Source organism: Coregonus clupeaformis, chromosome 9 (genome assembly GCF_020615455.1).
Source record: "Coregonus clupeaformis isolate EN_2021a chromosome 9, ASM2061545v1, whole genome shotgun sequence".
Taxonomy (NCBI): domain Eukaryota; kingdom Metazoa; phylum Chordata; class Actinopteri; order Salmoniformes; family Salmonidae; genus Coregonus; species Coregonus clupeaformis.
This window is the reverse complement of record NC_059200.1, coordinates 54,117,337-54,405,694: the sequence shown is the minus strand read 5'-3', so window position 1 is coordinate 54,405,694 and position 288,358 is coordinate 54,117,337. Positions and strand designations below refer to the sequence as shown.

General features: G+C 43.3%; 2 protein-coding genes and 1 pseudogene across 4 annotated transcripts; all 3 read right to left on the bottom strand.

Annotated features, from left to right (window-relative positions):
• Nucleotides 1–81,706: 81,706 nt before the first annotated feature.
• On the bottom strand, nucleotides 81,707–97,888 carry LOC121574099 (carbonic anhydrase 4). 3 transcript variants are annotated; one of them, XM_041886697.1, is made up of 8 exons: nucleotides 97,678–97,888; nucleotides 89,381–89,425; nucleotides 88,911–89,075; nucleotides 88,141–88,286; nucleotides 86,091–86,183; nucleotides 84,535–84,601; nucleotides 83,794–83,957; nucleotides 81,707–82,973 (listed from the first exon to the last, which is right to left on the bottom strand). In XM_041886697.1, the coding sequence occupies exons 1-8, from the start codon at nucleotides 97,871–97,873 to the stop codon at nucleotides 82,794–82,796; spliced, it is 1,056 nt and encodes a 351-aa protein (XP_041742631.1). In that variant the 5' UTR covers nucleotides 97,874–97,888; the 3' UTR covers nucleotides 81,707–82,793. The 3 variants fall into 3 exon arrangements, with proteins under 3 accessions (XP_041742631.1, XP_041742633.1, XP_041742632.1); XM_041886699.1 differs by adding an exon at nucleotides 93,188–93,242 and having other exon boundaries at nucleotides 88,911–89,425; nucleotides 97,678–97,764; XM_041886698.2 differs by lacking the exon at nucleotides 86,091–86,183 and having other exon boundaries at nucleotides 97,678–97,820.
• A 5,969-nt stretch (nucleotides 97,889–103,857) lies between these two features.
• Nucleotides 103,858–193,056, bottom strand: LOC121574254 (myotubularin-related protein 4). The gene is made up of 19 exons (XM_041886879.1): nucleotides 192,920–193,056; nucleotides 160,517–160,606; nucleotides 128,349–128,465; nucleotides 122,164–122,246; nucleotides 120,885–121,051; nucleotides 120,604–120,700; nucleotides 119,076–119,189; nucleotides 116,932–117,134; nucleotides 115,115–115,243; nucleotides 111,913–112,024; nucleotides 110,986–111,181; nucleotides 110,485–110,670; nucleotides 109,912–110,082; nucleotides 109,403–109,557; nucleotides 108,690–109,077; nucleotides 107,445–108,647; nucleotides 107,058–107,168; nucleotides 105,704–105,792; nucleotides 103,858–105,368 (listed from the first exon to the last, which is right to left on the bottom strand). Exons 1-19 carry the CDS (start codon nucleotides 192,962–192,964, stop codon nucleotides 105,191–105,193), a joined length of 3,834 nt encoding a protein of 1,277 aa, XP_041742813.1. The 5' UTR covers nucleotides 192,965–193,056; the 3' UTR covers nucleotides 103,858–105,190.
• LOC121574488 lies at nucleotides 169,957–179,527 on the bottom strand (annotated as a pseudogene).
• Nucleotides 193,057–288,358: the final 95,302 nt, after the last annotated feature.

Below are 288,358 nucleotides of genomic sequence, written 5' to 3'. Positions count from 1 at the left end.
GACTGCAAGGGCATGGACTGGGATAGGGAGTTGTAATGGGACTAGAGGAATGTGTAATGATAAGGCCACTGACCGGTCTAGGAAATTGCTTGCAGCACCTGAGTCCACTAGGGCAGGACTCAGCGGGGGACCAGGATAGTCAGGGAAGGTGACAGGGAGGAGGACGGGCTGGGTGGACAGAGAGGAGCAAGGCACGTCCACGCCTACCTGGGAAGGTGCAGGAGCGCTCCTCGGCCTGTCGCTTCCTTGCCTGGTTCTCCTTCTGGGACAGGTGTTCCAAGGGTGGTCTGACTCCCCGCAGTAGGAGCAGAGACCCTGTTGACAGTGGCGTTGAGTCTCCACAGGGGGAAGGTGCGTCGTGCCCACCTCCATGGGCTCAGTCTCGCTGGAGGTTCCTGGGAGAGATCCGAACCCCCGGGATGGGCGACGACAGGCATGCAGGAGATTATCCAGGCGGATGGCCATGGCGATGAGCTGGTCCAGCGTGAGGTCCTCATCACAACAGACCAGCTCGGTCTGGACGTCTGCCTGTAGCCCGCTGTGGAAAACCGTCAACAGGGCCTGGTCGTTCCAGCCAGTGGATGCAGCCACCGTCTGGAAATCCAGAGCGTATTCAGACGCTGTCCTGGACCCCTGGCGTAGACGGAGGAAACACTCACCTCCCTCTCGGCCCTCTATGGTCGAAGACGACACTAAAGAGTTGGGTGAAGCTCTCATAGGACTACACTTCTGGACCGTCCCTCTCCGAGACGGCGTGCGCCCACTCCAGAGCCCGGCCTGGAGTGTCGAGGCAGTCCCGAGGCGCTCCAGGCACGAGTCGTGGTGGTGGAGCTTCGTTCCTACAGCGGAGAGGTCGGAATGTCCTGCTGCTTCCTGTTTTCTTGGGTCGGTCGTTCTGTCACAGGTGTAGAGAGGAGTAGGTAGGAGGCAGTCGCAGGTTTAGAACTACTGAATTGATTTAAGCACCATAGATCAAAGCGGGACGAAACCCAAACGCTGTTGTGCTCAAAATATATCTTCAGAAACAAAAATGCACAGGGCGAACCAAAAGTGCAAAATATAAAGTACTCAGGAAATAGTAGGAGAGATTCCTCCCAGGAAAACAAGTAACATATACAATGACCGACAAAGACAAATGGCAGAGGGAGTATATATACAGTGATAGAGTGGGGATTGGAACCAGGTGTGTGTAATAATGACGAGACAAGCCCGGAGTTGATGAGTGAAGGGCGTTTGCCAAAAGTAGGTTCGGCAGCAGCTAGAAGGCCGGCGACGCTGAACGCATGAGCTGGACAGGAGGGGGAGCCAAAGCGAAGGCTGGTGTGACATTTAGAAGTTGTCCCTTTTCAGGGACATGAAAATGTATTGGGGTAGACATCCATACAAGCGTTATACTCCGGTTTTTACATCAACATAGTGTGAAATACACATAAACAACAGCTTAAATGTAGGCTAATTTTGCTGGGGGGGCAATTGGAGTTTTGGGATGGAGATGCAGGTGGGAAAACGGTGTAGACTTTTTACTTCATGCCATCTTGGCTGAGCTCCTATGTCAACCACCGGGAAGCAGACTCCAATATCTCAGAAGAGGTAAGGTCTTGTCTTTTCGTTTAGCCAGTTGCTTGTAATTAGCTGGATGGCTATAGCGATTAGCCCTGAATCACTAGTGGTGCGGTGCAGACAAATTTATTGGATGTGTATGACAGCTCCCCGAAGCCAAGAAGTATGACTGCTCTGACTTCTGTGGAGGCTGCATCACAGTTAGTTGCTGTGCGTGGGTAAAATCACTGGGGAAGCTGTGTTGGAAATGTTTAATGTTTGGGCTTTCTAATAACAAGTGCCTTGTTTTTACCCTATGATTTTTATCACACACACGCCAGCACCCACACACAACCCACCTGTTATTGAATATTTTTTAGTGTTTAATACTCTGTTTGTGGGGTATTTTTCATTTTTTAGTTTTAGTGGGTTTTTCACGGGTTAGAAAGGATGCTGTACAAAAATGCAATTTTTTGAAGTTTCTATTGTCCGAGTTTTGGTTGCCCACATGTAAATTCTCTTGACAAGAAATGTACTGAAAACCCCAATGTAAACCTGACTGACCTCTGACCTCTGTTCTGACTTCCTGGTGAGGCCTGATCACCCTCACTAGAAAGTGTGGAGACATTGGGTGAGATTTAAATGGGCTATGCAAACACTAATAATTAGAAGAAGTTTATAATTTATCAATAGTCCTATGTGTGATTCGGACCACGAGGAGGACCAAGAGAGAGCGCTCCCCCTGAATGAGGGACACCTGTCTCTAGTCTATTTGACCATTACCTTATGGGATACAATTATTTCCTTATGGAGTTATCAAGAGTTGTAATTCTAAATTGATTTGTTATCATAATTTGTTTATTTTTGATTTAACAGGCAGTGTTGTTGTTGTTTATTGGACATTACCGGTCCCCTGGGCCGGCCGGTCCCCTACCGGTCCCCTGGGCCTTTGGTAAATATACAAATAGATTTTCTTCATATGCCATATTGGTAGTAGTAAGAATTAGTCATACAGTAAATAATTTGTCTGGATTTTCTGAATCAGAAATGCCCTAAACTAAACTGTTGTTCTGGTCTGTCCTCTCTCAAGGTTGTGGCAAAGGTGACCACAGATGGTATCTAGAAGCGTGGAAGATAATTAGGCTGAGAACAGTGTGAACCTGCTGGTATACTGGAAGGAAAATGGAGAAAGACATAATGGACTGTTAAGGACAGTGGCTGCTCAGGTGAGAGACATTATCAAGGGCCATCCACTTTGAACATGTGCCATTGGGAGGACAAATTGAAACACTATCTGAAGAAGAACATGAAGAAACGCCAGAAGGATGAGTGCCGGGAGGGAGGGGGGTGGTCAACTGTGCCCGTAATTGATTTAGGCTTATCCAAAATTGTTTATTTCGGGTATCAGGTTGATTGTGGAGGTCTGCACACTGCAATATTTATAGTCATTTAGATTAAGAATGCATTGAGATACCAATCTGTCATTACCACAAGTGATGAGAAAAATGAATGCTGGAAATATAAGATTAATATACTGTATGTCAATGTAAATGTACATTCTGCCAGTATCAGTGTGTGTTAAGTTGAGGGTCTTAAATTAAAGTGATAGAACCAACATGAAGCACTAAGGACTCTCATTCTAAATTTGGATTGGATAATTTATCAATAGTTGTAATTATGATTTGGAAAGGCGAGGCTTCTAGAGATAGAACTATGCCACTAAATTGTGAGGAGAGCCACTAGATTGTAGCTTGGGCTAACCTTGCCCCAATCTCATTCTTATCAAGGTTGGTGTGAAACTGTTATAATGTGTGTTCTCTCTCTTCCCTGTGAAAGTCAATATGCATGTGGGAGATCTCTAGAGACATAGAGAAAATTGGCAATGCTAAAAGAATTGCGTAAATTGGCTCTGCAAAACAGAGAGGCTCTTGACTCTCTTTTGGCAGGTCAAGGGGGCACTTGTGCAATCATTGGCGATGAACGTTGTACTTTTGTCCTAGATCACTCTTCTAATATGATTGATCTCGCCGAATACATTGCCACTGTTGATGATAACCCAGAATGAAGGGCTTGAAATGATGAAGTGTCTGGTTTTATGTGTTGATTTCACTCCCGTTAATAGAAGTATAACCTTCATTATGATTTATTATAATGATGTATTTTGATATAGAAGCTAAAAAATCTAAATGCTTATATTAAAAAGTATTGACGATTATCACAGATTAAGTGATAAGAGGAGGGAATGTGCTGTTTTTTTATGTTTGTGCTTTTCTAATCACTAATTTCTGTGTTCTATTCATGTGCTTTTCTAATAACGGTTTTCTGTGTTCATGCAAGTGACTGACTGAACGAATCCTCACTATCATTAGCTGCAATTCGGCAGTATGCCCAGACCTTTGTTTTGAGAACGAAAGATATATCAGTTTCAAGGTCTCAGTTTAGAGAGAAGAAGCCCCGTGAGGTATTGGTCTGTCACATGTTATGAATTAGCTGGATGGCTATAGCGATTAGCCCTGAATCACTAGTGGTGCGGTGCAGACCAATTTATTGGATGTGTATGACAGCTCCCCAAAGTGCAAGAAGTATGACTGCTGTGACTTCTGCTGAGGCTGCATCACAGTTAGTAGCGGTGCGTGGGTAAAATCACTGGGGAAGCCAAGTCAGGAAAAAATTGCCATATTACAACCTATGTGTTGTGATAATTGTGTTGTTTGCTCTATAACCTGTTAGTTCATATGCGTTGCCACCGTGATGCAATAACAAGACAGTGGCAGAATAAATTCAAACACACCTTTGTTTCATCACAAAACTGGAGAGAAACATATGTCTGGTGAAGTCCACAAAGCATTTTGCATGTAACGAACAGCTACATGACCTACAGCATGGTCAAGAAAGTGAATGTTTCCAACATTTTCGGACTACTAAACAACCATTGATTTAGAACCACAGAGAGTTACCGCAAATCGAAAAGAAAACAGGAACTGCCTCCACTATTCCAGTACCATTTAAACTTCAACATTTCAACATTAAGTCACCTATGCTTAGTTTAATATAATGACAACTAAAAGACAGCAAAGACAATTTAGTCCACTCAACGTAAGCTAAATATAATGTGGTTGTCCATGGCGTGTGTGCGTGCAAGTAGAAAAAACATGTTGAATCACCCTACTTTTAGAGAAACGCCAATGCCATCCTCCTCTCTTTTATGTTGCCTAAACGGTCTATGACTCTGTCATACAGTACGTGCTTTTAGTTTTTGTTGTCCTAGGCTACCTGGCTAAAATAATTGCTCGCTAGCCTAACTTCCTCTCATGGGCAACGATACGCCAGACCAGCTAGTTAACATTAGCCTACTACATCTAGCTACATATTGTACTTCCATCCTCTCAGGCCAGGGGCACAATGTAGGAATTTATGGTTGGATCAGAATCACCGTTATAATCATTGGCCAGTACGGAGAGTTAAGTAAAACCACAAGTCCAAATCCCTATCTCCATCCATGGCTAATTTAGGAAAGGGACGACTTTAGCTAGCTAGCTAGCCACCGGAGGATAACGACACAACAAGATAACGAGATGCAACAATTCAATTTTTTTCTGTAATTGACGTTCTGCCTTGATGTGATGTGATTGGTGTGAAGCCAAATCATTCTTTGGTGCGCCAGGACCATTCACAGTTGAGCTCACTGAGTTTAGCTCAATGCTGATTGGCTATTATTTTATTTAAAAAAATTATCAAGGGAGGCCAAATGCTCGCTGGCTTCCCTTGCATTCAATACTACGGGTGGCAACAATGTCATACTCTTTTTGACCAGACAGCATCAGATAGATGGGCTACACATACAGAGACAGAGGGGCGCTGTTTCGCTCGCTCGGATACTTTCTCCGGTGAGATACATTCAGTTTCTTGCGAATTGAAGGAAAATTATGAAACAGAGAGACAAAAGATACATTATTATATATGTTTTCTTTTTTTGGGGGGGGTTGGGGGGGATGCTTCCCTTTGCATCCATAAGTACACGCCACTGATTGCAGTAAATGCTGTACGGCCACTGCAGATGTCGGATTGACCATGCAGAGCCTTTAAGTGAATTATCTGGACCTCGAAAGTACGTATTTTCCAGGCCTCCAAAATACTTATTGTATATTGTCCTGAATGCAAAGCATTATGTTTGTGGCAAATCCAACACAATAATTGTATGTTAAGCACAGGCAAACCTGGCTCGGCACAATTTGGTGAAAGCCCAAAGGCTTCAGAAAGCCTAGATTTCTCATCACTAGATTACAGAGTATTTTGTGTAGATCAAAAAAAAAAAAAGACATCAATTTTAACCCAACAAGAAAATGTGGGAAAAGTCAAGGGGATTACTCTCTGAGTGACAATGCTGCATGAGAGAAAACAAAATTGAGAGAGCGAGAGAAAGAGAGAGAAAGAGAGAGAGAGAAAGAGAGAGAGAGAGAGAGAGAGAGAGAGAGAGAGAGAGAGAGAGAGAGAGAGAGAGAGAGAGAGAGAGAGAGAGAGAGAGTGAGAGAAAGAGAGAGAGAGAGAGAGAGAGAGAGAGAGAGGGGGGGGGGAGAGAAGGTAACTACAATCAGATAATATGAGTGAGAACAAAACAACACCTATTTGGGTGTGCTGTGCAATGGATTTTACTGATGCTCCCTCCGGCTTCTGTTCTTCTGTCTTTGAGAGTTTTTATTCCTCTAAACCCAGCTGGGTTACATAAACCCCTGTGTGTGTAAATGGGGTGCAAAGCCAGTATCCATGTTTGAGGCAGGCATCCTTCAATGGTGAATAATGCATTTGGCCAGCATGCCACAGTACAAAGATAGATGTGCCCACATGCTGGAGTTCCCTATGCAGGAAGGAGGGTTGGGGAGAGAAGGGGAGAACCAGTGGCAGTGCATCTGGGGTTTATTTTACAGTGTGTGTGTTGGTGTGTGTGTGTGTGTGTGTGTGTGTGTGTGTGTGTGTGTGTGTGTGTGCTCGTGTGTATGCTCCTGTGTGTGTGCACATGATGCGTGTGTGTCCTCGCTGTGTGTGATGATTGTTTTTGCATTTCATGAGTCATTTCCTTTAATGTTAAGAGGAGCTCCTCTGAGCCACCCCCACAACACCCACTATTACAAACAAAGCATCTAAATACAATGTGCGAATTATGTAGGGCCGGGGGGGGGGGTTGTGGGGGGGGGCTCAGCCCCCCTGAATGAGACATGAGCTCCCCTAAACGCATCAAAAGTCTAACTTTGGGTGGGGTCTCTAAATTAACCATTCTCCTATTTGTTTAAAATGCAAGTTTGTACTGCTACAGTGTTAAATATGAAAATAAAAGCTTATTTCAAATTAAACGAACACCCCCACCTCTCTGTCATAGTTTAAACCAGTGACAGTTGGTTCAGGTTCTTTCAATCGCATTTATCTCTCTACTCCACCTGTCTGCCTCTCTCTGCCTGTCTTGAGCTTTCGCTAGCAAACTTGCAACATTGTATCGACTGGGTCTAGCCTGCTAGCGAACTTGCAACATTGTTTCAACTGGGCCCTTACAGTTTCCCTTGCCAATGAGCTCTGGACAGACACAGCTGTATTCCAGCCCCTTTTCAGGTGTCCAACTTTTCTTTTTACAAAAAAGGCCCAGTCGTCTGCAAGATGCATCAATTAATTCAGGCTATAAGAGTGTAGGCCTAATGACAATCGTAGACGGCCATTACACTTTTTGGTGTTTTGTAACAGATGTCTCTTTCCATTCATCAAATGGCGGGTGCACAGTGCACTGTTTGGATGCTAGAATTATTTTGGAGTGGACACAGGTAGCCTACTTTTTGAAGTGATTTGTTTGACAATCAGATGATAGCATCATGAGTGGTTGTGTTCATGACACATTAAAAGCTAATGCAGGTCTACCGTTAAAATACACGTCTACCGTTAAAATACATGTCTTTACTGTTAGGCCCCCATGAAACCAATAGAGACCCCCCCAAATATCACAGTATAATTCACACTCTGTCCAAATATACACCTCACATGTGCGCTAAGACAGCATGCACCCCCAGGCAAGACAAAAGTGCTATACTTTAATGCTATACTTTAACTTATGAAAGCACAGTGGGAAGGATGTGTTGTGTTGTGGGGGATTCAATTCACTGTTAACTTTACATTTTCATTGAAGCTTCAAGCTTGAGTAAAGCACCATGGATCAGTACAACAGAAAAAGACGCAGGGGAAATCATGTTATGTAATGTTATGTATGTGTGTTTATGGTTACATTTCCATTACATGAACTTGAACATGTACAACACAGGTTTTGACACAGGGGATTGTATTATGTAAGCAAACTGGGCATCACCTTGAGTTACCTTGAGCAGCCTTACGTTTTGTAATGAGCAATATTTATATTTTCCACTTCTTTAAAAAATTTGTAGCCTAATGTCTGAGAGTTTACCTAAACATGGAACCCGCTGGTCCACCAGAGCAGGTGATAGATAAATGAAAACTTTAACAAATAAATCCCCAAAGCTCGTGCACACACGATTGCTCCACGACATACCTTTAATTGAGCAAAATCAGACCATGGGAGGCATCGCACGCAATAGCTGATTTGTTGGTATGGCATTTACACCATTGATCTTTTTCTACCTTGTTGATAAGAAAGGGACCCTCTCAACCCTCATTCTTAGTGCCAGGAGTTTTTCCTGAACACATGTCCTGACCAAGGAAAGTAAAATAGTCTTTCCTGACTAGGAAACTCTTTGGCCCTGAGTTATAGGCTCAACGTGGTCAGGAAATACTGGCCCAAATCATTCTCTATAGTGGCCAGTGGAGGCTTGTAGTCCTTGCTGGGGTACTGATGTTGTGTCCTCCAGAGTCTAAAGAAGACAATCGTTCCCAAAGGACAGCTGAGTAAATAAATGAAGTTTCCCTTCTCTCAGTTCCCTGTCTTCAATTATCACAGCTGGTCCGGTCCAAGTTAAGTACTGGATTCAATCCGTATAGCAGATGTATCGCGGATTATATCCAGCCCTTTCCTTCCAGCACTCTGCTTTTGCCTTGAGTGTTTTATCACGTTGCAACACTCTTGTGTTGAACTTCACTGTGAAAACTCCAATTATGTACAGTGTACTATGTCAAATAAGAGATGACAAGCAATTGCAAAAGTGGAATTGAACTTTAAATGGCCCAGAAACAATTGGACAATAAAATAAATCAAAACATTTTTTACCACATATTTGACAGAAAATAAAATACTTTTTTTCTAAAACAAGATGTGGACGGACACCAGGTAGGTGGAGTTTCCTTAGTTATTTGTATGCACAAACACCTCAAAGAGCCTTTAAATCGAGCACCTGTCTCGGGTCTAACCATTCTTCAGTCAGATACTTATCTTGTCATATAAACCCAGGCTCTGACAGCGTGTTGTCTGTGTTTCTCTCTTTGTTTTCAGTATAGCAGCAATCAGGGCACATACAGGTCACTATTTGGCTCATTGGCACAATAAAACTCTATACATCCCCTTCCTGCCTCTAAGTAGTTAGGAGAGAGAAGGGCCTCTGGTGCTAGAGAGCATCCACATAGTGGAGGGAGAGAGACAGCTAGACAGAGAGAGCGAGATGGAGTATACAAAACATTATAAACTGGGTGGTTTGAGCCCTGAATTCTGATTGGCTAAAAGCCATGGTATATCAGACCGTATATATCACGGGTATGACAAACATTTAGTTTTACTGCTCTGATTACATTGGTAACCAGTTTATAATAGCAATACGGTTCCTCTGGGGTTTGTGGTATGTTGGCCATATACCACAGCTCCTTGGGCATTATTGCTTAATTAAGCTCTTGACGTAGACTGACCAGGTGAATCCAGGTGAAAGCTATGATCCCTTATTGATGTCACTTGTTACATCCACTTCAATCAGTGTAGCTGAAGGGGAGGAGACATGTTAAAGAAGGTTTTTAAGCCTTGAGACAATTAAGACATGGATTGTGTATGTGTGCCAAAGGACATCCAGCCAACTTGACACAAATGTGGGAAGCATTGGAGTCAACATGGGCCAGCATCCCTGTGGAACGCTTTCGACACCTTGTAATGTCCATGCCCCGACGAATTGAGGCTGTTCTGAGGGCAACAGGTGGGAGATGCAACAATATTAGGTATGTGTTCCTAATGTTTGCTATGCTCAGTGTATACTGTAGAAGACAACCAAGGTGTCTGGTGGACCGTTTTCCCATTACAGTTTACCCCTCCCTCAGGCACCACACACACACACACACACACACACACACGCACACACACACAGTTTTGTATTGCTATCCTTGTGGGGACCAAAGAATTGATTCCCATCCAAAATCCTATTTTCCCTAACCCCTAACACTAAATCTAACCCTAACCCTAACCTTACCCTAAACCCTTAACCTAACCATAACCCTAAACCTAACCCCAAACCCCTAACCCTTACCTTAATTCTAAACCTAACCCTAAACCTAACCCCTAAGCCTAAAATAGTATTTTTCCTTGTGAGGACCAGCAAAATGTCCCCACCTCCGAATTTTCCTTGTTATAGTATCCTTGTGAGGACTTCTGGTACCCACAAGAATAGCTAAACAGAAACACACACACACACACTAAAGCACCACACATATTCTAACACAGAAGGAGAGAGACAGTCTGCCACTAAATTGCGCCCTCACTATATGGTGGGTTCACATGACAGCTTAGAGTGAGCCGAGTAGTGAGGGCAATGAGTGACGTCTCCAAATAGATAACGGGATACGTCTGTCAACACAAGAGCCCTCCTTTGTACCTGTGGAGTAAGATGCTATGGAATGTCCACTTGATGATCATGGAATGTTCATATTCATGCAAAGTTTGGAGGGGTTCTCTGTTGAAGTTGGGGCCCTTGGAGAGAGGGCTCATGAGGGTCTAACAACTAAAATGCCTTAACCTTCGAATCTCATTGATGCTGTGTCACAATAAAAATGTATCTGTAGCATTTTGAATATCCTAACTTTTTCACTCTTATCGAGAGCGACTTACAGTTAGTGAGTGCATACATTTTTCATACTGGCCCCCCGTGGGAAACAAACCCACAACCCTGGCGTTGCAAGCGCCATGCTCTACCAACTGAGCTACAGGGGACTATCCTGTGGCTAATAAAACAAGTAAAGCATATACAGATGAAGGATCTTAATTTGAGCCAGTTTGCTACAGCAGGAAAAACAATCCTGCAGCAACAGGAAATGTGAATTATTATGTGTATTATATAATGGACATTTTTGTAGGGGATGATACATTTTTCGTAAGGTAAAATCAAGTCTGAAATTTCAAAGTGGAAATTAAAACTTCAGAAGCCTTTTTAAACCTCAAATACACTACACGTTTTACATTTCCTGTATTGCAGGAAAGATCTCCTGCAACATCTGTAGGAGAGTATCTTTTTTGAAGTGCCATATGTACAAGTCTGTATAATTATGTATTCATGCATGTAGTCCCCTGTAGTTCAGTTGGTAGAGCATGGCGCTTGCAACACCAGGGTTGTGGGTTCGTTTCCCACGAGGGGCCAGTATGAAAAATGTATGCACTCACTAACTGTAAGTCGCTCTGGATAAGAGCGTCTGCTAAATGACTAAAATATCAACTGTAAATGTATGCATGCATGTCATCTGTGCAATTTCAAGCTATTCTCTCCTGCAACTTCATTGTTACAACCCACACACTTGTTGTTTCTGGCTCCAGCTCAGTGAACAGTTTGCTACCTTCTCTATCTACTTGTGTTCTTGGCTTATGTTTTTGACAACAGTCTTTATCAGATCATGGTGACATAAAATACAAATTCTTGGCATAAGTTCAGACTGGAATGGTCTTTGGACTCCCAGCAGCAAACAGGAGGCTGTAACCAACCAACACCCAACACCCAGATCCTCAGTGAGTTTCAGGGAGATATCAGCCACTTTACAGTGACACATCTCCTTCTCTGAGACTTTATCACACACTGCCATACGTACTAACTACCTGTCTGGCAGGGTCAGATCTATTCAATGACCAGCTGAACTTGGACCTGTGTCAGGAGCCTTTTTTAAATCTTCCCTGACGTATCCCATGACCTGGCGGTTTTGTATCTAGGCTACAATTGTTACACAGGGGAGACACTGGGAGGCTAATTCAATTGGTAGAGAACAGAAGTTTACAGGTTCAAATCTCACTGATGCTGTGTCACAATAAAAAATACATTTGTTTGTATGATTGTTGCCTAAGGAAATGAATTTCCATGTGTCCTATCTGTGCTTGGAGTTTAAAAAAAGTTAACTCCAAATAAGCTAGCCATGTTATTAAAAGTCTTATTGAAACATTCAGTGAAGGTTTTAAGGAAGTTATTCAAAAACCTCCAAATAACTTATAATTTCCGTTCTCAGAATGTTAATAAAACCTCCAAGAAACGTTCAAGGAACCATAGTAAAACGTTCTCAAAACCTCCCTGCAACCTAAAAATGTATGTTCCCAAAACAGGAAAAAGTTCCACTTCTGTTCTCAGAAAGTAAAAAAAGAAAGTTACGTTTTGCCAGTCAGGAAGCATATGGCTTCGTTCCCACAACCAATGGGAAACCAAAAACCTAAGTTCCCACCACTTAAAAGGAACCAAATGTGCTAGTTGTGCCTAACCTTAACCCTTACATTAACCGTTTTAAATTTCAACTTCAATGGGGTGATATCAGAGTTGGGACGTCTCAAGGAGCCCGTTTAGGCTTTTATCAGTGTCAACTTGAACTTGGACCTGTTTCAGGAGCCTTTCAAAAAAGGCTTTACCTTCTTAAGAATGGTTATGTGCCATGACGTGGCGGTTTCATATATAGGCTACTATTGTTACACATGGGGGACAAGGTGTATCGCTCTTTTCTCTCAGGGGGAGACTCTGGGCCTGTGGCAGACAGCAGACAGCCTCTGACAACATCATTTCCTGTTCTTTTTCAGGCATTCAGAGGGCAGCCTCATCATGACCAATGAATGCTGTTCCAAGCAATGCTGTTCCAAGCAATACTCTTCAAAGCAATACTCTTCAAAGCAATACTCTTCCAAGCAATACTCTCCTATTGTTGGGTTCTCAAAAGTCTTAAGAGATGTCATTACTGATAGCCTCAACCAACATGGTTGAGTATCATACTATACTATAGTAATATCACAATTTTAAATCTCACCAGATTTCTCAATAACTCGACACCCAACTTGGGAGGGGATATTAAACATGGAACTTAGTGACATTGCAGACGGTTAGAGGCAGCTGCAGATGTTTCGCCCTGTCTCCATGCGAGCCTGTTGTGGTTTGTTTATTGAGGGTGTCTGCTACACACAAGGCCGTGACTTTCTCATGACGCTGAAGCTCCACCGCTCGCTTGCCTCTCATGATTACCGTGCAGTCATCCAGTCATTCCACTTCCCACCATTGTGGCTGGATGTTCTATCATGACCTTCCCCAGACCCCCAATAGGCCCCAGACCCTACTCCCCGTGAAGGCACGGCTGCATGCCTATGGCGGGGTCCACATTCCAGTCCACCTCTCTATATCGTATAGATAGATCCTATAGACCGGGTGCCTCCACACATTCTTTCCATTCCACCATGAGGCTGTAGGCTCTTCCTGAACCAATGATCACGTTTTAGGGAAAAAACTGTAGCTCTGTAGCTCAATTGGTAGAGCATGGCGCTTGTAATGCCAGGGTAGTAGGTTCGATCCCCGGGACCACCCATACGTAAAAATGTATGCACACATGACTGTAAGTCGCTTTGGATAAAAGCGTCTGCGAAATGGCATATTATTATTATTAGGGAAGACCCAGATGCAGACAGTGTCGAAGTAACAAAAGTTTATTACTAGAACAGGGGGCAGGCAAAACGACAGGTCAAGGGCCGGCAGAGGTCAGTAATCCAGATCAGAGTCCAAAAGGTACAGAACGGCAAGCAGTCTCAGGGTCAGGGCAGGCAGAGGTCAATAATCCAGTGTGGTGGGACAAGGTACAGAACGGCAGGCAGGCTCAGGGGCAGGGCAGGCAGAATGGTCAAAACCGGGAAAACTAGAAAACAGGAACTTTAGAAAAGACAGGAGCAAGGGGAAAAACCACTGGTAGGCTTGACGAACAAAACGAACTGGCAACAGACAAACAGAGAAGACAGGTGAAACAGATCAGGGTGTGACACCAAAATAGGGTTTTCAGCATCCTCTGTCTAGGATGAGCGAAGGTTAAGATGGGGGAACAAGGGTAGAACATTTGCGAAAAATGTCAAGGATCTATTAGTCATCCCACAAAGCCCCCTTTGCCACCCTCCTCCCCCTTACACATACACAACACTCTCCGACTACACATAAGAGACCCATGATCTTTGTTACAAACATAATTTATACATACAGTTGAAGTCGGAAGTTTACATACACTTAGGTTGGAGTCATTAAAACTCGTTTTTCAACCACTCCACAAATTTCTTGTTAACAAACTATAATTTTGGCAAGTTGGTTAGGACATCTACTTTGTGCATGACACAAATAACTTTTCCAACAATTGTTTACAGACAGATTATTTCACTTATAATTCACTGTATCACAATTCCAGTGGGTCAGAAGTTTACATACACTAAGTTGACTGTGCCTTTAAACAGCTTGGATAGGCTAATTGACATCATTTCAGTCAATTGGAGGTGTGCCTGTGGATGTATTTCAAGGCCTACCTAAAACTCAGTGCCTCTTTGCTTGACATCATGGGAAAATCAAAAGAAATCAGACCTCAGAAAAAAATTGTAGACCTCTACAAGTCTGGTTCATCCTTGGGAGCAATTTCCAAACGCCTGAAGGTACCACGTTCATCTGTACAAACAATAGTACGCAAGCCGTCATACCGTCATACCGCCATACCGCTCAGGAAGGAGACGCGTTCTGTCTCCTAGAGATGAAAATACTTTGGTGCGAAAAGTGTAAATCAATCCCAGAACAACAGCAAAGGACCTTGTGAAGATGCTGGAAGAAACAGGTACAAAAGTATCTATATCCACAGCAAAACAAGTCTTATATCGACATAACCTGAATGGCCGCTCAGCAAGGAAGAAGCCACTGCTCCAAAACCGCAATTAAAAAAGCAAGACTATGGTTTGCAACTGCACATGAGGACAAAGTTTGTACTTTTTGGAGAAATGTCCTCTGGTCTGATGAATCAAAAATATAACTGTTTGGCCATAATGACCATCGTTATGTTTGGAGGAAAAAGAGGAAGGCTTGCAAGCCGAATAACACCATCCCAACCGTGAAGCACGGGGGTGGCAGCATCATGCTATGGGGGTGCTTTGCTGTAGGAGGGACTGTTGCACTTCACAAAATAGATGGCATCATGAGGAAGGAAAATTATGTGGATATATTGAAGCAACATCTCAAGACATCAGTCAGGAAGTTAAAGGTTGGGTGCAAATGGGTCTTCCAAATGGACAATGACCCCAAGCATACTTCCAAAGTTGTGGCAAAATGACTTAAAGACAACAAAAGTCAAGGTATTGGAGTGGCCATCACAAAGCCCTGACCTCAATCCTGTAGAAAATGTGTGGGCAGAACTGAAAAAGTGTGTGCGAGCAAGGAGGCCTACAAACCTGACTCAGTTACACCAGCTCTGTCAGGAGGAATGGGCCAAAATTCACCCAACCTATTGTGGGAAGCTTGTGGAAGGCTACCCAAAACGTTTGACCCAAGTTAAACAATTTAAAGGCAATGCTACCAAATACTAATTGAGTGTATGTAAACTTCTGACCCACTGGGAATGTGATGAAAGAAATAAAAGCTTAAATAAATCATTCTCTCTACTAATATTCTGACATTTCACATTCTTAAAATAAAGTGGTGATCCTAACTGACCTAAGACAGGGAATTTGTGTCAGGAATTGTGAAAAACTGAGTTTAAATGTATTTGGCTAAGGTGTATGTAAACTTCCGACTTCAACTGTATGTGACTTCCTTTCAGGTCTTCCTTTGTAGCGCCAGATTACAGGTCAGTAGAGTATTCATGCTGTAACATTAGATAACGTTAGATAATATAATCATTTGTTTCTATGTTCATCACACTGAGACTGAGATGGAGTGAAAGAGAGGTCAGTTATCCGTAAAAGTTTTGGGGAGTTGTACCAGCACGTACCACTGTGAAAGCATTAGTTCCCCTGCCTGTGTTGTGTTAAGAGGTTGCTGCTTGCATAAGGGGTTTAGCGTTTTGTACACATTCACAGTTCCCACAGATTTATTCCGCTGAGCAGACTAGACAACCTCCTTTAGGGCAACTTGTTTTGCTATGACATACTTTTGCTAAAAAAAAATAGCATTTTGTATGGAGCAGAGTTGTTGTAAAGCACTGAGTCGACAAGGACTCTACTCGTGGACTCCAGACACAGACGCCCCATGGATATCACCCTGTTACACATGTAGAGACAGTCACTAGTCTAGTCTAACCCAACAACTTAGATGATCTGCAGAGTTGACTTCTGCCTAACTAAATTTGACACCAGCAGCCTTGGCTTGCGTCAACGGTTAAGTGATGATATCTCCTTTTCTTCCCACTCCTCTCCCTCTGCCTTTCTGTCCCTGATAACCAGTGGCCATCACAGCTCTGCTGTCTGAGAGTAAGGCTGGGATTCATTCCAATCTGCACTAGATCCACGTTATAGCGCTCTTGACATTCAAAGGTCATTTCTAATTGAGCCGACATCTGCAGCGTTTACCTTGAATGCAATCTCCTCGCCTTTAGGTGCATAGCCAAAATGGGGCGATCGGATTGAATCCCAGCCCTAGTCTCAAGTTCTGTCTAAAATTGCTTTCTTTCCTTGTTTCCTTTCCTTTATTTGAACTGATATGAAAACCTTAGGTATTGACTTTTACCAGTCTAGCTCTTTCACATAAGTGCTGATAAAGATACAGAGGCACCACTTCCCATTTCTCTTTCCTTCACATTGCACTACTGGAGAAACTGGAAGTTTGAACCTTCAACCTGGTCTCAGAGCATTTCGTATTACTCTGTAGGTAAATCCGAGACACTCCATTCAGTATGTTACGTTTCATATGGTATGTATTCATTTGTGAATGTCCAGCACCCATTTCGGATGATATGTTACAAATTATAATTCGTATTATATGTTTTACGAATTTGCAAAATGTACAATATGTTACAAATTTGTAAAAAGTACAATATGTTCAGAATTATCTAAACTTATGATATGTTATGAATTCTAGCTAGGTGGCTGTTAGCTACCTCGCTAATGTTAGCTAGGCTTGGGGTTAGGGTTATGGTTAAGATTATGGTTAGGAGTTAGGTTAAAGGGTTAAGGTTAGGGTAGGGGAAGGGTTAGCTAACGTGCTAAGTAGTTGCAAAGTAGCTAAAAAGTAGTAAGTAGTTGAAAAGTTGCTAATTAGCTAAAATGCTAAAGTTGTCCATGATGCGATTCAAACTCGCAACCTTTGGGTTGCTAGATGTTCGCATTATACGCCCACCCACCCTACTTTCGTTTTTGCCTTAAGTAACCATCTGTCTTATGTAACCATACCAAATGTAACATATCATACTAAATGGAGTGTCACGGATTTACCTACAGAATAATACAAAATGCTCTGAGACCAGGTTGGAACCTTAGAACGACTGGCTAGCTTGCGCAATAGTTTGATGGAACTACATCCTACGAAATTACGTCTCCTCTCTCTGTCCAGTTTTACGCTACCCCATCCGTCCATTATTCCTCTCTAAAACAAACAACCAGGGCTCTTTGGGTGGTTCGTAGACGCTCACATCCCATCCTCCCTACTGGGTTTTTTGGCAGGAACTCTGTGATGTCACTGTCCCTCCGCCCTGGGTCCCTGCTGCGAGGCAACACCTCTTTCTGCCTGTTAGCTCACCTCCCGTCTCTCCCCTCCGCCCCCTCTCAGAGGCCCCAGCAGGGGCTCCACATGCTCCATTCCACAGCACGTCTTGTTCCTCCCTCACCTGTCAGCACTAAAACAAACTGAGTACACTGAGATAGACAGCACTGTTCTCAGGTTGAATTGGAACTGAAATGATGACTGAAACATCCATTCATCCCACTCTTATTTCCTGCAGTTCAAAGGACACATTTATGGAAATACATTCTGTCAAACCTCATCTATTCTCCCCTTTCTTAGTCCCTATATTACTCCCCGACCCGACTGATGGAACCAAAACAAACAGATAATATACTGGAACTGAACAACGACTGAAACCTCCCTTCACCACTCCCATGTGTGCCTGCCGGACACGGAAAATAAGGATCTGGCAAGGAGCTTGGATTAATATTATTAAAATGGTTTCCGGTCATTTGAATTTAAGACTACCAATTAAGTGATTTGACACAAACCGTCTTGTGTTTTATTCTAAACATGGATGAGCTGTCATGGCTGGGTGTCCATGACTAGTCCAGAATGTTCTCTATTGGGTCATTATACTGTACATACTGTCTCCCGAGTGGCGCAGTGGTCTAAGGCATTGCATCGCAGTGCTAGCTTCGTTCGTGCCGGGTGAGGATGATGACCTAAGCGGAGCCGCGGCAGGGGCCATGTAGCAGAGGTGAGAATCACACACCTTGACCCTTGACCTCAACCCTGCCTTGTCTCCCTGCCTTATCCAGCCCCCCATGACGCCTTCTTTCATAAACAAACAACATCAAATTTTCCTGAGTAGAAATAAGAATCAATGTTGTGTTGTGAGGCAGGAAGTTTAAATGATCAATATTAATAATCTTACGAGCAGTTGTTTGTGAGAGACTGGAGACGCACAGCAGAGGCCACACCTGCTGTTACCATATGCTTCTTGAGTGAGAACTATGAAATATGTAAAAACCTTAGAGAGTGATCCTGTTTAAAGGGCAATTGGCGTTAACATCAGATCGATTTCAAATGAAAAAATTGATATACGCGGCTGAGCCATAGAAGTGTCACTTCTTGACAGAATGATTTGGCCATTTATTTCCAATCTACTCATGATTATATTCATCAGTTCATTCTAAAACACGTTGCTCTCTCTGAAAAAGTAAAGGTTGTGTGTTATGTCCACTATGCCTGTATGCATACATAGACTCAGTGCCTGGGGTCCCTACCTCTCTCAGTTGAATGGTCACAGTTAGGTTACAGCACCCCTTTTAGAAGTTCCATAACCTGAATAAAACATGCATTGAAAAAAAATCTGCCTGTCTCTGCATTTCTCACAGGCATGGCAGGACGTCTACGTAGAACCTATTAGAATTACTTGAATATAGGTTAATATGAACCGTTTTTTAAGAAATATACAAATGAAAAGCATTGGAAAGTTTTACACAGGACTGCACAAGCTAATAGAAAGTGAAGAGTGGCAACGGTTTTGTTGGCCATATTTTTGGACAGCAGCGTAGACCATGTCTGATGTCTCTCATCTCATCATACATGCAGAAGATACATGTACATGCAGAAGATACAGTATTGGATAAAGTATGATTATTCAACTGAAACAAGTCATAACTTCCTATTTCTTCTTTCATACATATACTTAAACATTTTGTAATAATATTGTTGTCCTGTGTCACCCCGCTCCTCCGCACACTCCACTAGCTTCCAGTCTAAGCTCACATCCACTACAAGACCATGGTAATTGCCTACGGAGCAGCAAGAGGAACTGCCCCTCCCTACCTTCAGGCTATGCTCAAACCCTACACCCCAACCCGAGCACTCCGTTCTGCCACCTCTGGTCTCTTGGCCATGCCACCCCTATGGGAGGGCAGCTCCCTCTCAGCCCAGTCCAAGCTCTTCTCCGTCCTGGCACCCCAATGGTGGAACTAACTTACCCCTGAAGCTAGGACAGCAGAATCCCTGCCCATCTTCCGAAAGCACCTGAAACCTTACTTCTTCAAAGAGTATCATAAATAATCCCACTCCTCACCTAAACCTCTGACTTCGTTACTTTATTGAGGAAAAGTGTACTTACCATGCCTGTGATATGTGGTTGCCTTGAGAAAGGCCCAACCAATACCATGGCTGGTTTAATTGATATATCAAGAAATGTATATGAATAAATGAAGCTAAAGACACCTATTGTTGCCTGCTGGCTCCCCTTCCTCTGCGGAAGCATAGTTCCCGCTCAGCCCAGTCAAAACTGTTCGCTGCTCTGGCACCCCAATGGTGGAACAAGCTCCCTCACGACGCCAGGACAGCGGAGTCACTCACCACCTTCCGGAGACATTTGAAACCCCACCTCTTTAAGGATTACCTGGGATAGGATAAAGTAATCCTTCTACCCACCCCCAAAAAAAATTGTAAAGTGGTTTTCCCACTGGCTATAGGGTGAATGCACCAATTTGTGAGTCGTTCTGGATAAGAGCGTCTGCTAAATGACGTAAATGTGCCCTTGAGCAAGGCACTTAACCCTAATTGCTCCTGTAAGTCGCTCTGGATAAGAGCGTCTGCTAAATGACTAAAATGTAAATGTAAATGTAATACTCTATTCTCCTTTATTATATTGCATAATTGCACATCTTTCATGTATTTTGAGATGACTACCCGTCCCCTACTTCCATCTCTGTACACTTTTGCGAGTTAGAGGAAATCCTCCACCAGAAGTTAATTCCAGCAACTACTTCCAGTAACTATGTGACAATCTGATGTTGACAAAAGTTGTCATCTGCCCCAACTTATTTAGGACGCAGTGAGGACACCAACATCCCCGGCTTGCAGCTGAACACACAATAAAACAAATGGAAAAGAGGGATGGAAGAACAGGAGGAAAAAAAGCAGATGAAGGGAAATAGAGAGAGGCATTTCACCCTTTGTCCCTGTAGCCCCATGGCCTGCCAGCAGAACCCTTTGAAAAATCATTCCTCCCTCCCTATCCCTCCATCCCTATCAGCACCAAGTCAGCACAAGCTGGGGAAAGAAAAAACCCTTGTTCCAGGTTAGGCTTTTCAGACCGGGAAAAAAGGCTGAATGAACTCCCAGACAAACGAGAAGCCTGGGCCGACCCACGCTGCACAGCATGGACCCAAATACAGAGCTGCAGCTGTAAGGAGAGAGATACAGGGAGAGGGAGAGAAGGGGGGAGGAGAGAGAGAGAGAGAGAGAGAGAGAGAGAGAGAGAGAGAGAGAGAGAGAGAGAGAGAGAGAGAGAGAGAGAGAGAGAGAGAGAGAGAGAGAGAGAGAGAGAGAGAGAGAGAGAGAGAGAGAGAGAGAGAGAGAGAGAGAGAGAGAGAGAGAGAGAGAGAGAGAGAGAGAGAGAGAGAGAGAGAGAGAGAGAGAGAGAGAGAGAGAGAGAGAGAGAGAGAGAGAGAGAGAGAGAGAGAGAGAGAGAGAGAGAGAGAGAGAGAGAGAGAAAGTGGGTGGACTTGTGAATATTGATATGTGTGGTCGTAACATGATTTTGTGACATACCACAACAATATCATGTGACCGTATCAAGTGTCCACCACATAAATATATGGCGCATGCATCTGTTTATGTACTGTACTTGTGCACCTCACTCAGGTTTCAACTCAGGTTGCATGGCCTTAACTTATGTATGGAATACTATGTGATAAGTGTGTGTGTAACAGTATATAAAGTATGCTGATGTCCTGGTGTGAAGGCATTTGGGTACATTTCGGAGCATGTTTGTGTGTGTGCCTGCGTGCGTCTGTGTGTGTGTGAGAGAGAGAGACTGATTCAGCTACTAAAAGACTCTCAGTAATGCTACACTGTAAATCCTGCAGACGCGTTCCTTTTGAAACCGGAGTGGCTTGTCTAATTCAGCGCAGAATTGAGGAGCCAAACTTGATCCTCAACCTCTGGACCTTTCCGAGCGTTCTACTGTGGCCCGGCCAGCAGGGGCCGGTAGGTCAGAAGAATAACAACACCTTCCTACCCCCTCCACCACCCCCTGAACAGAAAGAGAGAGACACAGACGGACAGAGTTAGAGAGAGAGAGAGAGAGAGAGAGAGAGAGAGAGAGAGAGAGAGAGAGAGAGAGAGAGAGAGAGAGAGAGAGAGAGAGAGAGAGAGAGAGAGAGAGAGAGAGAGAGAGAGAGAGAGAGAGAGAGAGAGAGAGAGAGAGAGAGAGAGAGAGAGAGAGAGAGAGAGAGAGAGAGAGAGAGAGAGAGAGAGACGTAGAGGGGGACTCCTCTTTTGACATTTCCTCTTTCCTTCCTCTTTCTTTACCTCGTCTCTCTTCATAAAGCTTACTGGTACGTCTGAGGTGTGTGTTCTCTTGGCCCGGCGCAGCGTCTCACAGCGCGTGTCTCTGGCACCATCTGGTAGAGTGAGCAGGAATCCCTCCCCAGGGCCGCGTTGAGGAGTCAATGTAACAATATACTGAAGACTTATCACCATCTTTTAAAAGATCATATAGAAAAGAGGTGACGTAGCAACTGTCCTTCTTTCGACCATTGTCTTACTTGCCAATATGGAGGGATGTTCTGATTTGTTGAAGTCCAAATATCAGAAGTTAACAATGAGAAGAGGAGAAAGCCAACATTGACATTTGATGATTCCACCACAGGAATGACTACGGGTATAACCCTTCCCTTATGTTCGAATCGGCCTACATCGCTAATGTTCCGGTTCAATTCCGGTTCACAGGGAAAACATACTTATATCCTTGTGATCATCATGGATAGATATTTACTCCAGAGAAGACCATTTGTCACTAGCACAAAGGTAAAAGGTCAAGGTCAAATTGACTTACATTGACTTCAGATCAGTGCTGCTCAGCCTCAAGTTTGAGACCCATACTTAGAAAAAAGTAGATGAAGGGTCATTGTGGAAAATTCCTAAATAGTATTTTAGTGATTTCAAACTCTGTTCTCGGTCAAATTGACCCGGAACATAAGGGAAACTATAAGATATCCCGAGTGGGCATATAACAACACGTTTCATGTTATAGCTGGCTATGTTACTGCCAAGTACAGTAAATACGTTTTCCTTGAACAGCTGTCCTCTTTCTGTTGATGGCCTCATTTAATATGCAATACGTAGGACAGTTGCACAGTATATGAATGAAGGAGAGAAATGTTAAAAAAGAAAAAGAGGGGATAACAATGAGAAAGAGCGATATGAGACAGACAGACAGACAGACAGACAGACAGACAGACAGACAGACAGACAGACAGACAGACAGACAGACAGACAGACAGACAGACAGACAGACAGACAGACAGACAGACAGACAGCAATAGGGAGAAAGGGATCGAATCAAAGAGAGTGTGAGAAAGAGAGATGTGGCTACTGTGGCTGACGGTACAGGTACAGTAGGGATAGTGATGATGACACTGTGTTGGTGTTACATTTGTCATTTTAGCAGTAGAGCTTGTTCTCCTGAAGTAACTTCCAGTCAGACCTCATTATCAGACACAATGTCCTGAATCAGATTAATGTTGACTGAAAGAGAGCAGTCTTTGACCTGCTATACTGAAGTGAATACTGAGTGCTATCAGGGTAAGCACTTTTAGGTAACTGGTGTCTCTTTTGATGATAGCTAGGCTACTATATGGCTAGTAAACTGGGGCAACTATAAGGAAACTAATCATTAACAATTACAGTAACTGACTATAGTAAACTGGGGCAAAATATAAGAAGGAAAGCTAATTAAGAATTATCATGAGCAACTGAGAAAGTTCTAAATAAACAAGTGGGACGTTCAAGGGCTGGCACCAGAACGTATCAGTTGTTCGGGCATTTGATTTCCATAGGAGGGCAAGTTTTTTTCACGGAACTTCCTATGTGTGTGTACGAAATGTTTTAATGGCAAAATGGCTTAAGGACAACAAAGTCAAGGTATTGGAGTGGCCATCACAAAGCCCTGACCTCAATCCTATAGAACATTTGTGGGCAGAAATAAAAAAAGTGTGTGCGAGCAAGGAGGCCTACAAACCTGACTCAGTTACACCAGCTCTGTCAGGAGGAATGGGCCAAAATTCACCCAACTTATTGTGGGAAGCTTGTGGAAGGCTACCCGAAACGTTTGACCCAAGTTAAACAATTTAAAGGCAATGCTACCAAATACTAATTGAGTGTATGTAAACTTCTGACCCACTGGGAATGTGATGAAATAAATAATAATAATATGCTATTTAGCAGATGCTTTCATCCAAAGCGACTTACAGTCATGTGCGCATAATTTTTTCTTTACATATGGGAGGTCCCGGGGATCGAACCCACTACCCTGGCGTTACAAGCGCCGTGCTCTACCAATTGATCTACTATTATTCTGACATTTCACATTCTTAAAATAAAGTGGTGATCCTAACTGACCTAAAACAGGGATTTTTTACTAGGATTAAATGTCAGGAATTGTGAAATACTGCGTTTAAATGTATTTGGCTAAGGTGTATGTAAACATCCGACTTCAACTGTACATATCTTATAGGCTACCAACTCACACACAATTGGTGGGCCCAAAACTGCCCATACATTTGATTGGCCGACATGAGTTTCCTCGGTCATCACTACAACCGATAATTATAGAGCTGACTGGTGAAAACTACTTAGCCAAATATGGCATAAACATGACGTTTAACAGAGAGCTGACATGGTACTTAACAATATATGGTTCGATCTGGTCAACAACTCAGGTTTCAGAATATCTTGGTCAGCGACTTCACTGGTCCAGAACACATCTTTCGTACGCACTTCTCAGTATTTGGTATTCAGACTTACCTTAAGAAGTTGCATGACGCGCTCTGCAGGTGTGGCTACCTTGCGCTCTGAATACATTTCATTCAACCGCTGAAAACCCTCCGACTTGCTGGCCAATAGATTTTCTCGTGGAGTTTTTGTTCAATGGGGTTTTCAGTTCATTTTTCCTAAGCCATCCCTTACATGTTAAATGGTGTACCTTTAATTAGAATTTTGTCGACAGACTCAATAGAATACATCAAGACAATGGGGTCAGAATATAGGGATCAATGAAAGAAAGCCATCTATGCATAAACATCCCCATTCCAGCACCAACTAGTAGATTTAAAAATAATCTTGTAGATTATTTAGGCACGTTTTTGTGTTAGGAAAGCATGAATAAAATAGAAAATAACAGTTTGGAGAGCCTTTACGCACAAAATATATTGATGAATAAGAAATACAGTGGTTTGATTAATCCTGAAAGTTGTCATATTCAAGTTCAAATAATGGAAGGTGGAAAAAAGTGTACAATAGGGGTTGATCAATCTAGCCTAACAGCGGTCCAGTCGTCGAGAACCGTACACCAAGCTCCAGGTTTAACCTGCTACTTGTTGTCTGAGTTCCATAATGATTCCAATAGGCTACATGTCACAAATTATTGTACAACATTAGCCTAATATGATCTACTAATGCTAGTGGATCATATAAACAAAACTGAGAAAAGCCGGGGCATATAAACCTCAGGATCAACTTACAAGGATGTGACAGAGGAAACAAAGGTAAACGGAATGGAATGGAATGACGCAAAAATAAATGTAGGTGGGTATTACTGACGGTGGCTCCCGATAGTGCCTAATATTTAACATGATACAAATTGTAAAATAAAACTGAGAAAAGCCCAGGCATATAATCAAAACATTCTAAAGCACATACATCAACTTTGCAGAAGGCTATAGCTTGTGTCACTAAATTTCATCCACGCAAATTATGAGGGCACACAATTAAAATTCTGAAGAACTGCACAGCTATTTACATCCTATTTCACTGTGGAAAAGGGGCCGCAATATATGTCATGTTGATATGATTTTCAGTTGCTTCCATATGGCTGGTTTCACATTCGTCTCAAGGGATCATAAGGACAAATCATCTAAAACAATTGCTATGTGTATTTGGATCGTTCTATAAACTTGTGTACCAGTGAGCATTTCCTGTAGTGGACAGCTGTTTGGAGCTGTTACAAAGTCATTAATAATAATTTGCCTTTTTTTTCATGTGAATACATTAAGATATAAAGGGTGAACATAGATACACACACTGAGTACACAAAACATTAAGAACATCTGCTCTTTCCATGACATAGACTAACCAGGTGAATCCAGGTGAAAGTTATGATCCCTTATTGATGTCACTTGTTAAATCCACTTCAATCAGTGTAGATGAAGGGGAGGAGACAGGTTAAATAAGGATTTTTAAGCATTGAAACAATTGAGACATGGATTGTGTATGTGTGCCATTCAGAGGGTGAATGGGCAAGACAAAATATTTAAGTGCCTTTGTATGGGGTATGGTAGAAGGTGCCAGGCGCACCAGTTTGTGTCAAGAAATGCAACGCTGCTGGGTTTTTCATGCTCAACAGTTTCCCGTGTGTATCAAGAATGGTCCACCACCCAAAGGACATCCAGCCAGCTTGACACAACTGTGGAAGCATTGGAGTTAACATGGGGCAGCATCAATGTGTAATACACTCCAATGCGGTAAATACAGCGCACTGGAGAAAACAAGGCACACGGGTGAATATCCCGGCGATTCAAAATACAATCTAGCTCCACCGAGCTATAATACCTCCACAATAAACAATCACACACAAAGACAAGGGGGGCAGAGGGAACACTTATACAGGTACTGATGAGGGGATATGAACCAGGTGTGTGTAATAAACAAGACAAAACAAATGGAATGATGAGATGAGGAGCGGCAGTGGCTAGAAGTATGGGTCCGGGTGGAACGAGCGGGCCCTCATCGACCACTTCCGGTGCCATCTACGGGAGGACGTCCGAAGAGAGCTAGCCTGCCGGGACACCATGTTGTCCTTCACTCAACTGGTGGACATGGCCATCCGGTTGGACAGCCTGCTGGCGGCCAGAGGACGTCCTGGAGGGGGCCTGCCCGTTCCAGCCCCGCCCGACCCGGAGTGGCGATCCGGGAGAGCAGAGGACGACAGCACCAGTGTCACTCTGGTGGCACAATAGGACATTTCACTGCACGATGTCGTCAGCGTTCTTTTGGGTCTGGAGGCGGCAGGCAGGGCACTCTCGCGTCACCCCAGGTATCGAACACCCACACTTGTTCAGAGCCCTCTGCTGCGCACTGTACCCTACACATCCACTTTCCTGATTACATTGTAGTTCCCCAGTGTAAGGCGCTGGTCGATTCAGGCACAGCTGGGAACTTTATGGACAGGTCATTTTCACACAGTCTAGACATTACATTGGTTCCCCTATCCATTCCACTCCCCATCAGAGCACTTGACAGTCGACCAATAGGGTTCGGGTTCGTTAGGGAGGTTACAGCACCAGTCACTATGGTTACACACGAGACTCATCGTGAGCAAGTCACTTTTTTTTATTATTGAGTCTCCTGCTTTCCCTGTTGTGTTAGGTATTCCCTGGTTAGCACTCCACAACACCACCTTTTCATGGCCACAGAAGGTTCTCACAGGGTGGTCGCGAGAGTGTCAAGGTAGCTGTCTCAGTGTTTCCGTTGGTGCAACCACGATGGAAAGTCCAGACAGTACCTCCACCGTGCGCATTCCCCCCGAATACCTCGATTTGGCGCACACGTTTTCCAAAACGCAGGCGACCAAATTACCACCTCATCGGGCGGGGGATTGCGCGATAAACCTCCGGGTAGACGCTGTGCCTCCCAGGAGTCATTTGTATCCCTGTCACAGGCTGAAACGGAGGCTATGGAGACATACGTCTCCGAGTCCCTGCGGCAGGGGTTTAAACGTCTCTCCACTTCGCCCGCCTCCTCAAGTTTATTTTTTGTGAAGAAGAAAGACGGCGGTCTGCGCCCTTGCATTGATTACCGATCACTGAACAAGGGGACGATACGACATTGTTATCCTCTACCCCTCATTCCATCTGTGATCGAGTCAATGCATAGGGTGCGCTTCTTCACAAAATTAGATCTCCGGAGTGCGTACAACCTGGTGCGTGTCTGAGAGGGGGACGAGTGGAAGACAGCATTCAGCACAACCACGGGGCATTACGCCTTACGGTTTGATGAATGCTCCATCCGTTTTCCAGTCTTTTGTGAGTGAGGTGTTTCGGGACATGCTTGGTCGTGGTGTAGTGGTCTACATCAATGACATTCTGGTGTATTCCGTTACGCGCGCCGAGCATGTTTCCCTGGTTCACAAAGTGCTGGCCCGACTGTTGGAACATGACCTTTATGCCAAGGCAGAAACATTTCTGTTTTTCCAACAGTCCGTCTACTTCCTCGGATACCGCATTACCACCTCAGGTGTGGAGATGGAGGGAGATCGCATTTCAGCTGTGCGTAATTGGCCGACTACATCCACGGTAAAGGAGGTGCAGCGCTTTATTGGCTTTGCCAACTACTATCGGAGGTTTATCCGGGGCTTTGGCTAGGTCGTAGCTCCCATCACATCTCTGTTGAAGGGTGGGCCGTCCCGGCTCCGCTGGTCTGCTGAGGCTGACAGGGCCTTCAGTAACCTGAGGGGTCTGTTCACCTCAAAGCCATTACTGGCCCACCCCGATCCATCGCCACCGTTCGTAGTGGAGGTGGATGCGTCCGAGGTAGGGATAGGCATGGTCCCATCGCAAAGCTCGGGCATGCCACCCAAGCTCCGCCCCTGTGCCTTCTTCTCCAAGAAGCTCAGCCCGGCGGAGCAGAACTACGACGTTGGTGATTGGGAGCTGTTGGCTGTTGTCCGAGCCCTGACCGTGTGGAGGCACTGGCTCGAAGGGACGGACCACCGTAACCTGGAGTACATCCGGGCAGCGAGGAGGTTGAACCCTCACCAGGACAGGTGAGCCCTATTCTTCACCCGGTTTGATTTTACACTATCATACATCCCGGGTACGAAGAACGTGAAGGCAGACGCACTGTCACGGCTGTACGACACAGAAGAGAGGCCCAGAGACAACACCCCCATACTCCCGGCCTCCTGCATTGTGGCGCCGGGAGTATGGGCGATGGACGCGGATGTAGAGCAGGCGTTACGCACAGAGCCATCTCCACCTCAGTGTCCAGCTGGGCTGCAGTACGTGCCTGCTCTTGTCCGTGACTGTCTGATATACTGGGCACACGCGTACCCCTCATCTGGTCACCCAGGTATCGGTCGTACAGTGCGCTGCCTGACCGGAAAGTACTGGTGGCCTACCTTGGCTAAGGACGTGAGGGTGTATATCTCCTCCTGCTCAGTGTGCGCCTGGAGTAAGGCACCTAGGCACCTCCCAGCGGGTAAGTTACAGCCTTTACCAGTTCCACAACGGCCATGGTCTCACCTGAGTATTGATTTCCTTACTGATCTTCCCCTCTCTCAAGATAACACCACCATCCTGGTCGTTGTGGAACGCTTTTCCAAAGCCTGCCGCCTCCTTCCTCTGCCTGGTCTCCCCACGGCCCTGCAGACTGCGGAGGCCCTGTTTACACACGCCTTCCGGCACTACGGGGTACCAGAGGACATAGTGTCTGACCGGGGTCCCCAGTTCACATCCAAGGTCTGGAAGGCGTTCATGGAACGTCTGGGGGTCTCGTTCAGCCTGACCTCTGGTTTCCACCCCTAGTCTAATGGGCAGGTGGAACGGGTAAATCAAGATCTGGGTAGGTTCCTGCGGTCCTACTGCCAGGACCGGCCGGGGGAGTGGTTGGTGTTCTTGCCATGGGCCGAATATGCCCAGAACTCTCTTCGTCACTCCTCCACTAACCTAACGCCATTCCAATGTGATTTAGGTTATCAACCGGTTCTGGTACTGTGGCACCAGAGCCAGACCGAGGCTCCTGCGGTGGATGACTGGTTTCGGCGCGCGGAGGAAATGAGGAACGCTGCTCACGTCCACCTCCAATGCGCCCTGCGTCATCAGAAAGCCAACGCTGACTGCCACTGCAGTGAGGCCTCGGTCTTCATACCGGGTTATCAGGTCTGTCTCTCGACCCGGAATCTTCCCCTCCGCCTACCCTGCCAGAAGCTGAGCCTGCGGTTTGTGGGGCCATTCAAAATCCTGAGGACGATAAACGAGATTACCTATAGGTTATTACTCCCACCAGATTATCGTATTAACCCCTCGTTCCATGTGTCTCTCCTCAGGCCGGTGGTGGCTGGTCCGCTCCAGGAGTCTGAGGTGCGGGAGGTCCCTCTGCCTCCTCTGGACAACGAGGGGGCACCGGCGTACTCTGTCCATTCCATCCTGGATTCGAGGCGTACTGTCACGACTTCCTCCGAGGCTGCCTCCTCTCCTGGTTTGGGCAGGCTTCGCCGTTCGTTGTCACCGGCCTTCTAGCCACTGCCGGTCCTCATTTCATCATTCCATTTGTTTTGTCTTGTTTATTACACAAACACCTAGTTCATATCCCCTCATTAGTACTTGTATAAGTGTTCCCTCTGCCCTCTTGTTCTTGTGTGTGAAGAGAGTGTAGCTCGGTTGAGCTCCGTGTATTTTGTATTGCCAGGGTATTTTTCCCTGTGTGCCTGTATGGTTCCAGTGCGCCTGTTTTGCACACTGGACTGTTTGACGCATTTCTGCGTACAGTGAGGGAAAAAAGTATTTGATCCCCTGCTGATTTTGTACGTTTGCCCACTGACAAAAAAAATCCTGAAAAACGCATGTCAAAAATGTTATAAATTGATTTGCATTTTAATGAGGGAAATAAGTATTTGACCCCTCTGCAAAACATGACTTAGTACTTGGTGGCAAAACCCTTGTTGGCAATCACAGAGGTCAGATGTTTCTTGTAGTTGGCCACCAGGTTTGCACACATCTCAGGAGGGATTTGTCCCACTCCTCTTTGCAGATCTTCTCCAAGTCATTAAGGTTTCGAAGCTGACGTTTGGCAACTCGAACCTTCAGCTCCCTCCACATATTTTCTATGGGATTAATGTCTGGAGACTGGCTAGGCCACTCCAGGACCTTAATGTGTTTCTTCTTGAGCCACTCCTTTGTTGCCTTGGCCGTGTGTTTTGGGTCATTGTCATGCTGGAATACCCATCCACGACCCATTTTCAATGCCCTGGCTGATGGAAGGAGGTTCTCACCCAAGATTTGACGGTACATGGCCCCATCCATCGTCCCTTTGATGCGGTGAAGTTGTCCTGTCCCCATAGCAGAAAAACACCCCCAAAGCATAATGTTTCCACCTCCATGTTTGACGGTGGGGATGGTGTTCTTGGGGTCATAGGCAGCATTCCTCCTCCAAACACGGCAAATTGAGTCGATGCCAAAGAGCTCAATTTTGGTCTCATCTGACCACAACACTTTCACCCAGTTCTCCTCTGAATCATTCAGATGTTCATTGGCAAACTTCAGACGCGCCTGTATATGTGCTTTCTTCAGCAGGGGGACCTTGCGGGCGCTGCAGGATTTCAGTCCTTCACGGCGTAGTGTGTTACCAATTGTTTTCTTGGTGACTATGGTCCCAGCTGCCTTGAGATCATTGCCCAGCTGCCTTGAGATCATTGACAAGATCCTCCCATGTAGTTCTGGGCTGATTCCTCACCGTTCTCATGATCATTGCAACTCCACGAGGTGAGATCTTGCATGGAGCCCCAGGCCGAGGGAGATTGACAGTTATTTTGTGTTTCTTCCATTTGCGAATAATCGCACCAACTGTTGTCACCTTCTCACCAAGCTGCTTGGCGATGGTCTTGTAGCCCATTCCAGCCTTGTGTAGGTCTACAATCTTGTCCCTGACATCCTTGGAGAGCTCTTTGGTCTTGGCCATGGTGGAGAGTTTGGAATCTGATTGATTGATTGCTTCTGTGGACAGGTGTCTTTTACACAGGTAACAAACTGAGATTAGGAGCACTCCCTTTAAGAGTGTGCTCCTAATCTCAGCTCGTTACCTGTATAAAAGACACCTGGGAGCCAGAAATCTTTCTGATTGAGAGGGGGTCAAATACTTATTTCCCTCATTAAAATGCAAATCAATTTATGACAATTTTGACATGCGCTTTTCTGGATTTTTTTGTTGTTATTCTGTCTCTCAATGTTCAAATAAACCTACCATTAAAATTATAGACTGGTCATTTCTTTGTCAGTGGGCAAATGTACAAAATCAGCAGGGGATCAAATACTTTTTTCCCTCACTGTAACTCTGTATTCCGGAATAAATTATTTATTCTGTGATTTACCCTCCTGCGCCTGACTCCTTGAAATCACCCATCACACTTTCCCAAAAGTCTGTGGCAGTGGCCAAACTCTTTCATGGACTAAGTCCTGGGTTTGAGATCATCTGCCTTGCACTTTGACATGATAGTGACATTAAATCTATTTTTACAGCGAATTGTCAATAAATAATAGCTAACAATGAACAACTCCCAGAATTTGTACTCATCGCACCAAGCCATGGAAATGGTTACGGATAACGTTTATAATGGTACTCAGAGTCTGCAATACTCTACACCCAATGGCCACAACATCCGAATATGACTCTGCAACAAGGTATGTCCTATTTTTTTTTAAACAAAACAATTTAGCTAGCAAGTATAGCTATCTCTGTTAGTTAGCGCTGTAGCAGCTGTAACGTTAGCAGAGGTAGCTAGCTAGCTAGATAGCTAAGTTAAATTACTACAGCCAATATAGTATATAACTATCGTTACTACCTAGCTAGTTAACAAACGTTGTAGCTAACATGATCATGTTACATGGATTTTAGTTGTAGGAGTAAGAATTTGCACGTTGCTGTTTTGACTAAAACAAGCTAATGGTAGCTAGCCATCAAAGCATAGTTGGCTAACATTAGCTACCCAACATTGGTGGAAGAATGAATAGCTGGGTAGCTAACTAAGCCTATAAAAATACAGCGAAGGAGACAAGAGGCTATTGACTGTTTATTTTTATTTTTATTGATACAATTAGTTTGTGGGACCTGCGGACCCGCCAGGAGTCTCTTCGTGCGAGGGAATGATGCATCACCAATCGAGGGCATGGATTTCCAACAACTCATTGCCAAGCTGAATCAGATGCCGGACTACAATACGGTGGCAGATATGAACGAAAGGCTGACACAAGTAACTATTCCAACAACAGCAGCTGCTGCAGCAGAGCACTCCCCCAGCGACTGCAATGGAATGGACGTTCATCAAGCAAGATGGAATGAGGTATCCATAAGTTCAATGTTTACTTTTACAACTTGCACATTAGTGGTAGCTAACGTTGAATATTTGAATCCTGTTAATTTGATGATGGTCTTTTCTGTTTTAATAGCGGGCAGTAAGGGATCTACACTGTCGTTCTGACGAGGAGGACAAATATAAGCCGCAAGAAAAGTGAGGACATATTTGTTTATGATTTTGAATTTGACAGAATAATGTTTTTCTGGGAAAAGTCCAACCAAGCAATCAGGGTAGCTTGTTGTATGATGGTTATCTTAATATTCTCAAATATGTTACATGAAATAGTGGTGCGAACATCACGCTTAAACTTAACAGTCTGCACAACACCCGTGTACTGTCTTCTGGTTAGTCAGCTGAGATTAAGGTACACAGTGGAGCTTGAGAGTTTGAAGGTGAGTAGTCCCATAAAGACATGAACTGACTGTAACATAGTTCTACATCTTACAATTTTCTCTTGGATTTTGATGCATATAACCATTGCTAATACACCACACTGACTTCTCAGATGCAGCTGCAAATCAGTTTTGGACTGAAAGAGAGGCATACAGTGCATTCAGAAAGTATTCAGACCCATTGACTTATTCTAAAAGTGATTAAATTGTTTTATTCCCCTCATCAATCTACACACAATACCCCATAATGACAAATCAAAAACAGGTTTTTAGTTTGCAAACATATAAAATAAAATAAAATAATGAAATATCACATTTACATAATTATTCAGACCCTTTACTCAGTACTTTGTTGAAGCACCTTTGGCAGCGATTACAGCCTCGAGTCTGCTTGGGTATGACGCTACAAGCTTGGCACACCTGTATTTGGGGAGTTTCTCCCATTCTTCTCTGCAGATCCTCTCAAGCTCTGTCAGGTTGGATGGGGAGCGTCGCTGCACAGCTATTTTCAGGTCTTCCCAAAGATGTTAGATCGGGTTCAAGTCCGGGCTCTGGCTGGGCCACTCAAGGAAATTCATTGACTTGTCCCGAAGCCCCTCCTGCGTTGTCTTGTCTGTGTGCTTAGGGTCATTGTCCTGTTGGAAGGTGAACCTTTGCCCCAGTCTGAGGTCCTGAGCACTCTGGAGCAGGTTTTCATCAAGGATCTCTCTGTACTTTGCTCCGTTCATCTTTCCCTCGATCCTGACTATTCTCCCAGTCCCTGCCGCTAAAAACATTCCCACATCATGATGCTACCACCACCATGCTTCACAGTAAGGATGGTGCCAGGTTGCCTCCAGACGTGATGCCTGGCATTCAGGCCAAAGAGTTAAATCTTGGTGTCATCAGACCAGAGAATATTGTTTCTCATGGTCTGAGAATCATTTAGGTGCCTTTTGGCAAACTCTAAGCAGGCTGTCAAGTGCCTTTTACTAAGGAGTGGCTTCCGTCTGGCCACTCTACCATAAAGGCCTGATTGGTGGAGTGCTGCAGAGATGGTTGTCCTTCTGGATGGTTCTCCAATCTCCACAGAGGACCTCTTGAGCTCTGTCAGAGTGTCACGATCGTTACACACAGTGGACCAATGCGCAGCGTGATAAGTGAACATACTTATTTTATTCGAGTCACCACACGAACAAAACAACAAACGATACGAAACGTGAAGTCCTACGGTTACACAAACCAAACGGAACAAGATCCCACAACACACTGTGGAAAACAGGCTGCCTAAGTATGGTTCCCAATCAGAGACAACAAGCAACAGCTGATACACGTTGCCTCTGATTGAGAACCACACCGGCCAACATAGAAACAAATGAACTAGAAAATCACCCTAGCACACAAAACACATAGAAACAACACACCCTGGCTCAACATAACAGAGTCCCAGAGCCAGGGCGTGACACAGAGTGACCATCGGGTCCTTGGTCACCTCCCTGACCAAGGCCCTTCTCCACCGATTGTTCGGTTTGGCCGGGCGGCCAGCTCTAGGAAGAGTATTTTTAAAATAAAACATTTTTTGGGGGGTAGATCAGCTTTAATATTGCAGATAGATTGTAACTTCCATCAATGTAATTGTATGCATCACATCCAATCCCCCATATGTTATTTTTGTTCTCGCAAATATATATATATATATATATATATATATATATATATATATATATATATATATATATACATACATACATACATACATACATACATACATACATACATACATACATACATACATACATACATGCATACACATACATACATACATACATACACATACATATACATTTCCTTTTTAAAAATATATTTCCCTTTATTACTTTCCAACCCCACCACCCCTTCCCTAATTGGAGTAAACTAGTGAACAACAATGCTTAGGCCTCTACTTCCAGCTTATACATACTATATACATTTTATGGACACAGTTAATTTTACAATAATTCTATTTTGTTTGTTTTTACTCCTGAACTTCCTCTACCCTCAACCAGCTCTAGGAAGAGTCTTGGTGGTTCCAAACTTCTTCCATTGATGAATGATGGAGGCCACTGTGTTCTTGGGGACCTTCAATACTGCAGACATGTTTTGGTACCCTGTGCCTTGATACAATCCTGTCTCGGAGCTCTACGGACAATTCCTTCGACGTCATGGCTTGGTTTTTGCTCTGCCATGCACTGTCAACTGTGGGACCTTATATAGACAGGTGTGTGCCTTTCCAAATCATGTCCAATCAATTGAATTTAAGCACAGGTGGACTCCAATCAAGTTGTAGAAACATATCAAGGATGATCAATGGAAACAGGATGCACCTGAGCTCAATTTTGAGTCTCATAGCAAAGGGTCTGAATACTTATGTAAATAAGGTATTTCTGTTTTTATTTTTTATCCATTTGCAAAAAAATCTAAAAACCTGTTTTCACTTTGTCATTATGAGGTATTGTGTGTAGATTAATGAGGAAAAATGTTTATTTAATCCATTTTAGAATAAGGCTGTAACGTAACAAAATGTTACAAACCTTCCAATGACATTATCAATTACAATTAAGAACATAACCCTCTTCTATTTAACTTATTTCATTGCTTCTTTTTGGAAGGGGGTTTGGGAATATGACATGTCTTGGCTTCTCTTGTACACTTCTTTTATTTATTTTGTATTTCATTAGAGAGGTTGTATTTTATCATTTTACTTTTGAACACTTCTTCAAAAGTGGGGGTGGGGGGGGCTGTAACAATGGTGAGTGGTGAATGTCAGGATAGCTACATGGCATGTCTCAGGCTGGACACATTGGCAGTCAGGATCTCTGGTCTCCACCGAGTGTTGTTAACACCCAATGGTTCCCCTTATCCAACAGTCAGTGGAGAAACCAGCTTTCGAGTGTTCAAAGTTAAAACACCTACATTCTTCTGGCTGGCATGGAAGTAGCTAGAGTCTTCAGAGGTGTAAGGATAATTAGGAGTCTGAAACTAGGGTATTTGCTGCAGTGAGAGAGCTGACATGGTACTTCAAAATATATGGTTCGATCTGGTCAACAACTCAGGTTTCAGAATGTCTTGGTCAGCGACTTCACTGGTCCAGAATTAGGAGCTTGTCCTTGGCTGTTTTCAGTGTGGTTTCTGATTTCTGAACAGGAGTGAGGATTCCAACACTGTACATACAGTACCAGTCAAAAGTTTTAGAATACCTACTCATTCAAGGGTTTTTCTTTATTTTTTACTATTTTCTACATTGTAGAATAATAGTGAAGATATCAAAACTATCAAATAACACATATGGAATCATGTAGTAACCAAATAAGTGTTAAACAAATATATTTTATATTTGAGATTCTTCAAAGTAGCCACCATTTGCCTTGATGACAGGTTTACACACTGGTGTTTGCACATTGGTGTTGAATGTATTGTTGTAGTTGAAGGTACCTGAAGGCATCTTTGTTCTCTAGATAGTGTGTTTGTTGTAGTACAGGGAATTCTTCAGTTTTTCCTTATTCCAGAATTATACAGAAAGTGGTTATCCCTTTGTCTGGACATCTTTTAAAGCCAGGGTCTAGTTTGGCGGTACTGAAATTGTGTCTAATGCTGGCCATGGTAGAGTAGCTGTTTGTTCTAGGTTGTTCTGCTTTTTGATCTTGTTCCATATGTTGATGTTTTTGTTATCCAGGGGTTTCCTACTTATATGAGTAATTTGGTGTACTCTTTATGAGTTATTGCTGTTTGGATCGGAGTATTTAGAATTGTAGATTCAATTTCCGTCCAGTTTGAGTTGTGCTCCGGGTTACACAAACAGATCAGTGTATCAAGGTTTGCTGCGTAGTAGTAGTGTCTGACGTTGGGTAGTGACATGCCTCCGTCTTCTTTAGGTAATTTTAATGTTTTTAGTTTAATCCTTAGTTTCTTATTGTTTGAGATTAATTGTGTTATTAGTTTCTCACAGTTTTATAATTATTTATCAGGGATATCTATGAGGAGAGATTGGAATAGAATATGAGCCTTGGTAAGATATTCATTTTTATTGTGTTTATTCTGGATGTCACATTTCTACTAATGTGACTCGGTGCATCCAATGGCAATGTCCGCGATAGGTATAGCGGCGGGTGCAGCTTGTACATTTCACAGCTGGGGGGGGGTAAAGATAAAAAGACACCAGGCAGGGGCCACTTCAGACTGCGGCCCGCTAACCGCTGCCCCTACATGGGTTTTTGATTGGTGGCCAACCACAGTCTCAAAACAGGATATCTGAGCCACGGCCAAAGCAGCAACACTTAAGCTACTGGCAACTGCAAGATGCCCAGGTTTAGACAGGACAGAAGTGCGTCAGGCTGTGGTGCTTTCAGAGAATAGATGTATTAGATGTGTCAGAAATCACTCCCATAAATAAGACCTAGCTGATCATTTTAGAAGAGTCTGACTTCATTGTAGTCCTCAAGGAATAACTAAAAGTGTGTTTAGCTGACCCAAATTATGGAGATATTGCTGTGGAAGGCATGTTGGCAACAGCTCGGAAATATGAAAGAACAACAAATATGTTTTTGATTACCAGTAAGGGGTTTCACAGGAATGTCCAATAAACTGGTCATGTTAACATTGCAATCTGGGCCCCTTGAAGTTTACATTTGATAACCCATCTTTTCACGTTTCAAGAATTCATGACTCGGTCCATGAAACGATGATGTCAAAAAACAACATTGTCAAAAATAGAAAGAATCGTAACTCCTACTCTGTCCCGTCCCTTTCATGTTGGTACTCAATATACCTTTGTTCAACATTACATCAAAGGAAAACATTATCCAGTGACTCTTTTGCAAAAAGATAAGCTTCACAACATATGATGCTTATGTCAATACATTGCAGTCAATGGGAAAAGATGAGTGTCAACCTATTGACACTTACAGTACCTTCGGAAAGTATGCATACCCCTTGACATTTTCCACATTTTGTTGTGTTACAGCCTGAATTCGAAATGGATGAAATTGATGTTTTTTCTTACTCATCTACCCACAATACCCCATAATGACAAAGTGAAAACATGTTTTTATACATTTGTGCAAATTGATTGAAAATGAAATACAGAAATATCTAATTTACATAAGTATTCACACCGCTGAGTCAACAATACATGTTAGAATCACCTTTGGCAGCGATTACAGCTGTGAGTATTTCTGGATAAGTCTCTAAGAGCTTTGCACACCTGGATTGTACAATATTAGCACATTATTATTTTTTTAATTCTTCAATCTTCGTCAAGTTGGCTGTTGATCATCGCTAGACAGCAATTTTCAGCTCTTGCCATAGATTTACAAGGCGATTTTAGTCAGAACTGTAACTAGGCCACTCAGGAACATTCAATGTCGTCTTGGTAAGCAACTCCAGTGTATATTTGGCCTTGTGTTTTAGGTTATTATCCTGCTGAAAGGTGAATGTCTCCCAGTGTCTGTTGGAAAGCAGACTGAACCAAGTTTTCCTCTAGGATTTTGCCTGTGCTTAGCTCCATTCCGTTTATTTTTTCTCCCCCCCAAAAAACTCCCTAGTCCTTGCTGATGACAAGCATACCCATAACATGATGCAGCCACCACCATGCTTGAAAATATGAAGAGTGGTACTCAGTGATGTGTTGTGTTGGATTTGCCCTAAACAAAACACTTTGTATTCAGGACTTAAAGTTAATTTCTTTGCCACATTTTTTGCAGTTTTATTTTAGTGCCTTGTTGCAAACAGGATATTGCAAACACAATATTTTTATTCTGTACAGGCTTCCTTCTTTTCATTCTGTCATTTAGGTTAGTATTGTGGAGTAACTAGAAAACTCCTCAGTTTTCTCCTATCACAGCCATTTCATATTTCCGAGCTGTTGCAAACATGCCATCCACAGCAATATCTCCATCATACAGGAACTTGAGTCCTTCTGTTCACCCGACCTAAATATCTCACAATCAAATGCCGACAGGACGACTGGACCGCAGTGGAGAAGGTGGAAAGCTTCAAGTTCCTTGGCGTACACATCACGACAAACTGAAATGGTACACACACGCAGACAGTGTGGTGAAGAAGGCACAACAGAGCCTCTTCAACCTCAGGAGGCTGAAGAAATTCTGCTTAGCACCTAAAACCGTCACAAACTTTTACAGATGCACAATTGAGAGCATCCTGTTGGGCTGTATCACCGCCTGGTACGGCAGCTGCACCACCCACAACCGCAGGGCTCTCCAGAGGGTGGTGCGGTCTGCCGAACGCATTACCGGGGGCAAACTACCCGCCCTCCAAGACACATACAGCACCCGATGTCACAGGAAGGCCAAAAAGATCATCAAGGACATCAACCACCCGAGCCACTGCCTGTTCACCCCGCTATCATCCAGAAGGCGAGGTCAGTACAGGTGCATCAAAGCTGGGACAGAGAGACTGAAAATCAGCTTCTATCTCAAGGTCATCAGACTGTTAAATAGCCATCACTAGCACATTAGAGGCTGCTGCTGCCTATTGAAATCACTGGCCACCAGTCACTTTAATAATGTTTACATATCTTGCACTACTCATCTCATATGTATATACTGCATTCTATTCTATAATATTCTACTGTATCTTAGTCCATGCCGCTCTGTCATTGCTTGTCCATGTATATATTCTTAAATCCCATTCCTTACTAGTTTTGTGTGTATTGGGTATATGTTGTGAAATTGTTAGATATTACTTGTTAGATATTACTGCACTGTCGGAGCTAGAAGCACAAGCATTTCACTACACCCGCTATAACATCTGCTAAACACGTGTATGTGACAAATTAAATTTGATTTGATTTGATTTGAACTCTAACTGTTTTAAAGTCACCATTGGCTTCATGGTGAAATCCCTGAGCGGTTTCCTTCCTCTCCGGCAACTGAGTTAGGAAGAACGCCTGTATCTTTGTAGTGACTGAGTACATTGATACACCATCCAAACTGTAATGAATAACTTCACCATTCACCTTACAGATAATTGTATGTGTGGGGTACAGAGATGAGGTAGTCATTCAGAAATCATGTTAACCACTATTATTGCACACAGAGGGAAAGGGTATACCTAGTCAGCTGCACAACTGAATGCATTCAACTGAAATGTGTCTTCCGCATTTAACCCCTCTGAATCAGAGAGGTGCGGGGGGCTGCCTTAATCGACATCAAGGTCATCGACACCCGGGGAGCAGTTGTTGTTGGGGGTTAACTGCCTTGCTCAAGGGCAGAACAGAAGATTTTCCACTAGGCTAACTGCCGCCCAAGAGTGAGTCTGTGCAACTTATTATGTGACTTGTTAAGCAAATATTTACTCCTGAACTTATTTAGGCTTGCCAAAACAAAGGGGTTGAATACTTATTAACTCAAGAAATTTCAGCTTTTCATTTTTTAAAATTAATTTGTAAACATTTGTAAAAACATACTTCCACTTTGACATTATGGGGTGTAGGCCAGTGACACAAAATCTCAATTTATTCCATCTTAAATTCAGGCTGTAAGGGCCCGATTCCTACCCTAGTTAAGCATGCATAAATGGAATGTAATTCCCTTTTTATGCACTTTTCTCTCTATGTGTATTCTGACCTTGAATTTAAGCATGAGAATAGCATGCTATTCAGCTGCTATTCACTTTGTGTGGGGATTGAATAAATTAAGGTGTGGCGGAGGTGTGTCTACAGATAGATATTCTGACCTAATTCCCTAATAATTCCACCACCTTTACGCGCAAGGAAACCATGAATAAGGTCTAGCGAAACTACCTGTTCCATGTGGAAAAAGTACCTATTTTATTTTTTCCAATAGAGATAACACCATTGGGCCTCCCGAGTGGTGCAGCGGTATAAGGCACTGTATCGCCGTGCTTGAGGTGTCACTACAGACCTGGGTTCGATCCCAGGCTGTGTCATAGCTGGCCGTGACTGGGAGACCCATGATGCAGCGCACAATTGGCCCAGTGTCTTCTGGGTTAGGGGAGGTTTTGGCCAGCCGGGATTTCCATGACCCATTGCGCTCTAGTGACGCCTTGTGTCGGGCCGGGTGCCTGCAACCTGACTTCAGTCGCCAGCTGGACGGTGTTTCCTCCGACAAATTTTTGCGGCTGGCTTCCAGGTTAAGCGAGCAGTGCGGATTAGCATAGTCGCAGGAAGAAAGGGGTGCTGCAGCACCCCCTGAAAAATCTTAATTTAAAATATACTGTATATGAATAAAGAAATATATATATACAGTATTTGAAAAATATGTTTTTTCAAAAAAGTAGCGCACTGGACCTTTACTAATATTAGCGGACCGAAATAGATGTCTGTAGCGCGGGCAAAAAATGTTTTTCAGCATCTCTGCTTTGGCAAAAAATATCGTTGTATAATTAAGAACAGTATCTTGCAGGATTCAATAGTTGGAATTGTAAGAGTTGTTGCCCTGTCCCTTTCTCTGCGATTGTCATTCTAATGGAATCCAGAAAGAGCAAAACTCTGTGCTCAAACATTTACATCAAAAAGTGCAACGTTATAGGCAAAGACACAAAATATCCACATCAAATTAAATATTTTTCTTAATCAAATAACATGGAAAACAACCACTTTTTTATCCAGTATTAATTGACCATCCTTACAAACCACTTAATGTAAATGTACGTTACTGTATTGTACATAGGCTTTTCATCTATGTTTGGTACATGTAGACTTTCCATCACCATGAAGAAAAACAATGCACAATATAGTAATTCAGTACATTGAGACATCAAGTGATTTGTGATGAGGTGATGATGTGGCTCAGTTGGTAGAGCATGGCGCTTGCAACGCTCGGGTTGTGGGTTTGATTCCCACAGTGGACCAGTATGAAAATGTATACACTCACTACTGTAAGATGCTCTGGACAAGAGCATTTACTAAAATGTTCAAGGAATGAATGGACCATTTCAGTTTACACTACCGGTCAAAATCTTAGAACACCTACTCATTCAAGGGTTTTCTTTATTGTTACTATTTTCTACATTGTAGAATAATAGTGAAGACATCAAAACTATGAAATAACACATATGGAATCATGTAGTAACCAAAAAAGTGTTAAACAAATCAAAATAGATTCTTCAACTCTTGGCATTTTCTCAACCAGCTTCATAAGGTAGTCACCTGGAATGCATTTCAATTAACAGGTGTGCCTTCTTAAAACTTGATGAAGCTATCCCTATTTGGTAAATGACCAAGTCCATATTATGGCAAGAACAGCTCCAATAAGCAAAAATAAACTCTCATGAGGACCGCCACAGGAATGGAAGACCCAGAGTTACCTCTGCTGCAGAGGATAAGTTCATTAGAGTTACCAGCCTCAGAACTTGCTGCCAAAATAAATGCTTCACAGAGTTCAAGTAACATACACATCTCAACATTAACTGTTCAGGAGAGACTGTGTGAATCAGGCCTTCGTGGTCGAATTGCTACAAGGAAACCACTACTAAAGAACACCAATAAGAAGAAGAGACTTGATTGGGCCAGGAAAAATTAGCAATGGACATTAGACCGGTGGAAATTTGTCCTTTGGTCTGGAGTAGAATTTGGAGATTTTTGGTTCCAACCTCCATGTCTTTGTGAGACACGGTGTGGGTGAATGGATGATCTCCGCATGTGTATCTCCCACCGTAAAGCATGGAGGAGGAGGTGTTATGGTGTGGGGGTACTTTGCTAGTTACACTGTCTGTGATGTATTTAGAATTCAAGGCACACTTAACCAGCATGGCTACCACAGCATTCTGCAGCGATACACCATCCCATCTGGTTTGGGCTTAGTGGGACTATCATTTGTTTTTCAACAGGACAATGACCCAACACACCTCCAGGCTGTGTAAGGGCTATTTTACCAGGAAGGAGAGTGATGGAATGCTGCATCAGATTACCTGGCCTCCACAATCCCCTGACCTCAACCAAATTGAGATGGTTTGGAATGAGTCGGACCGCAGAGTGAAGGAAAAGCAGCCAACAAGTGCTCAGCATATGTGGGAACTCCTTCAAGACTCCTAAAAACCTGTTTTTGCTTTGTCATTATGGGGTATTGTCTGTAGATTGATGAGGTGAAAAAAACTATTTAATCCATTTTAGAATAAGGCTGTAACGTAACAAAATGTGGAAAAAGTCAAGGGGTCTGAATACTTTCCAAATGCACTGTATATCAAGCAAGTATTTTTATATTCCAAAAGTATTATCAGATTAACTGCTTAGTACAGATAATTATCAGACTCAAGTTACAAATGCTGGTAAACACTCAAACACAAATACATTCAGTTTTAATGTTTTCACAAATGTAGTGCCTTTACTAGTCCTGTATTAGCGGACCAATAAATACATCTTCCGATTTAGGAAGATATATCTTCCCCCATCGGCGAAAAAAAATCGCAGCACCCCCACCCCCAAACTACTTCCCGCAGCTATGGTTCCATAGTTAGTGTAGGAAATAGATGAGGGAGAGTATAGCCTACTATTATACACTATTCTCCCTATTATAATTCTACAGTGCCTTGCAAAATTATTCATCCCCCTTGGCGTTTTTCCTATTTTGTTGCATTACAACCTGTAATTTAAATTGATTTTTATTTGGATTTCATGTAATGGACATACACAAAATAGTCCAAATTGGTGAAGTGAAATGAAAATAAAATTCTAAAAAATAAATAACGGTAAAGTGGTGCGTGCATATGTTTTCACCCCCTTTGCTATGAAGCCCCTAAATAAGATCTGGTGCAACCAATTACCTTCAGAAGTCACATAATTAGTTAAATAAAGTCCACCTGTGTGCAATCTAAGTGTCACATGATCTCAGTATATATACACCTGTTCTGAAAGGCCCCAGAGTCTGCAACACCACTAAGCAAGGGGCACCACCAAGCAAGCGGCACCATGAAGACCAAGGAGCTCTCCAAACAGGTCAGGGCCATATTTGTGGAGTAGTACAGATCAGGGTTGGGTTATAAAACAATATCCGAAACTTTGAGCATCCCACGGAGCACCATTAAATCCGTTATTAAAAAATTGAAAGAATATGGCACCACAACAAACCTGCCAAGAGAGGGCCTTCCACCAAAACTCACAGACCAGGCAAGGAGGGCATTAATCAGAGAGGCAACAAAGAGACCAAAGATAACCCTGAAGGAGCTGCAAAGCTCCACAGCGGAGATTGACGTATCTGTCCATAGGACCACTTTAAGCCGTATACACCACAGAGCTGGGCTTTAAGGAAGAGTTAGGGTTGAGCCAGAATGTGGACAAGAAGCTAGTGTTAGGGTTATGGCTAGGGTTAGGGTTGAGCCGGGAGTGGATATGAAGCTAGGGTTACTGTTAGGGCCTCAACCCTAACCTTCATCAAATAACAATTAATTAATTCACCCCTCCCCCCACTACAGGCAGAAAGGTAGGTCTCATTTAATGTGCTGTTGAGTTACATCCGCAGAGCTGTTGAGGCTAGATAAAATTACCGACAGCCCTCACATAACCATGACGCCCCCAATGACTGCAATGAGCTAGCTAACTGTCCTTCCACACAACCCATTGTGACCTTATTCCTTAAGAGTCTATTGACGCACCCGTGCATCAATCTAAGTAACAGTAAAATCCCCATCAAAATCTGTCATTTTAGGCTAGAGATATCAGGTTATCTGCATGGGCTGCGTCTCAATCCACCACATCCGCCTATGTCGGCCTTCCACATCTGCGGTGGAAGGTGGCCGAGCTACAGCAGTGTTTGTCAGACCATGAGACATCTAGAAAATCGGTCTTCTCATGTCTGTAGCGTCCGAACGGTTTGGCCTAGAAAAACTATTATGACCACTCTATGGAAAGGGCAGACTCTCACGATGGTGTTCTCCATTTCTACGACCCCCACAAGTGTCACGGGACTTGTCCAGTGCTTAATTTGCACAGGATCCGGCACCTCTCTGTTTTGGACTGTTTTGTTCCGGAAACTATTTGTCCGGATCCGGTACCTCTTGTGGCATGAAAAATAATTGTCACTTTTTGCAATGTAAAAATTATAGTTAACAGAATCAAAGTTAATTAATTAATTATCCTGCCCCTCCCCCCCGTGACAGAACTATAATGAGATTCACTTTCTATGATCTCTCTCTCTACTCTCATGGGCATGAGCCTGCAACTCTCATCTCTCCAGCATTGTACTTCATAATTTATTTCCTTATAGAGCAGCGCAAAGGGTTCTGGAGGAGCTCCAGCACGCTTGTTAAATTGAAATAAATTTGCCAAAGTTATATAGTTACTGCTGTCTGTTCAGAAATAAATTAAATAATTCAGAATAGCCTACTACACCATGAGAAATCCTACACTTTAGCCACAGAGTATAAATAGCTTATTTTAAAAATAACCTAGCTGTGGAGTGTAGCCCAATAACAAGGCATGGCCTACAGTCGGGAACACACAGCAAATATGTCAGTGAACAAACAGCATGCAGACAAAACTGGCCTTTTGCAATATTTCAACAGTCTACAATCGCAGGAAAACACAAGTTGGAAAGCAAATGGCTCCTGCTGAAAAGAGAAGACTCTAATCTGTCAGCTGTAGGCTACCAGAATATTTGATGAAATTGTCTTCCAAATATTGTTTTACAAAGTAAAGCAAGAGAGAGAGAGAGAGAGAGAGAGTATTTTGGCACGAGCGCATATATCATCACCAGAGAGTGAGCTGCGCATTATTGGGTGAGTAAGTGAAACTGGAAATCATTTTCAGGACTATGTTGTAGCATACAATATGTCTCCACACACCTAAACCTAGGCCATTGATGGATTCAAGAAAAGGTTGTTTTCATTATCTCGGATTCTCAGTTTGTCAGTGTCAAAGTAGCCTGTCATTTCAATCAGTTGTGTGCAGTATTATGGTGCTTTCAAGACAACTGGGAACTCTGTAAAAAAACGAGGTTGAATCATGACATCAGTGATCTTCAGGTCAGAAAGTCGGAGTTCTAGAAAGAGGCCAGAGTTCCCCACTTGAAATTCCAAGTTGGATGACTGTTCAAAACAAATTTTCCCAGTCGGAGCTCGTTTTTTCCCGATTTCCCAGTTGTCATGAACGCACAGAAGTCGGAAGATGGAGATTTCCTAGATCTGAGTTCCCAGTTGTTTTGAACGCAGCATTAAAAAAGATAATGCCAAAGTCTCCAGTCATATAGAAGTGCATAAAATTAGTTTATAAAAGTCCAACAATTTCCCGGACCCTAGCCCACAAAGAATGTTTCCCAGATTTTTCACCTAGTCGGCTCGGGAATTAGAACCAGCGACCTTTCGGTTACTGGCACAACGCTCTTACCCACTAAGATACCTGCCGCTCTATCCTCCTGATTCCTGCTTATAAGCAAAAACTAAAGCAGGAAGCACCAGTGACTCGGTTAATAAAATAATGGTCAGATTACGCAGATGTTAAGCTACAGGACTGTTTTGCTAGCACAGACTGGAACATGTTCCGGGATTCTTCAGATAGCATTGAGGAGTACACCACATCAGTCACTGGCTTCATCAATAAGTGCATCGATGACGTCGTCCCCACAGTGACCATATGTACATACCCCAACCAGAAGCCACGGATTACAGGCAACATCCTGAAGGGCTGAAGGGTAGAGCTGCCGCTTTCAAGGAGCGGGACTCTAACCCGGATGCTTATAAGAAATCCCACTATGCCCTCCGACGAACCATCAAACAGGCAAACGTGACCAAGACAAAGGAGATGATTGTGGACTACAGGAAAAAAAAGAGGACTGAGCACGCCCCCATTCTCATCGACGGAGTTGTAGTGGAACAGGCTGAGAGCTTCAAGTTCCTTGGTGTCCACATCACCAACAAACTATCATGGTCCAAACACACCAAGACAGTCGTGAAGAGGGCACAACAAAGCCTATTCCCCCTCAGGAGACTGAAAAGATTTGGCATGGGTCCTCAGATCCTCAAAAAGTTCTACAGCTGCACCATCGACAGCATCCTGACTGGTTGCATCACCGCCTGGTATGGCAACTGCTCGGCCTCCGACCGCAAGGCACTACAGAAGGTAGTGCGTACGGCCCAGTACATCACTGGGGCCAAGCTTCCTGCCATCCAGGACCTCTATACCAGGTGGTGTCAGAGGAAGGCCCTCAAAATGTTCAAAGACCAGCCACCCTAGTCATAGACTGTTCTCTCTGCTACTGCACGGCAAGCGGTACCGGAGCGCCAAGTCTAGGTCCAAAAGGCTTCTCAACAGCTTCTACCCCCAAGCCATAAGACTCCTGAACAGCTAATCATGGCTACCCGGACTACTTGCACGGCCCCCCCACCCCCACCCCCACCCCATCTTTTTTACGCTGTTGCTACTCTGTTAATAATTTATGCATAGTCACTTTAACTCTACCCACATGTACATATTACCTCAACTACCTCAACTAGCCGGTGCCCCCGCACATTGACTCTGCACCGGTACCCCCCTTTATATAGCCTCCCTACTGTTATTTTATTTGACTTCTGCTCTTTTTTTCTCAACACTTTTTTGTTGTTGTTGTTTTATTGTACATTTTATAAAAACATAAATGCACTGTTGGTTAAGGGCTGTAAGTAAGCATTCCACGGTAATGTCTACACCTGTTGTATTCGGCGCATGTGGCAAATAACATTTTATTTGATTTGATTTATTCACATCCCATGACTTTTCCACATTTTGTTGTGATACAGCCTGAATTTAAAATTGATAAAATTGAGATTCTTTGTCACAATCCATTTTGGAAAATAATTTCTGTTCCATCCTGTTTGCAACAAGGCACTAAACTAATACTGCAATAAATGTAGCAAAGCAATAAACTTTTTGTCCTGAATACAAAGTGTTATGTTTGGGGCAAATCCAATACAACACATTACTGAGTATCACTTTCCATATTTTCAGGCATAGTGGTGGCTGTATCATGTTATGGGTATGCTTGTAATCGTTAAGGACTGAGGAGTTTTTCAGTATAAAAATAATCTAAATAGAGCTAAGCACAGGCAAAATCCTAGAGGAAAACCTTGTTCAGTCTGCTTTCCACCAGACACAGAGATTAATTCACCTTTCAGCAGGACAATAACCTAGAACACAAGGCCAAATCTACACTGGAGTTGCTTACCAAGAAGACAGTGAAAGTTCCTGAATAGCCGAGTTACAGTTTTGACTTAAATCTGCTTAAAAATATATGGCAAGACCTGAAAATGGTTGTCTAGCAATGATCAACAACTAATTTGACAGAGCTTGAAGAATTTTGAAAATAATAATGGCAAATATTGCACAATCCAGGTGTGGAAAGCTCTTAGACTTACCCAGAAAGACTCACAGCTGTAATTTTTGTCATTTAGCAGACACTCTTATCCAGTGTTTTTTTTATTTACAAATTGTATAATTTTCTTCAACTTTGACATTGCAGAGTATTTTGTGTAGATTGTTGACAAAAAATTACAATTAAATCCATTTTCATTCCACTTTGTAACACAACAAAATGTGGAAAAAGTTAAGGGGTGTGAATACTTTCTGAAGGAACTGTAAGTATCAATTGGTTGACACTAATCTTTTCCCATTGACTGCTTTGTATTGACATAAGCGTAAACCCTGTGACACTCATCTTTTCCCATTGACTGCAATGTATTGACATAAGCTTCATGTGCTGTGAAGATATTTTTGCAAAAACGTCACAAGATGTGTTTTTGAGGCTGATAATGGGCTGCTTTGTTTTTGATTAGAGAGGGTCATCTTTCACCCTTGCCTTGGCATAGCTTCCTGTTGATCTAGCTACCTTGTCTATCTCCTCCCTCAGTCTTTATTCAGGGTGCCATGACACCTCAGACCTTTTTATTGCCCAAGGCCAGTATGCTTGTTGTGTTCTGTCTCTGCCCAGTGTTAACTTTGTCCGTTTTTATTTTGTTTATTCAGTTATTTATTTACACTCTGCTCTGTGGATGACCTTCCGTCTATGCTGAAAATAAGCTTGGTTCATTTGAATGACGTCATAGTGGAGAATCTACAACTGACAAACGGACAATTATCCTGTGATGTTACAGATATAGAAGATATTGTAGGCCTACATCAAACAACACTTTTTTCTTTATTTTTTAAAGGAAAAATGGAGTTCCTATTTTATTGTTCATTGACGGGACCGATACATAGTAAGTAAAGTGTGAAAGGTCAATACAGAGAGGATTTAAGGGCACAGACAGTCAGCTGAGCTGGGGCTCAAACCCCCTGCCGCCAAAGGTGTATGTGAGGTCCGGAGTCAGGAGCTTAGACCACTACACCAGAATCCTGCACAACACACCACTTATTAATTTGATTTTCAGGTCTTGCTAAGCTGCCGAGACCCTGCCATGCCTCTCCACCCACCCTCCCCTCTGCCCCCTTCTCCGCCTACAGTAGCCTAACCTGAGACTAATCCAGATCACTTTCCCAAAACTGGTGCCCCTAAAAGGGATTAAGGAGATTAACCTATCGCTTTAGCTGAATTTCACTGACTCTTCTCCAAGCCTGGCGGCTCCCTGTCTGCTTTATTGAGTCTTCAAACATGATGGGTTCAACGGGAACAAGCAGCATGGGTTGAGCTGCCTCTGTAAATTGCTGGAATAAGACACTATCAAAGCAATTCAAAGACTGATCAATCTTGTGTTGTTAAAATGTCAGCATTTGACCAAAACACTACCCTGAAACACAGACATAGGATGTCCCAGGACAGGTTTGAAGGTGGCAATGACTACAGATACAGAGACAAAAGCTGAGAAGTTTTAACAGTTCATTGGACAGTTCATTGAACCCCTTTGACTGTGACACTCTGGCTCCATGGACTTTATTATTGAGCCAGGGTTGTTCATTTTCCTTGTTTGGGTGTATTTCTATGTTGGGTATTCTGGTTGTTTCATTTCTATGTGTGGTGATTGTTCGTGATTATTCAGGTGACTCCCAATCGGAGGTAACGAGTGACAGCTGTCGGCTCGTTATCTCTGATTGGGAGCCATATTTATACTGTGTGTTTTCTCGTGGGTATTGTGGGTTTTTGTTCCAGGTTCAGTCATAGTCACTGTAGGACTTCACTATCGTCATTTGTTTGTTGTTTTCGTGGTTGCTTTTATTTAAATAAAGTCATCATGTTCACTCCACGCGCTGCGTATTGGTCCGTTTCCTCAGACGATCGTGACAGAAAAACCCACCGTAAAAGGACCAAGCAGCGTGTCCAGGAGCAAGACAGCTGGACATGGGAGGAGGCGCCGGGTAAGGAGATCGAGAGGCTGGCGATGGCCCAGGTGGGCAAATCGTGGTCCTGGGAGGACATGCTCGGGGGCAAGGGACCTTGGGGGAGAATCAAGGCCCTGGCGAGAGAGGAGCAACGGCGTCAGCAGGGCCATCGTTGGAAGGACGAGAGGCAACCCCAAAAAAATTTTTTGGGGGGGCACATGGCTTGGGCGGCTGGGCAGCAGGAGGCTGCCACAGGGAGAAAAGGAGAGAAGGCTAACGGAGTACGGGAGCCATTGGCGAGTAGAGGGAGGGAAGTGTTTGTGGCACGGCGTGAAAGACTGATGTGTGTTGCCAGTCCGGTCCGGCCCGTTCCTGATCCTCGGTTGAGGCCAGTGGTGTGTGTTCCCGGTACGGACCGGCCTGTTCCTACTCACGCACCAGGGATAAGGTGCGCTTCGCCAGCCCGGCCCGGCCTGTTCCGGCCACTCGCACCAGGGATACGGTGCGCGTCACCAGCCCAGCCCGGCCTGTTCCTACTCCACGCACCAGGGATACGGTGCGCCGCCAGCCCGGCCCGGCCTGTTCCGGCCACTCGCACCAGGGATACGGTGCGCGTCGCCAGCCCAGCCCGGCCTGTTCCTGCTCCACGCACCAGGGATACGGTGCGCCGCCAGCCCGGCCCGGCCTGTTCCGGCCACCCGCACCAGGGAGACGGTGCGCGTCGCCAGCCCAGCCCGGCCTGTTCCTGCTCTCCGCACTAGGCCTTATGTGCGTCCCCCAGGGTCCAGCATGCCCTGTTGCTGCTCTCCGCACTAGGCCTTATGTGCGTCCCCAGGGCCAAGCATGCCCTGTTGCTGCTTCCCGCACTAGCCCTGAGATGCGTGTCCTCAGCCCGGTACCTCCAGTTCCGGCACCACGCATCAGGCCTACGGTGCGTCCCCAGGGCCAAGCATGCCCTGTTGCTTCTCCCCGCACTAGCCCTGAGATGCGTGTCCTCAGCCCGGTAACTCCAGTTCCGGCACCACGCACCAGGCCTACGGTGCGCCTCAGACGGCCAGAGTCTGCCGTCTGCCCAACGGGGCCTGAACTGTCCGTCTGCCCAACGCCGTCTGAACTGCCCGTCTGCCCAACGGCGCCTGAACTGCCCGTCTGCCCAACGGCGCCTGAACTGTCCGTCTGCCCAACGCCGTCTGAACTGCCCGTCTGCCCAACGCCGTCTGAACTGTCCGTCTGCCCAACGCCGTCTGAACTGCCCGTCTGTACTGAGCCTGCAAAGCCGCCCGTCTGCCATGAGCCTTCAGAGCCGTCCGCCAGACCGGAGCCGCTAGAGCTCTCCGCCAGACAGGATCAGCCAGAGCCTTCCGCCAGACAGGATCAGCCAGAGCCTTCCGCCAGACAGGATCAGCCAGAGCCTTCCGCCAGACAGGATCAGCCAGAGCCTTCCGCCAGACAGGATCAGCCAGAGCCTTCCGCCAGACAGGATCAGCCAGAGCCTTCCGCCAGACAGGATCAGCCAGAGCCTTCCGCCAGACAGGATCAGCCAGAGCCTTCCGCCAGACAGGATCAGCCAGAGCCTTCTGCCAGACAGGATCAGCCAGAGCCTTCTGCCAGACAGGATCAGCCAGAGCCTTCCGCCAGCCAGGATCCGCCAGAGCCGTCCAGCCAGGATCCGCCTGAGCCAGCCAGCCAGGATCCGCCAGCTAGTCAGGTACTGTCCCTTAGCCCGGTGCTGCCCCTTAGTCCGGTGCTGCCCCTTAGTCCGGTGCTGCCCCTTAGCCCGGTGCTGCCCCCTTAGCCCGGTGCTGCCCCTTAGTCCGGTGCTGCCCCTTAGTCCGGTGCTGCCTCTAAGTCCGGTGCTGCCCCTTAGTCCGGTGCCGCCCCTTAATCCAGGTGGGTTTAGTTGGGGGGTGGTCATGTGGAGGGGGCTACGGAAGCGGATAGTGACTAAGGTGGGGTGGGGACCACGACCTGGACCAGAACCGCCACCATGGACAGACGCCCACCCAGACCCTCCCCTAGACTGTATGCTGGTGCGCCCGGAGTGCGCACCTTTAGGGGGGGGTACTGTGACACTCTGGCTCCATGGACTTTATTATTGAGCCAGGGTTGTTCATTTTCCTTGTTTGGGTGTATTTCTATGTTGGGTATTCTGGTTGTTTCATTTCTATGTGTGGTGATTGTTCGTGATTATTCAGGTGACTCCCAATCGGAGGTAACGAGTGACAGCTGTCGGCTCGTTATCTCTGATTGGGAGCCATATTTATACTGTGTGTTTTCTCGTGGGTATTGTGGGTTTTTGTTCCAGGTTCAGTCATAGTCACTGTAGGACTTCACTATCGTCATTTGTTTGTTGTTTTCGTGGTTGCTTTTATTTAAATAAAGTCATCATGTTCACTCCACGCGCTGCGTATTGGTCCGTTTCCTCAGACGATCGTGACATTGACCTTTTGGTTTACCTTCGCTGAAAACAAAATGCAGCGTTGTTTGAAAAGAGAGGATCAAAATGTAAAAATAAGGCTATTTAGACCAAATGATTTATCCACGCCCCCCTGAGAGACCCTCTTAAGGTTGTGAGATCAAAAGGTTGTAAGCAGTTCACATTCTTAGGCTTATTCCCATCACCTGTCATTCCACTTCTCTGTACACCCCATGTGTTCACCATTGTCGGCCAGTGAATCTACTGTATGTATCAACCTAAAATGTAATGTCTCATCGGAGAGATTGGTCTGGATACTGTTTCGCAGTTTTTTCTCTGTCAAATCAAATCAATTTATACAGCCCTTTTTACATCAGCAGATGTCACAAAGTGCTTATACAGAACCCAGCCTAAAATTCCAAAGAGCAAGCAATACAGATGTAGAAGCACAGTGGCTAGGAAAAATTCCCTAGAAAGGCGGGAACCTAGGAAGAAACCTAGAGAGGAACCAGGTTCTGGGGAGAGGCCAGTCCTCTTCTGGCTGTGCCGGGGGGAGATTATAAGAGTACAGTCGTGGTCAAAAGTTTTGAGAATGACACAAATATTAATCTTCACAAAGTCTGCTGCCTCAGTTTTTATGATGGCAATTTGCATATACTCCAGAATGTCATGAAGAGTGATCAGATGAATTGCAATTAATTGCAAAGTCCCTCTTTGCCATGAAAATTAACTTAATCCCCAAAAAACATTTCCACTGCATTTCAGCCCTGCAACAAAAGGACCAGCTGACATCATGTCAGTGATTCTCTCGTTAACACAGGTGAGAGTGTTGACGAGGACAAGGCTGGAGATCACTCTGTCATGCTGATTGAGTTAGAATAACAAAGTTAAAGCTTTAAAAGGAGGGTGGTGCTTGAAATCATTGTTATTCCTCTGTTAACCATGGTTACCTGCAAGGAAACACATGCTGTCATCATTGCTTTGCACAAAAAGGGCTTCACAGGCAAGGATATTGCTGCTAGTAAGATTGCACCTAAATCAACCATTTATCGGATCATCAAGAACTTCAAGGAGAGAGGTTCAATTGTTGGGAAGAAGGCTTCAGGGCGCCCAAGAAAGTCCAGTAAGCACCAGGACCGTCTCCTAAAGTTGATTCAGCTGCGGGATCGGGGCACCACCAGTGCAGAGCTTGCACAGGAATGGCAGCAGGCAGGTGTGAGTGCATCTGCACGCACAGTGAGGCGAAGACTTTTGGAGGATGGCCTGGTGTCAAGAAGGGCAGCGAGGAAGCCAATTCTCTCCAGGAAAAACATCAGGGACATACTGATATTCTGCAAATGGTACAGGGATTGGACTGCTTAGGACTGGGGTGAAGTCATTTTCTCTGATGAATCCCCTTTCCGATTGTTTGGGGCATCCGGAAAAAAGCTTGTCCGGAGAAGACAAGGTGAGCGCTACCATCAGTCATGTGTCATGCCAACAGTAAAGCATCCTGAGACCATTCATGTGTGGGGTTGCTTCTCAGCCAAGGGAGTGGGCTCACAGACAATTTTGCCAAAGAATACAGCCATGAATAAAGAATGGTACCAACACATCCTCCTACAGCAACTTCTCCCAACCATCCAAGAGCAGTTTGGTGACGACCAATGCCTTTTCCAGCATGACGGAGCACCTTGCCATAAGGCAAAAGTGATAACTAAGTTGCTCGGGGAACAAAACATCGACATTTTGGGTCCATGGCCAGGAAACTCCCCAGACCTTAATCCCATTGAGAACTTGTGGTCAATCCTCAAGAGGCGGGTGGACAAACAAAAACCCACAAATTCTGACAAACTCCAAGCATTGATTATGCAAGAATGGGCTCCCATCAGTCAGGATGTGGCTCAGAAGTTAATTGACAGCATTCCAGGGCGGATTGCAGAGGTCTTGAAAAAGAAGGGTCAACACTGCAAATATTGACTCTTTGCATAAACTTTAATGTAATTGTCAATAAAAGCCTTTGACACTAATGGAATGCTTGTAATTATACTTCATTATACCATAGTAACATATGACAAAAATATCTAAAAGCACTGAAGCAGCAAACTTTGTGAAGACCAATACTTGTGTTTTTCTCAAAACTTTTGACCACGACTGTACATGGCCATTAAGGCCAGCAGTGTTAAACAATAATCGCAGTGGTTGTAGAGGGTGCAACAGGTCAGCACCTCGGGAGTAAATGTCAATTGGCTTTTCATAGCCGAGCATTCAGAGGTCGAGACAGCAGGTGCAGTTGAGAGAGAGGGAGAGAGAGAGGGTCGAAAACAGCAGGTCCAGGACAAGGTAGCATGTCCAGTGGACAGGTCAGGGTTCCATAGCCGCAGGCAAAACAGCAGAAACTGGATCAGCAGCACGACCAGGTGGAGTGGGGACAGCCAGGAGTCGTCAGGCCACGTAGTCCTGAGGAATGGTCCTTGGGCTCAGGTCCTCCGCAAGGGGGGGAGGGAGGGAGAGAGAGGTCATGAGCAGATGAGCTCCCGCATGTTTTTACAAAAATATAGATTTAGAGTTAGATAAACTTGGATTTTTCCACAAGGACATTTACAGGATACTACCCTCCACAACATAACCTTCACTCCAAATCAAAACTCCAAACCTACAATCTGATTTTGGACAGAATTACCTGGAAGGATTCCTACTACCAAAGATTATTATTCACAAGGACAATACTGAAAATGCTCTGGCAAACCAACGACCAGCAAAAGAAACCTGGAAACACCATCCAACCTGGAACTGAGTGAGTAATGTTTAGTCTGAAGCTACTTTTAAAGCCAAGAAGAAAAGTAAATTACAATGACACATTTTACTTTATAAGGACTGAATGCTAAGTTAATGCTGCCAAGTTTTCTAGGACAGAACAGATCCGACTGCAACTTCAATTAGCACTGAGGTATGAATTGAGAGGTGTCAAAGCCCTTGAGCCCAAAAATGGCAGGAGAGTTTCACAGCCTTCCCCACCCAAATGCAGAGGCCTTTGAAGACCTCTCCCTCTGTGGTCATTACAATACAGTACCCCCTGGATGTAAAAAATGAGAAGGCACGGAAAGAGTACAAAAAGAAGCTCCTTATGGAAAATCAAGAGACACTTTTTGCTGAAAGCTATAAAAATGGGAACGTAAGCAACTTATTCTACCACACAGACCATCCCCTGGCATGGCACCGTGCTATATTAACACACTACCCCTGTGTTAAGAGTGGGGGTGTTAGCAATGGGTGGAAATTCAGGATACTAGACAACAAGGACTCTGAGTAAGCCAATGTCAACCTGTACAAGTCTGGAACAGTATTGGTACAGGGCAACCCCAAACAGTTTCAGCTGGACTTTCACATAATCAAAGAGGGAGCGCAGCAGGAGAAGATACCCCCACCCCGAGCGTGTCAGACCAGACCTCTTAAACAACCCCACAGATGAGAAACCCCAAGCGGAAAGTCAACATCCCAGCACAGAGCACTATTCCCTCATTGAAATGAAGGATAAATTCACCCAGCTAGAGGTAAGGCAGGTGGAGCTGGAACAGCAGGTGAACACACTCCAGTCAGCCAGACCCGGAGAGCTGGAGGTGGAGAGAGACATGTCACATGTCTGCACTCTGGACTGTGGTGAGACAACATCAACAGGAGAGTGCTGCAGGAGAAGGTGAGAACGATGACGTGTGACAGAGAACAACCCATTAGCCATTAGAGAGCTGGCCACCCCCACAGAGAAGCCAGCAGAACAGCCCATCTCAGATCCTGACCAAAGTCTCGACACCACAGCAGAACACTCCACCCCAGACCCTGACCATAGCCTCGACATCACAGCAGGACAGACAAATGAAGAACCCCAAGCCCCAGTAAGAATTCCGGCTCTCACAGACCTGTTAGTTTTTCTTTAAGAAGCCCTCCCGTTCTCCACTCATTACCTGTATTAACTGCACCTGTTTGAACTCGTTACCTGTATAAAAGACACCTGTCCACACACTCAATCAAACAGACTCCAACCTCTCCACAATGGCCAAGACCAGAGAGCTGTGTAAGGACAAAGGACATCAGGGATGAAATTGTAGACCTGCAGAAGGCTGGGATGGACTACAGGACAATAGGCAAGCAGCTTGGTGAGAAGGCAACAACTGTTGGCGCAATTATTAGAAAATGGAAGAAGTTCAAGATGACGGTCAATCACCCTCGGTCTGGGTCTCCATGCAAGATCTCACCTCGTGGGGCATCAATGATCATGAGGAAGGTGAGGGATCAGCCCAGAACTACACGGCAGGACCTGGTCAATGACCTGAAGAGAGCTGGGATGACAGTCTCAAAGAAAACCTTTAGTAACACACTACGCCGTCATGGATTAAAATCCTGCAGCGCACGCAAGGTCCCCCTGCTCAAGCCAGCGCATGTCCAGGCCCGTCTGAAGTTTGCCAATGACCATCTGGATGATCCAGAGGAGGAATGGGAGAAGGTCATGTGGTCTGATGAGACAAAAATAGAGCTTTTTGGTCTAAACTCCACTCGCCGTGTTTGGAGGAAGAAGAAGGATGAGTACAACCCCAAGAACACCATCCCAACCATGAAGCATGGAGGTGGAAACATCATTCTTTGGGGATGCTTTTCTGCAAAGGGGACAGGACGACTGCACCGTATTGAGGGGAGGATGGATGAGGCCATGTATCGCGAGATCTTGGCCAACAACCTCCTTCCCTCAGTAAGAGGGAATAGTGCAACCGTGTAGAGTGAACTTCCAGTAAACAATAGATATTATATTATTTCTCTTTTAGCCTGGTAAAAATTGATCTTCTTTTTTTATGATCTGCTAAGCCATTACAATTGTAACTGGTTATACTTATTTCCCCACTTACCATAATGATACCCAAGTTTCAATTATACTTACCACAACCAATGTTTGTAAACTTACCATTAAAAAGCACCATGATGATTAAGTGTCCATATAGCTGTACCATAATATTTGCACTGTTAAGCATACTGTAGCTGCAACTTTGTAAACCTCCAATTGTCCTAATATTCCATCCACTAAAACTTCCCCCCATATCTAGGTCTATTGTCACTAAGACCATCAGACCATCTCCCTGACTCATGACGCACCTTTGCGTCCTAAGGCAAACCCTTGGCCGCCAATTGGCGTAGGCCGTCCCTGCTCCTCGCACCAAACCAGTGGTGCGTGTCGCCAGCCCGGTACGCCACGTACCTGCTCCACGCACCAGACCAGTGGTGCGCGTCCCCAGTCCGGCCCGGCCCATTCCTGCTCCTCGCACCAGACCGGTGGTGCGTGTCTCCAGTCCGGCCCGGCCCGTTCCGGCTCCGGTCAGCGGCTCCACTCCGGAGCCAGAGCAGTCCGCTCCACCGGTGCCCAATCCATCCCCGGTCAGCGGATCCATTCCGGAGCCAGAGCAATCCGCTCCACCGGGGTCCAGTCCAGCTCCGGTCAGCGGTTCCACTCCGGAGCCAGAGCAGTCCGCTCCACCGGGGTCCAGTCCGGCTCCGGTCAGCGGCTCCACTCCGGAGCCAGAGCAGTCTGCTCCACCAGTGCCCAATCCAGCCCCGGTCAGCGGTTCCACTCCGGAGCCAGAGCAGTCCGCTCCACCGGGGTCCAGTTCAGCTCCGGTCAGCGGCTCCAGTCCAGACCCAGACGTCAGCCCCTCTCCAGGTTCGGGGTCTCCCACACCAGGGTCCAGACAGGGCTTGGTGCAGACCAGACCAGGGGCGCAACGGGGAGGCTGAGAGGAAGAGGTCGTCACGCCCGGAGCCGGATCCGCCTCCGAGGCGGAATGCCCACCCGGACTCTACCCTGTTATGTCAGGTTTGTGCTGTCGGAGTCCGCACCTTTGGGGGGTACTGTCACGCCCTGACGTATAGAACTCTGGTTAGTTGAGTCAGGGTGTGGAAGTTCTATGTTATTATTTCTATGTTTACGATCTAGGATGTATATTTCTATGCTTGGCCAGGTATGGTTCGCAATCAGAGGCAGCTGTCGCTCGTTGTCTCTGATTGGGGATCATACTTAGGTAGCCCAGTTGGCTACTATGTTTGTGGGATCTTGTTCCTGTGTTAGGCTTGTATTGTGTATAGCCTTGGACTTCACGTTACGTTGTTTTGTTGTTTTGACGTGAGTTTATTTGAGCTAAATAAACATGTTCACATCGCACGCTGCACCTTGGTCTGACCCGTCTCTCAACGATCGTGACAAGTCCAAAGTTCCATATTGCCTAAATAAAAAAAGGATACGTTCATCATACCCATTTTTCATTACCATAAGTCCAACATTTCAAGTCCACATAGTCCACGGTTCCATACTGCATGAATAAAAAAGAAATACAAATAAGATACAATAAAGAAATAAATGATTAAAAAAGTTTACCAAAAAATATTTTTGTAAAAAACTAATGAATCCATAATTGTACTGTGTAATGCGGTGCAAATGTGTATCGGGGACTACTTCAGCAGGAGGTTGCTATCACTCACAGCCACGTTGTAATCTTTGAGTCCTTGAACATTTGGTTGTTTACATACAATTTATCGACCACTAGACGAACATTCTGCTTCTCCACTATTTCATTAGGAAATTGTTCATTAATAGAGAACTGGGTGTTCTTCAGTTCCCTACCCTGTTGGAACAAGGCCATTTTCATTTTGTAGTGAGTTAGCATAGCTAGGATCAGATGGGGCCTTCCCTCTCCTGCCACCGAAACGGTGAGCCCTTTGAAAATCAATTGTATCCATCTGTTCGTCCGTCATTTTGAGATGATGTTTCATGAACACCTTGACTTTTTACTCCGTTTTCATTTTCATCCTCCTTTATTCCCATTATAACAATATTATTCTTCATACTTCTGCACTTTAGATCAAGTAATTAGGCTTTCATTGTTTTATTATCATACCGTAGCCTCTCTGTAGTGTCTTTTAAGGAGTCAACGGATGTTTTCAACATCTTACTTTCTGCTTGTATTTCTTCCATCATTTTATTACTGTAATCCATTCCTATTTTTAAGGCCTCAACCTCCCCCAGTAGCCCAGGCAATAGATCCAGCTTTTTTAACTCATGATTGTAAGCAATGCTCTATCATAGTTATTAAATAGTATGAAAAAAATGTATGCCCTCACTAACTGTAAGTCGCTCTGGATAAGAGCGTCTGCTAAATGACTAAAATGGATAAGTAATAAAAACATCCCCCTCCAAAGTTAAATTGGGAATTTTAGATGGCGGCTTCCCTTCAGTTTCACTCGCAGCACTCAAGGAAAGGTCTTCTCTTGTTTGCTTTGATGCATCTGATTATTTTTTGAGCATATCAAAATGCGGATCAATAAATAGTTCAAGGTTCTCTATATTATCCAAAATGTTGTTTACGCAGTTATCAGTTAATCCTCCATTTTTATGATTAATTAATGGGACAAGCTGTGCCTACCACGCTGTCACCTGCCACATCATCAAACCTGTTAAGAGAGAATACTTAAGATCTTAAGATACTTAAGACCACACAGGACACCAGATAAGACAGACTGACCCTAGCCCCCCGGCACATATACTATTGCAGCATAGATACTGGAGACGGGGGGGGTCAGGAGACACTGTGGTCCGTCCGACGATACCCCCGGTATCTCCCCATAGCACGAGCCCGAGGGGGTGCAAAACCAGACAGGAAGAGCACATCAGTGACTCAACCCACTCAAGTCAAGTATAGTGAAAAAAGCCTGGCACGACGTGACACACCCCTCCTAGGGACGGCATGGGAGAACACTAATAAGCCAGTGACTCAGCCCTCTACCAGGGTCAGAGGTAGAAAATCCCAGTGGAGAGAAGGGAGCCAGCCAGGCAGCGGCAGCAAGGGTGGTTCGTCACTCCAGTGTCTTGCCGTTCACCTTCGCACCCCTGGGCCAGACTACACTCAATCATAGGACTTACTGAAGAGATGAGTCTTCAGTAAAGACTTAAAGGTTGAAGCCGAGTCTGCGTCTCTCACATAGATACAGTGAGGGAAAAAAGTATTTGATCCCCTGCTGATTTTGTACATTTGCCCACAAGACCAAAGAGCTCTCCAAGGATGTCAGGGACAAGATTGTAGACCTACACAAGGCTGGAATGGGCTTGAAGACCATCGCCAAGCAGCTTGGTGAGAAGGTGACAACAGTTGGTGCGATTATTCGCAAATGGAAGAAACACAAAAGAACTGTCAATCTCCCTCGGCCTGGGGCTCCATGCAAGATCTCACCACGTGGAGTTGCAAGGATCATGAGAACGGTGAGGAATCAGCCCAGAACTACACGGGAGGATCTTGTCAATGATCTCAAGGCAGCTGGGACCATAGTCACCAAGAAAACTATTGGTAACACACTACGCCGTGAAGGACTGAAATCCTGCAGCGCCCACAAGGTCCCCCTGCTCAAGAAAGCACATATACATGCCCTTCTGAAGTTTGCCAATGAACATCTGAATGATTCAGAGGAGAACTGGGTGAAAGTGTTGTGGTCATATGAGACCAAAATGGAGCTCATTGGCATCAACTCAACTCGCCGTGTTTGGAGGAGGAGGAATGCTGCCTATGACCCCAAGAACACCATCCCCACCGTCAAATATGGAGGTGAAAACATTATGCTTTGGGGGTGTTTTTCTGCTAAGGGGACAGGACAACTTCACCGCATCAAAGGGACGATGGACGGGGCCATGAACCATCAAATCTTGGGTGAGAACCTCCTTCCCTCAGCCAGGGCATTGAAAATGGGTCGTGTATGGGTATTCCAGCATGACAGTGACCCAAAACACACAGCCAAGGCAACAAAGGAGTGGCTCAAGAAGAAGCACATTAAGGTCCTGGAGTGGCCTAGCCAGTCTCCAGACCTTAATCCCATAGAAAATCTGTGGAGGGAGCTGAAGGTTCGAGTTGCCAAACGTCAGCTTCGAAACCTTAATGACTTGGTGAAGATCTGCAAAGAGGAGTGGGACAAAATCCCTCCTGAGATGTGTGCAAACCTGGTGGCCAACTACAAGAAACGTCTGACCTCTGTGATTGCCAACATGGGTTTTGCCACCAAGTACTAAGTAATGTTTTGCAGAGGGGTCAAATACTTATTTCCCTCATTAAAATGCAAATCAATTTATTACATTTTTGACATAAGTTTTTCTGGATTTGTTTGTTGTTATTCTGTCTCTCACTGTTCAAATAAACCTACCATTAAAATTATAGACTGATCATTTCTTTGTCAGTGGGCAAACGTAGAAAATCAGCAGGGGATCAAATACTTTTTTCCCTCACTGTAAGCAGATAATTCCATAAAAATGGAGCTCCATAGGAGAAAGCCCTGCATCCAGCTGTTTGCTTAGAAATTCTAGGAACAATAAGGAGGTCTGCATCTTGTGACCGTACCGTATGTGTAGGTATGTACGGCAAGACCAAATTGGAGAGATAGGTAGGAGCAAGTCCATGTAATGCTTTGTACGTTAGCAGTAAAATCTTGAAATCAGCCCTATCCTTAACAGGAAGCGTGGAGAGGCTAGCACTGGAGTAATATGATATTTTTTGGGGGTTCTGGTCAAGATTCCAGCAGCCGTATTTAGCACTAACTGAAATATATTTAGAGTAGCTAGAACTGGGTCCTTTGCTGACATATCTTCCAGCTTGTGGGGTGAATGCACATGGCACTGCGTGTTTGGCTATGTAATAGAGGTGGTCGTCCCTGTAGTGTAGAGATGCCGGAGGGTTCAGAGTCAACTGTGACAGTGAGTCGGCTGCATTCTGAGGCCCAGGCTTGTATACAACCTTGAATCTGTAAGGCTGCATTCTCAGTGCCCATCTCTCGACCATCGCTGGTGGTTTGGATTTTGGAGAATAAATTGTCTCAAGGCTTGTGGTTGGTTACCATTACAAAATATTTGCCATAGAGAAACACATGAAACTTCTTGCACACCCAGACTATGGCGAGTGCCTCTCTTTCAGTCTGAGAATAGCGTCGCTCTACATCTGTGAGAGCACGGCTAGCGTAGTACACTGGCCTGTGTGAACCATCTTTTTGCTTATGACTCAAGATAGCCCCTAGCCCCACTGGACTACAGTTGAAGTCGGAAGTTTACATACACTTAGGTTGGAGTCATTAAAACTTGTTTTTCAACCACTCCACAAATTTCTTGTTAACAAACTATAATTTTGGCAAGTCGGTTAGGACATCTACTTTGTGCATGACACAAGTAATTTTTCCAACAATTGTTTACAGACAGATTATTTCACTTATTATTCACTGTATCACAATTCCAGTGGGTCAGAAGTTTACATACACTAAGTTGACTGTGCCTTTAAACAGCTTGGAGAATTCCAGAAAATGATAGCTTCTGATAGGCTAATTTAAATGTTTTAGTAAATTGGAGGTGTACCTGTGGACGTATTTCAAGGTCTACCTTCAAACTCAGTGCCTCTTTGCTTGACATCATGGGAAAATCAAAAGAAATCAGCCAAGACCTCAGAAAAAAATGGTAGACCTCCACAAGTCTGGTTCATCCTTGGGAGCAATTTCCAAACGCCTGAAGGTACCACATTCATCTGCACAAACAATAGTACGCAAATATAAACACCATGGGACCACACAGCCATCATACCGCTCAGGAAGGACATGCGTTCTGTCTCCTAGAGATGAACGTACTTTGGTGCGAAAAGTGCAAATCAATCCCAGAACAACAGCAAAGGACCTTGTGAAGATGCTGGAGGAAACAGGTACAAAAGTATCTATATCCACAGTAAAACGAGTCCTATATCGACATAACCTGAAAGGCTGCTCAGCAAGGAAGAAGCTACTGCTCCAAAACCGCCATAAGAAAGCCAGATTACGGTTTGCAACTGCACATGGGGACAAAGATCATAGTTTTTGGAGAAATGTCCTCTGGTCTGATGAAACAAAAATAGAACTGTTTGGCCATAATGACCATCGTTATGTTTGGAGGAAAAATGGGGCGGCTTGCAAGCCGAAGAACACCATCCCAACCGTGAAGCACAGGGGTGGAAGCATCATGCTGTGGGGGTGCTTTGCTGCAGGAGGGACTGGTGCACTTCACAAAATAGATGGCATCATGAGGAAGGAAAATTATGTGGATATATTGAAGCAACATCTCAAGACATCAGTCAGGAAGTTAAAGGTTGGGTGCAAATGGGTCTTCCAAATGGACAATGACCCCAAGCATACTTCCAAAGTTGTGGCAAAATGGCTTAAGGACAACAAAGTCAAGGTATTGAAGTGGCCATCACAAAGCCCTGACCTCAATCCTATAGAAAATTTGTGGGCAGAACTGAAAAAGTGTGTGCGAGCAAGGAGGCCTACAAACCTGACTCAGTTACACCAGCTCTGTCAGGAGGAATGGGCCACAATTCACCCAACTTATTGTGGGAAGCTTGTGGAAGGCTACCCGAACCATTTGACCCAAGTTAAACAATGTAAAGGCAATGCTACCAAATACAGTGCCTTGCAAAAGTATTCATCCCCCTTGGCATTTTTCCTATTTTGTTGCATTACAATCTGTAATTTAAATAGATGTTTATTTGGATTTCATGTAATGGACATACACAAAATAGCCCAAATTGGTGAAGTGAAATGAAAATAATTACTTGTTTCAAAAAATTCTTAAAAATACATTATGGAAAAGTGGTGCATGCATACAGTGGGGAAAAAAAGTATTTAGTCAGCCACCAATTGTGCAAGTTTTCCCACTTAAAAAGATGAGAGAGGCCTGTAATTTTCATCATAGGTACACGTCAACTATGACAGACAAAATGAGAAAAAAAAATCCAGAAAATCACATTGTAGGATTTTTAATGAATTTATTGGCATATGATGGTGGAAAATAAGTATTTGGTCAATAACAAAAGTTTCTCAATACTTTGTTATATACCCTTTGTTGGCAATGACACAGGTCAAACGTTTTCTGTAAGTCTTCACAAGGTTTTCACACACTGTTGCTGGTATTTTGGCCCATTCCTCCATGCAGATCTCCTCTAGAGCAGTGATGTTTTGGGGCTGTCGCTGGGCAACACAGACTTTCAACTCCCTACAAAGATTTTCTATGGGGTTGAGATCTGGAGACTGGCTAGGCCACTCCAGGACCTTGAAATGCTTCTACGAAGCCACTCCTTCGTTGCCCGGGCGGTGTGTTTGGGATCATTGTCATGCTGAAAGACCCAGCCACGTTTCATCTTCAATGCCCTTGCTGATGGAAGGAGGGTTTCACTCAAAATCTCACGATACATGGCCCCATTCATTCTTTCCTTTACACGGATCAGTCGTCCTGGTCCCTTTGCAGAAAAACAGCCCCAAAGCATGATGTTTCCAACCCCATGCTTCACAGTAGGTATGGTGTTCTTTGGATGCAACTCAGCATTCTTTGTCCTCCAAACATGACGAGTTGAGTTTTTACCAAAAAGTTATATTTTGGTTTCATCTGACCATATGACATTCTCCCAATCCTCTTCTGGATCATCCAAATGCACTTCAGACGGGCCTGGACATGTACTGGCTTAAGCAGGGGGGACACGTCTCGCACTGCAGGATTTGAGTCCCTGGCGGCGTAGTGTGTTACTGATGGTTGGCTTTGTTACTTTGGTCCCAGCTCTCTGCAGGTCATTCACTAGGTCCCCCCGTGTGGTTCTGGGATTTTTGCTCACCGTTCTTGTGATCATTTTGACCCCACGGGGTGAGATCTTGCGTGGAGCCCCAGATCGAGGGAGATTATCAGTGGTCTTGTATGTCTTCCATTTCCTAATAATTGCTCCCACAGTTGATTTCTTCAAACCAAGCTGCTTACCTATTGCAGATTCAGTCTTCCCAGCCTGGTGCAGGTCTACAATTTTGTTTTTGGTGTCCTTTGACAGCTCTTTGGTCTTGGCCATTGTGAAGTTTGGAGTGTGACTGTTTGAGGTTGTGGACAGGTGTATTTTATACTGATAACAAGTTCAAACAGGTGCCATTAATACAGGTAACGAGTGGAGGACAGAGGAGTCTCTGAAAGAAGAAGTTACAGGTCTGTGAGAGCCAGAAATCTTGCTTGTTTGTAGGTGACCAAATACTTATTTTCCACCATAATTTGCAAATAAATTCATAAAAAATCCTACAATGGGATTTTCTGGATTTTTTTTCCTCAATTTGTCTGTCATAGTTGACGTGTACCTATGATGAAAATTACAGGCCTCTCTCATCTTTTTAAGTGGGAGAACTTGCACAATTGGTGGCTGACTAAATACTTTTTTTCCCCACTGTATGTATTCACCCCCTTTGCTATGAAGCCCCTAAAAAAGATCTGGTGCAACCTTCAGAAGTCACATAATTAGTTAAATAAAGTCCACCTGTGTGCAATCTAAGTGCCACATGATCTCAGTATATATACACCTGTTCTGAAAGGCCCCAGAGTCTGCAACACCACTAAGCAAGGAGCACCACCAAGCAAGCGGCACCATGAAGACCAAGGAGCTCTCCAAACAGGTCAGGGACAAAGTTGTGGAGAAATACAGATCAGGGTTGGGTTATAAAAAAATATCCGAAACTTTGAACATCCCACGGAGCACCAATAAATCCATTATTAAAAAATGTAAAGAATATGGCACCACAACAAACCTGCCAAGAGAGGGCCTTCCACCAAAACTCACAGACCAGGCAAGGAGGGCATTAATCAGAGAGGCAACAAAGAGACCAAAGATAACCCTGAAGGAGTTGCAAAGCTCCCAGCGGAGATTGACGTATCTGTCCATAGGACCACTTTAAGCCGTACACTCCACAGAGCTGGGCTTTGCGGAAGAGTGGCCAGAAGAAAGCCATTGCTTAAAGAAAAAAATAAGCAAACACGTTTGCTGTTCGCCAAAAGGCAAGTAGGAGACTCCCCAAACATATGGAAGAAGGTACTCTGGTCAGATGAGACTAAAATTGAGCTTTTTGGCCATAAAGGAAAACGCTATGTCTGGCGCAAACCCAACACCTCTCATCACCCCAAGAACACCATCCCCACAGTGAAGCATGGTGGTGGCAGCATCATGCTGTGAGGATGTTTTTCATCAGCAGGGACTGGGAAACTGGTCAGAATTGAAGGAATGATGGATGGCGCTAAATACAGGGAAATTCTTGAGGGAAACCTGTTTCAGTCTTCCAGAGATTTGAGACTGGGATGGAGGTTCACCTTCCAGCAGGACAATGACCCTAAGCATACTGCTAAAGTAACACTTGAGTGGTTTAAGGGGAAACATTTAAATGTCTTGGAATGGCCTAGTCAAAGCCCAGACCTCAATCAAATCGAGAATCTGTGGTATGACTTAAAGATTACTGTAGACCAGCAGAACCCATCCAACTTGAAGGAGCAGTTTTACCTTGAAGAATGGGCAAACATCCCAGTGGCTAGATGTGCCAAGCTTATAGAGACATACCCCAAGAGACTTGCAGCTGTAATTGCTGCAAAAGGTGGCTCTACAAAGTATTGACTTTGGGGGGGTGAATAGTTATGCACGCTCAAGTTTTCTATTATTTTTGTCTTATTTCTTGTTTGTTTCACAATAAAAAATATGTTGCATCTTCAAAGTGGTAGGCATGTTGTGTAAATCAAATGATACAAACCCCCCAAAAATCCATTTTAATTCCAGGTTGTAAGGCAACAAAATAGGAAAAATGCCAAGTGGGGTGAATATTTTCGCAAGCCACTGTACTAATTGAGTGCATGTTAACTGCTGACCCTCTGGGAATGTGATGAAATACATAAAAGCTGAAATAAATAATTCTCTCTACTATTATTCTGACATTTCACATTCTTAAAATAAAGTGGTGATCCTAACTGACCTAAGACAGGGAATCTTTACTAGGTTTAAATGTCAGAAATTGTGAAAAACTGAGTTTAAATGTATTTGGATAAGGTGTATGTAAACTTCCGACTTCAACTGTAGCATCCATATTCACGTGTGTCTCTGCATCTTGATTGAAGTTGGCCATGTTGTGTTAACTGGCCAGTGTGTTCTTCAGCGTGTTGAATGCTGATTCTTGTTCATCTCCCCATGTCCATTTGCATGATGCTTTTGTGAGTCTTCTCAGCGGTTCAGATGTGGTTGCCAGATTAGGGATGCATCTGCCATAGTAGTTCACTATTCCTAAGAAATTCCTTGCTTCAGCAGCATTTGTCGGTCTGCGTGAGTTCTGCACCGCTTCCACCTTTGACTGTGCTGCTCTGATGCCGTTCTTCGGACGTGGCCCATGAACTCCATCTCCGTCAGTCAGAATTCAAATTTGTCACTGTTGAGGGTGAGCCCCCTCTCCTGCAGTCGTCTCAGGACTTGGTGTAGTCGTTTGTTGTGTTCTTGTGTTTCTTCCCAAACACAATGATATAATCTGAGATGTTGTGGACCCCCTCGATGCCTTGTAGGACTTGGCGGATGATGTGCTGATATGTCTCTGGAGCAGAGGAGACACCGAACATTGGTCTCTTGTAGCGCCACAAACCTGTGTGAGTCACAAATGTGGTCAGGGAACGAGACTCAGGTTTCAGTTCGATCTGATGATATCCCCACTTTAGGCCCAGTTTTGAGAAGAACACAGCTCCTGACATGTCCTCCAGGATCTCGTCGATGGTGGGGATGGGGTGTTACTCCAGCACAACAGCTTATTTTGCTCTACGCATGTCAACACATACTCTGATGTCACCGGTTTTCTTGTGTACTACAACTAATGGGGGCACCCATGGTGTAGGTCCATTCACTTTCTCAATAACATCCATGTACTCTAGCTCGTTCGTCTTCTCCTCAACTAGCTTCCTGACACTGAATGGTATTCTGCATACTGGCTGTGCAACAGTTACTACATTAATTCCTAACTGGAAGCCTTTCAGTTTTCCCAGCCCTGTGACACAGTCTTTGTATTCCTCCTGAAGTGCAGCTTTGAATGTCTGTGTGTCATCATCTTGGACTGAGTTTGTGTGCCTTTGGCCCTATGTGCAAAATGCCAAGAGCAACTGCTGATTTATTTCCCAGTACATATGTCTGTGCATCTTTCACAACTAGAATGTCTGCAGTGACTGACTCAGAACTAACGACTGATGTAATGTTGGTAGTGAACAGGCCCTCAACTGCGAATGGTTGTGTTGAACCATATGGGTAAAGTCTCTTGGATGTTGGTTTCAATTGCACATTGCATTTGGTCTGCAAATGATTGAATGTTGCTGTGCCCACAATATTACAGCTAGCCCCAGAGTCAATTAACATGTTAACTGGCTGACCATTGACTAATAACTGTATTTCAGCATCATCAGTACTGCTGGTAAGTGTGAACACATGTTCATCATTGTCATTGTCTGTTTTATCATTTTGTATAGCAGGTGTGTTTGTGACTCGATTTAAATTCAGTTTTGTCTTTGTCCTGCACATTTTGGAGAAATGTCCATCTTTGCCACTGTCATGACTGTCCTGTAAGGATCCAATGGGTCAGATCAGCTTGGCAATGGATGACAATAACCAGACCCTCTCTCACCCACAGAGGGGAGGAGGGAGCTGCTGGGGGGTTGACAGCTCACACCCTGTTGTAAATTAAAGGAGAGAGTGAACATCCCCCTCCAAATTCACACAGGAATGTGCCTTTGCTCACAGACGTTTTGCCGCCGAAACTCTTAACACGTTCTAAAGTGAATACTGGAACAATATTTCTAACATAGAACGTGGGAATGGTCAGAGCCGATCTAAAGAATAATAATGTCTAATGGGTTGTTATTTTGTGATGTCACTAAAAACATTAATAAAGGAAATTCTGTAACTTGAAAAGTATACACACTATATATGAAGTTTTCATCCGATGCATTGTGAATGAAATATGAAAAATGATGAAAGTATTTTCATAACTTTGTACAAGTAAGTACAGAAGGACATTGTGACCTCTTGTGGACAATCAGAACCCTTTCCAAGAATGCTTGGTGCCGACAGAGATAAACGGCGAACGAAGGCATTCACATGTAAATACATTCATGATTTCTTACTCCAAATGGGCGGTGGTTCATGTGCAAAGTAAATGATTACTGTGAGAGTAGTTCCTAAATGTACCAAAGGGTTGTGCCTCTGTCTCTCTCTCTCTCCCTATCGCTCTCTACCCCTCCCTCTTTTGGTAAACAGGCAGTCCTGTTGTTGTTAGTCCGCTAGGGACTTAAAATCTTGTTTTCCTTTTCTCTATTTTGTTCCATTCCCGTCTGGGTTGTTTTTGTTCACTTTTCCCCAGTTGAATTGCATTGACATTCAGTCTTTCCATTCTGGCCACCTGCTGGTCAACAGACTCCATTGCTCTTGCTATATGCATTACAGCGGTGAGAGTGAGGTACTCATTTAGCTTTGTAAACGCGATCTCATAGTCCTTTGTCTTCCCCCGTGTCATCTAACGTGGTGAATATATCCTGCATATCCGAACCTCCCAAGTGCAATAAAAGAGCTCATTTTCATGCTGCATCTTTGACTCCTGAAGCAGTGATGAACAGTGTGAAACTATTAATCAATTTTGCCCATCGCAAACCAACACTGGCTGGGTCGGAATGCACATCAAACGGCGGGAGAGAAAGTAAGCTCAGTGCCATTATTCTTAGCTTATTTTGCTAGCTAGCGCACTTGTTTGCTGGTTAGCTGTGTTAACTGAACAGCTAGGCTAGGTTTTTGTGAAAAGTTCCTTTACAAATTCACTTTTCCTGCACTCACCCAGCTTCTTGAGTGGATAAGGTTTATTTTATTTCCATATCCTCGTCGCCACGTAATGTAGCGACTTGACTCAGACTCACGGGAATCATTGACTTGTGCTTTATTCCTGGTCCCCCAAGCATAGCCTCCCTCCGTTCCTCACATGACTTCTAGTGCCCAGCTGGTATTGCACCACTAGGTGTTGCTAATACACTACAACACCGACTGCCCTACTTGGCAGGTAGAGCCGAATTCAGACTTAGGAAATGTACGCCTTTCCTACGCATGCCTCTCCAATGCACTTCTCAGTAGTTGGTATTCAGACTGACCTTATGCATGTGCGTAATGGGCTTTACAGGCGTGGTTCCCTTGCGCATGCTGAATATATTTAATTCAAACCACAAAAAACCCTGCCACTTGCAGGCCAACATATTTTGTCATGGAGTTTTCATTAAATAATTTTCAGTACATTTATCTAAAGCAGGGTTTCCTAAAACTCCGTCCTCGGGACCCCAAGGGGTGATCGTTTTGGTTTTTGCCCTAGGTTTTTGGTTTTTGCCCTCAAATAATCAACTAATCATCAGGCTTTGATCATTAGATTCAGCTGTGTAGTGTTCGTGCAAAACCCCAAAATGTGCACCACTTGGGGTCCTGAGGACCGAGTTTGGGAAAAGCTGTTCTAAAGCCATCCCTTTAAATTTGGTGAACCTTTAATTTAGATTTTCTCGACAGACTCACAAGAATCTGATCTTGTATATTATTTAGGGTTAGGAAAGTATTTATGAATAATAAAAAAACAGGTTTAGAGAGCCTTTACCGACAATATCAATTGTTCAATCCATAAGAAATTGGAAGGTGAGAAAAGTGTACAGCAGTCCTATAAAACTACGCTAATAATCCTCACTAATCATGGAACTGTGATGACAACGGTCCAGTCATTTTGAACAGTGCGCCAGGCTCCAGGTTTAAACTACTACATAATGATTTAAAGAGGCCACATGTCCCAAATTATTGCACAACTTGTGATACGTTAGCCTAATATGATCCACTATCGCTAGCGATCTTTAGGAACAACCACACAAATGTGACAGAGGAAAGAAAGGTAAACTAACAATGTAATGGAATGATGCAAAAAGTAAGGATACTAACACTAAAGTGACAGTTATAAATGCATGTGGGTATAACTGAAGGTGGCTACCAATAGTGGCTAATAATTAACATGATACAAATTGTTTAAGAAAATGCAGTGAAAAGTCTGGGCATACAATCAAAAATCATCAAATCAACTCGGAGGTATCACAACTTCCTCCGAAGCTGCCTCCTCTCCTGGTTCGGGCAGGCTTTGGCGTTCGTCGTCACCGGCATTCTAGCCACTGCTGCTCCTCATCTCATCATAGACGCTGTGCCTCCCAGGAGTCATGTGTATCCCCTGTCACAGGCTGAAACTGAGGCTATGGAGACACTGAGTCACTGACTCCCTGCGCCAGGGGTTTATACGTCCCTCCACTTCGCCCGCCTCCTCGAGTTTATTTTTTGTGAAGAAAGAAAGACGGCGGTCTGCGCCCTTGCATTGACTACCGATCACTGAACAAGGGGACAATACGATTTAGTCATCCTCTCCCCCTCATTCCGTCTGATCGAGTCAATGCATGGGGTGCGTTTCTTCACAAAATTACATCTCCGGAGTGCGTACAACCTGGTGCATGTCCAGGAGGGGGAAGAGTGGAAGACAGCATTCAGCACAACCACGGGAAATTATGAATACCTGGTGATGCCTTACGGTTTGATGAATGCTCCATCCGTCTTCCAGTCCTTTGTGAACGAGGTGTTTCGGGACATGCTTGGTCGCGGTATAGTGGTCTACATCGATGACATTCTGGTGTATTCCGCTACGTGCGCCAAGCATGTGTCCCTGGTTCGCAAAGTGCTGGCCCGACTGTTGGAACATTACCTTTATGCCAAGGCAGAAAAGTGTCTGTTTTTCCAACAGTCCGGTCCGCATTACCACCTCAGGTGTGGAGATGGAGGGAGATCACATTTCAGCCATGCGTAATTGGCCGACTCCAACCACGGTAAAGGAGGTGCAGCGCTTTATTGGCTTTGCCAACTACTATCGGAGGTTTATCCAGGACTTTGGCAAGGTCGCAGCACCCATCACATCTCTGTTTAAGGGTGGGCCGTCCCGGCTCTGCTGGTCTGCTGAGGCTGACAGGGCCTTCAGTAACCTGAGGTGTCTGTTCACCTCAGCCCCGATACTGGCTCACCCCGATCCATCAATACCGCACATAGTGGAGGTGCATGCATCTGAGGTAGGGACAGGCGTGGTCCTATCTCAACGCTCGAGCACGCCACCCAAGCTCCGCCCCTGTGCCTTCTTCTCCAAGAAGCTCAGCCCGGTGGAGCAGAACTACGACGTTGGTGATTGGGAGCTGTTGGCTGTTGTCCAAGCCCTGACCGTGTGGAGGCACTGGCTCGAAGGGGCGAAACACCCTTTCCTCGTCTGGACGGACCACCCTAACCTGGAGTATATCCGGGCAGCGAGGAGGCTGAACCCTCGCCAGGCCAGGTGGGCCCTATTCTTCACCCGGTTTGATTTTACTCTATCATACATCCCGGGTACGAAGAACATGAAGGCAGACGCACTGTCACGGCTGTACGACACAGAGGAGAGGCCCATAGACAACACCCCCATACTCCCGGCCTCCTGCATTGTGGTGCCGGTAGTATGGGCGATGGACGCAGACATAGAGCAGGCGTTACACACAGAGCCATCTCCACCTCAGTGTCCAGCTGGACTGCAGTACGTGCCTGCTCTTGTCCAATACCGTCTGATCTACTGGGCACACACGTCCCCCTCCTCTGGTCACCCAGGTATCGGTCGTACAGTGCGCTGCCTGACTGGAAAGTACTGGTGGCCTACCTTGGCTAAGGACATGAGGGTGTATGTCTCCTCCTGCTCGGTGTGTGCCCAGAGTAAGGCACCTAGGCACCTCCCAGCGGGTAAGTTACAGCCCTTACCAGTTCCACAATGGCCATGGTCTCACCTGAGTATTGATTTCCTTACTGATCTTCCCCTCTCTCAAGGTAACACCACCATCCTGGTCGTTGTGGACCGCTTTTTCAAAGCCTGCCGCCTCCTTCCTCTGCCTGGTCTCCCCAAGGCCCTACAGACTGCAGAGGCCCTGTTTACATTTACATTTACATTTTACATATTTAGCAGACGCTCTTATCTAGAGCGACTTACAGTTAGTGAGTGCATACATTATTTTTATATACTGGCCCCCCGTGGGAATTGAACCCACAACCCTGCCGTTGCAAACCCCATGCTCTACCAACTGAGCTACACACGTCTTCCGGCACTACGGGGTACCAAAGGACATAGTGTCGGGGTCCCCGGGGTCCCCAGTTTACATCCAAGATCTGGAAGGCGTTCATGGACCGTCTGGGGGTCTCGGTCAGCCTGACCTCTGGTTTTCACCCCGAGTCTAATGGGCAGGTGGAACGGGTGAATCAGGATGTGGGTAGGTTCCTACGGTCCTACTGCCAGGACCGGCCGGGGGAGTGGTCGGTGTTGTTGCCATGGGCCGAATATGCCCAGAACTCTCTCTGTCACTCCTCCACTAACCTAACGCCATTCCAATGTGTTTTAGGTTACCAACCGGTTCTGGCACCGTGGCACCAGAGCCAGACCGAGGCTCCTGCAGTGGATGACTGGTTTCGGCGCACGGAGGAGACGTGGAATGCTGCTCACATCCACCTCCAACGGGCCGTGCGTCGTCAGAAGGCCAACGCTGACCGCCACCGCAGTGAGGCCCTGGTCTTCGTACCGGGTGATCGGGTCTGGCTCTCGACCCGGAATCTGCCCCTCGGCCTGCCCTGCTGGATACTGAGCCCACAGTTTGTGGGGCCGTTCAAAGTCCTGAGGAGGATAAACAAGGTTACCTATAGGTTATTACTCCCACATGATTATCGTATTAACCCCTCGTTCCATGTGTCTCTCCTCAGGCCGGTGGTGGCTGGTCCGCTCCAGGAGTCTGAGGTGCGGGAGGTCCCTCCGCCTCCTCTGGAGGGGGCCCCGGCATACTCCTTCCGTTCCATCCTGGATTCGAGGCGTCGGGTGGGGGGCCTTCAGTACCTCGTGGAGTGGGAGGGGTATGGTCCGGAGGAACGGTAAAGGGTCCCGGTGGGATTTCCACCGTCGCCATCCGGCTCGCCCTGCTCCGTGTTCTCCTGGCCGTCCCCGAGGCCGGTGTCGGAGTGCTGCTGGTGCTGCGCGTCTTGGGGGGGGGAGGGGGGTACTGTCACGACTTCCTCCGAAGGTGTGTCCTCTCCTGGTTCGGGCAGGCTTCGGCGTTCGTCGTCACTGGCCTTCTAGCCACTGCCGCTCCTCATCTCATCATTCCATTTGTTTTGTCTTGTCTATTACACACACCTGGTTCATATCCCCTCATTAGTACGTGTATAAGTGTTCCCTCTGCCCCCTTGTCCTTGTGGGTGATTGTTTAGTGTGAGGAGAGTGGAGCTCGGTTGAGCTCCGTGTATTTTGGATTGCCGGGGTATATTTTCCCCATGTGCCTGTTTGGTTCCAGTGCGCCTGTTTTGCGTACTGGACTGTTTGACGCATTTCTGCGTAACACTGTATTCCGGAATAAACTCTGTATTTTTGTGATTTACCCTCCTGCGCCTGACTCCTTCAAATCACCCATTACAGGTAGGTTTGGTGCTATACTGTAGTTTGCGCATGGCTACAGAAGTCTTTAGTTTGGGTCTCCAAATGTAATCCCTGCAAGTTATAAAGCCAGCATTTCATAAACTTCACTGTAGAAAAGGTGAAATGTTGATATGCTTCAGTTTGCTGCCATATGACTGGTTTCACATTTGTTTCTAGCGATCATAAGGTAAAACATTTATATCTCCCTAGCCAAACGGCTTACTCATTTTACCTAACTCTTATCTAAAGCTCATCAATTTGAAATTACAGTAAATGGAGAATGGTGTTATTTCTATCTGGAAAAATAAAGTAGATGTTGTTCCACTTGGATTCATCTTTCATCGCACGTAAAGGTGGTGGAACTATGAGGGAATTAAGTCAAGGTCAGAATACGGTGTACACTGTATCTGTAAACACACCACCATCACACCTTCATTTATTTGATCTCCACCACAAGGGAATAGCGGGTGAATAGCATGCTGTTCTCATGCCTAAATTCAAGGTCAAAATACGCATAGAGAGAAAAGTGCATAAAAAAGGAATTACATTCCATTTACGCGCACTTAACTCGGGTCGGAATTCCCCCCATAGAGAATAACAATCTCCAACACTATACACTATACTATACCACCTACATAAAGCATTGGCCAAAATTGCAAGATTACAAATTGCAGAACATATTGTATCAAGGAATTGCACATTTACAAATGTATTAAAATTACAGATACTACAATACAAATATACAATACAACTTAATGCAGTCTACTGTCGTGTTGATTAACTGACTAGACTTATTTTTGGTAGGCTACATAAAAAGACAGGATGCTCTCAGTGCCAGAGAATGACAGAGTACTAAGCCACAGTTATTCTAAGCTGGCTATCATGAAAGGACAATGGTGCAGGAACAAGGTCAACTATGTTGGACTTCTGGTGGGTGCTGAGGGCATCCTGCCACAATCTAGCAGAATCCAAGCAGTCCGCAACATCAAAATGCCTGCAAACCTTCATGAGGTACGTAGCTTCTTGGGAGTATGTAATTACGTCTTCTTCAGAAAGACACATCGTTCGTTTGGGATGCCACTCACAACGAAGCTGTGACTTCCTTGAAAGACCTGCTTTGTGCGGCACCCTACCTGGTCTACCCCAACAAAGACAAGACGTTCTTTTTGGAAGTACGTTTCTCAGAGCACTGCCTTAGTCCTGGGTTGTACCAAAAATACGACCAAGACAGACGTGTGGTTGCTTAGGCGAGCAAAACACTCAACCCTGCTGAACACAAGTACTCAGACTGCGAAAAAGCGCTGCTGTCGACAGTCTGGGTGGTCAAGCACTTCACCTCTTATGTCGGCGGACAAAAGGTGATCATAGAAATATGTCACCAGCCGGTGACTTTTCTGAAAAGCCAAAGAATCCGTGAGGGTGCTGTACACAACAGCAGGATAGCGGCTTGGCACATGACGCTGCAATGCCATGATGTGGTTGTCAACTACGCAAAAGTGAAAAACCTGCCTTTGGGTGGGGCTTTGGCGGTGTGTCAACGCTGCCGTGACGACGAAACCGACTTCGCACCAGCCCCATGTCACGTAGCTCCGCCGTTGCCATCGAACCATCACTATTTCGAAGACAACGTGTGTCTAGGCATGCCGATGGCATTTGTAGATGGCTGTTCTTATCGTCAGCTAGACCACTTGCAAGTTGGTGGGGGATTGGTATGGCACAACGACTTTCAGTGAAAACCGCTTCAATTTCAGCTAGGCAACAAGACAAGCCAGTTCACAGAAGTAGCTGGTGTACTTATCACACTGCAAACTGCGGTAAAACACGACTTGTCAAAACTGGCAATTTGCACCGACTCAAACTAGGCCAGATTCACCTTCTTATGCCACTTGCCATTTTGGAAACAAAATCACATGACTACTTAAGTGGCAAAGAAGTGAAAAACAAAGAGCTCATTCTAGCTTGCGATGACCTCATAACCAAACATGACATACAGGTGTATTGGAAAAAAGTCAAGGGACACTCCAAATCACCTAGTCGTGACAAACTTGGCAACGACCATGCTGACAGCATGGCGAAATCTGGTGCAATTCACGGCACTCCTTGGGTGTTCGATGCTCGAGATGCAATGATCACTGAGGCACCCATGGTGTCTGCAGTAACACGTAGCCATGTAGCACCGCGGGAATCATCTTCGCACAAACATAATGTGTTGCTAACTCATTAATTCTTGAACGGTGACCTGGTAGCAATGCAACACCAAGATGAGTCCCTCCCCACTTTCATGGCTTTCTTGTCTGATCCTATCAATCACCCAGTGTCCGAGCTGGCTTTGGCAGGCTCACACGACTTTCGTACGCTGTACGCAACTAAACAGCACCTCACACTTGTAGATGACCTACTGGTTTATGTTTCAGAAACTGACGCCACACAAAAGTGGGTGGTTCCTAAAACACAGAGGGGGATAATGATAGCTCATGCCCACGACGCGCCATGTGGGGGCCATAGGGGGGTCAAGGCTACATGTGAAACATTGCGACAGGTGGCACACTGGCCTTACATGGAACAAGACGTGGCACAATACGTGAGGGGGTGTCTAGTTTGCTGCCAGTTTCAAACCTCCAAGCCACTTCACAGAGCACCCTTGCAACGCAAGGGTGTGTCTTACCCTTGGAGCTCGATCCAGATCGACTGGGTCGGCCCATTTGCCAGGTCGGCAACATCTTTTATTTTCTTCCCAGCTACAAGACACACATTTCGTTGTCATTGTTGATATTGTCCTGCATTGTGCTGTTCAAAATAGGAAAATCAGCTACATTTGTTGTCAAAACGTTTTTCTTTAAAAAAAAAAAAAAAAAAAACCTTGCTAATCAAACAATATCTCAAATTATAGCGTTTTTGTAGGATGGAGTTCCTTTGGATGATCCTGACACTCTGCGCCCTGGTCAAAACCAATCCAGCAGATGTACTCACAAGTGGACCCCCTCCGGGAATCGTTCTCCGTGATGATCCAGGACTCCTTATAACCAACTGCAGAGTACACACGCAGAGGGTGTATGTCCGCCTAGATGCAGAGAACGTTTATCACCAACACATTTCCCCTGTGGAACATATGAGTTGGGACGGGGCTGACTGGACCACCCAGTCAGTTAAGCACGCTCAGCTAGACACTGCCCACATGTTGGCCCAAATCCAAAAGTTCACAGTCACCCGTCAGAACTAGCAGAGCCCAGGCGAGAAAAACAATTCCTCGGGGCGCTACTCTCAAAAGGTGCAGCCGTAGGGTCACTATTTGCTCTAGGTACCACTGCTGTCAACGCAGTCAGTCTAGCCACGGTCAAAATAAATGTTAGGGAGATTACTGAAGAGACGCCACTTATCCAGCAACAGATGCAATCACAGGCACTAAGGTTGCAGCATGTGGGAAGGTCTCTCCAGGACACTATTCTGGTGGTAAACACACATGCTACTCTCCTGAACAAAACCCTCCTGTCGGTAGGCAAGCTAGTAGAGGTCATGAACCATGACTATGCCTGTATCCAATTGGATCGGTTGTTGTTGGAGGATTTTCTCTGTGAAGCTAGCTCTTCTATGGACCACTTGGCCATTAATAGAATCCCCTCATATCTAGTGCCCCTCTCAATGGTGCACAACATATTGACCTCAGCTACCACAACCATGATAAAGCCATTATAGTCACACCTGGCCTATAGTCTGGGGTATGCAATTCCAATACACGTTGATGTTAATCAAAATTAAGTGGGATTTTTACTGCCGGTTGTTGAACTGGAGAAGATCCATAGGTTGAAAACAGTTCTAAACGTAGGGTTTTGGCGTGACAACACCCATGTGAACATCATCACACCTCCAGTCATAGCTTATCAGGAACACAATCCAGATTTCTATCTCACCCCTAACATGTTAATGTGTACTCCAACCAAAGATGTCCACTACTTGTGTCCTAGCAAACCCTTCGTCAGGGATAACACTGAGTGCCTTTGTGGCCTTAAGCCTATCACCAGCGAAGAACGTTGTAGAGCCAAACCAACAGCAAAAGGTGGAGTCACCACCACGCAAGTGAAGTGGTAGGGAATCAATGGCTGATTAACACCCCATTCACATCCGCCACTATGACTTATGAATGCCATGACTCAACCACCCAACTGAACCTCCCCAATCAGACAATTTTTGTTAAGGTACCAGAGGGGGCGATTATCCACAAAGACCACCTAGCCCTATACCAACTTCCTGACTGTTACCATGATCCTTGGTCTTATTGCCCTTGGTGTGTGCACCTACTATGTACACAGGCAGACTCGTGCAATGTAAGACCTAATGAGGTCTTATGCTAGGATCACCTGTGGGACGGACACAATCCCGATTTCCGGAAAACTGGCAATAGATTCCAAAACCACATCAGGTGACCCATCCACAGCATCCCCAGCTTCTTCCCCAGAGTTCGCTAGGTCAGCCCTGTAGTGCCACCAATGGAAGCTTTGTCATTCAGGGTGCCATTTTAGAGAGCGCCTTAACTACCCACCTTCAAGTAGGATCGCCCTAGATATGACATTAGACAAATGTCATGATAGAGTCATTTAGCCAAGACCATGGACGTACATAGAATGGAGTCCAAGTAGATGATTAAGGTGGGGGAACTATACTTTGTATATCTTTTGTTGTGTTTTTATTCTTTAATTTGTTTTATTTCCTTTGACACTAAGGAAGTGATATTGCCACAAACAAGTTCCCCATACAACCACCAGTTAGTGCCACAAAGCCGCCCATTTGGGGAAGAAATGTAATGATGTATTGCCAGTCTTGACACCTTAATAGTGCCATAAATTAGAGAGGAGGAGAATCTATCTCTGGCACTCTAGTATGGTGAAAGGAATGCCTTTGTTTCAGAGACTTTTTGCCGCCCAAAAACTTCAACATCCAACAATGAACATTGGGACAATATATTTCAACATCCAAAAGTTGCCTCCACTAACAATCAATGTTACGGCTGAGTATCTGTTCCAAGTACTGTATCTAAGAAGGTGAATTTAAGTGGGACTGTCCTGTTACTCTCTTCAAACCATTGTCTACTACACTGCTCTCATCACCCCACAGGGGATCATCTACATGGCTGATAAGCCGTCCTCAGAAGACCACTTCCAGAACGAGTGAAAGTAAACAGTCAACTAAGAAGAAGGACAAACAGCCTTACATTTAAAGGTCATCCGAAAGAGAAGGCCCAATCGACCCCTTCCCACGAAAGCCTGGGTCCAACAGAGATACATGACAAAGACCACCAACACGTAAATACATGCATTGCTTTTCTTCCCAAACGGGCGGCAGTTCGAAGCAAAGTATTAGGATTACTGTGAGCGTAGGTCCATGTGTACCGAAGTGTTTTCTCTCTATCTCTTTAACTCGCCATCTTTTGTAACAAGTGTCATATTGTGTTAGTCCGCTAGAGACATTGTATTAAGTTTCTAATCCCTACCTATACCGTGTACGTGTTTGTATCTTGTGTTATCATTTTGAATTAGTTAGTAAATAAGTCACACCAAGAGTTGTTGATCATGAAGCTTACCCACCCCTTTTTTGCCATACCCAGTCAGTCTTTGACGATGAATAGACATATCCATGGCAAGACTTGTAATAAGATGTGGAGGATAATGATATTATATTATATTACGCATGCATTATAGGACCCTGCAATAACCCTAATGGATATCTACTGTATTTGTCTTGTATGTGATTTAGAATATTATGTAGATATATGTATGTTTATATATTGAGATGTATGTAGATATATACAGTGCCTTCGGAATGTATTCAGACCTCTCCTCACACCAGGCTGGATAGCCGGGTTTAGCACTGATGGGGAAAGCCACGTTTCGGTAAAACATAGGACGTTACAATCCCTCATGTCTCGTTGGTAGGATATCCGCGCTCTGAGCTCATCCACCTTATTGTCCAGATACTGAACATTGACAAGTAAAATACTAGGAAGCGGGGGGGCTTTTTGCCTGTTTTCTCAGCCTCACTAGTACGCCAGCTCTCCTACCATGTTTACGGTGGCACCTCTTCCTGGGTAAGGTGCCAGCTATGAGTAGAACTGCTTCAGAGAATCCAAACAAAGGGTCCAGGTCTGGAAAGACACATTTTAGGTGAGTAATCAAAGATCTGATGTCCAAAAGTTATTGGCGGTCATAAGAATTAATACCAGACATGTTCTGAGCAAATTAAGTAAAAAAGAACACTAAAAACAACAGAAAACTGCAAAGTTGAGTAGGAGCTAGCAACAAGGCGACCGTCTCTGTCGGCGCCATCTTACCAGGAGTCTGTGTGTGGTATGTAGTGTGTGTGTGCGTGCGCGTGTGTGTGTGAGCCAAGGACAGCCCCCAAAGATCCAGAACAAGTCAATTAGAAAAGGATTAGAGGACGGAGATCAGACTCTCTGACGGACCGACTAGACAAGCAGAAACTGATAAGTCCGTCCGAACCATAGACTTTGAGCCCCCAGATAAAACGATTGAGAGCCAGAACACTTGATCTTAGATTAGCACCTTTCAGGGTACAGTAGGGATTAGCAGTAACTCAGAAGCTGAGGCAGGAACCTGTGTTAGTCATTCAATTCAAAGAGCAGATACACTTACACATGCACGTGCACACACACCTTTTTTTGCTCATGCCAATTGGACATACACGACATGACCAAAGGTATGTGGACACCTGCTTGTCGAACAATGAACAATTTGACAATGAACCAGACAGACCAAAGCATTAAAAAGGCATGTCAGTAGTTTATTGTTCAATCGGAACACATTCTCCATATCACTTATAACATTTTCAAGCATTACAACCAAACAAACAAAACTATTAAATACTTTTGAACATGAACATACATCATTCCAAGAGTAAATGTATTTTGAATTGGTCAGAAACCACTTGATAATGCAGTCAACGTAACTTTTTTGGGTTGGATAGATGTCGATACATAAACTTTAAATACCTAGCTATATATAAATAACATCAACAATGTGTCCTTTTTGTCAATATACACATACAGTACATAAATACATGTACAAATGTCACAGTATAGATATAATATAACATTGGTGATTTATGAAACAATGGAACATTTATAATATATTCCCAGTTCAATCTGCACATCAATGTTGTTTTATTCACAAGAGAATTTCACATATCTCTTGCTTGAATTAGCTAAATAGAAGCAAAATGAGAAGTCAAAATATTGGATGTAGTAATAATTCACAGTGGGTAACATTCAATGTATCCGGGACCCTGTAATACAAGCCATGAACACATGTTCTCAAAGATGAAAGGCAAGGCCATGGCATCGCTCTCCTCTCCTAGGTTTTAAACTGGAGAGTATTTATGAGTGCATATCTATTATTAGCAACGACCCACCATTCACACATTCCGTTCTAAGAACATGGTCACGTGCCAGTCTAGTACCGACCAGGTCATGGATTTATTGGCATCTATGTTTAGACTCTAGCGCAGCGACCCAACCACCTGAGCACTGAGCAGAGGCTCCTCACATTTTCTATTGTAACTTTAGGCTGAGGACTCTAAATTGATCTGACATTGGACAGGGAGGGAAGATGAACCTATGGATTTTAGAACTGGAACTACAGAACTCGATAACTCAAGAACTCTAGAACTCGTGAATCACTGATGTATCGTAAGGGCCTGGGGCATGTTGGTTTTCAGGCTGAATGTTTAGGGTATGGCCATTGGTTGGTGCTGTACTTTAGTTTGTCAGTTGGTTGGTTGGTTTTGGTTTTGAGAACTCATTGTGTTCATGCATGTCGTGGTGCGGCTCGCTCAGAATGCCTTCCTTCCTCTAGTTGGGCTGTGACAGTCCCATCGCCATGGTGACGGAGGCCATGAGGATTACGGTGCTGGCCAGTACCATGGCGTCTCCCGACCGGTACACCACGCGGCCATTCAGAGGCTGCACCGGCCGGAATGTACCCACCATAGGCTTGCCATCCTTAAACTGGAGGTCTGAGAACACCCGCAGCTGGAAGATGGAACGAACACACAGACACAAAGGTCACTGAGACGCAGTTGGTACTAAAAGTAACAATAAGTATCATATAAAATGAACACAGTGTATCTACTGGTGCGTTTTGTTCAACTACTCAAAGCCAGACTGACAGACTCTCTTCACAGAGGTATTAGTAGACAGACAGAATGCCTCGGCTCTCTACCACATAACCTCTCTGCTTCCGGAGTGTTTCAGAATGTACTAACACTGGTGGAAAAAGTATTCATTTGTCATACTTGAGTAAAAGTAAAGATACTTTAATAGAAAATGACTCAAGTAAAAGTGAAAGTCACCCAATAAAATATTACTTGAGTAAAAGTCTAAAAGTATCTGGTTTTAAATGTAGTTAAGTACAGTGGTGGAAAAAGTCAAATGCCTTATATTAATCAAACCAGACAGCACAATTGTCTTGTTTTTATTTATTTGCAGATAGCCAGGGGGCACACTCAAACATAAATTACAAACACAGTATTTGTGTTTAGTGAGTCCACCAGATCAGAGGCAGTAGGGATGACAATGTGTTATATTGATAAGTGCATGAACTGAACCCTATTGCTGTCCTGCCTGAGCATTCGAAATGGAACGAGTACTTTTGGGTGCCAGGGAAAATGTATGGGAGTAAAAAGTACACATTTTCTTTAGGAATGTAGTGGAGTAAAAGTTGTCAAAAATATAAACACTCAAGTAAAGTACAGATACCCCAAAAAACATATTAAGTAGTACTTCAAAGTATTTTTACTTAGTTACTTTACTCCACTGTCCAGCAAGATGTTGGGTTAACGGGCTGCTCTACCTGGTCTCTGCTGAGAGGGATGGGCTTCTCGAACACAGTCCAGATCACAGACTCAGTGCAGCCGGGGGTGGTGAGGGAGCCCTTGTAGCGGTAGTAGTTGGTCAGGTTCTGCTGGGGAGGAATCAGCTGTTCCAGAGAAACTGATGCCAGAGTTGTATTGGCACCTGAAACAACACAGCGCACAATGAGAAACATTGAGCATTGAAACAAATTGTATCTGCTACACAGAAGTTATATTAATCTTAGCAAAACATCGGCGCTGGTACCTGCAGACAAACCGAACATGGGAGAAACAGAGCATTGAAACAAATTGAGACAAATTGTTTCTGTAATACACATGTTACATACTGTACAAAGTTACATTCATCGTAGCATGTATTCATGAAAATGTTGGCATTTGGAGGCTGATAGGACGAGACACAGAGGAAAGCGTTGAAGAAATTAGGGAAGACATCAAATCACCTCAGCCTTTCTTGTTGATCGTTGCATATCAATAAAATAAAACGACTGTATGTAATGATGAACAGTATCTGCTACACAGGAACTAATATACACATAATTATTACATGTACAAAGATACATCAATCTTAGCAGATACTAATTTCAGTGTCTCAGCTGTGAGTGTAGCTTTGTATGCACTTTTGAAAATCAAATTTATGAGACATATCATATTGTTAGCAAGATGGATCTGAATAACACATACGGTTGCTAGAGGAAGCATTAGCTATGACATTTATTCACCAGTCGTCGTGATGCGCTGCAGGGCTCTTACAACAGGATCATATTTTCTGTTGGCACTGAGGGATTCCTGAAAACGTTACGAAATAAGAATCATGAAACGTACATACAGTGCCTTCGGAAAGTATTCAGACCCCTTTACTTTTCCACATTTTGTTACTTTACAGCTTTATTCCAAATTAGATTAAATTGTTGTTGTTTTTTTCATCAATCTACACACAATACCCGATAATGACAAAGCAAAAACAGTTTGTTCGATTTTTTTTCTAATTTATTAAAGTATTCAGACCCTTTACTCAGTACTTTGTTGAAGCACCTTAGGCAACGATTACAGCATCAAGTTTTCTTGGGTATGACGCTACAAGCTTGGCACACCTGTGTTTGGGGAGTTTCTCCCATTCTTCTATGCAGATCCTCTCAAGCTCTGTCAGGTTGGATGGAGAGCACTGATGCACAACTATTTTCAGGTTTCTCCAGAGATGTTCGATCGGGTTCAAGTCCGGGCTCTGGCTGGAACACTCAAGGACATTCAGAGTCTTGTCCCGAAGCCACTCCTGCGTTGTCTTGGCTGTGTGCTTAGGGTCGTTGTCCTGTTGGAAGGTGAACCTTCGCCCCAGTCTGAGGCCCTGAGCGCTCTGGAGCAGGTTTCCATCAAGGATCGCTCTGTACTTTGCTCCATTCATCTTTGGCTCAATCCTGACTAATCTCCCTGTCCCTGCCGCTGAAAAACATTCCCACAGCATGATGCTGCCACCAACATGCTACACCATAGGGGTGGTGCCAGGTTTCCTCCAGACGTGACGCTTGGCATTCAGGCCAAGGAGTTCAATCTTGGTTTCATCAGACCAGAGAATCTTGTTTCTCATGGTCTGAGAGTCTTTAGGTGCCTTTTGCCAAACTCCAAGCGGGCTGTCATGTGCCTTTTACTGAGGAGTGTCTTCCGTCTGGCCACTCTACAATAAAGGCCTGATTGGTGTAGTGCTGCAGAGATGGTTGTCCTTCTGGAAGGTTCTCCCATCTCAACAGAGGAACTCTGGAGCTCTGTCAGAGTGACCACTGGGTCCTTGGTCACCTCCCTGAACAAGGCCCTTCTACCCCAATTGTTCAGTTTGGCCAAAGAAATGTATGCACTCACTAACTGTAAGTCGCTCTGGATAAGAGCGTCTGCTAAATGACTAAAATGGAAAAATGCAAAAATGGAAAAAAGTGGAAAAATAATAATTTAATCGATTTTAGAATAAGGCTGTAATGTAACATAATGTGGAAAAAGTCAAGAGGTCTGAATACATTCCGAAGGCACTGTATATATCTACATACATCTCAATATATAAACATACATATATCTACATAATATTCTAAATCACATACAAGACAAATACAGTAGATATCCATTAGGGTTATTGCAGGGTCCTATAATGCATGCGTAATATAATATAATATCATTATCCTCCACATCTTATTACAAGTCTTGCCATGGATATGTCTATTCATCGTCAAAGACTGACTGGGTATGGCAAAGAGTTTAGCAAATATTATTAAAAACATATTGAAATGTTAACCTCATAGAAAAATCCAAGGACTGCAACTCCTATTGGGTCTTTCAGGGCATCTTCCAATTTGGAGTATTCCTGATTCATGTGAACAATATGCAGCTGTAGAACATAGTATCAATAGAAATGTGTTACAGATAATGTCATTAGTCATTCCCAATAGTAGAATTTAAACACTCAGGTTCTGGTTTTGGACTGGTTATCAATGACGGAAATGGCAGAAACATTTTCACTCTTTGATTGTGTCTAATTGACCTTGACAACATTTAAATCAAAACTTGTTTACAAAATTAAATGCCTGTAATGACCAGTGATTATGTTGTTCTGCTGTTATGACCAGTGTGTGTGTGTGTGTGTGTGTGTGTGTGTGTGTGTGTGTGTGTGTGTATGTGTGTGTGTGTGTGTGTGTGTGTGTGGGTGGGTGTGTGTGTGTGTATGCTTGCGTGCGTGTGGCCATCCTACGGTGCATTCGGAAAGTATTCAGACCCCTTGACTTTTTCCACATTTTGTTACATTACAGCCTTATTCTAAAATGGATAAAATACAAATAAATTCCTCATCACTCTACACACAATACTCCATAATGACAAATCAAAAAAAGATTTATACAATTTTTTGTAAATGTATTACAAATAAAAAACAGAAATACCTTATTTACATATGAGACTCGAAATTGAGCTCAGGTGCATCCTGTTTCCATTGATCATCCTTGAGTTGTTTCTACAACTTGATTGGAGTCCACCTGTGGTACATTCAATTGATTGGACATGATTTGGAAAGGCACACACCGGTCTATATAAGGTCCCACAGTTGACAGTGCATGTCAGAGCAAAAACCAAGCCATGAGGTCGAAGGAATTGTCCGTAGAGCTCAGAGACAGGATTGTGTCAAGGCACAGATCTGGGGAAGGGTACAAAAACATGTATGAAGTATTGAAGGTCCCCAAGAACACAGTGGCCTCCATCATTCTTAAATGGAAGAAGTTTGGAACCACCAAGACTCTTCCTAGAGCTGGCCGCCCAGCCAAACTGAACAATCGGGGGAGAAGGGCCTTGTTCAGGGAGGTGACCAAGGACCCGATGGTCACTCTGACAGAGCTCCAGAGTTCCTCAGTGGAGATGGGAGAACCTTCCAGAAGGACAACCATCTCTGCAGCACTCCACCAATCAGGCCTTTATGGTAGAGTGGCCAGACAGAAGCCACTCCTCAGTAAAAGGCACATGACAGCCCGCTTGGAGTTTGCCAAAAGGAACCTAAAGGACTCTCAGACCATGAGAAACAAGATTCTCTGGTCTGATGAAATCAAGATTGAATTATTTGGCCTGAATGCCAAGTGTCACGTCTGGAGGAAGCCTGGCACCATCCCTACGGTGAAAAATGGTGGTGGCAACATCATGCTGTGGGCATGTTTTTCAGCTGCAGGGACTGGGAGAATAGTCAGGATCGAGGGAAAGATTAATGGAGTCCTGGAGCAAAGTACAGAGAGATCCTTGATGAAAACCTGCTCCAGAGTGCTTAGGACCTCAGACTGGGGTGAAGGTTCCCCTTCCAACAGGACAAAGACCCTAAGCACACAGCCAAGACAACGCAGGAGTAGCTTCGAGACAAGTTTCTGAATGTCCTTGAGTGGCCCAGCCAGAGCCCGGACTTGAACCCGATCGAACATCTCTGGAGAGACCTGAAAATAGTTGTGCATCAGTGCTCTCCATCCAACCTGACAGAGCTTGAGAGGATCTGCATAGAAGAATGGGAGAAACTCCCCAAATACAGGTGTGCCAAGCTTGTAGCGTCATACCCAAGAAAACTCGATGCTGTAATCGTTGCCTAAGGTGCTTCAACAAAGTACTGAGTAAAGGGTCTGAATACTTATGTAAATTATATAAATGTTGTTTTAAATTTGAAAACCTGTTTTTGCTTCATCATTATGGGGTATTGTGTGTAGATTGATGATGAGGGGAAAAAAACGATTTAATCAATTTTAGAAAAGCTGTAACGTAACAAAATGTGAAAAAAGTCAAGGGGTCTGAATATTTTCTGAATGCACTGTACATGACATTACCTCCATTGGGTACTGCTCTCCGTCGATAGTGTGTTCCGACCCTGGTCCTCCGTTCTTGCCCCAGTGCAGGTGGAACTGCACTGCCTTATAGGGCAACTCCAGGTCTCCACCAATCACATAGGGTTGGTGAGGCACGTTCACCTGAACTTAAGGGGGAAATCAGACAACAAAGGACTAGAAGACTTTCTAGATATTGATTGAAAACTGCATGCTTTTGGAGGGAGGTTGGGGTCAATGACAGCATGTTTTGTCTTTGAAATAAAAATGTTCCAGTTAAAAAGCATATTTCTAAATGTTCACATTTTTGACACCATTTAAAGGGATAGTTCGAGATTTTGTCAATTAAGCACTTTTTTCTACTTATCCAGAGTCAGATGAACTCATGGATACCATTTGTATGTGCCTGTGTGCAGTTTGAAGGAAGTTGAAGGTAGTTTCTGGAGCCATTGCTAACTAGCGTTAGCACAATGACTGGAAGTTTACAGGAGCACCTAGCATGCTAGCAGAAACTACCTTCAACTCCCTTCAAACTGCACACAGAGACATAAAAAAAAAGCATTGTTGAGTCCAGGTACAATAGGCATGAGGAAAGACTTTCTCGTGGTACTGGCCTAAATTACGTTGTCAATAAAGCAGTGAATTGGGAGCTTTGACAGTGTGAAGGGCCTTCTTGTTCTTTACTAGTATTCTTTATTAACCCAGCACCTATGCTTTTAAGGATGTGCGTATGACCACAAACGTTTCTATAGACTGGCCTAAATTAAACATACCAGAGTGTCCATTGTTTTTGATCAGGCCACTGAAGGAATCCTGGTATTTTCTGAACTGGAAGGGCGTAAGGCGCTCATCTGGTAGGGTCTTCCTGTGGACGATGTTGATGGGGGATTGGGCTCTGCCTTCACAGTCTTTGTTGGCATGGTCCCACTTCTCTGGTCCTGTAGAACGGTGAGGAGAGAAAATACTGTACATCATCAAGCTATGACAGCAAGCCACAGACTAGGAATGTTCAAGTTGATGTTTGTCTGAGTAAAACTGTTTTGAGTGGGTAAGTGTTTAAGTGGGAGGCGAGGGACGGAGGGACAGATATGAATGGTTAGGTGGGTGTAGAGGAAGTGGATTTGTGGCTGTAACTGTCACCCCTTTAACAACTTGAACTTGTGATGGTGACACAAAGATAAGAGAGGATCCAAGTCAGTGCAGTGTGTTGTATGGAAAGAGAGATGTCTTGTTCATCATTCACCATTACAAGGGGTGGCACAGGTATGCTGGGACTGGTAGCACCAATCTGAAACAACATGAGCAACATAAGGAAGCCACATGGTCAGTAGTATACTCCGTACATAAAATAGAATCCAATTACACAATCTGTTTGTTTTATGACTGTAATTCAATGTTAAAGACCCACTCCAGCTTCCCTAGCACCTCATTTATCATCTGATTTACTTAACAAATCTCAATAGGTGGTCCAGGTATCCTCATGACATGCGGGGGGGGTGGGCCTTTGCTGTTTTTTCCTCTATTGCTCCTCTTTTTTTCCCGCAAGCAAGGGGGAGGGCTGATGACATCAGAGGGCACCCATCAGACCAACTTCTTGAATTGCCAACTCCTTGAATTTCGCAATTGTGTCTAAAAAACACTATTTTGCTCAAAACATATTTTCTTATCCTTAAAGACACTTTGGCGACTAGTAAGTATTTTTTTTTACCTCCCACTTTGGGCTGGATGTGTCAATAAGTAGTTAATTCATGCATAATCTATGAGCATAATTACTGTCTTACCTCAATTAGCCATGAAATACCTAGTTAGAAAGCAACTGTTTTCTGAAAGCTGTGCGGCACCATTTTAAATGCCTCATGAGCTTAGTTTAACTGTTGTACCTCATCAGAACACAAAATATAAGCTTGTTTTATTCCAATGTTTGTAAACAAAGTAAATGTAAACAAACACTGTATAGCCTCAAAACATGGTTAAAGCTATCATTTTGATATCATGGCTGGTCAGTCCTTGCATCCATATCGCTGTCTATGAATTTGAAAGTGATTATATTTCTCCAGCCCCATCCCTCAGCATTGTATGGAAACAATGGTGGGGAGTACGCTTTGTTATTGTTTCAACTGCTGATTGGCCCTTTAAGTGTGTGTACTTTACTGTATTTATACTTGGAATATTGTTTTTCAATGGGAAAAGAGTGGGTCTTTAAACAGTCAGCATCAAGCATTAATCACTTCAAAGCAAATATCCTTGTGAAAACAGTGTTGTTGAATGACCTTGATATGAATACATGTGTTTCTAAGATAAACAATTTGACACTGTAAAGATCTGAAACCAATGGAGAGTATTTCAGGTTGGAGAGTAGAGGGGGCGCGGCAGGGCTGGGCTCGGGTCTGATGTCATCATTCTACTACTCTATGTATGATCCTTGCGTTCTAATTCTATGGTCCCATACACTCATTTTTACATTTTAGTCATTTAGCAGACGCTCTTATCCAGAGCGACTTACAGTTAGTGAGTGCATACACTATTCTTTTTTATTATTCTATTTTTTTTTCATACTGGCCCCCCGTGGGAATCGAACCCACAACCCTGGTGTTGCAAACGCCATGCTCTACCAACTGAGCTACATCCCTGCCGGCCATTCCCTCCCATACCCTAGACGACGCTGGGTCAATTGTGCGCCGCCCCATTGGTCTCCCGGTCGTGGCCAGCTACGACAGAGCCTGGATTCGAACCAGGATCTCTAGTGGCACAGCTAAGGAGACCACTCCATTCATACATCTCTATTTTCTATTGTTAAAGGACACAAAGACACACTTACAAGTTAGAGTTGGGTTTTATCTTTACGTGCTGTCAGAATATACACAGAAAACCCAATCTTTAACATCACCAAGGTCACATTTCTCACGTTTGTTTTGAGAGTTTATTCATATTTCACAACAGACTTGTACGTTTCCACCTAGCTCCCACACCAAGACAAATATCTACTGCTATCTTGCAAATCAAATATTTATGAAAAACCCACGTGTCATTGACAAACTGAATATGGGGAGTGATATCCTCTCTATTACTAGTATTGTATTATATACAGTCATGGCCAAAATTGTTGGCACCCCTGAAATTTTTCCAGAAAATGAAGTATTTCTCACAGAAAAGTATTGAAATTACACATGTTTTGCTATGCACATGTTTATTTCCTTTGTGTGTATTGGAATAACACAAAAAAAAACAGGAAAAAAGCAAATTTGACATAATTTCACACAAAACTAAAAAAATGGGCCGGACAAAGTTATTGGCACCCTTTCAAAATTGTGGATAAATAAGTTTGTTCCAAGCATGTGATGCTCCTTTAAACTCACCTGGGGCAAGTAACAGGTGTGGGCAATCTAAAAATCACACCTGAAAGCAGATAAAAAGGAGAGAAGTTGACTCAGTCTTTGCATTGTGTTTCTGTGTGTGCCACACTAAGCATGGAGAACAGAAAGAGGAAAAGAGAACTGTCTGAGGACTTGAGAACCAAAATTGTGGAAAAATATCAACAATCTCAAGGTTACAAGTCCATCTCCAGAGATCTAGATGTTCCTTTGTCCACAGTGCGCAACATGATCAAGAAGTTTGCAACCCATGGCACTGTAGCTAATCTCCCTGGACGTGGACGGAAGAGAAAAATTGATGAAAGGTTGCAACGCAGGATAGTCCGGATGGTGGATAAGCAGCCCCAAACAAGTTCCAAAGAAATTCAAGCTGTCCTGCAGGCTCAGGGTGCATCAGTGTCAGCGCGAACTATACGTCGAAATTTGAATGAAATGAAACGCTATGGCAGGAGACCCAGGAGGACCCCACTGCTGACACAGAGACATAAAAAAGCAAGACTACAGTTTGCCAAAATGTACATGAGTAAGCCAAATTCCTTCTGGGAGAACGTCTTATGGACAGATGAGACCAAGATAGAGCTTTTTGGTAAAGCACATCGTTCTACTGTTTACCGAAAATGTAATGAAGCCTTCAAAGAAAAGAACACAGTACCTACAGTCAAATATGGTGGAGGTTCAAAGATGTTTTGGGGTTGTTTTGCTGCCTCTGGCACTGGGTGCCTTGACTGTGTGCAAGGCATCATGAAATCTGAGGATTACCAAAGGATTTTGGGTCGCAATGTAGGGCCCAGTGTCAGAAAGCTGGGTTTGCGTCCGAGATCATGGGTCTTCCAGCAGGACAATGACCCCAAACATACTTCAAAAAGCACCCAGAAATGGATGGCAACAAAGCGCTGGAGAGTTCTGAAGTGGCCAGCAATGAGTCCAGATCTTAATCCCATTGAACACCTGTGGAGAGATCTTAAAATTGCTGTTGGGAAAAGGCACCCATCCAATATGAGAGACCTGGAGCAGTTTGCAAAAGAAGAGTGGTCCAAAATTCCGGGTGAGAGGTGTAAGAAGCTTATTGATGGTTATAGGAAGCGACTGATTTCAGTTATTTTTTCCAAAGGGTGTGCAACTAAATATTAAGTTAAGGGTGCCAATCATTTTGTCCGGCCCATTTTTTGAGTTTTGTGTGAAATTATGTCAAATTGGCTTTTTTCCTGTTTTTTTTGTGTTATTCCAATACACACAAAGGAAATAAACATGTGCATAGCAAAACATGTGTAATTTCAATACTTTTCTGTGAGAAATACTTCATTTTCTGGAAAAATTTCAGGGGTGCCAACAATTTTGGCCATGACTGTATATTACAATATTGTATATTGGACTGGAAGGGTTTCTCCTCTCAGAGCTGAAGGAAATCTTGTGAATTGGGTACAAATGCCTGGTTTCATTTTTTTGCCACCGTTTCTTTGTAAGCCCATTTCCTTCTGTGCTGGTATGAAAATGCGTGTAAAAAATAAACCCAAATAAACCCTGCAGGGGATTTGGAAAGTCACAAAAGGGACTCATATGGTGCCAATATTAATATATTGTTCTCAATAAATACATCAAATTCAAGCTGATCAAAGAAAAGAGCCAGTACCATACATGAAGGTTTGACAAGTGTCCCCTTGGCATTTTTGTGTTTTTACCTTAATTTAACCAGGGGAAACCCATTGAGACAAGGGTCTCATTCACAAGGGTGACCTGGGAACAATAAATCAACATGATTAGTCTTAATTCAACACTATCAATTACAGACAGATAAAATTATACAAAAATCAAAACATCAAAACAAGTGCAGTTCTCCTTCACCACATTCCTCATCAAAGTCCCGAACTGACTATTCAAGACCAGAGAGTCAAGCCTCAAAGTGGCCTGCAGGTCATTCCATGCACTAGGGGCACAATAACTAAAAGCAATCTTCTTCTACTCTGTGGAGAACGGCGGAACTTCTAGAACCAGACAGTTTTGAGTCCAATGGTGGCTGGATTTCCAATTAAGAAGTGACCCTGACTTACATAACCTTATATCCTGGCATACATAACCCAACCCCAACTTCCACCTGTAGTCTTTATTAGGTCTAGGAATTAAACCTCCTAGAGATGATTTTATGTCCATTATCAAATGCACTAGCAGCGCTAAATCAACTGTTACCTTTCCAGTATCCCCCCTCCCCCCCAAAAAAAATCTTGCCCAAATCATTTTATATGCATTTCTAAACCATATATGAGTGGAAGTGTATTTTAAAGGGTATTTTAATATTTATTTTCTCAGAGGAATAGGTAGGGAGTCTTTATGAACACTTATAAACATACACAGTCCTTAAAGGGCGACTGCACTTCCTGATATGGCTCATTAAGAAATGCTAGCGGCCATGACTGAATTCAAATATGAGTTGGTTTCGGGGTGTGGTTTTATGTGGGTGTCTCATGTGTGTTCGCAGGTGGGAAGAGTTAGCCAAATAATTTTGCCAATTAGCTTAAGCCGGCTCGTGATAGAGGCTGTCAATAAACACAATGTCAATGATACAATATTTTCATGTTGCACACCTTTTAGTTTTGTCATTAAATGCTTTCAATATTTGTATATGAATTTCTACAATTGAAGTGCCTTTGAGTGTGTCAAGAACGGCAACGCTGCTGTGTTTTTCACACTCAACAGTTTCCTGTGTGTATCAACAATGGTCCACCACCCAAAGGACATCAAGCCAACTTCACACAAGTGTGGGAAGCATTGGAGTTAACATGGGCCAGCATCCCTGTGGAATGCTTTCGAAACCTTGTAGAGTCCATCCCCTGACCAATTGAGGCTGTTCTGAGGGCAAAAGGGGGTGCAACTCAATGTTTAGTACACTCAGTGTATATATATTTGTTTGTATTGTATTATGCCCTTACCCCCCTCTCCCCTAGTTGGAGGACTTGGTGGAAAACATTACAATTCAACAATATATATACAGTACCAGTCAAAAGCTTGGACACACCTACTCATTCTATTGTTTTTGTTTTTCTTTATTTGTACTATTTTCTACATTATAGAATAATAGTGAAGACATCAAAACTATGAAATAACACTATGGAATGATGTAGTAACCAAGAAAGTGTTAAAACAATCAAAATATATGTTATATTTGAGATTCTTCAAATAGCCACCCTTTGCCTTGATGACCGCTTTGCACACTCTTGGCATTCTCTCAACCAGCTTCACCTGGAATGCTTTTCCAACAGTCTTGAAAGAGTTCCCACATAAACTGAGCACTTGTTGGCTGCTTTTCCTTCACTCTGCGGTACGACTCATCCCAAACCATCTCAATTGGGTTGAGGTCGGGGGATGTGGAGGCCAGGTCATCTGATGCAGCACTCCATCACCCTCCTTCTTGGTAAAATAGCCCTTACACAGCCTGGAGGTGTGTTGGGTCATTGTCCTGTTGAAAAACACATGATAGTCCCACTAAGCCCAAACCAGATGGGATGGCGTATCACTGCAGAATGCTAAATAAATCACAGACAGTGTCACCAGCAAAGCACCCCCACACCATCACACCTCCTCCTCCGTGTTTCACGGTGGGAACTACACATGCGGAGATCATCCGTTAACCTACTCTGCGTCTCACAAAGATATGGCGGTTGGAACCAAAAATCTCCAATTTGGACTCCAGACCAAAGGACACATTTCCACCGGTCTAATGTTCATTGCTCGTGTTTCTTGGCCCAAGCAAGTATCTTCTTATTATTGGTGTCCTTTAGTAGTAGTTTCTTTGCAGCAATTCAACCATGAAGGCCTGATTCACACCGTCTCCTCTGAACAGTTGATGTTGAGATGTGTCTGTTACTTGAAGTCTGTGAAGCATTTATTTGGGCTGCAATCTGAGGTGCAGTTAACTCTAATTTATCCTCTAACTCTAATTTATCCTCTGCAGCAGAGGTAACTCTGGGTCTTCCTTTCCTGTGGCGGTCCTCATGAGAGCTAGTTTCATCATAGCGCTTGATGGTTTTTGCTACTGCACTTGAAAAAACTTTCAAAGTTCTTGAAATGTTCCGTACTGACTGACCTTCATGTCTTAAAGTAATGATGGATTGTCATTTCTCTTTGCTTATTTGAGCTGTTCTTGCCATAATATGGACTTAGTCTTTTACCAAATAGGGCTATCTTCTGTATACCACCCCTACCTTGTCACAACACAACTGATTGGCTCAAACGCATTAAGAAGGAAATAAATTCCTCAAATTAACTTTTAACAAGGCACACCTGTTAATTGAAATGCATTCCATGTCACTACCTCATGATGCTGGTTGAGAGAATGCCAAGAGTTTGCAAAGCTGTCATCAAGGCAAAGGGTGGCTACTTTGAAGAATCTCAAATATAAAATATATTTTGATTTGTTTAACACTTTTTTGGTTACTACATGATTCCATATGTGTTATTTCATAGTTTTGATGTCTTCACTATTATTCTACAATGTAGAAAATAGTACAAATAAAGAAAAACCCTGGAATGAGTAGGTGTGTCCAAACTTTTGACTGGTACTGTATATGGGTATTTTTGTGTGGATTCAAATGGAGAAAGCTCGAGGTGTCTTGTTATCAGATGCAAAAGAAACATAGCATGATCAGTTACTTTTGTGAATGCAATCTTTATCCAAATAGTATGGTATCCAGTTTCGACAGCACGTGCTCTCGACATCTGCAGAGCATGCAGTGTAGCCTGTGCATTACCCATTTCAGCACTGTGGAAAACAGACAGATAATGGATTTTGTCGTAATTTTGTCAATTAAACTATTATGCCTGTAGGATATCTGCGTTCGCCGGCTTCGCTTTTATCGAAGGATTTGACGTTTTTATGCAGCGCTTGTTGCTGGAGCTCATGCCGCGTCTCGGTCTTGAGTGCTGTGGCAAGCACGCACGTCCCTCTCATTGGCTCGCGTTGAACTCTGTATATGATGCAGGTGCACTTGGAAGAATGGTATTGCTTGATATAACATAGCCTTTTCAAAATCCAATTCTTTAAACGATATGATGGGCTTCTCCGTTCGTGTTCTTTTAATAGTAGCCCAGCATAATCTACCGGGCATCATTTTGACACCTAAGTGACGATACCTTTGGCACATTGATTTGTTGACAGGCAGAGACTATTTTACTGTATGTCCTTGAACTCACTGTGCTTTCCCCGTGAGGGGGAATGAGAGACTGCCAGCAATGCTGTGACGCTCGTAAGAAATGCGTGGGAAATCTCTTATCGACAAGGCATTTAGTTATTGGAGAGCATTTTACGCACGCGTTTGGGGTGATGATAATGCGGTGCGCGGAATGGGAGCACCTCTTTGATGTTCAAAGATAGTAGTGGTCATAGGGTAGGCTAGTAGCCTACATATAGGCTACAAACGTTTTTTTCATAGATGCTCAAGTAGAACACCGAATGATATCTGAAAGGCCGCTCGCGGCTCATCGATTTATAATTTTTAAATGCCAAAACAGGACCTTCCCAAATGAAAGGCAATTTTTGAAGAGTCTATAACAAAAATATAACAGCTAAAACTGACTTCAACCAATTGCTTTTAATGTTTTATTTGTCGCCTTGTACATATTATAATAACCAATGTTTGATAGCTTTTGATATATCATAGGAAATAAGAAGTAGATGTGTTGCCGTTTAATTAAACAAATCTAAACCCTTAATACAACATCAACAATGTAAATGCAAAACAGTAGGCTACAGGTATGTCTTTCAGAGGGTAACAATGAGCAGGTGGATCATGCATAAACTCTATCCGCTAGAATGTTCAAAGAATGTAAAGTGATCCCCTCACCAAGTTGATGTTATCTGTAATATGCAGGACACTGCTAGTTTCAACTCAATGGTAGAAAAGTAGAACATTGTCGCATGTTTACTTCAGGGTATTTGATCAATTAGACTGCAAATAAACGTTTTTTTATTTTTACATTTGTTTTGAATTTACAATGTGCTAATTTTACTTATCAAGCTATTTTCGTTTCTCCCAAATGTATTAAACACCTACATCTTTGTGTCAGTTGGCAATTGATAAATATGCACAAATCTGATTTATTTAACGGATTTATAGCCTATACAGAGATTATACCTTTCTTTCTAAATTCAGAATACAATTAATTGAAATCGACTCACCTGCCCCATTGCACATTTTCAAAAAGGATGCAAAAAAAAGGGGTAGGATTAGAAGCCGCTGCATTTTGGAGAGCGTCTCTGTCAGGCTCGAGCGGCGCAGGGGAACACAATGAGTTCGTTTTTCAATGTGATCGCATTCTTCTTCTAAGGGGGTCTTATACTTTATTAACAGCCCTGGCCCCTCCCCCTCGGGCATTACTTCTAATAAACATCCCAACCGATAACATCTCCTCTAGTAGCCTATCAATTGCTCACAGATTTACAGAGGTCTTCATTATATGAGAACATTTTCAATAATGAATATGCTGGCATTCATTGACAGTTCAACTGTCAGGGGGTATGAGAAGACTGGCACTAAACTAACACCATGCAGGTAGAGATATCTCATTATACAAAGTGACAACTGACCACCTCTGATTACTTAAACATATCATATCAGTATGTACATTGTTCAAAATCCAAGCTATTCCCCCTCTGGAATGAGGAGGGTGTGGGTAACAGGGGTAATATGTTTCCCCATGACCCCTGTCTTTACCTGACCTGGATCTGGGTGATAAAACGTAATCTCAGCCATGGAGCATCGACCTGTTTTACGTTAAAGTCCCATTAGGTATTCCTCCATCTCTATACAAGATAAGGAGGTTGTCACCTCATCTGTTAGTTATGTTGCACGCACACAGATACAATGATGTTGTAAAAGCCTGATTGTCCAGTCTCTGAGACCTGGAAACAAACGAACAGGCTGTTTCACTGCTACAGTACTTGTCTTCTGAACACAGTTGCCCCTCAGAGGCCGTAAACAGACACACATGCCTGATTCACAATATTGGTCCGACCCGAACTGTACCGACTGATATTTTCTTTTCACATTGTCCTTTTCAACATGGTAGCAACTATGGTGAATGCGAAACCAGACCAGCGCAGTACTGCTCGGCTAGGTTCGGCTTAGTAGTGTGACATTATTGTAACATTTTGTGACATTATTGTAACATTTTAACCACTTACGCCTCAGCCAGGTTATTAGCCCATTGTTTATGTTTAACCCTCTTGAAATAACCTAAAATATATTACTGCTTGCCATTCCCATTAGTGTGAGTATGTTGAATAGTACTGGAAAGGTTTTTACGTTACCATCACAAAAGTTATTTCATATCAATATATAACAATAATATTGATTAAAATGAACAGTAACAGTTAATATTATTGACCTACATGAACTCTCATTCATGATCTTGACCTAAAATACCAAATGCTTACCTATGTGCTCTATAGCCACTAGGCTACTCATCATGACTTCACATTGTATAAATGTGTAAGTGTGCTACACTACTGCCCATAAATCTATTTCTATGCTACTGCTTCCCTCTGCACCACTAGGGAGTCCCACAGCAATGCATGGAACAATCATATAACCTTACAAAGGATTACACTATCCCCCTGTTCTCTCACTCTCCATAGTATGCTGCCCCCTGTCTACCTTGGCTGCACGTACAAAGAGCCTCTCACCTCCTGGCCATAGAAGCTGTGGTCACTCTGTACAGCTGTACCCATAGAGGGGGAGAGTTAGTGTGAGTGTGAGAGAGAGTGTGAGCGAGAGATTGTGTGTGTGTGAGAGTCAGTGAGTGTGAGGGAGAGATATAGTGTGTGAGAGTGAGCGCGAGAGAGAGCGTGAGAGAGAGTTAGTGCGAGAGAGAGATCGAGGTGGAGAGAGTTAGTGAGAGACGGAGAGGCTTATAAGTGGACATGGGATTTTAGAGATGAGAGAAGTCATAGAGTTGCGAGTTGTATACCAAGTACGAATGTCAACATCCCCTACCTCCGACACACTGTCAGAACATGAAGTCATTTCTTACAAAGCATTCTGATGAAGCACAGCCTGCGTGGGGGCCTTATTACTCTCCTGTGTCAATGCCATACTGTTGTAGGCATACAGAATGAAAGGTACTGTATTAACTTCAGCCCACCACCATCTTGTGGTCAATTTGGAAAATACAGGAAGTTATTTCTCACTAGGATGTGCCATGGCCGGGGGACCTCTGTCAGTAGCACAGTATTCATGTGAAATAAATAAAAAACAGGATCCAAGGGACATTTATAATCAACTGCAGACTGCCAATATCTCTCAACTGATAGCCGAAAATGACGTATCCCATCCAATTCCTTCTGTCAGGCCATCATGCCTGCTCAGTCAGACTACTGGCATTTCAGCACCTTGTCCAGCGTCTGAGGCTACAACAAGTACAAGACCTCGCCAACTAGAATGTGCAGTTTGAGGTCAACTAATTAATCCTGAATACAATATAAATGTCAATTGAATGATCTTGTCCTTGATATAGTTACCTTTTGAGGGATGGCAAGAGATCTCCACTCCACATGCTATACTTACTGGGTTGAAATAGAGAGGGACGCGTGTGTTGGGGGGGGGGCAGTCTCAGCGTGATTGGTGTACTGCCAGCCTTTTGACCTGGATGGGTAGAGAGGGTGGGTAGTCTGAACTCATAGCCTGTTTTGTTCAAAACCCCAAATCGCAGCCTTCCCAAAGGTGAACATACGTCTGAAACAGGTGGGCACCGAAAAGCTTTGTCTGAAGATAATATTACGTCATAAAAACATCAAACACAGAATGGAGATGGGAAGCACATCCATGATATAATCTTTTTTATTTTAACCCTTGACCTTTTACAGTGCATTTAATTTGTTTACACAATTATTTGCTAAGTGACAGGTTTTAGCCACTAGTACACAATCAGATAACTATGTATTATATTACATATCTGGGTTCCACTTCCTCCTCGTTAAGGTTTTGCCTTAATCAACATCGCGTGAAAAGAAAGACCCCAAAAGTTATTAGGCAATGGATTACCATGACAACCATACAGACTCACTATTTCATTTAAATCTTCAGTTCATTCATTTATTAACAAATCAATCTCATTATCTTTTATCTAATGGACATTTCCCTGTTCTGATATTTAAATAATTTCCATGTTGTTAAAGCAGCTCTCCGTACCATTAAAACAAACCAAGCAGTGGCCAGTTAGTTAACCTGCTGTCGTCTCCACTAGAAAAAGGCTTTCAAAAATAAAAAGACCAAAATAAAGAAAATATGGCACTATTGTCTCAAGGAACACCAATTAGACAAAACAAATGGATCACTTTTTTCAATAGAACAATTTGTGGGAACCACAGCCAAACTCTGGCACGGCATCCAAACTGATTTAGCTACGTTCCACAACAGTTTCACTTCAGTTTGGAAACATGGCAAACTCAGTTTAGATACAAGGCTAGCCAAACTCCCCGACTGGAGTCTTTTTAATGCCAGGTACTAACATTCTGGGACAGGAACCTGACAAGGAGGATTGATCGAACGATTGATTTATCAATCGATTAAACAATCAATCAAAAGACGAGGATTGAACAGTCAATCAAAGCAGAACAATGTTACTGTACATCAACATCAACCCTCTCTCACACACATCACTGTAGAAATATACTCCATTATTCAAAACCCCTCCATCCATCCATCCATCCCTCCCTCCCATCAGCTAATGTCCATCAAGTACTTTCCAGTGATCTTTCAAGTCATATTGTATGACAACATTGCAGAAAACCCTCTATTTGGAAACACAGCAACAACTTTCCTTGTCTGGATGCTTAGCCATTGTATATATGTATATTTTTTTTGATCAGGTGCATATACAAATTATGTATCTGTTAAAAACCTTTCTCGATACAAATTGTGGGGTACCTCAAATGTTCAAACCATTGTGACAGGGCTATACTTGAGCATAGCATTGATAAAGACAGAACCACATTAACTGTGCATATTTTTCTTTTTTGAAATAACACATTGCAGGAATGAAAAAGTACACAACCCACATAATGTGCATTAACATAAACGGTAACACTTTACTTGACACCCAGTGTCATAACACGTTATGACAGTCATAACCATGTCATAATATGTCATAACAGCTGACATAACTTGTCATAACATGGTCATAACACTGTCATGACCCATATATTTACACCTGTTGTGACATCTATTGTGTTATTTTATGGCTGGTTATGACACCTACATAAGACTGTCAAAACTTTTTTTTTCAAATACGTTTTTTCCCTGCCAAGATGTTTCCTTTCATTTGAATGTTTGTTTCTTAAATCCTTTGTTGTTGTTGTAATGAATTCTTTACAGTCATGTTTATTTCATCATATTTTAAATAACTTGTAGAAAATACACTTTCACACTGTCAAGAAGCATTATGACCATTTTACATTTTAAATTTTTAGTCATTTAGCAGACGCTCTTATCCAGAGCGACTTACAGTTAGTGAATATATATATATATATTTTTTTATACTGGCCCCCCGTGGGAATCAAACCCACAACCCTGGCGTTGCAAACGCCATGCTCTATCAACTGAGCTACATCCCTGCCGGCCATTCCCTCCCCTACCCAGGACGACGCTGGGCCAATTGTGCGCCGCCCATGAGTCTCCCGGTCGCGGCCGGCTGCGACAGAGCCTGGATTCAAACCAGGATCTCTAGTGGCACAGTTAGCACTGCGGTGCAGTGCCTTAGACCACTGCGCCACTCAAGACCATCATAATCATATAAGCCAGATAGGCCTATCATGTACACTACCAGTCAACATTTTGGACACACCTACTCATTCAAGGGTTTTTCTTTATTTTTAATATTTTCTACATTGTAGAATAATAGTGAAGACATCAAAACTATGAAATAACACATATGGAATCATGTAGTAACCAAAAAAGTGTTAAACAAATCAAAATATATTTTATATTTGAGATTCTTGAAATAGCCACCCACCATGCATTTCAATTAACAGGTGTGCCTTCTTAAAAGTTAATTTGTGGAATTTCTATCCTTCTTAATGCGTTTGAGCCAATCAGTTGTGTTGTGACAAGGTAGGGGGGTATACAGAAGATAGCCCTATTTGGTAAAAGACCAAGTCCATATTATGGCAAGAACAGCTCAAATAAGCAAAGAGAAACGACAGTCCTTCATTACTTTAAGACATGAAGGTCAGTCAAGAACTTTGAAATTCTTCAAGTGCAGTCGCAAAAAACCATCAAGCGCTATGATGAAACAGGCTCTCATGAGGACCGCCACTGGAATGGAAGACCCAGATTCACCTCTGCTGCAGAGGATAAGTTCATTAGAGTTACCAGCCTCAGAAATTGCAGCTCAAATAAATGCTTCACGGAGTTCAAGTCACAGACACATCTCAACATCAACTGTTCAGAGGGGACTGTGTGAATCAGGCCTTCATGTTCGAATTGCTGCAAAGAAACCCCTACTAAAGGACACCAATAAGAAGAAGAGACCTGCTTGGTCCAAGAAACACGAGCAATGGACATTAGACATGTGGAAATGTGTCCTTTGGTCTGGAGTCCAAATTGGAGATTTTTGCTTCCAACCGCCGTGTCTTTATGAGATGCGGTGTGGGTGAACGGATGATCTCTGCATGTGTAGTTCCCACCGTAAAGCATGGAGGAGGAGGTGTTATGGTGTGGGGGTGCTTTGCTGGTGACACTGTCTGTGATATATTTAGAATTCAAGGCACACTTAACCAGCATGGCTACCACAGCATTCCGCAGTGATACGCCATCCCATCTGGTTTGGGCTTAGTGGGACTATCATTTGTTTTTCAACAGGACAATGACCCAACACACCTCCAGGCTGTGTAAGGGCTATTTTACCAAGAAGGAGAGTGATGAAGTGCTGCATCAGATGACCTGGCCACCACAATCCCCCGACCTCAACCCAATTGAGATGGTTTGGGATGAGTCGGACGGCAGAGTGAAGGAAAAGCAGCCAACAAGTGCTCAGCATATGTGGGAACTCCTTCAAGACTGTTGGAAAAGCATTCCAGGTGAAGCTCGTTGAGAGAATGCCAAGAGTGTGCAAAGCTGTCATCAAGGAAAAGCGTGGCTATTTGAAGAATCTCAAATATAAAATATATTATGATTTGTTTAACACTTATTTGGTTACTACATTATTCCATATGTGTTATTTTATAGTTCTGATGTCTTCACTACTATTCTACAATGTAAAAAATAGTAAAAAATAAAGAAAAACCCTTGAATGAGTAGGTGTGTCCAGACTTTTGACTGGTACTGTATATGCCCTCATATCAGTCAAAAAGAGGGTGTCTTGTCCTGCTCCTGCATTCATCCCAGTCATCAGCAACAGAGCATTGGGGTAGGTGCATGTCTGACATCAATGTGTGAGCAATTACAATGTTAATTTAATATGGTCAACTTAAAAAATATATAACGTCATAACTAGCCATAAAATAACTACAGTGGTAGGTTTTGTGGGTTTTTACACTCTTATGTAGGTGTCATAACCAGCCATAAAATATCACATATGTCACAACAGGTCTAAATATGTGTCATGATAGTGTTATGACCATGTTATAACAGGTTATGACAAGTTATGTCAGCTGTTATGACATATTATGAAATGGTTATGACTGTGTCATAACGTGTTATGATGCTGGGTGTCAAGTGTTACCACATAATCAAATCTAATCATCAGTCTTCCAGTTACTCCAACACACTTGTCCATTTCATTTCAAACATTTACATTCAAGCTCCACAAAAAGACACGACAGCAAGTAAACAGCAGATTTCTCCCTTTCGCTCGAGTTTGGTCTCAAATTCCCTCAAATACACAAACAGCTTGTAGTGCACAAAATAACAAGAATACAAAATTAGACTTAAATACTGTAGCAGCATTTTTTCTTTTTCTTGGTAAAGTTGTCATCAGCCTCCATTTAACAGGTAAAGGCTTTGGAGTCCCCAACACTTGGGAGGGTGAGAGATTGTCCTCGGAGGTGAGTAGGTGGGTGTGTGTGTGTGTGTTTCGGGTGGGGAGGCACATTATGGGGTGGGTGGTTGGTTGGTGTGTGAGAGGGATCCACCAGAGTGGGGGTGGACATTCAGGCAGGTTTGAGATGGAGCTACAGGAGCAGGGGGGTGGCATGGGGCATCAGGGGGGTATCTGAGGCACCAGTGGAGGACAATAGCCCCAGGGCAGGGCAGCAGGACGCTGCAGCCTTCCTTCCAGGCTGGAAATGTGTTAGACCAAAAGGGGTTCAACTCAGTGGGATAGCCTCCATAACAGCCGCTCATCTTCCTCCATCTCTTCCTCATCCATCTCATTCACTGCCATCCCCTATCCTCTTCCACTCCTCAGTCAGTCGCTCTCCTCCACTCGAGTCCTTAGTCAGTCTCTCATCCCCAGCGGTCAGTGGCCTCTCTCCATTCTCAAGCTTTGCCTCCCTCCCACACAGCAACGACAAGTCCTCCTCATCTTCCCCCACAGCCAAGACCAGACCACGTTAGGGTAGTAGGAGTGGGGCACTTGGCTCAAGCTGATCCAAGACAGTGCTAATCCAGGTCCTAACCGGGCCAAACTGAACTAGGCCAGGCCAGACTGAGCCAGGATTGGGACACTCAGTAAGGGGCTCTCTCTCCTGTCTCTCAGCTGGAAGCTGTGGCGATGGGCTTCTTGAGCTGCTGGCTGCAGATCTCTCTGTTCCTAGCCTCCAGCAGCAGGTCGTAGCAGACGTTACACACTAACACAGGGTCGTACAGCTTCTGGTCTGGGATGGGCAGCTTCAGGTGGCAGCAGTCTTTACAGAACACATTGCCACAGTTCCTAAAGGAGGGAGAAGGGCAAACAAATCAACAACTAGATTCACATTTTAGTAATTTAGCAGATGCTCTTATCCTGAGAGTGCATTCAACTAAGGTAGGTAAAGCAACCAAATATCACAATAACTGCAAGTAAAACTTTCTTAAAAACAGCTGATATCTGCAACTAGATTCACTAAAGACGCAGGAGATGTCATACGTGCTACTAAGTCCTTATCTCAAATCATGGTAGGTGTGGTATAAAATCTGCTGTTTATGCTATATTTATTATCCTACACTTTACCATTGATCACTAATGTAAGCATTAGTCAAGAAGTCAAAATGTAAAGCTAAACAAACCTGCAGTGATGACGTCGCTTGGCCATCCAGAACTCACAGTCGCAGTTGAAACAATGGGAGGCCATGTGATCGGGCACCCACCTGGTGACCTGCAGATACACACACGCACACATTCATTTCTATTAGAACAGTGTGTGACACATACAGTGCTTTCAGAAAGTATTCACACCCCTTGACTTTCTCCACATTGTTGTGTTAAAATGGATTAAAATGAGAGTTTTTGTCACTGGCCTACACACAATACCCCATCATGTCAAAGTGGAATGAATAAAAAATGAAAAGCTTAAATGTCTTGAGTCAATAAGTATTCAACCCCTTTGTTATGGCAAGCCTAAATAAGTTCAGGAGTAAAAATGTGCTTAACAAGTCACATAATAAAGTTGTATGGACTTTCTGTGCAATACTAGTGTTTAAACTGATGGATTTCTATGGGGATCTTTTTATTATGCTAATTAGATTTCCACGGAGGGGGGACATCGACAATACAGGGTTAACATGATTTTGGAATGACTACCTCATCTCTGTACCCCACACGGTCCCTCAGTCAAGCAGTGAATTTCAAAAACAGATTCAAGCATAAAGACCACGGAGGTTTTCCAATGCCTTGCAAAGAAGGGCACCTATTGGTAGATGGCTAAAAATAAAAAAGGCATTTATTGAATATCCCTTTGAGCATGGTGAAGTTATTAATTACACTTTGGATGGTGTATCAATACACCCAGTCACTACAAAGATACAGGTGTCCTTCCTAACTCAGTTGCCGGAGAGGAAGGAAACCGCTCAGGGATTTCACCAGTTACAGAGTTTAATGGCTGTGATATGAGAAAACTGAGGCTTGATCAACAACATTGTAGTTACTCCACAATACTAACCTAATTGAGAGTGAAATTTTAAAAGAATAATGGGCAAATGTTGCACAATCCAGGTGTGGAAAGCTCTTAGAGACTTACCCAGAAAGACTCACAGCTGTAATCACTGTCAAAGGTGCTTGTATTGACTCAGGCCTGTGAATACTGATGTACTGTAAATGAGATATTTCTGTATTTCATTTTTAATAAATTTGCTACAATTTCTAAAAACATGTTTTCACTTTGACATTATGGGGTATTGTGTGTAGATGGGATAATTATTTTTTATCCATTTTGAATTCAGGCTGTAACAACAAAATGTGGAATAAGTCAAGGGGTATAAAAACTTTCTGAAGGCACTGCACGTATCTGGGGCAGAAAGGTAGAAAGGTGAGTGGGAGAGGAGAGGCTGTAGTATACAGTGTAGTATTTAGGTTAGGGGGTTAGGGTTATATATAAGAAGCAGTAGAGAGAGAAACCTGAAGCAGACTACGAGGGATGCTGACCTCTGAGTCCTTCTGCTCCACTGTGTCCCAGCTGCCCTCGGAGAAACAGTCCTCGCTGTGGTCCGACAGACTGTCCTCCTCGTCACTGTCGTCTGACTCACGCAGACACGTCTGGAGACGGAGAGGACAGACAGGGGACAGACAGGGAACAGAGAGGTCAATATGAGAGGGAGGGAGACAGGTTGAGAGCGAGAGACAGATAGGTGGAAAGAGAGAGAGAGAGACACTGTTCCACACCTTTTTCACTTTACAGATGTCCATCACAACTATTGAGGGATTGGCTATCTGTTAAGGCATGGATATCCTTTCACAGTACAGTAATAATACATTGGGGGGGTTTATCAACACTGGGTTACTGTTTAAAGTCTACATGTGAGAGCTACTCACAATGTCGTCCTCGTAGTCGACGTCAGGCTCGGAGGGCGGCGTACCATACGGTCTCTCCAGCCTCATCTGCAGCTGGCGCACCTGTCTCCTCAACACTTCCACTTCCTGTTTATATCCCGCCTCGATCTGCCTGAGACGCTGCTGCACCGCGTCCATGGGCACCGGCAGCCCGTCATCATCCAGGTAGGCCGGGGGGGGCTGGGAGGGCGGGGGGGAGGCTGAGGAGGAGGGAGAGGCTGAGAAGAACTGGCGGGTTGAAGAGGTGGGTGGGGTGCTGGTGCTGGTTGGGCCGCAGATGGCAGCATAGCCCGAGCTGCTTCTGACTGCAGAGAGCCAGCCTGACCCTGACTGGACCGGGCTGGAGCTGGCTGGGGCTGGAGCCGGGCCACGGACCCTTTCCTCCTTCTCCCTTCGGCAGCACTGCGAACCTCCGTTAGGCAACACGGCCATGCCCTGGGCACGGAGCAGCTTGCCAGCCAGGCGCCGACTCTGGTAGGCGGTGGGCTGGAGGGCCCGACAGAGACCTGCGGAGAGATTGGCTGAGAGGCCAGACTGGCTGGCTGCGGTGCTGCAGGCAGACTGTACCAGGCCCTGGACACTCTCCCAGTGGGAGCCCAGGAGAGACAGCTCCTCACTGACACTCAGTTGGCTCTGGGAGACTGGGCTTCGCACTGCCACTACCTGGCTGTTGTCAACAGGGGGCACTGTAGAGGCGGCAGCCATTGCTACTGTTGGTACTGTTACCACACATTCTCTCAGAGGCACCAACTCTCTACCACTCACACACTCTGTCCTCTTCCCTTTTCTCTCCGCTCCCTGGGCCTGGGACTGGGTCTGGGCTTGGGGTAAGGCCCACTCTGGGCCCTGGGTCTGGCCTAGACTTTCTCTCCTACTGGGGGGCAGTGTTGGTGGGGCCTCTACCTTGTCCGTGAGGGTCTCTGTGGAGTCCTCCGTGGCCATAGGGAGTAGGGGAACTAGCTGATCGAGGGCCAGCAGCTCTGCAGACGCTGAGTGGCTGTTCTGGAGGCCGTTGGTGATAGGCCCATTCAGAACAGCTGCCGGTAGTGGGCCCTTCCAGGCAGGTGGGGAAGGTAAGCATGCTTCTGCTGCCCGGGCAGGGGGAGTAGTGACCTCAGCAGTCCTGTAGCGGCTGTCAACCGCCTGTTGTGGCAAGGGAGGGGGAGGGCGTGGGGGGCTGGTGGTCTGGGGGAGGGAATGGAGGAGAATGGGTGTGGGCAGGGGGAGAGGGGAGGGGTGGGGGAAGCCCTTCTCCAGAGTGATGGGGGGGAGGGGCAGGGATGGTAGAGGTTGTGTCGTCAGACAGATCTCCTCTCTCAACTCCTCCTCCTCGAAGCCCTCTTCCCTTGGCTCCATCTCCAGGGGTGTGGTAGGAGGAGTCTGAGTGACAGGCTCCACCTCAGAGTCATCACTGTCCAATCCCGTGTCAGGGCTGACGTCCTCGGGGCTATCGGGTGCGGCCCCTCCTCCTATAGCAGCCATAGGCTCCAAGCCATGGGCAGTACGGCCCTCCTGGCAGTGCTTGTTGAGGTTGGGGTCGCTGGAGGTGCGGGTGAGGACCACCCCGTTCTCACAGGCCGACACCAGGTTGTCCATGGAGCGAGTCTTAGGAAGCCTGCACAAAGGGGAAAAAATAACAATCTCAAGTTGGAGCTTCCCTCATCTGTGAGCTTCCCTTCTGTACCACTAGAGAGCAGGCTGGATCTGAGCAACACTAGAGATGTAGCTAGTGAGCCTAGCCTACCTGCAGTTTTCACCACAAGCCTGTTCCCTCTTTATTTAATAAGAATTGAAAAGAGAGAGCTCAGAGCAATACAAGGAGCACAATGATGGTTTGAGATCAAATTCAGTAAATGGTCTCACAAAACCACTAATGGGCTGTATTGATGACTAGAGACTGAGATGGAAGAATGGAGTGAGTGGGTAAGGGATAGCCCCACCTGTCGAGGGATCGTGAGGTGAGCTCGTCTCCCTGTGCGCTGGGGGACAGGTAGAGCTCCATGGCGTTCTCGGCAGCGGTGCAGGGTGAGGAGGTGGGCAGGTAGACGGCCGTCCACAGTTGCAGGGCCCGGGTGTGGCACACCGGCTGCAGCACCTGGACACAGTGGACAGGGAGGAGAGGAGCAGGGGACAGGGAGGAGAGGAGCAGGGGACAGGGAGGAGAGGAGCAGGGGACAGGGAGGAGAGGAGCAGGGGACAGGGCGGAGAGGAGCATTTTCTATAAATGAATCGTGCCCATCACCTGAGTATATTTGGATGAGTGCATCTTTCCTTTCTTTTAAAGGTCAACAAAAGTATCAAAAAGCTCCACTCATTACAGACACACTATGAGCCCGGGCGTCATCAGAAGTGTATTGGACATTGGAAAGATTGATACCTTGTGTCTCAATATGAAAATGAAGGCGAGGGGAGGAGAGAAAATAAAAGATGACGCGATCGTCGTGGTTACCATATCATGACAGGGGATATAAAGGAAGTTCTGGAAGTTCTTGTTGCCGGGGCGGAGCAGAGACCAGATGGAGCAGGTGCGTTTGTAGATGTTGCGGGCCTCTCTCTCCCGCCCGTTGTTACACAGGAACGTCCCGTACAGACACGAGTATGTGTGCTGAACAAGCTTGACCTGGGGGAAGAGGAACACAACACAGTTAGCCCTATAAACATTCCTTACAAAACATACAACAGTACACTCTTAAACACAGAGTACAAAGTTATATATACAGTTAGGCCTTTACAGCGGCATAAAATATTGTATGTACACTTTAAGACAATACACATAATACTGTGTTCAAAGGTTACTGTCTGATACCTCTTAAGTACAAACGTTAAATAAATCTTTAAGAAATGTCCTATGCCAACAGAAGAGCAGTAAAAAGTGCCAGGCTTTCTAAAGGTAGAAAGAGAGAGAAGGTAAGGGCAAAGAGAAAGAGGAGAGAAAAAGAGAGAAGAGAATGATTGGGTAAAGAAAAGAGAGAAAGAAAGAAATTGAAAAGGAGAGGTGGTAAGTGTAGCCTACTGTACATACCAGGAATGCCTCGTTGAACTCGAAGAGGCAGGGGAACTGTTTGAGTAGCTGGTGAACACAGTCTAGCCACTGTAGGAAGACAGGGCACTGCTCACTCACATCATCAGCATTCTCCTGGTGACCGCAGCGGTCGCCAAACTTATGACCATAGTCCAACCACTCTGTCTCCACCAGCACCTGGAAACCCTGTGGATTGGGGGGGGGGGAACAATTGGTAATACCATGAACTTACTATCAAAATGTTGTGTCTCTCACACCATGGCATAAAAAAGGTGTGTATGTGTGTTTTTGGTAAATTCAATAGGGTGTGCGGAACAATTGGTAATACCATGAACTTACTATCAAAATGTAACAAAACCTGACATTTGCTGCATCAGTGTTAGTCTTAGTGACCACAGTATCCTAAGGGCCAGGGGTCAGAGTGTATGAGAGAGTGAGTGTGAGTGTGTGTGTGTGTGTGTGTGTGTGTGTGTGTGTGTGTGTGTGTGTGTGTGTGTGTACCTCTAGTGTCCTATAGAAGGGGTCCAGCAAGATCTTGGCAAGAGCCACAATCTGGGGGGTGCGGTCCCACCCGTCCGAACAATGTACCAGAGCAGGACGTCCCTCCCTTTCCACCGCAGAGCACACCAGAGTGGCTGCCTTCAGCATGACGGACAGGTGCTGCAGCCAACGGGTGCTCTCCAGAGCAGAAAGCCAGCTGGGAATACACAAGCCGAAGGGGGACCAATCAGAACAGGTCTAGAGGTTTTAGAATGTATTCTGAGGGAGGTAAAAAAATAACGCTGGGTTGAGTAAACGGAGGTAACCCTGAGGACACCGGGGAGGGGGTTGTGGCAGGGGTAAGTGGAGCCCCTGACCTAAATCTGTAATGGGCTCTGTCATTTTAAAAAGGGGTCACTACAGCACCTCTTTTAGAATACTAGGAAATCTACCACTAGAATAGCCCTCGTGTGCATCATGTGATGTCACTGATTCCTGTTTGGGAGTTGGGGCATGCACTGTTTACATGCAAGGAGACACTCACACACATAAGACCTGGGACAAATATTATTTGAAATCTTTCAAGTACTTAGAGCATTTGCTTTAGGCTGCCTAGAATGCCAGGTGGGTAGGGTTTGCCCTTTTGGGACTCTTCTATTGCTTCCATTGCGACAGGCAAGCTCAATAAAAAAATCACAGTTCAAGTATTTGAAATAATTTCAAATAATATTTGAACCCAGGTTTGAGAGACACACACACAAACACCACAAACACACACTTCAGACAGACAGCTGGCCTGCCCAGCGGGAATGGGGCTGGATTGTGACTGGATGCATTCCCCTTCTCCCTGTGGTATAACCTTACTGAGGCCTGGAGAACGGATGGAGGGATGAAAGGAGAGAGAAAAGGATGGCGGGAGGGAGAGAAAGGTCAGAGGGATCCACTTACTTCCCAGGGTCGGGGATCTGGCTACAGACTGTTCGGAGGGACTGGAAGCTGTTCCTAATGGAGTGGATGTTGGCCATGCCCATGAACATCACCTCACAGTTAGGGTAGTACTCTGAAAACAAAAACATCCACAAAAACAAAAACAATCACTCAGACTACAGTTAGGGTAATACTAGGAAACGCACAGGAACACACACACAATAACTTCAGTCACATGGGGTATTAGTACTCTGCAGACAGACACAGAGACAATAATATCATCAGTCAGAATAAAACAGACAACAAGTACAATCTTTACTGCTTAGGGAGAGTGAGCTGTAAAGATGATTGATTACGGTTGTCTTCCAGCTCAGAACACATCCACTTGAAAGAAAACAGGCTAGGCTACTGTCAGGTGGTTTGACGGATTGACAGGTCTGAATGTCAACAAGACCAATGTGAGCGGCTCACGACACCATCTCCCAGAGAGAGAAGTAGACCCACAGTATGGGGCCATGTCATGTTACGCCTCCGCCTTTTGTTTTAAGATGGTCATAATATGGATCATTGAGCTATTTGATTTTGAATTTTAGGACCCCTTTCGGTATAAAAAATACATATTTGATAAAATATTGGATTTGACCTTTACTACTATAGCCCAGAGAAACGCATTGAATAACACATTCATAAATGTCAAAAAAGACAGTCAAATAATAAATCATAAGAAACAAGGTTTTGAAGTGTCTGTCCTATATCTAGGAGATATAAGAAAGCTCAGGAAAAAAAAAAAGTATGTAATTTTTTTCACACATTTAACCCTTTTTTTGAGTAGGCAAAAAAACGACCTTCATACTTCCATTTTTTTTTTTTTTTTACTGGTACAGGTAAAAAGACGAGTCCCCTGACACTTATGGGGGGTCGTAGAGCAAAACAGAGACCACCATCGTGTTCGTGAGAGTCTCCCCTTTCCATAGAATGGTCATAATAGTATGTCAAACTGTTCGGACGCTACGGACGTTTTTGTGAGAAGACCGCGGATGAGGTGGATTGAGACGCATTCCAATGCAAAATACATATATCCATTTTAAACTGACAGATTTTGACTAGGGATTTTTTTAGTATGTTACTTAGATTGGGGGGACTCTATGGGGTTATCCAACATTACATGACTGGCGTTTAATCCATTTTAGAATAAGGCTGTAACCTAACAAAATGTGGAAAAAGTCAAGGGGTCTGAATTCTTTCCGAAGGCCGTGTATATGTAGTATAAGGTGAATGCACCAATTTGTAAGTCGCTCTGGATAAGAGCGTCTGCTAAATGACGTAAATGTAAATGTATAGTGGCTTGCAAAAGTATTCACCCCCCTTGGCATTTTTCCTATTTTGTTGCCTTACAACCTCAAATTAAAATGGATTTTTGGGGGGTTTCTATCATTTCATTTACACAACATGCCTACCACTTTGAAGATGCAAAATATTTTTTACTGTGAAACAAACACAAAATAAGACAAAACTCGAACCTTCAGCTCCCTCCACAGATTTTCTATGGGATTAAGGTCTGGAGACTGGCTAGGCCACTCCAGGACCTTAATGTGCTTCTTCTTGAGCCACTCCTTTGTTGCCTTGGCCGTGTGTTTTGGGTCATTGTCATGCTGGAATACCCATCCACGACCCATTTTCAATGCCCTGGCTGAGGGAAGGAGGTTCTCACCCAAGATTTGACGGTACATGGCCCCGTCCATCATCCCTTTGATGCGGTGAAGTTGTCCTGTCCTCTTAGCAGAAAAACACCCCCAAAGCATAATGTTTCCACCTCCATGTTTGATGGTGGGGATGGTGTTCTTGGGGTCATAGGCAGCACTCCTCCTCCTCCAAACACAGCGAGTTGAGTTGATGCCAAAGAGCTGGATTTTGGTCTTATCTGACCACAACACTTTCACCCAGTTCTCCTCTGAATCATTCAGATGTTCATTGGCAAACTTCAGACGGGCCGGTATATGTGCTTTCTTGAGCAGGGGGACCTTGCGGGCGCTGCAGGATTTCAGTCCTTCACGGCGTAGTGTGTTACCAATTGTTTTCTTGGTGACTATGGTCCCAGCTGCCTTGAGATCATTGACAAGATCCTCCCGTGTAGTTCTGGGCTGATTTCTCACCGTTCTCATGATCATTGCAAGTCCACGAGGTGAGATCTTGCATGGAGCCCCAGGCCGAGTGAGATTTACAGTTCTTTTGTGTTTCTTCCATTTGCGAATAATCGCACCAACTGTTATCACCTTCTCACCAAGCTGCTTGGCGATGGTCTTGTAGCCCATTCCAGCCTTGTGTAGGTCTACAATCTTGTCCCTGACATCCTTGGAGAGCTCTTTGGTCTTGGCCATGGTGGAGAGTTTGGAATCTGATTGATTGATTGCTTCTGTGGACAGGTGTCTTTTATACAGGTAACAACCTGAGATTAGGAGCACTCCCTTTAAGAGTGTGCTCCTAATCTCAGCTCATTACCTGTATAAAAGACACCTGGGAGCCAGAAATCTTTCTGATTGAGAGGGGGTCAAATACTTATTTCCCTCATTAAAATGCAAATCAATTTATAACATTTTTGACATGCGTTTTTCTGGATTTTTGTTGTTATTCTGTCTCTCACTGTTCAAATAAACCTACCATTAAAATTATAGACTGATCATGTCTTTGTCAGTGGGCAAACATACAAAATCAGCAGGGGAGCAAATACTTTTTTCCCCTCACTGTATGCACGCACCACTTTACGGTTATGAATTTTTTTATTTTGAGGTTTTTGAAATAGGTATTTTATTTTATTTCACTTCACCAATTTGGACTATTTTGTGGATGTCCATTACATGAAATCCAAATAAAAATCAATTTAAATTACAGGTTGTAATGCAACAAAATCCGAAATACGCCAAAGGGGATGAATACTTTTGCAAGGCACTGTAATTAAGTCTCATGAAAGTTTGGCTACATTTTCTGGCGCTTCCCTCATGTCAGCATCTTTGTGGACATGAGAGGCTGTAGCCAATACGCATTGTCTATCACCTACACTTTGACATGTAGACTAATTATTATGTACATACACTTTTGGTTTTCAAATTAATTTAATTGACTATTTTGGTTAATGGCCTTGGTGCCATAGCAGAATTGGCACCTCTTGAAGGCCAAATGGCCTTGTCCCTAAAATCACGAAATTCCAGGCCTGGTGTGTCCTGACCTTCACACTCGCAGCCACCTCCCTTGGCGCGATTGGCCACTGCAGCGGTGTAGGAGCGGGCGTCGAGAATGAGAAGCTTCTGTGGCGCAGCGTTGGCATCAGGGCCTGGGCATCCTGTCAGAGAGGAGTCTGAGGCAGAGAGAGAGAGCGAGGAGGAGGATTTAGATTTCAGTTTTAGTGGTGTGGGGGACAGGTAGAGCCAGAATGAGGGAAGGAGAGAAAAAGAGATGGAATGGTGCAGATAGGAGAGAGGTAGAGAGAATGAGAAATGTGAGGTGGAGGGAGGTAAAGAGAATGATAGAAGGAGAGTTCGGAGGGAGGGAGAGAGAGATGGGGTGGTGTGTATAGGGGACAGGCAGATAAAAAGAGATGGATGGAGAGGGAGAAAGGGATGAGTTGGTGGTGTAGGTGGACAAGTAGAGAGAATGAAAGATTTAGGGATGGAGGAATAGGAGAGAGAGCGAGCGAGAGAGCTGGAGGGACAGGGGATGGACAGGGGATGAACAATAGTGCTGGCTCAGCTCTCAGCTCGTCCCCTGGAGACGATCAATATCTCATCCTGATGATGACCACTGCAGCATCGCTCAGTAACAGCTACCACGGCGAAGGGAGACAACAACATTGCTAGGGAACTATGATTGCTAGACAGGGCCTCATCATGCCAGCAGACACTTCAGATAGAGTCATTACTCACAGTGGACCAGAGCTACTGGCCTCAATCTCTCACCCACCCAAGTCAATCAATGGCCTGCCATTTAGAGTTAGTCAACATTCTCTGTACTGCATGTCTGTCTAGCCTGGTCACAGATCTGTTTGTGCTGTATAGCCAACTCCTATGGTCAACTCACTCCTATAGTTGGCAATCGAGAACAAACTGATCTGGGACCAGGCTATCCCTCTCCCACTCAACTGAATCAATGTCCTGGCATTCAGGAAGTCAATTCTATTACTCCATGTTACCCTCCTCAACACAGGAAAGTCATGGAAATAGATTCAGGGTGCGTTTAGCCTTTAATTCCATCTCTGAAATGGGGTAGTCCCATTCACAGGCTCCGACTCCTGTCCCGCTGTTGATTCTTTGTGAAGAGAAGCCAATATTGTGTGTTCAGTTAGAACAGTGGTGTTGTATAGAAACTCAACAAGCTCAAAGCTGAGGGGCTGTCTAACTGAACACTAGCCAAACTACTCTCTAGTCTCTGTGGCTCGTCTCAGAAGAGTCGAGACAGAAACTTGGAGAGTAGTAGACAGTGTGTAGCCCACCGTTGTTCCCCCATCTGCATTCATGTCACAGTCATTTACACACAAAGTGAATGGAAGAGAGAGAGGGAACAGTCGCTCCCAAAATGGGCCCCACATTCTTGGCCACCAACACATAAACAAGGTAACAAATAAAAGAGCCACAGCGATTTTGCCCAAACACATCCGGTCCTGACTGGCAACAAACGTATCCTCTGTCCAGCCACAATGTATGTGGCCGAGGAGTGTGAATGTGTGTGTGCATAAACCAGACATAATTGGACGCCAATGTGAATGTATTAATTGAGAATGGCATATTCCCAAGCACTTATGTCTTTATAGCTAGTTCTCATCAATCTAATTGGGGTTGTTTTTGGGACAGAGCAAACTGAATAAGCTGAAACGGCTGCAGTTATCCATAAACAAGTTATCATTCCCACTGGTTTCAAAAGACTGGGAAGAACTGCTAAAGCAAGTGCTGTGAGATTTTCAAATATGAGAATGTAGGATATTGTGTTCTCTCTCTCAGGCAACTTATCAGGTATAGTAAAGGTCAAATAATAACGCTCTGTCAGCCTTACCAAAGTCGCTGTCAGAGCTGTCTGGGCCCTCCCCTCGGGGCCGGCTGCAGGCTGGGGCCCCACAGGTGACCCTGGCCCCTGTGTCCATCAGACAGGCCTTAGCGATGGAGGTGACCAGGTACTCATCCTCTGTGTTCCTCCAGCCCCACCAGCTGATCTCTGGCTGGCTGCAGCGGGCGATCACTGCCCCGTTCCTCTGGTGCCTGGTGGGATGGCAGGAGAGAAAGAGGGGGGGGGGACCAACCATAATTACACATACAATTTAAAAAAACATACAAAACCAGAGCAGGTCAACAGTCAAATTACCATAGTTTGGAATGTGTTGCTACGTAGGTGTGGTATGGTGAGGATATTTGAAATGTGTTTTTTATGTTTGTCTCCCAGGGAAGGACTGCACGCTCCAAGACCTTTCTATCACGGTTGACAACTCTACTGTGTCCCAACTCTACGGAGTGCAAAGAACCTCGGCATAATCCTGGACAACACCCTGGCATTCTCTGCAAACATCAAAGCAATGACTCGCTCCTGCAGATTCATACTCTACAACATCAGTAGAGTACGACCTTCCCTCACACTGGAAACGGTGCAGGTCCAGGCACTTGACCTCTCCCGTCTGGACTACTGCAAGCTTACAAACCCCTGCAACTCCTCCATAACGCCGCAGCCCGCCTGGTGTTCAACCATCCCAAGTTCTCCCACGTCACCCCGCTCTTCCACACTCTCCACTGGCTCCCAGTCGAAGCTCGCATCCATTTCAAGACCCTGGTGCTTGCCTACAGAGCAGCAAGGGAAACTGCCCCTCCCTACCTTTAGTCTATGCTCAAACCCTACACACCAACCTGAGCACTCCATTCTGCCTACTCCAACCCTACACACCAACCTGAGCACTCCATTCTGCCTACTCCAACCCTACACACCAACCTGAGCACTCCATTCTGCCGCCTCTCGTCTCTCTCTTTACTTACTATGACTGTGATGTGGTTGCCTCACCTAGTTACCTTATCATATGATGCAAAACTCGTCATACCAGCTGTATTTCTGCCTGCTTGAACGGCGAATAGCTCAGATACACATGAATACATGAAATGACCCCGGGAATCAATAGAGCAAAAACGATACAAACATTCAAAATGGGTGAATCTTTCCTTTAAGATGAACACACTGTTGGTCGCTCTGGATAAGAGCGTCTGCTAAATGGCTAAAATGTACAAAATGTGTTTGTGTGTAGTATGGCGGGTGTGTGTGTAAAGTATGATGTGTGTGTGTACGTTATGGTGTGTGTGTATGGTATGATATGTGTGTGTACGTTATGGTGTGTGTGTATGGTATGATGTGTGTGTACATTATGGTGTGTGTGTATGGTATGATGTGTGTGTACATTATGGTGTGTGTGTATGGTATGATGTGTGTGTACATTATGGTGTGTGTGTATGGTATGATGTGTGTGTACATTATGGTGTGTGTGTATGGTATGATGTGTGTGTGTACATTATGGTGTGTGTGTGTATGGTATGATGTGTGTGTGTACATTATGGTGTGTGTGTGGTATAATGTGTGTCTGTGTGTACGGTATGATGTGTGTGTGTACATTATGGTGTGTGTGTATGGTATGATGCGTGTGTGTGTGTACATTATGGTGTGTGTGTATGATGTGTGTGTGTGTGTGTATGGTATGATGTGTATGTGTACATTATGGTGTGTGTGTATGGTATGATGTGTGTGTGTGTGTGTATGGTATGATGTGTATGTGTACATTATGGTGTGTGTGTATGGTATGATGTGTGTGTGTATGGTATGATGTGTGTGTGTATGGTATGATGTGTGTGTGTGTGTATGGTATGATGTGTGTGTGTGTGTATGGTATGATGTGTGTGTGTGTGTATGGTATGATGTGTGTGTATGGTATGATGTGTGTGTGTGTGTGTGTGTATGGTATGATGTGTGTGTGTGTATGGTATGATGTGTGTGTGTATGGTATGATGTGTGTGTGTGTATGGTATGATGTGTGTGTATGGTATGATGTGTGTGTGTGTGTGTGTGTGTATGGTATGATGTGTGTGTGTATGGTATGATGTGTGTGTGTATGGTATGATGTGTGTGTGTGTATGGTATGATGTGTGTGTGTGTGTATGCCCTGTGTGTACCTGTAGACCACCACAGGGATCCTCTTGGAGGACCTGAAGGAGCCGACACTCTCCAGCTCCTTGTCTGTGATCCACACTGGCACCAGCAGCTTCTGGGGGTAGCTGGAGCACAACCTGGCAGGAGAGAAGAGGAGGGGATGTTCAGACCCCTTGACTTAAATCCTAGGCACCTAACAAGTCTTCAGCTCTCAGGCAAGGTTACTCATCAAACAAGTATAGTTCATCGAATCACCTCCATTACATATGTACTAAGCAATAAAGTGTGATTGTAGATTTACACGTATAGGAAAGGGAGAATGTACATAATGTACTACTGACTAAAACGCAGAGAAAAGCAGGGTAATTATCAACGTAGTGCATCAAGAGAGGGCTTTTATTTCTCAGATAAAATATCCAAAGTGAGATCGACATCTCCAAGCAATGCCGTAACAAACATATTTAGTGGCCCACTGTCTCTAGCTCTCTATCCCCTATTACATATTTGTATCACCTACCCTCCAGCACTTACACCATCTCCATATGTCCTCTACTTTGCACATCACTGTCGCACTCTCTCTCTCCTCCCCCTCCCATCTCTATCCTAGCCTGCAGTCGCTCTCTACTGTCTGCTCCAGGTAGATAGGAGTGTGTGCGTGTATTTCAGTGTGTGTGTGTGTGTGTTGTGCTGAGTCATGGATCCCCAGCAGGTTCTGGCCTGCTTTAATTACCCCTTTCTCCAGTGTGTCTGTCCCCCTCAGCAGGACACTCTCAGAGCAGACAGCGAGAGAGAGATAGAGAGAGGGAGAGAGAGAGAGAGAGAGAGGGAGAGAGAGTGTGTGTGTCTCAGCATGACACTCTGTGGCTCTCAGAGCATACTGCAGATTCATTTACTTATTTACCTACCCAGCAGGGGACACACACAGGCCTCAGACACAGGTACACACACCTTTTAATGTCCGTTCAAGTCTGTGTGAGTGCAATAGCGAAAGCTATGTTAAATATGAAGGAAGAGACAGTCCTCCTAACAGGATACTACCCGTCTGTGTGTGTAAGTGTGTTAGAGATGGGTGTACAGAAAGGTGTGTATGATTTGCATGTATGTCTAAGTGCAAGACAGACATACACAGAAAGGTGTGTGCGACGTGACTGGTGAGTATCAGACAGAGGAGAGGAACAGACAGATGGAAGCCCCCCCCGGGGCCCCACGGCACAGCTGTCATTCAGAGCGAGAGAGAGCGAGCTCAGTCCGTCACAGGGATGACAGCGACTCTTACACTACCCCCCACCCCCCCGTCAAATCGGTTTCTCTCCCCCCCGTCTTTCTCCCCCTCCCCGTCTCCCCCTCCCTCTCCCTGTATCCCCCTCTCCTCTCCCCCCCCCCGAGTCTGGGACTATTTAACAGCACAGACGTTAGATGTACCTGCTTAGGAGAGAGTGGGCTGGCTAGCTAAGGTGTGTGTGTGTGTTGGCTTGATGAGGCAGCTGTGTGATCATCAGTCTTGCCGCTCTGTGCTGAGACTGGGGGGCTGTGTGTACGTGTGTATCATACTTGTAGTTGAGGTTGATGTCGGACACTCTCCAGGCGTTTTGCATGTCGAAGCCCATCCTCCTCACCTCCATCTCCAGCCTCTGACGGACATGATCACCTACGCAGAGAGAAAGATGGAAGGGGGGAGAGAGAAAGAGAGGAATGGTCTAATATGAGTAAAACAGCTATAATGAGGCCTCAGGGTTTTAATCTGTGTGTGTATGTATCAATGTGTATGTATCCATGCGTATGTATCCATGCGTATGTATCCATGTGTATGTGTGTACGTGTCTGACACTAACCTGGTCTGCAGAGGTGTAGGTGCTGGTCCTCATCGTCAGCGCTGCCCCCCAGGCACCAGGCGTGGTAGGCCAGGGCAAACAGATCCTCCAGCCTGCCAGGGTGGGCTATGGCCCGGTTCAGACGCTTCAGCCACTCCTGGCACTGCTTGAACGTCGAGAAATGGCATCTGAGTAGATAACCGAACACAAACACATAAGGATGGAAAGTCAGAGGACGGCCACGCCCTTCATCACGCTTTCACCATATTATCATGGTTTGTGTACATTATGTTTTATTATTCTTAGGCAAAACATGTTCAAGGACCAAAAGATAATACATACCCATGTGTTTTGCCTACATTATTATATACTGTCCTATAAGTTTGTTTTGAAAGTCATCTTAATTGGACAGAATGAGAGGGAGGTATACAATTATGTAGGCCTATATTCTCTCTTGCAGTAGCTCACAAACAGGGTAATAATGAGTGTTCTCCAACATGGAGATTCTTCTATGATTCTATATTCTTATGAGTGCTCTCCACTATGGAGACTAGTCATGGAGAAGAGAACAGTGTTTCCCTGGGCCGTGCCACATAACATCTGCTCCTCAGGCAGGATATAAAGATCACAATCAAAGAGGTGGGAACACTTCTGATGTCTGCATCTCTGTGAGGAACATGCCAGACAGGCTGTCACAGTGAGCCAGCAACACTACGGTTTTATAGGAGAGAAGTGGGCTGCAGTGCATACATTTGCTTCGGTTCCTTGAAGCTCAAGTCTTTTCAGAAGAGGGTGAGTAAAGAGCGAAATGTGAAGGGAGGGGGAGCAATAGCTACATGTGCGTAAAATAACACATGCGCAGAACCGGATCCTTAGCTTTGAGAAAGAGGTTTCCAGAGGGGCGGGCGGGGCGTGGGCAAAAACTCCGTATCCGTAGTCACGGCCGTAAAAAAAAAGGATCTTAAGTGTTTTGGAGCCAGAAATGTTCTTAAGACAACTTCATGACATCTCTTTTGCAACTCCGAGCAATAACAAAGGAGCTAGTTTTCCCACTAGCAGAAATATTGTGGCATAGGCCTACCAAAAAAAGACCACTACTGCTAAGTCTCCTTGTTTAGAACTAAGTCTATACATTGTGTCAAAAAAGATCATGTTTTGCTTAATGTCAATCAAATGTAATAAAAAAAAGACTTATGATTCATGGAGCACAAGATATTAATTTATCAATAAGTCCTAATAATAGTTGGTTGTCACTAGCCAGTGTAGGTACCGTAGATATAAAAGTAGGAGTTCTCTTTACCTGACGACTTTGGAGTCCTTGCAGATGATGTGCAGTTGGAACATGTCTCTGCTCTCCACACTCTCTATGAGCCTCAGAGGCACCTGTAGGACACCATACCTCTATTAAAACAGACACCATACCAATGCCTCTATTGCCACACCAATATCTCATCCACGACAGCATCACTTGCATTTCCTTATAAAATCATCACGTTGCATGTTATTACATTGTCAATGCACCTTCCATGAACTATTACGTTTATATCTTAAGTGTACAGTGGGGGAAAAAAGTATTTAGTCAGCCACCAATTGTGCAAGTTCTCCAACTTAAAAAGATGAGAGAGGCCTGTAATTTTCATCATAGGTACACGTCAACTATGACAGACAAATTGAGGGAAAAAAATCCAGAAAATCACATTGTAGGATTTTTAATGAATTTATTTGCAAATTATGGTGGAAAATAAGTATTTGGTCACCTACAAACAAGCAAGATTTCTGGCTCTCACAGACCTGTATCTTCTTCTTTAAGAGGCTCCTCTGTCCTCCACTCGTTATCTGTATTAATGGCACCTGTTTGAACTTGTTATCAATATAAAAGACACCTGTCCACAACCTCAAACAGTCACACTCCAAACTCCACTATGGCCAAGACCAAAGAGCTGTCAAAGGACACCAGAAACAAAATTGTAGACCTGCACCAGGCTGGGAAGACTGAATCAGCAATAGGTAAGCAGCTTGGTTTGAAGAAATCAACTGTGGGAGCAATTATTAGGAAATGGAAGACATACAAGACCACTGATAATCTCCCTCGATCTGGGGCTCCACGCAAGATCTCACCCCGTGGGGTCAAAATGATCACAAGAACGGTGAGCAAAAATCCCAGAACCACACGGGGGGACCTAGTGAATGACCTGCAGAGAGCTGGGACCAAAGTAACAAAGCCTACCATCAGTAACACACTACGCCGCCAGGGACTCAAATCCTGCAGTGCCAGACGTGTCCCCCTGCTTAAGCCAGTACATGTCCAGGCCCGTCTGAAGTTTGCTAGAGTGCATTTGGATGATCCAGAAGAGGATTGGGAGAATGTCATATGGTCAGATGAAACCAAAATATAACTTTTTGGTAAAAACTCAACTCGTCGTGTTTGGAGGACAAAGAATGCTGAGTTGCATCCAAAGAACACCATACCTACTGTGAAGCATGGGGGTGGAAACATCATGCTTTGGGGCTGTTTTTCTGCAAAGGGACCAGGACGACTGATCCGTGTAAAGGAAAGAATGAATGGGGCCATGTATCGTGAGATTTTGAGTGAAAACCTCCTTCCATCAGCAAGGGCATTGAAGATTAAACGTGGCTGGGTCTTTCAGCATGACAATGATCCCAAACACACCGCCCGGGCAACGAAGGAGTGGCTTCGTAAGAAGCATTTCAAGGTCCTGGAGTGGCCTAGCCAGTCTCCAGATCTCAACCCCATAGAAAATCTTTGGAGGGAGTTGAAAGTCCGTGTTGCCCAGCGACAGCCCCAAAACATCACTGCTCTAGAGGAGATCTGCATGGAGGAATGGGCCAAAATAGCAGCAACAGTGTGTGAAAACCTTGTGAAGACTTACAGAAAACGTTTGACCTGTGTCATTGCCAACAAAGGGTATATAACAAAGTATTGAGAAACTTTTGTTATTGACCAAATACTTATTTTCCACCATAATTTGCAAATAAATTCATTAAAAATCCTACAATGTGATTTTCTGGAATTTTTTTCCCCATTTTGTCTGTCATAGTTGACGTGTACCTATGATGAAAATTACAGGCCTCTCTCATCTTTTTAAGTGGGAGAACTTGCACAATTGGTGGCTGACTAAATACTTTTTTCCCCCACTGTATTTACACTTTTCATAGTTGCCACAATAAATTGCCACACAGTAAATCTCATTCATACACACAACAACCATTATGCAACCATAATAACCATTTTAAACCAATGAGTCATCACCACAGGCCAAGCTCTGGAGTCTGCAGCAGTGCAATCTATTCTAGAATGTTCACTCAGTCATTCGATCATGCTGAGTCTGTAGTGTTCTGTACCACAGCTCTAGCTCTGTTATTGGTCCACAGGTCAGAGGTGTTAATGAGGTCACTCCGAACGCAACATTTATCAAATTACCCAATGAGGCTTGACCTTTGATTGGGACTGGCCAATCAGCATCGACGCTGACCGGCGGGGGCCGGGTCATCTAACTCGTTAATGAACAACCAATTCATGCTGCCACAGTTCAGACAGACTTCGGGACATCAAATGCACAAAGTGGTGCTCCAAAATCTTAAGAGACGCAATACATTCAATCTCTGCAACACAGAACTGCCTGGCTCTTGGCTCTTGGCTCTTGCCTTGCTAAGTGCATTACATTATATTCAATGTTGAGAAGATTCTGAATCAGAAAATTTATAAACCGTTTTTAGATTTCTTCCAATTTCAAATTAAATTACATTTTGTCCTTCTGGAGTGCACATGAATCCAGGAGTAGTCAGTCTGAACCAAACAGAGGTTGAATGATAAAGCGGTCAAGTCTAGACTGTTGGAGGGAGGAGGTGGGAAGCTGAGGGTTGCTGTCGACACAAGGTACTCACAGAAATGTGATTGTCCACACCTTGACAGGTCTACAACATAATGAGAGACATACACCAGGACCAGGGAGGGAGCAGAGAGCAGGAGGGAGGAGGGGGGTGACAACAAGACAGGGGACAGAGGAAATGGAAAAATGATTGAACTGAAGAAAAACAACAGAAGGAAGTTAATGAAAGGCAAAACATGAAAAGAAAGAGCTAAAATCAAGCAGAGAACACATAATAGCATGGCAGAAAGAGTGACTTTTGCTGACCACAACCGAGCTCGAAAAGGAAAGTATGAGAGAAGAAAATGGAAGGGGAAAGGATATCAAAATATAACATTTTAATATCCAGGCAGCGCAAACTGACAGTGTAGTCTTACTACATGTACTCAGTTAGATGACTGGAGTTCTGGGATAGGGGGAGAAGGAGGAAATGGAGTTAGTCTCGAAAACCCGACCCTAGGTAACACATTGACCACGTTTAAAATTATCCTGTTATTATTCGGGATACTGAAGTATTCTGTTTTTGAGTTGACTCATATAAACATCATATCCCGTTTACAACAACACGAAAAAGCTTGTATCCCGGTTATGAGAAACCTGGATAAGATGCCAGGGATATTCTGATCTTAGATGGGATACTGTGGCATGTAAACATCTTATCTTGTTTACTGTTGTTTTTCCGGTCTGCACAGGCCTCAGTTTCGGATATCATGGGTGTTATGTGATGTTTTCATCTGATTGTCAAACAAATCACTACAAAAAGTAGGCTATCTACACAACTTGATCCACCATAATTCCATAATAATTTATTTTGCTGATACTCCGTCCTGGACCGCATAGCCTACTGGCTACTTTCACCAGAAATTTCGACAAGTTTTTACTTAGAATTTCGGACATTTGGTAGGCCATATTGTAATTTCCAACATTTGGTAGGCTATTTGTTTGTCAACTATAGTTAGATACATGCAGCTTCTCTTCCGACTATAATGTAGTGCTCACCAGAATAATGTCTTACATCGATAGAATGAAGGCATTAGTAATCTAGTTAACACTGGTAAAGTTGTCTGTTTGGTTTAGGGACCAGGGAGAAAACGCAATATCTCCAAAACAGTGGAAAGATTGGTCCTGTGCAAAATGTCCAAATGTCATCAGTTTGACCGGTTTTAAGGGAATGAAAAGCTGAGAAAATGATGAAACACGTTTCTGATAAGACTTCAGTTCATATTTAGTGCATATTTTATGTGGTTGAAATACTGTCTGCTTGCATAACATTTTCAAAGATAACACATTACACACACATTCAAATTTTCTCAAGAGATGCTGAAATAAATAAATAATCTCTCTCCACTCCTGTTCCCCAGACAAAATTAACATTTGTTGTATAATTTTAATACAAGAAATGCATAATTCTGCAGGAGTTCATATTATATTACTCTACATGTGAGAGGTTATAGGCCTACAGTCAGTGTTCATATTTCAGTTACTATTCCATTTAACCCATATGAAATTAAATGATGAATATTCTGTTTATTAATGGATACAAGGATACTCATGAACGGGATATCAAAGGTGCATGTAAACAGCTTATCCCAAATAAGACCTTAAGTGGGATATGAGCTACTATCAGAAATACTGTGTGCATGTAAACGTGGTCAGTGACTAGGGTCTGGTTTCAATGATGGACTCTATTGGCATAGAGGAACTACGTCACTGTCTACTTCACTACTTTATCCGCTTGAATACAATACAAAATAGTAGCTAGTAAGATGGAGGTCACGGAGCTTATTTTTTATGAGTGCATTTCGCAAGTGGCTAGTTTGCGTCTACTATCTTCAATAAATTCACTACAATGGTTTTGCCTGCAAACTTTTGGTTTTGAAGGCTGTTTGTATTGCATCAGTAGGAGGGGCCACTGGATGCTAAGATAAGTGTGTTTGTGTGCGCGTGCGTGCGTACATATGTGAGTGTGCCTGTGTGTCTGTGGTGTGCGACCGCGACTATGAACGCTGGGCCGGCTCCCTGAGACTCCAGAGGTCATGTAAAACAGTCCTGGCTGGTGGTGAGATGATAGATACCGGTCACTGCACCATTCCTGTGGTGCCCGACACACTGCCAACTCAGTGGGGGTGAGGAGGGGACCAAGCATCAGGTCCTGGAAATGGCTCTGCATCTCAATCACATCATTTGAAGTGCTACCAGCCTTGGCTTGTAAGCAGCAGGACGTTCTGTCTAAAATGTATTATATGGCCTGTAATGAATCTAACCAGCAGAGCCTCTCCTTTCAGGCAGGGTTCTCTTCCTCGCATTACCACCTCTCAGTTCTGTGCACAAGTTCAGATCTATAGACAGTGTAGCAATTAGCCTGGCAACCAAACTGATTTATGTACATTACACTGCAGCGTTCAATCTGGTTTAACCAGGCTATGTCAGAGCAGCTACTAGAACATGCTTGTGTTGTTTTTTCCAGGATCTCTGTATCCTGTGTATTGCATGTGTTAGGGCTGGGCGATACGGCCAAAATGTAATATCACGGTATTTTACAAAACATTGACGGTATTTTATGTTTTTGAATGATACAAGTTTTAAGTTTGCTGTATGAGTAGTGCGTGACCCTACGGTGGCAACACATACATTCTAAATGATTTCAATGGGTCTTTCTCCTTTCTGATTGTTTTATACTGTTCAATTCAACCAAAAATAATTTCCAGTTTTTTCATCAATTTCTGCATTTCCTGCACTGATTTGAGATCATTTCCACACTGCCACATAAGGCTGAACGATATGGGCAAACAATCTAGGTCTTATTTTTAACCAAATGTTACAATTGCGATTTGACTTGCTATTTAGAGCAAACCACTGGGGTGAACTGTTGGAATCATGGGAATAGAATGATTATTCTAATTCCATAGTTAGAATATAATAGTGGGCACTTTGAATATAGTGTTGTTTGACATGAAAACAAATGAAAATGCCAGGGAGGAGTTATCGTGACAGGGTAGGAACCAAAGTGTTGGACAAACAACATGCTGATTTAGGTCTACATCACTGGTATTATCAGGATGCACAGCTAATTACGTTTGCGCTGACTCAGTACATTAGCTAGCTAGCTAGCCAGCTAACTAGTGATTAGCATTAGTGGCTAACACGATTTAGGCCCAACATGCTAAGAAAAGACAAACTTGCTGTTTGCAGGTGAAAGAAACACAAACTAATAGTGTAATTCTAGAACACTAGTGGATTTATATTAAGAAGCAAAGTGAAAACAGCATCGTTGTCATCAACATTGTTGCCTGTGCTGAATTGACCATGCAGACCGAACGCAAGTGTCTCGTGGTCGAGGAACAACAGATGCACTCCTTGAGTGACAGGGGGCGGGGCTAGGTCTGTGTGGAAAGCAGCATGGAGAGAGAGACAGAGCGGAGAGAGTTGACTCAAGTAGCGAAGTAAACTATAAAAATGGGCGTTACACACGGCGTATCACATTTAACAAACCAAACATTCAAATACCTTTATAGAAGGTAAAGTAAAAACCCAAACCGGTCCGTGCATCAATACCGGTGTATCGTAAAATACGCATGTGTGCATCATGTCTTACATTGATGATGGAGTCCTTAAACTTGATGTGGAGCCTGTAGTTGGAGATGGCGATGATGGCGTCATCGGCTCGGCCTAGATACTCCACCCCTTCCCCCTGCAGAGCTGGGAACGGCACCTGGAGGGGACACAAACGTCAACGCAACGTTAAGACAACATCAACCACAACGCTTAATCAACACTGCGATAAGGACAACATTGGAAATCAGGACACAAACGTCACAATGTTAAAACCTTGCAGTTTTTACAGTATATTGACTTATCTTCCTATTAATCCCATTGTTCTCTGTAAAACTTGCAATACGGCCATCACACATCAAACCAGTACAAAATGACCAGTACATGGTCCAATGGAGAATCAACACTAGTCCTGCTGATTTTCACACCTGTTCGTGGTCTCTTAAACGTGTAACTTGTTTCTCCACCAGTATTACACAACATTAGTACAGTACAATTACATCTTGTTTTGCTCATCCCAGTGGTTGCAGGAGGACAGACTCTCACTACCATCTAAACTGGATGTAGGCTTCAGAAGAGAGACCACACCAAGCTCTGCTGTTTACACTCACCGAACCCACAGCTTAACTGAGCAATGTTTATCCCTAATACACCATGTCACTTAAGACATGTACCCATTGACCGTATATTAATATCAGCTTGTACCACTAGTATGGTAGGGATGGTGTAAGGATGGATGGGGCTATTCTTATAACCGGGCCAGCTCAGCACAGCTTTGGCTCAGCTTGATTCGGCTCAGTAGTGTGAAAAGCACTTTAGTTCTCCTGGTCAGTGTTGTTGGAATCTGATTGGCTGGTTGTCCAGGTGCTTGCGCTGCTAGTGTTTGAGATCTGCTTTGGTAAACAGTATAGAAATAGAATGACTTTCTCCTTGGCTAAACTAGGCTCGTCATTTAACATTTGTATTCATATTTACAGATCACATACAAGTTTGTTATTAAAGCACATGAAAGCTCACATGTTCAAGAAGGTATTTCTAAAAATATAAAAAAAGAGAGAGAAAAAACATTTACGGCCCTACTGTGAAGTAGGAACTAACGCCTAACGCCCAGCTTCTTGAATCCCATTCACAAATGTGCTTGTGGCAGTCCCAATTAGCACTTCTAGCATAAAAGGATCTATGTGAGAGAGGAGAGCATGTCGGCTGGTCTTTGAGGCTGAGTGAACAGGCCGACAGGCTAGGCAGGCGGGCGGGCAGGGAGGTTGTGTACTATGTACTGTGTGTGTGTGTGTGTGTGTACATGGTTGATGGTACTGTGTTCGTGATGGCTCTCAATCCATCTATTAACATTCCAGATACATGCCCATTTCATTAGCCCCGCAGCCCCGGCCCTCAGCCCAGACTCCGGGCCTGCATCCCAAATGGCAACGTATTCCCCATAGGGCCAAATAAGTAGAGAATAGTGTAGTGAATGCCATTTGGGACACAGAGAGGGAGTAGACCCATGCATTAAGATCATTGGTTCCCATCACAGAATAGAACACATTTGTCATCTCTCTCAGAAGCAGCACATTTAGCTGCTTAAAACCCAACCAGGTGGAGGGAAGGAGACAAATAAAGACTAAACAGAGGGAACTGATGGTGCCAAACTCTAGTCTAAATGATGCCTCAAGTCGTCTAAAACAGGAAGCCAGTTAACGAGATCCAGCCAAACAAACATTAACGCTCACTGTGTTCAATCCATCCAACTTTACCCTCTTCCTTATTTCAACATTTTATTGCACTTTACCGAAAAATATTTATACTGAACAATAATATAAACGCAACATGTAAAGTGTTGGTCCCATGTTTCATGAGCAGAAATAAAAGATCCCAGACATTTTCCATATGCACAAAAAGCTTATTTATTTTGTGCACAAATCTGTTTACATCCCTGTTAGTGAGCATTTCTCCTTTGCCAAGATAATCCATCTACCTGACAGGTGTGGCATATCAAGAAGCTGATTAAACAGCATGATCATTACACAGGTGCACCTTGTGACGGGTACAATAAAAGTCCACTAAAATGTGCAGTTTTGTCACACAACACAATGCCACAGATGTCTCAAGTTTTGAGGAAGTGTGCAATTGGCATGCTGACTGCAGGAATGGCCACCAGAGCTGTTGCCAGACAATTCAATGTTCATTTCTCTACCATAAGCCGCCTCCAACGTCGTTTTAGAGAATTTGGCAGTACGTCCAACCGGCCTCACAACCGCAGACCACGAGTAAGCACGCCATCCCAGGACCTCCACATCCGGCTTCTTCACCTGCGGGATCGTCTGAGGAGGGGGAAGGGGGGTGCTGAGGAGTATTTCTGTCTGTAATAAAGCCCTTTGTGGGGAAAAAATAATTCTGATTTGCTGGGCCTGGCTCCCCTATGCCCTCCCAGGTCCACCAATGGCTGCTCTCCTGCCCAGTCATGTGAAATCCATAGATTAGGGCCTAATTAAATTATTTCAATTGACCCTCCTTATATGAACTGTAACTCAGTAAAATCTTTGAAATTGTTGCATTTATATTTTTGTTTAGTGTAATAGTGACAGAGACAAATTATGCCCGTGTTCGTCTTTTCATTAGACTGGCGAGTGGCAACAGATGAGAAACATCTTAGCTGTAATCATTGTTTTACAGTGAAGCTAACAAAATGGTTACATAGACTATCTGCATTGCCACTTCTATTTTATTTTTGCACTGACTATGTACACTCACTCACACACAATTATCATATACGCTGCTGCTACTCTGTTTATCATATAGCCTGATGCCTAGTCACCTTAACCCTATACATATCTAACCCTCCAACTCCAGTCCATTCCCTGCACATTGTAAATATGGTATTGGCACTGACTCAGGAACTAACCCTGTATATAGCTTACTTACTTTCTATTTCTCGTGTGTTTTTGTTCTACTTGACTTTATTTTTTTATAGTCCTACTGATGTTGATTACTGCACTGTCGCGAAAGAGCAAGCAAGAAAGTCATTTCACTGTACTTGTGCACGTGACAAAAACTTGAAACTGAAGTTGTGTACCAGGACCTTGTTGGCCAGCGAAAAGTGGTTTGGTTGTTGTTACAGTGGGGAAAAAAAGTATTTAGTCAGCCACCAATTGTGCAAGTTCTCCCACTTAAAAAGATGAGAGAGGCCTGTAATTTCCATCATAGGTACACGTCAACTATGACAGACAAATTGAGGAAAAAAAAAACAGAAAATCACATTGTAGGATTTTTAATGAATTTATTTGCAAATTATGGTGGAAAATAAGTATTTGGTCAATAACAAAAGTTTCTCAATACATTGTTATATACCCTTTGTTGGCAATGACACAGGTCAAACGTTTTCTGTAAGTCTTCACAAGGTTTTCACACACTGTTGCTGGTATTTTGGCCCATTCCTCCATGCAGATCTCCTCTAGAGCAGTGATGTTTTGGGGCTGTCGCTGGGCAACACGGACTTTCAACTCCCCTCCAAAGATTTTCTATGGGTTGAGATCTGGAGACTGGCTAGGCCACTCCAGGACCTTGAAATGCTTCTTACGAAGCCACTCCTTCGTTGCCCAGGCGGTGTGTTTGGGATCATTGTCATGCTGAAAGACCCAGCCACGTTTCATCTTCAATGCCCTTGCTGATGGAAGGAGGTTTTCACTCAAAATCTCATGATACATGGCCCCATTCATTCTTTCCTTTACACGGATCAGTCGTCCTGGTCCCTTTGCAAAAAAACAGCCCCAAAGCATGATGTTTCCACCCCCATGCTTCACAGTAGGTATGGTGTTCTTTGGATGCAACTCAGCATTCTTTGTCCTCCAAACACGACGAGTTGAGCTTTTACCACAAAGTTTCATCTGACCATATGACATTCTCCCAATCCTCTTCTGGATCATCCAAATGCACTCTAGCAAACTTCAGATGGGCCTGGACATGTACTGGCTTAAGCAGGGGGACACGTCTTGCACTGCAGGATTTGAGTCCCTGGCGGCGTAGTGTGTTACTGATGGTAGGCTTTGTTACTTTGGTCCCAGCTCTCTGCAGGTCATTCACTAGGTCCCCCCGTGAGGTTCTGGGATTTTTGGCAACCGTTCTTGTGATCATTTTGACCCCACGGGGTGAGATCTTGCGTGGAGCCCCAGATCGAGGGAGATTATCAGTGGTCTTGTATGTCTTCCATTTCCTAATAATTGCTCCCACAGTTGATTTCTTCAAACCAAGCTGCTTACCTATTGCAGATTCAGTCTTCCCAGCCTGGTGCAGGTCTACAATTTTGTTTCTGGTGTCCTTTGACAGCTCTTTGGTCTTGGCCATAGTGGAGTTTGGAGTGTGACTGTTTGAGGTTGTGGACAGGTGTCTTTTATACTGATAACAAGTTCAAACAGGTGCCATTAATACAGGTAACGAGTGGAGGACAGAGGAGCCTCTTAAAGAAGAAGTTACAGGTCTGTGAGAGCCAGAAATCTTGCTTGTTTGTAGGTGACCAAATACTTATTTTCCACCATCATTTGCAAATACATTCATTAAAAATCCTACAATGTGATTTTCTGGAAAAAAAATTCTCAATTTGTCTGTCATAGTTGACGTGTACCTATGATGAAAATTACAGGCCTCTCTCATCTTTTTAAGTGGGAGAACTTGCACAATTGGTGGCTGACTAAATACTTTTTTCCCCCACTGTATGCTGTGAGCATTCAATAGAGACTACAACATCTAGAGCATCTCTATTTTGGAATCACATAGCACAAAGTTGTTGCCTAGTGACCACTTAGGCCCAATAATACTGCATTGCCTCATCACACTCACTATTTGATGAGTCACTCTAAGAGCGGGACCTGTTGGGGCATGACAGGCAGGGGAGAGGGGATTACTGCAAGATGTCTGAAACAACATCATTAGCCAACACAAGGCTGAGACATAGTACAGCCCAGAAAAAAACGAGTAACTAAAAAGGAGCATGTGACTGGGCCTGGGGACTACAAAATTAGTGTCTGTATATATATATATATATATAATTTTTTAACGTATTTCATAATCTACTCAAACTCACTTCTCTCTGGTGAAATGAATAATCAGAGAAATGCACAAGGATCACAGCAAAGAGAGATGAGTGCGCAACTTTCTTTTCCATTTGATCAGAGAAAATGTAACAAATGGACAATCTTATTTTAAAAAACAGGGTGCATGCAGGCTTCCAAATGGAAGCATCACGAATCGATAGAGGCCGTGAGGCTTACTGATGGCTCTGGATGGAGCATGGCACTGTTGCCTGGCCTAGATCACGCTTCCTCTAGCCAGATAAACACCAGACTGAATGAATGGTGAGGGCAGTGTTCAGTCTGGTTTAACCAGGCTACTCTCCCTCCGTGGTGAAGATTATAACCTCTACTTGTTTTTTATCATTGTCCCTCCCGGGTCAGCTCATGGAACCAGCCCAGACCAGTGTCCCATAGTCTGCCCTGTGCCCCATCTCTCTTACTAAAGTTTGTGCTGCTGCTCATCTATCACAGAAAGAAAGTGCCTGGGTAGCTTTGGCTTGGCAAGAGGTGCAGGAGAGAGGGTGGGGTGCAGTGTCGATGGGGTCTCACAGATAACATCAGTAGTCTGCCTAAATATGAGTGGAGGAGCTGTACAGATAAAACTATGGGTATGGCTCTCTCTTTATGGGAGGTGTAACATTCCTAACATGGTCTCGGAGTCTGACTGCTTATTATGAGAAACTGAAATGAGCTGCGGTGGGAAGGAGAGACGACATCGTCAGAATACTAACGAAGCCTCCAGGGGCTAAATCACGTGCACCGCTCGTTAACTGTCCAGGCAAGAGTGGATGAAGCCAATCCACTGCTAGTCCACTGTTGAAGGCAGGGTACTAACACATCCCGCTGAAAGTGTCATACATAGTTTACATGCTGTGCCGTCTCCCTCTGAGCGGCATCAAACTAGCTCTAGCTCCGCTGAGAGTGTCATAGTTAACACCCTGTATAGTCTCTCTATGAGCTGATTCAAACTGGCTCTGCGGTTCTGCTCTGCTCCAAATAGAGTTGCATGACTCACTGACGGCCGGCTAGTGCAGAAGAAGATACTTTGTCACGTGTTTCCCTCTATCCCGCATCAGGCAGTACAGATAAAAAGAGAGGGAAGGGAGACCGAGGGAAAGAGAGAGAGATGGATAGAGGGAGGAAACATATTTTATGAATTGGCGGTTTGTGAGTTGTGACTTCCGGTTTCAGGCAGTCAGAGAGGGAGGGTCACTCCTGAGAGGGGAGTGGAAGAGGGGAGGGGAGGATGAGGAGAAAAGGGGGAAATGCAGAGCAGTATGTGAAATGGACGATTGTAAAGCACCACTGTACATGTGATACTACTGTGGCTGAGGCTAGCTATACTGGAGGATGTCTGTAATTCGCCTGCAGTGAGACCCATTTAAAGTCAGTGTAGCACCTATTTCTCAATTCCAGAAAAGCTTATACAGTGCATTCAGAAAGTAGTCAGACCCCTTGTTACAGCCTTATTCTAAAATTGATTAAATAAATACAAATCCTCATCAATCTACACACAACACCACATAATGACAAAGCGAAAACAGATTTTCGCAAATTTATTACAAATAAAAAAACAGAAATACCTTATTTAAATAAGTACTCAGACCCTTTGCTATGAGACTCAAAATTGAGCTCAGCTGCATCCTTGAGATGTTTCTCCAACTTGATTGGAGTACACCTGTGGTAAATTCAATTAATTGGACATGATTTAGAAAGGCACACACCTGTCTATATAAGGTCCCACAGTTGACAGTGCATGTCAATGCAAAAACCAAGCCATGGGGGTCGAAGGAATTGTGTCGAGGCACAGATCTGGGGAAGGGTACCAAAAAATTTCTGCAGCATTGAAGGTCCCCAAGAACACAGTGGCCTCCATCATTCTTAAATGGAAGAAGTTTGGACCCACCATGAGAAGGGCCTTGGTCAAGGAAGTGACCAAGAACCCGATTCCCACTCTTGACAGAGCTCCAGAGTTCCTCTGTGGAGATGGGAGAACCTTCCAGAAGGACAACCATCTCTGCAGCACTCCACCAAATCAGGCCTTTATGGTAGAGCTGCCAGATGGAAGCCACTCCTCAGTAAAAGGCACATGAAAGCCCGCTTGGAGTTTGCCAAAAGGCACCCAAAGACTCTTATACCATTAGAAACCAGATTCTCTGGTCTGATGAAACCAAGATTGAACTCTTTAGCCTGAATGCCAAACGTAACGTCTGGGGTGATTCTGAAACCATCCCTTCGGTGAAGCAAGGTGGTGGCAGAATCTTGCTGTGGGGATGTTTTTCAGCGGCAAGGACTGGGAAACTAGTCAGGATTGAGGGAAAGATGAACGGAGCAAAGTACAGAGAGGTCCTCTGTAGCTCAGCTGGTAGAGCACGGCGCTTGTAACGCCAAGGTAGTGGGTTCGATCCCCGGGACCACCCACACACATAAAAAATGTATGCACGCATGACTGTAAGTCGCTTTGGATAAAAGCGTCTGCTAAATGGCATATTATTATTATTATTATTAGATCCTTGATGAAAACCTGCTCCAGAGTGCTCAGGACCTCAGACTGGGGGCGAAGGCTCCCCTTCCAGCAGGACAACGACCCTAAGCACACAGCCAAGGCAACGCAGGAGTAGCTTCGGGACAAGTCTCTGAATGTCCTTGAGTGGCCCAGCCAGAGCCCGGACTTGAACCCGATCGAACATCTCTGGAGACACCTGAAAACAGCTGTGAAGCGACGCTCCCTATCTAACCTGACAGAGCTTGAGAGGATCTGCAGAGAACAATGGGAGAAACTCCCCAAATACAGGTGTGCCAAGCTTGTAGCGTCATACCAAAGAAGACTCAAGGCTGTAATCACTGCCAAAGGTGCTTCAACAAAGTACTGGGTAAAGGGTCTGAATACTTATGTAAATGTAATATTTCAGTATTGTGTGTAGTTTGATGAGGAAAAAAACAATTTTATAAATTTTAGAATAAAACAAAATGTGGAAAAAGTCAAGGGGTCTGGAAACTTTCCCAATGCACTGTAATAGTAGCTTAGAGCACCCCAATAAAACATTCAAATTAAACTCTTAAATACATTTTTATATTGTAATGTTGTTCTGAAGATTGGGCTTGAGGTTCTCAAAATCAGCTCTAACTTCGGAAACAATCCCATAACGCCCCGCGGTCAGTGTCACACAGTGAGGAAATATAAAGTCATGCTCACCTTTCTATACTTTTGTTTTTTGTCAGTAGGCGTAAAGACAGTAACAGTATCGAGCTAGCAATTGCATTTTTATTCATCTTCTCCTTTTTGATCGCCTTTTTAGAGTTTAGTGAAGTTTACAGTTTAGTTTTTGGTCATGCAAAAACTTTGTAAAAAGTGGGATAAGTTAGTGAGAATGAGGCGAGCAAATTTGGTGTCTCCTTGTCAATCGGCAGGGCACATTTCATCACTAAGAACTTCCACGACAATCGCCAATGGAAGGAGGGCTTGAGCAAGAAGTTGCTTCTCAAAGTGAATGCTGTCCCTACCATCAACGTGGTTTCTAAAACATTTTAAACAGCCAGCAGTTCTGAGCATCACGGACTTCAGTGAGCATGGAAGTGAACCGGGTAAGTGAAAGAGCTAGTTTAGCTCCCGTCTTCCATCTAAATAACATTGATAAAACTAACCCAATGTAAATATGTCTGCCAGCTGTTGGTAGCTAATTGCTGCTGCTGGTCATACTATAGTTAGATGGCCAAAATGTAGGTCATATAGCCTATGCTAATTGCAATATACCGTCCTAACGACCTGAACAGTATAGCACAGGACTCTATCATGTAGGAACTATCTTCCTTTAAGTGCAATCATGAGTATAAATACAAAATCTGGAGTGAATCTGACATATGATTCATGAAGAGAAGATGATTGCAGATGATTTTGAGCATTAGCGTTACATATGCAAAGAATTAGTTGTTAATAGTTTTCTTGTTTTTTGAGATACCAAATTCAGTGTGGTTCACCTTAGGGACATCCATGATAGCGATGACAAGTTTCAAGCTGATCAGCCACTGTGGATTTACAGTGTTTTATATGGACACGTAAAATCAGATTTTTGATTTGTCAATAACTCAGCTATCCTTTGACCAATCAAATCAAATGTTATTTGCCACATGCGCCAAATACAACAGGTTTGGGCCTTACAGTGAAATGCTTACTTAAAAGCCCTTAACCAACAATGCAGTTTTAAGAAAAATAAGTTAAGTAAAAAATAGATAAGTAAAAAATAAAAATAACAAATAATTAAAGAGCAGCAGTAAAATTAAATAACAGTAGGGAGGCTATATACAGGGGGTACCAGTACAGAGTCAAGAGGTAATTGAGGTAATATGTACATGTGGGTAGAGTTAAAGTGACTATGCATAGATAATAAACAGAGTAGCAGCAGCGTAAAAGAGGGGGTGTGGTGGGGTGGGGGGGGACAATGCAAATAGTCCGGGTAGCCATGATTAGCTGTTCAGGAGTCTTATGGCTTGGGGGGTAGAAGCTGTTAAGAAGCCTTTTGGACCAAGACTTGGCGCTCCGGTACTGCTTGCCGTGCGGTAGCAGAGAGAACAATCTATGACTAGGGTGGCTGGAGTCTGATAATTTTTAGGGCCTTCCTCTGACACCGCCTGGTATAGAGGTCCTGGATGGCAGGAAACTTGGCACCAGTGATGTACTGGGCCATACGCACTACCCTCTGTAGTGCCTTGCGATCGGAGGCCGAGCAGTTGCCATACCAGGCAGTGATGCAACAGGTCAGGATGCTCTCGATGGTGCAGCTGTATACATTTTTGAGGATCTGAGGACCCATGCCAAATCTTTTCAGTCTCCTGAGAGGGAATAGGCTTTGTCATGCCCTCTTCACAACTATCTTGATGTGTTTGGACCATGATAGTTTGTTGGTGATGTGGACACCAAGGAACTTGAAGCTCTCAACCTGTTCCACTACAGACCCGTCGATGACAATGGGGGCATGCTCAGTCCTCTTTTTTTTCCTGTAGTCCACAATCATCTCCTTTGTCTTGATCACGTTGAGGGAGAGGTTGTTATCCTGGCACCACACGGGTAGGTCTCTGACCTCCTCCCTATAGGCTGTCTCATCCTTGTCTGTGATCAGGCCTACCACTGTTGTCGTCGGCAAACTTCATGATGGTGTTGGAGTCGGGCCTGGCCATGCAGTCATGGGTGAACAGGGAGTACAAGAGGAGACTGAGCACGCACCCCTGAGGTGCCCCAGTGTTGAGGATCAGCGTGGCAGATGTGTTGTTACCTACCCTTAACACCTGGGGGCGGTCAGTCAGGAAGTCCAGGATCCAGTTGCAGAGGGAGGTGTTAGTCCCAGGGTCCTTAGCTTAGTGATGACCTTTGAGGGCACTATGGTGTTGAACGCTGAGCTGTAGTCAATGAATAGGATTCTCACATACACTACCAGTCAAAAGTTGACACACCTACTCATTCAAGGGTTTCTTTATTTTTACTATTTTTTACAGTGTAGAATAATAGGGAAGACATCAAAACTATGAAATAACACATGGAATCATGTAGTAACCAAAAAAGTGTTTATATTTGAGATTCTTCAAATAGCCATCCTTTGCCTTGATGGCAGCTTTGCACACTCTTGGCATTCTCTCAACCAGCTTCATGAGGTAGTCACCTGGAATGCATTTCAATTAACAGGTGTGCCTTCTTAAAAGTTAATTTGAGGAATTTATTTCCTTCTTAATGAGTCTGAGCCAATCAGATGTGTTGTGACAAGGTAGGGGGGGTATACAGAAGATATCCCTATTTGGTAAAAGACCAAGTCCATATTACGGCAAGAACAGCTCAAATAAGCAAAGAGAAATGACAGTCCATCATTACTTTAAGACATGAAGGTAATTTCAAGAACTTTGAAAGGTTCTTCAAGTGCAGTCGCAAAAATCAAGCGCTATGAAACTGGCTCTCATGAGGACCGCCACAGGAATGGAAGACCCAGAGTTACCTCTGCTGCAGAGGATAAGTTCATTAGAGTTACCAGCCTCAGAAATTGCAGCCCAAATAAATGCTTCAGAGAGTTCAAGTCACAGACACATCTCAACATCAACTGTTCAGTGGAGACTGTGTGAATCAGGCCTTCATGGTCGAATTGCTGCAAAGAACCCACTACTAAAGGACACCAAAAAGAAGAAGATACCTGCTTGGGCCAAGAAACACGAGCAATGGACATTAGACCGGTGGAAATGTGTCCTTTGGTCTGAGTCCAAATTGGAGATTTCTGGTTCCAACCGTCGTGTCTTTGTGAGACTCGGTGTGGGTGAACGGATGATCTCCGCATGTGTAGTTCCCACCGTAAAGCATGGAGGAGGTGGTGTTATGGTGTGAGGGTGCTTTGCTGGTGACACTGCCTGTGATTTATTTAGAATTCAAGGCACACTTAACCAGCATGGCTACCACAGCATTCTGCAGCGATACGCCATCCCATCTGGTTTGGGCTTAGTGGGACTATAATTTTGTTTTTCAACAGGACAATGACCCAACACACCTCCAGGCTGTGTAAGGGCTATTTTACCAAGAAGTATAGTGATGGAGTGCTGCATCAGATGACCTGGCCTCCACAATCCCCCGACCCAATTGAGATGGTTTTGGATGAGTCGGACGGCAGAGTGAAGGAAAAGCAGCCAACAAGTGCTCAGCATATGTGGGAACTCCTTCAAGACTGTTGGAAAAGCATTCCAGGTGAAGCTGGTTGAGAGAATGCCAAGAGTGTGCAAAGCTGTCATCAAGGCAAAGCGTGGCTATTTGAAGAATCTCAAATATAAAATATGTTTTGATTAACACTTGTTTGGTTACTAGATGATTGCATATGTGTTATTTCATAGTTCTGATGTCTTCACTATTATTCTACAATGTAGAAAATAGTAAAAATAAAGAAAAACCCTTGAATGAGTAGGTGTGTCCAAACTTTTAACTGGTACTGCAGGTGTTCCGCTTGTCCAGGTGGGAAAGGGCAGTGTGGAGTGCAATAGAGATTGCATCATCTGTGGATCTGTTGGGGCAGTATGCAAATTGGAGAGGGTCTAGGGTTTCTGGGATAATGGTGTTGATGTGAGTCATGACCAGCCTTTCAAAGCATTTCGGCTTTTCTCAAACCTATAGTTCATGAAAATAAGATTATAGAAGTATTGTTAGGTACCACCTTTAACAACTCAATCATTGCAATCTAGAGTAAGCCTAGTAAAGGGACTGAGAGAACCCCATTTTATGACAGATTTTCTATTGTCCTTGAAGGTAAAAAAAAAAACGGATGTAAAGGTAGAAATAATGAGCTAAACATAGATATATATTTTGAATGCGTTTGTGAATCACAAATGAAGCTGCTGTATTAGCGCATGGTTAGCGGGCTAATTTGATCTGTGCATGTGCAAGCAGCGGTAGCGCAAGCCTCCCTCACTGTGTGAGTGAAGTGAGTTTGGAAAAACTGAAAAGTATGCATCTTAAAAATAGTTTCAAAATACAAACTTTATATGTTTGTTATAAGACATCACTTCAAAAGGACCTCTCTTGAAGGTCAGTTAAATACACTATTCTCCACAGCTCTGCCGTGTTTAATGGCCATATACAGTTGAAGTCGGAAGTTTACATACACTTAGGTTGGAGTCATTAAAACTCGTTTTTCAACCACTCCACAAATTTTTCAAACAATTGTTTACACACAGATTATTTCACATATAATTCACTGTATCACAATTCCAGTGGGTCAGAAGTTTACATACATTAAGTTGACTGTGCCTTTAAACAGCTTGGAAAATTCCAGAAAATGATGTCATGGCTTTAGAAGCTTCTGATAGGCTAATTTACATAATTTTAGTCAATTGGAGGTGTACCTGTGGATGTATTTCAAGGCCTACCTTCAAACTCAGTGCCTCTTTGCTTGACATCATGGGAAAATCAAAAGAAATCAGCCAAGACCTCAGAAAAACAATGGTAGACCTCCACAAGTCTGGTTCATCCTTGGGAGCAATATTCAAACGCCTGAAGGTACCGCGTTCATCTGTACAAACAATAGTACGCAAGTATAAACACTATGGGACCACACAGCTGTCATACCGCTCAGGAAGGAGACGTGTTCTGTCTCCTAGAGATGAATGCACTTTGATGCGAAAAGTGCACATCAATCCCAGAACAACAGCAAAGGACCTTGTGAAGATGCTGGAGGAAACAGGTACAAAAGTATCTATATCCACAGTAAAACGAGTCCTATATCGACATAACCTGAAAGGCCGGTCCGCAAGGAAGAAGCCACTTCTCCAAAACCGCCAAAAAAAGCCAGACTACAGTTTGCAACTGCACATGGGGACAAAGATTGTGCTTTTTGGAGAATTGTCCTCTGGTCTGATGAAACAAAAATAGAACTGTTTGGCCATAATGACCATCGTTACGTTTGGATGAAAAAGGGGGTCGCTTGCAAGCCGAAGAACACCATCCCAACCGTGAAGCACGGGGGTGGCAGCATCATGCTGTGGGGGTGCTTTGCTGCAGGAAAGGTGCACTTCACAAAATAGATGGCATCATGAGGAAGGAAAATTATGTGGATATATTGAAGCAAGATCTCAAGACATCAGTCAGGAAGTTAAAGCTTGGTCGCAAATGGCTCTTCCAAATGGTCAATGACCCCAACCATACTTCCAAAGTTGTGGCAAAATGGCTTAAGGACAACAAAGTCAAGGTATTGGAGTGGCCATCACAAAGCCCTGACCTCAATCCTATTGAAAAGGTAGAAAATAAATTATTCACGCCACTATTATTCTGACATTTCACATTCTTAAAATAGAGTGGTGATTCTAACTGACCTAAAACAGGGAATTTCTACTAGGATAAAATGTCAGGAATTTGGAAAAACTGAGTTTAAATGTATTTGGCTAAGGTGTATGTAAACTTCCGACTTCAACTGTATGTGGTAGGACCGTGAAATTGTGAATGTGTATTTGAATGTCATTTTGATTTCTATATTGAACTAATCTGGTGATATTTTATATTACTATAGATATTTCATTAGGCGGGTGCACCCACAGATTATTTAACCCAGGGTATTTGATTACTGTGAATATTTATTTATTGAGAATATATATATATTGTGAATGACATATCTTATTTTTGGACAACTACCAACTACTTTCTTAAAATAAACAAGCCAGCATTTAAAACTTTACACCTAGGTCTCTGGTCTGGTCTTTCATATGATAATCTTATTACTGCTCTTCCCGACGCTAGTCCATTGATCAGTTGTGTTGTTAGTGTTCCATGCTAAGCACATGCTACATTAGCGTATGTGCTAATATGCATCTTTGAATGCATCAAGATTATTTTCTCGAACTCTTTAGGGACTATTGTGATGAGTCCAAAGACCAAATTTGGAATGAGTCTGACTTTTAGTCCATAACAATAATATTTTTTATGATTATTTTCAAAAAGGTCCCCAGTTATCCTATTTCTCAAGTAAAAATGGCCTTTTAATGACCAAAACATCACCCATAATATTTGTGCGCTTTTAAAATATTCAGAATTTAAGAAATTGTACGTTCTCTCATCTCAAACTATCAAGAAGCATGAGAGAAGATGCAGAGTGGGCGGGGAGCTTATACTCATGAGCTCGCCTTGGCTGACAGCTCTTTGAAATGCCCTTGTGGTCATTGCCAGGTAACAAGATAACAATGGACCAAATGTCATTCCGAGCCTAAATAGTATGACAACCCATTTTCTCTGCAAAATGCTCTCATGGTCAAGAGTTGGACTGTTGGATATCAGACAAACAGCAGCAATACACAATTGCACTCCTATTGTTTTGTAACTATACTGAACAACAATATAAACGCAACATGTAAAGTGTTGGTTCCATGTTTCATGAGCTGAAATAAAAGATCCCAGAAATGTTCAATTTGCACAAAAAGCATATTTATCTCAAATGTTGTGCACAAATTTGTTTACATTTCTCCTTTGCCAAGATAATCCATCTACCTGACAGGTGTGGCATATCAAAAAGCTGATTAAACAGCATGATCATTACACAGGTGCACCTTGTGCTGTGGACAATAAAAGTCCACTAAAATGTGCAGTTTTGTCACACAACACAATGCCACAGATGTCTCAAGTTTTAAGGGACCGTGCAATTAGCATGCTGACTGCAGGAATGGCCACCAGAGCTGTTGCCAGACAATTCAATGTTCATTTCTCTACCATAATCCGCCTCCAACGTCGTTTTAGAGAATTTGGCAGTACGTCCAACCGGCCTCACAACCGCAGACCACGTGTAACCACGCCAGCCCAGGACCTCCACATCTGGCTTCTTCACCTGCGAGATCATCTGAGACCAGCCACCCGGACAGCTGATAAATCTGAGGAGTATTTCTTTCTGTAAAGCCCTTTTATGGGGAAAAACTCATTCTGATTGGCTCGGCCAGGCCCACCCATCGCTGCGTCCCTGCCCAGTCATGTGAAATCCACAGATTAGGGCCTAATTTATTTATTTCAATTGACTGATTTCCTTATATGAACTGTAACTCAGTAAAATCGTTGAAATTGTAGCATGCTGCGTTTATATTTTTGTTCAGTATAATTACACAATACAGTTCACTGATACACTTCAGAAGAATTTGTTAAGTCTGAGTCATCTTAGAAGCTTAGAAATAAGGGAATGCACATGAAAACAGCATACAATAACTGTACTCGACAATTTATTGGTTCCTCTGCATTAGCATTATAAATGACAATATGTTCAGAATTGTATCTATTGATCAGACATTTATTTGATAATTTACTATAGGCCAGCATAGCCAAAATATTGATTAACATGAACACTCATGAAAAATAAAGGTGAGAAATAATGGTGAGACATCATTTGACATAAAAAAATATATATTAGAGCCATAAGCCTAATATAGGGACCCGGCCACCCTACAGTGTGCAGGACCCATTGATTCGTACAATTTGTAACACTCATCTCCCGTCCGAATGCTTGAAAAAAAAAAAAAATACAAAGTAACAAAATGTGATACACTGTATCACATAAAAGTGAATTACTTAGGCTTTAGGAAATGCAACCAACTACAGAGATTGATGGGGAGGGGAGTAGGAGAGGAGGGGGACCCATGTGCCCTACTTCAATCAAGCAGGCTTCAGTCACCCACTTGGCTTCAGTCACCACCAAGATTGAAGCGGGAGACAAATCCAGCAATGGCCTCCTCCTTATCAGGCCTCTCACACTGGGGCAGACAGGGGTCCTGGGATGGATAGCTTCCCCACATACGGCACTGGATCAAGGGTGACCATGTTGAAGAGGAGATCCAGGAGCCTGTCTACAGAGCCTGTAATGTTTCTGAAAAGGGAAATATTTGTTAAATGGGTAGTGAATTTCCTTTTATTTGTCATGATGCTATCAATTTGTTGCTGTAGTGATCTACTCATTCTATAATGCGTTTTCTGGCATTTTTGAAGTACTCAATTTGAAATATGCAATATTTTGTCGTGCACTTTTGTGAAACTTTTCAATGTTTGTATTCGGAAATGTTTGTGTGCCTGAAATGCTCAATTGATGCAGATATGAAATGAATAACTATGACTTAAAGTTGATTTCGTGTCACATATTTCCTGCATGATAAGCCCTAATGACACAAGCTACATTAACTGTAAGACAACAACCCACACAATGGAATGGCAAGATATGATTTTCAGGGGTAAATCACAAATACTATACATACCGCAACTCCTTTTGGGGATAACATTCCTTCGTTCCAGCTGTGTGCTGGCAGTTCTCAGACTCAATGTAGGGGGCTTAGGGATGGATTAACAAAAACCATATAGTGACTATCAGGTGTGTTACAGAAAATATCCCATCAAAGCAGCCACAGTTGCATTATCTAACACTTGCATTATCTAACGTTAGCCCCCCGATCCCCCCAAACTGTTGGCTACCGTGTCAGACTCATCCAACTCTGATACTTACATCCACTGTTAATGATGGCGTCTTCAGGATTAGCTTCCTAGGCAAGACCCATCGAATGTTCTCCCCAATTCATAAAGCAACTTCGCTCGTAATGTGCACTGCAGACGCGTGACATGATCGTAATTTTCGGTGCAGCCTGGCCACCAAAATGAAAAGCAGCCACTGCTGTCGGATGTCTTCATTCTTCTGAAAATAGTGTAACGTTAAATTAACACTATGGCATCCAGTCACAACAGAGTGCTTTTGCCAGCATGCTGGTAAGTAGCTTGCTAGCTAACAGTCACACAACAGATGAAAGGTTACACTGGTAACCAAAGTTACTGGTCCCCTCCCCCTGTGTCAAACCGAGAACGTACGACCAAAGATTACTGGTATCTTTGGTCGTACGTTCTCGGTTTGTTTACGGTTTTTAAAACAAAGCCAAGGCAAGGTGTAGGAGCACATGTGATGACAGTTTTAAGACGGTACATATTTAAATTAGTAAAGATGATAAGACTCTACCATTGGTGTATTACATTTACAGCTTTATGTGACGTTGCATAAAGCTGGAAGTAAATCCTTGGTAATGCCTGTCCCCTGAATCCAAGTGTTTGACACAGGGGGAGGGGACCAGTAACTTTATGATCAAACTTAATCAATGTACCAGCTACAGTAATTTTTTTATACTTGGGTCACCCTACTTTGAACTGGTTTCACCCAAATATCCAATTTCATGAAAAACATGATTTTCACTGTTCGGGACGTTTAAGCATTAGCATTACACAGTCAAAAAAGTGAATTGTTAATAGTTTCCTTATTTCTTAAGATAGCAATGCCAAACTTAACATGGTTCATTATGGTAATGTCTGATGACCCTAATACGTTTCAAGTTGATAGGCCATTGTGAAGTGAATTTAAAAAGGATTTAAAAATGACCACATAAGATCAGATTTCCTTATTTATCAATAATTCAGCCATCTCGTTACTCAAACAAAGTTAAGATGTACCATGGGCCTACATACCAAATTTGGTGTTATTCGGATGTATGGTTCATGAGAAGAAGATTTTCAAAGGTTTATAAAAAAATAAAAATAAAAAAAATAAATAAAAAATGGAGGAAAATCTATCCTGTCAACCTTAGGCAAATTTGTTAATCACGAGGAAAGACACCTACATACAAATGTTCAAGTCTGCAGGTCAAATAGGGCGGCGGATATGAGGATTTAAGTGAAACTGCTTATAATAGCACCACCTATAAGCCAAACAGTGCCATTCTTTTCACCAAGTTACTCATGCCCTCTAATTTCTGTGTGCCAAATTTGAAAAAGTCTGGAAAACCCTGCAGTAGGCTACATGTTCTTCACCGTGTGAGCCATATAAATGATGATCTTGCGTTCAAGCCTTTTCGGCAGTCTTTTGTGGTTTTTATATACGGGGAGCATACATTGTACAATTGAAAATGAACAAATCATTTTTCAAGTTAGAACTCAGCTGGCAGTGTGGTACGATCATGCAAATGACTGTCTAAAACAGAGAGACAGGGAGAGGGATAGAGAGCGCACGAAAGAGAGCAAGAGAGTGGCGAGGGTGACAGATGGGAGGGATAAGGGAGAGAGAGAGCGACTAAACGGATGCCTAAAGGAGGGAGGGTGACTTGAATTAAACAAAATGTCTATGATGATCCTCTTGTGTGACAGCTGTGGGGAGACAGATGCGACAGACACAGCACTTTATTTAGGCAGCCCAATTGTCTGCCTGTTAACAGAGTCGGTGCTCTCCTGAGGCAGATGATCCAGTCTCTCTGTCCTGTCAGCGTACACTCACTGTATAACGAGACACTAGAGGAGCGTGTGTGCAGAGACCTATGATACACACCCCTCTATGACACCAAGTGGTTGATAGCAGAGATCTGTATATAATGACGAGATGCTCATGTCTCTGCCCTAACAATGTGAGTCGTTGTCCCAAAGGCGGTAGGCAGGCGTCAAGCTAAGGTCCAAAATAAACCCATAGAAAAGCAGTGGGCTTATTTTGGACACATTTTGGAGAGCGTGAAACCTCTCGCTTCGCCTCTTCCGCTCTGTTGATAGTAGACCTTGTAAGGCATTGTGGGAACTAGTGACAGGTGAAAGGTCACGTCTTGATTATACCAGGAAACTACACTGGTGGAATAATATTATTTCAGTCTCAGTAGAGAAAAGGAGAGGAGGATTTGACCCTCACGTCTTGAGTTAAGAACAGAATATGTTCTGTGTGGGGTGGGGGGGGTCTATGACTGATCAGCATACCAATTAAAACCCTGCAACATTTGAATACTAACCAGACTCCGCAACTCTGGGGATCAAACACATACAGTACATGCCCTCATCAGAATATCAATGACATGGGCACACACCCATTTTCTCGACCAACCACAAAGCAGTTAGACAGACCCACAGAACCACAGAGCAGTAGGCGTATCTCTATCAATTGTGTAGCCCGGCGCTCTTCGTTTACAAGAAGCTACACGCATGGCTCGTATTCAATTCCGGTCCTGGAATACTTAAACACTTCTGATGTTCATCCTCTCCTTCTAATTCAGTGCAATTAACTTCCAGGTAGAAAGAAAAAACTGAAATGTTTCAGCCCCCCAGGACCAGAATTGAATAGCTCCTAGTAGCAGTGTCACTCCTAGTAGATTTCAGCAGCTCTGAAGGTAATGCCATACCCAAGAGACGTAGAAAACATGCATTTTTCATGGGGTGCTGCTCCAACAAGGGAGGCCTGTGCTGTCAGCAGGACAGAGGAGAGCCTGGAGGGCCGTAGGGTATTGCACTACATAGGGAATAGGGTACAATTTGGGATACAGATTTGCAGTGTGCAGAGGTCTTTACACTGCACCATTCACAGGGTTGGGGAGTAACCGATTACATGCAATCAGTTAAACTGCCTTCAGAAAGTATTCACACCCCTTGACTTTTTCCACGTCTTGTTGTGTTACAAAGTGGGATTACAATTGATTGAACTGATTAGATAAATACAGTGGCTTGCGAAAGTATTCACCCCCCTCCCAGTCTCATATCTCTGGAAGACTGAAACAGGTTTCCCCTCAAGAATTTCCCTGTATTTAGCGCCATCCATCATTCCTTCAATTCTGACCAGTTTCCCAGTCCCTGCCGATGAAAAACATCCTCACAGCATGATGCTGCCACCACCATGCTTCACTGTGGGGATGGTGTTCTCAGGGTGATGAGAGGTGTTGGGATTTGCGCCAGACATAGTGTTTTCCTTGATGGCCAAAACGCTCAATTTTGGTCTCATCTGACCAGAGTACCTTCTTCAATATGTTTGGGGAGTCTCCCACATGCCTTTTGGCGAACACCAAACGTGTTTGCTTATTTGTTTCTTTAAGCAATGGCTTTTTTCTGGCCACTCTTCCGTAAAGCCTAGCTCGGTGGAGTGTACGGCTTAAAGTGGTCCTATGGACAGATACTCCAATCTCCGCTGTGGAGCTTTGCAACTCCTTCAGGGTTATCTTTGGTCTCTTTGTTGCCTCTCTGATTAATGCCCTCCTTGCCTGGTCCGTGAGTTTTGGTGGGAAGGCCCTCTCCTGGCAGGTTTGTTGTGGTGCCATATTCTTTCAATTTTTTTATAATGAATTTAATGGTGCTCCGTGGGATGTTCAAAGTTTCTGATATTTTTTAAATAACCCAACCCTGATCTGTACTTCTCTACAACTTTGTCCCTGACCTGTTTGGAGAACTCCTTGGTCTTCATGGTGCCGCTTGCTTGGTGGTGCCCCTTGCTTAGTGGTGTTGCAGACTCTGGGGCCTTTCAGAACAGGTGCATATATACACTGAGATCATGTGACAGATCATGTGACACTTAAATAAAGTCCACCTGTGTGTAATCTAACTAATTGTGTGAGTTCTTAAGGTAATTGGTTGCACCAGATCTTATTTAGGGGCTTCATAGCAAAAGGGGGTGAATACATATGCACGCACCACCTTTCCATTATTAATGTTTTTGAATTTTTTTAAACATGTTATTTTTTTCATTTCACTTCACCAATTTGGACTATTTTGTGTATGTCCATTTAAATTACAGGTTGTAATGCAACAAAATAGGAATAACGCCAAGGGGGGTGAATACTTTTGCAAGGCACTGTATTTTTCTGGATAAGTCTCTAAGAGCTTTCCACACCTGGATTGTGCAACATTTGCCATTATTCTTTTCAAAATTCTTCAAGCTCTGTCAAATTAGTTGTTGATCATTGCTAGACAACCATTTTCAGGTCTTGCCATAGATTTTCAAGCAGATTTAAGTCAAAACTGTAACTCAGCCTCTTAGGAACATTCACCGTCTTCTTGGTATGTAACTTGAGTGAACATTAGGCTTTGTGTTCTACGTTATTGTCTCGCTGAAAGGTGAATTCATCTACCAGTGTCTAGTGGAAAGCAGACTGAACCAGGTTTTCCCTTAGGATTTTGCCTGTGCTTAGCTCCATTCCGTTTCTTTTTTATACTGAAAAACTCCCCAGTCCTTAAATGACTACAAGAATACCCATAACATGATGCAGCCACCACTATGCTTAAAGATATGGAGAGTGGTACTCAGTAATGTGTTTAATTGGATTTGCCCCAAAGATAACACTGTATTCAGGACCAAAAGTTAATTGCTTTGCCACATTTTTTGCAGTATTACTTTAGAGCCTTGTTGCAAACAGGATGCATGTTTTGGAATATTTTGTATTATATACAGGCTTCCTTCTTTTCACTCTGTCAATTAGGTTAGTATTGTGGAGTAACTACAATGTTGTTGATCCAGCCTCATTTTTCTCCTATTACAGCCATTAAACTATGTAACAGTTTTAAAATCACCATTGGCCTTATGGTGAAATCCCTGAGCAGTTTCTTTTCCCTCCGGCAACTGAGTTAGAAGGACGCCTTCATCTTGGTAGTGACTGGATGTATTGATACACCATCCAAAGTGTAATTAATAACGTCACTATGCTCAAAGGGATATTCAATGCCTGTTTTTTTATTTTTTCCCCATCTACCAATAGGTGCCCTTCTTTACGAGGCATTGGGAAAAACTCCCTGGTCTTTGTGGTTGAATCTGTGTTTGAAATTCACTGTTCAAAGATGAGATAGTCATTAAAAAATCATGTTAAACACTATTATTGCTCACAAAGTGAGTCCATGAAACTTATGTGACTTGTTAAGCAAATTCTTGCTCCTGAACTTAATTAGGCTTGCCATAACAAAGGTGTTGAATACTTATTGACTCAAGACATTTCAGTTTTTAATTAATATGTACAAATGTTGAAAAACAGAATTCCACTTTGACATTAAGGGGTATTGTGTATAGGTCAATGACAATAAATCACAATTTAATCAATTTTAACCTCCTAAGGATTGGACCCTTTTTTTCAATGTTCGCTTAAAATGACATACCCAAATCTTACTGCCTGTAGCTCAGGACCTGAAGCAAGGATATGCATATTCTTGATACCATTTGAAAGGAAACACTGAGGTTTGTGGAAATGTGAAATTAATGTAGGGGAATATAACACATTAGATCTGGTAAAAGATCATACAAACCAAAAAACATGTGTTTCCCATTTATTTTTCTATCTAAGCCTAGCCTAATCCACACCCAGTCTAATTGACTGAGATCACTGCTCTCAGTCAATTAGACTGGGTGTGGATTAGGCTAGGCTTAGATGGCCATGGCTGGGTCTGGCTGGGGGGGTGGAGAGAGAAGGCTAATAGTGGAAGAGTTTGCCATTAAGGTGATACTGCAGGAGAAGCTGTATGGACTAAACACATAATATAACACAGGTGGGAGAGGAGAGGAGAGTGAGGTTAGATCCATTTACAGTGTCTTCAGAAAGTATTCATACCCCTTGACTTATTCCACATTTGGTTGTGTTACAGCCTGAATTCAAAATGGATTAAATAGATTGTTTCCCCCTCACCCATCTACACACAACACCCCATAATGAAAAAGTGAAAACATGTTTTTGCAAATGTATTGAAAATGAAATAGAAATATAATTGACATAAGTATTCACACCCCTGAGTCAATACTTTGTATAAGCACCTTTGGCGGCAATTACAGTTTTGAGTCATCTTGGGAATGTCTGTATTAGCTTTGCACATCTAGATTTGGGGATTTTCTCCCATTCTTCCTTGCAGATTTTCTCAAGCTCTGTTGAGTTAGATGGGGAGCGGAGGTGAACAGCAATCTTCAAGTCTTTCCACAGATTTTCAATGGGATTCAAGTCTTGGCTTTGGCTGGGCCACTCAAAGACTTTCTTGTTCTGAAGCCATTCCAGCGTTGCTTTGGCTGTATGCTTGGGGTCATTGTCCTGTTGGAATGTAAATCTTTACCCCCAGTCTAAGGTTGTTTGCACTCTGAAGCAGGTTCTCATCAAAGGATTTGCCTGGATTTGCTCCATTCATTGTTCCCTCTATCCTTACCAGTGTCTCAGTCCCTGCCGCTGAAAAGCATCCCCATAGCATGATGCTGCCACCCCCATGCTTCATGGTAGGGATGGTGTAAATGTAAAGTAAATGTGTTAGACAGGTGATGAGCTGTTCCTGGTTTTCTCCAGACATAGCACTTTGCATTCAGGCCAAACAGTACGATTTTTGTCTAATCAGACCACATAATCTTTTGCCTTATGAGGCTTGCTGTCATATGCCTTTTTCTCAGGAGCTGCTTCCGTCTGGCCACTCTTCCAAAATGCCCAGATGGTTGAAGTGCTGTAGAGACTTGTTCTTCTGGCAGGTTCTCCCATCTCAGCCAAGGAACTCTGCAGTTCTGTCAGAGTGGTCACTGGGTTCTTGGTCACCTCCCTGACCAAGGACCTTCTTGCCCGGTTGCTCAGTTTGGTCGGACGGCCAGCTCTAGGCAGAGTCTGGGTAGTTCCATATGTTTTCCATCTCCCAATGATGAAGACCACTGTGCTCTTGGAAACTTTCAACACTCTAGAAATTGTTTAATACCCTACCCCAGATATATGCCTCATCACAATTCTATCTCGGAGATCAACGGACAATTCCTTGGACGTCATGGTATAGTTTCTGCTCTGACATGCACCGTCAACTGTGGGACCTTACATTGACAGGCGTGTTTCTTTCTAAATCATGTCCAAACAATTTAATTGGCCACAGGTGGACACCAATCAAGTTGCAGTGACATCTCAAGGATGATCAAAGGAAATTGGATGCACTGGAGCTCAATTTGGAGTGTCATAGCAAAGGGTGTGAATACTTATGTAAATTAGATATTTCTGTATTTCATTTTCAATACATTTGCAAAAAAATTCTAAACATGTTTTCACTGTCATTATGGCGTATTGTGTGCAGATGGCTGAGAAAAACATATATTTTATCCATTTTGAATTCAGGCTGTAACAACAAAATGTGGAAACTGTCAAGGGGTCTGAATGCTTTCTGAATGCACTGTAAGTGTGAACGCTGCCTTCTTTGAATTGTTCTGGTCAATGCAAAAACACCATCAGTATGACTGACTACACCTCTCTAGTACAATAATGTATTAGCTGAGAATAGTGCAATTGGTACCATATAAATATAATTCAGAGGATGCTTATTCTAGTCATTATATTTCTATAGTTGGTACACCCTGTTGAATTCAAAAGGCCTGGTGTGTGTGTGTCCGGGTTTAAGACTTTCAAATCGCTTTGAGCCCCTGTACCAGCTGTCTTCTGCCGGAGACTTGGGTGTTCCGCCATTGCTGTGGATGCCCCTAAGGCTACCTCTTCCTGTCCTAGTCAATCAACTGCCTGGGCACAGCCTGGACCACCACGGCCACCCTACGCTGGGCCGTGCTCTCTGGATCAGAGCTCTGTCCCTTTGGCTGTTGTGGCCTGCACGCAGCCGGCGTCTCAGCAGCCCTCTTCTCAGGTGAGTTCTGTGACTCTGGCCTCGCAATCTGCTTCGAGACACGGCAGAGGCCAGATCATTCCGTCGATTGTGATAGGGAGTTTGATGGTGAGGCATATATCTGTACCTGGGGCAAAAGTTCAGGATATCACCAAGTTGCTTCCCGAGGTTGTGCGTCAGTCACCGGGGGCTGATACTGTCATGGTTCATGTGGGGTCAAATTACATTATGAAGGGCAGCTCAGAACAGCTGAAGATGGATTTTAAAGAACTGACTGGGTCTCTACTTGACACCAACAAACCCATAATATCTGGCCCTCTGCCCTGCCTAAATCGTGGCATTGAACAGTTCAGCAATCTTTCAGCCCTCCATAACTGGCTACCAGACTATTGCAGCTCTGTGGGTGTAACATTTATTGACAATTTTGATACCTTCTGGAAACAAAGCTTGTATTATGAGGATGGGATCCAACCTAAATTATTTGGGTTCCTGGATGATTTCACAAAATTATAAGGCTGCGTTGAGACAACTACTTATCAATGACCCAAGTCCAGCTCATGTAATCCCTACCATTGTGTCGCTGAGTTGTCATAATGCTTCAGCAAATGTACATTATCCTAGGGGCATTGGAAGACAATGTAAGTAACCTAATTTATGCCCCTCTTACTGCCTAAGAACCAGAGTAATACTGTTAGCACTGAGGTGGTGTGCCTAGTAGGAAGTCCACTGTGTGCAGCTCACCCTGCACTAATAAAAATAAATCGGAGCATGTCTACCTCTGCTAAGCTTTCCAGTAAAGCCAGAAAAACAATCAAGCATTCCAGAAAAGTGTTTAAAATAGCCCACATTAACATATTTATCTTAAGAAACAAGGTTAATTTGCTAGTAACAGATGACATTCATATTCTGACAATCTCTGAAACTCACTTAGATAATACCTTTGATGATACAGTGGTAGCAATACATGGTTATAAGATCTACAGAAAATACAGAAATGCCAAAGGTGGAGGTGTGGCTGTTTATATTCAGAACCACATTCCTGTAAAGTTTAGAGAGGATCTCATGTTAAATACTGTTGAAGTAATATGGCTACAGGTTCATCTGCCTCACCTAATGCCCATTCTGGTGGGAAGCTGCTATAGACTACTAAGTGCTAACAGTCAGTATCTGGATAACATGTGTGAAATGCTTGATAATGTATGTGATATCAATAGAGACTTATATTTTCTGGGTGATTTAAAAATTGACTGGCTTTCATCAGGCTGCCCACTCGAGAGAAAGCTTCAAACTGTAACTAGTGCCTGCAACCTGGTTCAGGTTATCAATCAACCTACCAGGGTAGTCTCGCCATCACGGTTGACAACTCCGTTGTGTCCTCCTCCCAGAGTGCGAAGAGCCTTGGCGTGACCCTGGACAACACCCTGTCGTTCTCCGCTAACATCAAGGCGGTGACCCGATCCTGTAGGTTCATGCTCTACAACATTCGGAGAATACGACCCTGCCTTACACAGGAAGCGGCACAGGTCCTAATCCAGGCACTTGTCATCTCCCGTCTGGATTACTGCAACTCAGTGTTGGCTGGGCTCCCTGTCTGTGCCATTAAACCCCTACAACTCATCCAGAATGCCGCAGCCCGTCTGGTGTTCAACCTTCCCAAGTTCTCTCACGTCACCCCGCTCCTCCGCACACTACACTGGCTTCCAGTTGAAGCTCGCATCTGCTACAAGACCATGGTGCTTGCCTACGGAGCTGTGAGGGGAACGGCACCTCCGTACCTTCAGGCTCTGATCAGTCCCTACACCCAAACGAGGGCATTGCGTTCATCCACCTCTGGCCTGCTGGCTCCTCTACCTCTGCTGAAGCACAGTTCCCGCTCAGCCCAGTCAAAACTGTTCGCTGCTCTGGCACCCCAATGGTGGAACAAGCTCCCTCACGACGCCAGGACAGCGGAGTCACTCACCACCTTCCGGAGACATTTGAAACCCCACCTCTTTAAGGAACACCTGGGATAGGATAAGTAATCCTTCTAACCCCCCCAAAAAAATAATAATTGTAAAGTGGTTATCCCACTGGCTATAAGGTGAATGCACCAATTTGTAAGTCGCTCTGGATAAGAGCGTCTGCTAAATGACGTAAATGTAAATGTAGTTACAAACAGCACAGGAAGGAAATCCTCAACATTTATTGATCATATCTTTACTAATGCTGCAGAGATTTGTTTGAAAGCAGTATCCACATCTATAGGATGTAGTGATCACAAGGCTGGGCCTAATATAGTGTATAAGAGGTCATACAATACGTTTTGCAGTGATTCCTATATTGTTGATGTGAAGAATATTTGTTGGTCCGTGGTGTGTAATGACGAGCTACCAGACGCTGCACCTGACACATTTATGAAATTGCTTATCCCAGTCACTAATATATATTTTTTCACCTTTATTTAACCAGGTAGGCCAGTTGAGAACAAGTTCTCATTTACAACTGCGGCCTGGCCAAGATAAAGCAAAGCAGTGCGATAAAAACAACAACAACACAGAGTTACACATGGGATAAACAAAACGTACAGTCAATAACACAATAGAAAATCTATATACAGTGTGTGCAAATGTAGTAAGATATGGAGGTAAAGCAATAAATAGGCCATAGTGCAAAATAATTACGATTTAGTATTAACCCTGGAGTGATAGATGTGCAGAAGATGATGTGCAAATAGAGATACTGGAGTGCAAATGAGCAAAATAAATAACAATATGGGGATGAGGTAGTTGGTTGGGCTAATTACAGATGGGCTGTGTACAGGTGCAGTGATCGGTAAACTGCTCTGACAACTGATGCTTAAAGTTAGTGAGGGAGATAAGAGTCTCCAGCTTCAGAGATTTTTGCAGTTCGTTCCAGTCATTAGCAGCAGAGAACTGGAAGGAATGGTGGCCAAAGGAGGTGTTGGCTTTGGGGATGACCAGTGAGATATACCTGCTGGAGTGCATACTACGGGTGGGTGTTGCTATGGTGACCAATGAGCTAAGATAAGGCAGGGATTTGCCTAGCAGAGATTTATAGATGACCTGGAGCCAGTGGGAATGGCGACGAATATGTAGTGAGGGCCAGCCAACGAGAGCGTACAGGTCACAATGGTGAGTAGTATATGGGGCTTGGTGACAAAACGGATGGCACTGTGATAGACTACATCCAATTTGTTGAGTAGAGTGTTGGAGGCTATTTTGTAAATGACATCGCCAAAGTCAAGGATCGGTAGGATAGTCAGTTTTACGAGGGCATGTTTGGCAGCATGAATGAAGGAGGCTTTGTTGCGAAATAGGAAGCAGATTCTAGATTTAACTTTGGATTGGAGATGCTTAATGTGAGTCTGGAAGGAGAGTTTACGGTCTAACCAGACACCTAGCTATTTGTAGTTGTCCACATACTCTAAGTCAGTCCCGCCGAGAGTAGTGATTCTAGTCAGGCGGGTGCAAGCAGCGTTCGATTGAAGAGCATGCATTTAGTTTTACTAGCGTTTAAGAGCAGTTGGAGGCTACGGAAAGAGTGTTGTATGGCATTGAAGCTTGTTTGGAGGTTTGTTAACACAGTGTCCAATGAAGGGCCAGATGTATACAAAATGGTGTCGTCTGCATAGAGGTGGATCTGAGAGTCACCAGCAGCAAGAGCGACATCATTGATAAACACAGAGAATAGAGTCGGCCTGATAATTTAACCCTGTGGCACCCCCATAGAGACTGCCAGGGTCCAGACAATAGGCCCTCCGATTTGACACATTGAACTCTATCTGAGAAGTAGTTGGTGAACCAGGCGAGGCAGTCATTTGAGAAACCAAGGCTATTTAGTCTGCCAATAAGAATGCGGTGATTGACAGAGTCGAAAGCCTTGGCCAGGTCGATGAAGACAGCTGCACAGTACTGTCTTTTATCGATCGCAGTTATAATATTGTTTAGGACCTTGAGCGTGGCTGAGGTGCACCCATGACCAGCTCGGAAACCAGATTGCATAGTGGAGAAGGTACGGTGGGATTCGAAATGGTCGGTAATCTGTTTGTTAACTTGGCTTTCAAATACTTTCGAAAGGCAGGGCAGGATGGATATAGGTCTGTCACAGTTTGGATCTAGAGTGTCACCCCCTTTGAAGAGGGGGATGACCGCGGCAGCTTTCCAATCTCTGGGGATCTCAGATGATACGAAAGAGAGGTTGAACAGGCTAGTAACTGGGGTTGCTACAATTTCTGCGGCTAATTTTAGAAAGAAAGGGTCCAGATTGTCTAGCCTAACTGATTTGTAGGGGTCCAGATTTTGCAGCGCTTTCAGAACATCAGCTAACTTAATTTGGGTGAAGGAGAAGCGGGCAAATTGCAGCGGTGGGTGCAGAGCTGGTGGCCGGGGTAGGGGTAGCCAGGAGGAAAGCATGGCCAGCCGTAGCAAAATGCTTATTGAAATTCTCGATTATAGTAGATTTATCGGTGGTGACAGTGTTTCCTAGCCTCAGTGCAGTGGGCAGCTGGGAGGAGGTGCTCTTATTCTCCATGGACTTTACAGTGTCCCAAAACTTTTTGGAGCATGCACCCATTAAGCATGTACCCATTAAGAAAATGACTGTAAAAACTGTTAAATCCCCATGGACTGATGAGGAATTGAAAAATGGTATGGTTGAGAGGGATGAGGCAAAAGGAATGGCAAATAAGTCTGGATGCACAACCGATTGGCAAACATACTGCAAATTGAGAAATCATGTGACTAAACTGAATGAATCAAAAGAAGAAACTACACTATGAAACAAAGATAAATGACAAAGAATGATAGTAAAAAGCTTGGGAGCACCTAAAATGAAATTTCTGGCAAAAAGGCAAACTCCGCTCCATCATTCATTGAATCAGATAGCTCAATCATCACAGAACCCACTGATATTGCCCACTACTTTAATGATTTTTTCATCAGCAAGATTAGCAAACTTAGGCATGACATGCCAGCAACAAACACTGACACTACACATCCAAGTATCTCTGACCAAATTATGAAAGACAAGCATTGTAATTTTGAATTCCGTAAAGTAAGTGTGGAAGAGGTGAAAAAATTGTTGTCTATCAACAATGACAAGCCACCGGGGTCTGACAACTTGGATGGAAAATTACTGAGGATAATAGCGGACGATATTGCCACTCCTATTTGCCATATCTTCAATTTAAGCCTACCAGAAAGTGTGTGCCCTCAGGCCTGGAGGGAAGCAAAAGTGATTCCCCTACCTAAGAATAGTAAAGCCCCCTTTACTGGCTCAAATAGCCGAACAATCAGCCTGTTACAAACCGTTACCAACCTTTAGTAAACTTTTGGAAAAAATTGTGTTTGACCTGATACAATGCTATTTTACAGTATACAAATTGACAGACTTTCAGCACGCCTATAGGGAAGGACATTCAACAAGCACAGCACTTACACAAATGACTGATGATTGGCTGAGAGAAATTGATGATAAAAAGATTGTGGGGGCTGTTTGGTTAGACTTCAGTGCGGCTTTTGACATTATCGATCATAGTCTGTTGCTGGAAAAATTTGTGTTATGGCTTTACACCCCCTGGAATATTGTAAAGATTTACCTGTCTAAGAGAACACAGACAGTGTTCTTTAATGGAAGTCTCTCCAACAAAATACAGGTAGACTCAGGAATTCCCCAGGGCAGCCGTCTAGGCCCCTTACTTATTTCAATCTTTACTAACGACATGCCACTGGCTTTGAGTAAAGGCATTGTGTCTATGTATGTGGATGACTCAACACTATACACGTTAGCTACCACTGCGACTGAAATGACAGCAACACTTAAAGAGCTGCAGTTAGTTTCAGAATGGGTGGCAAGGAATAAGTTTGTCCTAAATATTTCAAAATCTAAAAGCATTGTATTTGGGACAATTCATTCACTAAACCTCAACTAAATCTTGTAATGAATAATGTGGAAATTGAGCAAGTTGAAGAGACTAAACTGCTTGGAGTAACCCTGGATTGTAAACAGTCATGGTCAACACATATTGGTCCTCTGTAGCTCAGCTGGTAGAGCACGGCGCTTGTAACGCCAAGGTAGTGGGTTCGATCCCCGGGACCACCCATACACAAAAATGTATGCACGCATGACTGTAAGTCGCTTTGGATAAAAGCGTCTGCTAAATGGCATATTATTATTATATTATTATATTGATACAACAGTAACTAGGATGGGGAGAAGTCTGTCTATAAAAAAGCGCTGCTCTGCCTTCTTAAGAACACTATCAACAAGGCAGGTCCTACAGGCCCTAGTTTTGTCGCACCTGGACTACTGTCCAGTCGTGTAGTCAGGTTCCACAAAGAGGGACTCAGGAAAATAAAAATTCTCTCAGAACAGGGCAGCACGGCTGGCCCTTAAATGTACACAGAGAGCTAACATTAATAATATGCATGTCAATCCCTCCTGGCTCAAAGTGGAGGAGAGATTGTTTTCATCACTACTTGTATTTGTGAGAGTTATTGACATGTTGAATGCACTACTGGCACACAGATCGGACACCATACATACCCCACAAGACATGCCACCAGAGGTCTCTTCACAGTCCCAAAGTCCAGAACAGACTATGGGAGGCGCACAGTACTACATAGAGCCATGACTACATGGAACTCTTCTCATTCTACATCAAGTAACTCATGAAAGCAGTAAAATTAGATTTTTAAAAAGATAAAAATACACCTTATGGAACAGCGGGACTGTGAAGCAACACAAACATAGACACATGAATACAAACACACGAATAACATACGCACTATACACACACGTACACATGTATTTTGTGTTATAGATATGTGGTAGTAGAGTAGGGGCCTGAGGGCACACAGTTAATATGTTGTGAAATCTGTTATGAATGTATTTTAATGCTTTAAAATGTAAAACTGTCTTAATTATTCTGGACCCCAGGAAGAGTAGCTACTGCCTTGGCAGCAGCTATTGTGGATCCATAATAAATACAAATGTATGTGTGTGTGTGTAACGCACAGTAACCCATCCCTTTAGCCAGCTACAACAAGGTCAGAAAAACCCATTACTACACTACAACACACCCAGCTAAACCTGAGGTATATTGAGATTGTGAAATTAATGATAAGTGTTACTTCCATTGCTATTATTGAGTTTGACTTCATAATGAGTCATCGTCAGTCTGCAGTGTGCGTATGCATTCCCGAGCGTTTCTGTTTGTGTATGTCAGTGTATGTGTGTGTCAGTGTGTATGTGTGTATGTGTGTGCACACGCGCCTGTGTGTGTTCTCAGTCACCCACCTGGAGGCTGTCGTCCTCCTTGACCAGCTCTTTCGGGGGGAACAAGTCCTTGGCCTGGATATACTCCAGACTGGGGGGTCCTTCTTCACCCTGGAGGACAGAGATGAACACAGGCAGGTCAGACATCTCAGTTCTTAGTACACAACATACAAATAGTAACAGTACTTTATCAGATCAAAGAAAAAGCACAAGAATACGGGGTCAATCAATCATCAGTCATCCAGGAAAAGGTCAATAAAAGCAACTCCCTTTACAGGAGCCTACAGGGGCACTGGCCTGTTTTTCTGTAATGGTAGAGCTGCCGTTGACATTGCCTGCAAAGAGCCGGCGTCAAACGCCATACAACACACTCACTTCTGCTCTGAAAAAGGGAGTTCTCACAGGTCAGTTTGAAGGTGGAACATTCAGTCAGTCAATGATTTATTATTATGAGTGACCTGTTGTTTGTTTGGGGAGGACATGAAAGAGTGTGTCCCCCAGACGCCTGCTGTTTGCGTCTGTGCCTCCTCCCCAGCCAGCCAGACGGCCTGTGCCCGTGGCAGACTGTGGCAGACAGCACTGCAGCCTAAACAGGCACTGAGCTACAGCTGTAGCCCTACACAGCAAGAACAACAGATGTCATCCATCCTCCAATAATACAGCCCTCGGAGTCATGCTACCATACCTCCAATACACACCTCTGACGAGTCATCAAATCAAATTTTATTTGTCACATGCGCCGAATACAACAGGTGTAGTCCTTACCGTGAAATGCTTACTTACAAGCCCTTAACCAACAATGCAGTTCAAGAAATAGAGTTAAGAAAATATTTACTCAATTAAAAAACAAAATTAAAAAAGTAGATAGATAATAAACAGCGAGTAGCAGCAGTGTAAAAACAAAGGGGGGGAGGGGTCAATGTAAATAGTCCGGGTGGCCATTTGATTAATTGTTCAGCAGTCTTATAGCTTGGGGGTAGAAGCTGTTAAGGAGCGTTTCGGACCTAGACTTGGCGCTCCGGTAGCAGAAAGAACAGTCTATGACTTGGGTGACTGGAGTCTTTGACAATTTTTTGGGCCTTCCTCTGACACCACCTAGTATATAGGTCCTGGATGGCAGGAAGCTTGATGTACTGGGCCGTACGCACTACCCTCTGTAGTGCTCCCATACCTCCAATACACACCTCTGATTGAGTCATGCTACCATAACTAGAAAATTGGTTTTACATTTTCAGGTCTGGTTGAGGTCAGACAGGTAACAGAAGCAAACCAGTTAAGATTATTGGCGGCACTGTACTACATTGCCTTCAGAAAGTATTCATACTAGGGCTGGGCGATATGGCCAAAATATAATATCACGGTATTTGACTGTATTTTATGTTTTTGAATAATTAAAGTTCCACATTTGCTTTATGAGTAGTGCGTGACCCTAGGGTGGCAACACATACATTAAGTGACTTCAATTGGTTTTCTCCATTCTGATTGTTTTAGATTGTTCAATTCAACTTCAGAACTTTGATACATTTGAGATAATTTCCACACTTATAGGCCAAACTTTTTAACCAAATGTTGCAATTGAGATTTGACTTGTGATTTAAAGCAAAACACTTCGGTGAACTGTTGGAATCATGGGAATAGAATGATTATTCTAATTCCATAGTTAGAATATAATAGTGGGCACTTTGAATACAGTGTTGTTTGACATGACAACGAATGAAAATGCCAGGGACGAGTTATTGTGACAGGGTAAGGAAACCAACATTTCTGATTAGTGTTTCCTATGGGACCCAATAATGTTTAGCTACATTGAATGTTCTTTTAGCTACTTCGTGTAGCTAACATATTCATGCTTTGTGTATTCCTCTTTGATTTAGCATATTGTGTTGCACAAACATGCTGATTTAGGTCTACACCATCACTGGTATTATCAGGCTGTATAGCTAATTACGTTTGCGCTGACTCAGTACATTTATTAGCTAGCTAGCGATTAGCGATTAGCATTATCGGCTAACAAGATTTAGGCCCAACTTGCTAAGAAAATACAAACTAGCTGTTTGCAGATGTAAGAAACACAAACTAATAGTGTAATTCTAGAACACTAGTATATTTATATTAAGAAGCAAAGTGGAAACGTCGTCTCCTGATCGAGGAACAACAGATGCACTCCTTGAGTGACAGGGGGCGGGGCTAGGTCTGTGTGGAAAGCAGCATGGAGAGAGAGACAGAGCGGAGAGAGATGACTCAAGTAGCGAAGTAAACTACAAAAATGGCCGTTACACACGGCGTATCACATTTAACAAAACAAACATTCAAATACCGTTATAGAAGGTAAAGTAAAAACCCAAACCGGTCCGTGCATCAATCCCGGTATATCGTAAAATACGGTATTCCGCCCTGCACTAATTCATACCCCTTGACTTATTCCACATTTTGTTGTGTTACAGCCTGAATTCATAAGGGATTCAATATATTTTTCTGCACACAATAACCCATAATGACAAAATGAATAAAATGTTTTAATTTTGTTTTGCTAATTTATTGAAAATACAGAAATCTCATTTACATAAGAATTCACACCACTTTGCTATGGCACTCCAAATTGAGCTCAAGTGCATCCAATTTCCTTTGATCATCCTAGAGATGTCTCTACAACTTGATTGGAGTCCACCTGTGAATCCAATTGAATTGCTTGGAGATGATAAAGAAAGAAACCCACCTGTCTTTATAAGGAAAAGAAAGAAAAAATATATATACCTGTCTATATAACACAGGATGTTGGTGGCACCTTAATTGGGGAGGACGTGCTCTTGCTAATGGCTGGAGCGGAATAGGTGGAATGGTATCAAATACCATTCCATTTACTCCGTTTCAGCCATTATTATGAGCCGTCCTCCCCTCCGTAGCCTCCACTGCTATATAAGGTACCATAGTTGCCAGTGCATGTCAGAGCAGAAACTATACCATGACGTCCAAGGAATTGTCTGTTGATCTCCGAGATAGAATTGTGATGAGGCATATATCTGGGGAAGGGTATAAAACAATTTCTAGTGTTGAACATTTGGCCACAGTGGTCTTCATCATTGGGAAATGGAAAACATATGGAACTACCCAGACTCTGCCTAGAGCTGGCTGTCCGACCAAACTGAGCAACCGGGCAAGAAGGACCTTGGTCAGGGAGGTGACCAAGAACCCAAAGACAGAACTACAGAGTTCCTTGCCTACAATGGGAAAACCTGTCAGAAGGACCACAGTCTCTACAGCACAGAAGCTGCTCCTTACAAAAAGGCAAATGACAGCACTGAATGCAAAGCGCTATGTCTGGAGTAAACCAGGCACAGATCATCCGTCTAACACCATCCCTACCATGAAGCATGGTGGTGGCAGCATCATGCTATGGGGATGCTTTTCAGCGGCAGGGACTGGGAGACTGGTAAGGATAAAGGGAACAATGAATGGAGCCAAATATAGGCAAATCCTTGATGAGAACCTGCTTCAGAGTGCAAACGACCTTAGACTGTGGCAAAGATTTACATTCCAACAGGACAATGAACCCAAGCATACAGCCAAAGCAAAGCTGGAATGGCTTCAGAACAAGAATGTGAAAGTCCTTGAGTGGCCCAGCCAAAGCCCAGACCTGAATCCCATTGAAAATCTGTGGAACGACTTGAAGATTGCTGTTCAACTCAAGGAAGAATGGGAGGAAATCCTCAAATCCAGTGCAAAGCTGATACAGACGACGCAAAGCTGTAATCGCCGCCAAAGGTGCTTCTACACAAGTATTGACTTACGGGTTTAAATACTTATGTAAATTAGATATTTCTTTATTTCATTTTCAATAAATGTGCTAACATTTCTAAAAACATGTTTTCACTTTGTCATTATGGGGTATTGTGTAGACGGGTGAGAAAAACAACTATTTAATCCAAAATGTGGAATAAGTTAAGGGGTATGACTACATTCTGAAGGCACTGTATATGGACTAGTCTATAGCATTGTATCGCTGTTTGTTTAATGTACATTGCAGTCTTGCTTGATGTATTTATTCAGTTATTGTCATCTTGTCTCTTTACCTATGCCTGCCAGTAATAATTGCCCTCAGAGATGAAAAAAGTTTATTTTATTTAATTATCATACACTACATGGCCAAAAGTATGTGGACACCTGCTTGTTGAACAGCTCATTCCAGAGTCATGGGCATTAATTGCTGCTACAACAGCCTTCACTCTTCTGGGAAGGCTTTCCACTAGATGGGGACCTCGCTTTGTACACAGGGGCATTGTCATGCTGAAACAGGAAAGGGCCTTCCCCGAACTGTTGCCACAAAGGTGGAAGCACAGAATCGTCTAGAATGTCATTGTATGCTGTAGCGTTAAGATTTCCCTTCACTGGAACTAAGGGGCCTAGCCAGAACTATGAAAAACTTTTCCAGACCATTATTCCTCCTCCACCAAACTTTACAGTTGGCACTATGCATTCGGGCAGGTAGCGTTCTCCTGGCATCCGCCAATCCCAGATTCGTCCGTCGGCCTGCCAGATGGTGAAGCGTGATTCATCACTCCAGAGAACGTGTTTCCACTGCTCCAGAGTCCAATGGCGGCGAGCTTTACACCACTCCAGCCTACGCTTGGCATTGCGCATGGTGATCTTAGGCTTGTGTGGCTGCTTGGCCATGGAAACCCATTTCATGAAGCTCCCGACAAACAGTTATTGTGCTGACATTGCTTCCAGAGGTAGTTTTGGAACTCGGTAGTGAGTGTTGCAACCGAGGACAGACCATTTTTACACGCTATGCGCTTCAGCGGTCCTGTTCTGTGAGCTTGTGTGGCCTACCACTTCATGGCTGGGCCGTTGTTGCTCCTAGGCATTTCCACTTCACAATAACAGCACTTACAGTTGACCGGGGCAGCTGTAGCAGGGCAGAAATTTGACATACTTACTTGTTGGAAAGGTGGCATCCTATGACAGTGCAACGTTGAAAGTCACTGAGCTCTTCAGTAAGGCCATTCTACTGCCAATGTTTGTCTATGGAGATTGCATGGCTGTGTGCGCGATTTTATACACCTGTCATCAACGGGTGTGGCTGAAATAGCCGAATCCACTAACTTGAAGGGGTGTCCACATACCTTTGTATATATAGTATACTTATTCCCTACAGACTGTAGACATGTCGCTTAGACGGTTTATAGGAGGAGGGACAGCGGCCCCAGATGGGACTGTATGGCAGATGGCTGGGATTGTGAGGGGACAGTGAGGAGACTGAGGGAGTCAGAGGGAAGAGACCGTGACCTTGAAAGCAGGGAAGCAGCTGACGAATCGTGACAATCTCAAAGCTTTGTAAAATATGCAACCAGTTAGACAAGGGGTTTGGGTTTCAACAATTATCGTGTGATTTGCATATTTCAGCTAATACCTTCAAATGAGCGGGAGTCGGAGAAACCGTGGAAGCAGCAGGAGGATACAGATATAATCCCCTCTTCCCTCCCTCCCGGCTGTCTCCCCAGCAGCAGGTGGCTTATCATAGTGATGTCCTCCTGCATCCAGCCATGTGAACTCTAACATTCTTACTGAGAGGGGACATCTGCCGTTCCTGCCACCAACCCAATACACAACCTCCAACCATAGCCCACTGGTCAGGCTGGTTATAAAATGTAATAGTCTTAACCAGCACTAACCAGGGGTTGGAACAGAAATTATATTCCAATCGTTTAGCTCTGAACAGAACCATAATTTTCCCACCGTTCAGACCGGCAAAATAAAGTTCTGAACCGGTTCAAACTCCAAAAAAGTACATGTTTATATCGTTCCTTTCTAAACCTCTGAAATCAAAAAATATGTTGTACATTTAGCTCGACATTCAAATACTTCACCAATCAGTGCAGATAGATCAGCTTGCTATGGAGCGGGTAAACGATTTAATCTGTATAGGAAAGTTATGAGCAAATTGTATTTTGCAGTAAACAGCATGGTTTAATCATAATGAAAGACAAACACGCGCCATTGTCCTGCCAGTCACAGTGTAGGGCGTGAGATGCAACTGACATTTTGCGGGTGAGGAGAGAGCGAGAGAGCATGGATGAAGCTTGCCTTGAAGCGCTGGGCATCTTGTTACGACATGCATTATCTGAATTAGGCCCACAGAATTATACCTACGGAGGAGCGGCTTCTATGGAGGAACTTTGAATGTCTTTGAACTTCTGAGTTCTAGCTAGCTAGCTAACAAGCGTGTGCGTGCAAAGCAGCACTAGAATTAAAAACATGTCTTACCTTTTGTAGTTAATAAATCCAATGTGAAACGTGATAACTATAGTATCCTTAACTAGCATTGGAAAAGTGAATCCATTCTTTTAAACATCTCTCACTAACTTCTTGAATCATGCTTGTAACGTGATCAGTAGGCTACAGTAACCTATGCTTCAGAGGGGAGGGGCAGGAAGCCTACACACACCCCCACTGGCAAAGATTTCCAGCTGGCAGGCAGACCCTGGAATAAGTTTAAGTGACAAAGTGAGGGCTTTGCATAGGCGCTTTATTGTGATTTTTGTGGGACAATTTTTTTTGTTGCCTGGAACGTAAAAAATATCGGTTCTGTTCCTGAACAGTATATGACTTTCGTTTCCAGTTCTGTTTCTCAACTGGTTCCAACCCTTGGTACTAACACTTTCACCGCCCCTGTGCCATCAATCTGAACCTGTCCACTTCAAACAACTACAAGAGCCAGAGGGGATGACAGAGGCACTAGGTGTCGACATGTGGCAGATGAAGCGTGACCATTAACACTTAAACTGGAGTGCTGACATATGTGTTCCCCACCCACTCCGAGTCAGTGCTACTGACGTATCCACCTTGACAGTAGCCATAGGCCGAGGGTCAGCCCAGTTCCTCAAAAGAGTCTCAAGAAGATACTGCAACGCTGACAACCTTGGCTCAGACATTCTCTAACAATAGCCTGGAAAACTATAGCACGACTCAATTCTCATTTCAATTGTAAATTGGCTGCATCTCATTCTCTGAAATGTTTAGTTTTGCCTAAGGCATAAAGAGAGAGAGAGAGAGAGCGCTCGGGCCTAGATGTTGGCATTTCCCTGGTGGTTTCTCTTTCTGCCATCTGTGCCTTGCAACAGCAAGACAACACAACACAGCCAGTCCGGCCACTACCTGAGCCAAGAAGTGGGTAATGGATAGACTGAGGATGGAAGCAAAATGGGTGATTGGGAGTAGGCGAAATGGTGGAGAGTGGGTCTTGGAGCAGCTTGAGTGCAGCTGCAGCCATCAAGACTATCCCATCAACGGGACCTGAAGAACTGTAATATCCTATGTTTCTTGGAGTCGTGGCTGAACAAGGACATGGATAATATACATCTAGCTGGTTTTTCTATGCATCGTCAAGACCAAATGCCAGCTATGGGTAAGATTAAGGGGGAAGGTGTGTGTCTTTTTTAACAACAGCTGGTGCACAATCTCTAATATTAATTAAGTCTCAAGGTTTTGCTCGCCTGAGTTAGAATACCTCGTGATAACCTGCCGACCATACTATTTACCAAGAGAGTTTATATTTTTCGTATCTGTCCATTTACCACCACAAACTGACGCAGGCACTAAGACTGCACTCAACCAGCTGTATAGAGCCATAAGCAAAGAAGACTGAAATCGGTCTTACCTATTTTTTACCAGCATAACAACTGTGCAACTAGAGGCGAAAAAAACTCTAGATCACCTTTATTCCACACACAGAAACGCATACAAAGCGCTCCCTTGCCCTCCATTTGGCAAATCTGACCATAACGCTATCCTCATGAGTCCTGCTTACAAGCAAAAAGTCAAAAAGGGAGTACCAGTGATGCGCTCAATACAGAAGTGGTCCAATGAAGTGGATGCTAAGCTACAGGACTTTCGCTAGCACAGAATGGAATATGTTCCGGGATTCATCCAATAACATTGAGGAATTTACTACATCAGTCACCGGCTTCATTAATAAGTGCATCGACAACGTCGTCCCCACAGTGGCCGTACCTACCTATCCCAACCAGAAGCCATGGATTATAGGCAACATCCGCACTGAGTTTAAGGCTAGAGCTGCCGCTTTCCAGGAGCGGGACAATAATCCGTACGATTATAAGAAACATTGCTACGACCTCCGACGAGCCATAAAAAATTCAAAACGTTAATACAGGACTAAGATCTAATCTTACTACGCCAGCTCTAAAGCTCATCAAATGTGGCAGGGCTTGCAAACTATCACGGATTACAAAGGGAAACCCAGCCGCGATCTGCACAGTGAAGCAAGCCTACCAGACAAGCTACATTCCTTCTATGCTCGCTTCGAGGCAAGCAACACTGAACGATGCATCAGAGCACCAGCTGTTCAGGATGACTGTGTGATCTCGTTCTACGTAACCGATGTGAGTAAGACCTTTAAACAGGTTAACATTCACAAGGCCGCAGACGGATTACCAGGACGCGTACTCAGAGCATGTGCTGACCAGCTGGCAAGTTACATTTTCAAACTCTCAGTCTGTAATACCTACATGTTTCAAGCAGACCACCATAGTCCCTGTGCCCAAGAACACAAAGGTAACCTGTCTAAATGACTATCGCCCCACAGCACTCACATCTGTAGCCATGAAATTATTTGAAAGGCTGTGAGAGATCCCAGACACCCTTGACCTACTCCAATTCGCGTACCACCCCAACAGAGCATGCAATATTTATTGCACTCTACACTGCCCTCTCACACCTGGACAAGAGGAACACCTACGTGAGAATGCTGTTCATTCAGTATAGATCAGCGTTCAACACCATAGTGCCCTCCAAGCTCATCACTAAGCTCAGGACCCTGGGACTGAACACCTCCCTCTACAACTGGATCCTGGACTTCCTGACAGGCCGCCCCCAGGTGATGAGGGCAGGCAACAACACATCCGCCATGCTGACCTTCAACACGGGGGCCCCTCAGGGTGCGTGCTTAGCCTCCTCCTGTACTCCCTGTAAATGTTCCAAACATAGTCTGGGACAGTTGTGGGATGCAATAGATCCCAAATTAATACAACCACTAGCATCAAAATAACGTTTTTACGCAATGTGGCTGACGCAACAGATCAGAACATTTAGCTGGCCGGCTACGACAGAGCCTGGATTTGAACCAGGATCTCTAGTGGCACAGCTAGCACTGCGATGCAGTGCCTTAGACCACTGCGCCACTCGGGAGGTAGTAGGCGTACACAAAATGTACTACAATTGTGTTGCAGTTTGCGAAATACAGTCAAGTAAATCACAATTGTTCCAAGTGTTGTTCAAGCTGATCCGATAGTTTCCAGGAATAAAATACAAAATATATTAAAATATACAATTGAAAGCACAGTTCACCTGGAGCGGCGCTCAGAAAAATAGCAGAAACTGGCAACTATCAGTGCCAATGCGATTGTAAGCTCATTCAACTTTGATTTATTAAGAACCATACTGTTCTCTGGTCCATTTATATTGTGCAATTTGTCACTTTACCAACCGTTCTCCGCAAACCACAAAAATATAAGGGGAAATAAATCATAATGGTGCCGTTCTCTCCCTCACTCCTTGCTCCCTTGCTTCTCAGTCTTCTCTTGAGCTTTTTGTTTCTGCCTGCCAAGCTGCCTGAAGTGCAGCCTCTTGGGATTCAGTCCATAGGCCCTCAGTCTCTGCCCGCTGAACTCTCGCCCACCCATTTTCACCCTGAAGGGCCCCTTCCCCGACACGGCTTCCTGGGTGCCTGTGTTTCTTCTTGGGCAATTTTGGCCTTTCAGTTCTTGTGTTGGCAGTCTCCTGAGTGGTAGTAACTGTTTCCTCCTCCAGTTTCATCTTCTTGGATTTTGGTACCAGGAACTCCTCTTCCTCTGCCTGGTCTCCTGCCTCTCTCAGTGCCCGGACTACCGTCCCCTCAGCAGAGTCCAATGCAGAGCTTTCCTGACTGGGTCCAGCCTCATCATCCTCCAGATCCTTGTCATCCTTCTCTGCATTCTTCATCCTGTCTCTTCTCTTCTTACCCACCTTGGTCTTGCCCTCTGCTTGTTCTTTGTCCTCATCAGCATAGAAAGAGTTCAAGACTTCTTTCTTTTTGTTCACATTTCGTGATTTGATTTTGTAGTTCTGCAAGTCACTCATCTCCTCCTTGTCAGACCTAAACATGCGAGGCCCAGCGGTTCAGCTCTTTCTCATCTGCTCCCAGGATCTCGTCAGTGGACAGGCCAAAGTCATTGGCCAGGACTTGCCTGTAGCGAAACCTGCAGGGGATGTCGTCTATGATGTCCTCATAGTCCAGCTTATAGTACTCGTCCAGGTACTGCTCAAAGGACTTCCCCTGGGGGTCAAACACAGGCTTGTTTTGGGTGATGACCTCAGCAAAATGAGACTTCTTTCTCTTCTTTCCCATCAGCGGGGCATCCTCCTTCTACATCTTCCTCTTCTCCTTTTTCTTCTGCTTCTTGGAGGTGCTTGGCTGACTGGGATCATAGTCCGCATCCATAATAAAATCTGGATCTTCACAGTTTGGCTTGTCATACTCTTCTCCTTCATGCTCCTCCTCACCACCATATTCCTCATCTCCACCCTCTCCTGTCCATGTGTCCCAGTTCCAGTGTTCACCCTCTAGCTCTTCAACTTCAAACTGGGGCTTCTCCCCCTCTTCCTCTCCATAATATTCATCAACAAATAATTTCTGCATGAGCTGGTCATGCTGCTGGGGGTCAAAGTCTCCCTCCAGGTCCACTTTACTGAAGGCCAGCTGCTCATTGCCTGTCAGCTCCTGCAGCCGCCGCAGCTTCTCCATAATCTCATTACGCTTCAGGTTCTTCAGATGCTTCAGCTGCCTCCCTTTTTAGCTTCCTGCGCTCGTCTTTGGAGCGGACAGAGGTGGCAATGGTACGGGGGTAAGTCTTGATCTTCTGGGCATCAGGCTCCTCAAAGCGGAAGTTGTAGTGTCTTTCAAAGTCCTCCTGGCGCTCCAAGAATGACTCCCCATCCTCTGAGTCCTCCACGTCATCATTCACCACCTCGTCATAGCTGGGGATCCTGTCCTCGTCACCTTTCTCCATGTAGCCCTTATTCAGGACAAAGTCCCTAAGGAAACACTCCTTCTCATCCAGCTCTGGGTCATTCCAATAGTCCCTCAGGTATTTCATGTCCTGCACCTCTTCTGGGCCCTCCAGCTCTGCCTGGCCTTTCAGCCAGTCCACATAATCCTCTTCCTCTTTATCCTTCTCTTCCTGTGTTTTGGTTCCTGTGTTTTGGTCCTCCTTGTTAAAAGTTAATCGTAATATTTGGTACAAAAATCGCAATTAGACTTTGTTGCCCATATCGTGCATCCCTACCGGCAAGTATAAGAATATTTGCAAGGGCATATTATTTTATTATAAATCAGATTATATCACATGGAGATGTGGGAAGCTAAAAGGCAAGCTAGCTTGCAGGCTATGTTTAACCAACTAGCTAGCAAGGAAGGACAAGAGAGCGTGACTGTTCTTTTGCTCTTGTGTCACCCCTTGTGAATGATGCATTTATCCTACTACCAGTCATTTATTATGTATAAACCCACCTCAACCACTCCAGTACCCCTACAGATTGAATATGGTACTGGCACTGACCTGTATATACTTGCATTCTCGTGTTCTTTAACTGTCATCATAGTTCTTGTGTGGTTTTTATTCATACTTTTATGTTCTATTATTATCTATATTATTATTCACTGCATTGTTGGGAACGAGCTCTCAATGTAAGAATTTCACTGTACTGTTTTACACCGGTTGTATCCTATGCACGTGGTGAATAAACTTTGGAACTTGAAATTATTTGGGAGTCTGGACCGGCGAGGTATCATGTTACAAAAGGTGTGTGTTGCTCCAAAAAAATCAGACTCCACCCAAGCACATGTAGATCTACGCACGTGAAGCTTGTAGACACCTTTAGAATCGAATAGTACTTCATTGTTGTCCTCACACTGTCAGGTGTCTTTCTGACACTTTCAGTTGTCTGTCTTACGCTTCTTTCAGTTATCCAAATCAAGGATGGTGTGGCGTGTTAGGTTAATGTGATTAGCTGCTACATTAGAGACTGTCTACTGGCTAATTCAACACCATCAATCCTAATTTGAAACAGAGTTGACAATATTAAAGAGGCTATACAGAACTTTAAAAAGGTCCATTATGTAGCTGTGTGCACAACCCAACAGATTTCAGATAGAAATGCGAGTTTACAGATCTGTCATTCTCATTGAAAGCAAGTCTGATAAGTGGTAGATCCGTTCTGTGTGTGATATGTCTATGCTTCCCCTCCATAAAAAGGGGTCAGCATCAATATAGAAATCATCCGAGATGAACAGCGTCACTGAAACAGATGGCTTGACCCGGAATGCTATCACTCACGCTCTCAATTCCATTAATTCCATAGGCAGAACCATAATCATCACTTACAGGGAATTCCGTCCATTCCTTCTTGCCAAAGGCTCCATTAACCACAATGCTAACGTTGTGTTTCCATGTCCAACTGGCAGGCATCCAGGTGTGAAGGTTCGTTTCTAGCACATGAATCTCAAACAAAAGGAAATTAAAAGTGAAAAGTGCAGAAGACAGTCGATATTTCAATTGCCCTTGGAGAACAAAAAGCAGCAAAGCTCACCAACATCTTGCTCTCACAACTTCCTCAATACATCCATCAGACTGGACATTTGAACCTCAAAAGTGCCCTTTTTTATCAAGGAAAGTCTAGCCCCCTAGTCTAGTCCCTTAAGCATCTCTCTGCCACCGAGGATTTCAACATGAGGCCAATGGTGACTTTCAAAGAGTTAGAGTTTAATGGCTGTGATAGGAGAAAACAGGATGGACCAACAACATTGTAGTTACTCCACAATACTAACCTAATTGACAGAGTGAAACGTAAGCCTGTACAGAATATAAATATTCCAAAACATGCATCCTGTTTGCAACATGGCAATAAAGTAATACTGCAAAAAAATGTGGCAAAACAATTCACTTTTTGTCCTGAATACAAAGTGTTGTATTGGATTTGCCCCAAACATAACACATTACTGAGTACCACTCTCCATACTTTCAAGCATAGTGGTGGCTGCATCATGTTATGGGTATGCTTGTTAAGGACAGGGGAGTATTTCAGGATAAAAAAGAAATGAATGTAGCTAAGCACAGGCAAAATCCTAGAGGAAAACCTGGTTCAGTCTGCTTTCCACTAGACACTGGGAGATGAATTCACCTTTCAGCAGGCCAATAACCTAATACATCTGGCCAAATCTACACTTGAGTTGCTTACCAAGACGACAGTGAATGTTCCTCAGTGGCCAAGTAACAGTTTTGACTTAAATCTGCTTGAAAATCTTTGGCAAGACCTGAAAGGGGTTGTCTAGCTATGATCAACAACCAATTAGACAGAGCCTGAAGAAGTTTGAAAATAATAAATGGGCAAATGTTGCACAATCCAGGTGTGGAAAGCTCTTAGAGACTTACCCAGAAAGACTCACAGCTGTAATCGCTGCCAAAGGTGCTTCTACAAAGTTTTGACTCACGGGTGCGAATACTTATATAAAATTAGATATTTCTGAATTTCATTTTCAATAGATTTGCAAAAATGTCTAAAAACATGTTTTCACTTTGTCATTATGGGGTATTGTGTGTAGAAGTGTGAGAGAAAAAAACAATTTTATACATTTTGAATTCAGGCTGTAACAACAAAACGTGGAATAAGTCAAGGGGTATGAATACTTTCTGAAAGCACTGTATAGCTAGCTGGTGAACAAGCAGGGGGAGGCGGAAGTACATGGGCAAAGGGAAAGTCAGTGAGGGTAAACCGATATAGCGAGGGAAACCCAAAGTAGGTGCAGAGGCAATAATCCAGAAGCGGCAGAGGGCACCGGGGACGAGGGGAACAGTCAACAAGCCAGCGATTGGAGGAAGGCTCCAGGCAGGTGGACATGATCACACAACAGCACAGTTCAGACTAAGAGATGTCAGTCAGCTAGCACACTAGCACAAAGCCCAGTTTAGTAAAGTTACCAAACTCTGGCAGCCTACTTCTATACACTGAGTGTACAAAACATTAAATGGATACTCCGGAATTTTGGCAATGAGGCCCTTTATCTACTTCCCCAGAGTCAGATGAACTCGTGGATACCATTTTTGTGTGTCTGTGTGCGGTGTGAAAGAAGTTGCTAACTAGCACTAGCGCAATAGCTAACTAGCATTAGCAGATACCCAGTGACTTCCAGTCAGTGTTGCTAACTAGCGTTAGCGCAAAGACTGGCAGTCTATGGGTATTAGCAGATATCCATAGACGTCCAGTCATTGTGCTAACACTAGTTAGCATTGGTTAGCGAAACTGCCTCTGACTTCCTTCATACTGGACACAGACACATAAAAATGGTATCCACAATTTCATCTGACTCCGGGGAAATAGATAAGTAGATACTTATTTGCCAAAATCCTGAAGTATGCCTTTAAGAACACCTTCCTAATATAAAATTTTACAAATTTCAAAAAACATGTTCTCACTTTGTTATGAGGTATGAGGTATTGTGTGTAGTAGATGTGTGAGAGAAAAAATCAGTTTAATCCATTTTGAATTCAGGCTGTAACACAACCAAATGTGGAATAAGTCAAGGGGTATGAATATTTTCTGAAGGCACACACATACACACAGCATTCGGAAAGTATTCAGACCCCTTCACATTTTCCACTTTGTTAAGTTACAGCCTTATTCTAAAATTGATTAAATAGCTTTCAATCTACACACAATACCCCATAATGAAAAAACAAAAACAGTTTTTATATTTGATATTCTTCAAATAGCCACCCTTTGCCTTGATGACAGCTTTGCACACTCTATGATGAAACTGGCTCTCTTGAAGACCGCCACAGGAAAGGAAGACCCAGAGTTACCTCTGCTGCAGAGGATGTTCATTAGAGTTAACTGCACCTCAGATTGTAGCCCAAATAAATGCTTCACAGAGTTCAAGTGACAGACACATCTCAACATCAACTGTTCAGAGGAGACTGCGTGAATCAGGCTTTCATGGTTGAATTGCTGCAAAGAAACCACTACTAAAGGACACCAATAATAAGAGGAGACTTGCTTCGGCCAAGAAACACGAGCAATGAACATTAGACTGGTGGAAATGTGTCCTTTGGTCTTGTGTCCAAATTTGAGATTTTTGGTTCCAACCGCTGTGTCTTTGTGAGACCCAGAGTAGGTGAACAGACTATTTCCGCATGTGTGGTTCCCACCGTGAAGTACAGAGGACGAGGTGTGATGGTGTGGGGTACTTTGCTGGTGACACTGTCTGTGATTTATTTATAATTCAAGGCACACTTAAACAGCATGGCTAACACAGCATTCTGCAGCGATACGCCATCCCATCTGGTTTGCTCTTAATGGGACTATCATTTGTTTTTCAACAGGACAATGACCCAAAACACACCTCCAGGCTGTGTATGTTCTATTTGACCAAGGAGAGTGATGGAGTGCTACATCAGATGACCTGGCCTCCACAATCACCTGACCTCAACCCAAATGAGATGGTTTGGGATGAGTTGGGACCACAGAGTGAAGGAAAAGCAGCCAACGAGTGGGAACTCCTTCAAGACTGCTGGAAAAGCATTACTCATGAAGCTGGTTGAGAGAATGCCAAGAGTGTGCAAAACTGTCATCAAGGCAAAGGGTGGCTACTTTGAAGAATCTAAAATCTAAAATATATTATGATTTGTTTAATAATTTTTTGGTTACTACATGATTCCATATGTGTTATTTCATAGATTTGATGTCTTCACTATTATTCTATAATGTAGAAAATAGTAAAAATAAAGAAAAACCCTGGAATGAGTAGGTGTGTCCAAACTTTTGACTGGCACTGTAAGTATTCAGACCCTTTACTCAGTACTTTGTTGAAGCACCTTCGGCAGCGATTACATCCTAGAGTCTCGTTGGGAATGACGCTACAAGCTTGGCACACCTGTATTTGGGGAGTTTCTCACATTCTTCTCTGCATATCCTCTCAAGCTCTGTCAGGTTGGATGGGGAGCGTTGCTAACCAGCTATTTTCAGGTCTCTCCAGAGATGTTCGATCGGGTTCAAGTTCGAGCTCTGGCTATGCCACTCAAGGACATTCAGAGACTTGTCCCGAAGCCACTCCTGCGTTGTCTTGGCTGTGTGCTTAGGGTCATTGTCCTGTTGGAAGGTGAACCTTCGCCCAAATCTGAGGTCCTGAGCGCTCTGGAGCAGGTTGTTTATCAAGGATCTCTCAGTACTTTGCTCCGTTCATCTTTCCCTCGATCCTGACTAGTCTACCAGTCCCTGCCGCTGAAAAACATCCCCACAGCATGATGCTGCCACCACCATGCTTCACCGTAGGGATGGTGCCAGGTTTCCTCCAGATGTGAGAGTTCAATATTGGTTTCATCAGACCAGAGAATCTTGTTTCTCATGGTCTGAGTCCTTTAGGTGCCTTTTGGCAAACTCCAAGCGGGCTGTCATGTGCCTTTTACTGAGGAGTCGCTTCTGTCTGGCCACTCTACCATAAAGGCCTGATTGGTGGAGTGCTGCAGAGATAGTTGTTCTTCTGAAAGGTCATCATGGACCAACATCCCTGTGGAACATTTACGACACCTTGTAAAATCCCAGAGGCATTCAGGCTGTTCTGGAGGCAAAGAGGGGTCCCAACCCGGTACTAGATGGGTGTACCTAATAAACTGTAGTGTATATGCGCATTTAGCTGACACTTTTATCCAAAGCGGCTTGCAGTCATTTTACATGCGGGTGGCCCCGGGAATCGAACACACCTTCCTGGCGTTGCAAGCACCATGCTCTACAAACTGAGCTACAGAGGAAACGTAAAAAAAGTTGACAAAACAAAAAGTAGGACGAAAACAAACAAAGAACAGACGAAGTCTCTAAACAATTAGAGCAGGCAGGGATGATTTTCCCCTTTCGTTTTGAGCCGGAGGCAATTAGGCACCAAGAGCCTGCCAGGTGCTGAAGCGCAGGATGCCCCACATGCCCCTTCTGTTCCTTGTTTACATCACACAGGCGGCTATATGAGACTGCGTTTAATTGAAGTTTTAAGGTACATGCTAACATGGCTAGTGGCTAACGTTAGCCAGCTCGAGCTAGCTAGCAACTCGGTAGCATAGAGTAGGTTCTCTGAATGACGTTTACTTTAGTGCATCGTGGGTAGTTCCAAAGATATCTGAAAATAAGTTACAAATATTTCAAAAACACAAAACATAACTATTTTTGGAGTTATAGGTAACCAGATCGTGACTACAACTAAGTTACTAAGTCTTTGACCACACAGTGTTGTTACTGGTGAGTAAAAATTCCTGCTTCCTACCCTTTAATTAATACTGCACTATAAACCCATTACAGAGCATAACAGAATTTGAGTCCAGTCCAGACACTGCCACTAACAAACCTGGGGGTGAGTCCGAGATGGTACCCTATCCCCTATTGTGCACTAATTTTGACCAGGGCTATCAGGGAATAACATGCCATTTTAGATGCAGCCATGGGTTTTAATTTGATGCTTGGTGTTTTGATGCTAAACGGGCTAACGGAAGAGTCACACTTTCCAACTTAAGAATGCAGAGAGCCAGGAGAGGCAGAGCTTCAAAATACTGTTCCTGGCAGGCCCAGACAGACACCCTGGTTTAAAAGCATTAAATAGGACTGTGAGGACTAGGAGCAGAGACAAAGGAAAGAAAGAGAGCAGAAGCAATAGGAGAGAGGGAGAGCGCTGAGAGGCTGGCAGACAGTGGGTGGATAGTCTGGGCACAGGATAGTCAAAGGCTCAGATTATTCCGAGCAGATTGTGGCACAAGCAACTGCGCTCTCTCAATCATCTTGTCCTCTCCGCATCTCCTCTCCTTCATTTCTCTGCACTGATCTGAAAGAACAGACCAGGTAAAAGCCAACCTAATGATGAGCTTCCATCATATTTTCACCTGTCAAGTCTTCCCATCAGTACAGTGCAGATGAAGAGCAGCTGAACTTCTGATGACCTCAAACAGGTCATAGCAGAGCATCAGAATAGCAAAAAGAGAAGAAAGAAAACACTGGGCTACTTGACGCAGGAGGTAAACAAAAGTCTGCCAATGTATTTCTTATTCGTCTCTCTCCCACCCCATCCTTTAGATGATGTGGTCCACTTCCAGATGAAATGAGAAAGACAGACAGGACAGAAAGAAAGGACAGAAAGAAAGGACAGAAAGGACAGAGAGTGAGAGAGCGCGACGCAGGCAGAGGGAGAGTGAGGCAGGGAGAGAAACGCTCTGCTCTGTCCCTGCAGGCAAAGCCAGGAAGATGGAGTACAGCGCGTGCTGTGCTTCTGCGACCGACAAGCCAACAACGCGTTTTTGCTTCGTCACTGCTGTTCTGAAAGCTCCCCCTTCCCCCCTCTGACGAGCACAGAGTCAGAAAACCGGACCTGGAGAACACGCTGCAGCTTAACGTCACAGCTCTCTTTTTCCATCCACCTCTCCCTTTCCCTTTTTCATCCTCCCCAGTCCCAACACATCAAATCTGGGTTTATTATAACAATTACTTATTTTTTCACCTTAGCTTCCTCAGCTGCGATACTGTACATCTGTTCTTCTGAGGGGTTCTTCAGTGCTCAGCCTCTGACACAGTACAGCTCAAGGCCACTAGAAGTGAATGGGGTTGTCATTGCTGCTCTCTTTAATTAGCTAAAAACAATGGCGTTCTAATCCCTTTGTAAAAAGCTCTGCGAGTCGAGTGACAGACTCCCTTTCCAGGGAACTGGAAAGTACTGTACTGTTAGTATAGATAGAAAGAGGATGTGATAGGCTGCTGAAAGAGAAAAAGAGAGGGAACATGAAGTATATAAAAAAGATGGGCGACCGTGGAGGTATCCAGACACAGAAATACAAAGGAAAGGCAGCATATGAACATGTCTGACTGAGTCTGGTTGCTATGGAAATGAAAATCACCCTTTTTCCGAGAGAAATCCTATTCCTAGTTTCTCACCCATTCTTCCTCGTTACTCATCGTGAGACCGATGCTATTCACCTAATCTGAGTAGGGCTTTGTGCCTGGACTATAATTCTCTGGATAATTTACAGAACCCCTGTATTAGTACTGGGAGTGTTCTGTACTGCATTTCATAGAAAGTGATAGACACCGTATCTGTATCTATATGAGATGGACATCTTCTGGGTTTTGAAGGTTATATTACAATTGACTACAGTACAGGCCGATCCAGCCTGTTCCAGTGCAACCGTAGAGCTCTGCTCACAAGCACAGAGGCAGAAACATCCACTATGCACATGGCCTTCAATGTCCACCACTTCACCCAATACTAAATAACGGACTAGGTCTAGTCACAGGCACATCTGCAACAAGATCACAAGGGTTAAAAAAAGTGACAAAGGTTGACGAGAGAGAGAGAGAGACACAGAGCGAGCAAGCGATGTACTCTGGCGAAAAAATTGTGGAGTAATAGAGGCCGACATGCGCGCACCCTGACAAAACTATGTGGGAGAGTACATTAACCGCATCTACCCCCCATTCTATTGGCGAACTTACAATCACTGGAGAAGAAACAAATTGGAGGAGCTCTGATCGAGACTATCCAATCCACGGGACCTGAAGAACTGTAATATCCTATGTTTCTTGGAGTCATGGCTGAACAAGGACATGGATAATATACATCTAGCTGGTTTTTCTATGCATTGGCAGGACAGAACGGCAGGTAAACTCAAGGGGGGAGGTGTGTGTCTCTTTGTTAACAGGATCTGAGATGGCGCCGACAGAGGGCTGCCTCGCTTCTAGTCCTTAGGAAACTTTGCAGTGTTGTGTTTTTTTATGTATTCTTTCTTACATTGTTAGCCCAGAAAATATTAAGTGTTATTACATACAGCCAGGAAGAACTATTGGATATCAGAGCAGTGTCAACTTACCAGCACCATAACCAGGAATACGACTTTTCCGAAATGGATCCTTTGTTCGCACCACCCAGGACATTTGAACTGATTCCAGAGGCCGACCCAAAACAACGCCGCCGGAGGAGAGGGAACCGGAGCGGTCTTCTAGTCAGACTTAGGAGGCGCGCACACCACCCATTGCTTCCGAGTATATTACTCGCTAATGTCCAGTCACTAGACAACAAAGTGGACGAGATCAGGGCAAGGGTTGCTTTCCAGAGAGACATCAGGGATTGTAACATACTATGTTTCACGGAAACATGGCTCTCTCGGGATATACTGTCACCATCCATAAAGCCATCTGGGTTCTCAGTACATCGCGCCGACAGGAATAAACATCTCTCCGGGAAGAAGAAAGGTTGGGGGGATATGTTTCATGACTAACGACTCATGATGTAATTGTAACAACATACAGGAACTCAAGTCATTTTGTTCACCTGACCTAGAATTCCTCACAATCAAATGCCGACCTTATTATCACCCAAGAGAATTCTCTTTGGTTATTGTTACAGCCGTGTATATCCCCCCTCAAGCTGATACCACGACGGCCCTCAAAGAACTTCACTGGACTTTATGCAAACTGGAAACCATATATCCTGAGGCTGCATTTATTGTAGCTGGGGATTTGAACAAAGCAAATTTGAGAAAATCAATCAATCAATCAATCAATTTTATTTTATATAGCCCTTCTTACATCAGCTAATATCTCGAAGTGCTGTACAGAAACCCAGCCTAAAACCCCAAACAGCTAGTAATGCAGGTGTAGAAGCACGGTGGCTAGGAAAAACTCCCTAGAAAGGCGAAAGCCTAGGAAGAAACCTAGAGAGGAACCAGGCTATGAGGGGTGGCCAGTCCTCTTCTGGCTGTGCCGGGTGGAGATTATAACAGAACCATGCCAAGATGTTCAAAAATGTTCATAAGTGACAAGCATGGTCAAATAATAATCAGGAATAAATCTCAGTTGGCTTTTTCATAGCCGATCATTAAGAGTTGAAAACAGCAGGTCTGGGACAGGTAGGGGTTCCATAACCGCAGGCAGAACAGTTGAAACTGGAATAGCAGCAAGGCCAGGCGGACTGGGGACAGCAAGGAGTCACCACGGCCGGTAGTCCCGACGTATGGTCCTAGGGGCTCAGGTCTCTCAGTTGGCTTTTCAAGCCGATCATTAAAGAGTTGAAAACAGCAGGTCTGGGACAGGTAGGGGGTTTCGTAGCCGCAGGCAGAACAGTTGAAACTGGAATAGCAGCAAGGCCAGGCGGACTGGGGACAGCAAGGTGTCATCATGCCCGGTAGTCCTGACGTATGGTCCTAGGGGCTCAGGTTCTCAGAGAGAAAGAGAGAACGAGAGAATTAGAGAGAGCATACTTAAATTCACACAGGACACTGGATAAGACAGGAGAAGTACTCCAGGTATAACCAACTAACCCCAGCCCCCGACACATAAACTACTGCAGCATAAATACTGGAGGCTGAGACAGGAGCGGTCCGGAGACACTGTGGCCCCATCCGAAGAAACCCCGGACAGGGCCAAACAGGAAGGATATAACCCCACCCACTCCGCCAAAGCACAGCCCCCGCACCACTAGAGGGATATCCCCAACCACCAACTTACAATCCTGAGACAAGGCCGAGTATAGCCCACAGAGGTCTCCACCACAGCACAAACCAAGGGGGGGCGCCAACCCAGACAGGAAGATCACGTCAGTAACTCAACCCACTCAAGTGACGCACCCCTCCCAGGGACGGCATGAAAGAGCACCAGCAAGCCAGTGACTCAGCCCCTGCAACAGGGTTAGAGGCAGAGAACCCCAGTGGAGAGGGGAACCGGCCCGGCAGAGACAGCAAGGGCTGTTCGTTGCTCCAGCCTTTCCGTTCACCTTCACACTCCTGGGCCAGACTACACTCAATCATATGACCTACTGAAGAGATAAGTCTTCAGTAAAGACTTAAAGGTTGAGACCGAGTCTGCGTCTCTCACATGGGTAGGCAGACTGTTCCATAAAAATGGAGATCTATAGGAGAAAGCCCTGCCTCCCGCTGTTTGCTTAGAAATTCTAGGGACAATTAGGAGGCCTGCGTCTTGTGACCGTAGCGTACGTATTGGTATGTACGGCAGGACCAACTCGGAAAGATAGGTAGGAGCAAGCCCATGTAACGCTTTATAGGTTAACAGTAAAACCTTGAAATCAGCCCTTGCCTTAACAGGAAGCCAGTGTAGGGAAGCTAGCACTGGAGTAATATGATCAAATTTCTTGGTTCTAGTCAGGATTCTAGCAGCCGTATTTAGCACTAACTGAAGTTTATTTAGTGCTTTATCCGGGTAGCCGGAAAATAGAGCATTGCAGTAGTCTAACCTAGAAGTAACAAATGCATGGATTAATTTTTCTGCATCATTTTTGGACAGAACATTTCTGATTTTTGCAATGTTACGTAGATGGAAAAAAAGCTGTCCTTGAAACAGTCTTGATATGTTCGCAAAAGAGAGATCAGGGTCAAGAGTAACACCGAGGTCCTTCACAGTTTTATTTGAGACGACTTTACAACCATCTAGATGAATTGTCAGATTTAACAGAAGATCTCTTTGTTTCTTGGGACCTAGAACAAGCATCTCTGTTTTGTCCGAGTTTAAAAGTAAAAAGTTTTCAGCCATCCACTTCCTTATGTCTGAAACACAGGCTTCTAGCGAGGGCAATTTTGGGGCTTCACCATGTTTCATTGAAATGTACAGCTGTGTGTCATCCGCATAGCAGTGAAAGTTAACATTATGTTTTCGAATAACATCCCCAAGAGGTAAAATATATAGTGAAAACAATAGTGGTCCTAAAACGGAACCTTGAGGAACACCGAAATGTACAGTTGATTTGTCGGAGGACAGACCATTCACAGAGACAAACTGATATCTTTCCGACAGGTAGGATCTAAACCAGGCCAGAACTTGTCCGTGTAGACCAATTTGGGTTTCCAGTCTCTCCAAAAGAATGTGGTGATCGATGGTGTCAAAGGCAGCACTAAGGTCTAGTAGCACGAGGACAGATGCAGAGCCTCGGTCTGACGCCCCCAGGTGGTAAAGGTAGGAAACAACATCTCCACTTCGCTGATCCTCAACACTGTTGCACCACAAGGGTGTGTGCTCAGTCCCCTCCTGTACTCCCTGTTCACCCATGACTGCGTAGCCATGCACGCCTCCAACTCAAATCATCAAGTTTGCAGACGACACAACAGTAGTAGGCTTGATTACCAACAATGATGAGACAGCCTACAGGGAGGTGAGGGCTCTCGGAGTGTGGTGTCAGGAAAATAACCTCTCACTCAACGTCAAAAAAACAAAAGGAGATGATCGTGGACTTCAGGAAACAGCAGAGGGAGTACCCCCCTATCCACATCGACGGGACAGCAGTGGAGAAGGTGGAAAGTTATAAGTTCTTCGGCGTACATATCACTGACAAACTGAAATGATCCACCCACACAGACAGTGTGGTGAAGAAGGCGCCACAGCGTCTCTTCAAACCCTCACAAACTTTTACAGATGTACAACTGAGAGCATCCTGTCGGGCTGTATCACCACCTGGTACGGCAACTGCACCGCCCACAACCGCAGGGCTCTCCAGAGGGTGGTGCGGTCTGCACAACGCATCACCGGGGGCAAACTACCTGCCCCCCAGGACACCTACAGCACCCGATGTCACAGGAAGGCCAAAAAGATAATCAAGGACAACTACCACCCGAGCCACTGCCTGCTCACCCCGCTATCATCGAGAAGGCCAGGTCAGTACAGGTGCATCAAAGCTGGGACCAAGAGATTGAAAAACAGCTTCTATCTCAAGGCCATCAGACTGTTAAACAGCCATCACTAGAACAGATACGCTACTGCCTACATACAGACTTGAAAATCACTGGCCACTTCAATAAATGGAACACCAGTCACTTTAATAATGCCACTTTAATAATGTTTCCATATCTTGCATTACCCATCTCATTTGTATATACTGTATTCTATACTATCTTAATAATGTTTACATATCTTGCATTACCCATCTCATATATATATACTGTATTCTATACTATCTATTGCATCTTAGCCTATGCCACTCTGATAACAACATTGCTCATCCATATATTTATATATTCTTATTCCATTCCTTTACTTAGATCTGTGTGTATTAGGTTTTTATAATAATAATAATAATAAATAATATGCCATTTAGCAGACGCTTTTATCCAAAGCGACTTACAGTCATGTGTGCATACATTTTTACGTATGGGTGGTCCCGGGGATCGAACCCACTACCCTGGCGTTACAAGCGCCATGCTCTACCAATTGAGCTACAGAACTGTTAGATATTACTTGCTAGATATTGCTGCACTGTCGGAACTAGAAGCACAAGCATTTCGCTACACTCGCAATAACATCTGCTAACCATGTGTATGTGACCAATACATTTGATTTGATTTATTTTGGTGAGCAACCTCTAATATTAAGGACGTCTTGAGGTTCTGCTCGCCTGAGTTAGAATACCTCATGATAAGCTGTAGACCATACTAAATGTATTTACCAAGACAGTTTTAATGTATATCGTAGCTGTCCATTTACCACCACACATTGATACTGGCATCAAGACCGCACTCAACAAGCTATATATAAGCAAACAAGTAAATACACATCGAGGCGGCGCTCCTAGTGGCCGGGGATTTAATGCAGTGAAACTGAAATCGGTCTTCATTTCTACCAGCATGTCACCTGTGCAACTAGAGGCGAAAAAAACTCTAGTTCACCTTTAGTCCACACACAGAAACGCATACAAAGCTCTCCCTCGCCCTCCATTTGGCAAATCTGACCATAACTATATCCTCATGATTCCTGCTAACTAGTAAAAACTCTAACAGTGACGCGCTCAATACAGAAGTGGTCCAATAAAGCGGATGCTAAGCTACAGGACTGTTTCGCTAATACAGACTGGAATATGTTCCAGGATTCATCCGATGGCATTGAGGAGTTCACCATATCAGTCACCGGCTTCATTAAGAAGTACATTGATGGCGTCGTCCCCACGGTGACAATACGTACAAATCCCAACTAGAAGCAATGGATTACAGGCAACATCCCGACTGAGCTAAAGTCTAGAGCTGGCACTGTCAAGGAGCGGGACACTAATCCGGGCGTTTATAAGAAATCCCGCTACGCCCTCTGACGAACCATCAAACAGGTAAAGCATCAACACAGGACTAAGATCGAATCCTACTACACCGGCTCTGACGCTCGTCGGATGTGGCAGGGCTTGCAAACTGTCACGGATTACAAAGGGAAACCCAGCCACGAGCTGCCCAGCGATACGAGCTTACCAGACGAGCTAAATGCCTTCTATACATGCGTCGAACCAAGCAACACTAAACCATGCAAGAGAGCATCAGCTGTTCAGGACGACTGTGATCACGCTCTCCGTAGCCAATGTGAGTAAGACCTTTAAACAGGTTAAGACTCACAAGGCTGCAGAGCCAGGCGGATTACCAGGACACGTACTCAGAGCATGCGCTGACCAGCTGGCAAGTGTCTTCACTGACATTTTCAACCTCTGCCTAACCCAGTCTGTAATACCTACATGTTTTAAGCAGACCACCATTGTCCCTGTGCCCAAGAACGCCAAGGTAACCTGTCTACTGGTACATCACTGGGGCCGAGCTCCCTGCCATCCAGGACCTCTATACCAAGCGGTGTCAGAGGAAGGCCCTAAAAATTGTTAAAGACTCGAGCCACCCAAGTCATAGACTGTTCTCTCTGCTACCGCACGGCAAGCGGTACCGATGCACCAAGTCTGGAACCAACAGGACCCTGAACAGCTTCTACCCCCAAGCCATAAGACTGCTAAATAGTTAGTTAAATTGTTAACCAAATAGCTACCTGGACTATCTGCATTGACCCTCCTCGCACTAACTTTTTTGGCTCACATACGTTGCTGCTACCGTTTATTATCAGTCTCTTTATTCCTAGTTACGTTTACATATCTACCTCAATTACCTTGTACCCCTGCACATCGACTCGGTACTAGTACCCCGTGTATATAGCCAAGTTATTGTTACTCATTGTGTATCTATGTTTTACTTTTCTATTATTTCTCTATTTTCTTTCTCTTTGCATTTCGTTGTTTACGAAGCATGTGAAGAATACATTTATTTGATTTGATTTGAGAGAGAGAGCGGAAGAGAGAGAGAGATCGAGAGACCGGTGGAGGGGTGAGATTCAGACTGATAGAGATGGCAAGTAAGCGACAAGGAAAGAAAAACCATGGGGATTTGTCACTGCGTCGGCAACTGTAGTCAGACTAGTGGGATGCCAGGTTTAGGGACAGATGGCAGAGCGGCTGAAGAGTATGAAGAATCATACCAACTCTCCTCCTCTCCTCAGTCCAAGGTTGTTCATATTTAATAGACCAGTGTGTTCTAAAATAACTATGGTTTTTGCACCAGACTGAGCTGTAGTTACTTCATAGGTTTTTCTATAATCACAGAAAAAGCTCCTCCCCGGCTTTGAGCAAAGCCTCAGCTCTTTTGCTGATTCATAGACACATACAATGCAATCGGAAAGTATGGATTACATTTGTAAAAATCCTCATCTATCTACACACAATACCCCATAATGACAAAGCGAAAACAGGTTTTTAGAAGTGTTTGCATTGTCATTATGGGTTATTGTGTGTAGATTGATTAGGATTTTTTATTTATTTAATCAATTTTTGTATGAGGCTGTAACGTAACAAAATGTGGAAAAAGGGAAAGGGTCTGAATACTTTCCGAATGCACTGTATATACACACACATACATATATACGTACACACACACACACACACTAGATTACCTAAAGTATGTGGACACCTGCTTGCCGAACAGCTCATTCCAAAATCATGGACATTAATATGGAGTGGGTCCCCCCTTTGCTGCTATAACAGCCTCCACTTTTCTGGGAAGGCTTTCCACTAGATGTTGGGAACATTGCTGCGGGGACTTGCTTCCATTCAGCCACAAGAGCATTAAGTGAGGTTGAGCACTGATGTTGGGCGATTAGGCCTGGCTCGCAGTCGGTGTTCCAATTCATCCCAAAGGTGTTCGATGGGGATGGGCTCTGTGCACGCCAATCAAGTTCTTCCACACCAATCTCGACAAATCATTTCTGTATGGACCTCGCTTTGTGCATGGGGGCATTGTCATGCTGAAAAATGAAAGGGCGTTCCCTGAACTGTTGCCACAAAGTTGGAAGCACAGAATCATCTAGAATGTCATTGTATACTATAGCGTTACGATGTCCCTTAACTGGAACTAAGGGGCCTAGCCCTAACCATGAAAAACAGCCCCGTTGTTGCTCCTAGATGTTTCCATTTCACAATAACAGAACTTACAGTCAACCGGGGCAGCTGTAGCAGGGCAGAAGTTTGACGAACTGACTTGTTGGAAAGGTGGCATTCTATGACGGTGCCACATTGAAAGAACTGAGCTCTTCAGTCAGGCCATTCTACTGCCAATGTTTTTCTATGGAGATTGCATAGCTGTGTGCACAATTTTATACACCTGTCAGCAACGGGTGTGGCTGAAATAGCCAAATCCACTCATTTGAAGGGGTGTCCAAATACTTTTATATATACAGTGGGGAAAAAAAGTATTTAGTCAGCCACCAATTGTGCAAGTTCTCCCACTTAAAAAGATGAGAGAGGCCTGTAATTTTCATCATAGGTACACGTCAACTATGACAGACAAAATGAGGAAAAAAAATCCAGAAAATCACATTGTAGGATTTTTAATGAATTTATTTGCAAATGATGGTGGAAAATAAGTATTTGGTCAATAACAAAAAGTTTCTCAATACTTTGTTATATACCCTTTGTTGGCAATGACACAGGTCAAACGTTTTCTGTAAGTCTTCACAAGGTTTTCACACACTGTTGCTGGTATTTTGGCCCATTCCTCGATGCAGATCTCCTCTAGAGCAGTGATGTTTTGGGGCTGTCGCTGGGCAACACAGACTTTCAACTCCCTCCAAAGATTTTCTATGGGGTTGAGAGCTGGAGACTGGCTAGGCCACTCCAGGACCTTGAAATGCTTCTTACGAAGCCACTCCTTCGTTCCCGAGCGGTGTGTTTGAGATCATTGTCATGCTGAAAGACCCAGCCACGTTTCATCTTCAATGCCCTTGCTGATGGAAGGAGGTTTTCACTCAAAATCTCATGATACATGGCCCCATTCATTCTTTCCTTTACACGGATCAGTCGTCCTGGTCCCTTTGCAGAAAAAACAGCCCCAAAGCATGATGTTTCCACCCCCATGCTCCACAGTAGGTATGGTGTTCTTTGGATGCAACTCAGCATTCTTTGTCCTCCAAACACGACAAGTTGAGTTTTTACCAAAAAGTTCTATTTTGGTTTCATCTGACCATATGACATTCTCCCAATCCTCTTCTGGATAATCCAAATGCACTCTAGCAAACTTCAGAAGGGCCTGGACATGTACTGGCTTAAGCAGGGGGACACGTCTGGCACTGCAGGATTTGAGTCCCTGGCGGCATAGTGTGTTACTGATGGTAGGCTTTGTTACTTTGGTCCCAGCTCTCTGCAGGACATTCACTAGGTCCCCCCGTGTTGTTCTGGGATTTTGCTCACCGTTCTTGTGATCATTTTGACCCCACAGGGTGAGATCTTGCGTGGAGCCCCAGATCGAGGGAGATTATCAGTGGTCTTGTATGTCTTCCCTTTCCTAATAATTGCTCCCACAGTTGATTTCTTCAAACCAAGCTGCTTACCTATTGCAGATTCAGTCTTCCCAGCCTGGTGCAGGTCTACAATTTTGTTTCTGGTGTCCTTTGACAGTTCTTTGGTCTTGGCCATAGTGGAGTTTGGAGTGTGACTGTTTGAGGTTGTGGACAGGTGTCTTTTATACTGATAACAAGTTCAAACAGGTGCCATTAATACAGGTAACGTGTGGGGGACAGAGGAGCCTCTTAAACAAGAAGTTACAGGTCTGTGAGAGCCAGAAATCTTGCTTGTTTGTAGGTGACCAAATACTTATTTTCCACCATAATTTGCAAATAAATTCATTAAAAATCCTACAATGTGATTTTCTGGATTTTTTTTTCTCAATTTGTCTGTCATAGTTGACGTGTACCTATGATGAAAATTACAGGCCTCTCTCATCTTTTTAAGTGGGAGAACTTGCACAATTGGTGGCTGACTAAATACTTTCTTTCCCCACTGTATATACACACTGTATATATAGTGTATATATTAATCACCACCTTGGCCCAGGCCTCACCGGCCTGGGCCAAGGGGCTTCAGCCCCGGTAAGCCCCGGCCCTGCTGATGAGCTTCCCTGATGTTTTCCTTTACTTTCCAAGACTTTTCTGATACATTTCAGTCACTTAGCCTACTGATGCAAAGACACCTATTTTTTATTTTTATTTTTTTTACTTTTCCCATATGCTATTCAAGTAATTTCACATATTTTCTTATTAGTCTTATGAACATAGAAACTGTGCTACAATGGTTAAAAAGGTAATAAGGCCTACATCGTTTCTATAATAATATAGCTAAAACTACTATTGGCTGAACTGAAAAAATAAGTGATTAGATACAAGCTGGAATAATTATCTTGTAATTGTAGGCTACTTGCTGATAGATTATTTTAAATATTATTGTAACAGTAGGCCTACCTACTCAATAACCTAATATGGGGTTACTGACCACAATCCATTTAATTAATACGAAGTAGTGTTGATTATTTGGCATTGGGAAGAGCACAGAGCATGGAGGAAAACATAGGGGTGCTGGAAGTGCTGCAGATTAATTGAAATAAAATGTGCCTAATTATATAATTACCTCTATCTAGGGTTGCAAAGCCACCAGTAGTTCACCAAAGTTAACAGAGTCTTCAGTAATTTTTGTAAATAACAGAAAATCCATGGCAATCTATCGTAACTTTGGTAATTAAAACTTTAATAAATTTACAAAAAAGTATTCATATATAGTATTATATTGTGTCCATATTGTCCATGAGTGTCTAGTAGATACAGTGGGGGGAAAAGTATTTAGTCAGCCACCAATTGTGCAAGTTCTCCCACTTAAAAAGATGAGAGGCCTGTAATTTTCATCATAGGTACACGTCAACTATGACAGACAAAATGAGAAAAAAAAATCCAGAAAATCACATTGTAGGATTTTTTATGAATTTATTTGCAAATTATGGTGGAAAATAAGTATTTGGTCAATAACAAAAGTTTCTCAATACTTTGTTATATACCCTTTGTTGGCAATGACACAGGTCAAACGTTTTCTGTAAGTCTTCACAAGGTTTTCACACACTGTTGCTGGTATTTTGGCCCATTCCTCCATGCAGATCTCCTCTAGAGCAGTGATGTTTTGGGGCTGTCGCTGGGCAACACAGACTTTCAACTCCCTCCAAAGATTTTCTATGGGGTTGAGATCTGGAGGACCTTGAAATGCTTCTTACGAAGCCACTCCTTCATTGCCCGGGCGGTGTGTTTGGGATCATTGTCATGCTGAAAGACCCAGCCACGTTTCATCTTCAATGCCCTTGCTGATGGAAGGAGGTTTTCACTCAAAATCTCACGATACATGGCCCCATTCATTCTTTCCTTTACACGGATCAGTCGTCCTGGTCCCTTTGCAGAAAAACAGCCCCAAAGCATGATGTTTCCACCCCCATGCTTCACAGTAGGTATGGTGTTCTTTGGATGCAACTCAGCAGTCTTTGTCCTCCAAACACGACAAGTTGAGTTTTTACCAAAAAGTTCTATTTTGGTTTCATCTGACCATATGACATTCTCCCAATCCTCTTCTGGATCATCCAAATGCACTCTAGCAAACTTCAGACTGGCCTGGACATGTACTGGCTTAAGCAGGGGGACATGTCTGTCACTGCAGGATTTGAGTCCCTGGCGGCGTAGTGCGTTACTGATGGTAGGCTTTGTTACTTTGGTCCCAGCTCTCTGCAGGTCATTCACTAGGTCCCCCCGTGTGGTTCTGGGATTTTTGCTCACTGTTCTTGTGATCATTTTGACCCCACGGGGTGAGATCTTGCGTGGAGCCCCAGATCGAGGGAGATTATCAGTGGTCTTGTATGTCTTCCATTTCCTAATAATTGCTCCCACAGTTGATTTCTTCAAACCAAGCTGCTTACCTATTGCAGATTCAGTCTTCCCAGCCTGGTGCAGGTCTACAATTTTGTTTCTGGTGTCCTTTGACAGCTCTTTGGTCTTGTCCATAGTGGAGTTTGGAGTGTGACTGTTTGAGGTTGTGGACAGGTGTCTTTTATACTGATAAGTTCAAACAGGTGCCATTAATACAGGTAACGAGTGGAGGACAGAGGAGCCTCTTAAAGAAGAAGTTACAGGTCTGTGAGAGCCAGAAATCTTGCTTGTTTGTAGGTGACCAAATACTTATTTTCCACCATAATTTGCAAATAAATTCATTAAAAATCCTACAATGTGATTTTCTGGATTTATTTTCCTCAATTTGTCTGTCATAGTTGACGTGTACCTATGATGAAAATTACAGGCCTCTCTCATCTTTTTAAGTGGGAGAAGTTGCACAATTGGTGGCTGACTAAATACTTTTTTTCCCCACTGTAGACCATATGATTAAAGAGAAAATTGCATAATGAATGAAAAAAGCATCTAATCAACAATGGCATTATTTTCAATTAACTCTGTAACTCTTCCAACTAGTGACTTTATTCACAACTGCCACCAGTTTGACTCCAAAACATTGACAAATACTGACATAGTAAAATAAATACTTTTTAGAGAAGAAAAACAATATTTGGACCCGCAAATACGTTGATATGCATGCAATGCCCCCATCAGCCCCTGGTCTTCAGGGCTGAGCCCCAAATGTTATGAAACTCTAGTGATGCCCCTGCTGGAGAGGCTAAGTACGCTAAGCTAGCACAGTCACTTCTCTATTGGAGCTCTGGTAAAGGCTGGTAGAAAACAACACAACCCATAATAACAAATGAGAGTGAGGGCAGTGTGTTCTGTCCTTCACAACGCATGTTCCCTCTCTGTCCATAGTCTGGTCTATTTCGGGCAGCATGCCTGTCTCTCCCTCGCTCCCTGCCGCTACCCACCTCAAGTGGCTCCATCCTCGATTAGAACAGAGAAGAGAGAACCGGAACACTGACAGACTCACAGCCACAAATTGACACTCTCATGCATCAAGAGAGGACGTAATTGAGTCTTTTCTTTACAATCGCCATTGGTTACTTAGCAGCTGAGCAGTGCTCATGTGCGCCGACCACGACACCACACCTCCATCTCCCGCTGACTGAAAGGCGCACACACTCACTGCGTAGGAAAGGTAGAAGCATGGCGCGATCAAAACACACACACAATACAGATAGAAACGTGTGCGCACACACACACACAGAAGAGAATTAGAAAAAGGGGCTTAGATCCACTTACAAAGCAGTTGAGCATAGAGCACGAGACCCTTGCTGCCAGACTCATGACGAGAAGAGGAAGCAGGGCTGTGCCTACAGAGAAGCAATAGCAGCAGGACGAAGGGAGCGCCACGGGCCGGCATTAACATCCTCACCCCTCCTACCCCCTCCACACCGATCCGCCTCCCTCTTCCCCCCACACGTGCCCCAGGAGGTGCTCAGGGACAGTGGTGCGACACACCCCCACCCTCAGTCCTCCTCACCCCCCAGTGAGGGGGATGAAAACCGAGAGAAGGAGTGCTGGTGCCAGGAAAGTCCCCCTGTTGCTCAGACCAAGTTGGGAGGAAGTGGATGATAGTCCATAAGAACACACAGAGTCCACTGAAATAGCCCACAAAGAGGAGGATGAAGGACCAGAAAGGGGGAGCAGGTGAACCTACTAGACGTGAGTGGAAGAACGAGGATGCCGTGTGTGTGAGGAGAGACAGAGGAGAGGGAAAGAAACAGAGAGCAGGAATTGCCTGATGCTAAGCTCCTCCCTCGGCATGCCATGCGCATCGCCAGCGCTCACCCAATCACGTGCTCTCTCCATCACATCCTCCCTACCTACCCCTTCCCTGTTCACCCTTCACCGAGATACATCTCCTCGTACGCAGTCAGGCAGCCGCCTCAGCAACGCGTCAGAGCAGCACAGACAGTACCAGAACACTGCATGGCAGAGGGTGCCGGACGTCACGCATCTATCTCATACACAACACCATATGCACTACGCAGGGGTTGAGATGCACACACGCACAAATAAACGATCAGAACATGTCTTCACAAGACTATATTTAACACCTCACACCAATGGCTGTTTTTCCCACAAGGGTTTGTTTCCTACATTGACACCTCAGCATCAGAACACACACACACACACACACTGGGGTGGATGGGGTCTCTCGCTGCAACAGTATCATCAAGCCATTTCGTTAGCAGCAGTTGATGGAGAGCCGCGATTGATAGTGCGGTAGGGTAGGTTGGAGCAGAAAATGGAGGGAGAAGGGGAGGAGGGGTAAGTCTATGCAGAGAGCTCCAGTGACAGTATTCTACAGCAGCACTGCCCCCTCCTTCCCTCCCTCCTTTCTGAGTTTCTCCTTGGTGCTGCCTGTACTGTTCCCAGATACAGCAACACGCTTGCCTGCTCCTTAGGGGACAGGAGGGTGTGTGTGGTCTGTGTGTGTGCGCGCGTACACAGTGTCCACTAAGCCAGAGGGGCACACACACACACACACACAGCCCACCCTACTCTACCACGGTTGAGTCGTGACTTTGGGAGGAGCTATCCTTTTTTTACATTCTAGGGTCATCCGAGCAACACTGCACACAAGAACCTGCACAGTGTAAGCTACTGTACCTGCATTTCAACTGTACACACATCACACACAGTTAATTCATCAAGATAACACGGCAGTCAGTCTTCTTTTACCGTGTATCGATATAATACCCTTCCCTACTAGTGCATACCCCATTGACCTTAGACAGTAGTGTAGCCAATACTCATCCAGCCCCAGCCTTTCCATCAGTCTCATTATCACAATGGCCTGTGGTGTATTTGTAAGATAGGAATGTAGTCCCGTGTAGCTCAGTTGGTAGAGCATGGCGTTTGCAACGCCAGGGTTGTGGGTTCGTTTCCCACGGGGGACCAGTATGAAAAAAAAAAAAAAACGTATGGATGGTCGCTCTGGATAAGAGTGTCTGCTAAATGACAACAAAAAAAAAATGTGTCCTGTATTATGTCATGTATAGAGCTGAAATTACCCTTTATTGTTGAGGATAGACAATCATATCGATTCGACACAAATCATTTCTGACTGTTCTGTAATGTCCTAAACAGACCCTGCCTGGGCTCTTGTCTGGATGGATGCTGTGTCCTCTCTCTGTGATGTAACAATAGACTGGAGGGGACCCTGACTGATAATCGGCTGTGAGTGACTGCCCCTGGCAGGCAGGCAATTGTGTGGATCATGACTCACTAACAGACAGGAAAACCTCAGAACACCCAGTTAGGTGGAGGTGCTATGTGGATATATGGATGGCTTCTGGTGCATGACATAGTTTCATTATCACAATGTACAGTACCAGTCAAAAGTTTGGACACACCTACTCATTCCAAGGTTTTTCTTTATTTGTACTATTTTCTACATTGTAGAATAATAGTGAAGACATCAAAACTATGAAAAAACAAATATGGAATCATGTAGTAACCAAAAAAGTGTTAAACAAATCAAAATATATTTTATATTTGAGATTCTTCAAATAGCCACATTTTGCCCTGACAGCTTTGCTCAGTCTTGGCATTCTCTCAACCAGCTTCACCTGGAATGCTTTTCCAACAGTTTTGAAGGAGTTCCCACATATGCTGAGCACTTGTTCGCTGCTTTTCCTTCACTCTGCGGTCCGACTCAGCCCAAACCATCTCAATTGGGTTGAGGTCGGGGGATTGTGGAGGCCAGGTCATCTGATGCAGCACTCCATCACTCTCCTTCTTGGTAAAATAGCCCTTACAGAGCCTGGAGGTGTGTTGGGTCATTGTCCTGTTGAAAAACAAATGATAGTCCCACTAAGCCCAAACCAGATGGGATGGTGTATTGCTGCAGAATGCTGTGGTAGCCATGCTGGTTAAGTGTGCCTTGAATTCTAAATAAATCACAGACAGTGTCACAAGCAAAGCACCCCCACACCATAACACCTCCTCCTATACACATGCGGAGATCATCCGTTCACCCACACCGCGTCTCACAAAGACACGGCGGTTGGAACCAAACATTTCTAATTTGGACTCCAGACCAAATGACACATTTCCACCGGTCTAATGTCCATTGCTCGTGTTTCTTAGCCCAAGCAAGTATCTTCTTCTTATTGGTGTCCTTTAGTAGTGGTTTCTTTGCAACAATTCGACCATGAAGGCCTGATTCACACAGTCTCCTCTGAACAGTTGATGTTGAGATGTGTCTGTTATTTGAACTCTGTGAAGCATTTATTTGGGCTGCAGTTTCTGAGGCTTGTAACTCTAAATGAACTTATCCTCTGCAGCAGAGGTAACTCTGGGTCTTTCATTCCTGTGGCGGTCCTCCTGAGAGCCAGTTTCATCCTAGCGCTTGATGGTTTTGGAGACTGCACTTGAAGAAACTTTCAAAGTTCTTTGAATTTTCGATTGTCTTAAAGTAATGATGGACTGTAATTTCTCTTTGCTTATTTGAGCTGTTCTTGCCATAATATGGACTTGGTCTTTTACCAAATAGGGCTATCTTCTGTATACCCCCCCCTACCTTGTCACAACACAACTGATTGGCTCAAACGCATTAAGGAGGAAAGAAATTCCCCAAATTAACTTTTAACAAGGCACACCTGTTAATTGAAATGCATTCCAGGTGACTACCTCATGAAGCTGGTTTAGAGAATGCCAAGAGTGTGCAAAGCTGTCATCAAGGCAAAGGGTGGCTATTTGAAGAATCTCAAATTTGTTTAACACTTTTTTGGTTACTACATGATTCCATATGTGTTATTTCACAGTTTTGGTGTCTTCACTATTATTCTAAAATGTAAAAAATAGTAAAAATAAAGAAAAACCCTTTAATAAGTAGGTGTCCAAACTTTTGACTTGTAGTGTATGTCAAACAGAGAGTTGCGGCAACTGGCAAGGGGGACCAGATTAAACTAAAGTGCCTTCTCACTGTGTCACTGAATACAATATGGGGTTAGACGGTTGGGTTTTGCCTTCTTGAACGCACACTTGGCCATATATAGGTGTGCAGCTGTGCACTATGTGTCACTGTAGCCGTGCAAATAGGGAAGCATTATATGCCCTTCTGTGTGTCTATAGCATGTTTGCTGTCACATACGGTAAACGCATGCAGGCCAGTGTACGATATCTGAGAGGGTTAGAGGCATGGGTAGGGTGTCCAATAGGCTTGGGGAAGCTAAGCTTTCTAAAACGTCTCCAAATCATTTTACATGGCATTTCCTGATTAAATGTTGTTTTTATGTTGTTTCTATGTTTTTATGCATGGTATAATGTAGTGATTTGTGAAAAATATTACAAAAATAAAATATCATCCGCATTACCCATATCACCCATATCCGGCGCAAATTAGCTAAGCTAGCTAGCTAGTAGCTAATGTTATTGCACCTCCAACTAACCATGCAACACTAGCTAACAAACCACTAACAACAAAATGGATATTCTAAATTTTCACAAAACACACAAACGAAAAAAATTGGTAATGTTAGCGGAAGAGGAGATGGGCCTACCCAGTCCCCGATCGTTAGCCATTGTCCGCTGAAGCAGCCGTTATTACCCTGTTATTATTTGGGGATGAAGGAGAGTGGGCTAGCGCAGCCTTGCCTCCCGGACTATCCCAAAACTGTTTTCGGTAAGCAGTATCGTGCCTTCACTCCTGACTACTACAAGGCCTTTCAGTATCTTGAGTACAGTAAGGAGATGGACGCTGTATTCACCATGGGACCACGCAGCAATCATATCGCTCAGGAAGGAGACGCGTTCTGTCTCCTAGAGATGAACGTACTTTGGTGCGAAAAGTGCAAATCAATCCCAGAACAACAGTAAAGGACCTTGTGGAGATGCTGGAGGAAACAGGTACAAAAGTATCTATATCCACAGTAAAACAAGTCCTATATGGCAGGTAGCTTAGTGGTTAAGAGCGTTGTGCCATTGACCGAAAGGTCGCTGGTTCTAATCCCCGACCCGACTAGGTGAAAAATCTGTCGATGTGCCCTTGAGCAAGGCACTTAACCCTAATTGCTCCTGTAAGTCGCACTGGATAAGAGCGTCTGCTAAATGACTAAAATGTAAATGTAAATGTAATATCGACATAACCTAAGAGGCAGCTCAGCAAGGAAGATGCCACTGCTCCAAAACCGCCCAAAAAAGCCAGACTACGGTTTGCAACTGCACATGGGGACAAAGATCATACTTTTTGGAGAAATGTCCTCTGGTCTGATGAAACAAAAATAGAACTGTTTGGCCATAATGACCATTGTTATGTTTGGAGGAAAAAGGGGGGACTTGCAAGCCGAAGAACACCAACCCAACCGTGAAGCACGGGGGTGGCAGCAACATGCTGTGGGGGTGCATTGCTGCAGGAGGGATGGTGCACTTCACAAAATAGATGACATCATGAGGAAGGAAAATTATGTGGATATATTGAAGCAACATCTCAAGACATCAGTCAGGAAGTTAAAGCTTGGTCGCAAATGGGTCTTCCAAATGGACAATGACCCCAAGCATACGTCCAAAGTTGTGGCAAAATGGCTTAAGGACAACAAAGTCAAGGTATTGGAGAGGCCATCACAAAGCCCTGACCTCAATCCTATAGAAAATGTGTGGGCAGAACTGAAAAAGCGTGTGCGAGCATGGAGGCCTACAAACCTGACTCAGTTACACCAGCTCTGTTAGGAGGAATGGGCCAAAATTCACCCTACTTATTGTGGGAAGCTTGTGGAAGGCTACCCGAAACGTTTGACCCAAGTTAAACAATTTAAAGGCAATGCTACCAAATACTAATTGAGTGTATGTAAACTTCTGACCCACTGTGAATGTGATGAAAGAAATAAAAGCTGAAATAAATCACTCTCCTATTATACTGACATTTGACATTCTTAAAATAAAGTGGTGATCCTAACTGACCTAAAACAGGGAATTTTTACTAGGATTAAATGTCAGGAATTGTGAAAAACTGAGTTTAAATGTATTTGGCTAAGGTGTATGTAAACTCCCGACTTCAACTGTACATGCAATGCTTTATTATAGGCCTAAAGGGGATCTTTGTGTGGAAAAACATACACTGCTCAAAAAAATAAAGGGAACACTAAAATAACACATCCTAGATCTGAATGAATGAAATAATCTTATTAAATACTTTTTTCTTTACATAGTTGAATGTGCTGACAACAAAATCACACAAAAATTATCAATGGAAATCAAATTGATCAACCCATGGAGGTCTGGATTTGGAGTCACCCTCAAAATTAAAGTGGAAAACCACACTACAGGCTGATCCAACTTTGATGTAATGTCCTTAAAACAAGTCAAAATGAGGCTCAGTAGTGTGTGTGGCGTCCACGTGCCTGTATGACCTCCCTACAACGCCTGGGCATGCTCCTGATGAGGTGGCGGATGGTCTCCTGAGGGATCTCCTCCCAGACCTGGACTAAAGCATCCGCCAACTCCTGGACAGTCTGTGGTGCAACGTGGCGTTGGTGGATGGAGCGAGACATGATGTCCCAGATGTGCTCAATTGGATTCAGGTCTGGGGAACGGGCTGGCCAGTTCATAGCATCAATGCCTTCCTCTTGCAGGAACTGCTGACACACTCCAGCCACATGAGGTCTAGCATTGTCTTGCATTAGGAGCAACCCAGGGCCAACCGCACCAGCATATGATCTCACAAGGGGTCTGAGGATCTCATCTCGGTACCTAATGGCAGTCAGGCTACCTCTGGCGAGCACATGGAGGGCTGTGCGGCCCCCCAAAGAAATGCCACCCCACACCATGACTGACCCACCGCCAAACCGGTCATGCTGGAGGATGTTGCAGGCAGCAGAACGTTCTCCACGGCGTCTCCAGACTCTGTCACGTCTGTCACATGTGCTCAGTGTGAACCTGCTTTCATCTGTGAAGAGCACAGGGCGCCAGTGGCAAATTTGCCAATCTTGGTGTTCTCTGGCAAATGCCAAACGTCCTGCACGGTGTTGGGCTGTAAGCACAACCCCCACCTGTGGACGTCGGGCCCTCATACCACCCTCATGGAGTCTGTTTCTGACCGTTTGAGCAGACACATGCACATTTGTGGCCTGCTGGAGGTCATTTTGCAGGGCTCTGGCAGTGCTCCTCCTTGCACAAAGGCGGAGGTAGCAGTCCTGCTGCTGGGTTGTTGCCCTCCTACGGCCTCCTCCACGTCTCCTGATGTACTGGCCTGTCTCCTGGTAGCGCCTCCATGCTCTGGACACTACGCTGACAGACACAGCAAACCTTCTTGCCACAGCTTGCATTGATGTGCCATCCTGGATGAGCTGCACTACCTGAGCCACTTGTGTGGGTTGTAGACTCCGTCTCATGCTACCACTAGAGTGAAAGCACCGCCAGCATTCAAAAGTGACCAAAACATCAGCCAGGAAGCATAGGAACTGAGAAGTGGTCTGTGGTCACCACCTGCAAAACCAGTCCTTTATTGGGGGTGTCTTGCTAATTGCCTATAATTTCCACCTGTTGTCTATTCCATTTGCACAACAGCATGTGAAATTTATTGTCAATCAGTGTTGCTTCCTAAGTGGACAGTTTGATTTCACAGAAGTGTGATTGACTTAGAGTTACATTGTGTTGCTTAAGTGTTCCCTTTATTTTTTTGAGCAGTGTATATAGCTTCCCCAAACGTGAAACCCACGCGCCAACTATGGTTATTTATTTATATATTTTTACCTTTATTTAACCAGAAAAGTCCATTAAGAACAAATTATTACTTACAATGACGGCCTAGCAAGAGGCAAAATGCCTCCTGTTTAGAGGGCACATTGGGGCTCTCATCTTGTGGTGTGACTGAGTGGCTTAGTGTGCCCCTCGCTCCTCTACTCTTTCTCACTCCGGCCAGCCAGAGTAGTCAGTCAGTGAGTTCTAGATATTGCCTCCTGTATCCTGTCTCCACACAGTGTTAAAAGTTAATTTAGGAAAGGAGGCCACCCATCCATCCATCCACTCAACCAACCACAGGGCCGGTAGGTGCAGCTGTTGATAGTTACCGGGCAGATATATGATCATGGTCTCATATGTCAAATCAAATTTTATTTGAAACATGCGGCAAATACACCAGGTGTAGACCTTACCGTGAAATGCTTACTTACAAGCCCTTAACCAACAATGCAGTTTTAACAAAATAGAGTTAAGAAAATATTTACTAAATAAACTAAAGTAACAAAAATAATAATAACAATAAAATAACAATTACGCTATATACAGGTGGTACCGGTACCAAATCAATGTGCGGGGATACAGGTTAGTCGAGGTAATTTGTACATGTAGCTAGGGGTAAAGTGACTATGCATAGATAATAAACAGCGAGTAGCAGCAGTGTAAAAAAACAAACAATGCTAATAGTCCAGGTGGGCATTTGATTAATTGCTCAGCAGTCTCATGGCTTGGGGGAAGAAGTTGTTAAGGAGCCTTTTGGACCGAGACTTGGCGCTCCGGTACCGCTTGTTCTTTGGTAGCAGAGAGAACAGTCTATGACTTGGGTCTTACCATTTTTGGGGCCTTCCTGACACCGCCTAGTATATAGGTTCTGGATGGCAGGAAGCTTGGCCCCAGTGATGTACTGGGCCGTACACACTACCCTCTGTAGCGCCTTACAGTTGGATGCCGAGCAATTGCCATACCAGGCGGTGATGCAACCGGTCAGGATGCTCTCGATGGTGCAGCTGATAGAACTTTGAGGATCTGAGGGGGAAAAGGCGTTGTCGTGCTCTCTTCACGACTGTCTTGGTGTGTTTGGACCATGATAGTTTTAGTGATGTGGACACCAAGGAACTTGCAAAACTCTCGACCCGCTCCACTACAGCCCCGTCGATGTGAATGGGGTGTGTTCGGCCCTCCTTTTCCTGTAGTATACGATCATCTCCTTTGTCTTGCTCATGTTGAGGGAGAGGTTGTCGTCCTGGCACCACACTGCCAGGTCCTCTGACCTCCTCCCTATAGGCTGTCTCGTCGTTGTCGGTGATCAGGCCTACCACCGTTGTGTCTTCAGCAAACTTCCCCCTATCAAACATGTGGAGGAGAGTTCTTGTTTTAAAAAAATATATCATGCACAGTGCTGCAGTAGTCAGGCCACAGAGCTTGGCCCAAAATGTGTTGCATGCTTGCCCCAAACCACGTTTTGACAACTGAATGGGAACTTGCCTGCCCGCCTATTTGATCGATGCCAAATACATCTGATTGACAACTAAGATATATGCTAACTGTGGATAACAGTCATTCAGCATAGCTAGCTAGCCAGCAAAGTGATTCACATTTCTTGCTAGCTAACCAAATGACACCTGCACCTCTAGCTGTGGCCATCGAAAAACGATATGAGGGGAAAAAGTCACTCACCCACTCCTCCAACAATATGACATCCTCCCAGCAGATAGCTAGCTAACATTCGGCTCCGTGTCTTTAGCTAGCCCAGGGGTGTCAAACTCAATCAGCACACGGGCCATATAAAAAAAAAGACATATCCTATTTGTTTTTACAAAAAAAAGGTGCAACTGCGACGCAAACTGGCCATTGTTTTATTAGAAAAAATATGGCCCTTTATAAATGTCAATTTATGTACATAGGATGCTGTATATAGCATTTTAACATCCTAGCTAGGAATGTCTGTACACTTTCCCTCCACTGTGCGCTGTAAACGGGACATACGAAAGCAGCGCAATTGAAGTTGAATTCACCGATGCGAGCGCATCAGGCAGTAATTTCATAAAGTAGATGTCGCAACTGTTGACTCATTTATACTTGCTTGTGTGTCCTATTCGGCCTGCGGGCCTTGTGTTTGACACGCTAGCCTATTTGCCACGTTATGACTGACTTGTGATCATTGCCCTTGCTAGTTTGACTGTATTGACATTCACAGCCTTAGTTAGTCCGAATGGGTGGCGGAAGCAAATAATGTACCATGTCAGCTGTGATTTACAACCTGATAGCAATCTTTTTGGACTATCAAGAAATGTATTGGTGAATTATATGAATCATGCAATGAACTGCATCCATCTATTCTGCCAACAATGCATTACAACAAGGCATGGAATGTATTGTCAAATAGAACCTATTTGTAAAAGTTGGTTTTGAATCAAACTGGGAATTGTATATTTTTGACTGATATTATGATTGTCTGTTTGGTTCATATCTGCAAAGTAGTTAAAATGCTGTCAGTTCCACTTTAACTAATCACCAACCTGGAATATCCCGACTGACTGACTGGCTGGGACTGTAACTGGAGCCCTGCAGTCTCTAGTGTCCTGTCAGTTGGTGAGATGCACACAGGACAGGTGGCATCATATGGGGTATTGTGTGAGTGACACAAAAGCTCCCATGTTTACTGTGCCCACACACACACACCAACAGTGGGTAACAATTAAGTACATTACTATGATTGTTTTTGAACATTTTAATTGAAAACAAACAAAAATAGCTTCTTAGCAAAGAGCAATTTCTCAAGCAAGAATTTTGTGGGGAGAGGGAAATCTGAAAACTAGTTGTTATTGGCAGAGCGGTTTGGAACTCTTTATTATTGGTCTATTAACTAATTTACCACCAGGTGATGTCACAACAGCCTGAAATTTCAGGCGGTCTTTTCAAACAGCTCTTCCACTGATCATCATTTTCACCGTATTATTCCAACCTCTGTGTGGAAATATATAAAACATGTTTTTGACTGCACTGGGCCTTTAATGCAAAGAATGTGACCCGTTACAGAAATCTGGGCATTTGACGCACATCACTACTTCACAGGAGAGGCATTTGTACATAAAAAAAAAAAAAAAGTTTTTTCGTCAAAATGCTCTGTCAAATGGCACATCCTGCTCTCTGCTACCCCAGATATTTGAAAGATCCATTGGATTCACTAACATTTTCATCATGGACTACATGGAATACCAGTTGGTATCGACATAGCTTGGTCTTCTGTGGCTAAAGCAGTCTAGACTGGTTGAAGCCGAGAGGGAAGGATTATTTTGAAAGTGTTTGTCTGCCATGAATCATCATAATCCATACACCGGTAAGAGTGTCTACAGTTAAAATGCTAAGACTATAACGTATGTACATGTAGCTGTCTCAACTGTAAAAAAAAAAAAAAATTAAAAAAATTATTTTTCATTGCTAGCTATTGTTAGCTAGCTAGCCAGTTGCATTCAGATACCGTTATAGCTTGCTTCGACCTGCAATGAGCCATTGTTTACAGATGTGGCCAGTTGCATTCTGCTGTTAATGTTTATTGCTGATGTGCTAAGGCATGCATTACATAATGATAATCTTTCATGTTTGCCAGTTTGTCATGTTTAACTACCTAGCTACCGGAAATAGCCACTGTGGTGCTATTATAGGGAAACATGCTAAGTTGGCTAGCTAGCTAGCCACAATGAAATTATCGCTAAATAGCTAGGTAGCTAGCTAGCTATTGGATTATAGATTTCAAGGTCGATGTTTTGCATGTTCAACTAGCTGGCTAGCTAGATGAATACCATTTACATCTAGCCAGCTGGTAATTATGAAGCTACAGTGCATTCGGAAAGTATTCAGACCCCTTGACTTTTTCCACATTTTGTTACATTACAGCCTTATCAGCTTTATCCTAAAATGGATTCGTTTATTTTTTCTCATCAATCTACACACAATACCCCCTAATGACAAAGCAAAAACAGGTTTTTAGAAATGTTTGCAAATGTATTAAAAATAAAACTGAAATATTACATTTACATAAATATTCAGACCCTTTACTCAGTACCTTGTTGAAGCACCTTTGGCAAAAAAAATGGTTTAATACATTTTAGAATATGGCAGTAACGTTACAAAACGTGGAAAAAGTCAAGGGGTCTGAATATTTTCCGAACGCACTGTAAATGTTTGCTAAATCTAGCTAGTTATCTTGTGTCTGCATTGCCTTCATTGTTGGGCTGGAAGCAGGTTAAGTGTGTACAAGGCATTTTAGTACAGCTGTAGCAGTCAATAGAACAAGCAATAGAACATTCATTCATTCATGTTTTAACCTATTTTTCTGGAATTTGTCTTTCAGCATAAACCCACTCTCCGCCGCTTGTACAAGGAGATGATTGAGGGTGAACAAGCAACATTTCAGGTATTTTTTCTTTGTACTTTGAGTCATTGCTTGGACTTGGGGTCAACTAATGTTATTGCTGGTATGCAAGGTGTTAATGTCTTGTCTAGTTTTGTCTGCTTTCCTCCTTTACAACTTTAATTATCTGGAGCCTGGTGTTGTTGTGGCCAAGGAGCTTTCACTCAGATGGAACCAGGTTTCAGCTGCTGTGCAATGTTGACGTCCTTCCTCCCAGAGATGTGCAAGCATCCCCTGGACTGGACACATCCCGGCAAACATATTTTTTTAGAAGATCAGGACTTTTGCAATGAAAAGGCCATGTACATTACATGCTGCTCCAAAGGGCAGGACAAACATCAAATCAAATCAAATCAAATTGTATTGGTCACATGCGCCGAATACAACAGGTGCAGACATTACAGTGAAATGCTTACTTACAGCCCTTAACCAACAGTGCATTTATTTTAAACAAAAAAATAAAGAATAAAACAACAACAAAAAAAGTGTTGAGAAAAAAAGAGCAGAAGTAAAATAAAGTGACAGTAGGGAGGCTATATATACAGGGGGGTACCGTTGCAGAGTCAATGTGCGGGGGCACCGGCTAGTTGAGGTAGTTGAGGTAATATGTACATGTGGGTAGAGTTAAAGTGACTATGCATAAATACTTAACAGAGTAGCAGCAGCGTAAAAAGGATGGGGTGGGGGGCAGTGCAAATAGTCCGGGTAGCCATGATTAGCTGTTCAGGAGTCTTATGGCTTGGGGGTAGAAGCTGTTGAAAAGTCTTTTGGACCTAGACTTGGCACTCCGGTACCGCTTGCCGTGCGGTAGCAGAGAGAACAGTCTATGACTAGGGTGGCTGGAGTCTTTGACAATTTTGAGGGCCTTCCTCTGACACCGCCTGGTATAGAGGTCCTGGATGGCAGGAAGCTTTGCCCCAGTGATGTACTGGGCCGTACGCACTACCCTCTGTAGTGCCTTGCGGGTTGAGGCCAAGCAGTTGCCATACCAGGCGGTGATGCAACCAGTCAGGATGCTCTTGATGGTGCAGCTGTAGAATTTTTTGAGGATCTGAGGACCCATGCCAAATCTTTTTAGTCTCCTGAGGGGGAATAGGCTTTGTCGTGCCCTCTTCACGACTGTCTTGGTGTGTTTGGACCATAATAGTTTGTTGGTGATGTGGACACCAAGGAACTTGAAGCTCTCAACCTGTTCCACTACAGCCCCGTCGATGAGAATGGGGGCGTGCTCAGTCCTCTTTTTTTCCTGTAGTCCACAATCATCTCCTTTGTCTTGGTCACGTTGAGGGAGAGGTTGTTGTCCTGGCACCACACGGCCAGCTCTCTGACCTCCTCCCTATAGGCTGTCTCATCGTTGTCGGTGATCAGGCCTACCACTGTTGTGTCGTCGGCAAACTTAATGATGGTGTTGGAGTCGTGCCTGGCCATGCAGTCATGGGTGAACAGAGAGTACAGGAGGGGACTGAGCACGCACCCCTGAGGGGCCCACTTGTTGAGGATCAGTGTGGCAGATGTGTTGTTACCTACCCTTACCACCTGGGGGCGGCCCGTCAGGAAGTCCAGGATCCAGTTGCAGAGGGAGGTGTTTAGTCCCAGGATCCTTAGCTTAGTGATGAGCTTAGAGGGCACTATGGTGTTGAATGCTGAGCTGTAGTCAATGAATAGCATTCTCACGTAGGTGTTCCTCTTGTCCAGGTGGGAAAGGGCAGTGTGGAGTGCGATAGAGATTGCATCATCTGTGGATCTGTTGGGGCGGTATGCAAATTGGAGTGGGTCTAGGGTTTCTGGGATTATGCTGTTGATGTGAGCCATGACCAGTCTTTCAAAGCACTTCATGGCTACAGACGTCAGTGCTACGGGTCGGTAGTCATTTAGGCAGGTTATCTTAGAGTTCTTGGGCACGGGGACAATGGTGGTCTGCTTGAAACATGTTGGTATTACAGACTCAGTCAGGGACATGTTGAAAATGTCAGTGAAGACACTTGCCAGTTGGTCAGCACATGCTCGGAGTACACGTCCTGGTAATCCGTCTGGCCCTGCGGCCTTGTGAATGTTGACCTGCTTAAAAGTCTTACTCACATCGGCTACGGAGAGCGTGATCACATAGTCATCCGGAACAGCTGGTGCTCTCATGCATGCTTCAGTGTTGCTTGCCTCGAGCGAGCATAGAAGTGGTTTAGCTCGTCTGGTAGGCTTGTGTCACTGGGCAGCTCGCGGCTGTGCTTCCCTTTGTAGTCTGTAATAGTTTTCAAGCCCTGCCACATCCGACGAGCGTCAGAGCCAGTGTAGTATGATTCAATCTTAGAGCTGTATTGACTCTTTGCCTGTTTGATGGTTCGTCGGAGGTCATAGCGGGATTTCTTATAAGCGTCCGGGTTAGAGTCCCGTTCCTTGAAAGCGGCAGCTCTACCCTTTAGCTCAGTGCGGATGTTTCCTGTAATCCATGGCTTCTGGTTGGGGTATGTACGTACGGTCACTGTGGGGACGACATCATCGATGCACTTATTGATGAAGCCAGTGACTGATGTGGTGTACTCCTCAATGCTGTCTGAAGAATCCCGGAACATGTTCCAGTCTGTGCTAGCAAAACAGTCCTGTAGCTTAGCATCTGCGTCATCTGACCACTTTTTTATTAACCGAATCACTGGTGCTTCCTGCTTCAGTTTTTGCTTATAAGCAGGAATCAGGAGGATAGAGTTATGGTCAGATTTGCCAAATGGAGGGCGAGGGAGAGCTTTGTATGCGTCTCTGTGTCTGGAGTAAAGGTGGTCTAGAGTTTTTTTCCCTCTGGTTGCACATTTAACATGCTGGTAGAAATTAGGTAGAACGGATTTAAGTTTCCCTGCATTAAAGTCCCCGGCCACTAGGAGCGCTGCATCTGGATGAGCGTTTTCCTGTTGATTAATGGCCTTGTACAACTCATTCAGTGCAATCTTAATGCCAGCATTGGTTTGTGGTGGTAAATAGACAGCTATGAAAAATATAGATGAAAACTCTCTTGGTAAATAGTGTGGTCTACAGCTTATCATAAGATACTCTACCTCAGGCGAGCAAAACCTCGAGACTTCCTTAGTATTTGATTTTGTGCACCAGCTGTTGTTTACAAATATACACAGACCGCCACCCCTTGTCTTACCAGAGTCTGCCGTTCTGTCCTGTCGATGTAGCGTATAGCCTGCTAGCTGAATGTTATCATTGTTGTCGTTCAGCCACGACTCCGTGAAACATAAGATATTACAGTTTTTAATGTCCCGTTGGTAGGATAACCGTAATCTTAAATCGTCCATTTTATTCTCAAAAGCTTGAACGTTGGCTAATAGGATTGATGGGAGAGGCAGTTTACTCGCTCGCCGTCGGATCCTTACAAGGCACCCGGATCTGCGTCGCGATATCTCCGTCTCTTCCTCACGCGAATGACGGGGATTTGGGCCTTGTCGGGTGTTTGTAGGATATCCTTCGCGGCCGCCTCGTTGCAGAAAAAATCTTCGTCCAATGCGAGGTGAGTAATCGCTGTCCTGATATCCAGAAGCTCTTTTTGGTTATAAGAGACGATGGCAGAAACATTATGTACAAAATAAATTACAAATAACGCGGAAAAACACACATAATAGTACAATTGGTTAGAGGGCTGTAAAACGGCAGCCATCTTCTCCGGCGCTGTTGTTGTATGCTCTCAGGCTAGATTCCTTTGTTCATATCATAACATGACCTGAACCAAAGTTACTCAAAGGATCGTCTAGATATTGTTTTCACCTTTATGTGTTTGCGTGTTAAGTTTTTCCTAATTGTAGACTACTACCTTTAACACTTGAAGTTAATAAAGTATTTTGTTGAAATATTTTGTTTTTTAAGCACTACCTCACTGCTTTAGCACATGGCCACATTCGCATGTGTTCCAATGTACAGTGGGGAAAAAAAGTATTTAGTCAGCCACCAATTGTGCAAGTTCTCCCACTTAAAAAGATGAGAGAGGCCTGTAATTTTCATCATAGGTACACGTCAACTATGACAGACAAAATGAGGGAAAAAAATCCAGAAAATCACATTGTAGGATTTCTAATGAATTTATTTGCAAATTATGGTGGAAAATAAGTATTTGGTCAATAACAAAAGTTTCTCAATACTTTGTTATATACCCTTTGTTGGCAATGACACAGGTCAAACGTTTTCTGTAAATCTTCACAAGGTTTTCACACAATGTTGCTGGTATTTTGGCCCATTCCTCCATGCAGATCTCCTCTAGAGCAGTGATGTTTTGGGGCTGTCGCTGGGCAACACGGACTTTCAACTCCCTCCAAAGATTTTCTATGGGGTTGAGATCTGGAGACTGGCTAGGCTACTCCAGGACCTTGAAATGCTTCTTACGAAGCCACTCCTTCGTTGCCCGGGCGGTGTGTTTGGGATCATTGTATGCTGAAAGACCCAGCCACGTTTCATCTTCAATGCCCTTGCTGATGGAAGGAGGTTTTCACTCAAAATCTCACGATACATGGCCCTATTCATTCTTTCCTTTACACAGATCAGTCGTCCTGGTCCCTTTGCAGAAAAACAGCCCCAAAGCATGATTTTTCCACCCCCATGCTTCACAGTAGGTATGGTGTTCGTTGGATGCAACTCAGCATTCTTTGTCCTCCAAACACGACGAGTTGAGTTTTTACCAAAAAGTTATATTTTGGTTTCATCTGACCATATGACATTCTCCCAATCCTCTTCTGGATCATCCAAATGCACTCTAGCAAACTTCAGATGGGCCTGGACATGTACTGGCTTAAGCAGGGGGACACATCTGGCACTGCAGGATTAGAGTCCCTGGCGGCGTAGTGTGTTACTGATGGTAGGCTTTGTTACTTTGGTCCCAGCTCTCTGCAGGTCATTCACTAGGTCCCCCCGTGTGGTTCTGGGATTTTTGCTCACCGTTCTTGTGATCATTTTGACCTCACGGGGTGAGATCTTGCGTGGAGCCCCAGATCGAGGGAGATTATCAGTGGTCTTGTATGTCTTCCATTTCCTAATAATTGCTCCCACAGTTGATTTCTTCAAACCAAGCTGCTTACCTATTGCAGATTCAGTCTTCCCAGCCTGGTGCAGGTCTACAATTTTGTTTCTGGTGTCCTTTGACAGCTCTTTGGTCTTGGCCATAGTGGAGTTTGGAGTGTGACTGTTTGAGGTTGTGGACAGGTGTCTTTTATACTGATAACAAGTTCAAACAGGTGCCATTAATACAGGTAACGAGTGGAGGACAGAGGAGCCTCTTAAAGAAGAAGTTACAGGTCTGTGAGAGCCAGAAATCTTGCTTGTTTGTAGGTGACCAAATACTTATTTTCCACCATAATTTGCAAATAAATTCATTAAAAATCCTACAATGTGATTTTCTGGATTTTTTTTTCTCAATTTGTCTGTCATAGTTGACGTGTACCTATGATGAAAATTACAGGCCTCTCTCATCTTTTTAAGTGGGATAACTTGCACAATTGTTGGCTGACTAAATACTTTTTCCCCCACTGTATATTCTTTAAGAGATGGGTGGGTCTAAGGCTTTAGAGGGTGATGCTAAATGGGCGTAACCAAAGTACAGCACTAAAGCTATACAACAATAGGTAATTTAATACTGTAAAAGGTTTGCCTAATGGGGTAACTTGGTGAGATAATGTTCAGAGAATCCATTTAGGTAATTTCACAGCAAAATGTTTGAATGCCTTTTTCTCCTAAATGGGATTATAAATGTATCAACTATTAAACCAGCATTACTTCCCCATGTTTCCTCCAACTATAGTGGATGATATGCCATTTTGAAGCTCAGAGTCTGTACTTTTATCCAATGTAAAAAACACTATTTCAAATTTTGGAACATAAGACTGAAAAGAGATGGTGGGTCACATATACTGAACAAAAATATAAACATAACATGCAACAATTTCATTAATTTTACTGAGTTACAGTTCATATGAGGAAATCAGTCAATTGAAATAAATTCATTAGGCCCTAATCTATGGATTTCACCTGACTAGGCAGGGCCTGGGAGGGCATAGGCTGACCCACTTGGGAGCCAGTCACACCCACTGGCCACTCTCCCATGAAGCCCAGATTGGTGAAGTGCTGTAGACACTGTTGTCCTTCTGGCAGGTTCTCCCATTGCAGGCAAGGAACTCTGCAGTTCTGTCAGAGTAGTCATTGGGTTCTTAGTAACCTCGCTGACCAAGGTAATTCTTGCCTGGTTGCTCAGTTTGGTCGGACGGCCAGCTCTAGGCAGTCTGGGTAGTTCCATATTTTTTTCAATTTCCCAGTGATGGAGACCATTGTCCTCTTAGAAACTTTCAACACTAGAAATTGTTTTATACCCTTCCCCATATACAGTTGAAATTGGAAGTTTACATACACCTTAGTCAAATACATTTAAACTCAGTTTTTCACAATTCCTGACATTTAATCCTAGTAAAAATTCCCTGTCTTAGGTCAGTTAGGATCACCACTTTATTTTAAGAAAGTGAAATGTCAGAATAATAGTAGAGAGAATGATTTATTTCAGCTTTTATTTCTTTTATCACATTCCCAGTGGCTCAGAAGTGTACATACACTCAATTAGTATTTGGTAGCCTTTCCTTTAAATTGTTTAACTTGGGTCAAATGTTTCGGGTAGCCTTCCACAAGCTTCCCACAATAAGTTGGGTGAATTTCGGCACATTCTATAGGATTGAGGTCAGGGCTTTGTGATGGCCACTCCAATACTTTGACTTTCTTGTCCTTAAGCCATTTTGCCACAACTTTGGAAGTATGCTTGGGGTCATTGTCCATTTGGAAGACCCATTTGCGACCAAGCTTTAACTTCCTGACTGATGTCTTGAGATGTTACTTCAATATATCCACACATGATGCCATCTATTTTGTGAAGTGCACGAGTCCCTCCTGCAGCAAAGCACCCCCACAGCATGATGCTGCCACCCTCGTGCTTCACGGTTGGGATGGTGTGCTTCGGCTTGCAAGTCACACCCCTTTTCCTCCAAACATAACGATGGTCATTATGGCCAAACAGTTCTATTTTTGTTTCATCAGACCAGAGGACATTTCTCCAAAAACTATGATCTTTGTCCCCATGTGCAGTTGCAAACCGTTGTCTGGCTTTTTTATGGCGGTTTTGGAGCAGTGGCTTCTTCCTTGCTGAGCGGCCTTTCAGGTTATGTCAATATAGGACTCGTTTTACTATGGATAAAGATACTTTTGTACCTGTTTCCTCCAGCATCTTCACAAGGTCCTTTGCTGTTGTTCTGGTATTGATTTGCACTTTTCGCACCAAAGTGCATTCATCTCTAGGAGACAGAACGCGTCTCCTTCCTGAGCAGTATGACGGCTGCGTGGTCCCATGGTGTTTATACTTGCGTACGATTGTTTGTACAGATGAACGCGGTACCTTCAGGCGTTTGGAAATTGCTCCCAAGGATGAACCAGACTTGTGGAGGTCTACAATTTTTTTTCTGGGGTCTTGGCTGATTTCTTTTGTTTTTCCCATGATGTCAAGCAAAGAGGCACTGAGTTTGAAGGTAGGCCTTGAAATACATCTACAGGTACACCTCCAATTGACTCAAATGATGTCAATTAGCCTATCAGAAGCTTCTAAAGTCATTACATCATTTTCTGGAATTTTCCAAGCTGTTTAAAGGCACAGTCAACTTAGTGCATGTAAACTTCTGTCCCACTGGAATTGTGATACAGTGAATTATAAGTGAAATAATCTGTCTGTAAACAATTGTTGGAAAAATTACTTGTCATGCACAAAGTAGATGTCCTAACCAACTTGCCAAAACTATAGTTTAACAAGAAAGGTGTTGAGTGGTTGAAAAACAAGTTTTAATGACTCGAACCTAAGTGTATGTAAACTTCCGACTTCAACTGTATATGCCTCATCACAATTATATCACAGAGATCTACGGACAGTTCCTTGGACTTCATTGTATTGTTTCTGCTCTGGCATACGCTGTCAACTGTGGGACCTTATATAGACAGGTGTGTTTCTTTCTAAATCATGTCCAAACAATTGGCCACAGGTGGACTCCAATCAAGTTGTAGTGAGATCAAGGATGATCAAAGGAAATTGCACCTGAGCTTAATTTGGAAGGTCATAGCAAAGGTGTGAATACTTATGTAAATTAGATATTTCTGTAACTCATTTTCAATAAATTAGCAAACCTTTTTAAAAACTTAATTTTATTGTGTCTAGATGGGTGAAATAAAAATCAATTTAATCAATTTTGAATTCAGGCTGCAACACAAAATGTTGAATAAGTCAAGGGGAATGAATACTTTCTTAAAGGACTGTATATTAGTCCTATTATTCCTGTAGCATAGGCTATGCTGCAGTAAATGCATCTTACCGGTCACAAGAAAAAAAGCTACCACCTGATGAGATGATTCATAGATTGTGAACTGCGCTCCGTACTGAGATGCGCCGTCTGTCCCCAACCTGAGTGTTGATGATTAATCATGCAGATAGCAGAGGTCATAGAGAAGACAGATTTAGGAATTGCATATAATTTAACAGTTCCATTTCACGCCATGCTGTTCATAGAAATAATATTATTTGGGGTATACAAAAGCCAGGAGAACACAAGATTTTCCCACAGAAATGTTCCTTGTCCAGGAGACATTTGACAAGAAGAATGGGTCAGCCAACCTTCCCATTCATTCAGAGCACCCCAGTGGGCAGACTGTCCACCCACCGGCCCCCATAGACAATTAGAGCTTGGCTCTCGCCTGGCACACAAAGGGCCCAGGCCTGTGCAGAGGGGCAGGGTGGAATTCTCCAGATCCACCCAACCAGAACGACTGGGTCACGAGCTGAACCGGCACATTATCGATTTATAGTCACACAAACGGGGAAGGATGGTCCCTGCCTGATGCTTTGATAAACAATTTTCACTCGTCCTGACTAAGTGACTGACTGACTCTACTCCTGAACATGTATAGAATGTATAGAATATTTAGTTATTGCTGTAGAAGAAGATTTAATGCCCTGCCATTCACCCAATAACAGGCTGTGTCATAATTCATCTTCTCTGTACTCAGCAACTGTATAGACATGCACCAGGCAGAGCACTCTAATAAGAATTTTGCATTTTTCAAACATCTGAAAGTGCTTCTCCTGCAATCTAGAGCCATAATCATTATGCTAAAATCTATGTCAAAAATATGTTTATTTTTCTGCATATCTAAGCATCCCTCTTGAGCTGTCTGTAGCCTCCAGAATGTTGATTCTTTTTTTAGAAACTGAAGATGCCTCTCTGCATCTCTGCTAAAAACTGGGTAAAAGATTGAAAGGAATGTGAGTCTTATTCAGTACATTTAGTAATTGCTTGCCTTTCTAAAGTCTACCAACTTTGTCAGGAGGCATGAATATGTACCACTTTACATATTCATACCTGAAAAAATGAAAACCTGAAAATCTACAACCACCACCCCTCCCACGACCCTTTCACATCCCACCACTGCAAAACAAAAATCTAGGGGAAACACTGAGTTAACATTTATAATTTAGAGGCTTTAAAAAAAAAGGCACACTACACTTACAAATCTAGTTTCTGATTTTTTCTGAACTCAAAAGTGGTCTTGGCTGTGTGCTTAGGGTCGTTGTCCTGTTGGAAGTTTAACCTTCACCCAGTCTGAGGTCCTGAGTGCTCTGGAGCAGGTTTTCATCAAGGATCTCTATGTACTTTGCTCTGTTCATCTTTTCCTTGATCCTGACTAGTCTCCCAGTTCCTGCCACTGAAAGACATCCCCACAGCATGATGATGCCACCACCATGCTTCACCGTAGGGATGGTGCCAGGTTTCCTCCAGACGAGATGCTTGGCATTCAGGCCAAAGAGTCAAATCTTTGTTTCACCAGACCAGAGAATCTTGTTTCTCATGGTCAGAGTTCTTTAGGTGCCTTTTGGCAAACTCCAAGCAGGCTGTCAAGTGCCTTTTACTGTGGAGTGGCTTCCGTCTGGCCACTCTACCATAAAGGCCTGATTGTTGGAGTGCTGCAGAGATGGTTGTCCTTCTGGAAGGTTCTCCCATCTCCACAGAGGAGCTCTGTCAGAGAGACCATCGGGTTCTTGCTCACCTCCCTGACCAAGGCCCTTCTTCCCCGATTGCTCAGTTTGGCCCGGCGGCCAGCTCTAGGAAATGTCTTGGTGGTTCCAAACTTCTTCCATTTAAGAATGATGGAGGCCACTGTGTTCTTGGGGACATTCAGTGCTGCAGAAATGTTTTGGTACCCTTCCCCAGATCTGTGCCTCGACACAATCCTGTCTCGGAGCTCTACGGACAATTCCTTCGACCTCATGGTTTGGTTTTTGCTCTGACATGCACTGTCAATTGGGGGACCTTCTTTCCGAACGCACTGTATGTTGAGTGCATGTATTGACAGCATGCTGAGGGAATAAACAGCGTGGAGGAACTTTTTGTTTCCTGCTTGAGTGACAGGGGGCGGGGCTTCCTGTGTGTGGCCCGGGAACTGGAAGCAAGCAGCCGCAGGAGGCAGCCTGTCTTGTTTGAACAGCGTAGAGAAGTGTTGCACTGAAATATTGTTACGAATTGTCTTGGATTTTCTTTTAGTCGCACTGCTGCTCCCAAAATAAAACTCCACGTCGCAAAGCAAAATATTTCAATGCAAATGCAACCAAATTGGTCACACTTTAAAGTCCTATTTATCCTACACTAGTAACACTGTAATCATGTTATTGCATTGTAATTGCATACTAATGGAGTTTAGCTGTTTATGTAATTACACAAGAGGAATAAGGGAGGGACTGTTCATAAAAACAGTGGCTATCATGAAATGTAATGTATTCATTTCCATATTTTCACAGGTACCAAAAAATGAAAGAGAAATGGACTTCTTATGTCTGTGGCAGACTTGACTGCTAAACAACACAAAAACAACAGCAGAAATGGAGACAGAAATCCACGATGTACTATGAAATGAAAAAACTAAAACGCAGGCAATAGATCTTACACTTCAATCAATTATGGATGAACCAGAGGCTCCAAATAGGGAGAACCCCATCGTTGTCCAAGTCATGGAGCAGCCTCAGCCATCTCCGAGAACCCAGAGTCCCAACACTGTCCAAGAGGGGAAGGTATCATATATTCCTAGAATAATATTACAACATTCAAAATATTTGAGCTGTGCGTAAAATGTGTAATTTGCTCTTTATATTTGATTACTTTATTGAATAGTTTAAAAACTGAAATAATAAAATAATCCAGTTTATGAACATTACGGTAATGAGAACTTATTAAAATATACATATATTTTGGGGAAATAGTTTTTTTTAAATCCTACTTTATAAGTCTTAAAATAATGAGATTATTTTGTGCATCCTCTTGGAAAAGGTGCAATAAAATAAAAAAATTCTGATCAATTAAGAAAATTAATTTAACATAGACAATAATTTGAGATAGTATTTTAACAATTACAAAATAAATTGTCTTTGTCTTTTTAAAATGTACCAATAGAATTACCAAGTTTGTGAGAATCACCCAGCTGATGCTTCAGCACTGTCCTTAACTGTTTTTGAAATGATCACCATATCAGCCACAAGAGGGCATCCTTTCTAAGTCTGTGCTGACACAAACGTGGATACTTGCTGCAAGATGTGGATACAGGGGAGTAAAGAATACTCTCACAAAGCCCAGAAATGTGTGGAGTGTGGACAGACCTGGACTAATCTAGACCACCCGTTTCACCACCTGGGCCCTATAGCTTGTGTTTTGACTCGTATCAATTAGGTGCTAACAGGCTGGTGTTTTAAGACTGCCACAGTCTTCCACGAGGCATTCAGACAGTAACTGGGCCTTGCACACCAAGATTATGATTTGCATATAACCTTTGATGTGTACAGAGGCGTAGGCAGAAATTGCCATGTGGCTGGGCGTGAGTTAAAGTGACTGGGCCAACATTTTCCCAGCAAAGATACCCATACATCAGTGGTGTAGTCTCTGTGAATGAAAGGAGCCCTGTGTGAGAAATTCTATGAGAAACTGATGTAGGCTTCTCTGAATTACCTAAAATCATAGCAAATGCGAAATACATCCACCATGATATCCAGAATTAAATAATAGGCCTAGCCCTTATGGCTGATATGTTAGACTAGGGGACCAGATAAGCTCAGAGGTAAGAAAAGGAACAGATTCCTGTGGTGTTGCGTTACATGAGAACGGGATACTTGAGGAGTTCCTACACTTCACAGCAGCTGAAGGCTTGGATGCTAGTCACTGCTGATTCATCTCTGTATTGTACCATCACAAAATACAGATAATGGATGAAGTGTTCAGTCCGACAGTCCAACCTCATGAAATAATCAACATATTATCAAGATCGACCACTCCCACTCAAAGGAGTGATCTACAGTACAGGCACAACAGGTGGATTCAGGACACCAGCTCGTCACTAGATTGGAATATGCGCAAACAGTTTATTGCACTATTATACAAAGAAGCAGGGAAGAATAGAAAGCCGTGAAAGTGTTTTCATTAAGCTCGAGAGTGCACACTTTTTACCATATAAAAACAGCCACACACAATACAAACACTATATCGTCAACTCTATGGCGGGTATGAAATGAATAGCTCACTTTGAACAAGCAAATGCTACTGTAGGCATTCAGGCATGAAAAGATGAAATCATTATACATCATACCACGGCAGGTATGAATACACTATATCACTTGAATCAGCAAACGCATACGTAGCCTACCAAGGCAGGAAGGAAAACATGAAATCATCATACATAGCCTAATATCACAGTGGGTAGCTCACTTATAATCAAAACATATCAACACGTCTATCAACCTATCAAGGCCATCATGAACATATGAGGCTAAATCATAAATAAACAGTATTCAGGCTTACATTTCTTGTGTTCTTCAAGTTTTACAGCACAAGGCATAGACGCCTAGGCTTGGTGTTGCAGATGGAGATTATTTCGTCACAGTCCAAGTCACTGAGTTCCCTTTCAAACGACAACAGGGCTAAATTGTTGAGACGTGCAGTCAGCATGCAAGATCTGATGTGGAGAAGAGTCTCTCAACAGTACATGAAGTCATAGGAAAGGTGATGGCCCTTAGTATCAAATCAAATTGTATTTGTCACATGCGCCGGATACAGCAGGTGTAGACCTTACAGTGAAATGCTTACTTACAAGCCCTTAACCAACAATGCAGTTAAGAAAAATAAGTTTAAAGTAAAAAAAATACATACCACATTTTTTTATATATATATTAAAGAGCAGCAGGAAAATAACAGTAGCGAGGCTATCCGCAGGGGGTAACGGTACAGAGTCAATGTACGGGAGCACAAGTTAGTAGAGGTAATTGAGGTAATATGTACATGTAGGTAGAATTAAAGTGACTATGCATAGATAATAAACAGAGCAGCAGCAGCGTAAAAGAGGGGGTGCGGGTAGCCATTTGATTAGCTGTCTTATGGCTTTGGGGTAGAAGCTGTTAAGAAGCCTTTTGGACCTAGACTTGCCGCTCCGGTACCGCTTGCTGTGCGGTAGCAGAGAGAACCGTCTATGACTAGGGTGGCTGGGGTCTGACAATTTTGAGGGCCTTCCTCTGACACCGCCTGGTATAGAGGTCCTGGATGGCAGGAAGCTTGGCCCCAGTGATGTACTGGGCCGTACGCACTACCCTCTGTAGTGCCTTGCGGTTGGAGACCAAGCAGTTGCCATACCAGGCAGTGATGCAACCAGTCAGGATGCTCTCGATGGTGCAGCAGTATAACTTTTTGAGGATCTGAGGACCCCTGCCAAATCTTCTCAGTCTCCTGAGGGGGAATAGGCTTTGTCGTGCACTCTTCACAACTGTCTTGGTGTGTTTGGACCATGTTGGTTGTTGGTGATGTGGACACCAAGGAACTTGAAGCTCTCAACCTCTCAACCTAGTCTATTGATGTTAGGGAAAATGTCAGGGCTGCAGCTGTCCAAAAATTCAATAAGGGATGGGAATTCCTGAACTCCCCCCCGCGAAGGTGCTTACAATCCTTATATCAGTCTCCAAGAAGTGGCCTCTGAGAAATGTCTAAACATTTTACAGAAAACACCACCCCTTGTCGAACAGTATTTCAGCCAGTAAAAACAAAAACAAAAAAAACTGTCCATACAACTCCGATGAGAAACACTGCGATTTTCCATTGATCACTGTAGAGGGGAACACTCGCATTTTTGGGTGTGTGGGTGGTTCATCAACTGCAGACAAATCCCAGATGGATTCATGATGACATGCTCACCATGACGAGGCAGGGCTGGGCGATGGTGAGCTAGCTGGGCAGCGGAAGTCGAAGCAGCAGCCGTGCTAACCTCCTTATGGGAGGTTCTCCCATCTGACAGAGCTCCAGAGTTCCTCTGTGGAGAGTGACCATCGGGTTCTTGGTCACCTCCCTGACCAAGGCCCTTCCCCCCCGATTGCTCAGTTTGGCCGAGCGGCCAGCTCTAGGAAGAGTCTTGGTGGGTCCAAACTTCTTCCATTTAAGAATGATGGAGACCACTGTGTTCCTGGGGACCTTCAACGGTGCAGACATTTTTTGGTACCCTTCCCCAGATCTGTGCCTCGATACAATCCTGTCTCGGAGCTCTACGGACAATTCCTTCGACCTCGTGGCTTGGTTTTTGCTCTGACATGCACTGTCAACTGTGGGACCTTATATAGACAGGTGTGTGCCTTTCCAAATCATGTCCAATTAATTGAATTTTACCACAGGTGGACTCCAATCAAGTTGTAGAAACATCAAGGATGATCAATGTAAACAGGATGCACCGGAGGTCAATTTCGAGTCTCATAGCAAATGGTCTGAATACATTTGCAAAAATTTCAAAAATAATGTTTTGTCATTATGGGGTATTGTGTGTAGACTGATGAGGAAAAACATTTATTTAATCCATTTTAGAATAAGGCTGTAACATAACAAAATGTGGAAAAAGGGAAGGGGTCTGAATAGTTTCCGAATGCACTGTATATAGAAATAACATTGCCAGCTACATTTCCTAATGTTTTGCTAAAAGTTAATCTTGCATTTTAACTTGCTAAAACAACACGAGAAAAACAACCGTCAGAGCGCTGTCTGCTGATCAAATGCCCGTTCATGAATGCGGGAATTTGATTGGTCTGAAGACAAGATCAAAGATTTTTCCTCAGAGTGCAACTGAAACAACTACAAAATGTGTCTGAAGCTGAGCAGAAATTACATTTTAGATCTCAGTTTACAAAATGCAGCAAGATATTTTGTTTTACTTTTTCTGTGTGAAAAAACGAATTCTGCGTTAAAGAGCCGATTGGCACGTTTGTTTTTCTATTGCTCATTAGAAAAACGAGATTTCAGTCTTGGGAGGTGTTTCCTGACTGATTCCGCGTTTGGTTAATAATGTCTGTCCCCTATGAGACAATGTAGCCCGTTTCACTTTCTCAAAACCCGCAGAATGAAACATAGATAACTCAAGAAATCTGTAATAAATGTTGAGGTTTTTGCCAAGGATGTTTTAGTTGCACAATTTTACATCTAACTAAGGTGTTCGTTTAAGTATTAAGTACAAGTTACTTTATGACCAGAATAATCCTATTTACACGTTGTAGCCAATTTTGACACTAGAATAACTGTTTATGACTCATATCGATGCCACATAGGCCATTTTCAAAAGGGATTCATTGCTTTTTAAAGTCAGACACTCTTTAACGCGAACCATGCAGTATGAAGGAACCCCTGTTCTGAATGCAGCAAACAGGAACATAAAATGCCCCAGCCTAGTGAGAGGTGAGGGGTCACCAGAAGGCACAGGGCACACATTCAACCACTATTCCGTCCTCAGGTGTTTGTGAGTGTGGTGTAGAAATGTGTGTCATCAGCCAAAACGTGTTCAACCCTGTTTTGAATTCAATAGGGTCTGGAGTGGATGGGTTCATGCTGTGATGAAAAGAGCCTTCAGGGACTTGTCTGTACCATTGGCTTCCCAACACAGCACGTTTGAAACATTCAACGAATATCCTCTACGTGGTTTAGGCATGTGAAAACAGCTGCAATGTTTCTAAAAGTCTACATAGAGCCTTATTGGTGATGAGTGTCAGAGACCATATACAAAATGATGATACTGAGAGGTCATACCATACTGCAACTAAACATTAATTCGATTTTAAAACAATAAACATTTATCCCCATGGGTCAATTTTCATCACTGTATCATTCCATACTGAAGCATAGTAGCCGAATGTGGAGTACTTGTGTGAGAAACGTCACAGGAAGAAGAATAAGCCAGTGAGACATGAAATGACAGCAGCTTCCCTCCCATTTGCTCCCGTGGTGCTGTCTGATTGCCTTACCATGCTGTCAGTCTGTTGTTCTACACCAATCATACTGGCTGTCCTCCCCAGCTACCTCCGCTCTCCTCCCCACTACCGGGCTCCGCTGTGTCAGCGACGTCTCCTGCCAACATAGAAGAAAGACCCACAGCGTTAAGACAGTGTTTTCCATTAGCACCGGCCGTTTTCTGGCACATCATTTACACTATATATACACACACACACAAAAGGTATGTGGACACCCCTTCAAATTAGTGGATTCAGCTATTTCAGCCACACCCATTGCTGACAGGTGTATAAAATCGAGCACACAGCCATGCAATGTCCATAGACAAACACTGGCAGTAGATTGGCCTTACTGAAGAGCTCAGCGACTTTCAATGTGGCACTATTATAGGATGCCACCTTTACAACAAGTCAGTTCATCACATTTCTGCCCTGCTAGAGCTGCCCCGGTCAACTGTAAGTGCTGTTATTGTGAAGTGGAAACGTCTAGTAGCAACAATGGCTCAGCCGATGAGCAGGTGTGCACATACTTTTGGTCATGTATTTTCTTTTGCGTGTTTCACCTTTCATCCAGATTTTCATACAGTCATACTGTTTCTGTACCATACCGGGGTATACAGTATTACCGGAAGTGCACACAAGGGGCGCTATTTAAAAAATATGTAATCGTTTATAAAAAATTTAAAAAATGGGGGGAACATAGATCTTGATCCAGGAGGTGATTGATTGTCTCCGCTGTAACCAAGAATCTTGATCATGCAATCAAGCCACTTAGCTAGCAAGTTAGCTAACCAAATGCATAGCTGGAGCCCTGAGCTGGATAACATTTATTTATTACATCTTATTTAGGCTGCTGGTAGGCCTAGGCTGTTGCCAATTATGTGCAGATAAATTATGAAAACATTTGTTAAAGATGGTGAATCACTGCAGGAACAATAGGTAATGGACAGCCTCATTCTGGCCCAAATATGATAATTTGGAATTCAACAATAATAAAAAAGGAATTCAACAATATAAAGATGTTGTATTGACCTTAGAAGGGAATCAAATAAATGTTTTGAAAATGTATTTATTAGCCCAAGTTTATCATAAATCATGAACAGTATGAATCAGTGATTCATATTTAATGCAACTTTCTGAAGAGGAAATGGCCCTGTCTGTGTGTGTGTGGCGCACGCGTCTACCACTTCGTGTAGCCTTTAGCGATGACGCTAATGAAAACAGACTTCTGGTAGATGGAAAGGCTTTCCCAAAAACCTTCTCAATTAAAATGTTAACTACAAAGTAGCATATGCTTACTTAGCAGAATGGCATCATCAATCCAACAGGTATTTGTCTAGCAAACTCTACCATAACATGTGCTTTACAAAAACATCGCTAAACAACAGCCTCTTGCTAAGTGCACACTTGAATTAAATGGTAACTACACCCATAAATCTAAATTTCTCAAATTCTTACCAGACCTCAAAAGTGGTCTCCTGGTGTGGTTTAAGCATTGTTGTGGACTTAGAATATCAAATGTTGTTTTTCTATTTTAAAATAATAATTAAGTGTGATTGAGAGTGAAAACCTAAAGAAAACTGGGAAAAACAGAAACCTAGAAAAACTAAACTGAATTTGGGAAAGAACAAAACGGAATCAAAAAATAAATTGCTTAACAAGTCACATAAGTTGCATGGATTCACTCCGTTTGTAATAATAGTGTTTAACATGATTTTTGCATGACTACATCATCTCTGTACCCCAACACATACAATTAGGTGTAAGGTCCTTCAGTCGAGCAGTGATTTTCAAACACAGATTCAACCACAATGACCAGGGAGGTTTTCCAATGACTCGCAATGAAGGGCACCTTTTGGTAGATGGGTAAAAATAAAAATAAGGCAAACATTGAATATTCCTTTGAGCATGGTGAAATTAGACTTTGGATGGTGTATCAATACACCCAGTCAATACAAAGATACAGGCGTTCTTCCTAACTCGGTTGCCGGAGAGGAAGGAAACCACTCTGGGATTTCACCATTAGGCCAAGGATGACTTTAAAACAGTTAGAGTTTAATGGCTGTGATAAGAAAAAACTGAGGATGGATCAACATTGTAGTTACTCCACAATACTAACCTAATTGACAGAGTGAAAAGGAAGACTGTAGAGAATAAAAATATTCCAAAACATGCATCCTGTTTGCAAAAAGGCACTAAAGTAATACGGAAAAAATTGTGGCAAAGCAATACACTTTTTGTCCTGAATACAAAGTGTTATGTTTGGGGAAAATCCAATACAACACATTACGGAGTACCACTCTCCATAATTTCAAGCATAGTAGTGGCTGCATCATGTTATGGGTATGCTTGTAATCGTTAACGACTGGGGAGTTTTTCGGGATACATTTTTTTTTTACAGAATGGAGCTAAGCACAGGCAAAATCCTAAAGGAAACCTGCTTCAGTCTGCTTTCCACCAGACACTGGGAGATTAATTCACCGTTCAGCAGGACAATAACCTAAAACACAAGGCCAAATCTACACTGGAGTTGTTTACCAAGAAGACAGTGAATGAGGGTGAGTTACAGTGTTGACTTAAATCTGCTTGGAAATCTTTGGCAAGACCTGAAAATGGTTGTCTAGCAATGTTCAACGACTAATTTGACAGAGCTTGAAGAATTTTGAAAATAATAAAATGGGCAAATATTGCACAATCCAGGTGTGGAAAGTTCTTAGAGACTTACCCAGAAATAAAGGTGATTCTAGGTGATTCTAACATGTAGACTCAGGTGTAAATGAGATGTCTGTATTTCATTTTCAATACATTATGGGGTATTGTGGGTAGATGGGTGAGAAAAAAATATCAATTTAATCCATTTGGAATTCAGGCTGTAACAACAAAATGTGGAATGAGTCAAGGGGTATGAATACTTTTTGAAGGCACTGTACTTCTGGAAAACACTGCATTAGAACTTGTGAGTGTAAGGGGGAGCAAATACACACACACCCACAGACATTGATATGGGAAAAAACAGACACTTTGGGGGTGAGTGTGTACCACAGCCATCGTTACAAAGGGGCAATTCGACGGTGACCGAATTGTGCTGAGATTCAGATTTTTCACTTAAAATGTATGCCAAACAAAAACCATTGATTTTACATTTTTAGTCATTTAGCAGACGCTCTTATCCAGAGCGACTTACAGTTAGTGAGTGCATACATTATTTTGTTATTTTATTTTTTTCATACTGGCCCCCATGGGAATCGAACCCACAACCCTGGCGTTGCAAACGCCATGCTCTACCAACTGAGCTACATCCCTGCCGGCCATTCCCTCCCATAACCTGGATGACGCTGGGCCAATTGTGCGCCACCCCATGGGTCTCCCGGTCGCGGCCGGCTACGACAAAGTTTAACAAACCATACAACTCAAGGACCACTTTTAAACAACACACTTAACTTTTTTGGTAAAATCTCCCTCAGTTTTTTATGTAAGCACGTTTTCCAAAAACTCTTAAATATCTGCTCCGAATTATGATTCAAAGATGTCTGCAGAAAGAATGGGGTATCAGCTACAACATTAAACTAAAAAAAAAAAAAAAAAAAAAAAATGCGCTTTTGGTTATTGAACTACAGTAAGAGAAGTGGATTTATGCCAGGCGGTCCAGTCTTCAGTCAGCAGTTCATTCCACACATATTTATTTTTCTACGGTTATGACAGTTATTATATTTTCATGAACGTCTTCATCCATAACCGTCGGTTACACGGTTATGCAGTAATAATGCCAGCCCTAGTACTGTACTATACTTTTCTTTACTGTACTGAACTCTACTGTAATGTAGTGTACTTTTCTGTCCATATTTGTGAAACAGTCGTCTATGATTGGTTCAGATTTGGTACAGTCCAAATCTGAACCAATCATTGACGTCTATGTTTGGGCAAAATGAGGGCCGGTCCAAAAGTTTGTGGACGTTGAAATCATGACTGGTCTGGACCAGACCAAAAAACGACGTCTGTGGACGTTGAAATCAAGTAAATGGAAAGAGGGGGCTCATGGATAGGTGTCAGTAAGAGCCAGGAGAGGTGGCATTAATTGTAGAGAGAGAGACAGAGAGAGACAGAGACTATTCACACTCTTGCTTTGATCTCCAGACGACAGAAAGAAAACAGTTACCAGCAGAACATAACAGTATGCCAGTGGAAGAGAGGACAGTAAGTAGCAGGTGACCCAACTTTGGTTTGTGACTACTACAGTGCATTCGGAAAGTTTCAGACCCCTTGACTTATTCCACATTTTGTTACGTTATTCTAAAATGGATTAATTAAAAAAGGTTCCTCATCAATCTACACACAATACACCATAACGAAATTGAGCTCAGGTGCATCCTGTTTCTATTGATCATCCTATTGATGTTTTTACAACTTGATTGGAGTCTACATGTGGTACATTCAATTGATTGGACATGATTTGGAAAGGCACACGTCTATATAAGGTCCCACAGTTGACAGTGCATGTCACAGCAAAACCCAAGCCATGAGGTCGAAGGAATTGAATTCGGAAAGTATTCAGACCCCTTGACTTTTTCCCCATTTTGATATGTTACAGTTTTATTCTAAAATTGATTAAAACGTTTTTTCCCCCCTCATCAATCTACACACAATACCCCATTATGACAAAGCAAAAACAGGTTTAGACATTTTCCTCATTTATTTATTTAAAGCAGGTTTTCATCAAGGATCTCTCTGTACGTTGCTCCGTTCATCTTTCCCTCGATCCTGACTAGTCTCCCAGTCCCTGCAGCTGAAAAACATACCTACAGCATGATTCTGCCACCACCATGCTTCACCGTAGGGATGGTGCAAGGTTCCCTCCAGACGTGACGCTTGGCATTCAGGCCAAAGAGTTCAATCTTGGTTTCATCAGACCAGAGAATCTTGTTTCTCATGGTCTGACAGTCCTTTAGGTGCCTTTTGGCAAACTCCAAGCGGGCTGTCAAGTGCCTTTTACTGAGGAGTGGCTTCCGTCTGGCCACTCTACAATAAAGGCCTGATTGATGGAGTGCTGCAGAGATGGTTGTCCTTCTGGAAGGTTCTTCCATATCCACAGAGAAACTCTGGAGCTCTGTCAGTGAGACCATCAGGTTCTTGGTCACCTCCCTGACCAAGGCTCTTCACCCCCGATTGCTCAGTTTGGCCTGGAGGCCAGCTCTATAAAGAGTATTGGTGTTTAAAAACTTATTCCATTTAAGAATGATGGAGGCCACTGTGTTCTTGGGGACCTTCAATGCTGCAGAAATTTTTTGGTACCCTTCCCCAGATCTGTGCCTCGACACAATCCTGTCTCGTAGCTCTACGGACAATTCCTTCGACCTCAAATCAAATTGTATTTGCCACATGCGCTGAATACAACAGGTGTAGACATTACAGTGAAATGCTTACTTAAAAGCCCTTAACGAACAATGCAGTTTAAGAAAAAAATTAAAGTAGCAAATAAATAAAGAGCAGCAGTAAAATAAAATAACAGTAGGGAGGTTATATACAGGGGGTACTGGTACAGAGTCAATGTGCGGGGGCACCGGTTAGTCGAGGTAATTGAGGTAATATGTACATGTGGGTAGCATTAAAGTGGCTATGCATAAATAATAAACAGAGTAGCAGCAGCGTAAAAGAGGGGGTTGGGGTGAGAGGGGGGGGCAGTGCAAATAGTCCGGGTAGCCATGATTAGCTGTTAAGAATCCTTGCGGAAGCAGAGAGAACAGGCTATGACTAGGGTGGCTGGAGTCTTTGATAATTTTTAGGGCCATCCTGACTGATGCAACCAGTCAGGATGCTCTCGATGGTGCAGCTGTAGAACCTTTTGAGGACCCATGCCAAATCTTTTCAGTCTCCTGAGGGGGAATAGGCTTTGTCGTGCCCTCTTCACGACTGTCTTGGTGTGCTTGGACCATGATAGTTTGTTGGTGATGTGGTCACCAAGGAACCTGAAGCTCTCAACCTGTTCCACTACAGCCCCGTCGATGAGAATGGGGGCGTGCTCAGTCCTATTTTTTTTCCCTATAGTCTCCTTTGTCTTGGTCACGTTGAGGGAGAGGTTGTTATCCTGGCACCACACGGCCAGGTCTCTGACCTCCTCCCTATAGGCTGTCTCATCCTTGTCAGTGATCAGTCCTACCACTGTTGTGTCGTCTGCAAACTTAATGATGGTGTTGGAGTCGTGCCTGGCCATGCAGTCATGGGTGAACAGGGAGTACAGGAGGGGACTGAGCACGCACCCGAGGGGCCCCCGTGTTGAGGATCAGCGTGGCAGATGTGTTGTTACCTACCCTTACCACCTGCGGGCGGCCCGTCAGGAAGTCTAGGAACCAGTTGCAGAGGGAGGTGTTTAGTCCCAGGGTCCTTAGCTTAGTGATGAGCTTTGAGGGCACTATGGTGTTGAACGCTGAGCTGTAGTCAATGAATAGCATTCTCACGTAGGTGTTCCTCTTGTCCAGGTGGGAAATGGCAGTGTGGAGTGCAATAGAGATTGCATCATCTGTGGATCTGTTGGGGCGGCATGCAAATTGGAGTGGGTCTAGGGTTTCTGGGATAATGGTGTTGATGTGAGCTATGACCAGCCTTTCAAAGCACTTCATGGCTACAGACGTGAGTGCTACGGGTCGGTTGTCATTTAGGCAGGTTATCTTAGTGTTCTTGGGCACAGGGACTATGGTGGTCTGCTTGAAACATGTTAGTATTACGATTCAATCTTAGTCCTGTATTGACTCTTTGCCTGTTTGATGACTCGGAGGGCATAGCGGGATTTCTTATAAGCATCCGGGTTAGAGTCCCGCTCCTTGAAAGCGGCAGCTCTACCCTTTAGCTCAGTGCGGATGTTGCCTATAATCCACGGCTTCTGGTTGGGGTATGTATGTACGGTCACTGTAGGGACGACGTCATCGATGCACTTATTGATAAAGCCAGTGACTGATGTGGTGCTCTCCTCAATGCTATCGGAAGAATCCCGGAACATATTCCAGTCTGTGCTAGCAAAACAGTCCTGTAGCTTAGCATCTGCGTCATCTGACCACTTCCTTATTAACCTAGTCACTGGTGCTTCCTGCTTTCGTTTTTGCTTATAAGCAGGAATCAGGAGGATAGAGTTATGGTCAGATTTGCTAAATGGAGGGCGAGGGAGATCTTTGTACACACCTACAGTGAGGGAAAAAAGTATTTGATCCCCTGCTGATTTTGTACGTTTACCCACTGACAAAGAACTGATCAGTCTATAATTTTAATGGTAGGTTTATTTGAATAGTGAGAGAGAGAATAACAACAAAAAAATCCAGAAAAAAGCATGTCAAAAATGTTATAAATTGATTTGCATTTTAATGAGGGAAATGAGTATTTGACCCCCTCTCAATCAGAAAGATTTCTGGCTCCCAGGTGTCTTTTATACAGGTAACGAGCTGAGATTAGGAGCACACTCTTAAAGGGAGTGCTCCTAATCTCAGCTTGTTACCTGTATAAAAGACACCTGTCCACAGAAGCAATCAATCAATCAGATTCCAAACTCTCCACCATGGCCAAGACCAAAGAGCTCTCCAAGGATGTCAGGGACAAGATTGTAGACCTACACAAGGCTGGAATGGGCTACAAGACCATCACCAAGCAGCTTGGTGAGAAGGTGACAACTGTTGGTGCAATTATTCGCAAATGGAAGAAACACAAAATAACTAACTGTCACTCTCCCTTGGCCTGGGGCTCCATGCAAGATCTCACCTCGTAGAGTTGCAATGATTATGAGAACGGTGAGGAATCAGCCCAGAACTACACGGGAGGATCTTGTCAATGATCTCAAGGCAGCTGGGACCATAGTCACCAAGAAAACAATTGGTAACACACTACGCCGTGAAGGACTGAAATCCTGCAGCGCCCGCAAGGTCCCCCTGCTCAAGAAAGCACTTATACAGGCCCGTCTGAAGTTTGCCAATTAACATCTGAATGATTCAGAGGAGAACTGGGTGAAAGTGTTGTGGACAGATGATGCTAAAGAGCTCGATTTTGGTCTCAACTCAACTCGCCGTGTTTGGAGGAGGAGGAATGCTGTCTATGACCCCAAGAACACCATCCCCACCGTCAAACATGGAGGTGGAAACATTATGCTTTGGGGGTGTTTTTCTGCTAAGGGGACAGGACAACTTCACCGCATCAAAGGGACGATGGACGACGCCATGTACCGTCAAATCTTGGGTGAGAACCTCCTTCCCTCAGCCAGGGCATTGAAAATGGGTCATGGATGTGTATTCCAGCATGACAATGACCCAAAACACACAGCCAAGGCAACAAAGGAGTGGCTCAAGAAGAGGCACATTAAGGTCCTGGAGTGGCCTAGCCAGTCTCCAGACCTTAATCCCATAGAAAATCTGTGGAGGGAGCTGAAGGTTCGAGTTGCCAAACATCAGCCCCGAAATCTTAATGACTTGCAGAATATCTGCAAAGAGGAGTGGGACAAAATCCTTCCTGAGATGTGTGCAAACCTGGTGGCCAACTACAAGAAACGTCTGACCTCTGATTGCCAGCAAGGGTTTTGCCACCAAGTACTAAGTCATGTTTTGCAGAGGGGTCAAATAGTTATTTCCCTCATTAAAATGCAAATCAATTTATAACATTATTGACATGCGTTTTTCTGGATTTTTTTGTTGTTATTCTGTCTCTCACTGTTCAAATAAACCTACAATTAAAATTATAGACTGATCATGTCTTTGTCAGTGGGCAAACGTACAAAATCAGCAGGGGATCAAATACTTTTTTCCCCTCACTGTATGTGTGTGGAGTAAAGGTGGTCTAGAGTTTTTTTCCCTCTGGTTGCACATTTAACATGCTGGTAGAAATTAGGTAGAACGGATTTAAGTTTCCCTGCATTAAAGTTCCTGGCCACTAGGAGCGCTGCCTCTGGATGAGTGTTTTCCTGTTTACTTATGGCCTTATACAGCTCATTGAGTGCAATCTTAGTGCCTGCATCGGTTTGTGGTGGTAAATAGACAGCTACGAAAAATATAGATGAAAACGCTTGGTAAATAGTGTGTTCTACAGCTTATCATGAGATACTCTACCTCAGGCGAGCAAAACCTCAAGACTTCCTTAGTATTAGATTTTATGCACCAGCTGTTGTTTACAAATATACACAGACCGTCACCCCTTGTCTTACCGGAGTAAGTCGTTCTATCCTGCCGATGTAGCGTATATCCCGCCAGCTGTATGTTATCCATGTCGTCGTTCAGCCACGACTCGGTGAAACATAAGATATTACAGTTTTTAATGTCCAGTTGGTAGGATAACCGTAATCTTAGGTTGTCTAATTTATTTTCAAATGATTGAACCTTGGCTAATAGGATTGATGGAAGAGGCAGTTTGCTCGCTCGCCGTCGGATCCTTACCAGGCACCCCGACCTACGTCCACGATATCTCTGTCTCTTTCTCATGCAAATGACGGGGATTTGGGCCTGGTCGGGTGTCTGTAGGATATCCTTTCCGTCCGACTTGTTGAAGAAAAAATATTCGTCCAATACGAGGTGAGTAATCGCTGTCCTGATATACAGAAGCTCTTTTTGGTCATAAGAGAAGGTGGCAGAAACATTATGTACAGAATAAATTACAAATAACGCTAAAAAACACACATAATAGTACAATTGGTTAGAGGGCTGTAAAACGTCTGCAGTCTTCTTCGGCGCCATGGCTTGGTTTTTGCTCTGACATGCACTGTCAACTGTGAGACCTTATATAGACAGGTGTGTGCCTTTCCAAATCATGTCCAATCAATTGAATTTACCACAGGTGGACTCCAAATCAAGTTGTAGAAACATCAAGGATGATCAATGGAAACAGGATGCACCGGAGCTCAATTTCGAGTCTCATAGCAAAGGGTCTGAATACTTATGTTAATAAGGTATCTGTTTTTCATTTGTAATACATTTGCAAAAATTTATAAAAAAATGTTTTTTTTGTATTTTTTGTATTTGTATTTATTGAATCCATTTTAGAATAAGGCTGTAACGTAACAAAATGTGGAAAAGGTCAAGGGGTCTGAATACTTTCCGAATGCACTGTAGAGTGGAGATACAAGTTAACCTGGCTGCTATAGATAGTAAAGCCCTCTCCAGACCAGACAACCCTTTCAGTCTCACGGCAAAGCTACTGACTCCTCATGGTCAGTCCTCAGTCAGTCAGTCTGTTGATCCAAGGCGACAAGCCTTCTAATAGGATGAGCGGTGACTTACAGGAAAGGGAAACTCAACATTCCTCAAGAGTTATTACTGGGACCCTGATCCACGACAAGCCATAAAAACCACAGGCTGTCCAAAATGGCACCCTATTCCATATATAGTGGAATAGGGAGCCATTTGGAAGGCAGCCACAGTAAGCACACACCCAGCCAGCAGTAGGCCAGCCTCAGAGAGATAACTAGAGGATATTGACACAGGAGGCAGAGGAAGTAAGAGGGAGAATGAATTCCACAACCAGACTGATCCACCATGCCCAACAATACTCCACATAGTTGGCATTCGCTCTGGTTGAGATAACATGAACTATAGCCTTTAGTAGTAGATGGGTTCCAGTGACAAGGTCCAAGGCAGTTCAATACTTGGCGCAGGTCCAATACTTGGCGTTGATATATACACTTAGACATCCAACTTTGATACTTGAAATGTGTATGTATTTATTTGATTGATTGATCATCCACATCGACGGGGCTGCAGAGGAGCGGGTCGAAAGCTTCAAGTTCCTCTGTGTCCAAATCACTAAGGACTAAAAATGATCCACTCACACGTACAGTCGTGAAGGCGCGACAGTGCCTCTTCCCCCCCTCAGGAAGTTGAAAAGGTTTGGCAAAAAGTCCTCAAAAAGTTCTACAGCTGCACCATTGAGAGCATCTTGACTGACTGCATCACTGCTTGGTACGGCAACAGCATTGCCCTCAATCGCAAGGCGCTACAGAGGTTGGTGCGGACAGCCCAGTACATCACTGGGGCCCGGCTCTCTGCCATCCAGGACCTCTATATCAGGCGGTGTGAAAGGAAGGCCCGGAAGCCACAGACTGTTCTCTCTGCTTCCGCACAGCAAGCGGCAACGAGTCTGACACCAACAGGCTCCTGAACAGCTTCTATCCCCAAGCCATAATACTGCTAAATAGCTAACAAAATGGCTACACAGACATTTTGAGTTGACACTTATATTTTATTTTTGTACTGTCTCTATGCACTGTGACTCCAACACACACACACACATAACATGCACACACATTTATACGGACTACACACACGCACACAATCATAATTTACGCTGATGCTACTCTGTTTATCATATATCCTGATGCCTTGTCATCTTACCCCTACACATACAGTATCTACCTCTATCACTCCAGCATCCCTGCAAATTGTAAATATGGGTATTGGAACTGGGTATTAGCTTCTTACTTTCTCATGTTCTTAATTTTATTTATTGTGTGTTTTTGTTCTACCCTATGTTATTTTTAGTGCTACATTGATATTGATTACTGCATTGTTGGGTTTGGAGCTTGCAAGAAAGGCATTTCACAAGAAAGGCATGTGACAAAACTGAAAAATAGCATGCAAACTCGACATTGGTTATTCAAAACTTTACATGCATCCTCTATCACAAATGTTCAATAAATGTTAAGAAAAAGCATGCAAGGAACACAATCCACCTTTAATTAACACATCCACACAGTAAACTGGGTTGGCCGTGGGGGTGTACGGCTTACACACAGAGCACGCCAACTCCCAAGTTCAAAAAGTAAACAGTGTGCGAAAAGACAAAACAGTCTGTTAGACAAAACACAACAGTCTGAGTATAACATTAACAGTTGTTTCCCCCCTCTGTCTGTAGTAGTAGTTCATCTACTCTTTGCTTCCTACATTTCACTGAGCAGTGTGCACGCTCCTCTCACTTCCCCATACTTCAGACTGACACACCCCCTTCTGCACACTGCACACCAAGTCTTCAAACTAACAGAAAATACTACAAAATCATATTCTAAATCCAGAGCATTTCTTACCTGAGTGAAGCTGATCAGTAGTGCTTTGTTAAAAACAAAACTGTTTTGTGAAAAACGTTTTCCCCAATGTAAAGTTGGAAGTAAAACTCATTTTCCTGCAAAGCAGCAGCATGCAGCGTTCTCCGTCTCCCCAACACACTCTGGTTGTAATCCAGAGCATGACGTCCCTCCCTCTCTTTCTCACTCACTCCCTCTTTCCCTCCCTTACACACTCTTTCCCTCCCTTCCTTACCTACTTTTCCCCCTCTTTCTCCCTCCATTCCACCTTCTTTCTTTCGCTCTCCCTCCTGCTCTCTTTCTGACAGTGTGCCAGGGTGCTCAGTATGAAGGGAGCCTCCATAGGGCATGGCCGTTTCCGTTTCACCTACTGTACCACCCTTCTCGGCCTCTCAGGCTGCTTCTCAACTAAACTTCTATAATGGGTCTCCTTTCTACACAAATCCAGGCCTAATCAAAGAAAGTAATCCAACAACAGCCAGGGCTTGACATTCAGGTAAATTTGACAGTTGCACACCGGGACATTGCCAACTGAAATCTACTGGCCCAAATGAAAGAAATACTGGCCAGGGCCAAGATCTCACAGAAAAGCTGATGATGCATGCATTATTTCAAAAGTGGATGATTTTATCTTTCATTTGAGGGCTGACCAAGGAGCCAATAATTACCTATCCTCCATACACAAATAATTCCACGCGAAACATTTTTAACCTTCGCGCAATCTCAAAAAGGGTGATATTTTGTTAGCAATTTTGAACAGTCAGCAGACTGTAAAATGTTGTATTTTTTTGCCAACTTCCATTTTGTTATTTGCCAAATTCTGTTTTCCCGGTTTATTTTTTTAACATAGTAAAATGACAAAATTGTATGTTCTAAGTCTACAACAGTGCTCAAACCACATCAAGACACCAGTTTAGAGGTCTGGGAAAAAAATCGAGTTGCCCTTTCATTCAATTGCGCACCTAGCAAGAGACCGTTGGCTAGCAGTGTTTCTGTACAATGTAATGTTACAGTGTACATGTGATGGCAGAGTTTGCAAAACAAATGCACACCCAATGGATACAAAATCATCATGATATCATTCTGCCAGGTAGGCCTACTTTGCAGTCAACACTTAGCTAATTGGGAAGTTTTCTGTGGAAAGCCTTTAGAAAATGACTTTCGGCATGCTAACTGGCTAGCGCATGATGACTTAATTGCACATCACAAATATTCTACCAAGATTTACGACCAAAAACTTTGAATATGGTAATTTCCATGTAAAAAGGTATTTTTCAATATAGACACACCAAGTGTTTTAATAGACATGCGACCCTCTGACGAGGACCTCCGTCGCTCCCCCCACCACTCGACCGCAGTACCCAGCGCAAGTCAGTGTGTTTTTTAGCGTTGTTTGTAACTTTTTTTGCACATAATGTTTCTGCCACTGAAAATAGCTTGTGGACATCAGAACAGCGATTACTCACCTTGGACTGGACGAAGATTTTTTCTTTAATGAATCGGTGCCAAAAGATTTTATGGCTCCTCCCGGGCCAGGCCCAAATCCCTGTCATTCGCATGAAGAGGAGAAGCCGATACATGGGGCGCAGATCCGGGTGCTTGGTGAGAATTTGAAGGCTAGTGGAAAATCCGCCTTTACCATCCATCTTACTGGCAAATGTGCAATCACTGGAGAATAAACTGGATGAGCTCCGTTCGAGACTATCCTACAAACATGACATTAAAAACTAATATCTTATGTTTCACCAAGTCGTGGCTGAACGAGGACATAGATAATATACAGTTGGCTGGGTTTCCGTGCATCGGCAAGACAGAAAAGCAACCTCCGGTAAGACAACGGGTGGTGGTCTGTGTCTTTTTGTCAACAACAGCTGGTGCCCAATCTCTAATATTAAGGACGTCTCAAGGTTTTGCTCACCTGAGGTAGCATGACAAGCTGTGGATTACACTATTTAGCGAGATAGTTAATCTATATTTTTCGTAGCCTTCTATTTACCACCACAAACCGATGCAGGCACTAAGACCGCACTCAATGAGCTGTATAAGGCCATAAGCAAACAAGAGAATGCTCATCCAGAAGCGGCGCTCCTAGTGGCCGGAGACTTTAACGAAGGAAAACTTAAATCAGTTTTTTCATTTCTACCAGCATGTCACATGTGCAACCAGAGGGAAAAAAACTCTAGACCACCTTTACTCCACACACAGAGACGCGTACATATCCAAACCAGAAGCCATGGATGACATACAACATCTGCACTTAAAGGCTAGAGGTTCCGCTTTCAAGGAGCGGGACACTAATCCGTACGCTTATAAGAAATCCCACTATGTCCTCCGACGAACCATCAAACAGGCAAAGCATCAATACATTACTAAGATTGAATCCTACTACACCGGCTCTGACGCTCGTCAGATGTGACAGGGATTGCAAACTTTTACGGATTACAAAGGGAAAGCCAGCCGCAAGCTGCCCAGCGACGCGAGCCTACCAGACGAGCTAAATCACTTCTATGCTCGCTTCGAACCATGCATGAGAGCACCAGCTGTTCCGGATGACTGTGTGATCACACTATCCGTAGCCGATGTGAGTAAAACCTTTATACAGGTCAATATTCACAAGGTCACGGGGCCAGACGGATTACCAGGACTCGTACTCAGAGCATGCGCTGACCAACTGGCAATTGTCTTCACTGACATTATCAACCTCTCAGAGTCTGTAATACCTACATGTTTCAAGCAGACCACCATAGTCCCTGTTCCCAAGAACGCCAATGTAACCTGCCTAATTGACTACCGACCCGTAGCACTCACATCTGTAGCCATGGAGTGCTTTGAAAGGCTGGTCATGGCTCACATCAACACCATCATCCCAGAAACCCTAGACCCACTACAATTTGCATACCGCCCCAACAGATCAACAGATGACGCAATATCTATTGCACTCCACACTGCTCTTACCCACCTGGACAAAAGGAACGCCTCCGTGAGAATGCAGTTCGACTACAGCTCAGCGTTCAACACCATAGCTCCCTCCAAGCTCATCACTAAGCTAAGGATCCTGGGACTAAACACCTCCCTCTGCAACTGGACACTGGACCTCCTGACGGGCTGCCCCCAGGTGGTAAGGGTAGGCAGCAACACATCTGCCACGCTGATCCTCAACACGGGGGCCCCTCAGGGGTGTGTGCTTAGTCCCCTCCTGTACTCCCTGTTCACCCACGACTGCGTGGCCAAGCACATCATTAAGTTTGCCGACGACACAACGGTGGTAGGCCTGATAATCGACAACGATGAGACAGCTTACAGGGAGGTCAGAGACAATAACAACCTCTCCCTCAACGTTAACAACACAAAAGAGCTGATCGTGGACTACAAGAAAGGAGGGGCCAAGCAAGCCCCCATTCACATCGACAAGGCTGTAGTGGAGGAGGTTGAGAGCTTCAAGTACCTTGGTGTCCACATCACTAACAAACTATCATGGTCCAAAACACACCAAGACAGCTGTGACAAGGGCAAGACAAAGCCTATTCCCCCTCAGGAGACTGAAAATATATGGCATGGGTCCTGAAGATCCTCAAAAATGTTATACAGCTGCACCATCAAGAGCATCCTGACTGGTTGCATCACCGCTTGGTATGGCAACTGCCAGGCATCTGACCGTAAGGCGCTATAGAGGGTAGTGCATATGGCCCAGTAAATCACTGGGGCAAAGCTTCCTGCCATCCAGGACCTCTATATCAGGCGGTGTCAGAGGAAGGCCCTAAACATTGTCAAAGACTCCAGCCATCCTAGTCATAAACTGTTCTCTCTGATACCGCACGGCAAGCGGTACCGGAGCACCAAGTCTAGGTCCAAAGGGCTCCTTAACAGCTTCTACCCCCAAGCAATAAGATTGCTATTTGAATTGAACCCCTATTTTACGCGTTGTTTATTATCTATGCATAGTCACTTTACCCCTACCTACATGTACCCCCGCACATTGACTCAGTACCGGTACCCCCTGCACAGTCGTGGTCAAACGTTTTGAGAATGACAAGTATTGGTCTTCACAAACTTAGCTGCTTCAGTGTTTTTAGATATTTTTGTCAGATGTTACTATGGTATACTGAAGTATAATTACAAGTGTTCCATAAGTGTCCAAGGCTTTTATTGACAATTACATTAAGTTTATGCAAAGAGTCAATATTTGCAGTGTTGACCCTTCTTTTTCAAGACCTCTGCAATCCGCCCTGGCATGCTGTCAATTAACTTCTGGGCCTCATCCTGACTGATGGCAAATCAATGCTTGGAGTTTGTCAGAATTTGTGGGTTTTTGTTTGTCCACCCGCCTCTTGAGGATTGACCACAAGTTCTCAATGGGATTAAGGTCTGGGGAGTTTCCTGGCCATGGACCCAAAATGTCGATGTTTTGTTCCCCGAGCCACTTAGTTATCACTTTTGCCTTATGGCAAGGTGCTCCATCATGCGGGAAAAGGCATTGTTCGTCACCAAACTGTTCATGGATGGTTGGGAGAAGTTGCTCTCGGAGGATGTGCTGGTACCATTCTTTATTCATGGCTGTGTTCTTAGGCAAAATTGTGAGTGAGCCCACTCCTTTGGCTGAGAAGCAACCACACACATGAATTGGTCTCAGGATGCTTTACTGTTGGCATGACACAGGACTGATGGTAGCGCTCACCTTGTCTTCTCCGGACAAGCTTTTTTCCGGATGCCCCGAACAATCGGAAAGGGGATACATCAGAGAAAATGACTTTACCCCAGTCCTCAGCAGTCCAATCCCTGTACCTTTTGCAGAATATCAGTCTGTCCCTGATGTTTTTCCAGGAGAAAAGTGGCTTCCTCGCTGCCCTTGCCACCAGGCCATCCTCCAAAAGTCTTCGCCTCACTGTGTGTGCAGATGCACACACACTGAGCAAGCTCTGCACTGGTAGTGCGCCGATCCCGCAGCTTAATCAACTTTAGGAGACGGTCCTGGCACTTGCTGGACTTTCTTGGGCGCCCTGAGGCCTTCTTCACAACAATTGAACCTCTCTCCTTGAAGTTCTTGATGATCCGATAAATGGTTGATTTAGGTGCAATCTTACTAGCAGCAATATCCTTGCCTGTGAAGCCCTTTTTGTGCAAAGCAATGATGACAGCACATGTTTCCTTGCAGGTAACCATGGTTAACAGAGGAAGAACAATGATTTCAAGCACCACCCTCCTTTTAAACCTTCCAGTCTGTTATTCTAACTCAATCAGCATGACAGAGTGATCTCCAGCCTTGTCCTCGTCAACACTCTCACCTGTGTTAACGAGAGAATCAGTGACATGTCAGCTGGTCCTTTTGTGGCAGGGCTGAAATGCAGTGGAAATGTTTTTGGAGGATTAAGTTAATTTTCATGGCAAAGAGGGACTTTGCAATTAATTGCAATTCATCTGATCACTCTTCATAACATTCTGGAGTATATGCAAATTGCCATCATAAAAACTGAGGCAGCAGACTTTGTGAAAATTAATATTTGTGTCATTCTCAAAACCTTTGACCACGACTGTATATAGCTTCGTTATTGTTATTTTATTGTGTTACTTTTCAGCTTTTTGTTTGGTTTTGTTTACAAATATTTTCTTACTTTAAAAAAAATTATACATTGTTGGTTAAGGGCTTGTAAGTAAGCGTTTACAGCTGTTGTATTCGGCGCATGTGACAAATACAATTTCATTTGATTCTTGAACTGTGTATCTGAGAATGGTGGGAATACAACAAACTTCTGGAAAGTAGTCAAATCTCTGAAACAAAAAAATGGAAACTCCCTCCCCCAGCAATCTATTTGAAAGAATAGTTTCTGGAATTCTCTAATTCTAGTAGAGGGAGTCCTTTTTCACCTCGAAGCAGACTGTAGAAAATGATACACTCCCAGATACACATTCTATATTTTCATTTCAACCATTTTATATCTATGATGTACTAAGTGCCTTGCTAAAAATATATGTACAAAAATCCACATGGGCTGATTCTCTTGATCCCTTCTTACTGCAGCTCTGTGGCCTCTGTTTACTCATTGCAGAATCATTAACCTATATTTTTTACTTGACAATTGTTTCTGGTGTTCTCTAAGTTCTGGAAAGCGGCACAAAGGAGAAGATCTTTCTGACTTAGATAACTTGGATATTGGATGGTAGTTATCTTGCCTTTCCAAAGTTTTTGAATCCCTGGTCAACTCTCAGCTAAAGTTTAACTTATCATTCTATTGTACACTGAACAACAACAAACGCAACATGTAAAAAAATCCCATAAATATTCCATACGCACAAAAAGCTTATTTCTCTCAAATGTTGTGCACAAATTTGTTTGCATCCCTGTTAGTGAACATTTATCATTTGCCAAGATAATCCATCCACCTGACAGATGTGGCATTTAAAGAAGCTGATTAAACAGCATGATCATTACACAGGTGCACCTTGTGCTGGGGACAATAAAATACCACTAAAATGTGCAGTTCTTTCACACAACACAATGCCACAGATGTCTCAAGTTTTGAGGTAGCGTGCAATTGGCATGCTGACTGCAGGAATGTCCACCAGAGCTGTTGCCAGAGAATTGAATGTTAATTTCTCTACTATAAGCCGCCTCCAACGTCATTTTAGAGAATTTGGCAGTACGTCCAACCGGCCTCACAACCGCAGACCACGTGTAACCATGCCATCCCAGGACCTCCACATCCGGTTTCTTGACCTGAGGGACCATCTGAGGGATCATAAAAACCATTGTGCTGCCTTATTTATAGACCTTTCCAAGGCCTTTGACACTGTCGACCATTACATTCTCAATCAAAGGCTGACAAATAGGCCTGGATCAGGCTTCTTGCAAGTGGTTTGAGAATTATTTGTGAGATAGGACACAATGTGTGATTTCTGATGGTTTCAAGTCTAGATTCCTAGATATTACAAAAGGTGTACCGCAGGGATTGGTATTGGGACCTGTTCACTTTACTATTTTTAAAAATTATATTTGTCTCTTAAAACTTGTAATGTTAATCTGTATGCAGACAACACTTATGTATGCCATTGCCCCAACTGTTGTTAGAGCTGCCTTTGTGGCCCTACAGAAAGACCTGGCAAGCAAGACTAAATATATGTCCTCTAATTGTCGCAAAAAGTTATTCATTGGATGTTTCCCCCATCAAACGGGTTCCCACCTATAAATATCTGGGCATTTGGATTGACAAAGATTTGTTTTTTTTTAAAACCCAGAGATGAGCTAGTTAAAAATATACAATTTAAAGTGGGTTTCTTTTTTAGAAATAGCCTAGATCTTGCCTTTCCCTAAATAGCAGGAAGCAGATTGTACAGTCAACTTTCCTGCCAGTTCTTGACTATGGTGACCATTTACCAGATTGCAGCAGCCACTACCTTTAAACCTTTGGATGCAGTCTACCATAGCGCCCTTCGCTTTATCACAGGTGACAGTTTTAATACTCACCACTGCATCCTGTATCAAAAGGTTGGCTGGTCCGCTTTAAAGTCCTGTAGATCACTATTCATTATTCCCTTTTTGTTTACAAAACTGTACTACACAAGCTTCAGACTAACCTAACTTCGCTGTTAAAATATAAAAATATGAGATACAAAACCCGTTCACAAGGTTGGTTAACTCTCGAGGTTCCTCAGGTCTCCACCGAACTAGGTAAACCCGCTTTTAGTTTAAAAGCACCTAATTGCTGGAACCAACTACAAAATACAGTGTACAAAGCATTAACCCTTTGACATGTACCAACAAACGGGTGTGATCATTCTACAGTGGTCCCTGCAGCATACGCTCAAACCGGTGTGATTATAATGCTTATTTAGAACGTCCAGTTTCGATTGACGAAACAGTCAGCGTTTGCATTGGCCACACCGCTTTTTCACAGAAACATTTTGCACAAACAGTCCTTACAAAGTTATGTCCTGAATGTGACCAATTTATTTTTGGATGCAATGTTCAGACATTCACAGAAGTAGCGACAGCATAACACAAATCATTCAAACTGGAAAATGTAGGCTACATTAGTCCTCTGCTGCAACTTGCCCATGCAAGTTGCATGTCCTGAATGTGACCAATTTATTTTTGGATGCAATGTTTAGACATTCACAGAAGTAGCGACAGCATAACACAAATCATTCAAACTGGAAAATGTAGGCTACATTAGTCCTCTGCTGCAACTTGCCCATGCCCCCCCCCGCTTCTCCTTCACACAAATTCAGACAGCTGATGTTTTGAAAGCGCTGCAAAATCTGGACCCCTACAAATCAGCTGGGCTAGACAATCTGGACCCTTTCTTTCTAAAACTAGCCGCTGAAATTGTCGCTACCCCTATTACTAGTCTGTTCAACCTCTCTTTCATAACGTCTGAGATCCCCAGAGATTGGAAAGCTGCCGCGGTCATCCCCCTCTTCAAAGGGGGTGACACTAGATCCAAACTGCTACAGACCTATAACCATCCTGCCCTGCCTTTCGAAAGTATTCGAAAGCCAAGTTAACAAACAGATCATCGACCATTTCGAATACCACCGTACCTTCTCCGCTATGCAATCCGGTTTCCGAGCTGGTCACGGGTGCACCTCAGCCACGCTCAAGGTCCTAAACGATATTATAACCGCGATTGATAATAGACAGTACTGTGCAGCCGTCTTCATCGACCTGGCCAAGGCTTTCGACTCTGTCAACCACCGCATTCTTATTGGCAGACTAAATAGCCTTGGTTTCTCAAATGACTGCCTCGCCTGGTTCACCAACTACTTCTCAGATAGAGTTCAATGTGTCAAATCGGAGGGCCTGTTGTCTGGACCTATGGCAGTCTCTATGGGGGTGCCACAGGGTTCAATTCTTGGGCCGACACTTTTCTCCGTGTATATCAATGATGTCGCTCTCTTGCTGCTGGTGACTCTCAGATCCACCTCTACGCAGACGACACCATTTTGTATACATCTGGCCCTTCATTGGACACTGTGTTAACAAACCTCCAAACGAGCTTCAATGCCATACAACAATCCTTCAGTAGCCTCCAACTGCTCTTAAACACTAGTAAAACTAAATGCATGCTTTTCAATCGAACGCAGCTGGCACCCGCCCACCCGACTAGAATCACCACTCTCGACGGGTCTGACCTAGAGTATGTGGACAACTACAAATACCTAGGTGTCTGGTTAGACTGTAAACTCAACTTCCAGACTCACATAAAGAATCTCCAATCCAAAGTTAAATCTAGAATCGGCTTCCTATTTCGCAATAAAGCCTCCTTCACTCATGCTGCCAAACATGCCCTCGTAAAACTGACTATCCTACCGATCCTTGACTTCGGCGATGTAATTTACAAAATAGCCTCCAACACTCTACTCAGCAAATTGGATGTAGTCTATCACAGTGCCATCCGTTTTGTCTCCAAAGCCCCATACACTACCCACCACTGTGACCTGTACGCTCTTGTTGGCTGGTCCTCACTACATGTTCGTCGTCAAACCCACTGGCTCCAGGCCATCTATAAATCACTGCTAGGCAAATCCCCGCCTTATCTTAGCTCATTGGTCACCATAGCAGCACCCACCCGTAGTCTGCGCTCCAGCAGGTATATCTCACTGGTCATTCCCAAAGCCAACACCTCCTTTGGCCGCCATTCCTTCCAGTTCTCTGCTGCCAATGACTGGAACGAATTGCAAAAATCTCTGAAGCTGGAGACTCTTATCTCCCTCAATAACTTTAAGCATCAGTTGTCAGAGCACCTTACCGATCACTGCACCTGTACACAGCCCATCCGAAATTAGCCCACCCAACTACCTCATCCCTATATTGTTATTTATTTTGCTCTTTTGCACCCCAGTATCTCTATTTGCACATAATCTCTTGCACATCTAGCATTCCAGTGTTAATACTATTGTAATTATTCTGCACTATAGCCTATTTATTGCCTTACCTCCATAACTTGCTACATTTGCACACACTGTATATATATTTTCTGTTGTATTTCTGACTTTATGTTTATTTTTTACCCCATATGTAACTCTGTGTTGTTTTTATTGCACTACTTTGCTTTATCTTGGCCAGGTCGCAGTTGTAAATGAGAACCTGTTCTCAACTGGCTTACCTGGTTAAATAAAGGTGAAATAAAAATATAAAAAAAGTCCTAGCGCTAACTGAAGGAAAGACTGACGTAACACAAGTGGTCATATTTACCTAACTCTCGGCTGACAGAAACCACAATATGAATTAGCTAACATCAGGGATGTGCTCACCATTGATATAAATTATTTAATAAAAAACAATTTCTAAAAATCGAAAGTAATCCGACGATGGGTAGTTTGTGCGCGTCACCATGATTGCTTTTTCGCATCAAGCAAAGATAAGAGTTTACAAGATGAGTTGGGTCTGCTTGCAGTATGCACGTTGAAGGGTGTGTGTCGTCAACGATCATTAACTTCCCTTCCGGAAGTTTACTTGAAAGATGAGTGAACCATTCCTTCACCTCATTATAACATCTTTCTTCTGACAGACGTTGACGTGACACCCAGAATGCATTGTATAATGTCAACAAATATGGCGCCACACATAACTGGCAAAAAGCTTAGTATTAGCTAATCATAATCAGTAAAACCTTCAAGAAAGTATTTTACACACATCATAGGTGTCCATTACAATCTATGCAATAATCAGAATGCATTATTTGTCACCAGTACTTGAAAACGTGAATAAAACTGCAAATACGTTATGCTCCATACATACATACAGTGGGGAGAACAAGTATTTGATACACTGCCGATTTTTTAGGTTTTCCTACTTACAAAGCATGTAGAGGTATGTAATTTTTATCATAGGTACACTTCAACTGTGAGAGACAAAAATCCAGAAAATCACATTGTATGATTTTTAAGTAATTCATTTGCATTTTATTGCATGACATAAGTATTTGATCACCTACCAACCAGTAAGAATTCCGGCTCTCACAGACCTGTTATTTTTTTTAAAAGAAGCCCTCCTGTTCTCCACTCATTACTGTATTAACTGCACCTGTTTGAACTCGTTACCTGTATAAAAGACACCTGTCCACACACTCAATCAGACTCCAACCTCTCCACAATGGCCAAGACCAGAGAGCTGTGTAAGGACATCAGGGATAAAATTGTAGACCTGCACAAGGCTGGGATGGGCTACAGGACAATAGGCAAGCAGCTTGGTGAGAAGGCAACAACTGTTGGCGCAATTATTAGAAAATGGAAGAAGTTCAAGATGACGGTCAATCATCCTCAGTCTGGGGCTCCATGCAAGATCTCACCTCGTGGGGCATCAATGATCATGAGGAAGGTGAGGGATCAGCCCAGAACTACACGGCAGGACCTGGTCAATGACCTGAAGAGAGCTGGGACCACAGTCTCAAAGAAAACCATTAGTAACACACTACGCCGTCATGGATTAAAATCCTGCAACGCACGCAAGGTCCCCCTGCTCAAGCCAGCGCATGTCCAGGCCCGTCTGAAGTTTGCCAATGACCATCTGGATGATCCAGAGGAGGAATGGGAGAAGGTCATGTGGTCTGATGAGACAAAAATATAGCTTTTTGGTCTAAATTCCACTCGCCGTGTTTGGAGGAAGAAGAAGGATGAGTACAACCCCAAGAAAACCATCACAACCGTGAAGCATGGAGGTGGAAACATCATTCTTTGGGGATGCTTTTCTGCAAAGGGGACAGGACGACTGCACCGTATTGAGGGGAGGATGGATGGGGCCATGTATCACGAGATCTTGGCCAACAACCTCCTTCCCTCAGTAAGAGCATTGAAGATGGGTCGTGGCTGGGTCTTCCCGCATGACAACGACCCGAAACACACAGCTAGGGCAACTAAGGAGTGGCTCCGTAAGAAGCATCTCAAGGTCCTGGAGTGGCCTAGCCAGTCTCCAGACCTTAACCCAATATAAAATCTTTGGAGGGAGCTGAAAGTCCGTATTGCCCAGCGACAGCCCCGAAACCTGAAGGATCTGGAGAAGGTCTGTATGGAGGAGTGGGCCAAAATCCCTGCTGCAGTGTGTGCAAACCTGGTCAAGACCTACAGGAAACGTATGATCTCTGTAATTGCAAAAAAAGGTTTCTGTACCAAATATTAAGTTCTGCTTTTCTGATGTATCAAATACTTATGTCATGCAATAAAATGCAAATTAATTACTTAAAAATCATACAATGTGATATTCTGGATTTTTGTTTTAGATTCCGTCTCTCACAGTTGAAGTGTACCTATGATAAAAATTACAGACCTCTACATGCTTTGTAAGTAGGAAAACCTGCAAAATCGGCAGTGTATCAAATACTTGTTCTCCCCACTGTACATACGGTATGGTACAGTAGAAACGACAACACGATATACAGAAAATAAGGCACTTACTTTTATAGGAACGCACACATGTCCAAAGTTATTATTTGTAAGGAAATCAACAATGAAGCCAATGCGAGCGCCAGCCAGAAAATGTTCCACGAGGGCTCCCGAGTGGCGGAGCGGTCTAAGGCACTGCATCACAGTGCTACCCGGGTCCGATCCCAGGCTGTGGTCGCAGCCTGCCGCGACCGGGAGACCCACGAGGCGGCGCACAATTGTCCCAGCATCGTCCGGGTTAGGGGAGGGTTTGGCTGGCTGGGATGTCCTTGTCCCATCGCACTCTAGCGACTCCTTGTGGCCGGCCGGGCGCATGAGACTACGGTCGCCAGCTGTACGGTGTTTCCTCCGACACGTTGGTGCGGCTGGCTTCCGGGTTAAGAGAGCAGTGTGTCAAGAAGCAGTGCGGCTTGGTTGGGTCGTGTTTCGGAGGACGCATAGCTCTCGACCTTCGCCTCTCCCAAGTCCGTACGGGAGTTGCAGCAATGGGACAAGACTGTAATATCACGAAAATGTTCAGCGGGGAAAAAGTTTATGAAAGACCGCGCAAATGTCTGCATACTTGATCAGCGGAAACACTGGGGAAGTGCTTGGGCTCTCCTTGAAGAGAGATGTTTGTCCGGCTCAGTAAAGCCTCCAACATAAACATCTATGTGAATTAATGAGGATGCGGAATACACCTCAATTCAAACTGTTAGAAAATAAAACTTGTTAGAAAATTATTTGAAATTGACAAGTTGAAACATAGCCTATAGATAATTATTAATTAGCAGGCCAAATAAACACATTATATGATAGCCTACACCGTGAGCCATTGGCAGCTAAATAACTTAGCTCAGAACGCAGAGATAGGCCTACAGTGCATTCGGAAAGAATTCACACCCATTGACTTTTTCCACATTTTGTTACGTTACAGCCTTATTCTAAATAAATATATATATTTTTTTCCTCTCATCAATCTACACACAATACCCCATAATGACAAAGCAAAAATAGGTTTTTAGAAATTTGGCAAATTAAAAAAATAATTATGAAATATCACATTTACACAAGTATACAGCACCTTTGGCAGAAATTACAGCCTCAAGTCTTCTTGGGTATGACGTTACAAGCTTGGCACCCCTGTATTTGGGGAGTTTCTCACGTTCCTCTCAGATCCTCTGTCAGGTTAGATGGGGAGTGTTGCTGCAAAGCTATTTTCAGGTCTCTCCAGAGATGTTCGATCAGGTTCAAGTCTGGGCTCTGGCTGGGCCACTCAAGGACATTCAGAGACTTGTCCCGAAGCCACTCCTGCGTTGTCTTGGCTGTTTGCTTAGGGTTGTTGTCCTGTTGGAAGGTGAACCTTTAACCCAGTCTGAGGTCCTGAGCACTCTGGAGCAGGTTTTCATCAAGGAACTCTCTGTACTTTGTGCCGTTCATCTTTGCCTCGATCCTGACTAGTCTCCCAGTCCATGCCGCTGAAAGAAATCCCCACAGCATGATGCTGCCACCACCATGCTTCACCGTAGGGATGGTGCCAGGTTTCCTCTAGACGTGACGCTTGGCATTCCGGTCAAAGAGTTCAATCTTGGTTTCATCAGACCAGAGAATCTTGTTTCTCATGGTCTGAGAGTCTTTAGGTGCCTTTTGACAAACTCCAAGCGGGCTGCCATGTGCCTTTTACTGACGAGTGGCTTCCGTCTGGCATCTTTACCATAAAGGCCTGATTGGTGGAGTGCTGCAGAGATGGTTATCCTTCTGGAAGGTTCTCCAATCTCCACAGAGGAACTGTAGAGCTTTGTCAGGGTGACCATCGGGTTCTTGGTCACCTCCCTGACCAAGGCTCTTCTCCCCCGATTACTCAGTTTGGCCGGGCGGCCAGCTCTAAGAAGAGTCTTGGTCGTTCCAAACTTCTTCCATTTAAGAATGATGGCCACTGTTTTCTTGGGGACCTTCAATGCTGCAGAAATTTTTTGGTACCCTTCCCCAGATCTGTGCCTCGACACAATCCCGTCTCGGAGCTCTATGGAGAATTCCTTTGACCTCATGGCTTAGTTTTTGCTCTGACATGCACTGTCAACTGTGGGACGTTATATAGGCAGGTGTGTGCCTTTCCAAATCATGTCCAATCATTTGAATTTTGCACAGGTGGACTCCAATCAAGTTGTAGAAACAGTCTCATAGTAAAGAGACGGAATACTTATGTAAATAAGGTATTTCAGTTTTTTATATATATACACATTTGTAAACATTTCCAAAATCCTGTTTTCGCTTTGTCATTATGGGGTATCGTGTGTAGATTGCTGAGGAAAAACAAATATTTAATCGATTTTAGAACAAGGCTGTAACGTAACAAAATGTGGAAAAATTCAAGGGGTCTGAATACTTTCCGAATGAACTGTACCAATGCATGTAACTTCTATTGCCAATTTCCATTACCAACTAGGTAAAAATAGACTTCATAAAGCCAACAAATAAAAACATTGCTGGTAGAAAATATCCTGATAAAAATACAATTAAAAAATAAATAAATTGCAACAACTACTAAGTGAGTCCGGCTGAAGCTCACACTAGCAAACTTGCAACATTGTATCAACTATTCTGGGCACTCAACTGTGGACATATTTAAGAGAGATCTTAAAACACACCTTTATCGCTTTGTTTTTTTCTTAGGGTGCTTTTTTAGTCTTTCAGTTTATCCTCTTATATTTGTTGTGTAGTAAATATTTCTGTTTTTATTTTCATTGTTTTTTAATTGTGTTTTTTCCTGTGAAGCGCACTGTGTTGCATTCATGCCTGAAATGTGCTATATAAATAAAGCTTGATTTAATGGAGTTCCGGACAGACGCAAGAGATAAGTAGTCTTCAGGTATTTTATTATGTTTCCACTGGATCAGAGCATGACATTTTCCCTTTCACGCAGAGGCTCATGGTGATCGAACGGAAGAGAGCTGGAAAGATATGTCAAATACATACTGTCATTCTCAATGGATGTAAAAACAGACTGTTTACTTGCTGTTTGATGTGAAAATTACTTTGAGAAGCTCCACAGCTCATTAGTGGTGTTGCGTTGACAATCAGAAATATTAAATCAGATATCCCCAAATGGGCACATACAGTATATACATTTGCGCGAAGGCCAGGTAGCCTAGCCCTACTTCTACAGTGGGGGAAAAAAGTATTTAGTCAGCCACCAATTGTGCAAGTTCTCCCACTTAAAAAGATGAGAGAGGCCTGTAATTTTCATCATTAGGTACACGTCAACTATGACAGACAAAATGAGAGAAAAAAATCCAGAAAATCACATTGTAGGATTTTTTATGAATTTATTTGCAAATTATGGTGGAAAATAAGTATTTGGTCAATAACAAAAGTTTCTCAATACTTTGTTATATACCCTTTGTTGGCAATGACACAGGTCAAACGTTTTCTGTAAGTCTTCACAAGGTTTTCACACACTGTTGCTGGTATTTTGGCCCATTCCTCCATGCAGATCTCCTCTAGAGCAGTGATGTTTTGGGGCTGTCGCTGGGCAACACGGACTTTACACTCCCCTCCAAAGATTTTCTATGGGGTTGAGATCTGGAGACTGGCTAGGCCACTCCAGGACCTTGAAATGCTTCTTACGAAGCCACTCCTTCGTTGCCGGGCGGTGTGTTTGGGATCATTGTCATGCTGAAAGACCCAGCCACGTTTCATCTTCAATGCCCTTGCTGATGGAAGGAGGTTTTCACTCAAAATCTCACGATACATGGCCCCATTCATTCTTTCCTTTACACGGATCAGTCGTCCTGGTCCCTATGCAGAAAAACAGCCCCAAAGCATGATGTTTCCACCCCCATGCTTCACACTAGGATGCAACTCAGCATTCTTTGTCCTCCAAACACGACGTGTTGAGTTCTTACCAAAAAGTTCTATTTTGGTTTCATCTGACCATATGACATTCTCCCAATCCTCTTCTGGATCATCCAAATGCACTCTAGCAAACTACAGACGGGCCTGGACATGTACTGGCTTAAGCAGGGGGACACGTCTGGCACTGCAGGATTTGAGTCCCTGGCGGCGTAGTGTGTTACTGATGGTAGGCTTTGTTACTTTGGTCCCAGCTCTCTGCAGGTCATTCACTAGGTCCCCCCGTGTGGTTCTTGTGATCATTTTGACCCCACGGTGTGAGATCTTGCGTGGAGCCCCAGATCGAGGGAGATTATCAGTGGTCTTGTATGTCTTCCATTTCCTAATAATTGCTCCCACAGTTGATTTCTTCAAACCAAGCTGCTTACCTATTGCAGATTCAGTCTTCCCAGCCTGGTGCAGGTCTACAATTTTGTTTCTGGTGTCATTTGACAGCTCTTTGGTCTTGGCCATAGTGGAGTTTGGAGTGTGACTGTTTGAGGTTGTGGACAGGTGTCTTTTATACTGATAACAAGTTCAAACAGGTGCCATTAATACAGGTAACGAGTGGAGGACAGAGGAGCCTCTTAAAGAAGAAGTTACAGGTCTGTGAGAGCCAGAAATCTTGCTTGTTTGTAGGTGACCAAATACTTATTTTCCACCATAATTTGCAAATAAATTCATAAAAAATCCTACAATGTGATTTTCTGGATTTTTTTTCCTCATTTTGTCTGTCATAGTTGACGTGTACCTATGATGAAAATTACAGGCCTCTCTCATCTTTTTAAGTGGGAGAACTTGCACAATTGGTGGCTGACTAAATACTTTTTTTCCCCACTGTAGGAGTAAATCAGGTGCGCGCCCTTACTCAACATTGATCAGAAGCGCCAGTGTTTTCCACAAGTACATAAAGTAGCCAGCCATGCGCCCCCGGTTCAAACATTTTTGAGGAACAAGCTTTTTTTGGTGGTCTCTGGTACATTCTAATGCCTCGATTCCATCCAAAATACACAGCAAAATTGAATACTTTATCGATATTACCTCGCAGACTGGAAAAATTTGTTGTGGTATTGTGATCATACCATGGATAATTTAGCTACTTGATTGAATGAACACCTTCATAAATGGCAAAAAGAGACAGTCACAATAAATCATTAAGAATTAAGGTTTTGAAGTGTCTGTCCTATATCTAGGAAATATAAGAAAGGACATATTCAACCCCTTATTTTTGTTGCCACAAAGCTACATCCATTTGTATGGGTTCCCATCAGACAAGTCCCGTGACACTTGTGGGGGTCGTAGAGCAAAACGGAGAACGTCATCATGTTCGTAAGACTCTCCGCTTTTCATGGAGTGGTCATAATAGTTTTAACCTGTCTTCTCTTGATTAAAGTCTTATTTACAGTTTTACTGCAAGATATGAATTGCCACAATGTTTGTTCTTAAAATTATGTATTGTATTAAAACAGAAAATAAGTAAATAGCCCACATTATCTTGAAAGAATGTATTAAAGGTTAAATTGACAAAATAAAAAAGGGTTAGATCAGTCTTAAGTATTATATCTTTCTGATTTTCAAAAGCCTAAATTAATAAAATTATCATTAAGTAGGGCCCTATAAAATCTCATTTTTTTTGCCTGATTCCATTTTATTTTCCAAATTCCATTTTGTTTTTCCAGGTTTCCAATTTTCAATTTCTTTTCAGGTTTTCGCACTCAAAATCTCAACATTGGATGTTCCAAGTCCATAACAATGCTTAAAGTCAGAAGATCAAATGAAATGGTAGTAGGGACATCCCAGCTTCAAGTGGTGTCAGATTTCACATCCTGCTTCACACACGGCAGAAGAGACATACTCCTGTGTATGTGAGAATCAGGGCTACCGCTCAATCTAAATCTCTCAGATTTTTCCCAGACCTCTAAAGGTCACATTTAGATTTTTGGGTGTAGTTACCCTTTAAAAACCTCAGATGTAAAGTCCCCTGTTTTGGGAACCTGCATGGTTCTCGTACCAGTTCCAACCAACGTTTCTCTCTTATAAATCAATGCAGACACCATAGATCGAAATGGCTTGCATTGAGGGGTAGCCCAGACATGTCTCTTCTGCCTGTGTGAAATCGGACACCACTTGAAGCTGGAATGTCCCTACTACCATTTTGTTCGCTCTTCCGACTGTCCAACTCCTGGCTGAACCCTACATCAAACACTAACAACGCATATAACTGGAATCCTTACATCGTAACACAGTACAAGAGTGGTTTCGTCGCTGTAGCACATCCACAGAACGATTCATAGACAGTAATCTAAAATATATATTTTTTTTTAAACACTGTTTTAGACGGACAAGATTAACGAGATGAAAGGAGAGTACCGTTTTGATCAAGAGAGACCTTTAGAAAATATGCTATTGTTCTAACACTAAATATACACATAGTGAGGGAAAACAGTATTTGATCCCCTGCTGATTTTGTACGTTTGCCCACTGACAAAGAAATGATCAGTCTATACAGAATAACAACAAAAAAATCCAGAAAAACGCATGAAAAAAATGTTATAAATTGATTTGCATTTTAATGAGGGAAATAAGTATTTGACCCCCTCTCAATCAGAAAGATTTCTGGCTCCCAGGTGTCTTTTATACAGGTAATGAGCTGAGATTAGGAGCACACTCTTAAAGGGAGTGCTCCTAATCTCAGTTTGTTACCAGTATAAAAGACACCTGTCCACAGAAGCAATCAATCAATCCGATTCCAAACTCTCCACCATGGCCAAGACCAAAGCGCTCTCCAAGGATGTCAGGGACAAGATTGTAGACCTACACAAGGCTGGAATGGGCTATAAGACCATCGCCAAGCAGCTTGGTGAGAAGGTGACAACAGTTGGTGCGATTATTCGCAAATGGAAGAAACACAAAAGTACTGTCAATCTCCCTCGGCCTGGGGCTCCATGCAAGATCTCACCTCGTGGAGTTGCAATGATCATGAGAATGGTGAGGAATCAGCCCAGAACTACACGGGAGGATCTTGTCAATGATCTCAAGGCAGCTGGGACCATAGTCACCAAGAAAACAATTGGTAACACACTACGCCGTGAAGGACTGAAATCCTGCAGCGCCCGCAAGGTCCCCTTGCTCAAGAAAGCACATATACAGGCCCGTCTGAAGTTTGCCAATGAACATCTGAATGATTCAGAGGAGAACTGGGTGAAAGTGTTGTGGTCAGATGAGACCAAAATCGAGCTCTTTGGCATCAACTCAACTCGCTGTATTTGGAGGAGGAGGAATGCTGCCTATGACCCCAAGAACACCATCCCCACCGTCAAACATGGAGGTGGAAACATTATGCTTTGGGGGTGTTTTTCTGCTAAGGGGACAGGACAACTTCACAGCATCAAAGGGACGATGGACGGGGCCATGTACCGTCAAATCTTGGGTGAGAACCTCCTTCCCTCAGCCAGGGCATTGAAAATGGGTCGTGGATGGGTATTCCAGCATGACAATGACCCAAAACACATGGCCAAGGCAACAAAGGAGTGGCTCAAGAAGAGGCACATTAAGGTCCTGGAGTGGCCTAGCCAGTCTCCAGACCTTAATCCCATAGAAAATCTGTGGAGGGAGCTGAAGGGTTGAGTTTCCAAACGTCAGCCTCGAAACCTTAATGACTTGGAGAAGATCTGCAAAGAGGAGTGGGACAAAATCCCTCCTGAGATGTGTGCAAACCTGGTGGCCAACTACAAGAAACGTCTGACCTCTGATTGCCAACAAGGGTTTTGCCACCAAGTACTAAATCATGTTCTGCAGAGGGGTCAAATACTTATTTCCCTCATTAAAATGCAAATCAATTTAAATGGTCCTCTTTAGCTCAATTGGTAGAGCATGGCGCTTGTAACGCCAGGGTAGTGGGTTCGATCCCCGGGACCACCCACACGTAAAAATGTATGCACACATGACTGTAAGTCGCTTTGGATAAAAGCGTCTGCTAAATGGCATATTATTATTACATTTTTGACATGCGTTTTTCTGGATTATTTTGTTGTTATTCTGTCTCTCACTGTTCAAATAAACCTACCATTAGAATTATAGACTGATCATGTCTTTGTCAGTGGGCAAACGTACAAAATCAGCAGGGGATCAAGTACTTTTTTCCCCTCACTGTATGTACAGTGCATTCGGTAAGTATTCACACCCCTTGACTTTTTCCACATTTTGTTATGTTACATCCTTATTCTAAAATGTATTACTTTTATTTTTATCAAACATCTACACACGATACCCCATAATGACAAAGCGAAGAGATTTTTTGAAATTGTTGCCAATTTATTACAAATCCAAAACAGAAATACCTTATTTACATAAGTATTCAGATCCTTTGCTATGAGACTCGAAATTGAGCTCAGGTGCATCCTATTTCCATTGATCATCCTTGAAATGTTTCTACAACTTGATTGGAGTCCCTACGGTGAAGCATGGTGGTGGCAGCATCATGCTGTGGGGATGTTTTTCAGTGGCAGGGACTGGGAGACTAGTCAGGATCGAGGGAAAGATGAATGGAGCAAAGTAGAGAGATCCTTGATGAAACCCTGCTCCAGAGTGAAGGTTCACCTTCCAACAGCACACAGCCAAGACAACGCAGGAGTGGCTTCGGGACAAGTCTCTGAATGTCCTGGTGTGGCCCAGCAAGAGCCGGGACTTGAACCCGATCTAACATCTCTGGAGAGACCTGAAAATAGCCGTGCAGCGACACAGTTTGAGACGATCTGCAGAGAAGAACGGGAGACACTACCCAAATACAGGTGTGCCAAGCTTGTAGCGTCATACCGAAGAAGAATCAAGGCTGTAATCGCTGCCAAAGGTGCTTCAACAAAGTACTGAGTAAAGTTGTTTTCTTTTTTATAAATCTGCAACAATTTCTAAAAACCTGTTTTTGCTTTGTCATTATGGGATATTGTGTGTAGATTAATGAGGGACAAAAACGATTTAATCAATTTTAGAATAAGGCTGTAACATAACAAAATGTGGAAAAAGTCAATGGGGTCTGAATACTTTCTGAATGCACTGTAATTGTAAGTGTGGGGTAAAGAGATAAGGTAGTCATTCAAAAATCATGATAAACACTATTGTTGCACACAGTGTGAGTCCATGTAACTTATTATGTGACTTGTTAAGCACATTTTTCCTCCTGAACTTATTTAGGCTTGCCATAACAAAGGGGTTGAATAATTATCGACTCATGACATTTCAGCTTTTCATTTTTTATTGATTTGTAAACATTTTTAAAAACATAATTCCATTTTGAAAGTATGGGTATTGTGTGTAGGCCAGTGACCAAACAAATCTCAATTTAATCCATTTAAAATTCAGGCTGTAACAACAAAATGTGGAAAAAGTAAAGGGGTGTGAATACTTTCTGAAGGCACTGTATGTGTGTTTTCTATACCTGTTCGCTCCTCTCCCTGTAGGCTTAACAGACGCTCCCCACCCCTTGGCTGCAACCCTTCTAATTTAGTGTACCCTGCACGCACAACCCATGTGGAATTCCTGGTCTCCGGCAGCATTTGGAACTGCCGATCTGTGGTCAAGAACGCCGACTTCATCTCAGCCTATGCTGCCCTTCAGTCCCTAGACTTTTTGGTCCTGACGGAGACATGGATCACCCCAGAAAACACTGCTACTCCAGCTGCTCTCCCCATCTGAATATGTATTCTTTCATAGTCCGAGAGCATCTGGTCGTCACGGTGGTGGCACAGGGCTACTCATTTCAAGTGGAGATTTTCTATTTTCTTCCTCACTCACCTGTCAATCTCCTCATTTGAATTCCATGCCGTCACTTGTCCACTCAAGCTTAACATTGTCGTCATCTAAATCGCAAATGTCAAGCTTCTGCCTCTAACCCTAGAAAACTAATTTCCACCTTCTCCTCCCTCCTTAATTGTAATGATGTCATGTCATAGTATTGTGTGGACCAGGGGAGAGTTAGTAGATAAGTGGTTTGCTGCCACAGAGTCTACATTCTGTTATGTCAAAGGAGATTACTGATGTTTATGATAGCATGATTGATGGACAGGATATACTGACTAGGGGTAAAGGGTAATAACATCAAAGAAAGGGAGTGCCCATGGAGGTTTACCAGATGTATGTTAAGGAAATGGTAACCAAGGATTTATAAGGGAGAGTGGATCTTTGTTCGAGTCAGTTCGAAACAGCAAGAGGCAAAGCTCTGTCCTTAAAACATATAAATATAAATAAAACATTTGCATAAACTTTCTACAAAGTGTCTAAGTATATTCTTACATCCTTGATTACTTGATATCCGAGAAACTCATAACAGATTGGCGTCTCCACGAACAGGATACAGTCTACAGCCGAACTAACAGGTAAGCAGACTTTCATTCTATTATTATGTTAAAATATGCTTATCTGTGGTAAAGCTAAGCTGTAACGAACATTTAAAATTCTATATTTTAAAAGGGGGACGATGAGTGGTTTTGAGTTATGTAAGTGATGTAAGGAGAATATCAAATAGGACTATGACATGGTGTTATGATTCAAAAATAGGGTGTATTCAAAGTACTGAGTAAAGGCAACAAGAGGACAAACGAGTGGGCGCAGGGCACCCGAAAGTAAAAGTACATCATTAAGAGAGTGGGTATTATTCCCTTAAAGATACATTATAAATGAAAATGAGTGCAAGGCACCCTTAATGATAAAACATTAAAAAGAGAGTGGGCGCACGGCACCCTTAATGTACAGTACATTATAAAGAGAGTGGGTTTTTAGTCCCGTAGTGTGTAAGACATTATAAAATAATAGGTTACGGACCTTTTAGATGTGGGAGAACATCATAAAATGAAGAGAGAATTAATATTTGGTGAAATACTCAAAACGGCCCGGAGAGGGAGCCAATGACATGTAACATTTGAATCATGACACGAAATAAGGAAACGTAATTTTGATAAGATCAAGGTAGAAATTTGACGCAAAACATTACTAAAATTGTATAAAATAATATACACGAGGATGAGGAGTCAATTCAGTATACCGAATACGGGCAAGACAGTGAAATAATAAATCAGAGCTAGATTTGCCTAGAAGGGAAAGAAAGGCTATGACGAAATTGTTACAGACAAATCCGCACCTCAAACATATCTCTTTTAAAAATATTGAGAATCAAACACCACGTGACTGGATGTTAATTAAATTACTTTTTTTTATGTGGAACCATATCTTAGTGAATTTATCAGCATGGACAGATAATGACTATCCTCTTGACGGTAGTTTTAAAAGGGATACATTAAAAGTAGCATGGAAATATATACAGTGGGGGAAAAAAGTATTTAGTCAGCCACCAATTGTGCAAGTTCTCCCACTTAAAAAGATGAGACAGGCCTGTAATTTTCATCATAGGTACACGTCAACTATGACAGACAAATTGAGAGAAAAAAATCCAGAAAATCACATTGTAGGATTTTTAATGAATTTTAATGAATTTTCCATCAGCAAGGGCATTGAAGATGAAACGTGGCTGCGTCTTTCAGCATGACAATGATCCCAAACACACCGCCCAGGCAACGAAGGAGTGGCTTCGTAAGAAGCATTTCAAGGTCCTCCAGATCTCAACCCCATAGAAAATCTTTGGAGGGAGTTGAAAGTCCGTGTTGCCCAGCGACAGCCCCAAAACATCACTGCTCTAGAGGAGATCTGCATGGAGGAATGGGCCAAAATACCAGCAACAGTGTATGAAAACCTTGTGAAGACTTACAGAAAACGTTTGACCTGTGTCATTGCCAACAAAGGGTATATAACAAAGTATTGAGAAACTTTTGTTATTGACCAAATACTTATTTTCCACCATAATTTGCAAATAAATTCATTAAAAATCCTACAATGTGATTTTCTGGAGAAAAAAAATCTCATTTTGTCTGTCATAGTTGATGTGTACCTATGATGAAAATTACAGGCCTCTCTCATCTTTTTAAGTGGGAGAACTTGCACAATTGGTGGCTGACTAAATACTTTTTTCCCCCACTGTAATTGATAATACAGCGATAAGCAACCCGAAATGGGATTTAGATTACATGAAAGAAGTATACACAGCATGGGATTTAATGAGTGCACAATAGCCGGTAAATATAATGAGGAAAGATCTGTTAGGAAGTTATGTAATTTGGCAATGGAGCAACATAATTTAACTTATGAAAAGGCTCAATCCATAGGGGCTATTAAAGGGTCTGAAAGTATTCAAGGAATTTATCCACAATTAGCGCCCTCTATTCAGCCTCCAGCTTATAGTATTGATGTAGAAGAGGATAGCGATATATATATGAGTGGTTATTTATAGAATCTTATGGAAGTCAGGCTCCGAAAAATTGTATTCCTAAAATCAGGTCAATCTACATGTTTCCGATAGTCAAAATAGATAATTTTGAAATCAAACGGTGGCGAGAGGAATGCAGGGATTTGTGGTTAAAACGATTTAGTAAAGCTTGCGAAACAGCAGAAAGAAGGTTTAAAGGTCAAATAGGATGAATAAACATAGAAAAAAATTGTATATACTAGAGAGTGTGTAGAAAGTGAATATAAAAGGATATTTACAATACTCAAACAAAACCATAAGGTTGATTTCAGCGATAGTTTAGCAAATAAAATTATGGAATTATTCGTTGAAGCAATAGAACGGTACCAAATAGAGAAAAAGATTATACTTGACCCAAACTCAGCCGTCCAAACAAAATATATAAAAGGAGTTTTTTCTTGTATTTTAGAAAGAGAGATGGAAAATATTTGTCAAAGAGTTTAATTGATGGTGGATGATTTGGCAAGTAGAGATATAAATAGACAGGATGAAGAGGTTATGATATTCAGGACGAAATGATGGCACCACTTTTAGTAATGGAAGATAGGGTTTTGGATAAACCACTTACGTTAGCTGAAATTTCTCAAATTATAAAAGATGCGCCGAAGCCATTAATCAACCCATTAGGATTCATGAATTGGTGGCGCACAGCTTTAATGCATGGGTCGATAAGTGGTAAAGACGTAAGATACATTTTAAATACTTTAATGCCAAATGTTAACATGGAAACATTGATAACTTCATGTGAGACTTCATATGATAATGATGGACCGGGAGATGGCAGGACCCCAGAAAATAGGTATAGTAATTTTCAACATTAATTTATAGTCAGCGCTACAACTCTGATGGCGTTAATGGGAAGAGACCTTCTTAGTAAACTTAATGCGACCATTTTTTGCTCACCAGAGGGCATTGAGGTAAACATTCCGCCGAGTTGTGCACATCAATTATTTTCTAATAGCACTCAATGTACATACTTGGCGAAAACTACATTGATTAAGGCAGAGTTTGTGTCAAAATTATTTACTATGGAAGGGATAAAAAGATTAGCTTCTTGCCATGCAGCAGCGGCTGCAATGATCATTTCAATGAAGATTGTAAATATGCCTTTTTCGGATAAAGTAATTGACGTGGATACAATGCAGGAAATTCCACAAAAAATTGTATCACCATACGGGCTGTTATTATTATGGAAAGATACTTCTAATAGTATTGTTACTTTTGTATGTGCAGTAAGAAATGATTTTAGCGATGTTGGTGCTTTGGTTAATTATTTTAATAAATATATAATTTATCACCGACAGGGGAGGAGCGAAATAAGGGTTGTATTATCTGGTCCTATGGTTTGGAGCCAAAGCATTTTTTGTAAAGGATTTACAGATTGACATTAAACCATTATTTAGTATAGATAAGGAAAATGTCATAACTCTATGTCCTCCATGTATGTTAAGTGGGGTACCATCTTCGTTATGGGCCTTACATAATAATCATGTGGGGTTAATTGATGTTCCGCCTTATGAGGCACAGATTGATCCAAATAAGTATCCAGTCTTTATTAAACAATATCCTTTATCTAAGGAAAAAGAAGAGGGCATTAGTCCAATCATTGACAGTTTGTTAAAACAAGGGGTGGTTTACAAAGGCATGTCACCAAATAATACACCTATAAACCCGATTTTAAAACCAGGCAGTAAGAAATATGGATTTACACAGGATTTCAGAAAAATTTACGACGCCATAATACCGATATCTCCGATTGTGCCTGATGTTAATTCAATATTAACAGCATTGCCTGCTAATTCTGAATGGTATACTGTTGTTGATTTATGCTCGGCATACTTCTCCATTCCTGTACACGAAAACACACAGCCTTTGTTTGCTTTTACATTCAAAGGGGAACAATATATTTGGCGTCGTCTACCAATGGGATGTATTGATTCAGCAGCAGTATATAGTTCAGTGGTAAATAGGCACTTGGCTCAATTGTCTCTCCCATGCAATTTGACGCTTTTACAGTACGTTGATGACATATTGATTGCTTCTTCATGCGAGGAAGAGTGTGTAAAGGATTCAATTGCACTACTAACGCATCTGGCTAATGGGGGTCACAGAGCATCACTCGCCAGGCTACAGTTTTGTAAGGAGGCTGTAAATTATCTGGGATACATACTACGCAAGCGATCAAAGACATTGAAAGGCCAAGGAATAAGACTGGAATGTTGTCTTTTTTGGGACTTGGGGATTATTGCAGACCTTGGTTGGCTGAATACGCAATGTATGATTCGATGCTGCGCTCTGCAACGAAGAAGGATGCTCCTGAGGATATTGTGTGGACTGATGAAATGAAACACTCTTTTCGTCACATCAAGTATCTTTTATGCAATTCTCCAGCACTGGGGTTACCGGATTACAATCTGACCTACCATCTATATGTGTCAGAGGATGGCTGTGTTGTGTCAGCTGTTTTAGCTCAAATGCATGGAGAGGGTATGCGACCTGTTGCTTATTATAGTAAGATGTTACCAATGATTGTTAAAGGAATGGCGCCTTGTTTGAGGGCAGTGGCTGCTGCTGCATTAATGGCAGAAAAATCCCAAACTATTGTGTTAGCACATCCATTGATATTGCACACTTCACACACAGTGAATATCATTTTGCTAAACATAACCACTCAACACATGACGAGCCAGAGGCGTAGCAATTAGGAACATATTTTGACGGGAACTCAAAATGTGACTATTTCTACTGCAACACATACGAACCCAGCTTTGAATCTAAAGGCATTATTACATGGAGTTGAAAGTAGTATAGATAATGACGATCTCATACATGATTGTATGGAACTCATTAATTCCACATCTAGCGTGAGGGCTGATTTACAACAGACTGCATTAGTTAATAATGATATGGTTTTGTATTGTGATGGTTCAGCAATGAGACCAGATGATATAAAACGGTATTATCAGGATTTTCTGTTGTGGATAATGAAAGAAAGTGCATTGAAGCATATAAAATACCAGTTTCATCAGCTCAGGCTGCTGAATTAATTGCGTTAACAAGAGCATGCATATATGCTGCGGATAAAACTGTCACCATATACACTGATTCAAAATATGCTTTTTCAGTGGCACATGATTTTAGTAAAATATGGGAAAATAGGGGTTTTGTGACTAATGCAGGGAAACATTCAGCAAGTTTAATTAAGGCTATGATGTTACCTGCTAACATTGCCATTGTCAAATGTAAAGGTAATTCTATGGAAGATTCGGAGATAGCAAGAGGGAATAATTTAGCAGATAAATATGCTGATGATGCAGCTTTGTCTGGATCTTTTCCACCATGGATGGAAAGGAAACTACTAGCTGTACAACTAATTAGTCAAGAGGATCCTCCGTTCACGTGAGATAACTTAAGGTCTTTTCAGAACCAATAAACTGATTATGAATTAAGATTATGGGACATGAAGGGTTGTAAGAAGGATGAAAAAGGTTTGTGGAAATGTATCGATGATAGAATTGCGTTACCAAAGTTAGCTTATGATTCTGTTATTTCCTATGTTCATGGAGTAACACATGTAGGGAACAAGGGCGTGACAGCTTATATAAATAAGGTGTTGTTTATGATAGGTTTGGAGAAACAAGTTAGACAATTTATACAAAGATGTTTAATTTGTGCTAGATGTAATCCATGCATCAATCCACCTAAAAGGGAACATGTACCAAAACCTGAGGGTCCATTTCAGCAATTACAAATTGATTTTGCACGTATGCCGAAAAATAGGGGGTATTCATATCTTTTGGTAATTGTTGATAGATTTTCTAAATGGACAGAAGCTTTTGCGACAAGAAAAGAGAATGCTCAAACAGTAGTGAAGTGTTTGATGGAACATATTATTCCTAGGTTTGGAATACCGATTGGTATCGATTCCGATAATGGCACGCCCTTTACGTCCAGAATAACTAGACAGTTATCAGCAGCGTTAGGGATTAAGTGGACGTTTCATATTCCTTATTCTCCGCAGAGTTCGGCTCAGGTGGAACGCACTAATAAACCGATTAAGGATAAACTTATGAAAGTACATCTAGCGAGGAGGATGAATTGGTTGGAAGCATTACCTTTAGTACTCTTATCAATAAGAGCAATGCCTAATGTGTGTACTGGATTGTCTCCTCATGAAGTGTTAATGGCTAGACCTTTTCCTCTAGGTGCGCTGATGAAGGAGAATCCAGTGGGGGATATGACACAGCTACAGGAATTGCAACAAAATTATGTTCAACATTTGTTTTCTTTTGTTTCTAAATATTCTCAACAGGTAATCGATTCCCTTCCCTCACCAGGGGAGAAACAGATACACAATTTTCAACCAGGAGATTATGTTCTGGTACAAAGTTTAAAACCTATGGTTATTCAAGGAGAGCCACGTTATGGATGTCCAACACAGGTTCTTCTGGTGACACGCACAGCGGTTAAGGTTAAATGTCAACCGAGTGGACACATGCATCCAGGCTTAAAAGGGCACCTAGGACACAGACAACTTCGGAGGAGTTAGGGAAGGAATGAATTCAAGGGGACATTTGTATAGGATTCGATTATTATTATAGTGTTGTGTTAGTTTTTTTTTGTGTGTATTTGTTTTTCTTGTCAGACCTAGGTGGTGGTGGAGACAAAAGTGGGAGTTTCTGGAGGAAATCATGACGAGATGCAAACTCCTAGGAAGGATGAGTGGAGATATTGCATCAGTGACATGTATCATAGTCCTTATAACTCTGACAGAAGTTATCTCTGGGGGGCTAGTGATTGACAATTCTAAGCTGAGGGAGAAGATGGTTATTGACAATACCGAGTTCAGCAAACCCGACAATGAGAATGGAAGTTTGAAGCATGACTATAGGAACACAAATATAGGCATGAGACTTAGCGACAATGAACAGCACCATGAGCGTACACAGACAGGTTAGTCAGCCTGCCGTCTACATAGAAATGGAGGTAATGGAACACGTTCCTGTATCTGAGAATGACATGCATTGTTTATATTATACTATCAGAGCTACAGGGAGTAAGCCTTTTTATGTTAATAATGTGACTTTTGTAGTCTTAAGTGAGGAATTGACAAGGGTTAAGGTTGAATATGAATCTGTTGAAGGAGAGGAAGTCTTAATACTTATAATGTCATTAGCGGAAACAGGTGCTAGCACACCAACCGTAGAATACTGTAATGGGTTATGGAAAGGGTTGACACCAACATTTTTGGTTCAGAGAGATTTGCAAACTTATGCAAGTATGCAACCAGTGGCAAATCAGGACTAAGCAGAAAGTTGTACCTCTAACCTGCGTGACTTCTATAGCTAGTCATACAATTCTATATAAAATGGGGATTACACAGGGATGTCTAGATAAAAATATTTTTTGGGATACCAATTTACTCTGGCCAGCAACTGATTACATGGTATGGTATTGTGGTGATCACTTATATACCTACCTTCCACAATATTGGCAATGTGTTTGTGCCCCTTATTGGATACCAAAGAAAGTGGTATTTGGGGGTACATGGCCAGCGACTTTACCTGAGGATAAGACTGCTGAGTTGGTAGAGAATGAGGAAATTATTATTTATGAGAATATGGATTCACAAGTGAATTCTATTCACCCCATAGTGTCTAATTTGTGGTACAAAACCCTTAAGCAGAAAGTTAGAAAATTTACTCAAAATTAATGTTGTGTGTGTTCACTGATTCCCAAATCGACTGAGCATTTATTTCCTTATTGGACGGTTCCTCTGCAGGGGTCAGAAGGATTGCCAATCCTATGCATTCTTGCTTATCAGCATGTATTGAACACTCATCCTGAGATGGGATCACAATCAGTCAGACCGATAATTTTGCCGAATAACATTTACATTGGCAAAACCAATAACATGATCATCAAGAATGATGGGATTCTTCACAAGATGTCTCAATATGTTATTTATACTAATATCTCTGTAAGACGGGAGAATGGTATGGATTTGCATAAGGTTCATTCAACCAATTTTGCGATTCCCGGAACATTTGCCATCCGTTACTAGATGTCCGATCTTCTATGATAAACATATAATTCAAGTACCTAGTGATTTATCAATTGTACCCACTAAAGTCTTAAGTTATGGTAAATGCGTCTTCTGTATTTGATGTGTGCGTGAAGGGAAGACAGAGAGAAGAGTTATCAGTAATAGATATTGGATTTCTGAGAGCTTCTCAATGTCTCATGATGTTTAAGGATATGGGGGAAAAGTATCGCATTTCAAAAGTGGGAACATTACCAATTCCAGTTTTTTTTTGGGTGTTGTGGAAATAATATATGGACTACTCTTCCTCCACTATTCAGGGGAATATGTGGAGTCTGTACTTTAAAACGACCTTATCTATGTGGTTCAACCTGTTGAATTTGTCAATACGAACATTACTGGATGTTTTAGAAGGGATACTTCGGAACTTACTGGATATGTACATTTAAAGAATACGAATCCGATTGACTTGGCTACTAGATACAAAGCAATACCTCAAGATTTTAAAATATTTACATGTACTCCGTTTTTAAGACTATTTTTGGAAATACAGAATTGCAATCTTCCAATCATTATCTCATAGCATTGACACGTCATGATGTTGCTAGAGTGGCTAATGCTACTGTCATGGGTTTTCAAGCTATTGGTTCTGAGTTGGCTCTCAGACAATGTGCTATTGATAATCACATAGCATTGGATGCTATTACGGCTGCTCAATGGGGTGTGTGTGTGTAATTGTTGGAGGAGATACTTGTTGTACATACCTACCATCTGAATCAGAGGGTCTTGGGAATTTAACTACAGCTATGGGCAATATTAGAGACATACAGGGTGGCATTAAGCGTACTAATAGGGATGCAAAGATTGTGGGAGGATATGGTAATTTGAATGCTGTTGAAGTCTTTTCAAGGTTTTTTTCCATAGGAACATGGATGGCAAGCATTCAAGGTCCCCTAGTGACCATTGTACTTATTGTAGCCATAGTTATGTGGTGTTGTTTTCCAATTTTTCGGGGATTGATTTTAAGATCTGTACAAATGATTACTAACATGCCTGTGATTACAGCTAGAGATGTATCAGTTCATGTTAATACAAGGAGGGAGAGGACTAATTATTCTTCTATGTCATCTTATTCCAGTTTAGAGCCATTAATAATGTTGATTGAGGAATGGGGAATGTTCAATTGGAACTGTATGCCATGGAATTTAAGGTTTATAGGATCGAAGATGTGGGAACATGACTACCTCAGTCGATCAGATAGCGCCCCAAGTGACTAGTGAAAAGCTTGGGGTTCCTCTGACTGCGCATGGATGACGAAGACAGACGTTTTTGTTATTTTTATATTCATGTGACCAGATTATAATATCCATGTAACTTAGTAAGGGTCATGTATAATTGTTTTTGTATGGATGATGTCATTATGTTAAGAATGTACTTCTATGTATGTTTTTCTTGGTCGCATGTCTCAGAAAAAGGGGTCATTTTAAAATGGGGGATGTCTATGTGGGATTTTTATATATATGTCAAAGATGGAAACGGACGTTAAGGAACTTAAAAAGGAGAACAACTTTCTGAGAGAAGCCTTACTAGACATACAAACTAGATCGATGAGAGAAAATCTAGTACTTACAGGTATCCAAGAAAAAGAAGGAGGTTACCAAAAAAAAAGACTTCTTACTTACAGCGCTTCAAATCTCACATGAGGCTGTCGATAAAATCCAACTCGAACGGGTACACAGTTTCGGACAAAGAGGACAGAGATATGCGCGTCCAATCGTTGCCAAATTTGCTTTTTTTAAGGATAAAGTAATGGTTAAAAGCCTAGGTAAAAGACTTGCTGGCACGAAAATAGGCGTGAATGATCAGTTCCCGAGGGAGATTGCAGAATGGCGCAAAGGTCTGTACCCAATCTTCAAGGAAAATAGATTAAAAAGGGAAGCGTGGTGCTCTCGTTGTCGATAAACTGTATATTGACAACCAAATGTTCCACGACACAAAGACTACTCCATGGCTATTCTGAAAGTTTTAAAAGAGGAGTTGAATAATGGAACACCCAATACTAAAGGGATAAGACAGTATTACAAGAAAATATAAAATAAAATAATACATCTTCAAATACAACTAATTAGAACACAAGTACTCAATCAACATAGTGGAGATAAAAACATAGCAAACAGAAGACATAGAAGGCACAGTATGTGGGTGTGTGGATGTATTGTGATGGAAGGTGTGGTGTGCATTTTTGTGTTTGAAAAAGTGTGGCATTAAGTGAGTGAGAAAGGAAATGGTTGCATATCCCAGAACCAACGTGTGTCTGTAAGCAGGGGTTGTGAGAGAGCTTTCAATTTTGTGCAGATGAGGGATATACATTTTAAAATATAGTATACATCTAATCAATTTTTTTATTGTCCTATCATGATGGAACGATCCCCAACCCTATATCCTAGACACCCACCTGAGCGACCCATACACCAAAGAGAAGTCCCCATCTGTTTTATGGGCCTGCTGCGAGTTGCATATATGCAGCCAAAACAGAAAAATAATTGCGGTCAGAGACCTACTTGAGCAGCACCGCCCCCTCAAGATTCTGAGCCTGCCTGGCAGGGTTGGTTATACAAAGCCAGAACCCCCTGATGGGAGAGCATAATATACAAGGAAATTCTCAAAGCTGCTAATGAGAACCTTTACGACTTTGTACCAAGCCGGTGGGGATTCTGGTGGGGTACCCCCACCCAGGTAGTGGCAGTGCTGGCAACACTGGCTGCAGTAACCCATGGGGAGCGGGTCACACTCGGACAATCAGAGGGGGCTTATTATTGTGGCCCTGGTGGCACAAAATAATCAAAGGTCTAACTGCACGGAGATGCTTGGGAAAAATGGTTTCAACGGGGGACCAGAGTGTGTGTCTCAGGTGAAGAGGGTGGATCTGATCTCCATCACCTAGGACTTGACATAGGTTAATCAAATCTCACATTGTTGTCAATTTTCGCTCAATCTTGCATGCTTTCTCAAACAGCTGTAACTGCATATGCATTCGTAAATCAGGTCCTTTCTTGAGTTGGGCTCTGGGATGTAACAACCGTTGAGCATCTGATCTTATGGTTGATTGTGGAGGAAAGGGGTTGAGTGTGTTGGAGTATGTGAGTATGTGCGTGTGTGTTTATCCCACATCTGTTGCAAGGGGGTAAGGATCTTAGGGAGAATATAGGATGAACCACAATAATTGTTTGCTAAAATAATAATTGCTTGTCAAAAATGTAATGTAATACAATGGCAATCCGGGTTATAGGTAACAATCCTACGCATGAACTGCTGACATTATTACGCATATTAATTGATAATGATGGAAAATAAGATATGCAAGATATTTGAATAGATAGAGATATATATATTTTGAAGTCAGAGCATTGGAAATGCTTTTGGCGGTTGACCGGCTTCTGTTTTGTGGGTGGCACTGTGTGCTGTTTTCGATGGATGGGTCCTGGCCTCTCGGGGGCCTAGGGATCCGGGCGTGGTATGCCGATCACTGGGATGACGGCCCAACATGGGATGGGGAGGGGCTTTAGCGGGGGAATTAGTGGAGAACAATTGGAGGGTTACTTAGTAACAATGCAAATGTCATGGTACAGCTATATGGACACTCAACCACTATGGTATTTTTTTATTGGTAAATTTATAAACATATAATGATAAATAGATTTGAAACTTGTATCTCATGATGGTATGTGGTGAAATAAGTATAGCCAGTTATAATTGTAATGGCTTAGCAGATAACAAAAGAAGAACAATATTTACATGGCTCAAAGAGAAGGAATATAATATCTATTGTTTACAGGAAACTCATTTCAACAATTCTAGATGAAGTTGCGTGGGAAAAGGATTGGGGGGATGGGGGGGGCAAATATACTTCTCCCATGGGCAAAGAAATTCAAAAGGGGTGATGATATTAATTAACAGTCATTTCGATCTGAACTTGCAAATTGTCCAAACAGATACGCAAGGTAGTATTTGAAATATGATATTGGACCATAAACAGATATGGCTCATTAACCTTTACAGACCAAATAATGATGATCCACACTTCTTTGACAACATATATAATAAATGATCAACCCTGCAAGCAATTCAAGACTATTATTATGGTGGGAGATTATAATACCGTTTTAAATAGCTCAATAGACCGTAAAGGAAATCACACCACAAACAATCACCCTCATGCTCTTAAGGAAATCATGAATGTCATTGATACATTAGAACTAGTAGATATATGGAGGCTTAAATATCCTGATCTAGTGAGATATACATGGCGGAGACTCAATCAAGCTAGTCGTCTTGACTTCTTTCTTATGTTATTCTCATTGGTACCAAAAATTTAAAAAGTGTTGATAGGGGACAGAATGCGGTCGGACCATCATATAATTGGCATATACAGTGGGGGAAAAAAGTATTTAGTCAGCCACCAATTGTGCAAGTTCTCCCACTTAAAAAGATGAGAGAGGCCTGTAATTTTCATCATAGGTACACGTCAACTATGACAGACAAAATTAGGGAAAAAAATCCAGAAAATCACATTGTAGGATTTTTTATGAATTTATTTGCAAATTATGGTGGAAAATAAGTATTTGGTCAATAACAAAAGTTTCTCAATACTTTGTTATATACCCTTTGTTGGCAATGACACAGGTCAAACGTTTTCTGTAAGTCTTCACAAGGTTTTCACACACTGTTGCTGGTATTTTGGCCCATTCCTCCATGCAGATCTCCTCTAGAGCAGTGATGTTTTGGGGCTGTCGCTGGGCAACACGGACTTTCAACTCCCTCCAAAGATTTTCTATGGGGTTGAGATCTGGAGACTGGCTAGGCCACTCCAGGACCTTGAAATGCTTCTACGAAGCCACTCCTTCGTTGCCCGGGCGGTGTGTTTGGGATCATTGTCATGCTGAAAGACCCAGCCACGTTTCATCTTCAATGCCCTTGCTGATGGAAGGAGGTTTTCACTCAAAATCTCACGATACATGGCCCCATTCATTCTTTCCTTTACACGGATCAGTCGTCCTGGTCCCTTTGCAGAAAAACAGCCCCAAAGCATGATGTTTCCACCCCCATGCTTCACAGTAGGTATGGTGTTCTTTAGATGCAACTCAGCATTCTTTGTCCTCCAAACACGATCGAGTTGAGTTTTTACCAAAAAGTTCTATTTTGGTTTCATCTGACCATATGACATTCTCCTAATCCTCTTCTGGATCATCCAAATGCACTCTAGCAAACTTCAGACGGGCCTGGACATGTACTGGCTTAAGCAGGGGGACACGTCTGGCACTGCAGGATTTGAGTCCCTGGCGGCGTAGTGTGTTACTGATGGTAGGCTTTGTTACTTTGGTCCCAGCTCTCTGCAGGTCTTTCACTAGGTCCCCCCGTGTGGTTCTGGGATTTTTGCTCACCGTTCTTGTGATCATTTTGACCCCACGGAGTGAGATCTTGCGTGGAGCCCCAGATCGAGGGAGATTATCAGTGGTCTTGTACGTCTTCTGTTTCCTAATAATTGCTCCCACAGTTGATTTCTTCAAACCAAGCTGCTTACCTATTGCAGATTCAGTCTTCCCAGCCTGGTGCAGGTCTACAATTTTGTTTCTGGTGTCCTTTGACAGCTCTTTGGTCTTGGCCATAGTGGAGTTTGGAGTGTGACTGTTTGAGGTTGTGGACAGGTGTCTTTTATACTGATAACAAGTTCAAACAGGTGCCATTAATACAGGTAACGAGTGGAGTACAGAGGAGCCTCTGGATTTTTTTTTCTCATTTAGTTGACGTGTACCTATGATGAAAATTACAGGCCTCTCTCATCTTTTTAAGTGGGAGAACTTGCACAATTGGTGGCTGACTAAATACTTTTTTTCCCCACTGTACATTACTCTTACTGAATTTACACGTGGGCGAGAATATTGGAAATTTAATCAAAGCCTATTGGATGATAACTTGTTTTTAACCTGGACAGAGGAACTTAACAGATTTTTCTCCCGACATAACATAGGTACAGCAAATCCCCTTATTGTATGGGACACCTTTAAAAATGTGCCTTTAGAGGCCATGCAATTCAGTATTCATCTCGAAAACAAAAGTAATTTAGGTCAAAAGAGTCCATACTAACAAAGGAAATAGAAGGTCTAACAGAACAGATAGATAGCAATAAAAACTAACAGAGGCTCAGAATAAATTAGAGGAAAAACAAAAAGAAATGGAGAAACATATTCAAGAAAGATGAAGTTTAATATATTATAAAAAATAAAGCAAACTGGAAGGAATATGGGGGAAAATGCACCAAATTCTTTTTTTAATCTTCAACATAGAAATGCTCCCAAAAAGAATTTACTGAAACTGGTTAGAAATGATTCAGTCACCCATGATTCACCAAATGATATTTTGAAGGAGGAAACAAAGTACTTTAAGCATATGTTTTCTTTTCAGTCGCCTCCATCCCCTCTAACTGAAGCTAATTGTAGAGATTTTTTTTCTATTGATAATGTCAAATTAACAGCCATACAGAAAGACTCATGTGAAAGTGAAATTACAGAGGAGGAACTTCTGGATGCAATTAAAGACTAAGTCCGGGAAAACTCCAGGGTTGGATGGCATACCAGTCGAGGTATACCAAACCTTTTTTGATCAACTCAGAGGACCGTTATTAGCATGTTTTAACCACTCCTATGTAAATGGTAGATTATCAGACACTCAAGAAGAAGGTCTGATGTCATTATTCCTGAAACAGGATACAAGTGGAAAATATAAAGATCCAGTCCATAAAAAAAATTGGAGGCCCCTTACACTTCAGCGTCGTGATGCAAAAATTCTAGCAAAATGTATAGCGCATCGAATTAAAAAAGGTATTGTTGGACAATATTCATTCTAAATCAGACAGGTTTTTTGACAGTACATTGGAGATAATATAAGGAAAGTACTGGAAACAATAGAAAAATCTGGGAAACCAGGTTTGAAAAGGCATTTGATGAAGTACGACTGGGGTTTATATATAAATGCCTGGAGCATTTCAGTTTTGGAGAATCTCTTATAAAAATTGGGTTAAAGTCAAGTAATAATATAATAATATGCCATTTAGCAGACACTTTTATCCAAAGCGACTTAGTAATGCGTGCATACATTTTTGTGTATGGGTGGTCCAGGGGATCGAACCCACTACCTTGGCGTTACAAGTGCCGTGCTCTACCAGCTGAGCTAGAGGACCACGAGTCCACGACCACGAGTATAGTAACCCTAGGTGTAAAATAGTAAATAATGGCCATTTCTCTGAAAGTTTTAAACTGTCAAGAGGAGTGAAACAAGGTTGTCCACTATCGGCATATCTATTTATTATGGCTATCGAGATGTTAGCTATTAAAATCAGATCCAACAATAATATCAAGGGATTAGAAATCCAAGGCTTAAAAACAAAAGGTGTCATTGTACGCTGATGATTCATGTTTTCTTTTAAATCCACAACTTGGATCCCTCCACAGCCTCATAGAGGATCTAGATACATTTTCTAACCTCTCTGGATTACAACCAAATTAGGACAAATGTACTATATTACGTATTGGATCATTAAAAAGTATTAAAAAAATTACATTACCATGTAGTTTAGCAATAAAATGGTCTGATGGTGATATACTCGGAATACATATCCCAAATGAAATAAATGATCTCACTCCAATACATTTTAATAGAAAGCAAAAATAGATAAGATCTTGCTACCATGGAAAAGTAAACACCTGTCAATTTGTGGAAAAATCACCCTGATTAACTCTTTAATATTATCCCAGTTTACCTATTTGCTTATGGTCTTGCCTACGCCTACCGAACAGTTTTTTAAATTATATGAGAAAAAAATATTCCATTTTATTTGGAACGGCAAGCCATACAAAATTAAACTGGCCTATTTATATAATGAATATGAATTCGGAGGACAGAAATGATTAAATATTAAAGCATTAAACCTATCACTAAAAGCTTCAGTCATACAAAAGTTATACTTAAATCCGAACTGGTTCTCTAGCAAATTAGTAAGATTGTCTCACCCAATGTTCAAGAATGGCCTTTTTCCCTTTATTCAGATTACAACCTCTCACTTTCAGTTATTTGAAAAGGAAATAATCTCCCAAATATCACTATTTCTAAAACAAGCCATAGAAAGTTGGTTGCAATTTCAAATTAATCCTCCAGAAACGACAGAACAAATAATGCAACAAATATTGTGGTTAAACTCAAATATACTAATTGATAAAAATAAAAATAAAATTTGTTGGACAAAATGTTTACAAAAGGTATAATCTTCGTAAATGATATCATAGGAAGGACTGGTGGAGTTGTGTCGCACATGCAGCTAACAAAAACATATGGAAATGTCTGCTCTATCCAAAATTACAACCAAATAATTGCAGCAGTAAGGAACTTGTCTGTCGGCCCTGCATTAAAAAAACAATTGTTTAAAGAAAATTGTGATAAATAAAAAAGTATACCAGTTTCATTTAAGGACCAAAGGATTGACAGCCGTCCCATTTAGATTGCAAAATAGTTGGGAAGAGATTTTTGACGTACCGATTCCATGGCATAGTGTTTATGAACTGATACGCAAAATGACGCAGGATTCAAAACTTAGAATTTTAAAATTTCAATTAAATAAAATTATTGCTACCAATAGAATGTTATTTATATGGGGGATACAATCTTCCCAGCACTGCAGATTTTGCTGTGAAGAGACAGAATCATTAGATCATTTGTTTTGGTACTCTCCATTTGTAGCTTGTTTTTGGACACAGGTCCAGGAGTGGCTAAAGGATTGCAATATTTACCTGGAGCTAACCCTGCATATAGCACTAGTGGGTGATCTGAAAAGTCATAGTCAATCGATGAATAATACTTTTAGCAAAAATGTTTATTTTCAATTTACAATCTGTAGAAACAATGAGAATAGAAAGGTTCAGAACTTTTGTAAAACATCACAGTACTGTTGAAAAATATAAGGCAAATAGAAATCCAATATGGATGGTGTTAAGAGATAGATGGGTGGTGTTGAATGGAGTTGAAGGACTAATAACAACAAGATAACTCATGTAAAGCATACTGTGTCCATAATAAGTATATAAGTTATAGGTTGAGAGCTTTTGTGAAAGAGCACAGTTAGAAAGATATGGCATATAGTAGCAAACCGGATGGACATCATGAAAACACTTGACCCCTCTGACGTCAAACTACAGTTTTTACAAAACACTTGAGCGTGCAGTCTCTGACCTCACAAGGTCTCTTATCATTGCCATGTGGATTTACATTTACATTACGTAATTTAGCAGACGCTCTTATCCAGAGCGACTTACAGTTAGTGAATACATAATTTTTTATACTGGCCCCCTGTGGGAGTCGAACCCACAACCCTGGCGTTGTAAACGCCATGCTCTACCAACTGAGCTACATCCCTGCCGGCCATTCCCTCCCCTACCCTGGACGACGCTGGGCCAATTGTGCGCCACCCCATTGGTCTCCCGGTCGCGGCCGGCTACAACAGAGCCTGGATTCAAACCAGGATCTCTAGTGGCACAGCTAGCACTGCGATGCAGTGCCATAGACCACTGAGCCACTCGGGAGACGCTTGATGACACAACTACTTTTATCGCCCCCCCCCCCTTCTGACACCCAGGTGGCGACACGGTTCTCTGCATGCCTGGCAGATACAGTGGGGAGAACAAGTATTTGATACACTGCCGATTTTGCAGGTTTTCCTACTTACAAAGCATGTAGAGGTCTGTAATTTCTATCATAGGTACACTTCAACTGTGAGAGACGGAATCTAAAACAAAAATCCAGAAAATCACCTTGAAAATCAGAAAATCACCTTGTATTTTAAAGTCATTAATTTGCATTACATAAGTATTTGATCACCTACCAACCAGTAAGAATTCCGGCTCTCACAGACCTGTTAGTTTTTCTTTAAGAAGCCCTCCTGTTCTCCACTCATTACCTGTATTAACTGCACCTGTTTGAACTCGTTACCTGTATAAAAGACACCTGTCCACACACTCAATCAGACTCCAACCTCTCCACAATGGCCAAGAACAGAGAGCTGTGTAAGGACATCAGGGAAAAATTGTAGACCTGCACAAGGCTGGGATGGGCTACAGGACAATAGGCAAGAAGCTTGGTGAGAAGGCAACAACTGTTGGCGCAATTATTAGAAAATGGAAGAAGTTCAAGATGACGGTCAATCACCCTCGGTCTGGGGCTCCATGCAAGATCTCACCTCGTGGGGCATCAATGATCATGAGGAAGGTGAGGGATCAGCCCAGAACTACACAGCAGGACCTGGTCAATGACCTGAAGAGAGCTGGGACCACAGTCTCAAAGAAAACCATTAGTAACACACTACGCTGTCATGGATTAAAATCCTGCAGCGCACGCAAGGTCCCCCTGCTCAAGCCAGTGCATGTCCAGGCCCGTCTGAAGTTTGCCAATGACCATCTGGATGATCCAGAGGAGGAATGGGAGAAGGTCATGTGGTCTGATGAGACAAAAATATAGCTTTTTGGTCTGAGCCGTGTTTGGAGGAGGAAGAAGGATGAGTACAACCCCAAGAACACCATCCCAACCGTGAAGCATGGAGGTGGAAACATCATTCTTTGGCGATGCTTTTCTGCATAGGGGACAGGACGACTGCACCGTATTAAGGGGAGGATGGATGGGGCCATGTATCGCGAGATCTTGGCCAACAACCTCCTTCCCTCAGTAAGAGCATTGAAGATGGGTCGTGGCTGGGTCTTCCAGCATGACAACGACCCGAAACACACAGCCAGGGCAACTAAGGAGTGGCTCACAAGAAGCATCTCAAGGTCCTGGAGTGGCCTAGCCAGTCTCCAGACCTGAACCCAATAGAAAATATTTGGAGGGAGCTGAAAGTCCGTATTGCCCAGCGACAGCCCCGAAACCTGAAGGATCTGGAGAAGGTCTGTATGGAGGAGTGGGCCAAAATCCCTGCTGCAGTGTGTGCAAACCTGGTCAAGACCTACAGGAAATGTATTATCTCAGTAATTGCAAACAAAGGTTTCTGTACCAAATATTAAGTTCTGCTTTTCTGATGTATCAAATACTTATGTCATGCAATAAAATGCAAATGAATTACTTAAAAATCATACAATGTGATTTTCTGTCTCTCACAGTTGAAGTGTACCTATGATAAAAATTACAGACCTCTACATGCTTTGTAAGTAGGAAAACCTGCAAAATCGGTAGTGTATCAAATACTTGTTCTCCCCACTGTATCTCAGCTTGGATGTCGGCACACCACCTTAAGCTCAACAAGACGCAACTGCTCTTTCTCCTGGGGAAGGCCTGCCCGCTCAAAGACCTCTCCATCACGGTTGACAACTCCAGTGTCCGCCTCCAAGAGTGTAAAGAACCTTGGTGTGATTCTGGGCAACACCCTGTCGTTCTCTGCAAACATCAAAGCAGTGACACGCTCCTGCAGGTTCATGCTCTACAACATCCGTAGAGTACGATCCTAACTCACACAGGAAGCGGCGTAGATCCTAATCCAGACACTTTTCATGTCCCGTCTGGACTACTGCAACTCGCTGTTGGCTGGGCTCTCCACTTGTGCTGTCAATCCCCTGAAATGTATCCAGAACACCGCATCCCGCCTTGTGTTCCACCTTCCCAAGTTCTCCCATGTCACCCTGCTCCTCCACACACTCCAATGGCTGCCAGTCGAAGCTCGCATCCACTACAAGACCATGGTACTTGCCTACGGAGCAGCAAGAGGAACTGCCCCTCCCTACCTTCAGGCTATGCTCAAACCCTACACCTCAACCAGAGTACTCCATTCTGCCACCTCTGGTCCCTTGGCTGTCCCACCCCTACGGGAGGGCAGCTCCCGCTCAGCCCAGTCAAAGCTCTTCTCTGTCCTGGCACCCCATCTTCCGAAAACATCTGAAACATAATAACAATAAAAAAAATATAAAAAAATAATTGCCTTTCGTGAACTCTCGCACAATTGATGCACAGAACATTTTTGGTTTTTACTATAGCTTCTATAACGGTATTTACATTTGATTTGTTACACTATTCCGCTGTTTGTAACATCCGTTTTTAAAGTTTACATCACTACTTGAGTCATTTCTCTCCCCTCCCTCTCCATGCCGCTTTCCACACAGACCAAGCCACGGTCACTCAGGAAGCGCAGTTGTCGTTGCTCGACCACTTGCGTTCAGTCTGCATGGTCAACGCAGCACATACAACAAGATGTTGATGACAACGATTCGTTTGTGTATATTATTGTCTGCACCAGCTAGTTTGTCTTTTCATAGAAAGCTGTGGCTAAAATAAATCGTGTTAGCTGCTAATGTTCATCGTTAGTTAGCTGGCTGAGGAATAGGCGAATGTCAGCTACATGAAGTAGCTAAGAGAAAACATTTAATGTAGCCAAAGATTGTAGGGTCCCCTAGGAAACACTGACCAACACTTTGGTTCCAACCCATTTATTTTAAATTTTTTGTCATTTAACAGACGCTCTTATCCAAAGCGACTTAGAGGAGCAATTAGAATTAAATGCCTTGCTCAAGGGCACAGACAGATTTTTCACCTAGTCTTCTCAGGGATTTGACCAAGCGACGTGTTGGTTACTGAACCATCGCCCTTAACCACTACGCTACCTGCCAGTCCCCCGTCACAATGCCCCTTCCCAACTTTTTCATTCGTTGTCATGTCAAATGACACTGTATTCAAAGTGCCCCCTATTATATTCTAATTATAGAATTAGAATAATCATTCTATTTCCATGATTCCAACAGCAAATTTTGGCCATATCGCTTAGCCCTACCAAAAACCCACATATCTTTAGCATATTTTCAAATTTCTCTCCCTCATGAGGGAGGATAATGAAAGTTCACAGAAGTAACAAGTAAAGGTAGACCTACAAATTAGTTAGTGTTTTTACCGATATAGATTTTTGTTTATGAATTAAAACTCGTAATTCTGTTACCAAATCGGAATTACTACAATTGAATTGGCTACAATGGGAAATCATAGTAGTCACAAACCACAGTTGGGTCACCTGCTACTAGGGACGTGACAAATAAAAAAAAATACATTTAAAACAGCCATTACATTTATTTATGGTTTTCCGTAAAAAAAATGTTTTCCAAAATAATGAATTTACAATGCAGCTGCGCTTTCCTGAGTGTCAAGATTCGATTCCGCTAGGAATCGACTCCTACGATTAAGTATTTTTGGAATGGAGGAGACTGATTAGTTGCCATACTTCCGAGAACACAAACATTCACATCTTTCATAGCTAGCTAGCGAGGGACAGAGAGCGGATGGGGCACAGTGCAGGCAGGTAGGCCACCAGAAAGACATTCAGGCCACCAAACTTACCAAAATCAAATCACATTTTATTTGTCACACAAGCTGAATACAACAGGTAATACAACAGTGAAATTCTTATTTACAAGCCCTTAACCAACAATGCAGTTTTAAGAAAAATAAGTGTTAAGTAAAAAATTGTTAACTAATAAATAGAAATCACATAATTAAAGAGCAGCAGTAAAATAACAGTAGCGAGGCTATATACAGGGGGTACCGGTACAGAGTCAATGTGCGGGGGCACAGGTTAGTCGAGGTAATATGTACATGTAGGTAGAGTTAAAGTGACTATGCATAGATAATAAACAGAGTAGTAGCAGGGTAAAAGAGGGGGTGGGGTGGGGGGACAATGCAAATAGTCTGGGTAGCCATGATTAGCTGTTCAGGAGTCTTATGGCTTTGGGGTAGAAGCTGTTAAGAAGCCTTTTGGACCTAGACTTGGCGCTTGGTACTGCTTGCCGTGCGGTAGCAGAGAGAACTGTCTATGATCAGGGTGGCTGGAGTCTTTGATAATTTTTAGGGCCTTCCTCTGACACCGCCTGGTATAGAGGTCCTGGATGGCAGGAAGCTTGGCCCCAGTGATGTACTGGGCCGTACGCACTACCCTCTGTAGTGCCTTGCAGTTGGAGGCCGAGCAGTTGCCATAACCAGGCAGTGATGCAACCAGTCAGGATGCTCTCGATGGTGCAGCTGTATAACTTTTAGAGGATCTGAGGACCAATGCCAAATCTGTTCAGTCTCCTGAGGGGGAATAGGCTTTGTCCTGCCCTCTTCACGACTGTCTTGGTGTGTTTGGACCACGATAGTTTGTTGGTGATGTGGACACCAATACTAAAGTACGCCTCTTCCTCTCTGGTTTTATTTAAAATACACAACTTTCACCAGGCCTTTATAGCCTATCGTCTAGTTAGGCTATAACACAGAAAATGTTTTGTGAGAAGTGCACAGTGATTTACATTTTATGGAGGATTTTGTTTGGGGGGGAGTTAGGGACTTTTCTTAACGTTAAGGATCCCAGTTTCATTCAAACGTTTTAACGTTTAACATTCACACCCCTACCTGCTACTGTCCTACCTTCCACTGGCATATGGTTATGTTCAGCTCATAACTGTTTTCATTCTCTTTCAGTCATCTGGTTGTGAAAACTGTCTGGACAACCCCTTCCTCTGCCTTTCTCTTCTCTCGCTCTCCAGTTAATGTTACCTTTCCTGGCTCTTACCGACACCTACCCATGAGACCCCTCGCTTTCCATTTACTGTAACCAGCACCCGCACCCACTGAGCACCGACCAACACCGGGGGACCATGGACATTGGAAAGTAGTCGAAATTTGGTCAGTGTGCCCTGGCCTTGATTTCAACGTCCATAGACGTCGTCTTCTGGGCCGGTCTGGCCTTTATTTCAACGTCTGCAGAAGTAAATTTTTGGTTCGCTCCAGACCGGCCTTGATTAGGCCCAAGCATAGACGTCCATGATTGGTGACCGGGCCAAATCTTAACGAAATCATAGACTTCTATGTTTCACAAGTTTGGACAGCACAGCACAGTGAAGAACAGTACAGTAAAGAACGTTAGAGTTCAGTACATTAGAATTTAAGTCGTTTTGGATAAAAGTGTCTGCTAAAATGGCATATATTACATTATTATAGTTCAGTACAGTAAAGTAGAGCAACTAGAGTAGAGTACAATGTACTGTATCGTACTGTGCTGTCCAAACTTGTGAAACACAGACGTCTATGGTTGGTTCAGATTTGGTCCGGTCCAACCAAATGTGATCTTGTTTGGGGGCGGAACTCATTACAATAATAGCCAGTGCGTAGAATGATTATATTTCATATGTCTGCCTTTGTGTACCTATTCAGGATACATCACCATGAAGATAATGACATTCATATCCATAATTATGCATTTGTGTGTTACAGATCAGGGACCCATGTAATTCCGTTACCGCATTCTCTATGTTCAGTAAATTCATAATGTTTATTCTTATATAATTAACACATAACCCTAAGTATAAGCAAGTGGAAGCAAACGAGGTAGGCTTATTCGTTCAGCACTAGGACAGCGACAGAAATCGACAGCAATTCAGATCGATGTTAGTTCAGATAAGGCCTCAACATCTTGCTGAATTTAACTTTACTCTTTAATTCACCACACACAGACAGACAGAGAGAAAGAACTCAGCAGCTAGCCTACCATTTGAAGTACTTTATAATGTGGTCTAAAAAGGAAGGACATTTTTTATAGACAATATACCGACGCACAGACAGTGCAAAGCGCAAACAAAAACAACCCTAGCAATATGAACTGGAATTACATGGGTCTATTACTGAACTTTTTGCTTAACAAAAATATTTCAAATGGGAAGAGTGTCACTGGCAAACATGGTTACAGACCCAACAACATTATATAGTATCCCATCCTTGTGGAGAAAAGCACATGAGCTAATTATAATACACAACATTCTAACGTTGCCTAAAGTGATTAATAAGATACTAATGAGATAGACCTATATAAGCAACATAACAATGGCAATCTACAAACTATGGCATAAGGGAACGATGAGCAAATATGACGCAAGCCGTAGTATTGATTAAAACATGAGCGAGCGGAGACGGACGAAGCCTATATGCCTATTCGTTCAGCCACTAAATTTTATGCATGACATAATTCTTGCAAGCACGTACCTAACGTTATTCTCCTCCGTTTGTTGGTTGTGAAGGTCGAAGGCTTGTCTATATGAAGTGTCGAGCTGAGCCACAATGTTCCCCAGTAATCCGAGTTTAACAGCGTTGTCTAAATATGATGCACAATTCTCATGTTGACACCCCTTTCAGACAGATGTTTTAAATCCTTTAACATAGTGATGGACCACATATCCTCTCCATCGAATAGCAGGCAGGGGAAGCCAAATAGTGATTGCTTTGCGACGCTCGCAGTTAGCCACTGCTTCCTTCCAAACCACTAATTGTTACATTTGCAATTTCCGACTTGTTGTGTAATGTTTATGTCCAATGGACGATGAGCACCAAGACGTTTTATCTATAATTTCTCTTCATATGACAAGGATTGATAAGGATTTGCCAGCAGATTGTCGACGTAATTCATGATGACTGCTTATCTATACTGGACATAAATATAAAAACGCAACATGCAACAATTTCAATGATTTTACAGAGTTACAGTTCATATAAAGAAATCAGTCAATTGAAATAAATAAATTAGGCCCTAATCTATGGATTTCACATGACTGGGTGGTTGTGAGGCCGGTTGGACGTACTGCCAAATTCTCTAAAATGACGTTGAGTTGGCTTATGGTAGGGAAATTAACATTAAATTATCTGGCAACAGCCCTGTTGGACATTCCTGCTGTCAGTATGCCAATTGCATGCTCCCTCAACATGAGACATCTGTGGCATTGTGTTGTGTGACAAAACTGCACATTTTAGAGTGGCCTTTTATTGTCCCCAGCACAAGGTGCACCTGTGTAATGATCATGTTGTTTAATCAGCTTCTTGATATGCCACACCTGTCAGGTTGATGGATTATCTTGGCAAATGAGAAATGCTCACTAACAGGGATGTAAACAAATGTGTGCACAAAATTTGAGAGAAATAAGCTTTTTGTGCGTATGGAAAATTTCGGGGATCTTTTATTTCAGTCCATGAAACCAACACTTTACATGTTGCGTTTATATTTTTGTTCAGTATAGCTAGCTAGCTTGCTAGTTAAGATTATTTAAAGTATGATGTTGACATGACCAGTTCAATCAAAGCTATGAGAGATATAACGTGATTTGATGTCATTTTATCTGTGGCCAATGACCTTGAGCATTCTTGGATGGGCACGTCTACTGTAAATCTATGGCAGCACCCCAGGGGAGCTTGAACTGCCTACCTCTCCCATAGATTGTGCTGATGTAGTGTCCCCATGAGTGACAGAACACTGAGCCAATCGCGGCGCAACCAAAGAAGATTAACAACGCCTACGATCTGTGCTTTCGCTGGCTGCCCCTCCACCACAGAAAGCACTGAGCTGGCTGAAGCAGAGCCGTGTTCGAATACTCATACTAACAATACTATTTGTGACTTAAATTGAGTATGTAGTATGCATATTGGTCATAGTATGGATATAGTTAGTATGCCAAAAGTTCCCGGATGTTGTACTACATTCGACAAAATATTAAGTATACAAGCAGTGGACACTATTTCTGTGCATTTAGGGCCCGTAATGCAATTCTTCAGAAAATGGCCGTGGCTTCACAACATTTTCAGATTTGAAGCCGAAGTCCGACGAGAGTGGATACAAATTCATTGCTTTAACTAATTATGACAAATGTTAAGAAAATGTTGAGCAATGTAATAAAGTAATGACTTTTCAAATAAATTACGTTACACGTTATGTTAGCTGACAATTTGTTAGCTACGTTAGCCTTTACAAACCGCATAGCATATGCATATTAGTCCACTGTAGCTCAGTTGGTAGAGCATGGTGCTTGCAACGCCAGGGTTGTGGGTTCGTTTCCCACGGGGGGCCAGTATGAAAATGTATGCACTCACTAACTGTAAGTCGCTCTGGATAAGAGCGTCTGCTAAATGACTAAAATGTAAAATATAAATTACAGCAGTTGCTTGTATGTACCGGTATGTTAGTTAGCTACCTAACGTTAGTTGGCTACTTATACATCGAACTTCCCAGTATATTAACTATATGCTATCTAACTACCCAATGTTTATTGACTTGTTTATTCACATCATTCTTAGCGGTATAGTTGTTGTGCGTTCTCAAATGGACATTGTTAATGAAGTCGTAAAATGTCTAGTTAGTAATTTGTTATGCTAACAAGCTAGCAGGAAGTTGCATAGCAACAGCATCAACTTCCGGTAGACAGGCGAAGCGCTAGTACGCTCAACTGAAATGATACCGTTCATTTACAGTATACTAAAATGAACTAATAGTATATACTCATTAAGTATGTAGTATACAGTATGGGTATTCGAACACAGCTCAAGTTTGTATGCTGCTTTATTAAAGCAAAGATATATATTTTTTACATTGTTTGATAAACTGATATGTGACACAAATGAATGCCAGAATTACATGCAAAACAGGCCAAATTGTATTTTAAAAAAAATGTATGATGACAGGTCACCACTGTTCAATATTTTCTTCTTATTCAACGTACTGACTCCAAAGCTTTGTGCACAGGACAGACTATTTAAGGTTTACACTAGTTACCACAGCCACAAAAAATTATGCTTATTTATATCATAAAAATTAATTTAAGGTTATGCATAAGGTTAGCATTGTGGTTAGGGTTAAGTTTAAAATCCCATTTTAAGAAGATACATTTTAGAAATAGGCAGGGTTTATGACTTTGTGGCTGTGCTAACAACCTATTTCTATGTGCTTCTATTACACAAAACCAGAATGACAGACATAGGACACAGACACACGGAACTCCGACATAACCTGGTAAATATGAACAAAGGAAACCATGCATTGAATAAAATAACAGAACTTCTACTGCATTAATCTTGCAAACATTCATGTGCACAATAAAAATCACACCCACTCAGAGGGTAAAAAAATGGTAGGCTAAATGAAAATGTATCTTATGTCTAAGTGTTGCAATAAACGGTACAGGTATGGAATGATGAAAGATTTACCAGATATGTATTTAAACATGTGAAAGCAACAGCAAATATTTCAACAGTTTGGTGAGTGCAAGTGGAGAGACGTGCCTATGGTGCGTCTTCGCCACAGTAATTCATTTGAACAATAAATTCCAAATGCAAGCTTCATAAGTAAATAATACATTTCAAGCAATTTTGACATGGCAAAAGACCAGCAGGCCTATGCTAGTCATTGTTGCTTGATACCCCATTGCTGGTGAACTTGCAAAAGTAAACAGTTCATATTCTTGATCACCAAACAATTTCTAGAGCTGCTATTTTTATATTTAGGCAATCGGTAGGTAGGTAGACTAGTCCTACTTTTATATGCGTAATTAGGTGTGTTTCCTTACTCAAGATTGAAAGGAGCGTCCCAAACAAAAGATAATTAATAAAAATGGACAACTCGTAAATGGAATGAAATTAACCAAAACGTTCTCACAAGTGTAGCCTATGTTGTGCGCTCTGCAAACAACGTGCCCACTCCTACAATGAGAATGATAAGACTAATAATATATTGAATGCATTAACAGAAATTACCATAACCAAACAAACATTGTAGATGGGAAATTATGGTAAGCAACTATAAAATGTACTACTGGTGAGCCAACCCCGCGGCCTCCGCAATGGATTAGTCCACTCAGACAAGTCTCATGTTACATACATACACACACACACACACACACACACACACACAGTATCTCACAAAAGTGAGTACACACCTCACATTTTTGTAAATATTTGAGTATATCTTTTCATGTGACAACACTGAAGAAATGACACTTTGCTACAATGTAAAGTAGTGAGTGTACAGCTTGTATAACAGTGAAAAAACTGTGGTTGTCTTGGAGGTGTGTTTGGGGTCGTTATCATGTTGGAATACTGCCCTGCGGCCCAGTCTCCGAAGGGAGGGGATCATGCTCTGCTTCAGTATGTCACAGTATATGTTGGCATTCATGGTTCCCTCAATGAACTGTAGCTCCCCAGTGCCGGCAGCACTCATGCAGCCCCAGACCATGACACTCCCACCACCATGCTTGACTGTAGGCCACACACGCTTGACACCATCTGAACCAAATACGTTTATTGGTCTCATCAGACCACAAGACATGGTTCCAGTAATCCATGTCCTTAGTCTGCTTGTCTTCAGCAAACTGTTTGCGGGCTTTCTTGTGCATCATCTTTAGAAGAGGCTTCCTTCTGGGACGACAGCCATGCAGACCAATTTTATGCAGTGTGCGGCGTATGGTCTGAGCACTGACAGACTGACCCCCCACCCCTTCAACCTCTGCAGCAGTGCTGGCAGAACTCATACGTCTATTTCCCAAAGACAACCTCTGGATATGACGCTGAGCACGTGCTCTCAACTTCTTTGGTCGACCATGGCGAGGCCTGTTCTGAGTGGAACCTGTCCTGTTAAACCGCTGTATGGTCTTGGCCACCGTGCTGCAGCTCAGTTTCAGGGTCTTGGCAATCTTCTTATAGCCCAGGCCATCTTTACGTAGAGCAACAATTCTTTTTTTCAGATCCTCAGAGTTCTTTGCCATGAGGTGCCATGTTGAACTTCCAGTATCCAGTATGAGGGAGTGTGAGAGCGATGACACCAAATTTAACACACCTGCTTCCCATTCACACCTGAGACCTTGTAACACTAACGAGTCACATGACACCAGGGAGGGGAAATGGCTGATTGGGCCCAATTTGGACATTTTCACTTAGGGGTGTACTCACTTTTGTTGCCAGCGGTTTAGACATTAATGGCTGTGTGTTGAGTTATTTAGAGGGGACAGCAAATGTACACTGTTATACAAGCTGTACACTCACTTCTTTACATTGTAGCAAAGTGTCATTTCTTCACTGTTGTCACATGAAAAGATATACTCAAATATTTACAAAAATGTGAGGGGTGTACTCACTTTTGTGAGATATATATATATATATATATATATATATATTATATATTATATATTTGCCAGTGCACGACTACAAAAATCTCGGCCGACCAACAGCCTATCCACCAAACAATCAACTAAATGGGGTCAGCCCTAAAACAAGCATCCGGACCCAAATAAATCCACCCCAAACTTGTTTTATTTTCCGCAGGGCGTGATGAGAATTCTGAATTTCTGAAAGCATCAATTAGGGCTGTGGCGGTCATGACATTTTATACGCCAGTTGTCGTCATACAAAAGTCTGCCGGTCTCACAGTAATTGACCATTAATTAACAAACACGTTTAGCATCTCCAAGCCCCCATGCATAAAAGCGGCATACAAGCCGCTGATAAGCGCCTTTAGAACATCTACATTTAAAAAAATCAAATAAATCAATTTAATATACACCATCACAATAAATACATTATTCATTTTAGGTAGGTCTAAAGAAACATGATATGAAGAAAATGTATTTCAGAAGAACAGAACAAGAGTTGGCCTACTGCATGTTATCTGGCTATGCGCCATGCCATAGACTGTAGGCTAGTTCATTTAGCAGACAATATATGCTTTAAAGTCCCGTGCCAATATTTGTATAGTAAGAAGAATTTTATTGAACTTAGATGCATAAAACAGAAATTATATTTTTCCCATTCTGGTGCGAGTGCACATACAGTGGGGAGAACAAGTATTTGATTCAATGCCGATTTTGCAGGTTTTCCTACTTACAAAGCATGTAGAGGTCTGTCATTTTTATCATAGGTACACTTCAACTGTGAGAGACGGAATCTAAAACAAAAATCCAGAAAATCACATTGTATGATTTTTAAGTAATTAATTTGCATTTTATTGCATGCCATAAGTATTTGATACATCAGAAAAGCAGAACTTAATATTTGGTACAGAAACCTTTGTTTGCAATTACAGAGATCATACGTTTCCTGTAGGTCTTGACCAGGTTTGCACACACTGCAGCAGGGATTTTGGCCCACTCCTCCATACAGACCTTCTCCAGATCCTTCAGGTTTCGGGGCTGTCGCTGGGCAATACAGACATTCAGCTCCCTCCAAATATTTTCTATTGGGTTAAGGTCTGGAGACTGGCTAGGCCACTCCAGGACCTTGAGATGCTTCTTACGGAGCCACTCCTTAGTTGCCCTAGCTGTGTGTTTCAGGTCGTTGTCATGCTGGAAGACCCAGCCACGACCCATCTTCAATGCTCTCACTGAGGGAAGGAGGTTGTTGGCCAAGATCTCGCAATACATGGCCCCATCCATCCTCCCCTCAATACGGTACAGTCGTCCTGTCCCCTTTGCAGAAAAGCATCCCCAAAGAATGATGTTTCCACCTCCATGCTTCACGGTTGGGATGGTGTTCTTGGGGTTGTACTCATCCTTCTTCCTCCAAACACAGCGAGTGGAGTTTAGACCAAAAAGCTCTATTTTTGTCTCATCAGACCACATGACCTTCTCCCATTCCTCCTCTGGATCATCCAGATGGTCATTGGCAAACTTCAGATGGGACATGCGCTGGCTTGAGCAGGGGGACCTTGCATGCGCTGCAGGATTTTAATCCATGACGGCATAGTGTGTTACTAATGGTTTTCTTTGAGACTGTGGCCCCAGCTCTCTTCAGGTCATTGACCAGGTCCTGCCGTGTAGTTCTGGGCTGATCCCTCACCTTCCTCATGATCATTGATGCCCCACGAGGTGAGATCTTGCATGGAGCCCCAGACCGAGGGTGATTGACAGTCATCTTGAACTTCTTCCATTTTCTAATAATTGCGCCAACAGTTGTTGCCTTCTCACCAAGCTGCTTGCCTATTGTCCTGTAGCCCATCCCAGCCTTGTGCAGGTCTACAATTTTATCCCTGATGTCCTTACACAGCTCTCTGGTCTTGGCCATTATGGAGAGGTTGGAGTCGGTTTGATTGAGTGTGTGGACAGGTGTCTTTTATACAGGTAACGAGTTCAAACAGGTGCAGTTAATACAGGTAATGAGTGGAGAACAGGAGGGCTTCTTAAAGAAAAACTAACAGGTCTGTGAGAGCCGAAATTCTTACTGGTTGGTAGGTAATCAAATACTTATGTCATGCAATAAAATGCAAATTAATTACTTAAAAATCATACAATGTGATTTTCTGGATTTTTACAGACATCTACATGCTTTGTAAGTAGGAAAAGTAGGGATGGCGTTTGCAATGCCAGGGTTGTGGGTTCGATTCCCATGGGGGGCCAGTATGAAAAAGATAATGTATGCACTCACTAACTAAGTCGCTCTGGATAAGAGCGTCTGCTAAATGACTAAAATGTAAAACCTGCAAAATCGGCAGTGTATCAAATACTTGTTCTCCCCACTGTATATGGGCTGCATGATGCAACTAAGCTATTGAGGATTTGAGAAAGTCACAAAGCTTGCACTCCATTCCTGCAAACGCTGTTCTCTCATCAAGTGATCATATTTCACCGATAAGACTTTTGTCTTTACTTTTACATACTAATATGTACAATTTGTTTCGATTTAGAATGGCCCATTATATATTTTAAAACGTCATCAATATGCATTCAAATAGCGAATGGAGGACACTTCCCCGCCGGTTCGTTATTTCACTCCATGCATCAACCACTGTTTGAGGAGCATGCAGTCTCTCGCTGCACGACATGTGATATTACACCTAAACTCTTTATGCCATGGGCTCTCCAACCCTGTTCCTGCAGCTACCCAGTGCTTAATTTGGGAAACCAAGTGAAATCTGTTCAGGAACACGTTTTCACAACAAAGCATATTTCATGAAACAGTTGACAGCCCCCCTCTCTGAGCACTCAAGAAAGGAATGAAGGATAGAGAGAGGAAGAGATAGAAATGCACAGTGGTGAGATATTCTGTAGCTAAAAAGGTAATGTGTCAGCCTATTAATTATGAAAATATAAAGAATGCCCTATTACTAGGCTATTCAAAATCAAATTCACTATAATTTTAGGCTAACTCTGTAAGCCACCCTGCACAATCACTGAACCAAAAGAATCGCCTAGGCCTATAAGTTCTCTCCCAGACTTAAGGATAGGAAGTTTGGAGCGTAGCATAAAGGTAACCAGTCCATCCAGTATGCATAATAATAATAATAAAGTCTACCCTCTTATTTCATTCATTTTGCGTGAAAATACTCAAAGTTTGCCTCTCCGGGCTGCATAGAGTGAATTTAAATGCTCCTCTGCCCTCTCCAGTGGAGTCTTATTTGGGATTTCATCCACCATCATTCACTTTTAATTCACTCAATTTACAATGACAGTTGTCGATTTGATTGTTAAACACAATGCCCCTTTAGACCTCCTTTTCAGCATATTGACCAATTTTGCATTGAACATGTGCAAGTTTGGCATTTTAGATGCGTTAAACCTTTCATCCTATTACAGGTTGTCCCCTTTATTTAAATATGCAGTATATTTAGATCCTTTAGTTGCTTTCCATTGGATGCATTGCATTTCCACATTAGGCCTAATATTAGACATTTGATTAGCCTACATTTTGCATAGGATCTCAGCGTTTCCCGTAACTCAAACTTCTTGTTTTCACA

Bases quoted from the DNA above. Each gene is read 5' to 3' on its own strand.
- LOC121574254 (XM_041886879.1), bottom strand. From the start codon at position 192,964: ATGAGTCTGGCAGCAAGGGTCTCGTGCTCTATGCTCAACTGCTTT. The intron at 121,052-122,163 runs GTAAAGAGAACT...TTATCTACTCAG, and splicing joins AAGGACTCCAAAGTCGTCAG to ATGCCATTTCTCGACGTTCA. The intron at 109,558-109,911 runs GTAACCACGACG...CACTGTGTCCAG, and splicing joins ATATCCCCTGTCATGATATG to GTGCTGCAGCCGGTGTGCCA.
- LOC121574099 (XM_041886697.1), bottom strand. From the start codon at position 97,873: ATGCCCGAGGGGGAGGGGCCAGGGCTGTTAATAAAGTATAAGACCCCC. The intron at 83,958-84,534 runs GTGAATAAATGT...GTGTTGTTTCAG, and splicing joins GCAGCGCATCACGACGACTG to GTGCCAATACAACTCTGGCA. The intron at 82,974-83,793 runs GTAGAGCAGCCC...TCCATCTTCCAG, and splicing joins TCCCTCTCAGCAGAGACCAG to CTGCGGGTGTTCTCAGACCT.